The 269,236-nt window shown below is 35.7% G+C and overlaps 20 protein-coding genes, 1 long non-coding RNA gene and 5 pseudogenes across 27 annotated transcripts; 15 read left to right on the forward strand and 11 right to left on the reverse strand.

The window, feature by feature from the left end:
• The first annotated feature begins 18,085 nt into the window (after positions 1-18,085).
• LOC120177949 lies at positions 18,086-19,312 on the forward strand. Its single transcript, XM_039183926.1, has 3 exons — positions 18,086-18,196; positions 18,344-18,718; positions 18,831-19,312. Exons 2-3 carry the CDS (start codon positions 18,425-18,427, stop codon positions 18,978-18,980), a joined length of 444 nt encoding a protein of 147 aa, XP_039039857.1. The 5' UTR covers positions 18,086-18,196; positions 18,344-18,424; the 3' UTR covers positions 18,981-19,312.
• A 1,915-nt stretch (positions 19,313-21,227) lies between these two features.
• On the reverse strand, positions 21,228-38,948 carry LOC120177950. Its single transcript, XR_005521485.1, has 4 exons — positions 38,937-38,948; positions 22,844-22,959; positions 21,844-22,115; positions 21,228-21,381 (listed from the first exon to the last, which is right to left on the reverse strand). It is a non-coding gene; the product is annotated as an uncharacterized LOC120177950 (long non-coding RNA).
• Positions 25,004-28,631, reverse strand: LOC120177948 (GTP-binding protein YPTM2-like). Its single transcript, XM_039183925.1, has 8 exons — positions 28,488-28,631; positions 28,317-28,389; positions 27,858-27,905; positions 27,696-27,743; positions 26,709-26,780; positions 25,865-26,020; positions 25,511-25,614; positions 25,004-25,214 (listed from the first exon to the last, which is right to left on the reverse strand). Exons 1-8 carry the CDS (start codon positions 28,499-28,501, stop codon positions 25,121-25,123), a joined length of 609 nt encoding a protein of 202 aa, XP_039039856.1. The 5' UTR covers positions 28,502-28,631; the 3' UTR covers positions 25,004-25,120.
• Positions 38,949-56,033: 17,085 nt separating the features above from the next.
• Positions 56,034-60,715, forward strand: LOC120177940. Its single transcript, XM_039183919.1, has 2 exons — positions 56,034-56,120; positions 59,092-60,715. The coding sequence occupies exon 2, from the start codon at positions 59,392-59,394 to the stop codon at positions 60,469-60,471; it is 1,080 nt and encodes a 359-aa protein (XP_039039850.1). The 5' UTR covers positions 56,034-56,120; positions 59,092-59,391; the 3' UTR covers positions 60,472-60,715.
• Positions 60,716-62,585: 1,870 nt separating this feature from the next.
• On the forward strand, positions 62,586-64,912 carry LOC120177941 (annotated as a pseudogene).
• Positions 64,913-80,880: 15,968 nt separating this feature from the next.
• LOC120177939 (probable xyloglucan galactosyltransferase GT17) lies at positions 80,881-82,359 on the forward strand. The gene has a single exon (XM_039183918.1). It carries the CDS (start codon positions 80,918-80,920, stop codon positions 82,334-82,336), a length of 1,419 nt encoding a protein of 472 aa, XP_039039849.1. The 5' UTR covers positions 80,881-80,917; the 3' UTR covers positions 82,337-82,359.
• A 128-nt stretch (positions 82,360-82,487) lies between these two features.
• Positions 82,488-87,855, reverse strand: LOC120178056 (cation-chloride cotransporter 1-like). The gene is made up of 13 exons (XM_039184011.1): positions 87,648-87,855; positions 87,489-87,587; positions 87,309-87,378; positions 86,950-87,035; positions 86,451-86,565; positions 86,148-86,248; positions 85,906-85,967; positions 85,490-85,714; positions 85,117-85,231; positions 84,480-84,674; positions 83,948-84,348; positions 83,680-83,841; positions 82,488-83,578 (listed from the first exon to the last, which is right to left on the reverse strand). The coding sequence occupies exons 1-13, from the start codon at positions 87,779-87,781 to the stop codon at positions 82,494-82,496; spliced, it is 2,850 nt and encodes a 949-aa protein (XP_039039942.1). The 5' UTR covers positions 87,782-87,855; the 3' UTR covers positions 82,488-82,493.
• Positions 87,856-89,104: 1,249 nt separating this feature from the next.
• On the reverse strand, positions 89,105-100,016 carry LOC120177990 (annotated as a pseudogene).
• Positions 100,017-112,936: 12,920 nt separating this feature from the next.
• On the forward strand, positions 112,937-117,833 carry LOC120177986 (eukaryotic translation initiation factor 3 subunit B-like). The gene is made up of 12 exons (XM_039183961.1): positions 112,937-112,982; positions 113,902-114,085; positions 114,176-114,413; positions 114,497-114,643; positions 115,165-115,293; positions 115,506-115,634; positions 115,712-115,795; positions 115,871-115,995; positions 116,107-116,305; positions 116,391-116,923; positions 117,097-117,205; positions 117,314-117,833. Exons 1-12 carry the CDS (start codon positions 112,952-112,954, stop codon positions 117,647-117,649), a joined length of 2,244 nt encoding a protein of 747 aa, XP_039039892.1. The 5' UTR covers positions 112,937-112,951; the 3' UTR covers positions 117,650-117,833.
• A 1,544-nt stretch (positions 117,834-119,377) lies between these two features.
• Positions 119,378-120,388, forward strand: LOC120178057 (3-hydroxy-3-methylglutaryl-coenzyme A reductase 2-like). Its single transcript, XM_039184012.1, has 2 exons — positions 119,378-119,449; positions 120,002-120,388. Exons 1-2 carry the CDS (start codon positions 119,378-119,380, stop codon positions 120,386-120,388), a joined length of 459 nt encoding a protein of 152 aa, XP_039039943.1.
• Positions 120,389-136,482: 16,094 nt separating this feature from the next.
• LOC120178058 (3-hydroxy-3-methylglutaryl-coenzyme A reductase 2-like) lies at positions 136,483-137,493 on the forward strand. Its single transcript, XM_039184013.1, has 2 exons — positions 136,483-136,554; positions 137,107-137,493. Exons 1-2 carry the CDS (start codon positions 136,483-136,485, stop codon positions 137,491-137,493), a joined length of 459 nt encoding a protein of 152 aa, XP_039039944.1.
• Positions 137,494-140,770: 3,277 nt separating this feature from the next.
• Positions 140,771-142,388, forward strand: LOC120177916 (ribosomal protein S19, mitochondrial-like). 2 transcript variants are annotated; one of them, XM_039183903.1, is made up of 3 exons: positions 140,771-140,967; positions 141,055-141,372; positions 142,159-142,388. In XM_039183903.1, exons 1-3 carry the CDS (start codon positions 140,814-140,816, stop codon positions 142,161-142,163), a joined length of 477 nt encoding a protein of 158 aa, XP_039039834.1. In that variant the 5' UTR covers positions 140,771-140,813; the 3' UTR covers positions 142,164-142,388. The 2 variants fall into 2 exon arrangements, with proteins under 2 accessions (XP_039039834.1, XP_039039833.1); XM_039183902.1 differs by lacking the exon at positions 142,159-142,388 and having other exon boundaries at positions 141,055-141,434.
• A 552-nt stretch (positions 142,389-142,940) lies between these two features.
• Positions 142,941-146,463, reverse strand: LOC120177970 (probable arabinosyltransferase ARAD1). Its single transcript, XM_039183944.1, has 3 exons — positions 145,445-146,463; positions 143,945-144,310; positions 142,941-143,196 (listed from the first exon to the last, which is right to left on the reverse strand). The coding sequence occupies exons 1-3, from the start codon at positions 146,309-146,311 to the stop codon at positions 143,008-143,010; spliced, it is 1,422 nt and encodes a 473-aa protein (XP_039039875.1). The 5' UTR covers positions 146,312-146,463; the 3' UTR covers positions 142,941-143,007.
• An 18,915-nt stretch (positions 146,464-165,378) lies between these two features.
• On the forward strand, positions 165,379-166,592 carry LOC120177884. Its single transcript, XM_039183867.1, has one exon. The coding sequence runs from the start codon at positions 165,484-165,486 to the stop codon at positions 166,447-166,449; it is 966 nt and encodes a 321-aa protein (XP_039039798.1). The 5' UTR covers positions 165,379-165,483; the 3' UTR covers positions 166,450-166,592.
• Positions 166,593-169,393: 2,801 nt separating this feature from the next.
• LOC120177886 lies at positions 169,394-170,403 on the reverse strand. The gene is made up of 2 exons (XM_039183871.1): positions 169,945-170,403; positions 169,394-169,608 (listed from the first exon to the last, which is right to left on the reverse strand). The coding sequence occupies exons 1-2, from the start codon at positions 170,280-170,282 to the stop codon at positions 169,590-169,592; spliced, it is 357 nt and encodes a 118-aa protein (XP_039039802.1). The 5' UTR covers positions 170,283-170,403; the 3' UTR covers positions 169,394-169,589.
• A 2,655-nt stretch (positions 170,404-173,058) lies between these two features.
• LOC120178059 lies at positions 173,059-175,662 on the forward strand (annotated as a pseudogene).
• Positions 175,663-176,356: 694 nt separating this feature from the next.
• Positions 176,357-182,989, reverse strand: LOC120178003 (UDP-N-acetylglucosamine diphosphorylase 2-like). Of its 4 annotated transcripts, XM_039183978.1 has the most exons (16): positions 182,745-182,982; positions 182,553-182,607; positions 182,314-182,465; positions 181,593-181,632; positions 180,496-180,588; positions 180,315-180,427; positions 180,159-180,233; positions 179,661-179,700; positions 179,240-179,322; positions 179,083-179,160; positions 178,086-178,229; positions 177,533-177,600; positions 177,001-177,115; positions 176,733-176,889; positions 176,497-176,594; positions 176,357-176,460 (listed from the first exon to the last, which is right to left on the reverse strand). In XM_039183978.1, the coding sequence occupies exons 1-15, from the start codon at positions 182,913-182,915 to the stop codon at positions 176,497-176,499; spliced, it is 1,482 nt and encodes a 493-aa protein (XP_039039909.1). In that variant the 5' UTR covers positions 182,916-182,982; the 3' UTR covers positions 176,357-176,460. The 4 variants fall into 4 exon arrangements, with proteins under 4 accessions (XP_039039909.1, XP_039039910.1, XP_039039912.1 ...); XM_039183979.1 differs by having other exon boundaries at positions 176,357-176,594; positions 180,315-180,421; positions 182,745-182,983; XM_039183980.1 differs by lacking the exons at positions 176,357-176,460; positions 176,497-176,594; positions 176,733-176,889; positions 177,001-177,115 and adding an exon at positions 177,215-177,421 and having other exon boundaries at positions 177,531-177,600; positions 182,745-182,985.
• Positions 182,990-185,542: 2,553 nt separating this feature from the next.
• LOC120178000 (DNA replication licensing factor MCM6-like) lies at positions 185,543-191,143 on the reverse strand. The gene is made up of 18 exons (XM_039183974.1): positions 191,015-191,143; positions 190,787-190,939; positions 190,588-190,719; positions 190,317-190,479; positions 190,033-190,226; positions 189,731-189,926; positions 189,567-189,641; positions 189,061-189,290; positions 188,858-188,972; positions 187,557-187,631; positions 187,337-187,477; positions 187,025-187,228; positions 186,780-186,941; positions 186,652-186,707; positions 186,436-186,551; positions 186,226-186,339; positions 185,972-186,102; positions 185,543-185,849 (listed from the first exon to the last, which is right to left on the reverse strand). The coding sequence occupies exons 1-18, from the start codon at positions 191,089-191,091 to the stop codon at positions 185,715-185,717; spliced, it is 2,469 nt and encodes an 822-aa protein (XP_039039905.1). The 5' UTR covers positions 191,092-191,143; the 3' UTR covers positions 185,543-185,714.
• A 606-nt stretch (positions 191,144-191,749) lies between these two features.
• Positions 191,750-194,786, forward strand: LOC120178002 (ycf3-interacting protein 1, chloroplastic-like). The gene is made up of 6 exons (XM_039183977.1): positions 191,750-192,102; positions 192,221-192,265; positions 192,356-192,469; positions 192,687-192,767; positions 193,939-194,103; positions 194,622-194,786. Exons 1-6 carry the CDS (start codon positions 191,806-191,808, stop codon positions 194,709-194,711), a joined length of 792 nt encoding a protein of 263 aa, XP_039039908.1. The 5' UTR covers positions 191,750-191,805; the 3' UTR covers positions 194,712-194,786.
• On the reverse strand, positions 194,722-200,604 carry LOC120178001. Of its 2 annotated transcripts, XM_039183976.1 has the most exons (13): positions 200,495-200,604; positions 200,279-200,397; positions 199,852-199,995; positions 199,513-199,661; positions 197,942-198,166; positions 197,270-197,439; positions 196,640-196,740; positions 196,160-196,306; positions 195,736-195,791; positions 195,588-195,645; positions 195,344-195,464; positions 195,217-195,258; positions 194,722-195,083 (listed from the first exon to the last, which is right to left on the reverse strand). In XM_039183976.1, the coding sequence occupies exons 1-13, from the start codon at positions 200,502-200,504 to the stop codon at positions 195,013-195,015; spliced, it is 1,413 nt and encodes a 470-aa protein (XP_039039907.1). In that variant the 5' UTR covers positions 200,505-200,604; the 3' UTR covers positions 194,722-195,012. The 2 variants fall into 2 exon arrangements, with proteins under 2 accessions (XP_039039907.1, XP_039039906.1); XM_039183975.1 differs by lacking the exon at positions 194,722-195,083 and having other exon boundaries at positions 195,091-195,258.
• A 1,462-nt stretch (positions 200,605-202,066) lies between these two features.
• LOC120177928 lies at positions 202,067-203,665 on the reverse strand (annotated as a pseudogene).
• A 23,000-nt stretch (positions 203,666-226,665) lies between these two features.
• On the forward strand, positions 226,666-229,745 carry LOC120177967 (polygalacturonase QRT3-like). Its single transcript, XM_039183943.1, has 3 exons — positions 226,666-226,987; positions 227,076-227,312; positions 228,561-229,745. Exons 1-3 carry the CDS (start codon positions 226,793-226,795, stop codon positions 229,623-229,625), a joined length of 1,497 nt encoding a protein of 498 aa, XP_039039874.1. The 5' UTR covers positions 226,666-226,792; the 3' UTR covers positions 229,626-229,745.
• Positions 229,746-231,788: 2,043 nt separating this feature from the next.
• LOC120178060 (SKP1-like protein 1A) lies at positions 231,789-232,392 on the forward strand (the record flags this gene model as incomplete). Its single annotated transcript, XM_039184014.1, has 2 exons — positions 231,789-232,076; positions 232,192-232,392. Coding segments are annotated over 2 exons (489 nt in total), but the record flags the coding sequence as incomplete, so codon positions are not given.
• Positions 232,393-234,415: 2,023 nt separating this feature from the next.
• On the forward strand, positions 234,416-238,092 carry LOC120177887 (pentatricopeptide repeat-containing protein At1g10910, chloroplastic). 2 transcript variants are annotated; one of them, XM_039183872.1, is made up of 10 exons: positions 234,440-234,784; positions 234,868-235,131; positions 235,244-235,546; positions 235,640-235,744; positions 235,945-236,044; positions 236,206-236,525; positions 237,034-237,210; positions 237,286-237,414; positions 237,592-237,886; positions 237,994-238,092. In XM_039183872.1, the coding sequence occupies exons 1-9, from the start codon at positions 234,440-234,442 to the stop codon at positions 237,802-237,804; spliced, it is 1,956 nt and encodes a 651-aa protein (XP_039039803.1). In that variant the 3' UTR covers positions 237,805-237,886; positions 237,994-238,092. The 2 variants fall into 2 exon arrangements, with proteins under 2 accessions (XP_039039804.1, XP_039039803.1); XM_039183873.1 differs by lacking the exon at positions 237,994-238,092 and having other exon boundaries at positions 234,416-234,784; positions 237,592-237,804.
• A 566-nt stretch (positions 238,093-238,658) lies between these two features.
• LOC120178061 (MDIS1-interacting receptor like kinase 2-like) lies at positions 238,659-243,259 on the reverse strand. The gene is made up of 2 exons (XM_039184015.1): positions 240,703-243,259; positions 238,659-239,020 (listed from the first exon to the last, which is right to left on the reverse strand). The coding sequence occupies exons 1-2, from the start codon at positions 243,257-243,259 to the stop codon at positions 238,659-238,661; spliced, it is 2,919 nt and encodes a 972-aa protein (XP_039039946.1).
• Positions 243,260-257,520: 14,261 nt separating this feature from the next.
• LOC120178062 lies at positions 257,521-263,032 on the forward strand (annotated as a pseudogene).
• Positions 263,033-269,236: the final 6,204 nt, after the last annotated feature.

A 269,236-nucleotide genomic window follows, 5' to 3' on the forward strand; every position in this document is an offset into this window, starting at 1 on the left:
AGTAATGGACGTTAAAAGTTTCAAAGTTTGGCAATCAATTTTGAAAAATATTTTTTTAAAATTTGGTAAATGTTTCTTTGAAAAATGTTTTTCAAAGTTTGGTAAAATTTTGGTAGATGTTTGTTGAAAATAGGAATGAGTAAATTCACTTTAGTCATTGCACTTTAGGGTATTTTCAAAGATTAGTCCCTAAGTTTCTACTATAAATACCCTTACCCATTTAGCTTCAAAATCATCCCAAAACATTTATTTCTTCCTATACTAGAGAGTTTTTTTGTGAGTAGTGAGTGTTTTGTAAACACCTGTAAATTTTTCTCTCTTAGTAAAAGATCTGCAGCAGCCCGGAGACGTAAGCACAATTGGCTGAACTCCGTTATCAATTTTCGGGTATTATTTTTTCGCTTTTATTTCGCATTCTCACTAATCTGGTTATAGAGAAATTACTTGTACTCGGTTTATTTTCCTAACAACTGGTAATCAGAGCTTTTGGTTGTGAATTTTGTCAAATTTTCTGTGAGGTTACTATTCATTATTATTCACGTGAATAGTGAATTTCGTGAATAGTGAAATTCGGTCGGCGATACGAGTTTGTCGACGGTGGTGTTCTAATACACGGTGATTTACAAGAATTGTCAGAAACGATCCAAACGAAGCCAGATTCGAGTGGGAGCGATGGCTGCAGACGAAGGGAATGTGAAAATTGAAAAGTTCGATGGTGCGGACTTTGGCTTTTGAAAGATGCAGATTGAAGATTTTTTGTACCAGAAAAATCTATATCAACCTCTCTCAGGAAAGCAACCAGAGGGCATGAAGGATGAAGATTGGGCTCTTCTCGACAGACAAGCCCTCGGAGTTATCCGACTGACGTTATCCCGTAATGTTTCTTTTAACATAGCAAAGGAAAAGACCACGGCGGGTCTTATGGCGGCTCTCTCCAGTATGTACGAGAAGCCATCGGCCTCAAACAAAGTTCATTTGATGAGGCGATTATGCAATTTGTGGATGGCGGAAGGGGCATCGGTGGCACAACACCTAAATGAACTCAACACAATCACAACCCAGTTGAGTTCAGTGGAAATTGAGTTCGATGATGAAGTTCGAGCTTTAATTCTCTTATCATCTCTACCAGACAGTTGGAATGCTACTGTTACAGCAGTCAGCAGTTCGTCGGGAAACAACAAATTAAAATTCGACGATGTTCGGGATCTGGTATTGAGTGAAGAAATTCGACGAAGAGAATCGGGTGAAGCATCAACCTCCTCAGCCTTGCACACGGAGTCTAGAGGGAGAACTTCAGAAAGAAATTCAAATCGTGGCAGATCAAAATCCAGAAGGGGCAAATCAAGAACAGGAAATAAAGATTTTACCTGTTATAATTGCGGCAAGAATGGTCACTTCAAAAGAGATTGCCGAGCACCGAAGAAAAATACCGGCGCACAGGAATCTGCCAACTTGACGGAGGAGACAGGTGATGCCATGATTTTAAGCGTCAACAGTCCGATTGAATCATGGATCTTGGATTCAGGGGCATCTTTCCACTCCACCCCATGCCGAGAAATCATGGAGAACTATGTCAGTGGTGATTTTGGGAAGGTTCATCTAGCTGATGATGAAACCTTGAAGATCGTCGGAAAAGGAGACATCCGACTAAAGCTGCCAAACCAGACCACCTGGAAGCTGACAGGAGTGAGATATATTCCTGGCCTCAAAAGAAATCTGATTTCTATTGGACAGCTTGATGGAGAAGGATATAGTACAACTTTTTCAGGCTGTGAATGGAAGATTACCAAAGGAGCACTCGTCATTGCTCGTGGTAAGAAGACCGGTACTCTCTATGTAACCTCAAATTTAGAGAATATCATTGCAGTAGCAGATGCTGATGGAAAATCAAACCTATGGCACCAAAGGCTCGGCCATATGAGCGAGAAAGGAATGAAGATACTTCTGTCAAAAGGGAAGCTGCCGGATCTAAAGAATGTAGATGTCGGACTATGCGAGGATTGCATCTTTGGAAAACAAAAGAAAGTCAGTTTTACAAAGATTGGCAAGACTCCCAAGGCAGAAAGGTTAGAATTGGTTCATACTGATGTATGGGGACCATCCCCTGTTCCATCTCTTGCAGGCTCACTATATTATGTCACCTTCATCGATGATTCAACAAGGAAGGTGTGGGTTTATTTTCTGAAGAAGAAATCAGAAGTCTTTGATACCTTCAGAAAATGGAAGGCCATGGTGGAAAATGAGACTGGTTTGAAAGTCAATCGGTTGAGGTCCGACAATGGAGGAGAGTACAGAGACAGTAGTTTCAGAGATTTCTGCGCAAACAATGGGATCAATATGGAGACAACAGTTCCCATAACACCGCAGCAGAATGGCGTAGCAGAGCGCATGAACAGAACTCTGAATGAACGTGCCAGAAGCATGAGGATACATGCCGGATTGCCCAAATTTCTATGGGCTGAAGCTATCAACACTGCAGCTTACCTGATCAACCGTGTGCCCTCAATTCCTTTGGATGGCGGAATACCAGAGGAAGCTTGGAGCAAGAAAGAAATAAACCTTTCACACTTAAGAGTGTTTGGTTGTATTTCTTATGTACACATAAACTCTGCTGAAAGAAGTAAACTTGATGCCAAGTCCAACAAATGCGTCTTTGTTGGTTACGGTGGTGATGAGTTCGGTTACCGGTTTTGGGACTACGAAAATCGAAAGATCATCAGAAGCAGAGACGTCATTTTCAATGAAAATGTGATGTACAAAGATAGGTCAACCGCAGAATCAAGTAATACCGAAGCTGAAACAAAGGAATTTGCTGAGTTCGAGGAGATTTCTGGAAATGATGTTCAGATCAATCCTGAAGCAGTTCAAGAAGAACCACACACACCAGAACTGAGACGCTCCTCCATAATTCCTAAACCAACCCAACGGTATTCGCCTTCTTTGCACTATTTGTTGTTGACTGACAATGGTGAACCAGAGTGCTATGATGAAGCAATGCAGGTGGAGGATTCAGTCAAGTGGGAGTCTTCCATGAAAGATGAGATGGACTCGCTTATGTCAAATAAGACGTGGGAATTAGTTGAATTACCACCAGGCAAGAAAGCGCTCCATAACAAGTGGATTTACAGGATCAAAGAAGAACATGATGGGAGAAAACGCTACAAAGCAAGATTGGTTGTCAAAGGTTTTCAGCAAAAAGAAGGTATTGACTACAATGAAATTTTCTCTCCAGTCGTAAAACTGTCTACAATCAGACTGGTGTTGAAAATTGTAGCTGCGGAGAATTTACATCTTGAGCAGTTAGATGTAAAGACAGCTTTCCTTCATGGTGATTTGGAGGAAGAGATCTATATGAGGCAGCCAGAAGGCTTCATAGAGGCAGGCAAGAAAAACCTGGTATGTAGGTTGAAGAAGAGCTTGTATGGTTTAAAACAAGCTCCTAGACAGTGGTACAAGAAGTTCGATAGTTTCATGAGTAGTAGTGGTTTTACCATATGCCAAGCAGATCATTGTTGCTACATCAAGAGGTTCGACAATAGTTTCATTATTTTATTGTTGTACGTTGATGACATGCTCGTTGCAGGCTCAAACATGCAAGAGATCATAAACTTGAAGCAAAAATTGTCGAAGCAGTTTGCTATGAAGGATCTGGGCGCTGCAAAGCAGATTCTTGGGATGAGGATCAAGAGAGACACAAAGTCGGGGACTTTGATGTTATCACAGGCTGAGTACATCAACAAAGTACTCTCCAGGTTTAACATGCAAGATGCTAAACCAGTAAGTACACCTTTAGGTGTTCATTTTAGACTCTCCAAAGACCAATCACCAAAGACGGAGGAAGAACGTGCACACATGGTGAAGGTATCGTATGCCTCAGCAATTGGAAGTCTGATGTATGCCATGGTTTGTACCAGACCAGATATTGCTCATGCAATGGGAGCTGTTAGCAGGAACATGAATAATCCGGGCAAGGTACACTGGGAAGCAGTCAAATGGATCCTCAGATATCTTCGGGGTACCACAAACAAAGCACTTTGTTTCAAAGGTGGAGATATGATACTGACAGGCTATGTAGATGCTGACTTAGCCGGAAATGTCGACATCAGAAGGAGCACTACAGGGTATGTCTATACTCTAGGAGGAACTGCAGTGAGTTGGGTTTCTCAACTACAGAAGATAGTTGCTCTCTCCACAACTGAAGCAGAATATGTCGCTGTTACGGAAGCCAACAAGGAGATGGTTTGGCTCCAAAGTTTCTTGGAAGAGTTAGGCAAGAAACAAGAAAACAATATCTTGTATTGCGACAGTCAAAGTGCTATCCATCTAGCAAAGAATCCGTCTTTTCATTCCAGGACAAAGCACATACAATTGAGATATCATTTTATCCGGTCTCTTCTGGAAGATGGGATTTTGAAACTTGAAAAGATTAGTGGAGCTCAAAATCCGGCAGACATGTTGACAAAGACGGTGACTACGGACAAACTGAAGTTGTGTTCAGCTTCAGTTGGCATGCTAGAATAACAAGACCAGACATGCTGTTGCATTGATCGAGGTGTGAAGACATATTAAAATCAGTCTTCAAGTGGGAGATTGTTAAAAGTTTCAAAGTTTGGCAACCAACTTTGGAAATTGTTTCTTTGAAAAATGTTTTTCAAAGTTTGGTAAAATTTTGGTAGATGTTTGTTGAAAATAGGAATGGGTAAATTCACTTTAGTCATTGCACTTTAGGGTATTTTCAAAGATTAGTCCCTAAGTTTCTACTATAAATACCCTTACCCATTTAGCTTCAAAATCATCCCAAAACATTTCTTTCTTCCTATACTAGAGAGCTTTCTTGTGAGTAGTGAGTGTTTTGTAAACACCTGTAAATTTTTCTCTCTTAGTAAAATATCTGCAGCAGCCCGGAGACGTAAGCACAATTGGCTGAACTCCGTTATCAATTTTCGGGTATTATTTTTCCGCTTTTATTTCGCATTCTCACTAATCTGGTTATAGGGAAATTACTTGTACTCGGTTTATTTTCCTAACAACGGAGGCCACCTGGCCCCTATGCTGGGCATCACCATGCATTCATACATACATACGTGGGTGTTTTCTATTGGTTTTTGATCCATTTCCCGCCTGAGTTTGGATACAATTATTCATGGATATGGAGTTATTGAAATGTGACGAGGAATTAATGGTGTTTGGTAGATCATGGAATTGAAAGATGTGATGCTTCAATGTGCTAATGGAAAGGGTTTATATTATTATGGTATACAAATTAGGATGGTTATGAGTAAGGTCGAGTCGGGATTTTGATTCATCCCGATTAAATTCGAAAATTAAATTCTTTTACTTTTATTTGATTTGATATAGTGATAGGGATGAGTCGGATCGGGTTGAATTTCTGGTTCACTCAACTTGATCCAAAAATTATAAATCTTCTACCGACCGGAAAAATATATAGTTTCCATCTGACTCGAATCCAACACGGTTTTTTGAGATAAAATTCAAATCCGACTTAACCCTACCTAAAATAATATATTTATTAAAAATATTATTTTTATTCAATAAAATAGGGATTTAATTGAAAAAATAATATATGGAGGGGTATTATTACAATTATCCCTAAATATATAAGGTAAAATTACAATTTTTTCGGTTCAAGAATTTTTCACCCTAAAACCCGAACCCAAATTTCATTTATCGAGTTGGACCGGATCGAAACATGTCGAGTCCGGGTCCCTTGCTCATCCCTAATATCAACTATAAATCATTTATCACTCTATTTATGAATTATAAGGAGGAGATTGTGGTGTAAAATACGAAATCAATATAGGGATATGTAAAGAGCACCATTGTCCATTGATTGGGGTGGGTGTCGTAGCAGATGGAGGGCTACCCACACATTGAACACCTTTATTCAAAAGATGCATGCGCTGCTGGCTTGCCTCGAGTTTACTTAAAGGCCTAAAGGAAGTATATATGAGGCATGAGCCCTTGTATTATGGAACCTTTGGCAAAGAAAAGAGAAATAGAAACAGAAAAATAATACATCTTGTAAATAAAGCAAAGTTTGCCCTCAACTTTCATTGGAGGCGTGCTCTTAATAGACTACATAATCAGAGAGATAGATGTATGATTTTATGTTGAGAGGATGAACTTGAAATTATTAAATTCTAAAATGCGAACTTAAACTTATAAAATTCCAAAGAACGAAAAAATATTTTTAATAAAAATATATAGAGAAAAAAATATAAAATATAAAGTAATTTTAAAATTTCAGCCGCGATTCCTTTACATAGGTTCTTCATATTTTTATAAACTTTCATGGAAGTGTACACGGAATAGCAAGCAAATCATAGAACCGCGCGTGGAAGCTAAAACCTTGCAATTTTCACACCTTCCTAGTAAGGAAGCGTGTATGGTCGTAAATGATACGAGATAGATCGCGAGTTATTTGAGTTTGATTTGGTCAAAGATCGATCAATATTCGAATCAAATGAATTTGACTCGAGTTCTTAATGAGTCGAAGATAACTCGAAAAATCGATATTGAATTTTTATTTTTCTATAATATAACTAAGATTTTTATGTATTTAAAGTTCATGTTTGAGCTTCGATTGAGATAAGCCTTATAATGATTCGAGTTCAAATTTTTTCGAGCTTCAAGTTTTTTATTTTAAATTCGAATTGCACTTAATAATTTTAAGCTCGCAAACTTACGAGTTGAGTCAAACTCAACTTTAAACTTTTTGAGTTGAATCGAACTTAATAATATTCGAGCTTGACTCGAATCGTTTACGGCTCTAACGGTTAGCAACGACTAATAGTTCTCCGTGGATCAATTACTTAAATGCAGTCCCTCAACAGGACAAACCGCAGTGGTTGGATATTTTCATGGTGGAAGCTGAGCGTTCACTCCACCTAAACTATTAATGTTGTCATTTGTTTTTAATTATATTAAAATTACCTTTCAATCGATAATAATTGACGGTGATCGTTATTGTTAACGATATGATTACCGATATAATCTCATTTAATTTATCAGAATTAAATTTATCATTTGACAATCAAATCTATTTAGATAAATTGCCTACAAATAGCCATCGTCATTCTGGTTGGACGAGTTGGTAGTAGATACTGTCGTATTCATAGACAGAACAGGAACTTGCTTTGCTCGTCTGTCCCACAGTGTATCCATTACCAAAAGATCATGGTACGGCGGATAAATGTTGAGATTAGTGCGTGATGAAGGCGAAGTGGAGTGCCCAGAAAGCACCAGTTGATGAAGAGGATAGTGCATTGTTTATATCAATCGATGTCACCTGGCCCCATGCCCTGCATCACCATGCATTCATACATACATACGTGGGTGTTTTCTACTGGTTTTTGATCCGTTTCCCACCTGAGTTTGGATACAATTATTCATGGATACGGATTTATTGAAATGTGACTAGGAATCAGTGGTGTTTGGTAAATCATGGAATTGGAAGATGTGATGCTTCAGTATGCTAATGGAAAAGGTTTATATTAGTATGGTATATAAATTAGTATGGTCATGAGTCGGGTTGAGTTAGGATTTTGATTCATCCAAATTGAATTCGAAATTCAAATTCGTTTACCCTTATTTGATTTGATCTATGTTTAAAACGGTCCCATCTAACTTGAAGTCCGACTCAATATTTTAAGTCAAAACTTATACAAAAATCATTTTTATTAGGTAAAATAAGGGATAATTATAATATTCTATTAGGTGGGGTCGAGTTTTTTCAGTCTAAACCCGAACCCGACCACACTCTTAAAAAATCCTACACAATCTGTTTTGAATTTGAATTTTTAAAATAAAAACGACTCAACTAGAAATATAATAGATTTTCTACTCTCAATCAAACTAGGTTTTCTACTTTATATAATCACTTTAAATTAGATCGAATTTGAATCAAGCTCTAACAAGTTACAAATTATCTCGATATCAACTATAAATCATTTATCACTCTATTCATGAATTAAAAGGAGATTGTGATTTAAAATTCGAAATCAATATAGGGTTATGTGAAGAGCACCATTGTCCATTGATTGGGGTGGGTGTCCCAGCAGATGGAGGGCTACCCACAGATTGAACACCTTTATTCTAAAGATGCCTGCGCTGCTGGCTTGCCTTGAATTTACTTAAAGGCCTAGAGGAAGTATACATGAGCCCTTATATTATGGAACCTTTGGCAAAGAAAAGAGAAACAGAAACAGAAACAGAAAAAGAAAAAGAATACATCTTGTAAATAAAGCAAAGTTTGCCCTCAACTTTCATGGGAGGCGTGCTCTGAATAGACCACAGTTTCTTCATATTTTTATAAACTTTCATGAAAGTGTACATAGAATAGCAAGCAAATCAATCCTGGAGTCGTAGAACTGCGCATGGAAGCCGAAACCTTGCAGCTTTCGCGCCTTCCTAGTAAAGCATGGGTAGGGCCGTAAATGATACGAGATAGATCGTAATTTACTGAGTTTGATTTGGTCAAAGCTCGATCAACATTCGAATCGAATGAAATAGACTCGAGTTCTTAATGAGCTAAAGAGAATTATTTGATACCTGACTTGAAAAACTCACTGACTAACTTGAAAAAACGATTTTGATATTTTATTTTTTTAGGCTTAATACCAAATTAAGTGCTCAAACTATACTTCAGTTCTCGAATAAGTGTCTAAACTATTTTTTGATCCATCCAAATACCTAGCGTTACAAACGTTACCAATTTAGGTGCTTACACCAACGACATAAATTTCCCCTGTTAAGCTACGTGTGTCACAATTTAGTATTTTGATATTTTTTTAAATATTATTATATTTATTAAAAAACTCTATTTTCTCTTAAATTATAAAAAAGCCCCAAAATACTTAAAATCTCCAAATCCTATCCTTAACCCGCTGTCGCCCCCATTTTCGGTCATGATCACCGCCGTCGACATAGTCCATGCCATCCTCTTAGTCATATGTCGTCGTAGTTGTCGTCGGTTGGTCGACGAGATCACGTGGGATCGCGATTTTCATCCTAGGGTTTGTGGGCTATAAAATGTTGATTCGCTATCGATTGGTCACGATTTCATGGGGGGTTTTGGTCGTCACGGGGAGATGAGGTTGGGTGGAGCTTTGTTGTTGGCAAAGGGTGATGATCGACGGGGTTTAGGGGTTGAAATGAAGGTTTTCAAAGTTTTTGGGTTATTTCAAAATGTTTATGTTTTTCTTTAAAAATATATATACTTTTAATTTATTTTAATTTTAAATAAAAAAATAAAATACCAGATTGTGACACATGTCACTTAACGAGAAAATTAATGTCGTTGACAGCCCGAACACTTTTGTTACGTTAGGCACCTGGATGGGTTAAAAAATAGTTTAGGCACCTATCCGAGAATCGATGTATAGTTTGGGCACTTATTTTGGTAATAAGCCATTTTTTATAATATAAATAAGGTTTTTATGTATTTAAAATTCAAATTTGAGCTCGAGTTTGAGCTTCGATCGAGCTGAGTCTAAGGATGTTTCGAGTTCAAATTTTTTCGAGCTCCAATTTTTATTTTAAATTCGAATTGAACTTGATAATTTGAACTTACGAGTCAAGTCAAACCTAACTTTAAACCTTTGAGTTGAATCGAACCTAATAATATTCGAGCTTGACTCGAGTCATTTACAGTCCGAACATTTTGCAATGACTAATAGTTCACCGTGGATCAATTACTTAAATGCAGTGCCTCAACAGAACAAACCGCAGTGGTTGGATATTTTCATGGTGGGAGCTGAGTGTTCACTCTTTCCAAGTTCGCCGTCAACACATTTTATTTTCTCATATTGCAAATATGTCCATCATTTTACTCAAAGTTTAGCTATCTTTATACTCCACCTCAATTATTAATGTTGTCATTTGTTTTTAATTACATTAATGTTACTTTTCACTTGACAGAAACTGACGTTATGATATTAACGTGACAGTCAATCATATTAATATAATAATCCACGATATTGATATAATGATTCATAAATAAATAATGATAAGACAGAGAGATTTAATTGATTTAGTATGATCTAAAGAGTAAGAGATTGTTTGTTTGCCACTTAATGGAATCGTTCAGCGCTGAATACTGAACCGTTCAGCACAGAAGTATATTCTGAATGATTCAGAGTCATTATCAAACAGCATGTCACATTCAGAGCTAATTCATACAGAGCCTCTGAATCATTCAGCATTTGAATTACTCAGCGTTTAATCATTCTGAAGTAAACAAATATCCCCTAAGTCTATTTTTTTTAAGAATCCAAGTCTAAAACTTGCTTGATGAGGTATAGTAAATGGGTTGTTCATTTGGGCAGAAGTGAAAAGAGAGGATAAAATTGGTTAAATAATTTGAGATCAGTGCGGGACAAACTCGTAACGTCTACATGATGAGTTTTCTCAAATAATTTGAGATCATATCAAAATGACGAGTTCTAAATTACTGTATCAAATACCGTAATTCTCAAAATAAAAAATCTGGTGCCGTATTGGTTAAATAATTAATCTGTCTATGGTATGGGCCAAAATTACCAAAAGAGGGTCAGGCAGAATGTTATCCAGTTTGAAGTATTGGACTGATCCTCGTAATATTGGCTACACTTTCACGTAAGCTAGGCCTCGTTAAAATGGCCTCATTTGTAGCTAGATGTTGAAGCCTGAAATGTGGTTGTAGCTTCACTTTTCTGCAAAATTTCCACTTTGAAGCCATTTTATTCTTTTAATCTTAATCTTTGAAACCTATGGATGGTAGGGAAGTATCGAGAGATGTCGACGGAGGCGATGGTCTCTTCTAAAAATTTCAAATTCTTATATATTTTAAATATTTCTAGCCAGTGGTTGAAGTAGACGAGGTGAACAATTCTGAGGATGACTAGGGTTGTATATGGGCGGGGCACCTGCTCAGAGTCCAAAATTTTTATTATATATTATACTTGTAAAAAAATGGTTTTATATTAGTTATAAGGGCCAATTATTTTTAATACTTACTTTTAAGGGTTTAATTTTGTTCAACATTTATTATTATGGGCTCAATTTTGTTCCAATATTTATTAATAGGGGCCAACTCTTATAATTTATTTTTCTTCTAATATTTTTTATAAGTGTCCAATGTTTTGTCAATATTTTTTCTAACATTTGTTATTAAAGGCCCAATTACTTTCAAAAATTATTATTAGGGGCCAATTTTTCATCATTTGTTATTAGGGGCACCATTTTAAAATTTAATTTCTTTTCTAATATTTATTTGTTATTATGAGTCCAAATTTTTCCGTACTTTTTATTACTAGAGGTCTATTTTTTTTCAATATGTGTTGTTATGAACATACTCATAAATTTGTTTTAATATTTGTTATTAGGAGTCTATTTTTCTTAAAACTTGTTAACATAGAGCTGCCCTTAAAAAAAATTCAACACTTGTTATTAGAAATAATTACTTAAATAACGGTGTAATACCCAAATTTTTGTTAGTGACTAAATTGTAAGTTTAGAAAGTTTGGTGGATAAAGTATAAACTTTGAAAAGTTTAGGGACAAAAAATTGAATTTTAAAAAGTTATATATTTTACCCCATAAATGAACGGTTTGGCCTAAAACAAGAATTTTCATGGTAATCAGATTTTTTGTACGTAATTTGCGTTAAAAGTTATAAAGTGATAAAGTTTGGTATAGAAATTGGATAGCCGGATCGAACCGGAATTTAACAAAAATTTGAAGGTGTTATATAAGGTTTGGAAATATTATTTCCATATTTTAGCTCACAGAAATTTAGCACATATCAGTGTAATTTTTCAGATTTGGCCGAACAGTGGAAATTTAGTGACTAAAATGTAATTTTTGAAAATTGCATGGCCAAAATAGAAAGTCAAAGGCAAATTGATTCATATTTGACTAAGGAATATTTTAATGGAAAATAATGCAATGACATTTGGTAATTATTAAGTTTCATTAATGGAATTTTGGAGATTTTTCATTAATTGAAATTTAAATTCAATTAAATTAGTTTAAATGACTTGTGTATTATGAAAATTACTAGAAAAATCAAGACCATCTTCGTCCTCCATCAGCTGCTGCCATGAACCCCTACAAGGAGAGAAAAAAAAATTCTTTCTCATTTTTGAGCTATTTTAGTAGGATTTTGGATTAAGTTGTGAAATAGAAAAATGTTCTCCATCAAATTCTCTATCTTTTGGTATAAGAAATACATGCTAATCATGCTTGGATGTTGAGATTTGATGATTAGGGTTTATGGATTTTGAATATTTGATTAAAGATTATTATGTTTTTGAGGTTGGAGATTAATTCTACGGCATGTATGATGATTGAAATTATTTGTATATGCTTATATTAGGTTGGGCCAACTTAGGGTTTATGGAGAATTGATGGAGTTGGATTTAATTTGTTGTTATGATGATTATAATAGCATGAATTTAATGTAAGGAATATGAATTCATGCTTGAAAGTTATCAAAAAGTCCACACTAGGTAACATGAAGCATTTGGCCATAGGAGATTAAATAAGGGAAAATATTGAAAAAATTCCTATAATGTAGAATTGATATTGGAATTGTTCTATGTGATTTAGAGATCATTTTGGAACAATTTGGAAGCTTGAATTGGAAAAGAGGCTTAATTTGCAAGTTGTGAGAATCAAGGGACATTATAGCAAGAATGTGATAATTGGGTATCTAATGTTAAATTTCATTTATGCAAGGATGGAATTTTTAAGTTGGAAAGTGTTTAGAACCAAATTTCAAATTTGGTAAATGTCAAGGTGGAATACGAAAAGTCCCAAAATTTAGGGACTTGTTTGTGAGTTTGGGACTATGTTGGTATTATTTTGAAAAAGAAATTGTAATGATGGAAATTTTATTTAGTATGCTGATTTTTGGGTTTAATTATTTAAGTTTGGATCAAATTACAAGTTTGTAAAGATTGGAGGTTGAATTCGAAAAGCCTAAGGAGTTTAGGATGAAATTTCAAATTTTTGAATGTTAAAGTATTGATTTGAGAAATTTATTAAGGTGTTGGAAATTTTAGTAATTAAGGTGAGATAATCATAATGGTGAAAGGGCGTTTATGAAGTTAATGGAAAAGTTAAGGCGAATTCTAGAAAGAATTCATAATTAGTGGCTTGATTGTGGAATTGAAAAAAAAAATTGAAGGTTTATGATGACAATAAATATTTTTGGAATTGAATGAATATTTTGAGAAGTTTGAAATTATGTTGGAAATATGATTTAGTTTCCTATCGAGTAAGTATCGATTTTATTTTTATAGATTTTTATATCAATAAGTTTGGATTATGTTAGTACGATACTAACATATGATTCGAATACTTGTGTTATTATGTAATGTTGTCAGGCTACGAAAAATCTAACGATCCAAATTACTCGAAAGGAAAGGAAAAAGCTCGTAAGAAGGTGTTTGTATAAAAGTTTTGTAGTGAGGCAAATGTGAGTGTAGTTTACTTATTTAATTATTCTGATCGAGGACAACTTGTGATAAGTCAACCTCATATTGTTTTAAAATTATAATTTATGTTTTAATTATGGATTATTTTCATAATATTTTTGTAAAGTTTATGAATGATTTAGGTTATGAACAGCCCAAGTTTATGTTTATGACGTTGAATTAAAAATGATTTTAATATTGAAATGTTGACTATAATATGAACTTGAAATGACTTGAAAGCTCATTTTATGTTGCATTGAGAGTCTTAGGTACAATTGGCATGCCATAAGGTGGAGTGAATCTGATTTTGATTTGGTACATTAGTGTACATTATGTGTAATACCGTTAGTGCAGATTATATGATTGCACTTGGAGTGCATAGTCTGATTTGATGACAGCACTGAAGTGTTTATTGCTCACACTCATCCGACTCGCATGCCTTGCATTCTCTTAAATATACTTTGGGTTATGAAAGATGTATGACTGGAAAGAAATGTTATATGATTATGACTGAAAATAAATGTTATATGATTATTCTATCAGACATTGATTATTACGATTTTTGATAAAATCATAAGATGATTCTTTTCAGGTTTATGATGAAGAGATAAAGTGAATAAATTGGTTTGAACGTTTTGAGATTTTATTTGATTTATTTTTTAATGTTTTAATTTACACATGACATTTTATATGTTTATTTCTCACATTGAGTTATTACTGTCTCACTAAGTTATACTTAACGCGTGATGGTTTTCATGCGTAGGTTTGGATAGAGATAAGGATGTGATGTGAGGAGCCTCTCGAGCATCTTTTTAGAGATCATCTATATTATCAGTATCAGTAAGATATCTTTGATGTTACTTTTGGCTGGCATGTATATTTATGTTATCCGTATGCTTTATCAATTTATTTTAAATGTTATGTAATAGTAAATTAGGACCACTTTATTTTGATTAGACTAGTTATATTCGTATTTATGAATGAGTAATTTATCATGTTTAAAATTATTTTAAAATTTAGTAGTGTTTAGGCAGTGTTATATAGTTTATGAAACAACACTAAATTGTTTAAACGCTGCCTGAAAACAGATTGGTTTTTCGATGTCAAATTATTAATTTATGATTTTATGTGGTTAGGGAAATAATTTTAAAATCGGAATAGAAATGTTTTAAAAGAAAACAAAATTTTAAGCATTTATGTTCAGTGAACGTGTGTCAAGTTGGTGTAATATCTTTAGCTCGTATTTCGAGATGTATACAGGCTATAGGTGTTACAAACGATCTGTAACCACAATGATGATCGTTATGCAATATGATAATAACATCGTCTCAAACCCGATATCCATAATTGTTATGTCCACACTAGCATATGTTATTAATAGTTCACAGTCACGATACTTGCACTGACCACAATATCATGTTTGATGTCCGCGATGGCGATAAACGCAACGCGACCGAAGACTCAAACGTAAATTGTAACTTAAATCCGTGATTAAGGGGCTAATTTTTTTGGTTCGCCCGAGGGCCACCAAAATCTTAGAAACAAGCCTGAGCATGATATCACGAGTTTAAATATAAGAGAATGTCACATCTTAAAGAGACGATAGACATTAATCTTGTATCGAAAAGGAAACATTTGTGCATTCAATCAGACATAGGAAAGAGGATAATAAAGTGTAAGAGTGACACATGCACATAATAAACAAGAGATGATAATATTTTTGAATCTGCGTCTGATTCAACCATGGCATGATCATGTCTACAGGCGCAAAGAGAGAGGTGCACATGGAAACAAGTGGGAACTTCACTGGTGAGTGGTGAATGTGAATGAACCCTACAAAACAGAAGGAAAAAGGAGCAAAGCTAAGCTATCGAGTGTGATAAAGATTAAAGAAGTGAAATCATGTATGAGAGGGAACAGGTTGGTTGAGTAAGGGACTTGGTTGTGAAAAAGAAGGGTTTTTTTTTTATCAAATGGGGTCCCTTCACTTTTACAAATATGTCTTACATGGAAATGGGTGAGCAATCATCTTCTGTTGAAATGACCTTTTTGCTTAATCAAGCAGTTTTGTTTGAATAATTATGCAAGAAAACATGGTGAATTCTTTTTACTACACGACCAATGTCCTATGTTGTACACATACGAAGATTTAAATCTCAGCTGATATACTATAATATTTCAGACGATTCTTACGTATGAATCGTCTTTTAATTATCTTTTTAACATATCTTAAAACTTCTCGATCTAACGTAAAAAACTCAAGATATACTCGTTATAGCGAAAATAGTAGAAGATTTTGATTCATTTTCGGGTAGGCATATAGGCATTCACATCATTCTGGGACACTTTGATTATCTTGTTGACAAAGAGTCTCACTCAATGCATCTTAGGTAAGGAAAAACACACCCTCTTTTCTCTCTTTCTTTTCCCAGTGTCCCTTTCCATAATTTGTGCTGTAATTATTGCTTCATTTTTCTCTCCTTTCCCAGAATATATAATTGTATGGATTCTTGGCTTTATGGAAATACTTGTTTGAGAGCGCGGGAAAGAGAGTTGGTCCCTTTAATTACGAAGAAAAACCAATCACAGTGCCTTGTAGGAGCCTGTTAACCACAGGAAAAATTTTGCAAATATTACACCAATCACAGTGCCTTGTAGGAAAAATCGACCTAGACCCGACTTGACCCGAATATATTAACATTTTAAAATAAATTGTCTAATTTTTATATTTTTAATAATTAGACAATTTATTTTAATAATATAAAAATAAAAATCCTTAAAAACTTAAATATATTATATAAATATAAATAAAATTAATAATTTAAACCTAGTTGGGTCGGGTTGGTTTTTTTCCACCTTAAACCCAAAACCAACCCATCCCAAAATTATTTATCATATAACCCGTCTTATCCCACCCCAAATCCCAAAATTTCAAAAAAAATTAATTAGGGTTGGGTCGGGTCCCCATCAAATTCGAGCTTTTTAATCATCCCTATATATTAATAATAATAAAAATTTGTATGGAGTATGCACAGTTAAAATATCAAGATAAATATCTTAAATAAAATAAACAATTAACCTAAAAAAAATTGGGTTTGAGGATGGAGATATGTCCACCTGACTTATGCATATATCCGCCGCTGCTCACCAGCTTTATCATGCATGTATATATGTATGCATGTATATATATATATATATGCATATATGCATGTATGTATGCATGTAGATGAGGAATAATTGTGGTCTACATGAGCCTCCTTTTTAGCTCTTTTCCTTTTTTATGTCAGACCGTTCTTCTTTCTTCTGTTGAATCATGACACTGTCCGTTACTGAATCGCTGTAAGGTATCCCACAACCTCGGTTCTCTCACCTCTTTTACCCTTAAATATTCAATTCCATTGTTATTGTATTATGTTTGCTTTGGTCACATGCATATTCAATTTCTATTTTCATTTACAAATAGGGATCATCAAATCATCATGGGTCAGGTCAGGTTAGGTTTTTAATCTATTTAATTCGATCTAAAAATTATAAATCCTTCACTCGACTAAAATTCGACCGAAAAAAAATATATACCTTTAATCCGTTCTGAACCTGACTTAGTTTTTTGAGATAAAATCCGAATCCGACATGATTCGACCAAACCCAAAATAATATATTTATTGAAAAATTATTTTTATTTAATAAAAATAAGAATTTAATTGAAAGAAAATTGTATATAGATGAGTATTATTGTAATTATCCTTAAATATATAAGATAAAATTACAATTTTTTTCAAGTTAAATATTTTTCACCTTAAATTCGATCCGGACTCAACCCGAACATAACTTTAAAAAATCCGACTCCGATTCGAATTCAAAAAATTTTAAAAATTCCGACCTTATTAGATTGGGTCGAGTCAAAACCAATAAAGTTTGGTCCATGCCCTCCCTAATTTACAAACCATTTTTATACTATAAAATTACAGCAATCTTTAGTTGTTTCAGCCTTAAAAACAGTAGTCTCCAGCAGCCTTAACCTTTATCTTTATTTTATTTATTTTTTCACATCCTTTAGTTCTTGTTGGAGATTATGTGAGATTTTGTCATGTTTCCCATGATTACACCTAAATAGTTTATCTTAGGGAAGGTTTTGCCATCTAATATTGTAATTTAATGATAACTATAATCATCTCTCATGTGAAAATTTGCTGAAATGTAGTTTAGTGGGAGTAATTATTATCTCTGAAATTTGCAGTTAATAACTATAATTATACTGGAGCTGCTTGACAATCCTGATTGAGTTATAAAGTAAGATTCGTCAACTCGGTTAACTCTAATTTTTTAACTAGACTCGCTCGAATACGGAATACTCACCTCCTAAGCCAATCTTTTGAGGTTTGTAGCTCTTCCAAACAGGAAGGCTTCGTTGCTTTTGATCTCTTTAGGGTTGTGCTCCTTCAGACAAGGTACAGTATCCATTAAGCTAGGCATCAAGATAATGTAACATCAAGGACATCAAAAGCAAAGTGTACTGCTTTACGGGATTGTCATATAACTTTGTCTTTACATTTTCAAATCAGGGTATAAAGCTAGGCTGCTCTGCTCTCTCTACTTGCTTTAAAATAGTTCATTGAGAAGTGTGGATGTCTTGTTTTTCCAGGGGCAGTTGAATTATAGGATCAAAAGGGTCTCAAGATCACATTTGCTCCCAAATTCCCAGTACCAGAATCTTAACAGGTTAGTATATATCCCTTCATGGTGTATGTAATTCACTTGCAGACACGTTTAGGATCATCCGAGAGTCATCGGTAAGTCCCGGTCGGTGTCGTTTGCTCGGTTTTTCATCCTACATCTATGATCACATAGTTTTTGTTTCTGTTTCAGGGATTTTGAACAATTGATGAATACGAGGTGTGATTCGGGCACTTATTTTTTAATTAAGCTCAAAGAAAGATTCGTTCGACTATGAGTGAGTTTGGTACTGAAAGATCGAGGCCATGGAACATATATACGAGTTCGGATCCGAGTCCATCTCAAGCAGTAGCAGCCGACAAGGGAACTCCTTGGAAAAGCTTTGGAACATCCATGAATGCAATTTCTTTTGGATTTGTTGCTACAGCCATCTTGATATCGATGTTTCTCATAATGGCCATCTTCGAACACCTTTTCCGGCCTAATCCCGCTTTCTCTTCACCCGATCACGTTACGAACGGTGCTTTACGACCCGGGACGGTTCAGAAACTTGGGAATCAAGAAAGGGTAGGTTCTTTATCTCATCAAGATATCAAGTTATATCATCTGCATCTCTCTGGTGTAACTGAACTGATGTTCGATGTATGTATTTATGTATGTATGAATGTTGTGATGGCAGGTATCGGCACCACACGCATCCGATTTCTCGGTAGTGATGCCGGGAGAGCGGCATCCGACCCACATTGCGCAACATGCTCCTCGCCCATGCCCAAGGGAAGGCATCTATTGGCCACCGCATGAACATAATTTTGTGTCCCCCCAAGTGTAATTACAAAACCAAGCAAAGCATCATCAAGGATGTATGTATATTTTATCAACACATGCTCACTTTCTATATATATATACTATCGTTATCCAATGAAAATATTGTATCTTGAAGCTGCTTTGCGAGAGAAATCTACTCCATGCTTTGCAGGATGTAGGAACAAATCTATTCTTGATAATAAACTTGCCTGATGAACAATCTGAAAGAGCAGAATCCCTCTTATAAATTCAGGGTTTGCAGAAAAAGGGTTTGCATTGATACCGGAAATTACAGAGGGGGAGTTTTCCGGGGGAGGGGGGGTTGGCCCACCAAGGCAAACGGGTAAATTATTTGAGAAAATAGGGCAAGTATAAGTTTGATCTATTGTATTTGCTACGGTGTCTGGAAACTCTTTACTTTGAGGTGACGAATTTTAATAAAATATATTTTTTTATTAATTTTTATCACATCGGGTTAAAATTTAAATTAAAAAATATTTTTTATTAAAACTCGTCACCTACGATATTAGGCTAAAATTGTCGGAATTTTCTAAATTTTGGGTCTTAACAACAATACCACTACCACTTGTATTTCTCTAAACAAAAATTATAAGGGTTAAATGATTAAGTAAAGGCATAATTCATGAGAGTTGCTCGAGTAAGGGTTTTAACCTTTTTAAAGGCATGTGTGTAACGTTTGAAAGATTTTTTTTTTTTGAATAATATGACTTAAGTATAAGGTAATATTTATTCGAAGATAACTTTCAATTATTTTAATATTGAATACTTACACCCCTGACATTTTTGGGGCTCGAACTTGGGACATCAAGGAATAACAACAATTCGTTTACCAATGAGATCGCTTGGTTTGCGCTTAACGTTTTAAAGATATTATTAAACGATTGTTATTATTAAAAGAGTTAATTGCATCGTATGTCCCCAAACTATAACTCTCATTTCAAATTGATCCTTAAACTTTTGGATATTCTAATTTCATCTCCAAACTACGAATCTCATTCTAAATTAGTCTTTAAACTTTTAAACATATTAGTTTCTTCCTTAAACTACGACCTCTTTCTAAATTAATCCCTAAACTTTTTAAATATTCCAATTTCATACCTAAATTCATTCAAATATGTAATTAGTTTCAACCACAGTTTAACCTAAATTTCATTTTTTTCATACATATAATAACATAACTTGGCCTAACGATTTTACTAACAAAGGATGTGATTAGTATATATGTGTAGTTTGGGATGAAATTGGAATGTTCAAAAAGTTTGGGGACCAATTTAGAATGAATATCATAGTTCGGGGATGAAATTAAAATACTCAAAAGTTTGAAGACTACTTTAGAATAATAATCATAGTTTAGGGTTAAAATTGAAACATTTAAAAGTTTAAGAACCAATTTATAATAACGGTCATATTTTGAGGACGTATGATGCAATTAACTCTTATTAAAATACTGTGAAACAAGATAAAAAAATTTATATTTTCGTTAGAAAAATGAAGATTTATTAAATAAAGAAAAATGAAATTATTGGTGACCAAATCGTATTAATTCGAAGGTTAAGCTTTTCCTTGATACATTTGTTTCAAACATAAAGCTAAAGCTTTTCCTTTATACATTTGTATCGAAGTTTCTGTAAGCTTGATTAAATATTTATTCGGATGACACCGTTGTTATTATAAAATTTTGGGTAAACCTAATTATACCCCTTTTCATTTTAACAATCATTTCTGAATTTTTGTCAATCGGGTCACCCAACTATTTAAATACATTCAATCAGACCACTTGTCGTTAACAGTTAGCGGTAGTGCTGACGTGACAATTAATAAATTATTTATTTCAATTTATTAAAAGTATGACCAAATTGATAGAATATATAAGTAAGAGTGACCAAATATGTAATTATATAAATTTTACTAAATGCCACGCCAACACTACCGTTAATTGTTAACGGCAAGTGGTGTGGTTAAATGCATTTAAATAGTTGAGTGACCCAATTGACAAAAATTCAAAAAAGGTGATCAAAATAAAAATGAGTTATAATTATGTGATCACTGATATAGTTTACACTAAAAAAAATTAGTTGAATTCTCTTATAACCTTCGATTTAGAGATTTGTGGATCATATATAGTGTATTTTAAGCATTATGTAAAACAAAATGTTAAGAAAACTAAAATTAAGTACTGAAAATGATAAAATTAAAATACATAACATGCGAAAAATATTTATAATTCTTTACAAACAGTACAAAATGGCACCCCAAAAAAATCATTTGAACATATCATTACAAATAGTACAGCTTAAGGTTGAAAATTTATCTGACCTTACCACAGGATATGCCTAAATTTCTGGCCTTGACCATCACAAAATTTGAGTTCTCTAAACAATACAACCCACTGATACCATTTCAGCCTGCAAATCAAGAGCAACAAACTCGGTATCAAGAATCAACAACTAAACGAATAAACAAAAAACCGAAGACGAAATGCAAAACCAGATAACAGATCATTGCATAATGTATCTATTTAGAAAATCAGTACGAGTTAAATGATTGTCAAGCACGAAAAAACAAAAGAAGAGGTCGACATTCTACAGCGACAATGGAACTAAGTCCCACTATCGCCGGTCACCACTGTGTTGCATGTATAGGTAAGTGAAGGGGAACCAATTTGCCAAGCTGCGTAAAGATATAGACTTGAGAGTCGAACATTAGAATTCACAGGGGTGCCTAATATGGCGATGCCGAAACGGCTGGATCAATGAAAATGGTTACAATGTTTTCGATCTACATTCAACCATTACAATTGTGGATGATGAAGAATTACTTCCTCCTTGAATGTTGGTAATCGATGACTAGAAAATTTATTTACACACCTCAAATAGGATGCTCAGTTCTCACTGTGGAGCTAGCTAGTCCCGCAGGCCAAGCTCGAGCTCAAGCTCATCATCTTCTTCAAACAGCTTTAGAAGACGAGCATATTGCTCGTCTCGTTTCTTTTTGTGCCACAACTTGAAAAGGAAAAAGGAAAACAATCCGACTGCAATAAGCCCAAGCAATATGAGGACTACCTTGGCCCCAGTATTATTAACCGTATCATGTTTCGTCTTTGAGCTGTTTTTTGAATCTGTAGAGTCGTCACAAAAACCTGAAAAATAGAACAAATTGATCAACACTTTCAATAATTAGGTAAGCAGCAATAAGAACAATCTCAAATTTGAAGTCCATTAGGGCAACAGAATCAATAGTATGCCAATCAAATCAAGCTGAAAGCTAACACACAAAGCAAGTAACCCAAATCTAAGGAATAATGAACCATCTTCCCATATCTGCAACAAAAATGCAATGATCTAGATCAGCCATGCATGATAACATAGCTTCATGTGAATTTCATTTAATCAATCATCGTAATTTCCAAAGATTCAACGGAAATCGGTACACCTACATTGAATTAGAAGCCCAACTTGGTTTGTTCATACTATAAACATACCAAATGCCTACTTAAACCGCTAACTAGCAGATCTATTACAAGTTTGAGATTCAAAAAAGCAAACTGGAACAACAGATTCCACATCCCTCCCAAAAAGAACAGGGAAAAAATGCTTTGTTTTCACGTTCATTGGATGTCAATTTTCTCAGCAGCCAAACAGAGAAAAGTAATAGTCAAGACAGAAAATCTTGAGTGTTCATTAAGTAATCAAACAAAAGAACATAAATTGTCCGATACATAAATTAGAAAGAAAAAGTAAACTTGAATTCCGGGCAACCAATGACTCGAGATCCGAGCAGAACAATTTGATAAATACAATTCAAAGAGCATAAGATTCCTTTAGAAAACACAACAAATTATCGAGTATTCTGAACTAGGAAGCAAACCTGAAATGAAGTGTAGAGAAACGGAAGCAAAGAACAGTTGGAAACGGAGCGATCTACTTGTTGAAATTTCAGTCATCTTTCTCTTTCTTCCTTGGCAGCGAAAGATAAATCGGTCTCTCCTATATTCCAATGCTATTTTTTTTCTATTTGCTTCTTCTTCTCAAAAGGGTAAATTGCAAATTTCGTCATTGAACTTTACTCTCTCTCCTATGTTTCTCACTGACCTTTAAAAGTTTTCAATTTTCTCACTGAACTTAATATATTGAATTTTTTTAGTACTGAACTTTACTCTCTCTCATATTTTGGTCATTCGGCTGTTAAATAGTTAACAACGTTACAAATAATTCCATTTTAAAAAATAAAATTTTCACTAAAACGATATCGTTTTGCATCCATATAACAGTTCATTATAATATCGTTAACTACTTAATGGTTGAGTGACTAAAAAAACCAAATGTATTAAGTTAATGAAATTAAAAGGATTTAAGGTATAATTAGTGAAATATGAGAGAGAGTAAAGTTTAGTTACTAAATTTATAATTTACCCTTTTCAAAAATGTATCGCTAATATGCTGTTTTCGTAATGCGGCCCTAGTTTTTGTTAAACTGCACCGACGGTCATTAGTATTTAGTAAAATTCCTTTTGTTCTCCATTAAAATTTAAAAAATTATATTATGATCATTAACCTTATCAATTTGTAACATAATGATCCCAATTAAATTGTTTTTTATTTTGTTATTAGATAATCTAAAAATATATAAAATCTTAAAATTCATAATATCAATTTTTAATATTCAAACTTGTGTGTTTACACTTGATTTGAACTTTATAATTTACTTTTAATGACGAATTTAAAAAATGATAAACATTTATGATGAATTTATAAAATGTTAAACAACTAAAAACTACAAAATCGTACTGAATCAAAATTTTATATTTTCATATAATTTAATTTCCATTCATTTTTAAAATTTCACATAATATAATTTAATAATTATTTTATTAAAAACCGAACCAAATGCACCCTATTAATATTGTTGATTTGTAATAAATGGTTATTTTATAATTATCATCTGTTACTTGAGATGCAACAGTCTATTTGAGTCTAATTAGATTTTTTTTTTGTATAAATACCGGAGTTCGATCTATAGATTGAATAATCTGGATCGGGTAATGTAGAAGCAATGGCGATCCTCCCAACCTAATTTACTCCATTCGTCAGGATTCGAACCCTTGATCTTGCTTAAGAAATCTAGTGTCTCATCTCACTAAAATAACTGGTTTTTTGGAAAAATGTTTTTGAATTTATTGGCTAATTAGGCAGAACTATAATGAATATGAATGCTTACTTACACAACACACATTTAACGTCGAAAGGAAGAAAAGGAAAGTTTATTTTGAAAGAGATGCAAATATTATTTACAAATAAAATCATAATATAATTAAGAATTAGAATCAAATATTGCAATCTACATTTATAGCTACATAACAAATAGTCGGGTTGAGGTTTGAATATAAAAGTAGAGTTTATTTGTCTCGAATTTGAAACGGTGCGTATCAACTGAAACGTCCAAGTATAAATAAAACAGTACCACTTGAATCAAAACTAAAGACCTTAGTTTTAAAAGGCGCAAGGTGTATCGAGACGCAAAAAATCCCTAGAGCCTAGGAGAGGGGTGCGGGGCACGGGGTGAAGGCGTGCGCCTTTTATAGACGAAACACGCTTTTACATTAAAAACCCTATAAATTAATTATATAAGATATTTTATACTTAAAACAATATGATGATCATATGATAGATGTTTAAATATAAAAATATTCAATATAATAACACTAACAACACACTAACATAACAAAATATAAATCAATATAAGAAAATATAGTTCAAATACTTGAACACTAATATTGTAAACAACCATAGGTCAATATCATGACCCTAAATCTATTTTTTAAATAAATTAAAATTTAAAATAATATAAACAAAATTCAATTAATGTGTTTATACATTATATAAAAATATAATGTTTAAATACATTATAAAAAATTAATATGGTATACTTTTCAAATTTAATTTCAAAAAACAGTATTATATATTATATGAAATTTAATTTAATTCATTTTTCTATTAAGAAAAACAAAAAAAAAGTCATTCCATTTGAATTATTATTTAAAAATCAATTAATAATATTATATGGTTTTACATAGAGAGAGGTTATAACAATTTTCTCTAAACATATAAAGGACACAAATATTAGTCAATCACAAATATGGTTTGACTAACCACAGCAGTTGCCCTTCTCTTCGATAGGCCGTCCCTTCATTTGAACCGTTCCGGTTGTTGCCTTGCTAGCAGTTGGCTGGTTACCCATTCTGCACAGATTTTGATACAAAATCATACATGCAAACTTCATAATTAAGGACAAGAAAAGTAAAAGATTTTTCTTCTGTGATAAGCTCACTCTATTGTAATAAGCAAGCAATGTGACAGAATAATACATCGAAAGCGTTATTAATTGTTCTTAAGAGGTTTGAGAATCTATTATAGTAGGTGATGATTGTAATATCTTACCAATAACCAATCAGTAGCAAATAGTTAAATAGATCAGAGCATTTTGTTTTGGGGGGGGGGGGGTATGGAATGTATGAAAGAGTGAGACTTATTTTACTTTTGCTTGATTGCTCCAGCCATGGTTAAGAAAGCCTGTTCCACATTGATTGCATCTTTAGCGCTTGTCTCCAGGAAGGGAATCCCAATTTCATCAGCAAATGCCTGCGGTTCATGGAAGAGCATAATTGCAAATTAATCAAATTATGATGCCTGAGCTAAGACTATCTCGTCATTTACTTCATATTTCAATAATTCAAACAATTAGCCATCTCAACCATCGATAATTCACAAGAAGTCTCTAAATGAAAACCAAAATGCCGTAGGAATCTCGAAAAGAGACGAACACCGTGGTAAAGAAGACATTAAACTTATTATAAAAGTTCAAACATTAGAATCAAATAACAAAACAAACCTTGGCTGTTTGTGTGCCAACAACCTTGTTTTGAATTAAATCACATTTGTTCCCAACCAGAAGTTTGCATACATTGTCATTGGCATATCTGTCAATCTCGCGTAACCACTGTTTGACATTTTTGAAGCTCTCCCCATCAGTAACGTCATAAACAATCTGTGGAAATCCCAATAGACAAAAAGAATGCTGAGATACAAGGGTAAAAGAAGAATAAAAAACGAAAGTTATAATATCATTTAATGAGAGAAAAATGGATATAATCTTCTATCTGTGTTCTTCAACATGCTATGAAAACCGTAATTTGAATACGTAACGAAAAATATGGTGACAGAAATGTTTAAGAGAAGCCATGTTAGTATATATCCCATGGCAATCGGACAGAAAATCTGGATTTAAATGCCAGCTAGATGACTAATAGGAGTTTCGGCAAATGAAAGCGGGGAGGCCAGCGAGAGTGTCAAAATAATTGTGATACCTCATGCATTCAAAAACGTGAACAAGCAAAACTAGAGAATCAAAGATACAAGTTCCCAGATTAAAACATTCAAACAGCATTCATAAAGTCAGAATATCAATATCTATGTTCAGTACGGCAGCCCCCTTCTCTTTCAATAACTCGAGAATTAGGTAGTTTTGGCCTTTGGGGCTCGCATCACATTTTGCAGGATGAAATAACATCAGAATATTGGCTATATGTTTATTATATTTGCTAGAGAGACAAAGGATATTAATTAACAAATAATTTGATGAACAACTTTGTTTGAAACACACCCCAATTCCAACCTCGAGGTCTAGTTGGGACAATATTTTAGAATCCTCAGATCAATCAGGTCCAGTTTCTTACTATTATCCCATGAGCTCCTCGGTAATAACTGCTTGTAATAGTCCGAAAACGCTCCTGTCCAGCTGTATCCCACTGAACAAAAAAACAAGAGTAAAGAACCACATGTTTATTGGGCACCAATTGAATCATATGGGGAAAAAAACTTTAGAGAAGAGTGATGCATGGCTCTTTGTTACTAATTTTCCCAACATTAGACGGCCGTGATTTGCCAAGAAAGGAACAGATTGGATGAACAAAATAAAATTTCCGATAAACATTCCTTTTCTGGTGAGTCAAAAGTGAAGCTATTTTAGCTATGCAAGCTATAGCTTCCTAGTAACAGATAGAAAGGATTTCCCTTTCTCAACCATTACAAGCCCATCTATAAATCAAACAAAAAAAATTAGTACACCGTAGCCATAAAGCTAAAAGATGACAATATATAGTATAATCTAAAGCAACAATCTACATTGTAGTGTATTTCTTTTTCCCAATAAAACGAACAATTAACTCAAGAATCATGAAATTGTAAACTGCTTTCATAAATGACCCTCAAAACTTTTTTTTATGAAATATTGTTTTGTATGGTATTATTAGGAAACCTCATACAAAACGAAACACAATCATGGGCCTCGTTTAAAAACCTTCCTAAGCCTAGTTGAAGGAAAAAAGAGTGAACCATGACTGTGAAAACAATTCTAACATCCATTGAAAACATCCAGCAATGGGCAAGCTCAGTCTATCTTATAAAATAACCCCTACACAAAACAGGGTCTGTGACAATAATCGAATTTCACTCAACACCTACTCTCAAAACTATATAGACTATAAATTTATGAATTTTATTTTAGTTTAAAATAAAAATATAAAAAGAAGAAAAGAGGTTAACTATATTCAAACAAGCTTCGAGCAGAAGTTAACTTGAAAAGAATGAAATTATTGGCTTAAAATGGAAGTTGATTGCGAATGCATTGTAAATTAACTTCAAAAGAATTGCATTATACTTACAATTTGCAGCTTGATTATCTTTCCTTCCAGCTCCACAGTTCTGATTTTCTAGATATTAACAATCAAATAAATTTTTTGTTTTCACATTTATGGTAAATGATTAAAGGGAAACAATTTCCATTATATATAAAAAAATTGTTCCAAAGGGGGAAAGAAACTTACAAAATCAACACCGATCGTACTGATGTAACTCTCCAGGTAAGAATCATCCTGGAAAATTTATAAAAAAAAACACTTAAAATTCTCGACCTTATTTAGTCTAAGATTAACATTGAGATCAAGCTCATTAGAAATTCATCTTATTAAATTACTATGGGGAAGAAAACGCAAATGCCAAAACAATTAAATACAATCAATGAACATCAGAATTGAACCAAACCAACCAGCAAACAGTAATCTCCATAGATTTGAGATTGGATGCGATAACTAAGATATACAAACATTTACTTACAACAATCATCATCCTCTAATCATTCTTATCCACCACTATCTCTCTCAGCTTAAAGTTCTAATCGCTTCATTCATTATTTTTAATCTCCAAACATATCATGCCTTCATTTCAACATTTAAATGAGAAGCACATTTAAATACATAAATGAGCTAAAGAATATTAGGATTTACAGCGAATCTGAGAAGCAAACAGGATTTCCCGACGGAGGAATCGCCGATGAGCAGAAGCTTGAACAGATAATCGCTACAAACAATTAAAGAAATGTGAACAGAAATATACGATGAGAGGTAATAATTACAACAAAATGGAAAGATAATTTGGAGAGGGAAGCAGAGGCTCACTATTCGGTTCTCATGATTGGATCTGCAAAAAAAAAAAGATTTGCAGCAAAAATACAAATGATTGGAACTAGAGAGAGGAATCAAAAGGTTCGAGACGAAACTGCGCGTTTGGCAGAGAACGGGGAAGTTTACGTTTTCATGTCAGCATAAAGTTTCTTTGGGCCTTTGGCTGCCTCTCAATTACAATTTTTTGGTATGCTGCAATTTCGAATTTTCTCTCTATTTTTAAAGGGTAAATTACATTTTTAGTACCTAAACTATCATTTTGTTCTGTTTTAGTACCTAAACTATCACTTTTTTCAAAATCATACCTAACGTTTACTTTTAGTACCCATTGTTAACTTTTTGTTTCATTTTAATATCCTACTATTAACTTTTTGTTTTATTTTAGTACATAAAATTTTAACGGTGGGGGTACTAAAATGAAACAAAAAGTAAACTTTAGATATGATTTTGAAAATTTTGAAAGTTTAGGTACTAAAACAAAATAAAAGTGATAGTTCAGGTACTAAATATATAATTTACCCTTTTTTAAACTAATAAATAAGTTTTTACAACTTTATTTTTTTTAAATTTAGCTTTTGTATTTTAAGAAAAATATGCAAAAAAAATTATTAGTGTTAACTATACGGATAATCAATTATCTTTGTGTTTTGTCAACTTTTAGCTAATTTCAAAAAATATAAAATATGTTCATTCTCATTTTTATTTAATTAAGATGCAATCACTCCGAGTTAAGTGCAGTTAACAACATTTAAATATTTTGATATAATTACACATTTGATCTTTGTCATTTATATATTCTCTCAATTTAGTCATATTTTTAATAAATTAAATTTAATCCTCCAATCAAATGATGTCAAATTTCATGTCATGTGTCACCATTCGATTGGAGGATTAACTTTTATTTTAATTTAATATATTTATTTACACCAATCAAAAAGTGGAATGGCTAACTCTTTGGTTGAAAAAAAACAAAGGAAAGCAAAATAAGACAAAAAAGATTCAAACTTTGGTAACTTAGGAAACTAAACCTAACCTTTGAGCCAAGACTATTGCTTGGTCTAAAGTATAAAACATGGTATATATATTTTATATATTAGTGTATAAATACTTATATTCATAATATTATATATATATTAACATAAATTTTTTTATTTTATCTTATAAAATATATTTTAGTATTTACTTAATTTAAAAATATTTTATTTTTATTTAAAAATATATTTTTTATGTTAAAATTCATTTAAAAGTATGTCTAAATTGAGAGAATATGTAAATAACAGAGACCAAATATGTGATTATATTAACTATCGTGTCATTTATTTTGTTAATTGTTAACGGCAATTAACCCGTAATGACCACATCTTGATAAATAAAAATAAAAGTGATTGTATCATAATTAAATAATAACGAAAGTAAACATATCTTATTTTTTTTATCATCCATGTAATTAAACCTCTCTATTAATATGTGGTGATTAGTTATTACAAATGTAGTATAGATTCTAAAGACACTCAAGTGTCTTACAGTTGCTTGTACTCGAACTAATAACCTTCAAAGATAATAATTATTCTCCTAATCATTTGATTATAAAATTGTGTTTGTTGATTTTTTTAATTGTAAATAATTATAAACTTATTATTTGATTTAAAATTAATACTCATAAATTCATCTATTGACGTTAAAATTTTAATAGAAGAGCACACAAAAGTTATTATTATAATAAATTAACTCTCAATTTTAATAGTAAATGACACAAACATTAATAAAATTACAAACAAATATCATCAAAGTAATATTTCAGGTGAATGTAGGGATGAAACTAAGATATCAATTTAAATGGACATAGTGTAACTATCATAAAAAAATGAGAAAATAACCTCAGTGACCAAAAATCCCATATAATATACGATTTTAACCAACTTTTTCCGGATTTGCCAAAATGACCAACAAAATCGCAATGTGATCGCTAATTCGCAACGCGATCTCCATTATCGCAAATACGCGTTGCATTTTCGCAATGCGATAGTTGAAAATCGCGTTGCGATGGTCTACAGTATCGTTGCGATTTTCCCAATTCGCAATGCGAATAAGTAAATCGCAACGCGAATTGGGAAATTCGCAATGCGAATAAGTAAATCGCAACGCGAATTGAGAAAATCGCAATGCGATACTGACTATCGCAATGCGATAATAAAAAATCGCAACGAGATACTTACTTTCGCAACGCGATACTGACTTTCGCAACGCGATTTACTTAGCGCCATTCGTATTAACGCGTATTTTTTTTTCAAATTCCAAACACGTATTTTTTCTTAATAAATCGGAAAATGAACCGTCCACAGTAATCGCACGCAACTCATAACCTCAAACCCAAACACACAACACTCAGTCCCATCTCCATCTTTCACTCTCTACGGCGAAATCCGTCCCCATCTCCGAAGATTTCCGTCCCCATCGCCGGCGAAATCCCTCACAACCATTCACAGTCAAAAATCCCTCACAATCATTCAGAAATGGAAAATCAACCTCCGAGGGTTAGTTTTTTTTATTTTTATTTTGAAATTTTTGCATTATTTTAGGTTTTTCATATTGAGATTGATGATAAATTTACTGGTAATTTCAATAATAGATTAACCATTTCACTTAGATTTCTTATTAAATTCATTCGATTGCTGCCAATACTGCTAAACTGTTTAGCCTGTGAAGTTAGTATTTGTCTTTGTTTTGTCTTTTGGTTGAAGTAATGCAGAAGAAGAATAGTTTCGAGAATGAAAATCGCAAAGCGGAAATAACTATCGCAACGCGAAATAAAAATCGCAACGCGAAACCAAAATCGCATTGCGATTTTCATTTCGCGTTGCGATTTTCATTTCGCGTTGCGATTTTCATTTCGCGTTGCGATTCTCTCGTCGCGATAGTCATTTCGCGTTGCGATTCTCTCATTGCGATAGTCATTTCCGCGTTGCAATTCTCATTATCTCGTTGCGATTTTCATTTCAACCAAAAGACAAAACAGTGTTGCAAATTTTAGTTTCAAGAATAAACTACTATTTATGTTTATTGTTTTGTTTTTGGTATATCTTGACAGTGTAATTTTTGGTATATTTAACTTGGTATGTTTATTGTTTTTTTGTAGAATTTTTTTTCGGCTTCATTGACATTAAGGAATAAAGTTAGCCTAGCCACTACAATTGCTTCGAAGCTTTCACCTGCACAAAGAAAATTGTTTGAAGAAACCTGCTTCGGGTCATGGCTGAGAGTACAGCATCCGGGTGGAGATGCTAGTTTGACCCATTTGTGGCTTCAGACCATGACTAGCGATCTACCTGACAGTATACAACGTGGTGAGGAAGAGATATGGTTTCATTTTCCACCGGCGTATACTTGTTTTGGGCGGAAGGAGTTCTGCTTAATCACCGGTCTACGATTCGGACACGATGATGTAGGCCGGTACACTCGTCATATCACCCGCCCATCATGGTTATCCAGGGTTTTTCCTGATGAGTCAATAGAGAAGCCGAACTTACACGTCGACGACATGAAGAAATTGTTTAATAAGAAAGATGGTTTTACTCGGATGAATGACGTCGATGTTGTCCGAGTATGCCTTCTACTACTTTTGTATGCCGGCTTTCTAGGCAGAGAGGCCAGACAACCTATTCCTCAGGAGCTAATATTATTGGTAGAGGACCTAATTGCATGGAATCTGTTTCCGTGGGGTTCGTATATATGGAAAGCTACCTGGACTAAGTTGTCGTCTGCCTTTGATGACCGCAAAAGTTTGCGTGGCGATGGGTCGAAATACACTTTGTCAGGCTTTGTTTGGGCCTTTAAGGTAAGAATTTCTATATAATGTTTTCAAAATTATAATTAATTATTTAATAATTACTAATGTTTGTTATTATATTGTTTGTAGATTTGGATATTCGAGGCTTTCCCCAGCATGCGGACATATGCATTAAAATCCTCAGATGATATTTCTAGGGCTATTTCCTGGAAGAGGAAACGTATGTTGGATTGGGAAGACTTAATACCATATGCGACAATAAATAATGTAAGTTAACACAAATACTATCATATATAAACAAGTTATTAATAGTAGACGTTTAACTTTGTTTTAGTTTTTATATTATTAGGAGGCCAACACTCCATTAATGAGACTGACACCCACGGAGGCTGAGCTTGCCACTGATTGGTGGCAAGCTAGTTAGCGTTTTTTTGATGGCACGAATGATGAGAAGCCTCCACTTCCTCCACTTCGAGAGCCATCACCTCACCCAGAGCCATCACCTGATCGACCCGACTATACACCTCTACAACGAGAGTCATCACCTATCCCGTCACATCATCGAGTCTCTTCTCCACCATCACCTCATGATAGGCGACCGACAAAGATGCCACGACTTCTATCTCCCTGTTCTCCACCTCCACGGGATGAGTCAAGGGAGTTACGTGATGAGGTCAATGCCTTGCGTGAGGAGATCAGTACTCTACGCGATAACGATGGTGCATGGCGTGTGGAGGTGTCTACTTTACGTGGTGAGGTTGCCGCTCTACGTGAGATGGTAGTATCGTTGCATAATGAGGTTCATACTCTACGCAACGAGGTAAGTTTAAGATTTTCCATATTTAACTTGATGATAAATTTACTCGTAATTTCACTTAAATTAACCATTTCACTTAGATTGCTTGGTAAATTTATTCGGTTGCTGCCAAAACTGCTAAACTTTTTACTTTAACACTGTGAAGTTAGTATTTGTCTTTGTTTTGTCTTGTGGTTGAAAGTTTGAAATATATTTATCTTTGTTTTCACTGTTTAAATATCATGTCTGTTTATTTACTGATATTTGTATTTTTATTTAGCGGACCGATAAGGTGGATGCTTTACGTCGGGTTTTTCTTGCACGACAGAGTTCACGCATCAGACGGCGTGCACGTGCTATTAAGTCTCCGTATACCCCAATAGTGCGAAGACACCGCAAGAAGAAGCCCGACTCGCCTATCATCCCTCAAGAGTCCACTCCTATCGTTGAAGAGGCCCCTATCATTCCTCGAGAGTCCCCTCCCACCGTTCAAGAGGCCACTGTCATCGTTGAAGAGGTCCCTCCCACCATTCAAGAGCCTGATTCACATGGCGTCATATGTAGGATTCTTGAGAAACCCTCTGACGTGCCGGACATGATGGATTCAAGTTGGCTCTCGTATGAGTTACCGGCCAGTACCATACCGGTATCTGAAGAGGAGAGGAAACAACTACCGGACACAATTCTGGATAACACCCTTTGGGCTAAGACCGCAGTTGATTTTTATCTACACGAGCGAAGCCAGGGGTGTTTCACTGACATATGCAAGCTCAATGATGATATCTATTTGTTGCTTGATCGGTCTTGGTGGGGCGTATTATTAGGGGTCGAAGACAATGGCTATTTCGATGGAGGGGTAAGTCTTATATTTTCTTATATTTTCATTTGATTAATTTGTTTAAAAATTAATGTAATTCACTAATATATGTATTTTTTTGTAAAACAGCATATCGATGCGTGGGTGTCACGTCTACTAATAATTAGGAAACTTAAGGAAAATAAAAGAAATACACGGTATACAATAATGCCGACGGCTTTTAACGCAGTTCACTTGAAGAATCAACGAGATGAATCATTTGCGTTGGGCAATGGACAAGCTAAACTTTATCCTGCATGGTGGGAGGTCGATAAGGTTAGTGTTTATTTTAGATTGAGTTTAAAGGTATTCATAAATAAGTGCGCAAATGAATGAATTATTACTTATGATTGCAGGTGTTTATCCCTGTTTTGGAACGTAACCATTGGCTTCTCGTCGAGCTTCAGATCCCATCCCTTAAGGCAATAGTATATGACAGCATGATAAATTACATATCATTGGCTGATTTAAGAGATATTATTAAGGGATGGAGCTCTTATTTGGCTAAATACTTGGATGCGATAAATTATTGGACTCGTTCTGGAAACAAGAAGCCAAAGAAGCTCAATATTACAGTTAGCAGAGACGAGACCGCACCACAACAAACGAAAGGACCCAGAGGGGATTATGGTCCTCTCGTATGCTTGGCGTTGGACCGTTTGATCACAGGAAGTATAAAGTATCTACCTCCCACCGATATAGATAGAGCTGCAGTAGGCTTGTGGTTTCGACATTATATGGCTAGATCGATATATACGAGACGCTGCCTACCTGCATCCGCGTTATAAAAATGTCCATAAACAATTGGTATGTTTATAGGCTTGTGGTTTGAAAATGTTTGGTTAAGTACCTAGAATTCAATAATTTGATGTTTGTAGGTTTTAGATGTGTAGAAAGTGTTGTTTGAGCAAATGTTTGGTTTATGCAGGTTAATCTCAGAAGTGAGCTGCGTGAAAATGATGTATGGCTGCAAAAGTTGATTCAATAGTAGAAGTGTTATTTTCTCTAATAATTATTGCTTATTTTTTGATTGTTTAATTGATTTGTAAAAGGTGATTTGTACAAGTTGATTTGTTTAATTGATGTTAACATAATTCTTATTTGTGCTTGTTTAATTGATTGAAATGTAATGGTTGATTTTGTTGATTTCAATATGCATTATGTTGAAGGCAAAAAGTACTATCGCAATGCGAAATGAAAATCGCAACGAGAGAATCGCAACGCGAAAATGAAAATCGCAACGCGAAATTAAATTCGCGTTGCGATTTTCATTTCGCATTGCGATTCCCTCGTTGCGATTTTCATTTCGCATTGCGATTCTCTCGTTGCGATTTTCATTTCGCATTGCGATAGTAATTTCCGCGTTGCGATGGACATTAAGATGATTGCCTATTAAGTGATAACAACTGGAACAGATCATAGCAATTTTCAAACTCAAGTTACTAATACATGCCTAACTGAAAATGTTAACAGTTCACACAAAATCTACATAATACAACGTTTGCATTTAAAAATCACCTAAGTTAACAGACCCAAAAGGTGAAGCCAGTTGTGATTGGGATTTTAAAGATGATTGCGATTTTGATTGCCTTTTTCTTGACACCATATGAGCTTGGATTTTGATGATGATCCATATTTTGGTAGAGGAAAAGATGATTGTGATGGCACTGGTGATCCACATGTCAACCTTGTATGACCACTTTCCTTGCACCGACTACATGTCGATCTCTTCTTCTCTTCACCCTTAGACGGTATACGATCGTGACTTTTTGGTCGGCCAGGTAGCCTTCTGTCCATGGTTGGTGGCAAAACTGTTTGTAAGTCATCTGGTATGTCCCACTCAGAAGGATGTGAAATAGGGTAGACAATCTCGGCATAAGTCTGTCGATATACTTCTGTAGTGTAGCAATCCATAGCGTATGTGCTTGAATCATCTTGGTTTAGATGAAGAGCAACTTTTATAACATGGCCACATGGATAACCAGATGTTTGCCATTTCATACAACTACACGTCCTTGCATTTAGATCGACAAGCCCATTTAAGTTATTATCCAGTACTTCAAACAAAGTGTTTGAACATGGTTCAACTCTCCATGACGTTGACTTCACAACACGTTTCGTTATCTTTTTTTCAGTCCATGGTGTAACACGATGTTCCAATGTTCCTGTAAATTTAAATAAATAATACTTAGTAAAATATATCCCAATGTTCCTGTAAATTCAAAGAAATAATACCTGCATGGTTTCTTTTCTTGTAGTACCACTGTTGAATAGAGGCTCGAAAAAACTCCATTAACATAGTAATGGGTAATTTCCGGGAATGACGACTTAGAGCGTTAATTGATTCTGCACTATTAGACGTCATGAAACCATATCTTGCTCCAAGTTGATGTACTCTTGACCATCTTTCAAACCCGACATCTTCTAGTGTTTGAGCACACTGAGGCAAAACACGTCTTAAACAGTTTATATGCTTATTGAAATCCACTTCCCGATAAGCCTTTACAGCCTTCCAGTATGTCCATTTGTGCTTTTTTATACCAGCAGACCTTGATTTTAGATTTCTATACAAATGAACACCACAAAGTCCATGAAAAGCATCTGGGAAACACCTTCTAACAGCGTTGTCAATTGAGTTTGCCCAATCGGATATGATTGTCAGATTGCTAATAGGACCTATGCAATCCCTAAGATGCCCCATAAACCATGTCCATGAATCGGAGGTTTCGGATTTGCCAACCCCGTAAGCTATTGGCAATATCCCATTGTTAGCATCCATGGCTACTGCTAATAAGTTTACTCCAAGGTATCGACCTTTCAAATGTGCTCCGTCAACTATAATAACTGGGCGCATGCAAGTAATAAACGAACGAATCTACAAAATAATATACACAAGAAATATAATCATTTAAATTTTAAATGCATGTAACTAACAGAAATGAGTCAACAGAATTATATTGATTTACTAACCGCAGCACCAATGGCGATAAACAGCAACTCAAAGCGTCCATCTCTATCTGTTTTGATATGAGTTACCGACCCAGGATTTTTCAGCTTTAAATTATGACAATAAGCCGGCAGTTGGGCAAACGATGCTTCTGGCGACCCCCTCAACAATTCCAAGGCATAACATTTGGCTCTCCAAGCTTGAGAATATGATATACTAATCGTGAACCGAGCATTCATGTCAGTCATAATTTCATGTCCCCGATATACCCTGCCATTCAAAAACATTAACTCAGCCAGAAAACCACCCAACACTTTTTTGTTTGCCTGTCTATGGTGAGGAAAAACTTGGGTTCTTGAACATGTATGTTTATCAATAAAGATCCTAACTTGAAACATTGCGCAATCTTTTATCCTCTTTGCAATCATACGCCACGTACAGTTTTTGTCAACCGTACACCTTGTTTCGAAACGATCTTTGCTTGATTTGTTAACTTTTAGTTGATAGCCATCTTCCACACATTTCGTATACAAAGCTATCTTCAAGTCTTCCTTTGTATCAAAACAATCATCTTTCTTGATACGAATAACTTTTGTGTAACAATCAACTGCTTTCTTTGCCAATTCTTCTTCCGGTAACTGAAGTAATTCTGGCATATTCCAGTTATACTCCCGTGGCATTTTCTTTTCTTCGGGGACTTTTTCTTCTTCTTTTTCTTCTTCAGGATTATATGAATTACAGAATGGATGTTCAACATGTTCATTCACAGTCGTAACTTCCTCCTCATTATCATCAACAACATCTTCCTCGACAACGGGTGTTTCATCATCAAAATTCGGGTATTGACCAATATCAAAATCATTACACGCAGGGTCTGTTTCTTCTTCTGAAACATCATCAAAATTCGTGTATTGACCAATATCAAAGTCCGGGTATTGACCAAGATCAAATTTCGAATACTGACTAGTACTCACAATTTTTTCTCTTGGCTCATCATCGTCTAATTGGTCAATACGAAAACCGGAATTTGGTGCTGAAAGTTGATTTGGATTTGGATTAGAGAAAGGCTGTGGGTTTTGAGACCCACTTAGTTGATTACTACCCGCTACTGACCCAACAATACTACTTCTAGGTTCAACAACATACAATGTAACATCATCACTTGAAACATTAATGTAAGCAATGAATCGTTCAACATCTTCATTGTCGGTTAACAAATAAACTTTACCATTTCTCTGATAAGATAGCCTAAATACACTTAGGGGCTCTAAATTCAATTTTTTTGAAACACGTAACATTAGGGTTTCATAAGTTAACTTCTTTAATGACAGTTTTAGTTGAAGATTCATGGGTAAAGGCATATATTGTAAAACACCATGAACATTCTCCCATGACCCTCCAAAACACAAATCTATCCAAACATGATCAACATTAGATGATTTCATGGTTGTAACTAAACAAACGAGATGCGAAACTAAGACCTGTTGCTGGATGGGGAATTATGTACACATCAATTAAACAAATCAACATTTACAAATCATCTTTTACAAATCAATTAAACAATCAAAAAATAATAATAATTCTTATTTCTTCATCAATTATTGAATCAAGAATCAACAACTTTGTGACCCCGTACATCCATTTCACGCAGCTCACTTAAGGATTAACCTGCAGAAACCAAACATTTGCTCAAACAAGACTTCCTACACATCTAAAACCTACAAACAGCAAATTATTGAATTCTAGGTACTTAACCAAACATTTTCAAACCAAAAGGAGTATATATGTTAACAAAACTTGCATTTGACTTACCAATTAACAATGGACACTTTCATAACGCGGATGCAGGTAGGCAACGTCTCGAATATATTGCTCTAGCCATATAATGCCGAAACCACAAGCCTACTGCAGCTCTATCTCTATCGGTGGGAGGTAAAAACTCTGTGTTTCCCGTCGTCAAACGCGCCAAGCAAAGGCATACGAGAGGACCACAATCCCCTCTGGCTCCCGGCGATTGCTGTGGCGCGGTCTCGTCTCTGACAACTGTGACATTGAACTTCTTTGGCTTCTTGTGTCCAGAATGACTCCAATACTTAATCCCATCCAAGAATTTAGCCAAATGAGAGCTCCATCCCTTGAAAATATCTCTCAAATCAGACAGTGATATGTAATTGATCATGCTGTCATACACTATTATCTTCAGGGATGGGAGCTGAAGTTGGACGAGAAGCCAGTGACGACGTTCCAAAACAGGGATAAACACCTACGATCATAAGTAATAATTCATTTATTTGCGCACTTATTATTTATTAACACCTTTAAAAAATTTAAAAAATAAACACTAACCGTATCGACCTCCCACCATGCAGGATAAAGTTTAGCTTATCCATTGCCCAACAAAAATGATTCATCTCGTTGATTCTTCAAGTGAACTGCGTGAAAAGCCGTCGGCATTATTGTATATAGCGAATTTTTTTTATTTTTCCTAAGCTTCCTTATTATTAGTAGACGTAACACCCATGCATCGATATGCTGTTTTACAAAAAAATACATATATTAGTGAATTACATTAATTTTTAAACAAATTAATCAAAATCATATATAAGACAAATATAATCTTACCTCCCCATCCAAATAGCCACTGTCTTCAACCCCTAATAGCACACCCCACCAAGACCGATCAAGCAACAAAAACATTTCATCGTTGAGTTTGTTGATGTCAGTGTAACACCCTTGGCTCCGCTCATGTAGATAAAAATCAACTGCGGTCTTAGCCCAAAGGGTATTATCCACAATTGTTTCCGGTAGTTGTCTCCTCTCCACTTCAGATACCGGAAGGGTACTAGCCGGTAACTCATACGAGAGCCAACTCTCATCCATCATGTCCGGAACCGGTGGGGGTTTCTCAATACTTCGATATATTACCCCATGTGAATCGGGCTCTGGAATGGTGGGAGGGACCTCTTCAACGATGACAGTGGCCTCTTGAACGGTGGGGGGGAATCTTGAGGGAGAATAGGGGCCTCTTGAACGATTGGAGGGGACTCTTGAGGGATGACCGGTGAGTCGGGCTTCTTCTTGCGGAGTCTTCGCACCATTTGGGTGAACGGAGACGTAATAGCACGTCCACGCCGTCTGATGCGTGAACTCCGTCGTGCAAGGAAAACCCGACGTAAAGCATCCACCTTATCGGGCTGCTAAAAAAAATTAATACATAAATCAGTAAATAAACAGACATGATATTAAACAAAGACAATTATGTTTCAAACTAGCATTGTATTCACCTAAATCATTATTCTATCATAGTTCACAAAATGCTCAGATAACATTCCAGAAGTAAGCACTTATATAAACATTTAAAAGGACAACATATATAAACATTCCAGAAGAAGAATAGTTTACTTTCGCAACACGAAACTTAAAATCGCAACGCGAAATGACTATCGCAACGCGGAAATGGCTATCGCAATGCGAAATGAAAATCGCAACGCGAAATGAAATCGCAACGACAAAATCGCAACGCGAAATGAAATCGCAACGACAAAATCGCAACGCGAAACACAAATCGCATTGCGATTTTCATTTCGCGTTGCGATTTGTCGTTGCGATTTCATTTCGCGTTGCGATTTTGTCGTTGCGATTTTCATTTCGCATTGCGATAGCCATTTCCGCGTTGCGATAGTCATTTTCGTGTTGCGAAAGTAAACTATTATTCTTCTGCAAATTGAAACTTGAATGGATTGCATTACTTCAACCAAAAGACAAAAACAAAACCAAAAACAAATACTAACAAAAACAGATTGGCAGCAACCGAATGAATTACGAGTATGAAAAATCTTAAACTTACCTCGTTGCGTAGAGTATGAACCTCATTCTGCAACGATGCTACCATCTCACGTAGAGCGGCTACCTCACCGCATAATGTAGACACCTCAACACGCCATGCACCATCGTCTTTGCGTAAAGTACCGACCTCCTCACGCAAGGCATTGACCTCATCACGTAACTCCCCTAACTCATCCCGTTGAGGTGGAGGTGGAGAACATGGAGATAAACGTTGTGACATCTTTGCCGGTCGCCTATCTTGCGGTGATGGTGGAGAAGAGGCTCGATGATGTGAAAGAATAGGTGATGGCTGTCGTTGTGGAGGTGTATAGCCGGGTCGATCAGATGATGGCTCTAGGTGAGGTGATAGCTCTGGGCGAGGTGATGGCTCCCGAAGTGGAGGCTGCTCATCAACCGTTCCATCAAAAAAACGCTTACTAGCTTGCCACCAATCAGTGGCAAGCTCAGCTTCCGTGGGTGTCAGCCTCTGTAGAGGAGTGTTGGCCTCCTAACAATATAAAAGCTTAAACAAAGTTAAATGTGTACTAGTAATAACTTGTTTATAAACATATGGTAGTATTTATGTTAACTTACATTATTTATTGTCGTATACCGTAGTAAATCTTCCCATTGCAAGGTTCATTTCCTCTTCCAGGAAATAGCCCTGGGAATATTATTTGAAGTTTTTATTGCATATGTCTTCATGGCGGGAAAGGCCTCAAATATCCAAATCTACAAACAATATAATAACAAACATTAGTAATTGTTAAATAATTACTTATAATTTTGGAAACATTATATAAAAATTCTTACCTTAAATGCCCAAATAAAGCCTGTCAAAGTGTATTTGGAACCATCGCCATGCAAACTTTTTCGATCATCCAAGGCAGACGATAACTTATTCCATGTAGCTTTCCATAAATACGAGCCCCACGGAAACAGGTTCCACGCATTTAGGTCTTTTACCAATTTGATTAGATCATTTGGAATAGGTTGTCTGGCCTCTCTGCCTAAAAAGCCGGCATGCAAAAGAATTAGAAGGCATACTCGGACAACGTCGACGTCATCCATCCGAGTAAAACCATCTTTATTATTCAAAAATCTTGTCAGGTCTTCTACGTGTAGACTCGGCCTCTCCAGCTCAGGAAAAACCCGGGATAGCCATGATGGGCGGGTAATGTGTCTAGTGTACCGACCTACATCATCGTGTCCGAAGCGTAGACCGGTGATTAAGCAAAACTCCTCCCGCCCAAAACACGTATACGCCGGTGGAAATTCAAACCATATCTCTTCATCACGACGTTGTATAGTCTCTGGTAGATCTCTAGTCATGGTTTGAAGAAACAGGTGTGTCAACATCGCATCTCCACCGGGATGTTGTACTTTCAGCCATGGCCCGAAGCATGTATCCTCAAACATTTTTCTTTGTGCAGGTGAAAGCTTCGACGCAATTGTTTTGGCCAGGCTGACTTTATTTCTCAAGGTCAATTGAGCCGAATAAAAGTTCTACAAAAAAAATAAACATACTAAATTAGATATACCAAAAACTACACTGTGAAGATATACCAAAAACAATAATAAACATAAATAGTAGTAGTTTATTCTTCAAACTTAAATATGCAACACTGTGAATTTCGTATTTGTCTTTGTTTTTTGGTTGAAGTAATGCAATTCATTCAAGTTTCAATTTGCAGAAGAAGAATAGTTTCTGAAAATGAAAATCGCAACACGAAAATGACTATCGCAACGAGAGAATCGCAACGCGAAACTAAAATAGCGTTGCGATTTGCATTTCGCGTTGCGATTCTTGGTTGATTTAATAAGCAATCTAAGTGAAATGGTTAATCTATTATTGAAATTACCAGTAAACCTATCATCAATTTCAATATGAAAAACCTAATAATAATGCAAAAATTTCAAAAAGAAAATAATTAAAAAACTAACCCTCGTTGGTTGATTTGGTTGATTTTCCATTTCTGATTGTTAGGGTGGCTCTGAGAGATTTAGATAGACGGATTTCGCCGGAGATGGGGACGGATTTCGTCGGAGATGGGTGAGAGAGTGAGAGATGGAGATGGGACTGAGTTGTGATTTTAGGTTTTAGGTTATGAGTTGCGATTACGGGATATACTGTGGACAGTTCAGTGTTCCAATATATTTATATTCATGTTTGGAATTTAAAAATAAAATACTTGGCCAGGATACTAATGGCGCTTTGAAAATCGCATTGCGATTATGTATTATCGCGTTGCGAAAGTCAGTATCGCGTTGCGAAAGTAAGTATCTCGTTGCGATTTTTTATTATCGCATTGCGATAGTCAGTATCGCATTGCGATTTTCTCAATTCGCGTTGCGATTTACTTATTCGCATTGCGAATTTCCCAATTCGCGTTGCGATTTACTTATTCGCATTGCGAATTGGGAAAATCGCAACAATACTGTAGACCATCGCAACGCGATTTTCAACTATCGCATTGCGAAAATGCAACGCGTATTTGCGATAATGGAGATCGCGTTGCGAATTAGCGATCGCATTGCGATTTTGTTGGTCATTTTGGAAAATCCGGAAAAAGTTGGTTAAAATCGTATATTATATGGGATTTTTGGTCACTGAGGTTATTTTCTCTAAAAAAATAGAGAAGAACAAAATCAAAATATTTAAATAAATTGTATTTATTTATAATTTAATAATAAAAAACACTTAAAATAATGACCCTCAAGATGAAACATAACTTTGTCCTTAGATGAAGATGGATTTAGGTGTGTTTATAAGGAGAAATTATTTAATGGACTCGATTTATCATATCATCCATGATCTTGGTGAATGAGATCTACAAATTTTAAAATATCTTCTGAATAACTATCCACTTTAGAGAAGAAAAATGAAATGGACAAATATAATTGATTAGGACCATGGGTGAAGTGGTGAGTCAGGTTTATCTAATAAATTTTCATGCATAAGGGATATTTCAAGAGTTAACGTAGTTGATTTAATAAAGATAAAAGAACAAAAAAAAATATTTCTAAATCCACAAAGAAAATGAAAGAAACTCTACATATTAAAAATATATAAAAGAAACTATCATTTTGTCCCTAAAATTATGAAAATGACAATTATAAAATGAACGTTGATAATAATTAATGGAAATTTATGTGAATTTCCTAAATATTATTTATCATGTCTTTATTAAGAAAGTAATAATATATTTTTTTATATAAAATTTAGGGTAAATCATACAGTTAACCACTTAACTATTTAGCCATTTTATTTTTGTCACCGATCTTTTAATTTGGTATATGACACCACTTAACTATTTAATTTGTTCGATCAGACCACTTACCGTTAATATTTGACAGTAATACTGATGTGGCAGTTAAAAGAATTGATACATTTATACATGTAGTCCTTAATATTTATATATTCTCTCAATTTCGTCATAATTTAAAATTAATTTAATAAATTAACCATTCAATAAGGATTTGACGTGTGTTAGCACATGATCATGACACGTGTCGTTAGTGACACTGTCAATACATGATGGGAGGATATTAATTTTAATTTATTTAATTAAATATTTTTCTATTCAATCAAAAGGTAATAAGTGTCACCACCCGATTGGATAAAAATAAATGAGCAAGAAGTTGCTCTTAGGTGGATTTGAACTAACGTCTAAAGGGTAGATAAACAACAACCTTGCCACTGCACCAACAGTCTTCATTTAATATTTACAATAAATTGTATTTATCTTTTTAAAGCTTGAACATGGTACCAGTAAAAGAAAATAAAAGTACATTGAAATTGAATATAAGATCATATAAATAATTAAAATTTCTATTATTTTATTTATATATAAATACATTATATATATATATTAAAATATTATAAAAATATTTAATTTTAAAAAATTATAAAAATATAATTTTAAAATATAAAATAAAAAATTATAAAAATATTAAATTTATTTTATAGTTAATATTTTTTGAGTTAATTGAATGACGAAATTGGCCAAGAGGGGGTGAATTGGCAATAAAAAATTTGTGGAAGCTTTTGCAGAAAATTGAAAGTAATTGCACAGCGATTTACAGTGGTTTGACTTTCTCAAACAAAGTCTACGTCCACTACCTTAGCTATCCACACTAAGGATTTTCCAACAAATTCACTAATTTGTTCTTTCTTTTGAGGCCAAAGAGATAACCTTACAATTCCCTCAAGAGTATACCCCAACTCTTGAGAACACTCTTTTCTCAAAGAGAAGATTACAAATTTGTAAACTTACAAGAAAACCTCACAAGGTAAGATGTTTGCACAATTCTAGAACAAAGAAAAGAACACTCAAAGATGAATACAATTGAGCACAAAAAGTGTTCTTGAAAGCAAAATGAATATTGAATGAAAATAGGCTTGAAATGCTCAAACTTGAGGTTTGATGCTTTCTCTTTGATTCTCTCTTGATTCTAGTTGCTTGATGTTTCTTGTTATTGATCAATGGCTTCTAAGCTTGCTTAAATACACATTGGATCACTTCTGAACGTTGGGGATGATAAGAGAAGATATTATAGCCGTTTTAGTGTGAAAACATTTAATAAAACAGCTTGGAGCGTGGGGGGAATCGGTTCCTCCTCATAGGGAATCGGTTCCCTAAGTGTAAAATTCAAATATTTCGACCGTTGAACAGAGGGGAATCGGTACCCCCTTGGGGGGAATCGGTTCCCTCCGAGCATACTGGAATTCTCGGAACAAAAACTGTTTAGGGGGGAATCGGTTCCTCCTATGGGGGAATCGGTTCCCTCCGAGCATTCTGGAAATCTCGGAGCCAAACCATTCAGGGGGAATCGGTTCCTCCTATGGGGGGAATCGGTTCCCTATGAGCAATCTGGAATTTTTGGCTTTAAATTGGTTCGAAATACTTTGTAAAATTATTTTGAAATTGTTTTATGATTAAAACTTAATTTTACACTTAAGTAAGGATTAAAAATGATTTTTGAAATATTTGGAGTAATGTTTTGATATTCGAATAGTTATATCGAATATACTTAGAAAATCATTTGGAAAATCTTAAAATCCATTTAACTTAATTTGTTATATCGAAATATCAAAATGTTTCAACAATCTCCCCCTTTTTGATATAACAAAACATTTTAGTAATTTTAAGATTTTTGAAATCAAGTTTTGAAATTACTCCCCCTTACTTTAACACTTTTCTTCTCCCCCTTTTTGTTAAATCAAAAAGACATTGTAAAACAAGGTTTTGAAATCATTTAGCCAATTGATTTATTAATTATAAGCTTAAGCTGCTAAGATAACAATCAAAAGAGAGGTTAGCCATTAGTTTCATCAATATTCATAAATAATGTGATATGGCAAAAATTGGTCATATTGCTAATGATGATGCAAAAATGAATAAAAATATAAGTTCACACTATTCATAAATCCAAAATCCAACAATCCATAAAATCAAACAATTCAAAATGTTGAAACAATATTCATTTTGTTCAAAGTTGTAAAGCTACACACAAAATCAAGCATCCGGATCGGTAGGTGGAAAACGGGCTCGCATAGCAGCCATTTCATGAGTTAGTTCATTAATACGAGCATTGGTTGCTTCATTGTTTGCACGCATCTCCTGAAGAATCTCTAATTGTTGAGCTCCCATAGTGGATAAATGAGACTCTATAGAGGAAAAGCGCGAATCCATTGTAGCATAACGGAAATCAAATGCTTCCATAAAGGATTGAAAATATGGAGGCATTTGAGTCGATTGTTGTGCGTGCTCCTCGGGTTGTTCAGGTTCTTCTTCAGCTTCATCAATATCCCTCATTAATTGTTCAAACTCGGGATCTTCGTCAGCTTCGGGTGGAGCTTGTGAAGAACTAGCTCCCGGAGTAGAAGATCGAACCCATGCATCGGTTTCCTTATTTTTGACCCATCCCGCTCTTGTTAAAGAAAGAAGATTGATTTGTTTCTTAAGAGGAAATGAGGCATCTAGACCAACTCGGAGTTCAGCTTTAGAAAAGATATTACTAAGAATACAACCGTAAACTAGTGAAGAACAGAGTTTCTTATTTGGCACTAGGTTAACGGTTTCAACAATTTCAGCAAAGATAATCTCGGAGAGGTTTATTTTTATATTGTTTTCAAAATAGTGCAACCACCAAAGATCTAAAGCTCTAAGAGTTGAATATCGACCCCCGGATGGTCGAAACCACCAAGTGATCATGAGATGAAGGAAACGCTCATGGAGATCTAAAACACTTGCACTATCATTCCGTTTATATCGTGAGCCTAAAACTTGTTTTTCGTTTGATAAACCTTCATTATCCAAGCCTAAGGTATTGGTTATGTAATCCGGATCAAGATGGAAATATTGACCTAGGAGGTAGGAACGCACTCATATGGTTTTGGTTTTGTCACGATTTTTGATACAAACGGTATTACAGTAGAAGATACGAACAAGTTGATGATAGACAATGGGTTCAAGTTCGAAAAGTTTATCAAATTTCCATTCGTGCAAGATAGGGAAATATTTAAAGTTAATGTCAACCATAGTTTGAAGAGATGGGATACGTTCTTCCCTAATCTTATACGAGTCAAAATATTGGTAAAACCAATAACGATAATCTTTAGGACCCGGTTGATTGAAACAAGAATTTTGGATAGTCAAGTTAGGATCAAGATTTGGAATAGGATTTTGAGGAATAGGAGGAGGATTTGGTTGACGACTAGAACGACTAGATGAAGACCTAGGACGTTTAGGATTTGACATGGTGAAGGAAATCGGAATAGATAGAATAACCTGCAATTTTAAAACAAATGTATGCAATTCAATTAATCCCAAAACTCAAATGAGTCCTCAATATTTCAAGATTCTCTAAATCAATCCTAATGGGCAAAGTTTTTGAATTTTTTTTGAAAAATATGGTTTTGAGAAACAATATATGTATAGTTTTTCATAACAACAACATAATTTAATCAAAACACAATAATTTGAAAAATAACATTTTTTTTATTTCGAAAATTTAAAAAAATTTGAAAAATTCTTGTGTTTTTGATGAAATTAGTTGTAACATCTAGTTTCTAATCCCTAAATAAGCAATGCCCGATCACTATTTCAACCTAGAACTAATTACAACTAATCCTATGTTCAAAAATAATGAAATAGAGAGTTTAGAAAAATTACCTTGAAAGATGAAGATTGAGGGGATTTAGATGTTGTTTGCACGACTTTAATGATTTCAACAGGTTTAGAAGATGATATTTGAAGTAAATTTCGATTAATATCGTCGATTTGAGACAAAAATGGAGATTTGAGGGTGTAGGAGGTGAAGAACGGCGGAAGAGAGGGAGAGAAGAGGGTTTTGGGATTTTGGGGGTGTTCTGCCCGATTTTAACAGAACCCCAGGGGGTATCGATTCCCCTGTGGGGGGAATCGGTTCCCCTTCAAAGGGGGAATCGGTTCCCTCAGAGGGGATCGATTCCCTCTGCACCAAAATGCTAAAATCCGATTTTTTTTAAGCACAAAATACTAAATTAATCTTTTCTAGTGGTATTGACAACTCATATATCAAAAATTAATTATGTTCAAACAATTAAATTAATCTTTAATCGATTTTTGAACATAAAATTAATTTTCACTAAGAATCACAAACTCCCCCTAACTAATAGCAAGAATGCAATCAAAAATTATTATTATAAGCATTTTTCAAGATTTATTAAAAGTGCTAAAATTATTTTAAACACTAAGTGAAGATAGATTGGTCAAACCTAATTCTCTCCTAAGTGTCCAAAATCTTTCCTTGTCTAAGGGTTTTGTAAAGATATCCGCTAATTGGTGCAAAGTATCAACAAATTCTAGAACTACATCTTCCTTAGTGACATGGTCTCTAATGAAGTGATGTCTTATTTCAATGTGTTTAGTTATAGAGTGTTGGATGGGATTTTTAGTGAGACAAATAGCACTAGTATTGTCACACTTGATAGGAATGGTACCTACTTCAATTCCATAATCAAAAAGTTGTTGTTTCATCCATAAAACTTGTGCACAGCAACTACCAGCTGAAATGTATTCGGCTTCAGTGGTAGATAATGCAACACAATTTTGTTTCTTTGAAAACTAAGAAATCAGCATATTTCCAAGGAATTGGCAAGTACCGGAGGTGCTTTTCCTATCTAATTTGCATCCTCCATAATCCGCATCAAAAAAAGCATGCAAGCTAAAGCTAGAGTCTCTAGGATACCAAAGTCCTAAACTAGGAGTGTCCTTAAGGTATCTAAAGATTCTCTTAACAGCTAGTAAATGTGATTCTTTAGGACATGATTGAAACCTAGCACACAAGCAAACACTAAACATAATATCCGGTCTACTTGCGGTTAGATAAAGCAATGAGCCAATCATGGATCTATATAATTTAACATCCACACATTTACCTCCTTCATCTAAGTCAAGCTTTGTTGAAGAGCTCATTGGAGTGTTATGAGGTTTCCCATTTTCCAGTCCAAACTTCTTGAGCATATCTTTGACGTACTTAGCTTGATTAATGAAGATGCCATCTTTTCTTTGCTTGATTTGGAGTCCCAAGAAAAATGAGAGCTCCCCATCATGCTCATCTCAAACTCACTTTGCATTAGCTTAGAAAATTCTTGACAAAGAACATCATTAGTAGAACCAATATTATATCATCAACATAAATTTGAACTACTAATAAATCTTTACCTTTTCTCTTTAAAAACAATGTAGTGTCAACCTTTCCTTTTAAAAAACCTTTTTCAATTAAAAAATTTGACAATCTTTCATACCAAGCTCTAGGAGCTTGTTTTAAACCATAAAGAGTTTTTGTCAATTTTAAAACATGATCCGGAAAATTTGAATCTTCAAAACCTGGAGGTTGTTCCACGTACACTTCTTCTTTTATAAAACCATTTAAAAATGCACTTTTAACATCCATTTGATATAATTTAAATTCATTGAAACATGCAAATGCTAATAACATTCTAATTGCTTCCATCCTAGCTACGGGAGCGTATGTTTCATCATAGTCTATGCCTTCTTCTTGAGTATAGCCTTGAGCAACAAGTCTAGCCTTGTTCCTCACTATATTACCACTTTCATCAAGTTTATTTCTAAAAACCCATCTAGTACCTACAGTAGATTTATTACTAGGCCTTTCAACTAATGTCCATACTTTACTTCTCTCAAATTGATTTAATTCTTCTTGCATAGCCATAATCCAATGTTCATCTTTTAATGCTTCTTTGATGTCCTTAGGCTCTATGCATGAAATAAATGCAACATAATTACAGATATTTCTAAGAGAAGATCGAGTAGTTACCCCTTTTGATGGATCACCTATAATTTCACCATCCTTGACATAGTTGTACTCTCTTGGAAAAGATACTTCCCTTTCTTCAATGGTTGGATTCTCGAGGGGATCATGAGTTTCCTCATCTTTTGTTTCTTCCTTTGATGATGATTCTCCAACGTCATGTCTAACGTCATTTGCTTGTACAATACCTACATCATCATTAACAGAAGAATCCTTCCTCGGAAGGGGATTATCATCGAAAACAACATGTATAGACTCTTCTACAACTAAAGTTCTTTTATTAAATACACGATAAGCTTTAGAATTTAAGGAATAACCCAGAAAAATTCCTTCATCACTTTTAGCATCAAATTTACCAAGATTTTATTTACCGTTGTTTAAAACAAAACATTTACATCCAAAAGGATGAAAATAGCTAATGTTAGGCTTTTTATTTTTGAGAATTTCATATGGAGTTTTCTTTAAAATTGGCCTAATCATTACTCGATTTACAACATAACAAGCGGTATTTGTGGCTTCCGCCCAAAAATATTTTGGCAAATTATTTTCACAAAGCATGGTTCTAGCCATTTCTTCTAAAGTTCGATTTTTCCTCTCAATAACTCCATTTTGTTGAGGGGTTCTAGGTGCTGAAAAATTGTGGCTAATACCATTAGAATTACAAAACTTAATAAATCCAAGATTTTCAAATTCAGTTCCATGATCACTTCTAACACTAGTGATAGAGTAACCTTTTTCATTTTGGATTATTTTTGAAAATGTGATGAAATTTTCTAATGCTTCATCTTTAGTACTTAAGAATAGAACCCAAGTGTATCTAGAATAGTCATCTACCAAGACAAATGCATATTGTTTTCCTCCCAAGCTAGTAGTTCTAGTTGGCCCAAAAAGATCTAAATGGATCAATTGTAATACTCTACTAGTTGATACATCATTAATAGATTTAAAAGAAACGCGCTTTTGTTTTCCTTTAGCACAAGCATCACAGATTTTATCATTATCAAATTTAAGCTTAGGCAACCCTCGAACTAAATCACCTTGAATTAGCCGTTGCAAAACACTCATACTAGCATGTCCTAGTCTCCTATGCCATAACCAACTATCATGTTCATCCTTAGCAACTAGGCACAAATTAGCCATATCAATAGAATCTATATGCACCATGTAAATGTTTCCTATTCTATGACCAACAAGCATAATCCGATTAGATGCAATGTCAATAACTTTACAACCATTAATTTCAAACAAGACATTGAATCCCTTATCGCATAATTGACTAATACTCAATAGATTATGCTTTAATCCATTCACATATAAAACATTTTTAATTTGTATGGAAGAGGTATTACCTATTGTACCAATACCTTCAATGTGACCTTTTGAATTATCACCAAAAGTCACTTCTCCTCCATTTTTGACGTTAAGCTCAATGAACCGGCTTTTGTCTCAGGTCATATGTCTTGAGCATCCACTATCAAGGTACCATGAATTTGAATTTGTTTCCCGTGCCTTGTAGCAATGCTCCTTTCCCTACAAACATAGATTAATTTTTGATTTTTGGTACTCAAATTCTTTTGGGTCCATATTCATTAGTTTCCAAAATCCTAGTCCCCTTAGGTATCCATTTGTGTAGGATATCTTTGTCTTTAGTAGTAATGAGTCCTTTAGGAACCCATATACTTCTAAAGATTTTACCATTTAAGGTTCGTTGAGGATATCTATGATTGTAGTTTCTAAAATCTTTTCTAACAAAGTTGGATTTTGAATTTCCTCCTTTTTCAAAACGTTTTGTTCCAACTTTATAAAAAGAAGTTTTAAGATCATCAATTTTCTTTTGATGATCATCATTGACCTTTGAAAGTAAATTTTGCAAATCTAAATTTTTCTTTTCAAACTCTTCTAGTTTGATTTGCAAATCTTTGATTTTACTTTCAAGATCATTGTTGGTTTTGGATATGAGTTTATTTTCATTTTTCAACTTTGAAACATCATTTTATATTTTAAAATAATTTCTCATAATCCGAAGCCAACCCATTATATTCCTCTAATAGCTCATCATAAGATAAATCATCAAAATCAGATGAGTTAGAGGTTACCTTAGAATCTTCCCCAAATGTCATTAAGCACAAGTTCGCTACTTCTTGTTCTTCTTCATCGGAACCTTCTTCATCGCTCCATGTAGCCACATGAGCCTTGTGCTTATTCTTTGATTGACCCTTCTTCTTTAATTGTGGGCAATCATATTTGACATGCCCTGGCTTTTTGCATTCATAGCAAATGATCGGGTCCTTCTCTTTTGGTTCATCTTTGAGGCCTTCATTTCGTTTGAATTTTCTTCCTCGGTAAGGTCTCATCATTTTTCTGAACCGTTTGGCAAACAATGCCATTTCCTCGTCATCATCATCATCATCATTAGAATCACTCTCATCTTTTGTGGATTTGAGAGCAACTCCAATGTTTTTCTTCTTCTCCTTCTCCTTTGGTGTCTCTTCAACTTTATCAAGGTCCACCTCATCTTCAAGCATCATCTCATGAGTGAGGAGTGAACCGATAAGTTCTTCAAGAGTTAAGGACGATAGGTCCTTAGACTCGATGATTGCCGTCTTCTTTGATTGCCATGATTTTGGGAGGGAGTAGACTAACTTCCTCACAAGCTTTTCATTTGAGATGATCTCTCCATATGATTTGAGACCATTGACAATCGTTGAAAATCTATTCGTCATAGCTTTGATGTCTTCATTTGGTTTCATCCTGAAATTTTCATAGCTATGCGTTAGAATACTAATTTTTGATTTCTTTACCTCATCGGTACCTTCATGTGTGACTTGAAGCTTGTCCCATATTTCTTTGGCGGTTGTACACAATGAAACTCTTCCGTATTCATCTGGTCCAAGAGCACAAAAGATAATATGGATGGCTTTGGAGTTGAGCTGGAACATTTTTGTATCTCCTTCACTCCACAACCTTGGATGAGTGATAGGCTTAATGTATCATTCTTCTACGGCATTCCATGCTCCCATGTCACTTGCTTGAATGAAGTACATCATTCTATTCTTCCAATAGGCGTAGTTAGCTCCATTGAAGAAAAGAGGCTTGTTGACGGGCATCGAATCGAGACCGGAGTCGAAGTTTGAAGCGGAGGCCATTGATGACTTTAATAATCGATATAACTCTTCCCGAATCGACTCAAGAGGCGATAAAACCTTCAAATGAGTTAGGCTCTGATACCAATTGTTGAGTTAATCGAATGACGAAATTGGCCAAGATGGGGTGAATTGGCAATAAAAAATTTGTGGAAGCTTTTGCAGAAAATTGAAAGTAATTGCACAGCGATTTACAGTGGTTCGACTTTCTCAAACAAAGTCTACGTCCACTACCTTAGCTATCCACACTAAGGATTTTCCAACAAATTCACTAATTTGTTCTTTCTTTTGAGGCCAAAAGAGATAACCTTACAATTCCCTCAAGAGTATACCCCAACTCTTGAGAACACTCTTTTCTCAAAGAGAATATTACAAATTTGCAAACTTACAAGAAAACCTCACAAGGTAAGATGTTTGCACAATTCTAGAACAAAGAAAAGAACACTCAAAGATGAATACAATTGAGCACAAAAAGTGTTCTTTGAAAGCAAAATGAATATTGAATGAAAATAGGCTTGAAATGCTCAAACTTGAGGTTTGATGCTTTCTCTTTGATTCTCTCTTGATTCTAGTTGCTTGATGTTTCTTGTTATTGATCAATGGCTTCTAAGCTTGCTTAAATACACCTTGGATCACTTCTGAACGTTGGGGATGATAAGAGAAGATATTATAGCCGTTTTAGTGTGAAAACATTTAATAAAACAGCTTGGAGCGTGGGGGGAATCGGTTCCTCCTCATAGGGAATCGGTTCCCTAAGTGTAAAATTCAAATATTTCGACCGTTGAACAGAGGGCAATCGGTACCCCCTTGGGGGGAATCGGTTCCCTCCGAGCATACTGGAATTCTCGGAACAAAAACTGTTTAGGGGGGAATCGGTTCCTCCTATGGGGGGAATCGGTTCCCTCCGAGCATTCTGGAAATCTCGGAGCCAAACCATTCAGGGGGGAATCGGTTCCTCCTATGGGGGGAATCGGTTCCCTCTGAGCAATCTGGAATTTTTGGCTTTAAATTGGTTCGAAATACTTTGTAAAATTATTTTGAAATTGTTTTATGATTAAAACTTAATTTTACACTTAAGTAAGGATTAAAAATGATTTTTGAAATATTTGGAGTAATGTTTTTGATATTCGAATAGTTATATCGAATATACTTAGAAAATCATTTGGAAAATCTTAAAATCCATTTAACTTGATTTGTTATATCGAAATATCAAAATGTTTCAACAATATTCCATTAACTATAATTTAAAATATTTGATTACATAAATTAAAATTAATAAAAACATATCCTCCAATCATGTATTGACATGTGTTACTAACGATATGTGTCATATTCATGTGCTGACACATGTCAAATCCTGATTAAATGGTTAGTTTATTACATTAAATTTAAATTAGAGCAAAATTGAGAGAATATATAAATATTAAAGACTAAATATATAAATATATATAAATTCTTTTAACAATCACGTCAATATTTTCATAAAATATTAATGGTAAGTGGTCTGACTGACCAAATTAAATAGTTAAGTGGTGTTCTACACCAAATTGAAAGGTCAGTGACAAAAATAAAAAGACTAAATAGTTAAGTGATCAATTGTATAGTTTACCCTAAATTTTAAATATTTTTTATTAAGTTAAGATAATTACAAAGTAGTATTTGTTTTAAATATTCTTAACCATTTGAGAATAAATGCTCAATCACCCTGCTACATCTGTTGGTGCTCGAACCCGTGACATCTAGGAACAACAACGATTCCTTTAACCACCGAGATAAGTTGGTTCGTGCTAAATTTTAAATATAATCATACTTAAAGAGAAGCAGTATCAATGACTCTACGAGAATGATGGAGACTACTTTAAATGAACTTAAAACACATGATATTAGAGGTGAGCAAAATTTTACTCTACTCGAAAGATTGATTTTTCGATTCGACCAGATTCTAAAAACTTGACTTAAATTGACTTCAAGTTGTAATCTCATAAACTCGATTAAAAAAATTTCAAGTTCCAATCGAGTTCTCAAATACGACTCGAATAACTCAAAATTTTTAGTAATCAGTTAATTGATTTTTAAGTTTGTATTTCACATATGATTCTGTACGATATATGTATATCACATATGAAAACAATATGAAGAAATATATATATGTATTACATATGGTTATAAAAATCATTTAAATTGGAATCAAATAACATTATAACATTATCAATATTTGTGGTTAAATATAAATAAAAATTTAAAAATTTGACTTAACTTGTCTCGAATCTTATAAACTCAATCCGACTCGAAAAAATTTCAAATCAACTTCGAATTATAAAATAAAACTTATCAACTCGAATAACTAAAAGTTTGTTACTCTATTTGGTTTGACTTAATCGAACACTCATTCTTATATGATATAAGAAAATACGAAGAAACAAAGATTAGATAGGGATATTATTTTGTTTTAGATACATATTTATTTCCTTTTAAAGTAGATTCCCGCCGTCCATAATCTGTAGCTCTTTTGTTACTAACTACTCATAATTATCATCTTCTGATATAAATTAACAGAAAAGCAAAAAAAAAACAACAATTTATAGAGAGGGAAAAGAAAAAACAAATTGTTGTTTATAAGAAAAATAGAATCAACCTGTAAGGACCGTAGACACCGCCAAAGCAAAATCCACGTAAGAACGGGAAGAAAACACCCATTGAGGGAACTCCGAAGCAAGAGGTTTGGACGACACAGCTGGAGACAGGCCACGAAGTCCCACTCACCTATTCCCCAAAACTACGTTCTTCCTTTACTTTTCTCCTCTCTCTCCCCCCCCCCACCCTCTCCTCTCTCCCCCCCACCCACGGGAATCTTGGTTTCTACATTGCAAACCAGTTTTAGGGTTTCTCGATCCATTTTCTTCGATTCTCCGTTTCGTCTACCTTCCTTGGCTGATCAAGATTCTTCTCTTTGTAAGCTCTTCGTCGGTCAATCTTTTCCCTCATTCTTTTTTTTTTGGGGGACTTTTCCCCTTGTTTGGTATTGTTGCGATTATCGATTTCTATAATTTTTTTATGATATCCGATGACATTTTGGCATAGTGATTGTACTGCATGCACTATCGACGACAATGAATTTTAGGAAGTTGGATTATTATTTGTGTTCATATGTGTATTTTCAAGATGCCTGGATTTGTCTAATTGATTGGCTGGAGTCCGTATTTTTTTTCTAATTTTAATAATTTGTAGTTAATGATAGGGCAATTTAACAAAAAGAAATGTATAGATTTTGCAACGTTTGTTAATTATTTTAAAGCTAGAGTCTTTAGCTTATCATTCTTTACGCATCTCAATAAATCAGAGTTTTCAAAAATCATAAGAACTACATTCCCAACAACTCTCATTAGCGTGAAATCAGCTAGTCCTTTGGCTTGTATTTGGTTAGCAAGATTATCAATTTTGATAAAGTTATTGCACCATCCCACAACACTTAAAGTTTATCTTCGTCCACAACACCCTCAACTTCACAATGTTTAATCCTCGGAGAATCTTCCATCTCAAACTTACTCTGAACAACTGTAGAGTACTTTCGCTAGTAAGATTGTTGGGGTTTATATTTAGCCAAAGAGACTTTAATTTTGTTGCCGTAAATATGAATGCCATTCATGTTTAATATCGCTTTCCTTGATTCTTCAATAGTTGCAAAGCGAATGAACCCAAAGTGACCTCCTGTCGAATTCCTTTTGATAGGAATGAAGGCATCAATAACATGACTGTAGGTGCAAAATAGAGATCCGAGTCTCTTTCAATGGATCTTCTCCGGTAGGTTCTCAATGAATAACGAGACACATCCACTTCTACACCCATTACTACCATTTGAATTACCTTCCTTCCACCAATTTTGAAATCCGTTTCTCCTCCTTTTCGCAACTTCAGAAGGTTTTCCATTGGAGTACCCCTTTGTGGTGCTCTCCTTGATTCCACGGTGATCAACATCTGCTTCAGAAAGGGCTGGTGCTACCTCTGCTGGAAGAGACTTCTCAGTCCTAAGATTCCCACCTTGTGGAGGGAATCTTTCATTGTCGTCAATCCTTACAATAGGTGGTTGACAGTCTAAAGTTGCTTTAGCAGAGCAATTTTTCAAATGCCTGGTTGATAAAGGACTATCACCCGACCTCGCTGAATTTACTCTTACATTTTTTCTGATTTTGGGGCGTAGAAGACTGCCTGTAGGTGGTGTCGTCGGCCTCTACTGTTCAACCTGCCTCACGTGCCAAGGCGGCCAAAACATCGTTCATATTTGAACGCTCGGAAAGATGGAAATTACCATATTGCCTCAATCCGGCCAGCATACGTCTGGTGAAGGCTCTTCTATTCCGTTTCCGAAACTTTGTCCTCTCCTTTTCATTCTCCCTCTCACGTTTTTCCTTGCCGGAGTAGGAAAAAGAGGTTGCATTAACTGGCCCAAAAGATGTACTAGTGGGGTTCAGAACAGCAGCACCTGCCGCGACTGTTGCAGCAAGCCCACTAGTTCGCCTGTGTTGAGACAGGCGTATGGGTTTCATGGTAAGATCTGGGAAGCTGGAAAGGAGTAAAAACAGAAGGTTTGGAGGCTGGGTAAATATCAAGCCGAACCAGTTCAGAGGAGATAGAACCAATTCTCGACACAATAGAAGGGGGGTTTTTGTCGCGAGAAGGAGCTTAGTCCGGTGGTGAGGCGGTGACGACCACGAGCGGCGGGAAGTGGCGTAAAACGGCGATGTACTTCGTGAAGATCTGCGTCGATTTGAGTGTCTCAATCGCAAATCTAAGGCCAGATTTGGAATCCCCGTGGGCCGGTGAACTTCCCAGGAAAAAAACAGCTTCAAACGGTGGTTGGAGATGGCGGCGGCAGACGGCGGTCGGCGACAGCGGACAACGGGTGGATGACGGTGGCGAAAGAAATTAAAAAACGCATGGGCTCTAGAGAGAAGCGAGACCTTCTCTCACATCCCTATCAGCCTTTTTTTTGATCTAATGATAATTCTCTATTAGTTTCAGAATTCATTTATTTGACAGTAGATTAATATTCTTGTTACACAAGTGACGATACAGGCAGTGCTGACGGTAATTTTGTCCACCTTTGCTTATTGTCGGCATATTGATTAAAACATATCTGGATGCTTTAGTTGAACACCTGCCTATGATCTGTTATGGTATGATTCATTTGGTCAGATATTGCTTATTAGGAAGCAACTTATTGCCAATCTCCAAATGATTTGAAGTGTTGATTTTGATTTGCTAATCATGTAGACTGCAATTATTTGCTGAATTTTAACATCTTATTTGTACCTCATATTTATATTAATATATTATCTTCTGCTCAATCGTTGTTACTTTTGCTTTGATGATGTGGAAACTAATGGCCTCTTGTGTTTTCTGTTGTTGTCTCAAATGTTTAATTAAGATATGTAAGAATATTTTCCGAGTGACATGAGACATAAATATTGATGCACATGACATCAAATACTTGTGTCTTTCCTAATTCTTTTTGTAAATGAGTCTGTCATTGCTGTTGGTTTTTATGGGGTGAGTCTGCACCAGCAAAACTCGATATATCTGCTGCATGTTCTGAGTAATCAATTTGATATGTTTATTGCCATCAGCATTTAAACACGGATGGTTTTTTTTACGAGAATCTGCCTATTAGGTGGTTCTCATAAAAATGCTCTGCCTTTCTTTGTGATATTTGGTCATATGCATCTAAAAATGTTCTGCTTTTATTACAAGTTTCTATAAAATTGGAGGTCTAGCACTTTTTCTTTTATAGGAGCAGGTGTGTGGCACAAGGCGGTGGTTTTTATTAAACTGTTATTCATGCTATGGAAATCTTTGTTCTGTTGTTATAAGAGTTTTCTTCATGATATTTTTGGTTAATTGTTGATTTGTTCCCTTTACACTGCAGGTTATTGGACAAATAATTGAAATTTGAGCTAATCCTTCAAGTTAGTGGTTGAAACAGCAGTCTAAATTTGACACTTGTAAGGTTTGAATCAGTTTTTTGCATTAAATACATGAATATGGTAGGCAGGCAAGGAGATATGGATTAATTAATGATGCCACCTTAATCATCTTTGCACATAGTTCCAGTAATAATTCCTTGATAGCTTCGAGATATAATTCTCAGAAGGCTGTTTGTGGGCTATCAGAGGATCCTTTGTATCCATGCTGGCTGAGAGTATGCGTGGAATCTGTGTTTCGGGTAATGCCCCTGAAGAGATATTCTGCCGAAGCATTCGGTGCGTTGACAATTTGTCTAGTTGCTCTGTTGGTTCTTCTTGGTTTGGTGTGCATTGCATACTTGCTTTATGTGCGTTCACGTGTTCTTAGACAAGGATTCATTCAGCTTAGCTATTTCAATGGGCCTTGCATCATTCGAATCACGTTCATTTTGTTCACCATCTGGTGGGGTTTCGGTGAAATTATACGGCTAAATTTTCTAAGACGACAAGGAAGAGTGTTGAATGCACTCAATTTCAAATGGCAAGAAAACATTTGCAAATGTTACATAGTGTCAAATTTAGGTTTTGCGGAACCTTGCATGTTCCTCACTCTCGTTTTTCTTCTTCGAGCTCCTTTACAGAATATAGACACTGGCATTCTGAGCAGAAAATGGAATGGGAAAACAGCGGGCTATATTATTCTCTACTGCCTCCCTGTGTTTGTTCTTCAACTTATTCTCATTTTGATTGCACCAGATTTACGGAAGGATAGAAGAGAATTATCACCATATTTCACAAGGGTTGTTGTTCAAGTGATGCAGAATTCTGATGACATCGCTCTTTGCACTTACCCTTTATTGAATACTATTCTTCTAGGGCTTTTTGCCACCATCGTGACCATCTACTTGTTTTGGCTTGGAAGGCGGATTTTGCAATTGGTTATCAATAGGGGTTTGCGGAGGAGAGTTTACACATTAATTTTCTCGGTCTTGTGTTTACTTCAATTAAGGGTTGTTTTACTTGGACTATCTGTTTTATCTAAACCAGAACAATTTCTGTTTGAAGCTCTTGCCTTCTCAGCTTTTCTTGCCCAACTATGTTGTGCTGGTGTCTGCATTTGCATACTTGTCTGCTACCCGGTCAAGGACTGTCTAGTCCTGAGGAACCTTCATGACTTGGAAGCTAGGCGAAGGGCTTTTCTCGATGTTCAAAATGACACTGTTTCTCTCATCCCTATTCAGAGCCACCCAGAAGGAAGTTCAGGAATTAGCAGCGAGAGGAGTTTTGATGCCTCTACCTCAACTGGGGCATTCGTGGAACTGAGCCGCATCTCCCCTAGCTGAGAATGCTATCCCACCAGCACCACCTCTTTGTGGCCATGGACCATCGAGTAAGTAAACAAGAAGAAGCCAAGTAGTTTTTCTTTTTCTTCTAAATTCAGATACGATGGTTTTGCTGGATGCAACCTATAACCCGAAGCCCCTTTTGTAACATAATTTTTAACCTGTATCCATTGTGTTCAAATTTACAAATTCTTTTGCTATGTTGGTATGGTAAATTTACAAATGTGTTGAAAAATATTCGTCATGGACTGCTGTTGTGGTGGAGGAATGGTAATTATGAGCTGCATTATAAATTTGGAATTCAATCATCAATATAAATAAAATATTAAGTATTAAATTATATAAAAATTTAAAATTTTTAGATTGAATTTCGGTATTCCTTGATCCATAATTGTTGAAACTGTTGTATGTATTCTCTTGTGATCAAAGTAAATTTAAGATTTAAAACTTAATATTTTTCCTTTTTTATATTAATTTTAAATTTAATTTTTTTAATGATATCATAATTTAAGATCATGATGTGCCTAAAGTGTAGGAACCAAATTTTAGTTAAAAGATTAATATAAGCTAAAAGTTTAGGAACCAAATTAAGGATTAAAAGTTGGTTTACAATGTTTTATAAGCCTAAAGTGTATGATACCACCATAAGCGTCAACCAATAGTCGGCGTTACGCAAATTCAACTCTTTGAAAAGGCAAAAGAAAAAGAAATGGTTTCTCGACCAGTCAGATTTTTCATAATCATTTTTCCAAAAAAAAATGTTCAATAATCGATTTCCTATTGTACACACCATAATTGATATTTTAAGTACTATTGATTTTTAAAATAATTTTATGGTAGAAATTTTAACTCCCTTATGAAAAGGGTATTTTTTTTCTAAAGAATTTTTCTCGAGTGGCATTTACTTAAATAATAAAAAACATTAGACAAATTGACTGAATAAGTATTAAAATGAAGACTCCCCCTTTTATCCTTTTCCTTATAATTTGTATCATTTTTTTTATAGATTAAATCAACTTTTTTTATTTATAATTTTGTTTAGTCGGCGATAAAATCGATTTTGATGCTGGTTGTCAACCGTCAGTTGTTTTTTATCTTTTCTTTTTTTAATTCTTTAATAAGAATAAGGAGTTGTTTGTTTGCCTCTTAATGGAATCATTCAACACTGAATGTTGAACCGTTCAACACTGAATGTTGAACCGTTCAACACTGAATGTTGAACCGTTCAACATTCAGCGCGTTTGTTTCGCACCTCTGAATGATTCAGTGCTGACTGATTAAGCAAAACAATGTTGAATGATTCAGCACAGAAGTACATTCTGAATGATTTAGAGCCATTATCAAAAAGCATGTCACATTCAGAGCTAATTCATACAGAGCCTCTGAATCATTCAACATTTGAATCATTCAGCGCTTAATCATTCTGAAGTAAACAAACAACCCCTAAGTATGTCTTTGAGGCACATTTATCTCTGTCTTTTGATGGTTTTTGATTATTTGGCTGTTATTTTCGTTTATTTTTTCCTCAGGGTTGCGGTTGAATCGTCTCGACTGATCAAGATGACACTTATTTATTATTATTCTGATCTTCCCTGCTTTGGACCCTTAGATTGATTCGGATATGCATTTTGAGTTTGTGAATAATTTTTTCACGTCACTTTACTCTGATTTGAAATTTGTCGATGGTCTTTCAATAGTTTCATCCATTTTTATGGTTCGTTTACCGATGCAGACAGTTTTGTTCATATATTTATTTTGTTCGAGCTTTTTGGTTAGGTTTTGAACTTTTTATTTATTTGGTCCTTGTGTGATCTAGGTGACTATTTTTTTTGTCAATGGTTATAGGAAAAATGTCCTACGTATATTTTAGTTTATGTTTACGGTTATGTTTGTAAATCTTCATTGTAATTCTAGTTATTTTCGATTTTTAATAAAACTAGCAACTTTCTATCAAAAAATGAAAAAACAATAGGTATCAAAATTAGAAGATGGATATAGTTTGGGGTGCTAGATTGAGTATTAAGCCTAACAATAATGTATTAGCCTAACAATAATGTATTAGACTAACAAAGATTGGGTGTTTTGGTCATTTCGCCATTTAAATGTCGATTTGTCTTAACATGTGGCGCCGGCGCGTGATTATTGGAATCACGTGCTTGCATAAAGCTCCACCGCTGATCCTTCTGTATACCAAACCTTTGAAGAACAAGAAGGCTTTGATTAGTAAAGGAAAAACCCTAAATCGAAGTCAAAAGCAATGGCCTCATTCGAGCAAGCGCCGCCAGGTCTTGATCTTCTCCCAGTGCCACACCGTGGAAAATACGCCGGACACAAGCAAGTTCGATCCCTCTCTGCCTCTCTCAGATCTGATTTTGTTCTTCTTTGGTTAGAATTATTCTTTTATAAGTTCTTGATTTTGTGCTTTTAGTAACGAGTAATACAACTCTCTCTAATTTAATCCGTGTTGATGTCTTTTAAATTGTTTGTAAGAATTAATTGTTTAGTTTATTGTTCTCAGATTCATTAACTTTTTACTTCGTATACATAAATTGATCCATGTTTCTTTTAAATTGTAAGAATTATTTGGTTTGAATTTAGAAAGAAAAATATAAATCTTAAGTTCCTAGGTTAGGTATGTTACTTAGGTTTGCATTGAAACAATGTGATTCACACTGATTTCTATGTTAATACAGATCTCTTCTTGATTCAATTTTATGTCTTCATTTTTACTACATTTTTTTAAGTTTAGGGAAAAATGTGTTGAGATTTGTTAAATTTGCAGGGCCAAACCTGAATGGGCTTTTTGGGAGGCAATCCGACACAACTCCAGGGTACTCTTATTCCGCTGCTAACAAAAATATTTTTGGGAAAAATATGACTACTTGCTTAATCCTAGGAAGGTATGTAGGAGTCTTTTTCCCCCCAGTATAATGTTATCAATTTTGCTTGTTATTTTAAGTTCTTAGCTTCTCCATATATTCTGTGACTGTGTGTTCATTGTATGGATGATGTCATGATTTTGAAATACAGCATGAACCATAATTTATTGATTTCTTTATCGAACGCTGCAGCTTATCCTTTGGACTTTCATTTGGGACCATGTGTTTAGAGGCTCAATTATTCGTTTGTAATATCTGCTAATCATGTGATTCAAAATAGCGTGAAAAAGTGTATCTCTATTTTATATAGGATTAGTGGCACTGTGTGCTATGTTCAAACCAACCTGAGAAACAGATGACATGGAAGCGGTCGATATGGTTACCTTGTTGGCTGCACAATGTTAATAATAGCTTGTTACTGGTCGTCGTCCATTAGTGCCGTAAATGACAGCTAACATTAAGGCGCCCAAGGGTTTTTATCCGTGGGAAAGTTTTTACTTTAACATAATATGTACGAAGGATGAGCATAATTTGGGGTCTTAAGAAATCATCTAGTGATGCTATTGTTTTTCATCAAAAGTTAATTTCTTATGAGACCTGTAGTCTAGTCACTGCTGTTGATTTCCATCATAGGTAAGCCATCTGGGTAATTAATCTCATTTCAGGATGATATCTTTTTATGCATATTCACTGTTGTTCATCATTGCTTTAAATCAACTATTACCATGTTTGCATTTCGGTGGCCTTATGCTTTTGGTGTTATTAACCAGTCTTAGTCTAGGCACGTAGTAGATGTATCTATGCTAGGATAGTATTCTCATTTCAGGATGATATCTTTTTATGCATATTCACTGTTGTTCATCATTGCTTTAAATCAACTATTACCATGTTTGCATTTCGGTGGCCTTATGCTTTTGGTGTTATTAACCGGTCTTAGAGTAGGCACGTAGTAGATGTATCTATGCTAGGATAGTTGATTTGGCTTGATTTGAATCTTGGTTTTGCGAGAAAAATACTTTCTCATATTCAGCCGACCATTGTTATTCGCCTTAAGCATAGAATTCATTGCTGAATTGTTACTTATTCTATTTGCTGGTTAAATTTGCTTGTGCAGTACATTCCTGGGATAAAGATGGTTTTCCCTGGATTGAAGAAGCCACAGATCGTGCTGACCTTATTGCTTATCTGAAGGAATCAACTGCCTGATGGGCTCTGCTTATATATATCAGCTATTTTGGAACAAAGGAAGAGTTTTGCTCAACGATTTATTTACTTTTACATGAAAATAAAGAGAGAAAACCGTCAACAGCTCCAAGATAATCTGGGTTTTGGAGTAGAAAGGTTTCGACTACGATCAACTTCATTAAAAGGCGAGGCCTTTAAAATTTTCATGAAACATTGATGATTTATTCGAGCCCCAACAGTTTGTTATGATATCTTAATTCTTGATGAGATTTGGATGATGGATAATCGGTGGATTTACATGGTAGGTGTAGTGCAAATATTGGTTTAGGCGTTGATGAATGCTTTTTAATTTGGTTTTTAGGTTTCTTACAATAAGTAGCAATTGATACATCTACAACACTCAAGGAACGGTGATACTTAAGTATAGGGATGGACAGGGATGGACGAATGATTTTATGTTTATAATATTTTAGGAGATAAATTTATAAAATTTTAAGAATCTAAAAACAAATTAATTTTAGAAAATAAAAAAGATATTTAAAAATATGACAATTTAATTATCTCTAGAGACGATTGCCCCTGAGCACTCATCTGTTTAAGGATAGAAACAACAACAAAATCCTATTCTCATATGCAATTGGATAAGGGGGAGGTAGGGTAGTAGGCTGCCCTCAACGCCAGGTTGATAGCAGCTTTCGTGGAAGACATCCGACAGTCAGAAAATTAAAAATAAAGATAAAATACAATGCATGTATAAATAAATAAATAAATATATAATTGAACAGTATTCATATGCGCTTCTGTAATGGGAAGTAATCCCTGCAAATAAATCATTGCGTAAAAATCTCTGCATATAAACAGAAACGTAAATCTCAGCTAAATTTAAAAAGAGAAAACATGAAGAGAAGGATGCACGCACAGAAGTCAGCGATAGTAAACTACGAGAAGGAATAAAGTTAAATGAGTTAAAAACCTAAACTAAGGCAACACTACTCCGTTACCATAGTTCTAAGCTTTCATAATTTCTAATGACAGACACGTATAAAAAGTAGAAGTCATGGAAAATTACTATAAATGCATTAAAAAGAAGACATAGATGTTACATCCTATGGCTGTGACTCACACTACTCGGCTACTCTGGTCTTAAGTCTCCATACTTTTCTATCAGAGGTCGTGTCCTCGGTAAGTGCTAAATCCTTCAAATCAGCTCTCAAGTAGTCTACCCACTTCCTCCTTGGTAATCCTCTTCTTCTGGCACTGTCGGTTGTAATCGACTATACCCTCCTGACCGCATCCGACGGTTGTCGCCTAAGGACATGCCCAAACCACCGTAGTCTTCCCTCCCTCAATTTTTTGGATACAGGCACCACCCCCAATGACATCATAATTGCAGAGTTTGGTGTCATGTCCCACAGAGTCCTACCACATGCCCATCGAAGCATTCTTATTTTTGTGGCCTCCATCCTCATTACGTGACCCTTCTTGATTGCCCAACATTTTGATCCAAAACATAGTTTGGGGTGACTCAAATCTAATTTCCCTGATCGGTCGTACCCTTAGAATTTTTAAATTTTTTATATTTTAGATGTTTTCTTTGTATTTTTTTATTAATTATCTAATTTCACACGTTTTGAAATTTTATAATTTCTTACCCTTAAAATTTTTAATATAACTTCTTAAGTTAGTATCCCTGACATAAATTTCTGCATTTTTCCCGAATAAAAAGGCACCTGTTCTCTTTATAATATAACAGGTGCCTTTTTATTCGGGAAAAAATGCAGAAATTTATGTCAGGGTTACTAACTTAAGAAGTTATATTAAAAATTTTAAGGGTAAGAAATTATAAAATTTCAAAACGTGTGAAATTAGATAATTAATAAAAAAATACAAAGAAAACATCTAAAATATAAAAAATTTAAAAATTCTAAGGGTACGACCGATCAGGGAAATTAGATTTGAGTCACCCCAAACTATGTTTTGGATCAAAATGTTGGGTAATCAAGAAGGGTCACGTAATGAGGATGGAGGCCACAAAAATAAGAATGCTTCGATGGGCATGTGGTAGGACTCTGTGGGACATGACACCAAACTCTGCAATTATGATGTCCTTAGGGGTGGTGCCTGTATCCAAAAAATTGAGGGAGGGAAGACTACCGGGTATTGACCAAGATCAAATTTCGAATACTGACTAGTACTCACAATTTTTTCTCTTGGCTCATCATCGTCTAATTGGTCAATACGAAAACCGGAATTTGGTGCTGAAAGTTGATTTGGATTTGGATTAGAGAAAGGCTGTGGGTTTTGAGACCCACTTAGTTGATTACTACCCGCTACTGACCCAACAATACTACTTCTAGGTTCAACAACATACAATGTAACATCATCACTTGAAACATTAATGTAAGCAATGAATCGTTCAACATCTTCATTGTCGGTTAACAAATAAACTTTACCATTTCTCTGATAAGATAGCCTAAATCCACTTAGGGGCTCTAAATTCAATTTCTTTGAAACACATAACATTAGGGTTTCATAAGTTAACTTCTTTAATGACAGTTTTAGTTGAAGATTCATGGGTAAAGGCATATATTGTAAAACACCATGACCATTCTCCCATGACCCTCCAAAACACAAATCTATCCAAACATGATCAACATTAGATGATTTCATAGTTGTAACTAAACAAACGAGATGCGAAACTAAGACCTGTTGCCGGATGGGGAAGGATGTCGTTGGATATAGGAACGGATGTCGCCGGAGAGAGTGATAGATGGAGATGTAATGAGTTGCGATTTAGGGATTTAGGTTAGAGAAAATAACCTCAGTGACCAAAAATCCCATATAATATACGATTTTAACCAACTTTTTCCGGATTTGCCAAAATGACCAACAAAATCGCAATGCGATCGCTAATTCGCAACACGATCTCCATTATCGCAAATTCGCGTTGCATTTTCGCAATGCGATAGTTGAAAATCGCGTTGCGATGGTCTACAGTGTCGTTGCGATTTTCCCAATTCGCAATGCGAATAAGTAAATCGCAACGCGAATTGGGAAAATCGCAATGCGAATAAGTAAATCGCAACGCGAATTGGGAAAATCGCAATGCGATACTGACTATCGCAATGCGATAATACAAAATCACAACGAGATACTTACTTTCGCAACGCGATACTGACTTTCGCAACGCGATTCTGACTTTCGCAACGCGATAATACATAATCGCAATGCGATTTTCAAAGCGCCATTAGTATCCTGGCTAAGTATTTTATTTTTAAATTCCAAACACGAATATTAATATATTGGAACACTGAACCGTCCACAGTATATCCCGTAATCGCAACTCATAACCTAAAACCTAAAATCACAACTCAGTCCCATCTCCATCTCTCACTCTCTCACCCATCTCCGACGAAATCCGTCCCCATCTCCGGCGAAATCCGTCTATCTATATCTCTCAGAGCCACCCTCACAATCAGAAATGGAAAATCAACCAAATCAACCAACGAGGGTTAGTTTTTTAATTATTTTCTTTTTGAAATTTTTGCATTATTATTAGGTTTTCATATTGAAATTGATGATAAGTTTACTGGTAATTTCAATAATAGATTAACCATTTCACTTAGATTGCTTATTAAATCAACCGAGAATCGCAACGCGAAATGCAAATCGCAACGCGATTTTAGTTTTGCGTTGCGATTATCTCGTTGCGATAGTCAAATTCGCGTTGCGATAGTCATTTTCGTGTTGCGATTTTCATTTTCAGAACTATTCTTCTTCTGCAAATTGAAACTTGAATGAATTGCATTACTTCAACCAAAAAACAAAGACAAATACGAAATTCACAGTGTTGCAAATTTAAGTTTGAAGAATAAACTACTACTCTTTATGTTTATTATTGTTTTTGGTATATCTTCACAGTGTAGTTTTTGGTATATCTAATTTAGTATGTTTATTGTTTTTGTAGAACTTTTATTTGGCTCAATTGACCTTGAGAAATAAAGTCAGCCTGGCCAAAACAATTGCGTCGAAGCTTTCACCTGCACAAAGAAAAATGTTTGAGGAAACATGCTTCGGACCATGGCTGAAAGTACAACATCCCGGTGGAGATGCGATGTTGACACACCTGTTTCTTCAAACCATGACTAGCGATCTACCAGAGACTATACAACGTCGTGATGAAGAGATATGGTTTGATTTTCCACCGGCGTATACGTGTTTTGGGCGGGAGGAGTTTTGCTTAATCACCGGTCTACGCTTCGGACACGATGATGTAGGTCGGTACACTAGACACATTACCCGCCCATCATGGCTATCCCGGGTTTTTCCTGAGCTGGAGAGGCCGAGTCTACACGTAGAAGACCTGACAAGATTGTTGAATAATAAAGATGGTTTTACTCGGATGGATGACATCGACGTTGTTCGAGTATGCCTTCTAATTCTTTTGCATGCCGGCTTTTTAGGCAGAGAGGCCAGACAACCTATTCCAAATGATCTAATCAAATTGGTAGAAGACCTAAATGTGTGGAACCTGTTTCCGTGGGGCTCGTATTTATGGAAAGCTACATGGAATAAATTATCGTCTGCCTTGGATGATCGAAAAAGTTTGCATGGCGATGGTTCCAAATACACTTTGACAGGCTTTATTTGGGCCTTTAAGGTAAGAATTTTTATATGATGTTTCCAAAATTATAAGTAATTATTTAACAATTACTAATGTTTGTTATTATATTGTTTGTAGATTTGGATATTTGAGGCCTTTCCCGCCATGAAGACATATGCAATAAAAACTTCAAATGATATTCCCAGGGCTATTTCCTGGAAGAGGAAACGAACCTTGCAATGGAAAGATTTACTACGGTATACGACAATAATAATGTAAGTTAACATAAATACTACCATATGTTTATAAACAAGTTATTACTAGTACACGTTTAACTTTGTTTGAGCTTTTATATTGTTAGGAGGCCAACACTCCTCTACAGAGGCTGACACCCACGGAAGCTGAGCTTGCCACTGATTGGTGGCAAGCTAGTAAGCGTTTTTTTGATGGAACGGTTGATGAGCAGCCTCCACTTCGGGAGCCATCACCTCGCCCAGAGCTATCACCTCACCCAGAGCCATCATCTGATCGACCCGGCTATACACCTCCACAACGACAGCCATCACCTATTATGTCACATCATCGAGCCTCTTCTCCACCATCACCGCAAGATAGGCGACCGGTAAAGATGCCACGACGTTTATCTCCCTGTTCTCCACCTCCACCTCAACGGGATGAGTTAGGGGAGTTACGTGATGAGGTCAATGCCTTGCGTGAGGAGGTCGGTACTTTACGCAAAGACGATGGTGCATGGCGTGTTGAGGTGTCTACATTACGCGGTGAGGTAGCCGCTCTACGTGAGATGGTAGCATCGTTGCAGAATGAGGTTCATACTCTACGCAACGAGGTAAGTTTAAGATTTCTCATACTCCTAATTCATTCGGTTGCTGCCAATACTGCTAAACTGTTTTTGTTAGTATTTGTTTTTGGTTTTGTTTTTGTCTTTTGGTTGAAGTAATGCAATCCATTCAAGTTTCAATTTGCAGAAGAAGAATAGTTTACTTTCGCAACACGAAAATGACTATCGCAACGCGGAAATGGCTATCGCAATGCGAAATGAAAATCGCAACGACAAAATCGCAATGCGAAATGAAATCGCAACGACAAAATCGTAACGCGAAATGAAAATCGCAATGCTATCTGGAATGTTTATATATATTGTCCTTTTAAATGTTTATATAAGTGCTTACTTCTGGAATGTTATCTGAGCATTTTGTGAACTATGATAGAATAATGATTTGGGTGAATACAATGCTAGTTTGAAACATATTTGTCTTTGTTTAATATCATGTCTCTTTATTTACTGATTTATGTATTAATTTTTTTTAGTGGCCCGATAAGGTGGATGCTTTACGTCGGGTTTTCCTTGCACGACGGAGTTCACGCATCAGACGGCGTGGACGTGCTATTACGTCTCCGTTCACCCCAATAGTACGAAGACTCCGCAAGAAGAAGCCCAACTCACCGGTCATCCCTCAAGAGTCCCCTCCAATCGTTCAAGAGGCCCCTATTCTCCCTCAAGATTCCCCCCCACCGTTCAAGAGGCCACTGTCATCGTTGAAGAGGTCCCTCCCACCATTCCAGAGCCCGATTCATATGGGGTAATATATCGAAGTATTGAGAAACCCCCACCGGTTCCGGACATGATGGATGAGAGTTGGCTCTCGTATGAGTTACCGGCTAGTACCCTTCCGGTATCTGAAGTGGAGAGGAGACAACTACCGGAAACAATTGTGGATAATACCCTTTGGGCTAAGACCGCAGTTGATTTTTATCTACATGAGCGGAGCCAAAGGTGTTACACTGACATCAGCAAACTCAACGATGAAATGTTTTTGTTGCTTGATCGGTCTTGGTGGGGTGTGCTATTAGGGGTTGAAGACAGTGCCTATTTGGATGGGGAGGTAAGTCTTATATATGATTTTGATTAATTTGTTTAAAAATTAATATAATTCACTAATATATGTATTTTTTTGTAAAACAGCATATCGATGCGTGGGTGTCACGTCTACTAATAATAAGGAAGCTTAGGAAAAATAAAAAAAATTCGCTATATACAATAATGCCGACGGCTTTTCACGCAGTTCACTTGAAGAATCAACGAGATGAATCATTTTTGTTGGGCAATGGACAAGCTAAACTTTATCCTGCATGGTGGGAGGTCGATAAGGTTAGTGTTTATTTTTTAATTTTTTTAAAGGTGTTCATAAATAAGTGCGCAAATAAATGAATTATTACTTATGATCGCAGGTGTTTATCCCTGTTTTGGAACGTCGTCACTGGCTTCTCGTCCAACTTCAGCTCCCATCCCTGAAGATAATAGTGTATGACAGCTTGATCAATTACATATCACTGTCTGATTTGAGAGATATTTTCAAGGGATGGAGCTCTCATTTGGCTAAATTCTTGGATAAGATTAAGTATTGGAGTCATTCTGGACACAAGAAGCCAAAGAAGTTCAATGTCACAGTTGTCAGAGACGAGACCGCGCCACAGCAATCGCCGGGAGCCAGAGGGGATTGTGGTTCTCTCGTATGCCTTTGCTTGGCGCATTTGACGACGGGAAGCACAGAGTTTTTACCTCCCACCGATAGAGATAGAGCTGTAGTAGGCTTGTGGTTTCGGCATTATATGGCTAGAGCAATATATTCGAGACGCTGTCTACCTGCATCCGCGTTATGAATGTGTCCATTGTTAATTGGTAAGTCAAATGCAAGTTTTGTTAACATATATACTCCTTTTGGTTTGAAAATGTTTGGTTAAGTACCTAGAATTCAATAATTTGCTGTTTGTAGGTTTTAGATGTGTAGGAAGTCTTGTTTGAGCAAATGTTTGGTTTCTGCAAGTTAATCCTTAAGTGAGCTGCGTGAAATGGATGTACGGGGTCACAAAGTTGTTGATTCATTGATTCAATAATTGATGAAGAAATAAGAATTATTATTATTTTTTGATTGTTTAATTGATTTGTAAAAGATGATTTGTAAATGTTGATTTGTTTAATTGATGTGTACATAATTTGTGTTGAAATGTAATAGTTGATTTGTTGATTTTCAATCTGCTTTATGTTGAAGGCAAAACAGACTATCGCAACGCGAAATGGCTATCGCAACGAGAAAATCGCAATGTGAAATGAAAATCGCAACGAGAAAATCGCAATGCGATTTTCATTTCGCATTGCGATTTTCTCATTGCGATAGCCATTTTCGCGTTGCGATAGTCAAATGAATGTCTAATAAGTGATAACAACTGAACAGATTATAGCAATGTTTGGTTAAGTACCTAGAATTCAATAATTGTTAAAAGTTTATGCATGTTAATCCTCGTTGCCTTTTTCATTTCGCATTGCGATTCTATCGTTGCGATTTGCATTTCGCATTGCGATGGTCAAATGATTGCCTTTCGCAACGCGATTCTGACTTTCGCAATGAGATAATACATAATCGCAATGCGAGTTTCAAAGTTCGCAACAGGTTTTAGTTTCGCAAGCCAAAATTTTTTGTGTATATATATACGCAGCAGCAACAACTCATAACCTAAATCCCTAAATCGCAACTCATTCCATCTCCATCTATCACTCTCTCCGGCGACATCCGTTCCTATATCCAACGACATCCTTCCCCATCCGGCAACAGGTCTTAGTTTCGCATCTCGTTTGTTTAGTTACAACCATGAAATCATCTAATGTTGATCATGTTTGGATAGATTTGTGTTTTGGAGGGTCATGGGAGAATGTTCATGGTGTTTTACAATATATGCCTTTACCCATGAATCTTCAACTAAAACTGTCATTAAAGAAGTTAACTTATAAAAACCCTAATGTTACGTGTTTCAAAGAAATTGAATTTAGAGCCCCTAAGTGGATTTAGGCTATCTTATCAGAGAAATGGTAAAGTTTATTTGTTAACCGACAATGAAGATGTTGAACGATTCATTGCTTACATTAATGTTTCAAGTGATGATGTTACATTGTATGTTGTTGAACCTAGAAGTAGTATTGTTGGGTCAGTAGCGGGTAGTAATCAACTAAGTGGGTCTCAAAACCCACAGCCTTTCTCTAATCCAAATCCAAATCAACTTTCAGCACAAAATTCCGGTTTTCGTATTGACCAATTAGACGATCGTATACCGTCTAAGGGTGAAGAGAAGAAGAGATCGACATGTAGTCGGTGCAAGGAAAGTAGTCATACAAGGTTGACATGTGGATCACCAGTGCCATCACAATCATCTTTTCCTCTACCAAAATATGGATCATCATCAAAATCCAAAGCTCATATGGTGTCAAGAAAAAGGCAATCAAAATCGCAATCATCTTTAAAATCCCAATCACAACTGGCTTCACCTTTTGGGACTGTTAACTTAGGTGATTTTTAAATGCAAACGTTGTATTATGTAGATTTTATGTGTGAACTTTTAACATTTTCTGTTAGGCATGTATTAGTAACTTGAGTTTGAAAATTGCTATGATCTGTTCAGTTGTTATCACTTAATAGGCAATCATCTTAATGTCTATCGCAACGCGGAAATTACTATCGCAATGCGAAATGAAAATCGCAACGAGAGAATCGCAATGCGAAATGAAAATCGCAACGCTAATTTCGCATTGCGATAGTACTTTTTGCCTTCAACATAATGCATATTGAAATCAACAAAATCAACCATTACATTTCAATCAATTAAACAAGCACAAATAAGAATTATGTTAACATCAATTAAACAAATCAACTTTTACAAATCACCTTTTACAAATCAATTAAACAATCAAAAAATAAGCAATAATTATTAGAGAAAATAACACTTCTACTATTGAATCAACTTTTGCAGCCATACATCATTTTCACGCAGCTCACTTCTGAGATTAACCTGCATAAACCAAACATTTGCTCAAACAACACTTTCTACACATCTAAAACCTACAAACAGCAAATTATTGAATTCTAGGTACTTAACCAAACATTTTCAAACCACAAGCCTATAAACATACCAATTGTTTATGGACATTTTTATAACGCGGATGCAGGTAGGCAGCGTCTCGTATATATCGATCTAGCCATATAATGTCGAAACCACAAGCCTACTGCAGCTCTATCTATATCGGTGGGAGGTAGATACTTTATACTTCTTGTGATCAAACGGTCCAACGCCAAGCATACGAGAGGACCACAATCCCCTCTGGGTCATTTCGTTTGTTGTGGTGCGGTCTCGTCTCTGCTAACTGTAATATTGAGCTTCTTTGGCTTCTTGTTTCCAAAACGAGTCCAATAATTTATCGCATCCAAGAATTTAGCCAAATAAGAGCTCCATCCCTTAATAATATCTCTTAAATCAGCCAATGATATGTAATTTATCATGCTACCATATACTATTGCCTTAAGGGATGGGATCTGAAGCTCGACGAGAAGCCAATGGTTACGTTCCAAAACAGGGATAAACACCTGCAATCATAAGTAATAATTCATTCATTTGCGCACTTATTTATGAATACCTTTAAACTCAATCTAAAATAAACACTAACCTTATCGACCTCCCACCATGCAGGATAAAGTTTAGCTTGTCCATTGCCCAATACAAATGATTCATCTCGTTGATTCTTCAAGTGAACGGCGTTAAAAGACGTCGGCATAATTGTATATCGTGTATTTCTTTTATTTTCCTTAAGTTTCCTAATTATTAGAAGACGTGACACCCACGCATCGATATGCTGTTTTACAAAAAAAGACATATTAGTAACTTACATAAATTTACAAAAAAATAATCAAATGAAAATATAAGAAAAATATAAGACTTACCCCTCCATCGAAATAGCCATTGTCTTCGACCCCTAATAAAACGCCCCACCAAGACCGATCAAGCAACAAATAGATATCATCATTGAGCTTGCATATGTCAGTGAAACACCTCTGGCTTCGCTCATGTAGATAAAAATCAACTGCGGTCTTAGCCCAAAGGGTGTTATCCAGAATTGTGTCCGGTGTTGTTTCCTCTCCTCTTCAGATACCGGTATGGTACTGGCCGGTAACTCATACGAGAGCCAACTTGAATCCATCATGTCCGGCATGTCAGAGGGTTTCTCAAGAATCCTACATATGACGCCATGTGAATCGGGCTCTTGAATGGTGGGAGGGACCTCTTCAACGATGAAAGTGGCATCTTGAACGGTGGGAGGGGACTCTCGAGGAATGATAGGGGCCTCTTCAACGATAGGAGTGGACTCTTGAGGGATGACAGGCGAGTCGGGCTTCTTCTTGCGGTGTCTTCGTACTATTGGGGTATACGGAGACTTAATAGCACGTGCACGTCGTCTGATGCGTGAACTCTGTCGTGCAAGAAAAACCCGACGTAAAGCATCCACCTTATCGGTCCGCTAAATAATTAAATACAAATATCAGTAAATAAACAGACATGATATTTAAACAGTGAAAACAAAGATAAATATATTTCAAACTTTCAACCAAAAGACAAAACAAAGAAAAATACTAACTTCACAGTGTTAAAGTAAAAAGTTTAGCAGTTTTGGCAGCAACCGAATAAATTTACTAAGCAATATAAGTGAAATGGTTAATTTAAGTGAAATTACGAGTAAATTTATCATCAAGTTAAATATGGAAAATCTTAAAGTTACCTCGTTGCGTAGAGTATGAACCTCATTCTGCAACGATACTACCATCTCACGTAGAGCGGTAACCTCACCACGTAAAGTAGACACCTCCACACGCCATGCACCATCGTTATCAAGTAGAGTATCGATCTCCTCACGCAAGGCATTGACCTCATCACGTAACTCCCTTGACTCATCCCATGGAGGTGGACAATAGGGAGATAGAAGTCGTGGCATCTTTGCCGGTCGCCTATCATGAGGTGATGGTGGAGAAGAGGCTCGATGATGTGACGGGATAGGTGATGGCTCTCGTTGTAGAGGTGTATAGTCGGGTCGATCAGGTGATGGCTCTAGGTGAGGTGATGGCTCTCGAAGTGGAGGAAGTGAAGGCTGCTCATCATTCGTGCCATCAAGAAAACGCTGACTAGCTTGCCACCAATCAGTGGCAAGCTCAGCCTCCGTGGGTGTCAGTCTCATTAATGGAATGTTGGCCTCCTAAAAATATAAAAACTCAAACAAAGTTAAACGTCTACTATTAATAACTTGTTTATATATGATAGTATTTGTGTTAACTTACATTATTTATTGTCGCATATGGTATTAAGTCTTCCCAATCCAACAGGCGTTTCCTCTTCCAGGAAATAGCCCTGGGAATATCATTTGAAGTTTTTATTGCATATGTCTTCATGGCGGGAAAGGCCTCGAATATCCAAATCTACAAACAATATAATAACAAACATTAGTAATTGTTAAATAATTAATTATAATTTTGAAAACATTATATAGAAATTCTTACCTTAAAGGCCCAAACAAAGCCTGACAAAGTGTATTTCGACCCATCGCCCCGCAAACTTTTGCGGTCATCAAAGGCAGACGAAAACTTAGTCCAGGTAGCTTTCCATATATACGAACCCCACGGAAACAGATTCCATGCATTTAGGTCCTCTACCAATAATATTAGCTCCTGAGGAATAGGTTGTATGGCCTCTCTGCCTAAAAAGCCGGCATACAAAAGTAGTAGAAGGCATACTCGGACAACATCGACGTCATTCATCCGAGTAAAACCATCTTTCTTATTAAACAATTTCTTCATGTCGTCGACGTGTAAGTTCGGCTTCTCTATTGACTCATCAGGAAAAACCCTGGATAACCATGCTGGGCGGGTGATATGACGAGTGTACCGGCCTACATCATCGTGTCCGAATCATAGACCAGTGATTAAGCAGAACTTCTTCCGCCCAAAACAAGTATACGCCGGTGGAAAATGAAACCATATCTCTTCCTCACCACGTTGTATACTGTCGGGTAGATCGCTAGTCATGGTCTGAAGCCACAAATGGGTCAAACTAGCATCTCCACCCGGATGTTGTACTCTCAGCCATGGCCCGAAGCAGGTTTCTTCAAACAATTTTCTTTGTGTAGTGGCTAGGCTAACTTTATTCCTTAATGTCAATGAAGCCGAAAAAAATTTCTACAAAAAAACAATAAACATACCAAGTTAGATATACAAAAAACTACACTGTCAAGATATACCAAAAACAAAACAATAAACATAAATAGTAGTTTATTCTTGAAACTAAAATTTGCAACACTGTTTTTATCTTTTGGTTGAAATGAAAATCGCAACGAGATAATGAGAATCGCAACGCGGAAATGACTATCGCAACGATAGAATCGCAACGAGAGAATCGCAACGCGAAATGACTATCGCGACCAGACAATCGCAACGCGAAATGAAAATCGCAACCGCGAAATAAAAATCGCAACGCGAAATGAAAATCGCAATGCGATTTTTGTTTCGCGTTGCGTTTTTTATTTCTCGTTACGATAGTTATTTCCGCGTTGCGATTTTCATTCTCGAAACTATTCTTCTTCTGCATTACTTCAACCAAAAGACAAAACAAAGACAAATACTAACTTCACAGGCTAAACAGTTTAGCAGTATTGGCAGCAATCAAATGAATTTAATAAGAAATCTAAGTGAAATGGTTAATCTATTATTGAAATTACCAGTAAACTTATCATCAATTTCAATATGAAAAACCTAAAATAATGCAAAAATTTCAAAATAAAAATAAAAAAACTAACCCTCGGAGGTTGATTTTCCATTTCTGAATGATTGTGAGGGATTTTTAACTGTGAATGGTTGTGAGGGATTTCGCCGGCGATGGGGATGGAAATCTTCGAAGATGGGGACGGATTTCGCCGTAGAGAGTGAGAGATGGAGATGGGACTGAGTGTTGTGATTTTGGGTTTGAGGTTATGAGTTGCGATTACTGTGGACGGTTCAGTTTCCGATTTATTAAGAAAAAATTCGTGTTTGGAATTTGAAAAAAAAATACGCATTAATACGAATGGCGCTATGTAAATCGCGTTGCGAAAGTCAGAATCGCGTTGCGAAAGTCAGTATCTCGTTGCGATTTTGTATTATCGCATTGCGATAGTAAGTATCGCATTGCGATAGTCAGTATCGCATTGCGATTTTCCCAATTCGCGTTGCGATTTACTTATTTGCATTGCGAATTGGGAAAATCGCAACGACACTGTATACCATCGCAACGCGATTTCCAACTATCGCAACGCGAAATGCAACGCGAATTTGCGATAATGGAGATCGCGTTGCGAATTAGCGATCGCATTGCGATTTTGTTGGTCATTTTGGCAAATCCGGAAAAAGTTGGTTAAAATCGTATATTATATGGGATTTTTGGTCACTGATGTTATTTTCTCTATTATAAATAGGGGCTAGCTCCAAACACTTACGTAGCTCAATATGATGGAATCTTTTTCAAAACCACCCTTTTCGTGTGTTTAGGGGGTGTAAACGAGCCGAGTCGAAATCGAGTATTGTCGAGTTCGACTCGAAAACTCTGAAATGGAGCTCGATTCGACTCGACTCGAAAATTCGATAGCTTAAAATTTTTAAGCTCGACTCGAACTCAAAATTCTGAACTGAAGCTCGTGAGAAGCTTGAAAAGGCTCGAAATGGGAAAAAAATCTTAAACTCAACTCGATTGAAGCCTCAAACTCGAACATGAACCTTAAATACATGAAAATCTTACTGTATTTTTTTTTAAAATCAATACATAAATATTAATATTATTAATAATTTATTTATTTTAAATAAAATCTTAATATATTATATTTTCGAGTTGCTCACGAGCTTTTCGAGTAGCTCATTTTGGCTCGTTAAGAACTCAAGTCTAGCTCGAGCTCGAGTCGACTCGACTGGAGTCCATTCGATCCGAGTATTTATCGAGCCTTGATCGAATCGTTCTCGAATAGATCGCGATCTGTTTCGTCTCATTTACAGCCCTACGTTTAAATATCAATGAAATGAAAAAAAAACTCATTTTCCATTCCAATCATTCATGAACAACTAGTTAGGGTGTATTTGTTTCTTTATTGGGGAAAATATATTTAAATATAAGATACAGCTCGCACGATTGATCACTTAGTATAGAAAATAAAACACAATATCAAAGTATATATGTTTATTTTATACTATGACAGTCCAACCAATTCTTCATAAAATCACTTTCTAATTTTTAATTATCACCATACATAAGCCTGCCTCTTACACGGTTAATAGTAATAAAGAACATGCAGGTTGAATAAATGAAACTCAGCAAGAAGAGTTTAGCCAGCAAGCCAGGCAGTTGAATGGGTGTAAACGAGCCGAGTAGAGCTCGGGTATTGCTGAGCTCGACTCGACTCGAAAACTCGCGAGCTTAAAATTTTCAAGCTCGACTCGAACTCGAAATCCTGAACTGAAGCTCGTGAGCAGCTTGAAAGGCTCGAAATGAAAAAAAAAATTCTTAAACTTAACTCGATTGAAGCCTCAAACTCAAACTCGAATATGAACCTTAAATACATGAAATCTTACTATATTTTAAAAAAAATTAATACATAAAAATTAATATTATTATTAATTTATTTTTTTTAAATAAAATCTTAATATATTATATTTTTGAGATGCTCACGAGCATTTCGAGTCGAATATCGAATAGCTCGTTTCAGCTCGTTAAGAACTCGAGTCAAGTCCATTCGATCTGAATATTTATCGAGCATTGATCGAGTCGATCTCGAATAACTCATAATCTATCTCGTCTCATTTACAGCCTAGTTGAATGAATCAATACATACACCAATGCGCTAATTGATTCTTTCTCCGATTCCTTTGTCCTCTTGTCATCGTCATAAGGGAATCTTAAATTCTTAATTAATTCTCTAATAATGGAATTGTCTTTGTTTCTTTCTTCATTTTCTCTCTCTGTCGGAGGGAAACCAATGGAAGAAGTTAGGGTTGTAAAGGAGATGATACATATCACGAGTTATTTGAGATCGATTCAATTAAAGGTCGATAAAAACTCAACTCGAAAAATTTGTGAGCAGATCGAAAATATAATATATAAAATTTTATTTTTTAAATAAATTAATAATAATATTAACATTTATGTGTTATTTTTTTAAATGCAGTATAATGTTTTCATGTATTTAAAGTTTAAGTTCGAGTTTGAGATTCATTTCGAGTTTTTATGAGCTTCAATTCATGATTTCGAGTTCTAGTCGAACTCGAAAATTTTAGGCTCGTGAGGTTTTGAGTTGAGTCGAGTTAGGCTCAGTAATACTCGAACTCGACTCGACTCGTTTACAGCCCTAGTAGAAAAAGCAAGTCACATTTAATGTTGTAAACGAGATGACTTGAGCTTTACTTTGTTTTAAAAAGTTTAAAGTTGAGTTTAATTTGATTCGAAAATATATGTCTTAAAATTATTCGATTGAAACTCAAACTCGAACTTAAATATTAAGTGCATAAAAATATTATATTATATATATAGTACACCACTCGACCAATATTTATTTTCTTCTCTAAGAAGATGACACGCATTCAACTGCATGTGCTGGGTATATGCATATTTGATTTTTCCACATTCTTCCCTCAATTGAAGGCCAAACGACGACTCCAAATGTAGAATATTTAATTTCTGACACAGCTCATTCATACTACCCCGTTTTCAACGCATCAAATTTGGTGCTGTGTTCCTTTCTTTTCATCTTCCCTTTTATTTCTCTTTCTTTGTTTTTCTCTAACGGCAAGATTTAGAATATTAATTTCTCTCCTCTATATGTGAGCTCGTCTTCTTCCATTCGCTCACCGTACCAGCTTCAGTTCAGTTCCGGATGTTGCTGTCAAAGAAACAACCTTCTTCTGCAACGCAATGGGTAGAGAAAGTCAAATACCAAAAACACAGAGAACCCTACTTCAAGTTCTTGTTCAGTAATCCCCAGTTTCGATACGCCGTCTTTCTGTTGGTGTTTCTTTCATTGTGGTTTATGTTTCAAGTGTTTTGGTTCCCACCAACAAGAGCCACGCGCCACCTAACGGGGTCGTCGCCTGGGAAATGCGGTGGGGATGCTTCGGTTTACGTGTATGATTTGCCGGCGGAGTTTAACTTCGGGCTCCTCCGTGACTGCAGCCATTTGAATGTTTATACCGATATGTGTCCCCACGTGGCTAACAACGGTCTAGGGCAGCCGCTGGAAAATATGGTCGACCTTGGATCCGGTGAGTCCAGTCCCTGGTTCGCGACCCACCAGTTCATAGCGGAGATGATTTTCCACGCACGTATGGAGAACCACCCGTGTCGGACCTGGGATCCGGCGAAGGCCAATCTGTTTTACGTGCCTTTCTACGGCGGTCTGCATGTGTCCAGCAAGTTCCGGGAGCAGAACCACACCGTTCGCGACGCTTTAGCCGTGAGATTGGTGGATTATCTCCGGGAACAACCGGCGTGGCGGAAGAACAACGGCAGGGATCACTTCATCGCCTTAGGGAGAACCTCATGGGATTTCATGAGAGCCGACGATGGACCAGATTTCGGAGCAAACTCTCTTCTCAATTCGCCGTTTGTGAAAAACATGTCGGTGCTGACGGTGGAGAGGAATCCATGGAAAGGCTCAAAACAACACGGCATCCCCTACCCTTCATACTTCCACCCCTCCACGTCGGACCAAATGCTGACGTGGCAACGCATGGTTCGGCGGTCAAACCGGCCCTACTTGTTCTCCTTCATCGGAGCACCGCGTAAGGGAGTAGGTAAAGCCGCCATCAGAGACGAAATGATAAAGCAATGCATGGAGTCCACGCGGTGCAAGCTGCTAAAATGCGACAACGGGAACCCCAAGTGCTACAACCCTAGCGAGATTCTGAGAGTGATGAGAGAATCCCAGTTTTGCTTGCAAGCGCCGGGGGACTCTTTCACCCGACGGTCGACTTTCGACGCCATCCTCTCCGGTTGTATCCCGGTGTTCTTTTCGCGGCACACGGCGTACACGCAATACACTTGGTTTCTGCCCGGCGAGGCCACGGAGTACTCGGTTTATATGGAGGAGCAAGGCGATGAAAGCAAGAGAATCGAAGAGGTGCTGATGAAGATACCTAAGGAAGAAGCGGAGAGGATGAGAGCTACGGTGATCGATATGATTCCGAGGATCACATACGCACACCCAAATGCGAGTAACAGCGATCTTGGTTTTGAGGATGCGGTGGACGTTGCGCTTCAAGGCTTGGCACGTCATGTGAGGAACATAATACTATGAGATGTATAATATGACTTTGAGCCTTTTATTGATTAATTGAAGAAATTGATGTTAATGTAACATTTTTTTAGTATAAGAAAGGGGTAAAATGAACCTATATGAACATTAAACACAAATTACAGTGATGATATATATAATCCCGAGGAAGACAAAAAAGCTATGTGAATAGAGTTACAACATCTCTGCGATATCCTCTTACCATCAACAGCCTCTGCACATTATCTACCAACAAATCCATGTACTCCATGTAGCAGTAGGCCGGGCGGTTGAGAGGAGGTGGTGGTAAGCTTACGAGCACCACCGCGGCCATTCTCGAATATCTTAATATCGTCGAATTCAGCTTCAGCGTCGTATACAGAAACTTTTCCATTTGTTGCTCGTCCACGACTACATTCTTTCCATCAGCCATTAATAGTGTTCCTTCTAGCTTTGCCGTTTCCTTTATTTCTGCCAAATAACTAGATACGCGCTTCCGAGCAGCATTGAATGCCTCCAACGACTCGTCTTGCTGAGATCCACCCTCCGAATCCCATGACTTAATAGTTATAACGATCACTTCGGCTTGCATCCGAAGATCGTATAAGAACTTCTTCACATCAGCCTTGAGGACCTCTGCATCGGAATCCTCCTCCGCGATGCAGAAGACCTGAATCTTACAGCTCTCAAAGCTCTCTTTTGTAAGAAGAAGTTGTGACAGGAGAAGCATGAGGCCACCATCTCTCACGATCCAATACAGATCAATGGTACCATATTGCCTTTGATACTCATTAGGCCATTCATCGAGCCCCTTGACGATGACAACCGCCTTATTCGCAACAATACAGTCATTAATTATACCAACGAACCTGGCCGGAATTTCTTTCAGGTTTTCGCGACGCCATATTTCAGGGTACCGCACAACCACGATATTCGGCTTGAGGTTGCCAAGACCCATGGTCTGCACAATTCCACGGAAACCATCGGTCATATTGGGAGCTACGACTATTTCTGCAACACCTTCACAGCTCTTGTAGTTAATGTAGGTTTCAAGCTGCTTGCAGGCTTCCTTGGCATCTTCAGCACGTTCCTGATAATCTCCATCCAGTATATTTACAAACAAGGACATTCCACGGCCTTTCTTCTTCATGCAGTTGGCAAAATCGGCAAGTTTTGGATGGCAAGGTACGTTTTCTGGCAGCTTACCCCAAGGCCGGCAGAATATAAGAGGAATGGGATACCAGTTCTTTGGATGAACTTGGTTTGCTGCAATAATAATAGGTCAAATAGAGCAACACAAGAGGCATACTTATATGTATATACACAAAATACAAGCAGAACACGCATATACACAGATATTGCAATACCTCCGAGAGATCTAAGGCTGCGAAGGGCCAGTTGAAAATAAGCACTTTTGAATCCGTCGCCCCAGTCCCCAGCTTTTCCTTTAATGCTCACATAATAATATATGAGGCTGGCAAGGGCTAGAGAAACAATAGTGAATAACCACGAAATCAAGAACATTATAACTGCAATAAACAAAAACAAATAGAACAGCTGTGAAAATCGGCTTCCAATCAAGAAATGATGCGAAAATGCACTTTTTTTCCAGCTAAAATGTGAAAGGAAACATACCGACACAAAGTAATGCTCCAAGGAGAGACAGGAGCCAATGGTGAAATTTCCACCTAGGACGCCAACTGGGTGCATCTAGAAGATCCAGAAGGAAGCAAGACAAATTCACACCCGTATAACATAGAAGGAAAAACATAGTGACAGTTGGTGTGATAAGATCCAGATTCCCAATAATAACACATCCCATACATATAATGGCGGTAAAGAGTGTAGCCATGTTAGGCTCACTCCCATCTGCTACTCTGAAGTAGTTGAGAACAGGAAGAATATCATCATTGGCTATTGCTGCAAGAAGGCGAGGGGCACCGGTCAAGCTTTGAAGAGCTGCACCTAAAGTTGAAAGAATAATTCCAATACGAACGATAATCGGGAGAGGCCAAGCTATTGTAGCAGTAAGTACCCTGCATCAAAGTTGGTTTAGCATTAGAACAATATCGCTAAACCATAAATCCTTAATTAAAGAGTGCACGAGGAAAACATTACCGGCTGAATCCATGAAGAATGTTAACGAGAGACTAGAAAATTTCAATACCTGTCCGTCAAAAGCTTTTCTCTGGTGGCAACAGCTCCAAAAATGAAGACAGAAACTAGATACAGAACTGTAGTGACAATTGTGGCTGACAATGTCCCAAGGGGGATTGAACGCTGAGTATCTTTAAGCGAGGCTGATCTATTTGAACCTGCCATGATTCCAGTTACAGCTGGGAAAAAGAGACCGACCAATGCACTGAAGAAGCATATAAACAAAATGATTTAGAAACTACATGTAAGAAAATCATTGGTTTCACCAGTTTTAAGAAAATTATGTGGTTAACATATATCAAAACTTAATAGTAGGGAACAACTTTTTCCTGGTTTTTCTTGGATGGTTAGGGGGGTGTAGGGAGACATGAATTTTTTTTATTCTTTTGGACCAGCAGTATGGCCACTGGTTAAACTTAGGACCTGTTTTCATCTAGACTTCCATTATTATACAAGTTTCAATACAATAAGGTGAATGTGAACTTATCTGTGCTATATCATCTTCAGGATCAACAACAGGTTTGAACAAAATCAAGAGAAGATTTTTGTCTAAACTAGTCATCCAGGAATAGTATCGTGTACAACTTCATGGCACAAGTAAATTTCACTCCAGTAACAACAATCCTATGAACCTTAAATATTCTTACTTGAAGTCCCAGTGCACCTTTCCGTAAGGATCAGGGACACCATCACTGTTTGTATTCTGATACTGTGGATCCCAGTTATCTTTTAAGCTTTCAATATTCAAGCCCGTAATTCCATCTGTATCAAAAAAAGTAACATATTTCATACATCCATAATGACACGAAAAACATGAACACTAAACAAGGGAGGGAAATCAGATTGATTTTGAGCAATATATAACTATTATATTCATGCTTAAGGAATCAACTCCACAAGTAATTCTCTGAGGCAAAGTGTGTGTGTGTGTGTGTGTGTGTGAGAGAGAGAGAGAGAGAGAGAGAGAGAGAGAGAGAGAGAGAGAGAGGAGGACAAAAGGAATATGAAGAAGATACTCACTTTCAGGATCGTTATTCTTCGCCTTAAAAATCCCGATGAAAATGAAAAGTACTGAGATTAAAACAGGTACAAGGAAGACAGGGGCAACTCGATTGATCATTTTCACCCCACCAAACACAATAATGCATAGGATGATAGTCACAACAAGCCCATAAATTTGCAAGTCATATGTACTTATAGTCGTAATTGATTTTGATATGGTGCCATTCACCTTTGTGGTGGTTTCTGCAATGCAACCAGGAGGATATTAAAAATGAGTGAAAAAAGATTCTTTTTAGCATAACAGAAGACACAATGTATGGGGACAAGAGCCTCACAATCGTAAAAAGTAATAAATAAATTAGAAAAAATGGGGAAAAGGGTAATAAAGATAAAATAAAATGCTATTTGCACAGTCGACAGCAATTAATCATTACCAGTAAAAAACCCAGCAGAAGGGAGAGCTTTCAGAAAGGTTTCTACAGCTCCCAACACATAACTACAACCACAATCAAAAGAACATGTAACATAATGTTGTTAAAGACTTAATAAATTATACTATCAAGAATATAGGATTCATGCCGAGCACTCCCGTTATATTATGTCATTGAGTTATTTAGCAGATAATAGTGATAATAGTATTACGGAAAGGGAAGAAAGGACCAGAAGTTAAACTTACAGAGCTCCTGCAACTGCATTTCCTAGGAAGAAACATAATCCAATGCTAACTCCAACCTCAGGACCAAGCGCACGACCAATGAGATAATATGGACCACCGCCCTAGCAGTAATTAACGAGAAAACCACTAAATACCAGCTCATAGTTATATAATGAAAGAAATCTCCAAAATCGGGGTGGCAACACCCAAATTCAACTCAAAAGTAAATCATCCCCTTAAGACACCAAAATGACTGATATTGGAGTCACTTACATGTGAACTGAAAAATGATTGTGAAGGATACGTAATTATATAGTAATTTACCTTCATGGCACCATTAGTTGCAATAGCACTCAATGATAATCCTGTCAAGAAAGTACATAGACCACAAAGCGAAACCAACAGCAGTGAATCAGCAACGCCAGCCATGCCAATTATCCTGCATTTCTCATAAACGAACCTTAGAAACCCAAATTACAAAATCTACCTATTTTATTGTAAATGTTACTGTTCCATAAAGTAAACTACAATTAATTACTTTTTTCTTTACTGAAAGTCTAATCCAATCCTTATACCATATAATATTAAAGGACCCATATGTGTACGTGTACCTGTAGCACATTTACCAAATATAGTGCCACAAAGTCTTGTAAAGTTCAAATTATAAAAATGAGTTCAGTCTAAAATTCAAAACCCAGCACCAACAATTAAAAACAAAGCACACATTTCATTTACATTGTCTATGCACTTCTGCACTTGCTCATCAAGATAAAAGGAGGAGTTGCATAAGTTAAAAGAATTAACATCAGAGAAAAGGACTTACCAAGAAAAGCGTATATAGTATATAATCCCCAAAATACTTTGTAAGCATGGCACAAATACCCCAATCAGTGTTCCCATTTTTTCGGGCTGCATGATGTACGCACAGAACATGGAACAGCATGAGAAGGCTGTAAAGTACAGATTCTTATGTTTCGTTAAGAAATAATGATTTGACCGGTAACAATTAACATTTCCAAGAAAAAATGTTCATACTTGAACATGAATAAATTTATCAATGTTTGCCAATAGTTCAATCAAGTTTGACATAATTGACAGGCAGTACTAATTCAAGGAAATTCCAACTACCTTTTCTTCTACATTTTTACACTAATATCATGCTAACGTAAAAACATAGCTTACATTTGGACCCCCTTTGGAGATGGAAGCAACTCTGGTGCTAGAAGGTGACAAAACTTGCTCCTGTGTCATTCTGGAAATCAACAATTATTCATTTGTTAATTACGTTTTGGGGAACATTAATCAGCAATTACTAACATCTCATAAGTTATAATAAGCAATAATGAGAATGAAATCACGTACCTTTGGAGACCAAGGATATTAACAAGAGAATCGAAGCCAAACAATTCCAACTGATGTTGCCTTCCATCCATGCTCTCGTGCGTTCGAACGTTTACTCTCCTGCCAGTGCAAATATACATGATTATCGAATATGATTAGAAAGAGAGCGGGGATTATCACCTGATGGAATCGTCAGACGAAGAATCGGGATCCATGGAGGACATTTCGAGAACAGCGCGATCCTGGGCCCCTACGGGACTGTATTTACTATTGCCTTTTGCATGATAGCCTCCGTCTGAATCTACATTGTTCATTTTCGGATATATTCTTCTTCTCGTCGATCAAATTCTGTTTTATTGGGAACCAAAAATGAAAATGAAATTGCCAAATTAGCACGGAAGGCAAAATGAAAGGAAGGAAGAGATCGTAAAATTAGATTTTATTTATTTATTTATATATTAGTAATTTTTTATTAATATGAGAGAAAAAGTAATAACAATTATTCTTTTATTAATATAGATCAGTTGATTGGTGAAATTTAATATGTAAATAACTAAAAACGGTAATTATCTCATATATAAATATCAGAAATAAACTTTTAAAAATTTTATAATTGTATTATTACATCACAAAGAAGAGAAATAACGTTCAAGCAAATTAATATCTAATAAATAATGTAAAATTTCATTTATTTGTTTATTATAAAATAAACAAATAAAAGATTTTAATATAAAATAAATATTTACATTATACTCTTTTGTCATTTATATGCTTAAGTTATTTTTTTATTAAAATAGATGTCAAATATTTTATTATTTTAAGATTTTGTTGTAATATTTATTAAAAATTTAAAATAAAGATACATAGTGGAGTTTCTAATTTTTTTATTTCTTAAAAAATATAAATAAAATAAAATAAAATTTTTTGCACGTGTCTTGATTTCATTGGATAACAGAATTTCTAAGAAAGGATGATTTTTTAATATTGTACATAAATGATGGGTACGGACTCGGGCTTTGCATGAGACATTTTATTGGTAAGTTGTGCTTGCCTTCAGTTCAGGTTTGGTTTAGTTTAGTTCAATTATAGAGTTAACTCCATCATATGTCCCTACACGATAACCCTTATTTTAAATTATCTTAAACTTTTGAATATTCAATTTCATCCCAAACTATGGCTTTCATTCTAAATTAATCCTTAAACTTTTGAACAATCTAATTTATCCCTAAAATCTTTCTAAATTAGTCCCCAAACATTTAAATATTCCAATTTCATCCTCAAATTCATTCAAATATAAAATTAATTTCAACCCTAATTTAACCAAAATTTTGTTTTCTTCAAACATATAATAATATAACTTGACCTAACAATTTTATTAACAATGAATGTTATTAGTACATATGTATAGTTTGGATAAAATTGAAATGTTCAAAAAGTTTGGAGACTAGCTTAGAATGAATGTCATAGTTTGAAGATGAAATTGAAATGTTCAAAAGTTTGAGTACTAATTTAGGATGATAATAATAGTTTAGGGATAAAATTAAAATATTTAAAAGTTTAGGGATCAATTGAAAATGAGTCATACTTTGAGGTGCAATTAACTCTAATCATAAGTGAGATGGCCTTTCCTCTGTTTAGGATAAGATTTGAACGAGTTGGCTTAACAGATGGCCTTTAGTCCAGTGCATGACAATACCATCCATCCAATTCCAGACGAAGAATAATAAAATGTAGGAATAGCAAAAGTAAAACATTAACACACATGAGCAGTTCAATGCAACCTGGTTAGTTCCTCCACTTTCTTGGAGATCTCCTCCACCGAAACACCGACGGCCTTGGAAACCTCCTCCATCTTACCACGGCTCAGATCGAGGAACAATTCAATCAAATCTCCGTCCAAAAAGTACTTGGCTTCTGAGGTTCTCTTCTCATTGTTGAATGACCTCCATTGCTCATGGCTCAACCCTCCAACGCCCTTTATCACCTTTCTCAAGTTTGATTGCAACTTGTCCAAAAACTCGTACTGCTCGTGCGGAAGTGAAGCAATCACGCCGATGACACCATTCACCGTGCCGAAAATGACGGTTGGAATCTGCCCCACTTCTGAATCCGGGAACCTCATCACCAGGGAACCGTGACGGAACCTATTCACGAATTCCCCCAAGTGGTATTCACCGACCACCTCAAGACGGCTCCGTTCCTCATCGGTGGCACCTTCACTGTTTTTCCGAACGGTTAACAGATTGAAGTTGTTTTCAGCACCTAGATAAACGTCATCGTCGAGAATTTCAACTGCTGACATCCAATTTGCATTATAGTCGCGGGCTCGTTCCTCTATAGCCCCTTCCTCATGCTGCAATCAAAAGAGGGAACCTTGCACCAATTAGCAAGAAGAGAAGCGGATACATAGAAAACATGCCCAGTTTGGAATCAAAATCACTGGCTATGAAAGGATTTAAAATTGCAAGTCAAGCCTAGCTTTGTTTTCGGAACCTAGATTATTTACCTTGTAGATTAACAATGAAACTGATTTCATCAAATCACCTACAACAATGAAATCCCCACGAGTTTGCACATAGAGGGCAAGTATGTGGCCGTGATGTCCGCATTCAGATTGTATTTCCCGGGTGCCATCCTCTCGAAGCATCCACTTATATAGCTGAATCTTTTGATTAATAGCAGCTAGTAGTTTACCATTGAAAGCATTTAGAGAGTAAACTGCTCCCTTAGTTTCCTTTTCGGTGATAAGCTGTAACTTCCCATCTTCAACAATGAAAACCAGTATACGGCCCTGGGAAGAAAGCGGAAATTGGAATTTAAAAAGTTTTCGCATGAGAGCGTTCAACTGATTAATATGAAGAAGAACGAACTGCCACCTTAGTTGGCTCGTTTTCTTCTGGCAAAACATATGCAGTCCCGACACAGTAATACACATTAGGATCATCAGAGAACGAACAGCTAAGAATGGAGCAACCATACTCATAAATATCAAGAGGGTAAGTTGATGTAAAATCATAGGTTTGATCATCTAACAGGCGAACAAAATGCATTTCAGATTCATCAGCACTCGACCGGTTTTTCAAACTACATATTGCAAAGGTGCGAGATTGTTCTTGATGACAGATGCGACGTGCATGCTCCCCAAGTGGGATAGTGCGGATATGAAGCTTTTGAATATCGTCAATGGTGCCAATGGTAAGTTCGCCTTCTTTTGCAATGGCTAGGCTGGTCAAAAGAAACAGTAACAGGAATTCTTAACCCAAGTTTTCATTTAAGGCTAAATAGAGAAAAACTGAGAGCCAGCTAAACCTTGAAAATGCCTATATCTGTCATCAGCCAGCACTGATTAGCCACTTCTGAGCATCACATTTTCAGATTAATGGAATATTTTAGTCTGTTAGCCTCTAATATTCGCTGAAGCAAAACGTAATTTGCATGCAAGTTTAGACCTTATGGGTTAAATGACTTGTCTGAGAAACAGTTATAAGAAAAGGAATAGGGGGAGCAAACCTGTCTGGGAAAGCAGCAGAGTTAAAAGGGCACATATGACTCACTTCCTTCAGATTGACATTGCTGTAGAGTAATTTCTTGTTACTGCTATAAATGACAGTTGGCCTATCTGATGCTGCAAATACATGGGTGGTGTTCTTGGAGGAGAAAGTACGAAGCGTTATGGGTTGAGTTCCAAGAGAAACCTTTTTTCTATCTGTTAATTCACCACTACTCATGTTCACTTGAAAATTCAAGAGATGGCCATCTCCAAGGGCACATAACAAGTAGGGGGGACTGCAAAAGGGACAAAGAAACAGAATCTTAGGCATGGATTTGAGAACGGGAAACAACAATGAAGGCATGATAATGGCATGAGGAACAAAAAGTGATAAATGCAAAATGTCATGGCTCTACATGTCCAGCAGGATCTTAATCGCAGAGCCCTTGCTAGATCAGTTTGAGATGATAATCAATGCATTCTGTTGCAGCTAAACAAATATGAAAATGCTAGGAAATATTGCATGAAAAAGAGAAGTAAAATATGTCAACATGATAATATTAAAGCATAAAAAATATAAAACAAAATCATACCCCTTCAAAGGAGCAAAGAAGAACAGATCGAGGAATAATCTCCCCTCCCAATTGCTCCTTTGTAATGAGATTCAGTTCAGGAAGTGAAAACATAATCACACTTATATCTGTCCACATTCCAACGGCAGCCAGATGACTGTAGTTAGAGTTCTCACCAATGGGTTAATGTCAAGACATGAGATTTCATACTCAACTGTGCATGTTTTACTTCCGTTAATGTGCCATCACCAATTTCCAAATAAACCAAATGGCCACCTCCTGTTGCTAGTAAAACCTGAAATACAAACAATCAAAGACTTACACAAGAAGTACCTTTTACAAGAGGATTGTGAAGGGTTTGAAGGCAAGAGAAGATTGACATCAAGCCTAATAATGCCAATGCAAAAACCATCTCAAAAAAGTGGTTCACACGCCTACAACCTACATAGTACATACAAAATAAAATGCCAGTCAAAAGACTCAAAACAATTCAGAAAGAAAATAGAAAAAGGTACCTGGGTAGCATTGGCAGTGGCAACATTGACTGAATACCCAGATGGAGCATTCCACTCATTGAGCAGCTCTCTAGATATTGAACTCACAAGCCTTACAGAGTTTGAAGTAACCTGTAGGAATATACGTGTCGGGAAATATATTACATTAGAAATGCTTTTAATAGGATTTTGTGAATATTTCTTGTAGTTACAATCCCTTTAAGGGATTATATCTTTCCCTAGAATTAGTTTCTTTCCTATCTTTAAGTTTCCTTAGATAGAGATATAGCTTGTATATAAATATGTAACAAATCCTATTGATTATAGTGTGGAATAATAAAGAATTACTCTGATTTCTCACATGGTATCAGATTAGGTTTCGACCATTCTAAATCCTAATCGATGGCCAATACTTCTTCCTCTTACTCCTCTTCTTCTACTGAGATTACCTCCTCTTCTTCTACTCAGTCCACCTCAGCTTCTGCCACTACTGTTTCTAATTTCACCAAGGAACAAATTGCAGATCTTCAGAGGATGTTTAGTCAATTAGCAGGGCCTCGAGTGGGTAATCTAGCCATGGCTGAACCAGAAGGTAAAACTTTTCCAACAGCCCTTCTTTCTCAACAGTTGACCCCCACTTGGGTCCTTGACTCCGGGGCTTCAGATCACGTGACTGGCAACAGGACATTGTTTAAAACTTTTTCAGCTACATTTGGTAGGACTATTAAAACTACAGATGGTTTCCGTTCCCAGATTCATGGACATGGTTCTATCTCTCTCAATAAGAATCTGCTTCTTGATACTGTCCTTTTTGTACCTAATCTTGCTTGCAACCTCATATCTGTCAGTAAACTTTCGAAGGATCTAAATTGTGCTATCAATTTTAATGAATCTGGATGTACTTTGCAGGCACTGGACATGAAAAAGATGATTGGCAATGATAGCTTGCACAATGGCCACTATATCCTAAATGGCCCTCCTTCAGCTTTCGAAAAGATACCTCCTAGGCTCCTACTTCTTTCACAGCCTTAGAAAAAATTGATACTGTTATATTATGGCATTTTAGGTTAGGCCATCCTAGCTTTCAATATCTAGAAAAGTTATATCATTCCCTTAATAAAAAGCCACATTTGTTTAGATGTCATATTTGTTCTCTTGCTAAACATACCAAAGCATCCTATTCACCATCTAAATATAAGCCTTCACGCCCTTTTTCTTTGATCCATAGTGATATTTGGAGCCCTTATAGTGAAGAATGCTAATGGCTGTAAGTGGTTCATTACATTTATCGATGACCATAGTAGGATAACTTGGACTTATTTAATGAGAGAAAGTATGAAACTTTTGTCATTTTTGAGAGATTTTATACCATGGTTGACACCCAATTTAATTCCAAAATTCAACTTTTTCATTCTGATAATGGCAGTGAATTCTTTGCTACATCTTTGGTTACAGCTCTTTATTGCCGTTTTTCCAAGCCTTTACAGCTAGCTTGAATGAAGAACAAATCCCCTTAAATATTGATGAAGCATTAAAGGATCCTAAATGGAGAAGGGTTGTTGAAGAGGAAATCAGTGCTCTCGAGAAGAATGCTACATGGTCTATAACAGACCTTCCACAAGGCAAAAAACTTGTTGGTTGTAAATGGATCTTTGTTGTGAAATATAATTCTAATGGCAGTGTACAAAGATACAAAGCAAGACTAGTGGCTAAAGGATATACACAAACCTATGGGGTAGATTTTACAGAGACTTTTGCTCTAGTAGCTAAACTCAATACAGTTCGAGTACTACTAAGTCTCACCGTCAACCATGACCGGAAACTACATCAACTTGATGTTAAAAATGCCTTTCTCAATGGCAAACTCGAGGAGGAGGTCTATATGAAGGTACCACCTGGTTTGGAGTCTATTGAAGGAAATCAGAAAGTGTGCAATCTTAATAAGTCACTATATGCGCTAAAACAGTCCCCAAGGGCCTGGTTTGAGAGGTTCACCAAAGTGATCCTAAGAAATGGCTACAGGCAGTCCCTTGCCAATCATACACTCTTCATCAAGAAAAATTCCAGGAACAAAAGAGCTATCCTAATTGTGTATGTGGATGACATAATCCTAACTGGAGATGATGAGGAGGAAATTAGCAGTTTAAAAACACTCCTAAACAAGGAATTTGAAACTAAGGACTTAGGAAAGTTGAGATACTTCCTAGGTATGGAGGTTGCAAGATCTAAAGAGGGGCTCGTGATCAACCAAAGAAAATATGTTTTTGACTTTCTCAATGAAACAGGTTTTTTAGGGTGTAAGTCAGCAGATGCACCAATGGAAGCCAGCCTGAAATTCAACAAGGAGGCAGCAAGCTCCTTAGAAGATAAAGATAGATTTCAAACATTAACCAGGCCGGATATAGCTTTTTCAGTAAATGTAATTAGACAACACATGGCTAATCCCAATGAAGAACGCATGGCAACAGCTAACAGGATCCTGAAGTACTTGAAGAAAACTCATGGACATGGTTTAATGTTCAAAAAGTCACAAGATAGATCTGTGAAAGTCTTTACAGACTCTAGCTGGGCAGGGGATTTAACAGAAAGGAGATCTACTAGTGGCTATTGCACATTTGTGTGGGAAAACCTTGTTAGTTGGAGAAGTAAGAATAGTTGTTTCGAGAAGTAGTGCTAAGGCAGAATTTAGAGCCTTGGCATTGGGAATGTGTGAAGGAATTTGGATACTTAAGCTGCTAAAAGAATTATACCCTAAACAAGAAGACTGTTTTGAAGTTCTTTGTGACAATCAATCCGCAATTCAGATAGCCAAAAATCCAGTTCAACATGATAGAACAAAACATGTTGAAATTGATAGGCACTTCATTTCAGAGAAAGTAAACAAAGGGATAGTTTCTCTATCTTACATCCCTTCAGAAGGACAGTTAGCAGACATGTTTACAAAGGCCTTATCGAAACATGTATTTGAAAATTTTGTATCCAAGCTGGGATTATATATATTCTCCACCTTGAGGGGGAGTGTAGGAATATACGTGTCACGAAATAGATTAAATTAGGAATGCTTTAATAGGATTTTGTGAATATTTCTTGTAGTTACAATCCCTTACTTTAAGGGATTATATCTTTCCCTAGAATTAGTTTCTTTCCTATCTTTAAGTTTCCTTAGATGGAGATATAGCTTGTATATAAATATGTAACAAATCCTATTGATTATAGCATGGAATAACAAAGAATTATTCTGATTTCTCACATAACCTGTCATGATGCATAGCTAGAATTAAGTCCATATAATATGTATTTTGTTACAAACATATCACCACTCTTACCATCAATCAACCGGGCAAATTACATGACCCAGTGATCCTCCCATAAAACTCTATTCACAGAACAATTAAAACTAAAATAAAAGCTAGAATATATAGATGCTGACATTGAATTAAATAAAGCAACACTATACAAACAAGTATTACCTATGGTAAGCTCATACTCAGTTCTGCCAATTTGACGGGGAAAAAACTCTCACCTGCACAAACTGGTTGTAAACAGCATCATGGCAGAACAAAGTCTGAACTTGAGAATTAAATCCCTCAATCTCTGTTTCTTCCAGCTCATCCTCGAGATTCATTGCCAAAATGCGTGTCTCACTGATAAAACTAACAACTAGAAAGGTGGCAAATGGATCATCTGTAGAGGATCTTAATGACCACATTCCTTTGATACCTTGAAGTTCCACTGAGGCCTAAGATATGCATAAATTTAGCAAGCGAGTTATGTGAATATAAAACAGTAAAGTTGATTTACTGTAAAAAATTCTATAACGCAAAAGAGACCTGTTCATTAATTCCTATTCCATTTCGAACTACGCGAAGAGAACCATCTTTGTAAGCTCCAGAGCAAGTAACAACTTGACCTTGCCCCTGCCTCTCAATATCGACCACACAGAAGTCGACAATAGGTCCCAAATTGACATACCTATCCAAAACTTCTACGTAAGAACCTTTTGCATCCGGCTGTGGATTTAACTTTATCACCTGCATTGGTACAACCACAGAATGAAAACCCTTTACCACATAATATTATAATGATGCCATGCTGAAAAACATGGCAAAGCAGCCTTGTCATTGAATATTCAAATAGAAGTATATGATAATATATCCTGCTTCACTTACAGCTAAATCATACCAAGCAGGTCCAGCGTAAAGTATCCAACATCATAGAAACATCCTAGGGCCATCTAAAGTGTTCCTTCATTGAAAGGAAACACTACTAGCATGGATGAGGTAAAGTAGAAGAGTAGATTTAAAAGAGAGTGAAGGGTTTTCTCTCTTTCAATTCTGTTAAGAGTTTTCTATAAGGGAGCAGCAGAGAATATAGAGGTAAACAAGAGTTATAACTCCCTAAATATCTCAAGTTCATAATTTCCTCGAATCCATCATATTTAAGAGTAGAGTCTCCACAAAATGATCAACTTGTGATCCCTTCTTACCCCTCCAAAATTATTTTAGCTATAGTTTATAATAAGATAAAATGTTAATAGCACATTGAGTGTCAATTAGATTTCTCTTTCATACCTGTGAATCACCATAACTAGAACCAATAAATACAACTGCATTATCAAGATAAGATATTGTAGATGCAATAGAAGTTTCTCCCAAAAGTTCGATCTTCAGTCCAGTAACTCTGCAAGATGCAGATGAAATTAACATAATCTTAAGGGAGTCCCACTAATGCACACTGCCAAGAAACCAAACTAAGTTTTGACCTATTTCCTTATTATTTATATCTCCAAATGTTTAAAACAGTCATTTGAAATGAATTATGAAAGTTCGCTCACTTCTCTTTCTCATGGGTAATGACAAGCAGGTGAAGAAGGCCTGCATGATCGCCAAGCAAATACCTAGATCCATCAGCATCGACTCTTCCGTATGCTTTTGTAATTGACTATAAAATCAGCAAGAAAGCGTCAAATCTACAAGTCATAACCGCCAAATATCCTTACAGAAATGGTAAAAGTTCAACAGCAACTTGATAAGGGACCTACAGGTCTTATTGGAATTGCTTTGAATGCATTGGCACTGCAATAGACAATCGTTTCTTCCCCAACAATAAGAACACCACAAAGTGGTGGAGGCACAGGTATGAGCAAATCTGCTCCATTGTCAAGATTGTTTTGGGACCATGGTCCCTCGACAAAGTCCTTCTCCTTTAAAGCCACCTCATATGTTTTAACATGACGTGCATCTTTATTATCCTGTAGGCAAGAGCACACAAAGAAAAAACAACACAAACAATTATATTAGTGTATGTGTTGTTTGAATAAAATACTTTACATAAAAAAATGAAAGACAATCATTACCAATGAATACAGTTAGACAAATGACACTATCCTACGGACTGAAGCTTTGGCATGTGGAAACCTAATCAAATTTCCTATATGTCAAGTTCAAGAATCAATTATGACTATTTCCTTTTAGGAATCTGAGCTAAGCTTAGTTTACTCCCAAAAGTATTAGCTCAAGCCTCAAGGCAAAGCCAACAAACTGACACTATCATACCAACTGGAGATTTGGCATGCAGAATCCTTATCAAAATTTCCTACATTTAAAGTTCAAGCAGCAGTTAAGACAATTTTCTTTCAGGGCCTAAGCTTAGATAGCTCCCAAAAGTATTAGCTCAAGCCTCAAGACAATGCCAATAAAATTTACAACCAAAACTAATAAAATATTATAAAGAGAGAAAAACTACAAGTCCAGAATAAAGAATGCATTAGCAAGAAAATTGAGACCTGGTATAGAACTACAATTGTAGGCTTCAAGCAACCATAGAGAAACTTGATATCCAAAACTTGAAGTTCCTCAAGCCTGAAAAACACTAACCACCATAAGGATGCAATAACAAGGACACTTAAAGCAATATCTAATGTTCATTTAATTAAACATAATAACTATTTTTTATTAGTTAAAATATTGATTGCAGTCATAGGAAAATAATCTGATCGACACTGAATTATAGGCTGCAATCGAAACTAATTTCAATTATTTTGGTAATTACCCTAGGATAAACAGTTCATTGCAACAATGTGAAGCAGCATGTGGGAAAGAGAATTAAATTTAAAGGGGTGATGGAGACATGGTTCATGCAACATCTGTTATTCACTATTGGTTAAGATCATAACGAAACACTTCACTTACTCAAACAGAACCGTTTAATAATCAAAATGACTGGAGGAAAGAAAAAGGAAAGAAGGTGAAAAAAAATACCTTATATTAAATGCTTCTTTGAGTTGCCCTTTGTTATCAAAAGGAATAACCTAAGATGAGAACAAAATATGATGCAAAAACTTTTCCAGAAATGAGAATGGAACACAACAAAATATATGGGTTTGGAATTGGTTGCATCAAGTGCACCTACCTTAAACAACCCATCATATAGATGGAGTCCAATTAACCTACAATCAGGATCTATTATGCCAATCTGCAGAAAATGGAAAGAGAGGGAAGGAGGCAATGAATTTTTTTTCCAATTTAAAACAAGTTAAACAACTTTGCATGCTCTTTCCAATCAAGGGAATCAGTTCAAATGCACAATAATTACCTGCCCATTGTCTGTGGGTCGACCAATACGATCTGAAACATCCCCCATCGCCCTGCAAGCTAGAGCACCTGATGTTAGCTCCAAGATTGTTTTCTCAAAGAAAATCAGGTACACATCAAACAAATTTTTAGAGCCATCATCATGGCGCAGATTTACATCAACAAAAGAACACTTACACAAGGCTGTGAACCAAAGATGGGATAAAGTTTCCCACTGGTTCATACACAGTCAAAAGGTAACAACTATCAAACTTCATCAAGCAGATATGATGCAATTTTGCAAATGGCAGCAACAGCCAACAAGAGATATTGTGCCGAAATTCAGGGAAAATATATTAAAAGAAAATCGAGCTTCTGAAAATCTTATAAAAGGATTATAACCTCTACAGAGAGATAGTGCTACATAAAAAATAGAACTCATCAAACTAACAGAAAACAGTAAAATCTCAGGAAGGAGAATATCCCTACCAGTAAACAGATATTACAGGATAAAACATCATAACAAATAAATCCCTCGGGTGAAAATAAGTAGATATAGATCTATTTTCATTTAGACCTTGTAATAAGCTCGGATGTCTCAGTATCCCATTGAAGGACACAGAATTTGTATCTTTCTGTTGCAATAAATAGAAAATCTTGAGCTTCACCCTGTCACAAAAATGCATAAAATGTATTAAATTACAAATAATCATGTCACTGTGAAAAAAACAATTATAATAATAAGTTATTTGCTCACATGTGGACGAAAAAGTTCAAGAGATGCAATTCTTCCATATATCGGCACGTCTAACATAGGCTGCCACACGGAAAAAGATTAATAATCCTTTTTTCCCGAACAATGAAAAAAAATAAAAACAAAGTCCAATTTCAAAGGGGAAAATAATAGAAAATGCTTAATCATAATCATAATTTATTTCATATTTCAACCATAAAGGAAACCATAAATTAAGCTAGACACCTGCAATCCTTGAGAAGTAAGCAAATGGATTTCAATTCGAGTACTCTTCCTGCAATTGGAGAGTGATTAAAGTAAAAAAATTAAAAACCTCCATCGTTAATAAAAAAAAGAAACAAATTAGTTCCAGTCTATTAAAGACCTAGCTTTAATATTATCGTAAAATGGAGAAACGGAAACAAAACCGAAAGCTAAAGCTAAAGCTAAAAAATTAGGGCGAGGAAACAGTAATTTAAGTGGAAAAAAGGCGTACGCAACGATGAGATTGAGCTCTTGAGGGCTGCTGAAGTTGCCGACGCAGGAGTGAGTGACGTTTGTAGGCTTGTGAGCCGTAACGACGTAGTTCCACGTACTCATCGTTTTCCCTTCAGATCTCTGCCTTCCGGCGAAGCCGCAATAGTAAGTGTCTCACGGCAGGTTCTCTTTTTTCACTCCGCTGCTGCTGCTGGTGTTGGAGCTTAAGGCTAGTGGGATTTGATGAGAAGGGTGTTTAGGTAATAATACATAGCCCTGGCTTCATTTTTATATACGTTTTTATTTATTTTACCGGGAAGGATTCAACCGGTGCGTTTGATTCACGGAATGTAAGATTACCGGTTGGAATAAAAGATTAGAATAGGATTATTGGGAATGTTGTATTTTGTGTTTGATTGATTTAGCAGGAATATAAGATTACCGTGTTTGGTTAAAGGAATAAAAGATTATTGGAATGTATATTTGACCAAATTATCTTTATTATATATTTGTATAATATTACAAATTGTAAAATATTTATATATTTTCTTTAAAAAAATTAAATTCATAATATTTATATAATTTTTTTACAAAACTAAAAATATAAAAAATGTTTAATGAAAGGGTAATAAAAATTTTAACCCCTAAACTTCGTATAAAATTTTAATTATAGATTTTTTTTATAAATCTAAAATAATTTAAGGATAAATTTTTAATTTAACCTTCGTATAATTTTTATTATTCAATGACAGAAGAATGATATTTTTAAAAAAATAAAAATTTAAGGGCATTTTAGTCCAAAACACCGGTAATGTTACAATACCTAATGAAAGGGAGGTAATGACATTTCCGGTAATATACCCCAAAAAATCTACTATTAGTAATAAAACATTACTGGGAATGAGATTTCCGGCCAACCAAACATGGGAATGTGGGATTCCCACAATCCTTAAACCAAACACCCCCTAATGGTACGTTTGGTTCACGGTCAGTAGGAATGTAAGATTACTAGAGAATATGATTATTGGGAATGTTGTATTTTGTGTTTGGTTGGTTTAGCAGGAATGTAAGATTATCGTGTTTGGTTAAAGGAATAAAGGATTATTTGAATGTATTTGACCAAATTGTTTTTATTATATATTTGTTTTTTTTAACAAGTGGAAAATATTTATATATTTTCTTTAAAAAATTTAAATTCATAAAATTTATATATATATTTTTTATAAAAATGAAAATATAAAATTGTTTAATGAAATAGTAAAATTTTATTTTAACTCATGAACTTCATATAAAATTTTAATTATTGACTTTTTTTTGTAAATCTAAAATAGTTTAATGATAAATTTATAATTTAAACTTATAAAATATTTATTATTCAATGACAGAAGAATTATATTTTTGAAAGAAAAAAAAATTTAAAGGGCATTTTAGCTCAAAACGCCGGTAATCCAACAATACCTAAGGAAATGAAGGTAATGACATTCCTGATAATATACCTCAAAAAATCTACTATTGGTAATAAAACATTATCGGGAATGAGATTCTCAGCCAACCAAACATGGAATGTAGATTACATTCCATGGAATCTCACATTCATTGAACCAAACACCCCCTAAGTACAGTGTTAAAGAAAATGAGGTAATTTTACTCAAATAACACCTTAACAACGAAATATTACTGGTCAGGCATTCTTTTTCCAAATATTATCAATCTAGCACATTTTCTGACAAAGCGCGGATCATAAAGCACACCTTCGCATGGTTTTGTCCGAGTTGACGCCACGTTAAAAAATGTGGATCATGAAGTACGCCTTCGCAAAGTTTTGTCCGAGCTGGTGCCATGTAACAAAGGAGTGAATCATGAAGCGTGCATTCGTTGGGAAATCTGACATGTGCGGGAAAGGCGTAGATCATGAGGAGCGTCTTCTATTATTCACTTTGAATTATTACACACTTCGTTATTACCTGAGCCTTAACTCTCTCGATTATTCACTCATCCCCCTATAAATACCCCCGAATGCAAACATCAAATCATACTAAAATTACCCACATTTTTCCTTCTATCAAATTTAGTAGATTTTGTTATAATTTTTAGAAGGTAAAATTATTTTTATTATTTTTATTTTATATTTAATTATTTGACCAAATTTTATTGTACTAATTATTTTGTATTATTTTTTACGATTGTAAAATGGAAGGCGCGATCATATCTCGAGATATTTTGTTGATACGGTAACAATATTAAATTATGTTATGTAAATTATTTTTTATTTTTTAGCATTAGTTTATATTTTAATTCGTATATTATTTATTTAATTAGGTGTAAGTCAACCATTATTTTTTGCAGATATAGGACTATCAATCTTCCAAACTCTAAAATGAGGCGTATTTCAACTATTGTTTACTATAATAGATAAATTCGGGAAGATGAAATCGGCGTTGTCTTCACATTAAATCATTTAGTCAGAATATCCTTCAAGATAAACATCACTTTTGAGGAGCTTATGACTAAAAATTCAAAGAAGGTTCATGTTAGAAGTACTAGAATATTGGCTTCACTTCAGTACAAATTTCCAACTACACTATTTCTATTAACTTATACAACGTTCGAACTCTCCAACGATGATAATGTTGCTATGATGGTTGATGCTCAAAATCAAAATTTAGACGGTGATACACAAATGTATGCCATATTTATTGAAGTGTTTGCGGTTCGTGGTATATCATTATGCTCCACTACGGCCTGACTCAATAAGTTGATCAAGTTGACATCCCAACGCAAGTATTGTGTAATGATTTTAACTTGTTAATTGGAAATCCATCTTTTTACCATTCCATCAAGTTCAATGGGGAGAAATTCATCAGCATCTTGTTACGATCTCCACCAAGATGGATCCACGAACAATCCATATGGTAACATCGCTTCCAGTTAAAGGGGAAGACATTCATCTGCCAATTTCTTTGACCTGAATATGAAGATGCCCTCGACACAACAATCTACTCAGTACCCATTTGACATGATGCCTACAAGTTCCAGGGGATGTATTATAAACATGTGAGATATCCGTCAGGAGGTGTCATAAAACCCTACGGTAGTGGCATTGGAAACAACTAAGATGCCATCTGAAATAGTCAGGTGTCATCTGAAACGACTACAAAATATAAACATATAATTATTGTGATAGTTTCAGTGTTGCAGCTGAGGACGAGCCGAAAGTGCATGCTCTTCGTCCAAGAGTCGGGGGATGATAATGATGTGACGGTGGATGTTTTTATCGACACCGACAAATGCTCCCTCCTCGTGCTTCATCAGAAAGTATGAATTACTTCCCGTTCGTGTTGGACCAATGATAATAGTCATCCACAATCGAATAATGATACACATAAATTGGCTCCCTAAAGGGAATACATCTACATCAATTGTAACATCCCAAACTACGGGTTAGTGATTAAATCGTAAATTTTCAGAAATTGGTGATAAAAATAGAATAGTTGAATAGTTCAATGATTTATTTGTAAATATTTCCTGAAATTTGTTAGTAATTATGAAAATAATTAAAGGGCAAAATGGTCATTTGACATGAAATATTTTTATTTTCCTTATAAGATAAGGGAAACCCACGTGGAATCACAATTCTCTCATCTTCTTCTCTTCTTCTCCCGTGGAAGCTAGGAAAAGGTAAGAGTTTCTTTATTTCTGGATTATTTGTTCAATTAAAGGTTAGGTTTTGATCATTAGATGATAACTAAGCTTAAGGAAAGCATAAGTTGTCTTATGATCAAAAGATGAAGAAGTTATAAAAGATTAAAAGAAACGGGATTTTTATATGAAATTATGGAAAAGAGTTGATAAGTTGAATTTGAAGTTAAATTTGACTTGTCATCATGTTAATTAAGGAATATGAAGTGTTAGAATTGTATTTAGAACATATTGAAATTTGAGTATGATTCTTTAATTACATATGAAGGATAGGATTTTGAAGTTATAGATGATTTTCATGGATATAAGTTGGTTTAAGTAATGGTAGTTGAGTTTAATGACATGGTAGGGGTTTAAAATAGAAGAATTGAATGAAGAATTGATGATTTTCGGGCTTAAAATACAATTTCTGGGTAGAGGGAACCGATACCCTATGAATGGGAATCGATTCCCCCTCTTGAACGAAAAATTCCAGTATGTTCAGGGGATATCGATTCCCCCCTAAATGAAAAATGGAATTTGGTTCTTTAATTTGGTTTAAGTTGTTAACATCAAGTTTAAGGTTTAGGTTTCTGATAGTTGTTTTGAAATGTTATATTTATGTAGATATTGAGTCTAAACAAGTTCCGGAACAATCAAAAGATTAGGATCGAATCAAAGCAAACAAGGCTAAGGTGAGTGCAATTTTAATTGTACTTATATTATTGAACGAACATTGGCTTGCGATGAGCTAGTGATGGAGTTACTATGGTAAGAAGTGACTCCTAAAATGTTATTTGATTTGTGATTCTTATATGTGCATGAATACATGAAATGGGTATAGGTTATTATATATGTTACATGATATGCATAGACACAAGATAAAACATAAGATATATGATATTATATACATGATTATATGCATATGTGATATATGCTATGATACATGACCAATGTAAAATGAGATAAGCTATGTGATATTATATGAAATACATGGTTACATATATACATGTGGTATGTGACAAAAAAGAAATAACAAGCGATGAGAAATGTATTCATCGTAAATGCCCATAGTATATGATACGAGAGCTATAGGTATAGTTGCCATGCCAAGAGTCGAGGGTATTGTAGTCCTTCGGGACGTAGTGGTCCTACGGGACATATATAGCAGTCCTTCAGGACGAATACTGAACAAATGTTCGGTGCCCATGAGGGAATTTATACGAGCTGTGGTGACAGCATTAGTGCACAACCTCAATGTACTCGCATACCTTTGTTCTCAACAACAATATAAATGGGCAATTGAAATATAAATTAAAGTGAAAGTGATGCAAAAAGGTAAGTTTTATATGTGCATGACTTGGTTATATATGTCATATGAAATATATACATGCATATTGAAATATCATGATCAAATGGTAAGAATGCATATTCATGAATCTACTGTTACATGTTTATTTATTGCCTCACTAAGTCTATGACTTAGCGTGTAAGTGATTTACACGTAGGTACCAAGAAACGAGAAGAGCAAGAATAGAAGTAGCAAGGACATTATTATTACTAGAAGATCATATCAGAAGTAATCGACAAAGTAGGTATTTTGTTGTGTATAGAGTGTTGGCATGTAATAAGTCGTTAATTATGAGCACTCTGATCGAGTTTGTATTTTGTGGTCTCTTTTATGTAAATTAACGTATTTCGTTTTAATAAAAGTTTTAAAGTTCCCTATTTTTCTTTAAGAGTCAAAGTTTGAAAAGTCAAAGTGACACCTCGGACTTGTATTCGAGTCGGGTACGGGGTTGGGGTGTTACAGTTAATGGCATCAGAGCTAAGGTTTAGTCGATTCTCAGCATAAACCGGAGTCTAGAGTGTTTTATAAGGTATACATGCCAACAAAATAGTGAAAACTTCTTATCTGATGGAATAGTAAGTGTATGTCTTGCTAATAGAATTAAAATGTTATGTTATATTAGATGTATGATCATAAGAGTTTCCAAAGTGAAATACAAGGTAATAGACTGAAGGTAATAGCATTCACCTGCCCTGACCAGGCAGGGAGAAGAGCGAAAAACCTCAGGGCGTGCTTGTACAAGATTAAGAATGTTTCATGATGTTAAATGATGTTATGATGTGTTTTCAATTTTATATTTCTATAATTCATAGAATGAATGTATCGAAAATAGTTGAGAACACCCGAGTTCAAGGGTGAATTTGAGAAATGTTCTATTGTTATAGACACTTGATTAATGATAGGAAGATAATGTTAGAAGGTTTTTATTTCTCCAAATATGAGAAGTTAAATTGAGTAGTTTCGTTACTACGTGAGCAAGCTAGAGTATGGTGGACAAATGTCACCATGAGAATGTTAAAAGACTCAATGATGTGGGTATTATTTGTAGAAAAAATTCAAGAATAAGTACATGGATGACTGTTCATAAGACAAATAAAGCTAGAATATACGGACAAGAAGAAAGGGAATTACACATGCATGTGTATGAGGATAAGTTTAATAAGTTAAGGAGATACGCTACTGAGTTAATCCCGATTAAGAAAAATAAGAAGGATACATGTGATTGGTTGTTTAAGGCTTGCGCCTTAAATTAAAAGAGTGTTACTGGTTTTGAAATTGTTCTCATTTCAAGAAATGGTTAATCGCGTTAAAGTTTTAGAGAGAGCTAAGAATGAAAGGATTGCATAACAAAAATCTCAAATGATTAAGAGAAGTAGTGCTTCATAAATTTAAGCACCAACAAAGAAAGATAAAGATTCTGGTTTTTAACTTTAAACCAGATATGAATTAGTTGTATTCTCCGCCATAGAATAAAACAAATCAGTTCAAATGGATTGGAAATTATAGTATTAAAGGAACTTTATCATTCTGAAATAGAATAGTTTCTTTACAATATGGACAAGATAAAGTGGAAGAGATGGATGTTAAATGGAGAATATTAAAAGATCAAGGAAGGGTTTAAAAATATGAATATCAGTAATCAGTTACAATACAAAGGTAAATGGAATGGTTGAATTTGAACCAAAGGAATCATATGATGTATGAGAGAGAATGAAGGTTTGATAAGTGAAAGAAATAGATGATGAATTATTTTGACCGGAAATAATACATATATGGATAGTTTGATGAAGGTTTATGTTTTGATTGAAAGAAATAAGTTGATCAATAAATTAGTGTGATAGTGAATGTATTAAGTTAAAGGATTTGTATGTTTGACGGAAACAAAGGATTGATAGAAAGGTTAAAAGGGATAAAGAAGGAAAAATATAAATAATATGAAATGAATGTAAAAGCATAAGATAAAAGGGTAATGAAATAATTAAATTAATGAAGTAAAGTTTATGATAGCACGAAAGATTTGTTGAAGAGGTGATATGTGAAAAGGAATAATAGACATATAGATAATATTGTGTATAAGCAAGAGTGTGGATATGATAAGGGGTTTGCATTATAGATGGCAAGAGTTAGCGAGGACTAACAAAATTATATGATGACAATGTATTGGAATTATAAGATATTGTTAAGTTATGATAACCAAATATGAAGTGGATCCGGATATAGTTGTATGTCTTGATTATGTAATGTGATGTGGTGAAGGAAATAAGGATTTATATGTTTAAGAGAATATAAAGAGTAATAGAAGAGTTTAAGAATGAGTATATTGGTGAACAATTTATAAGACAAAGAAAGTTATAAAGTTTGATTCTGAAACAAAAGAATAATATTGTGTATAAGTAAAAATATGAGTTTAAAAAGTTGAGTAAGATACCGTTGCAGAAAATTTCGACGAAAAAGAAGGTATATGATCGGGTTGATAAGGGTTATACCCTAGATTGAAAAGCTAAGGATTGTGTTCAGAAAATTAAATATGCAACCGAATAATATTAGAGGATCTCCACTATTCTAAAGTGGAGAATTTAGATGAAGTAAATTAGTTGTTATGCGGTTAAGCTAAAGTGTAGTAAACAAATGTTATTATGAGAATAATGAAATATTCATTGATATGAATATTATTTAGGAAGAGTTTAAAGAAATAGGTACATCGATGATTATTTTATAAGATAGAAGACGTTGAAATGATGAGTGTGAACAAAGAAAATTTCATGGTGCATGAGAATGAATGTGGATTTGAAAAGTTAAGTAAACTATTGTTGAGATAATTCTGGTTGGAAAAAGGGTATATGATTAATTGATTAGGGCCGATGCCCCAATTGAACAGTTGTTATTGACTAGTTGTAGGAGCAAAAGTGATAGAGTAATAAGATTAGAAGAAAATATAAAGTGAATTAATCAAGTATAATATGGATCTAGATATGGTTATGTATTTTAACCATATAGATATGATAAAGGCGATGAGAAAAGTATTTATAGGTTTTAAAAAAGAACTTTGAGGGGAAAAAATATACTACAAGAGATGGTAAAGAATGAGGTTATGTATAAGTGAAGATGCTTATCAAAGTTATAAAGATGTGATAAATATCGTAATTAGAGATGAATATAATGAGATGAATAGAGTATGAAAACACTGGTGAAAGATATGATATGATTTAGTTATGGATAAGGGGATCTTATTATAGAAAGATGAGTTTCAAGGATCCGATATGATAAAGATTATATGGAAGTGTATATTATAAGTTCGGTGGAGAAGTAAAAAAAATGTGCAAGGTAATATGAAAGATTGTTTGATTTCATAAAATATATGTTTAATCACAATTGAAGAAGATGTAAGGTTATATTCTTGGTCAAACGATGATGGAATAAAAGTTTGGTTATTATTGCAAAGTAATTAAGAATTTATAAGGAATTTGATTGATTTATGATGTTAAGTGATGAAAATGAATGTTACTGTCTACGTGATGAGTAACATCATATGAATTTTAGAAACATCAAAGGAAAATACAGAATCGAAAGAGAGAAAATAAAGAAAATGATGAGATTATTGTTTTATGATAAACGACAGTAGATTAATGAATAAGGGAAAAAGTTAGTGGAATAACTAAAGGAATGAAAGAGTGAATAAAGGAAACAACATGAGAGTATTAGAATATATGTTTTTATCAATGTGTGCAATGAAAATTCGAGGACGGATTTTCTTAAAAGGAGGGGAGATTTGTAACATCTCAAACTACGGGTTAGTGATTAAATCGTAAATTTTCAGAAATGGTGATAAAAATAGAATAGTTGAATAGTTCAATGATTTATTTGTAAATATTTCCTGAAATTTGTTAGTAATTATGAAAAGAATTAAAGGGCAAAATGGTCATTTGACATGAAAGATTTTTATTTTCCTTATAAGATAAGGGAAACCCACGTGGAATCACAATTCTCTCATCTTCTTCTCTTCTTCTCCCGTGGAAGCTAGGCAAAGGTAAGAGTTTCTTTATTTATGGATTATTTGTTCAATTAAAGGTTAGGTTTTGATCATTAGATGATAACTTAGCTTAAGGAAAGCATAAGTTGTTTTATGATCAAAAGATGAAGAAGTTATAAAAGATTAAAGGAAACGGGATTTTATATGAAATTATGGAAAAGAGTTGATAAGTTGAATTTGAAGTTAAATTTGACTTGTCATCATGTTAATTAAGGAATATGAAGTGTTAAATTGTATTTAGAACATATTGAAATTTGAGTATGATTCTTTAATTACATATGAAGGATAGGATTTTGAAGTTATAGATGATTTTCATGGATATAAGTTGGTTTAAGTAATAGTAGTTGAGTTTAATGACATGGTAAGGGTTTAAAATAGAAGAATTGAATGAAGAATTGATGATTTTCGGGCTTAAAATACAATTTCTGGGTAGAGGGAACCGATACTCTATGAATGTGAATCGATTCCCCTTCTTGAACGAAAAATTCCAGTATGTTCAGGGGGTATCGATTCCCCCTAAATGAAAAATGGAATTTGGTTCTTTAATTTGGTTTAAGTTGTTAACATCAAGTTTAAGATTTAGGCTTCTGATAGTTGTTTTGAAATGTTATATTTATGTAGATATTGAGTCTAAACAAGTTCCGGAACAATCAAAAGATTAGGATCGAATCAAAGCAAACAAGGCTAAGGTGAGTGCAATTTTAATTGTACTTATATTATTGAACGAGCATTGGCTTGCGATGAGCTAGTGATGGAGTTACTATGGTAAGAAGTGACTCCTAAAATGTTATTTGATTGTGATTCTTATATGTGCATGAATACATGAAATGGGTATAGGTTATTATATATGTTACATGATATGGATAGACATAAGAGCATAAAACATAAGATATATGATATTATATACATGATTATATGCATATGTGATATATGCTATGAGACATGACCAATGTGAAATGAGATAAGCTATGTGATATGATATGAAATACATGGTTACACATACATGTGGTATGTGACAGAAAGAAAGAACAAGTGATTAGAAATGTATTCATCGTAAATGCCCATAGTATATGATACGAGAGCTATAGGTATAGTTGTCATGCCAAGAGTGATGGTATGTAGTCTTTCGGGACGTGGTGGTCTTACGGGACATATATAGCAGTCCTTCGGGACGAATATTGAACAAATGTTCGGTGCCCATGAGGGAATTTATACGAGCTGTGGTGACAATATTAGTGCACAACCTCAATGTACTCACATACCTTTGTTCTCAACAACAATATAAATGGGCAATTGGAATATAAATTAAAGTGAAAGTGATGCAAAAAGGTAAGTTTCATGTGTGCATGACTTGGTTATATATGTCATATGAAATATATACATGCATATTGAAATATCATGATCAAATGGTAATAATGCATATTCATGAATCTACTGTTACATGTTTATTTATTGCCTCACTAAGTCTATGACTTAGCGTGTAAGTGATTTACACATAGGTACCAAGAAACGAGAATAGCAAGAATAGAAGTAGCAAGGACAATATTATTACTAGAAGATCAGATAAGAAGTAATCGACAAAGTATGTATTTTGTTGTGTATAGAGTGTTGGCATGTAATAAGTCGTTAATTATGAGTACTCTGATCGAGTTTATATTTTGTGGTCTCTTTTATGTAAATTAACGTATTTCGTTTTAATGAAAGTTTTAAATTTCCCTATTTTTCTTTAATAGTCAAAGTTTGAAAAGTCAAAGTGACACATCGGACTCGTATTCGAGTCGGGTTGGGGTGTTACATCGATCCTCCCAGATCATTACCCACTCGTTGTGCTTAATCAGCCAGTTGACTTCTTTTTTGACCACTCTATCGATGTTATGCATATTGTCGAGATTCCTAGTGCTTCGGGAATAGATTATAAGAAACCAAATTGGCGGAGCATGAGATCAATATGATGCCACTCAACAATAGCATAAAATATCAGAGGGACCACTGCCACCCATATATCTAATGGGCAACTCAAATGAAGTAAGATACAACACCTCATTTCTTCATTAGGATAAGGAACCAATTCAAATTAAAACAAATATATATAATTATATCAAACTAATATTTTAATTATATAACAACGGATTAAAGGTAAGTAAAAAAATTAAAATATGTACCTTGTATTGGTCTTTTGATCAATAGGCAACTGAATTTCTTCCAGTTTATCTGGTATGTCACGATGATCTTTCCTTATAGATGACCCTTATTCAGTGTAAAAAATTCATTATATACTCAAAAAAATATTTATATAAAAACTCAGTATTAAAATTACCTCAACAATAACGGTTTTTCACGACCGGACATAAAAAGGGCTTGGACTTTTTTTAAAAATGGTTAACTATTTCAAATACCACTCATCTTTAAGCTTTGACTCGTTTATGCCCACTAATGTTTTAATTTTATCAATTTTAACATTAACATTTAAATTTAACTGCAATTATGTCACTCTATCGTTAATGACTTAACGAAACGATGACATGTCATCTCCGAGGCGTGATGTTGCTAACGTGGCTCTCTCATAAAAACAAATTCATTTTGACACGATTATTTTAATACTCAAAAAGCTCAAAGTCTCAAACTACATAGTTTCGCTTAAGAAAAAAATGAATGATAAACTATAAAACCAGTAAATCACCCGCGTTATATATTTTTCATCGTTATATCTCGCTCCTATTATTTTTCCTCTGCATACCCATTGTCTCTCGCTCTTCCTTAATAACCTAGGGACTAATTCTAAAACATATTCAAAACAGTGTCACTCGCTCTCTTTTTTCCTCTGTTTTGAAAACCGGACCGACCGATTCAACCGGAAACCGTTGCTTAGTCCGGTTTAATCTAAACCGGTTGAACCGCTATTAGTGAACCGGCCAGAACCACTGAACCGTTCGAACCGGACCGGCTGAAAACCGAAAAAAATCGGGAAAAACCGGATTTTTTGTTTTTTTTAAAATTAAACCAAACAACGTCGTTTGTTAAATGAGCCAAGTCGAACTCGAGTATTGCTGAGCTCGACTCGAACTTGAAAACTTTAAAAGTAAGCTCAACTCACTCAAACTCACAAGCTAAAAATTATCAAGTTCAACTCAAACTCGAAATATAATATTGAAACTTGAACTCAAAAAGGCTTGAACTCAAAAAAAAATTAGAAGCTCGATTGAAGCCTAAAATTCGAGCTTTATTGAAGTGAAAGAATAGTTCACTCAATGCTCACCAAAAGGCTCCATGATTTTGAATGTCAAATTACCTCTATTATTTATAGAAGTTAGTTGTGATGCGCTTCTATGTTTCTTAGAATGTGAGATTGTTTTGTTATCATATTTTTACTCTTTAGACTTTTGGGATGCTCTTTATGTTTCTTAGCCATGTGATATTGTTTTATAAAAAAAAATAAACCAAACAATATCATTTTGTTATGATTTTTAACCCCAAATTTATTTTTTAATTATAGTTATATAATTATATTTATTATTTAATATGTTTTACCTTAAATATTATGTTGTAGTTAATTTGAATCATTTTGTTTCACTTGATTTTATTGTTTTTAACTTATATATGTTATGACTTGCTTTTAATATGACTTGTGATATAAAAAATTGTTTTTTATTAAATATTTTTGATATTTTTATTTAATTTTTTAAATAATTATGATGTCATCCGATTATTTCGATCGATCGAAATTATTGAATCAGTAAATCGGTAACATGACCGATTCGCTAACCGGTCCGGTTCTAAAAACCATGCTTTTTTTCACAGCAATCTGTGCTGGTATCAGTATTTTAAGTTAGGTTTGTTCACTTCATTTCCTCCCCCAACCCCCTCTACCGATCTATTTAGGGTTCTCTCCAATATTCATTTTCTTTATGGTTTTTCTCTTTGAATAGAATTGGAGATTTGGCTGATATTTGGGTGGCGATTCATCGTTCATGACGATTCCAGATTCGGGTTTCATGATGGAGAACGGGACAAGTTGCTTACCGTGCACGCCCGCAGAAGAAAAAAAATCATTACTGATTTAAAAACAAATCTGAATGTAATTTGAAACATGGCAACTTGTATTTCGTTATTTCCAGCAGGTTCGTTTTAAAACGAATTTCAACTTTCTCTTTTTTGCCTGGTTTCTTTCTGGATCTTGAAGAAATGCATTTGATTTGTTTTTTTATTTAACTTAATTACCTAATTCTTAGCATTTTGTATAAATCAATTGTGCAAACGGAATAGAGGCACTACTTTGAATATGTTTTAGAATTAATCCATAGGCTATTAAGGAAAAACGAGAAACAATGAGGATGCAGAGGAAGAAGAATGAGAGAGAAATATGTTGAAGAAGATATAAGATGGGTGTTTCACCGGTTTTAGTAGTTTACCCTTCATTTGTTTTTCTTAAGCAAAATTACATAGTTTTGGACTTTTTGAGTATTAATAAAATTGTATCAAAATGATGTCGTTTTGGTGATAAAATTACGTCACAGTCTAAAGATACTATGTCATGTCGTTAACCTATTAACGACATAATGTTATAATTGTAGTTAAAGGGGTTAACGACATAATGTTATAATTGTAGTTAAATTTAAATGTTTGTATTAAAATTAATAAAATTAAAACGTTAATGACATAAACGAATTTAAATTTAAAGGAGAGTGATATTTGAAGTAATTAACCTAAAAAAAAATTGGCCGGTCCTCGCTAGTAATATAAGGGTTTTGAGTTAAAGGGGTTAACGATATAATGTTATAATTGTAGTTAAATTTAAACGTTTATATTAAAATTAATAAAATTAAAACGTTAATGACATAAACGAATTTAAATTTAAAGGAAAGTGGTATTTGAAGTAATTAACCTAAAAAAAAAATTGGCCGGTCTTCGCTAGTAATATAAGGGTTTCGAGTCTAACGAGGCCCATGTAGAATTCTGCTTATATAGATCTGTCCAATGGATCGTCAAACATTTCTCTTCTCTTTCATTTCTTTTAACCCAAACTCGGCAAGGATTTAGGAACCCTAAAAATTCAGATAATCCAAAGAAAAAGCGGACAAGTGATCAAACATCAGCTCACCATGGCCGCCGAGGTGAAGCTAATGAACGAGATTGAAGCGACGGCTGCACAAATGGACATCGATATGAACATAGATTTCAGCTCCATCCAACTTCCTCCCGGTGAAAACTTTGGCATCATCAGGTGCTGCACCTAATTTCTTTCTAAATGCTTTACACTGAATTTGTGTGTGTTTTTATTTTATCTTATTTTTCTAATTTCCGCTTTGGACAGTGACGACGAGGATGTTTACCATGATGACCAATTAGAGTTAGATTCCGGATTTGGAAACGTCATTGTTGTCGATAATCTTCCTGTTGTTCCTCGTGAAAAGTTTGAGAAACTCGAAGGTGTTCTTCGAAAAATCTATAGTCAGATCGGGGTGATTAAGGAAGATGGTCTCTGGATGCCCGTAGATCCTGAGACGAAGAAAACCCTAGGTTACTGCTTTATAGAGTATAATACTCCTCAGGTTCGTTGTCTATTGCTTTGACTATTGTATGAATTTATCTTTTGAAATCTGAATTGTTTATTCTTTGTTCGCTATGGATTTAGGAAGCTGAACTTGCTAAGGAGAAGACTCATGGGTATAAGTTGGATAGAGCTCATATATTTGCTGTGAACATGTTCGATGATTTTGACAAGTACATGAAAGTTCCTGATGAATGGGCTCCACCCGAGATTAAACCCTACACACCAGGGGTAATATTCATATATATATTATTAAATATGGTTTCTCTCCATTGTTTTAGTAGCAAAGGCATTTAATTTATGTGTTCTTCACAATTGCTATAAACTCCCGATGGGAGTACAATTGTTTATTTGTGGTGTTCTCATATATACACGATTTTTTTGGCGCAAACATTGATGACAAGCTGCTTATAATGCATGATTATGGAGTTTGTATAAAAGGTTTTAAACTTTTTGAATATGTAAAAGGCATTTCTCCTTTGACATAGGCCAGGGTTAGTGCTTAGTATTTAAATTTTTTCGTATATCAATTTACTTGCATTAAGATTGTAGAGAAGTTAATCACAGGTTCTTCCTTGAATAGTATTATGTAGATTTTGTTGCTATTATATTTGTTTCTAAGGAATATATGAGTTTACTATCACAGAGATAAACTCAAATCTCAACTCTTCTTACGACACAAACACCTCTGTTCTATCCGTTGCTTCCGAGTGCTTTGTCTTTATTACTTAAATACTTTGTTGACTTTGTAGGAAAATCTTCAAAAATGGCTTGCTGATGAGAAGGCACGAGATCAATTTGTGATTCGTGCAGGCACTGATACCGAGGTTCTATGGAATGATGCAAGGCAGTCTAAAACTGAGCTTGTTTACAAACGCACTGTAAGTGGTTTCCAGTTCGTAAAACACTTTCTTTATATCTATCTGTGTTTTATGCATGTTGGCTAATTATTCTTGCTGGTGTTTTTGACTGAGTAATATTGATAGATTTAGTTTAAGCAATTGCTTTTGTTGTATACATGTGCTGGTTGTTGTTGTCATTATTCTATTGTTAATGCACTATATATAATGTTCATAACTGGTTTTGTTTACAGTACTGGACTGAGAGCTTTGTTCAGTGGTCTCCCATGGGTACATACTTGGCAACAGTTCACAGGCAAGGAGCAGCAGTTTGGGGAGGTGCCAATACCTTTAACCGTCTAATGCGTTATGCCCATCCTCAAGTGAGAAATAGATTTGCTTAACTTCATCTCTAAACTTTGATAACCCTCATCTTTAAGATGATATTATATGTATGCAGGTTAAACTTATTGATTTTTCTCCTGGTGAGAAATTTTTGGTGACATACAGCAGCCATGAACCAAGCAATCCTCGTGATGCAAATGTGAGGTTACGGAACAAACTTTTATTTTTTCCTCCTATTCTGATGTCACTTCTGATATAGCCTTAATTTATTTAGAGGGTTGTGATAAATATTTTTGACGTGAGAACTGGAAAAGTGATGAGAGATTTTAAGGGAAGTGCAGACGAATTTGCAATTGGAGGTGCTGGTGGTGTTGCTGGTGTTTCTTGGCCTATTTTCAGGTGATTCTTCCTTATGTTCCTTCATGTAATCATCTGTTTATATGTATATGTATCAACCCTCTCCTTTCACCTTATTTTTCCTATTATCTAACTACAAATTTAATGTTCCAGGTGGGGAGGTGGAAAGGAGGACAAGTACTTTGCCAAACTTGGGAAGAATATGATATCTGTTTATGAAACAGAGACCTTTAGCCTTATTGACAAGAAATCTTTGAAGGTTGAGAATGTTGTGGATTTCAGTTGGTCACCAACTGATCCCATCATTGCACTTTTTGTTCCTGAACTTGGTGGTGGAAACCAACCTGCTAGGGTCAGCACTTTTGCTCCACTTAGAGGCTCCATTCTATTTTGAAGTTTTGATGTTATCTAATATGACGTGTGCTTGTATTTCTCAGGTGAGTCTAGTTCAAATACCTGGAAAAGAGGAATTGAGGCAGAAGAATCTTTTCAGCATTAGTGATTGCAAAATGTACTGGCAAAGCAATGGTGAGTATCTTGCTGTGAAGGCTGATCGTTATACAAAAACAAAGAAAAGCACGTACACTGGGTTTGAGCTCTTCCGCATCAGAGAAAGGGACATACCAATTGAAGTTTTGGAACTTGATAATAAAAATGACAAGATTATTGCCTTCGCTTGGGAGCCCAAGGGACACAGATTTGCTGTTATACATGGCGATAATCCAAGGCCTGATATTAGCTTTTACACAATGCGAAGCACTCACAATTTAGGCCGTGTTTCAAAGCTCACTACTCTAAAAGGCAAGCAGGCAAATGCTTTATTCTGGTCACCTGGTGGCCGCTTCATAGTACTTGCTGGATTGAAGGGTTTCAATGGTCAATTGGAATTCTTCAACGTTGATGAGCTTGAAACCATGGCGACTGCTGAACATTTTATGGCAACAGATGTTGAATGGGATCCCACTGGAAGGTAATGCCACTAACAATTTGATGACATCTATACTGAATTTACATTTTATGCCCTTCATTTTTGTGTTTAATTGTACTGAGATGCTTTTACATCTATATTGAATTTACATTTTACACCCTTCAATAGAACGGTTGTTTGCATTTTGTATTCTAGCATGTTCTCTGTATATGCAGGTATGTTGCCACTTCAGTGACTTCAGTTCATGAAATGGAGAATGGTTTCAACATATGGTCCTTCAATGGCAAGCTACTTTACCGGATACTGAAGGATCATTTCTTCCAGGTAAATGAATTGTTCTTGTTGCAGTTAGCTTGTTCATTTTAATTGCTTGTGCTTGTTCATGATCCGAGTGCTTGCTGGATGTTTGTTCTTCGTCATATTTTATTGCAGTTCCTGTGGCGCCCAAGGCCGCCATCATTCTTGACTCCCGAGAAGGAAGAAGAGATTGCAAAGAACTTGAAGAAGTACAGCAAGAAATACGAGGCAGAGGACCAAGATGTATCGATGCTATTGAGCGAGCAAGATCGTGAGAAGAGAAGGATGCTGAAGGAGGAATGGGAAAAATGGGTTGAGGTATGGAGGCGGGCACACGAGGAGGAACAACTGGAGAGGCAGAAGTTGAGGGATGGAGAAGCCAGCGGTGAAGAAGAAGAATACGAGGCCAAAGAAGTTGAAGTAGAGGAAGTGTTGGATGTGTCAGAAGAGGTCATATCATTTGAAGATTGAAAGCTGAAGAAGCAAACGAACTCAGTGGCACTTGATTCTTCAGTATGATGATGTTACCTTCTTTTTGGAGCTGAAGTCATTATTAGAGATATTTGTTCGAGAGTTTTGGGTCATGACATTTATGTTTGAGTGGGTCGGTGAGCACTGGACTGAGGTTAATGTTAGATTAGAATCAGATATATAATTCTATTGTCAGGCTTCATTCCTCCACTACTGACGATGGATGGAAACTGTTTCAAATAGAAACTACGTGTAGACAACGCATTAACCAATAGGCATTGGCAGGCCCGTTTCGTTAAAACTAAGGAAGCTAATTAGATTCTTTACCAGTTCTATTTTTTTATATCAAATATAAACTTTCGTGACTGGAACAAATGGGTAATTGGAAAACAACTATGTCCTAAAGACATGAAAAAAAATCCTAAACTGAATCCAACAGCATACTGAGAGGGTCGGAAATTTCATTGGCGGCAATTAAAGCAGAAAGAGGGAAGAGAAAACCCTAAATAATAGGTTTAATTATAAAATAAGTGTTGAAATTATAGCGCCTTTTATGAATAGGTGTTTAAACTAATTTTTTAAATGGTCTCAGTGCCTAACAAGTATTATCACTTTAGGTACTCGGATCGTTAACGGCGTTAATTTTTTCCGTTAAATAACATGTGTTATATTCTGATAATTTTAAATATTTTATTTAAAAATTAACAAATATATTTAAAAATATATTAAAAAAACAAGAAAATCGAAATAACCAAATTTTTTTGAAAACTTTCATTTCAAACCCTAAACTCATATCGATTATCGCCCTTTGCTGTTGACGAAGCTCCACTCGACCTCACCTCCCCCGCGACCATAACTCCTATGAAATCGTGACATATCGATGGTCGATCGGTGACGAATCAACGCTTTATACCTCGTGGACCTTAGGATGAAAATAGTGATCTCATGCAATTCTGACAACCAATCGACGACAATTATGGCGGCGATGACTAGGAGGATAACATGAACTACGTCGATAGTAGTAGTTGTGATCGAAAAGAACAACGACGACAAGTTAAAGTTAAGATTTGAGGATTTTTGGATTTGGGCTTACTTTTTCTCTCCATGTCTTTTTTTTTTAAAATGAATTTCCAAACTTTTTTTATATGTACGTATAAAAGTGGGTCATTACTTGAAAATTAATTAGGAGTATATTAGTGATATAAGAAAAAAAGGAATGAAATGGATATATTTTTATCGATTAGAACCAGAGATAATATAGTTGTAGACACCCGTTTTTGACCGGGTTTTATATTTATATTTTTATTGTATTATTTATTTATTTATTTATTTATTTATTTTATTATTATTATTATTATTTCTTTTATTTTTTTGCAAGGCCCATTTCTAACTACTCAACAACCTCCACTACTCCTACAACATCCATAACCACCCATTATCTCCTCAACTCACATCTGGGAAGGGGGGAAGCCAAAGCAAAGGATGTGCTTATAAGGTGATATGTCCATGACAGAGAGCGAGGAGGTCAAACTGATCATCAACAACAATACTGGGATCCATTCGAGCTGCATTTTGGTTTCATTGATCTTATATTGAACTAAAGAACATTTTTCTTCAACCCGATTCCACCACCAACGCTACATGTTTTCCACTTCCAATCAGCGTTTTTTAGAGTCTCAACGTCAACAGTTTCAGCAATAAAAACATCAACGGAGAGAAGATTGATAGATGGCTCGACTTTGGGATCCTTGGAACCTGGATTATGTCCATCACTGCTTGCTGAAAACTAAGGAGCCACCGGTTTGAACCAGCAATCGAATTAGCGGACTGACCAAAGACGTTATCTAAGCCAATGCCACGCATTCCTCATCGTCGCTGCCCTTATTCTGTACTGGATCCTTTTCTCTGTTACTAGCTTTCTTGTTAAAATCGTGCAGTTAAACCAGCAACTCGAGGAGCTTAAGAATCGCTATTGAGATAAGTGATGTGAACTTTAGATCTGTTGTATTTGGCCTACTTCTTATTTTATTTTTCAATAATCTTTTGTTTGAATTTCTTCACGGGTTTGTTCGGATGATTTGGAGTACTTATCTTACAATAATTATATGATGTTATCATTGCATCTATGTTTATCAATTTCTGATTTGATTAAAAAAGAAAGGTAATGTTCAGTTCAAATTACTGCTATTTCTCCAATACTGAGAACCACTTATGGAGTTGAGATTTAGGCTTTACTAATTTCCTTCTCCATGACCCTGCAATATCAATTAGAACAAGTTGATTATCTTCTAGGATTTAACTATGCAAGGCTTGATGATGATCGAATCGACATAATCGAATACTCATCTATAGCTCTCTACATTAGCTGTCCAGAAATTGTTCGATGAAAAGCCTTTGACAGATTTAACGGAGGAAGACGAGGAGATAATTAAATCTGTTGTGGCGGGAACAATTCCTTCGTATTCGTTGGAATCGGAATTAGGTGATTGCAAGAGAGCAGTTGCAATTAGGCGTGAGTCGTTACAGAGATTAATGGGCAAGTCATTGTCTGGATTGCCCTTGGAGGGGTTCGATTACAAGTCGATTTTGGGTTTCCATTGTGAGATGCCGATTGAGTACGTGCAGATTTCCGAGGGAATTGTTGGGCTGTTGTTGCTTAATGGAGGAGAGTTCTCGGTTCCCATGGCTACCACTGAAGGTTGCTTGGTTGCTAGCACTAACAGGGAAAGTTTGTTTTAAATTAAATTGCAAATGCCTTAGAAAAGGCTCCTGCATGCGTGAGATCAAACAAAAAAAACAATGCTTTTGAACTTTTGATAAATTCAACATATGGTCCTTCATCTATGGGTTCCTTTTTTATATTTATTTCATTTAGTTTATTACTTTTTATTTCATTTTTTTTCTTTTGATTTATTTAATGTCTTTATTTTCTTTATTTTCTTATTTTAGTATTTTTTTTCTTTTCCTTCTTTTCATTTATTTAATATTTATTTATTATTCTTTATTTAACATTTTTGACTTTTTAGGGATATTTTCAATCAATCAAAGGTAATTAATTTGAATCGAACTTTTTAAATTTTATTTTTAATTTTTAATTTTCGTAATTAAGACAACCGACAAATTAATTGGTACCGAAAGGGCGGTTCAAGGGTGCTAATCATTCCTTGACCGTAACCGACTCCCGGACCCGATATATTTCTGGTAAAACGCAGATCATGTAAGATGGTGTCCGACCTACCTAAATATTTTTAAAATGGTCGGTGGCGACTCCAACCCAATCAATTCAAGTCGAAGCCCAATTCCGGGCCCAACCGAAAGACGGTTCCGACAGCTTGGCGACTCCGCTGGGGACAGGTAAGTGAGTCAGGCCGAAATTAATTTCTGGTTGTCTTTTTTAGCGAAAATTACAAGTTTAAATTTTAATTTATTTATTCGATTCTTATTATTTATCTTTGATTATTTTTTCAAATAAATAGTTGTACTAACGTTTTTTAATGATTTCAGATATTTTTCAAAATTGTCATCTCTAGCTCTATACCCGAGCTCCGAACCCTTTTAAGTGGGGGCGAAAGCGACGCCTTCGTGGGAATTTATTCTCCGTATGGGCCTAGCAAGTAACCTTCGGGATTCATATACCTTATGTATTCGTGTGAATTTATTCTCCGTATGGGCATAAGGGAATGTGTCCTCTCGAGTTTAACTTAGTCCACACAAGCTTGTAATGGGCTTAGGACTAAGGGTATGACAGGCCCAAGGGGGCACCAGCAAGGAGAACTCGGGTACCTTTTTTAGAACCTAAATCGGGAGACTATAGGGAATTAGAGCCTACCCCAAAGCCTCATTTCAAACCCTAGGCTACTTTGTTTCCTGCTTTACTTTCTGTTCAAAGCATGCGAACTAGACAAATATGCGATTAGGATTTGTTTGAAATTAGCATGCGGGATAGAGATCATGTCCGGGTAGGAATAATAAGCTTGTGGGGTAGATATCATGTGGGGTAAGACATTTATTTTCATGATTATTTTTTACTATTTTCACCTCACTAACTCTTTTCATTTTTTTGTTTTATTTTATTTTATTTTATTTTATTATATTCATTCGCATCATTTAAAAGAGGTGTTGATCCGCAAAAAACGTGTTTGTTAAACATGAATAATCTGCATTAATGGACAAAGGGGTTGTAATACAGATGAAAATGCAGAGGACAGTCTACAAAGTGACTATGTGTCACATTCAATCCAGAAGACGTGGTGCCCACAATTGAAGAGTATATCACTCTGCTGCATTATAAATGTAACACCCCAATTTAGGGGCTAAATTTAAGAAAATATAAATTGGTGGATTTAATTTGGTATTTTGAAAGAAACAGGGGATTAAATTGTAAAGTTCTAAAGTTGGCAAACCGTTTTCAGAAGTGCAGAAAGTTCAGTGGCTAAACCCATGATTTAACCATTTTTTTAATATGTTGAATTATAAATCTGATTCTCGTGCGCAGGCAGCAGAAATTTTCCAGATTTCCCTTCTCCATCAACCCAACTTCCAACTCCGATCTACTCGCCGTCCGACCTCCAAACGACGAGCCGAAACAACCATCGTGTTCGTTGTCAACCGAGGAACAAAACCCCTCAAACCTTTCGTCGTGAATCATCGCCGTTCGTCGTGAATTTCAGTCGAAAGTATCGTCGGTAATAACTCGGTTTTAGTTGGTTTTTCATCGATTCACGACGATCGGGTCATCCGTTTACGACACCTCCCGCACCATCGTGTTCCTTGTGTCGTTCCGAGTCCACCGGTGTTCTCCTTTTTCTCCGGCGGCGGCGGCGCGTTGGGAGGTGAATCGGTCAAACTTCCCGATTTGTTGAAATCGAGCTCTCCGCCGTTCAAAATTGTGAACCGAGCTTTGTAAGTATCTCGATATCGCTCAAAATAATTTTTAGGAATTTTTCCGAGAATTTTCCGACATTGGGTTATTGTTCACGCGCCGCACGCGCCACCACCTGAGAATGGGCTTCGTCTGGAAGCATGAGGAGCCGTTTGAGCCGAGCCGTTTGAGCCGAGCCGTTTGAGCTGAGCCGAGCCGTTTGAGCTGAGCCGAGCCGAGCCGCCTAGACCGAGCCGTTTACTGTTGACCACCGTTGACTGACGTTGACTATAGTTAACCAAAACTTTGACCAGCTTTGACCGGGCATTAAACGACCTTTGACTTCGACCGAGTATACCTATCTTGATAGTTTTCGACGTTCCAAATCCGATTCCGCAATCCATTTTCCGAAATTCGGACCCGAAGGCCTCGATATTGCCGGTCAAACCCGTTGACTTTGATTTTGACCGAAAATTCCAAATTTTCGAAAAGTCATACTTTATGCTTTCGACGTCCTGAATCCGAATCCGAAGTCGGTTTCACCAAATTCAAACCCGGTAAGCTGTTTTTGACTGATTTATCACCCGATTCGATCCGTTTATCGCAATTAAGCTCCGTTTCTGATATAATTTATGTTGATATGTATCTGAGGAATTATTAGAAGTTGAATTGAAGATCAAAGGCGTTCGAATGGAATTTTTATGGTCGATCAGTATTGCACAGAAATCGAGGTAATACTTTACTACCTCTTTATGCTTTATGGAGCATGTTGATATTGGTAAATGCATGAATAAGATAATGTTGGTCACTTTTGTAGAGTTGAATAATTTATTCACTCGATATGAATGTGGTAGAAATTCTGTAACTGAATACGGATCGAATGACTAAGATAAGAGATTGATAATTGTTAGAATTAAATTACAAGTTTGTGATTGGTGATAAAGAAATCAGCTCTGGATTTGTAACTTATTTTATATCATCAAGGGTTAAATGTTAAAGATACTTGGATGAAAAATTATGAGAATACTCCGATATGGTAAAATTACGAAATTACCCTTATGTTGGAAAATGACAAGAATTGCCCCTGGAAGTTGGTTAATAACTCTGAAAATACATATTGATCCGATATAACTACTGATGTGCATAAGAAATGTTAGTTTTATTTGGAAATTTTGGATAATCGGTTTTAATCCTATGAGAGTTTGTGAAGGAATCATTTCAAAATCAAAGAATGTTCGGGAAAGCAATTGATCATAGGATCTCTAAATTATAATTATTTTCGTTAAGTGCTAATATTGAAATTATTTGGTTAAGAAATTACGAAAATGCCCTTGAGAGATAAAATAGTCTGAATTGACCCTGAATGAGAGAGTACTTTGAGGATTTGTACTTAACTCGATTAAGTACGAATTTAATTGTTAAGATCCTGTCTTTGTACAGAAAAATTTATAATATTTCGTTTGTAAAATCTGAGAAGACACTTGACCCGAAAATATTCGAATAAGGAGTAAATACTTGAAGAGTAATTTATTGGAGGTATTCTGCTGATAGAATTGTTCGAAAGGACTGAAGTAAATGATAAGATTGAATTAAATAATAAGACCGGATGGAAGGAAATGATTGAAATAATCTAGAATTATAAAATGACCAAATTACCCCTGGAATGGAAATAACTCAAGAATGTCACCAAGCTCAGGAATGAATGGATATACTCAAGCTTTGAAATGAATAGAAAAAATGTTAAGCACCAAAATGACCAAAATGCCCTTATGACCTAGAATAAGTAAATGTCTTGGATTAATTAAGAAATCCAAATAAACATGGATGTTGTGCTACCAGTAAAAGTTGTGAAACGCAACTTAAGTGATTAACCAACGTTAGTACTATATCATTACCTGAATGATATAAGTATCACTTGAATGTTTGTTCATCTGCTCAAATTTGGAACGATGATAATTCTGGAAGTACTTGGCGCAGCTCAACTTTAGAGCGCATACAGTACTAATAAGTGGGTAGTCGTTAGTCAAATCAACCACGAATACCATAATAACTTTATTATATGAATAAATTGAAATGAAATGTAGTACAACGTGTATTTGAAAATTCAGAAACGTCTGAATTATTCTGGAAAACTTTAAAGTAATCGAGATAGACTTGCTTAACAAATGAACTAAGTAACATCAATGAGTATGGATTAAATAGGTGATTTGATGAGTTTGGAAACACTGTTGAACTTACATGATGAATTGTCATTATGGGTTATGAGCCATGGATCCAGTACGTCAGTATTTCCTGATATTGTTGAAACGTGGAAATGAAATAAAGACGTTGGAAGATTTATTCAGTGATGATTATGGGGATGATCTATGGATCTGCACTATGGTATTAAAGAGTGAATGCATTGGAAGGATAATGAATTGATTTGTTGACATGCATCAGTCTGTGAGTTGTGTAACTTGAGTTGTTTAATAATACTATCGATAGTCATAGATCGTAAATGACTTGAATCTTCGATTACATACTTTGATCTAAAATCAATTCGGTCATGTTTGAAAACGCAAGTAACGCAGAAGGAAAAGATTCTGAATACCTCATTTGGTACAATTGGGCTGAAATCCTATGAATTCAAAGTATATTCCGGAATACCCCTGATTGTTTGGGTAATGGAATCACTCGCAGTAAATCTGAATTTAGAATTATTATGTAAAAAGGTTCCTGAACGTTTTCCTGATGCACATGGAAACTTAGTGGAATTCTAAAGTATCAATCAGAAATGTCTGATTATATTGGTTAGAAATCGATTCTCTTCAATGAGATCTTATTCCTGGAATCTGATCAAGTTGCACAAGTTTGTGTTATCTATATTGATAACTACAAAATGCGTCTGAAAAATATATGGATTCTCTAGTGTGTTCCTTATATTTTGAAAAAAATTGTTTTATTGTTTTAACACGTGGTACACTGAAATCTATGGTTTCTATTTTATGGATGCACCGACTTAACGGTGATGGCTTATGGATTTGTATCATTGTATAAACTGTATCTTGGAGATACAGATTTGTAAAGTACATCTCTGATCAAGCTGGAAAATTTTTATGGACCTAATGTGACACTTAGGTAGGCTCTGCGGCCCTGAGATCATTCTCGGGTAGGCCCTGCGGCCCTAAGATGTGTTCTTAGGTAGGCCCCACGGCCCCGAAATCTATCTTGGGTAGGCTCTCAGGCCCTAAGATGTTCCCTTAGGTTAATTCTTTGTAAGATGGTTTTAAAATACGAGTTTAAAAAGCTCCACTACAATATGGTTTATGGGATTTTACTAAACTATCATTTGATTAGTGTACCTATTATGATTTTATCGTATTGATGAAACACACTAGACATCCTATTTGACCTCATGAAAACGTGATTGTATGAAAGGTTTCTTATGAACTGAGATTCATGGCTTCTACTCGATGAACTTCTAAGGGAACCCCAAATTATTCTACAAGCTGGTATACATATGATTCAATAAGGAAATTATATGGCTTTTTATTTATCTACATGTCATGTAGCATCATCTGGTAGTTCTGTATTACTGAGCTTTCCAAAGCTCACTCTATTACTCACCTTTTCAGGTTAAAACAATTGTACCAGTGCATCTATCGACTTCAGTAAGGGAGTTCTTCCGGCGTGGTTGCAGAGTATGGTATTTGTGATTAGGGGGCATGTAATTGTATTTTGATTTATATACGAGTTTGGAAATCTGTTTTATTTTTAAATAGTGATAAATGATTTTATAAGTTTACATGTTCTGGTAAAAAGTTTTAAAATTTCCGCTATTTTTACGGTGGGTCGCTCCGGTGACCCTAATGTGACTTCCCGAATCGGATCGGGCTACCCGCATCGGTCTGGGGGGGTTACATTTAGTGGTATCAGAGCTATGGTTTGAGTCAAAATTTTTCAAGATAGACCGGCCGGTCAAATGTCAAAATATGTCTGATCAGTACATGCCCCTAGACTGCAATCGTACCTCTCTGAGCCGGAACTCCAGGGCTGAGTCCCTATCTGTATTGAGTAAACCAAAGTTTCTATCTGCTAAGGCTATACTTGTACAAAAAGGAATACCAGTAACATATGTCTAAACGCTGTAAAGTATCTCATGAGCCATGTGAGAGTTATTCATCTGAGAATTTCTGACTCGACTCCGGAAATGAAATTGAGATATGTTGCTGCTCTACGAGCCTATTCACGTATCCAATGCTGAATTGATTTCACAAGAATAAAGTTGTTCTGATTATTTACTTGGACTGAGGGAGAATTCTGAAGAGATTGATTACTCGAGAAAATTTTAAATTCTTTTATTGAAATAAGGAAAAATTTATGATAAGAATGTATGCTCAGCTGGTTAAGGATAAGTGGAGGAATCGTACTTTTATAAAAGCTATTGATAGATTTGAAAGAACTGATGGAAGTTTCATTTATGCAATTATGTGAAATGAAGGAATTTCGAGGACGAAATTTTTTTAAGGAGGGGAGAATTGTAACACCCCAATTTAGGGGCTAAATTTAAGAAAATATAAATTGGTGGATTTAATTTGGTATTTTGAAAGAAACAGGGGATTAAATTGTAAAGTTCTAAAGTTGGCAAACCGTTTTCAGAAGTGCATAAAGTTCAGTGGCTAAACCCATGATTTAACCATTTTTTTAATATGTTGAATTATAAATCTGATTCTCGTGCGCAGGCAGCAGAAATTTTCCAGATTTCCCTTCTCCATCAACCCAACTTCCAACTCCGATCTACTCGCCGTCCGACCTCCAAACGACGAGCCGAAACAACCATCGTGTTCGTTGTCAACCGAGGAACAAAACCCCTCAAACCTTTCGTCGTGAATCATCGCCGTTCGTCGTGAATTTCAGTCGAAAGTATCGTCGGTAATAACTCGGTTTTAGTTGGTTTTTCATCGATTCACGACGATCGGGTCATCCGTTTACGACACCTCCCGCACCATCGTGTTCCTTGTGTCGTTCCGAGTCCACCGGTGTTCTCCTTTTTCTCCGGCGGCGGCGGCGCGTTGGGAGGTGAATCGGTCAAACTTCCCGATTTGTTGAAATCGAGCTCTCCGCCGTTCAAAATTGTGAACCGAGCTTTGTAAGTATCTCGATATCGCTCAAAATAATTTTTAGGAATTTTTCCGAGAATTTTCCGACATTGGGTTATTGTTCACGCGCCGCACGCGCCACCACCTGAGAATGGGCTTCGTCTGGAAGCATGAGGAGCCGTTTGAGCCGAGCCGTTTGAGCCGAGCCGTTTGAGCTGAGCCGAGCCGTTTGAGCTGAGCCGAGCCGAGCCGCCTAGACCGAGCCGTTTACTGTTGACCACCGTTGACTGACGTTGACTATAGTTAACCAAAACTTTGACCAGCTTTGACCGGGCATTAAACGACCTTTGACTTCGACCGAGTATACCTATCTTGATAGTTTTCGACGTTCCAAATCCGATTCCGCAATCCATTTTCCGAAATTCGGACCCGAAGGCCTCGATATTGCCGGTCAAACCCGTTGACTTTGATTTTGACCGAAAATTCCAAATTTTCGAAAAGTCATACTTTATGCTTTCGACGTCCTGAATCCGAATCCGAAGTCGGTTTCACCAAATTCAAACCCGGTAAGCTGTTTTTGACTGATTTATCACCCGATTCGATCCGTTTATCGCAATTAAGCTCCGTTTCTGATATAATTTATGTTGATATGTATCTGAGGAATTATTAGAAGTTGAATTGAAGATCAAAGGCGTTCGAATGGAATTTTTATGGTCGATCAGTATTGCACAGAAATCGAGGTAATACTTTACTACCTCTTTATGCTTTATGGAGCATGTTGATATTGGTAAATGCATGAATAAGATAATGTTGGTCACTTTTGTAGAGTTGAATAATTTATTCACTCGATATGAATGTGGTAGAAATTCTGTAACTGAATACGGATCGAATGACTAAGATAAGAGATTGATAATTGTTAGAATTAAATTACAAGTTTGTGATTGGTGATAAAGAAATCAGCTCTGGATTTGTAACTTATATTTTATATCATCAAGGGTTAAATGTTAAAGATACTTGGATGAAAAATTATGAGAATACTCCGATATGGTAAAATTACGAAATTACCCTTATGTTGGAAAATGACAAGAATTGCCCCTGGAAGTTGGTTAATAACTCTGAAAATACATATTGATCCGATATAACTACTGATGTGCATAAGAAATGTTAGTTTTATTTGGAAATTTTGGATAATCGGTTTTAATCCTATGAGAGTTTGTGAAGGAATCATTTCAAAATCAAAGAATGTTCGGGAAAGCAATTGATCATAGGATCTCTAAATTATAATTATTTTCGTTAAGTGCTAATATTGAAATTATTTGGTTAAGAAATTACGAAAATGCCCTTGAGAGATAAAATAGTCTGAATTGACCCTGAATGAGAGAGTACTTTGAGGATTTGTACTTAACTCGATTAAGTACGAATTTAATTGTTAAGATCCTGTCTTTGTACAGAAAAATTTATAATATTTCGTTTGTAAAATCTGAGAAGACACTTGACCCGAAAATATTCGAATAAGGAGTAAATACTTGAAGAGTAATTTATTGGAGGTATTCTGCTGATAGAATTGTTCGAAAGGACTGAAGTAAATGATAAGATTGAATTAAATAATAAGACCGGATGGAAGGAAATGATTGAAATAATCTAGAATTATAAAATGACCAAATTACCCCTGGAATGGAAATAACTCAAGAATGTCACCAAGCTCAGGAATGAATGGATATACTCAAGCTTTGAAATGAATAGAAAAAATGTTAAGCACCAAAATGACCAAAATGCCCTTATGACCTAGAATAAGTAAATGTCTTGGATTAATTAAGAAATCCAAATAAACATGGATGTTGTGCTACCAGTAAAAGTTGTGAAACGCAACTTAAGTGATTAACCAACGTTAGTACTATATCATTACCTGAATGATATAAGTATCACTTGAATGTTTGTTCATCTGCTCAAATTTGGAACGATGATAATTCTGGAAGTACTTGGCGCAGCTCAACTTTAGAGCGCATACAGTACTAATAAGTGGGTAGTCGTTAGTCAAATCAACCACGAATACCATAATAACTTTATTATATGAATAAATTGAAATGAAATGTAGTACAACGTGTATTTGAAAATTCAGAAACGTCTGAATTATTCTGGAAAACTTTAAAGTAATCGAGATAGACTTGCTTAACAAATGAACTAAGTAACATCAATGAGTATGGATTAAATAGGTGATTTGATGAGTTTGGAAACACTGTTGAACTTACATGATGAATTGTCATTATGGGTTATGAGCCATGGATCCAGTACGTCAGTATTTCCTGATATTGTTGAAACGTGGAAATGAAATAAAGACCGTTGGAAGATTTATTCAGTGATGATTATGGGGATGATCTATGGATCTGCACTATGGTATTAAAGAGTGAATGCATTGGAAGGATAATGAATTGATTTGTTGACATGCATCAGTCTGTGAGTTGTGTAACTTGAGTTGTTTAATAATACTATCGATAGTCATAGATCGTAAATGACTTGAATCTTCGATTACATACTTTGATCTAAAATCAATTCGGTCATGTTTGAAAACGCAAGTAACGCAGAAGGAAAAGATTCTGAATACCTCATTTGGTACAATTGGGCTGAAATCCTATGAATTCAAAGTATATTCCGGAATACCCCTGATTGTTTGGGTAATGGAATCACTCGCAGTAAATCTGAATTTAGAATTATTATGTAAAAAGGTTCCTGAACGTTTTCCTGATGCACATGGAAACTTAGTGGAATTCTAAAGTATCAATCAGAAATGTCTGATTATATTGGTTAGAAATCGATTCTCTTCAATGAGATCTTATTCCTGGAATCTGATCAAGTTGCACAAGTTTGTGTTATCTATATTGATAACTACAAAATGCGTCTGAAAAATATATGGATTCTCTAGTGTGTTCCTTATATTTTGAAAAAAATTGTTTTATTGTTTTAACACGTGGTACACTGAAATCTATGGTTTCTATTTTATGGATGCACCGACTTAACGGTGATGGCTTATGGATTTGTATCATTGTATAAACTGTATCTTGGAGATACAGATTTGTAAAGTACAGCTCTGATCAAGCTGGAAAATTTTTATGGACCTAATGTGACACTTAGGTAGGCTCTGCGGCCCTGAGATCATTCTCGGGTAGGCCCTGCGGCCCTAAGATGTGTTCTTAGGTAGGCCCCACGGCCCCGAAATCTATCTTGGGTAGGCTCTCAGGCCCTAAGATGTTCCCTTAGGTTAATTCTTTGTAAGATGGTTTTAAAATACGAGTTTAAAAAGCTCCACTACAATATGGTTTATGGGATTTTACTGAACTATCATTTGATTAGTGTACCTATTATGATTTTATCGTATTGATGAAACACACTAGACATCCTATTTGACCTCATGAAAACGTGATTGTATGAAAGGTTTCTTATGAACTGAGATTCATGGCTTCTACTCGATGAACTTCTAAGGGAACCCCAAATTATTCTACAAGCTGGTATACATATGATTCAATAAGGAAATTATATGGCTTTTTATTTATCTACATGTCATGTAGCATCATATGGTAGTTCTGTATTACTGAGCTTTCCAAAGCTCACTCTATTACTCACCTTTTCAGGTTAAAACAATTGTACCAGTGCATCTATCGACTTCAGTAAGGGAGTTCTTCCGGCGTGGTTGCAGAGTATGGTATTTGTGATTAGGGGGCATGTAATTGTATTTTGATTTATATACGAGTTTGGAAATCTGTTTTATTTTTAAATAGTGATAAATGATTTTATAAGTTTACATGTTCTGATAAAAAGTTTTAAAATTTCCGCTATTTTTACGGTGGGTCGCTCCGGTGACCCTAATGTGACTTCCCGAATCGGATCGGGCTACCCGCATCGGTCTAGGGGGGTTACAATAAAGGACTCAGAATGAATCGGGTCTACATCAAGCACAATAAAAGTCTATCTTTGAAGAATTGACTGGCAGAGGTTGCAGGGGCAAGATGAAGGTTACTGATCTTGGGAGTCCCTTTAAAGATAACAATGGCAAAATGATAGCTAAAATTGGAGACCATTGTTGATGAATTCAAGAAACAGACAAATGAACTTCACATAGTTCCTATCAATTGAGGGCTCCAATAACATATTTGTTGGGAACAAGTTCAACAAAAGATAAATGTCAGAGATGCAGTCATTCGAGACTTCTTGGGCCAGTACAAAAAACAACTCAACATTTGCACAGTTCATCCAGCGAAGCCAGAGCGGTTTGACAGGTTATTCAACCGGTGACAGACAAAGATAGAAGACTAGTCAACATGTCAGAAGCTGTCAGGATATTTTTGTCTCTTAAAAGATAAAACACTTGTGTCCCCAATAAGGATTATTCATAATAACAGGCATATTATTTGGATCAATGTCTCGAACATTGCATGCATCATGCATTCTTGCATATTTCGCATTATTTTTCTCTTTTTTCACATGTCTCATAAAAAATGGGAACATTTCGATCATGTTCTCATGACCTACGAAATAGCGTTACCAACAATTTTTTTACACCCACGTAGTGTTACCATATCTAGTGGAACCCATGAAGCCCCTATACTCCAAGTGGTATGATAAGAGTGCCCATTGCGAATATCACGACATTGTCCCCGGGCACACAAATGAGAACTACTCCACATTCAAGAGAATCGTACAGAAAATACATAACAAGAACTGGATCGACTTCAACAACTTGGGGGAATCCAAGTGAGGGAGATAATTTCATCATTTGAGGCATTCTGTTTGAATTTGTTTTCTTCATTTTTTTTTCTTTCTCAAGTTTTTGTAAGGACTTTTAAAGAAATTTATGTTACTTTAAAGATGTTAAGCAATGAATCACATTTGCAAACTTGCAATTCTTTGAATATCATTTGAATTAAGAAACTCAGTAAATGGTTCAAAGTTACAGATCTTTGACGAAGTAACATGACTTAAAATAAAGACTTTGACTTACCCATAATATACACTCAAACACCGTACCCTGCTCTTGCAATTAACCAATATAACATTTTCCTTTCATAAGGTGCGGACAACATGGGGCATCCTTTTGCATATGACATTATTATACTTTTTATTTAAGACGTTCAGTGATGATAATGATCTTCACAGACGGAATAGTCGAGTAAGTGAATCTAGTTTAGGTCAGTTGCTTGAAATTGAACTCTAAAGATGAAATTTTTTACTTTCAACAACACCTAGACTATAACAGATTCTTCTTAACAATCTTAAGAAATTAAATCCGTAAAGCTGAGCTATTCCACTAAGGCAATTGGTTATAGAGGAAACTCGAAAGCCCTGGCTTTATGAATAGATGTCATTCAAACCATGACATTGCTCGGACACTTGGCAATTTGGTGTTTGCTCCACTGCTTTTTTCAGGCCGAAGACTTTGTGATGAGATGAACCCTTCAGTTAACTTGATAAAAATGATTATAATAATAAGTTGTCCCTCTAAAGCAATTGGTTAAATGCCCCGGCTTTATGGATTCAGCTAGCCAGATAACGGTAAATTAAATCGAATTTATCTAAGCATGAAGTTTCGGTAAAATAGACTAAGGGAGTTAAGGAACACCTGTTATAGTCAATTTCACACGAGCACTCAATAATTTCATTTTTAGACCGATATTTTTTGCACTGCCTTCGTTAGAGGAGCCTACAAATCTTGAACAAATGGAAGATTTCAGAGGACCAAAGTAAAAGGTCTAGTAAGTGATCATGCTAGTTGCGTCATTTTCTCAGCACCCAATTGAAATACCAAAGCATGTTGCGATATTTAAAAAAATGACATTTTGGGTTACCAAAACCTTAGAAAGGAGGTCAACCTAAGGCCAACTCATCAATTTGAACATTTGTCAAAGAGCTGTGACTCTAAAAGCATTAAAAGAGCTCTTGATTCCTTTGATATTCTTTGAACTCACGTTTACAATTTGAGTCAATTGCCAACAATATTTTACAACATTTTTTCTCCTAAAACAAGAAAAAGGAGAAAAACATTTTCAAACAGAGTAGTCTCAGATTTGAAAGGTTTGTAAAGCTAAAGCTCGAGAAGATAGTGGGGCACGATCGATTCTAAGGACCTGATTGATAGACAAAGCACGAGACTCTATCCAGGAGATAACACATAATTCATTCATATTGCATGTATCTTAGACATACTTAGGTGCATTACATTCATCATTTTAGCATACACGTTTTTGCAGCTTTTAGAGTCAAGTTTTGACTTCAGGGTGAAGGATACTCGATTCTCAAGCGCCTTCAAAGAAGGATGGTGGTTGCTTAACTCGGCAGTAAGAAGTTACACCTCAACCGACTTGACATCTCAAAACCAATTTCATATAGGTTCGAGAACCAGTTGAAAACAAATCCAGTTCGACTCAAACTCAACCATGAGCAGCATGTTTCCAGTTAACACTTTCAAACCAGATTTCAATTCCACGACGGAAGATATCCGGCTCACAAAATATGGCGAAAGGGGCCATAATTTATTTAAAGGAAATTTACAGCACAACTTAAGTCAAGAAAAGTTGTCTATCAACAAAGAACTTTCCAATTTCATTCAAAGTCTATTTCAACTTCGCAGTGAAGAAAATTGGACTCAAAACGACACAATTAGCTCGAGAGTAGATTTCAACTTCACGACGAAGGATATCTAGCTCAAGGCCAAACTTTACAACGAATGGGTCATCTATGGTTTCAACTTCATGACGAAGGGAATCGTGTCCACCCTCAACATACAATACTTGGAAGGATATTCAAGTCAGGGCTCAACTTAACAACGAAGGGGCCATCCACGATTTCAACTCCATGACGGAGGATATCGTACCTACACACCCACGATTTCAACTCTACGACGGAGGTTATCGTGCCATTTGAGGCTCAACTTCACGACGAAGGGGCTTCCCAATTTCAGGGTCAATTTCAACTTCACAGCGAAGGATATTGGACTCCAGACAACGCAAGTTCAACTTCACGACAAAGGGACCGCTGGTTGTCAATAAACAATTTCCCAATTTCAGAGCCAATTTCAACTTCACAACGAAGGATATTGGACTCCAGACAACACAAGTTCAACTTCACGACGAAGGGACCGCTGATTGTCAATAAACAATTTCCCAATTTCAACTTAACAACGAAGGATATTGGACTCCAGACAACGCAAGTTCAACTTCACGACGAAGGGACCGCTGGTTGTCAATAAACAATTTCCCAATTTCAGAGCCAATTTCAACTTCACAACGAAGGATATTGGACTCCAGACAACGCAAGTTCAACTTCACGACGAAGGGACCGTTGGTTGTCAACAAACAATTTCTCAGTTCCAGAGCCAATTTCAACTTCACGACGGAGGATATTGGACTTGGAACAATACAACTTACTTGGATTTCAACTTCACGACGAAGGATATCCAATTACCAGGCTCAACTTCACGACGAAGGGGCCATCCACGGTTTCAACTTCACGACGAAGGGAATCGTGCACACAAGCAGCATCCATCTCCATATTTGGATTTCAACTTCACGACGAAGGATATCCAACTCAAAGAATGAGTGTCTGTCAATAAACTTTCCAGTTTCAGATCCAATTTCAACTTCACGACGAAGGATATTGGACTCAAAACAACATAACTTTCATTGGATTTCAATTTCACGATGAAGGATATCCAATTCAAGGCTCAACTTCACAACGAATGGGCCATCCACGGTTTCAACTTCACGACGAAGGGATTCGTACCCACCAACAATATTCATCTTCAGGAACAAGCAGATTATCCATTGCCTTTGAGATCGTTTCTCTCGAAACAAGGGGTCACTTGAGACTAATGTACTCAAAACAAAGTTTTGTCTCTCTTGAGACAATTTCCCTTTAAACAAAATCTTTGAACAAATTTCGTCTCCCTTGAGACAATTTCTTTTAGAACAAAGTTTTGTCTCTCTTGAGACAGTTTCCCTTGAAACAAATTTTGTCTCTCTTGAGACAGTTTCCCTTGAAACACCAATCTTTGAATATGTTTTTCTTGAAATAAAATTTTGCCTCCCTTGAGACAGTTTCTCTTGAAACACAAAAAAACCTTTGAAAATGTTTCTCTTGAAACACCAAACCTTCGAGTTCGACTACGCTCAGCTCCAAGACACATCATTTGCATCATAGCTTAAGTCGAGAAGAGCTATATGCCAACCAAAGACATGATGAGTTCGATTTCATTCAGCTCGATGACAGCGATGAACTACTTTCTGGAAAAATTTTCAAGCCAAAATCTTTAAACCAAGAAGAAGACAACGATCCAATTCCAGGAAGACCAATCACATTTGAGAATACCAGACAAAAACTGGTTGTCTTTTTCGTCTTTGCCCTATTCTTGTTAACACGAGAATGTGCAAAGAGGGACAGCTGTAGAAACCCGTTTTTGACCGGGTTTTATATTTATATTTTTATTGTATTATTTATTTATTTATTTATTTATTTATTTTATTATTATTATTATTATTTCTTTTATTTTTTTGCAGGGCCCATTTCTAACTACTCAACAACCTCCACTACTCCTACAACATCCATAACCACCCATTATCTCCTCAACTCGCATCTGGGAAGGGGGGAAGCCAAAGTAAAGGATGTGCTTATAAGGTGATATGTCCATGACAGAGAGCGGGGAGGTCAAACTGATCATCAACAACAATACTGGGATCCATTCGAGCTGCATTTTGGTTTCATTGATCTTACATTGAACTAAACAACATTTTTCTTCAACCCGATTCCACCACCAACGCTACACGTTTTCCACTTCCAATCAGCACTTTTTAGAGTCTCAACGTCACCAGTTTCAGCAACAAAAACATCAACGGAGAGAAGATTGATAGATGGCTCGACTTTGGGATCCTTGGAACCTGGATTATGTCCATCACTGCTTGTTGAAAACCAAGGAGCCACCGGTTTGAACCAGCAATCGAATTAGCAGACTGACCAAAGACGTTATCTAAGCCAACGCCACGCATTCCTCATCGTCGCTGCCCTTATTCTGTATTGGATCCTTTTCTCTGTTACTAGCTTTCTTGTTAAAATCGTGCAGTTAAACCAGCAACTCGAGGAGCTTAAGAATCGCTATTGAGATAAGTGATGTGAACTTTAGATCTGTTGTATTTGGCCTACTTCTTATTTTATTTTTCAATAATCTTTTGTTTGAATTTCTTCACGGGTTTGTTCGGATGATTTGGAGTACTTATCTTACAATAATTATATGATGTTATCATTGCATCTATGTTTATCAATTTCTGATTTGATTAAAAAAGAAAGGTAATGTTCAGTTCAAATTATTGCTATTTCTCCAATACTGAGAACCACTTATGGAGTTGAGATTTAGGCTTTACTAATTTCCTTCTCCATGACCCTGCAATATCAATTAGAACAAGTTGATTATCTTCTAGGATTTAACTATGCAAGGCTTGATGATGATCGAATCGACATAATCGAATACTCATCTATAGCTCTCTACATTAGCTGTCCAGAAATTGTTCGATGAAAAGCCTTTGACATATTTAACGGAGGAAGACGAGGAGATAATTAAATCTGTTGTGGCGGGAACAATTCCTTCGTATTCGTTGGAATCGAAATTAGGTGATTGCAAGAGAGCGGTTGCAATTAGGCGTGAGTCGTTACAGAGATTAATGGGCAAGTCATTGTCTGGATTGCCCTTGGAGGGGTTCGATTACAAGTCGATTTTGGGTTTCCATTGTGAGATGCCGATCGAGTACGTGCAGATTTCCGAGGGAATTGGTGGGCTGTTGTTGCTTAATGGAGGAGAGTTCTCGGTTCCCATGACTACCACTGAAGGTTGCTTGGTTGCTAGCACTAACAGGGAAAGTTTGTTTTAAATTAAATTGCAAATGACTTAGAAAAGGCTCCTGCATGCGTGAGATCAAAAAAAAAAAAAACAATGCTTTTGAACTTTTGATAAATTCAACATATGGTCCTTCATCTATGGGTTCCTTTTTTATATTTATTTCATTTAGTTTATTACTTTTTTATTTCATTTTTTTCTTTTGATTTATTTAATGTTTTTATTTTCTTTATTTTCTTATTTTAGTATTATTTTTTTTCTTTTCCTTCTTTTCATTTATTTAATATTTATTTATTATTCTTTATTTAATATTTTTAACTTTTTAGGGATATTTTCAATCAATCAAAGGTAATTAATTTGAATCGAACTTTTTAAATTTTATTTTTAATTTTTAATTTTCGTAATTAAGACAACCGACAAATTAATTGGTACCGAAAGGGCGGTTCAAGGGTGCTAATCCTTCCTTGACCGTAACCGACTCCCGGACCCGATATATTTCTGGTAAAATGCAGATCATGTAAGATGGTGTCCGACCTACCTAAATATTTTTAAAATGGTCGGTGGCGACTCCAACCCAATCAATTCAAGTCGAAGCCCAATTCCGGGCCCAACCGAAAGACGGTTCCGACAATAGTAAAGAAGGTTCATGAAATAACCAACAATCAGTTGGTCTAGTGGATAGGCATTAGATTTTTTGAATAAGGTCATTGGTTTTAATCTTGAAATTTGTGTATTGAGCAAATTAGGTTGAAAGAGTCGTTTCCATAATGGGGTTTTGTAAAATCTGATCTGAATTATTCGATCAATAAATCAAATACTAATGATTAATTAAAAATAAAGTTCATGAAATAATTTTTTTGGGAACCGAATTTAGCTGGGCCTCTTAGCATTGTTTTCTCCATCTTCCAAAACTTGCTTCAAGGTTATTGCATTCCTCATCAGTCCATACAATGAGCTCTGTAACTTCTAACCATGCTCATCACTTAATTACTTTAATCCTGGGGTATTTCTTCTAACTTTTACATAGGACTACATAAATACGAAATATAATCAGAAATCTTGTTTGGGTTGGGGGCACAGCTAGGAGTCCCATCAACCAAACCTCTTCCCTAACTGTTGCAACAATTGAACCACACAGCCTCGGCTCACATCACATGTCATGCATGCACTGTTTGATTTGCCCATGTTGGCTTTTCTAATATCACACCTCATGATTCTTGTTGCCGATGTTGCTTTCTTCTAATTAATTACAAGATCATGCATTCCATAATCGAAACAACCCATATATTTATCAATAACACGTGGAATGGTTAATGAATTATTGACACGGCAAGGGGCAGTAAAGTAAAAGGTGTGTGATTTTACTGTGTGGTTATTTAAAAAAATTAATGGGTCTCGCGTCCTATAAAACTCGATGTCCATTAAACGTGTTTTATAGGACACGAGATAATCGTACATAGGTTATTTAAGGATTATTTTTATAACTAATCTATATAAGGATTATTTCTAAAAAATAATTAATGGAGTTTTTAATATAATAACACTTGTAGTGGTGAACTAAAACGCAACCTCTTCCACGTGACGAACAGCCGATCACACGTGCCAGAAACCAAACGCACCGTCCGGTCCACCACACTGCCGTCTGCTGCCAGCGGTCTACTAGTTATAGCCTGATCTTATAGGTAAACAGCAAAACCTCTAATTTCAATTTTCACCGCTCAAACTATGAAGAAACCGCAAAGACTCCTATTTTTGTCGACGGTTAAAAGTTAAAATCCGAAGCATTAACCGCTAATTACTGCCTCCTCACTCGTAATATAATCGCCCCCGTGTCCGTACAATTCAAAGACCATAAATAGCCCCGACAAACCAGACACAGTTCCATTTGCCTTTGTTTCCTGTCTTCTTCTTCCCAAAGCTAACCAAAGAAAGTCCAAAAGGCTTCATATTTTTTAAAAAAATCCAATCTTCAAAGTTCATTGCTTTCACCCGTCTCTGACTGGTTCGGATTCTCGAACGTAAAATGTTGGAATACAAACGTAACTCGGAAAGTGAGCTGAGTTCAGAAACAAGGAATTCATCGAGTCAGAGTTCAATGAGTAGTGAAAGGTGTAGCAACTCTAGTCGTCTCTCTTTTGAGCTTCTCCCAACATCCAAGTCCAGTCTTTCTCTCAAACCCCACCGGTCTTCCGACTTCGCCTACTGCACTATCCGATCACCGTCAACTTCACCTGCAAAACCGGCCTCAGTTTCCGTATTTTCTGACTGCTACGAAACATAGGCTCAATCGAAAATGTTACGAAGAATATAACATTTTCAGTTGTCAACTTAAAATGTTATGAAAAATGTAACATTTTCGGTTACAGTCTAATCGAAAATGTTATATTTTTATAATATTTTCGGTTACGTCTTTCTTTAATTATAGATTATGATTATAATTTAGTTTTAATTTTTAAATTTTTTAAATTTTATTTTTAACTATGTTTCTCATTCTAAATCGATCTTTAGACTATTAAACATTTTAATTTCATCTTCAATCTATGCCATTCATTTTAAATTGATCTCAAGCTTTTAAATATTTCAATTTCATCTCAAATGATAGGTATATGTTAATCCCATATGTGTTAATAAAATCATTTGGCCAAACTATATTATTATATGTTTGCAAAAAATAAATTTTAGTTTAAACATATTGGATGAATTTAAAGATGAAATTGAAATATTCAAAATTAAAATAAGAATATTATTTAAAGATAGAATAAAATATTTAAAATTTTAAAGATAAATATAAAATAAAAATTTTAATCTAAATATATATCACACCATTAATTTTTTATAGTATAATTCGATTACTTTTAATCTATAGTTTTAAAATTTAAATAAAGATGATAGTTTGAGGAAATGTAACATTTATAAATGGGTTTGGACAGCAGCTGTGAACCCATCTCTATGGACTCATATGAGGGTAAAATTGGCCCAATATAGAACGCAGACTAATTATTCAGCATAATATGATATCATAATTTTTTATTTAGGAAATTATCGTATTTATTACATAGGCTTGAAACTTGTTAGGTGAGTATAACGAGTTTTAATAAAAATTATATTTTATTAAAATTCGTAATTTTAATGTGATGAATTTAAATAAATAAAATATTATTTAGATAAATTAATCATATGAGTGTGACAATTTATCCTGTAACATTTGTCGTATATCCTAAAATAATTTTAGGGTGGGCTAAGGAGCTAAGTTACCCTCATACGAGGCCTTATAGGTGCTAGAGTTTCAGCCCTATCGGCTTATGGTTATAGCTACGCAGGACGAAAGCTCCTACTCTCACTTAGTTTGAGAGAATGGACGACAAAGAGGAAAAGAAAATGGGAGGGAATTTGTTTGCTCTTCGCCAGGCCTTTAGTTTCCGATCGATTTACTCTTCTTCCTCAATTTGCAGCACGCGAACCACAATCTTCTCCCAAATTTCAAGAACCTTATGTTCCTCATCATCAGGTATTATCAATTCTCATGGATTCCACCAGCGTTTTCTATTCCTTCTAATTTTTGTTGTAGTTAAGAAATGGGAAAATTTGGTTTCAGTTTCATCGGATACGAAACAACCGTCTGTTGCGAGGCTTCCGTTTGTGGACGCTTTCCTGGGAAAGATAAAGAATAATAAAACTCTTTTAGCCAACAGGAAAATTTATTCACGTAGATCTACGATTTTTCCCGACTTCGTTGATCAAACTTTACGGATTTACAATGGAAAAAATTTTGTTCGCTGCAAGATCACTGAAGGCAAAGTTGGTCTTAAGTTTGGTGAGTTTGCTTTGACTCGGAAAAGAAAACTTTTGAGGAACAAGGCTGAACTGCAAAAAAGAAGGGCAAGAAATAAGCATTTTCCACCCAAAATCCTATGTGAGAATCTACCTCGTTTTCTAGTTTTTTCTTTTCTAATTCCTTAGTAAGCATATTGAATGGAATTAGGATGATAATAAGAGTGAAATTGGCATATTTGTTTAGAAATGAGAAACATTACATCTCCTAAGTTTCTCCCTTGTTACATTAGACTGCCATGGTGGGAGCTTGGGTGTTGAAAGTTAGTGCCCATCATCTCTAAATTAGTTTTAGTAAATATGTGGAAGTAGGGAATTAGCCTAAGAAACCAGTTTGCACTTTGACAGTTTTGAGCTGACTGCTTGCAAGAGTTTTCACATCATTTATTAGACTAATTGTGTGGTAATTTAATTTATTCTACTTCATTATGATTCATGAACTTGCCTATGTGATCAACAAAGGTCTTCATATCTTTGCTTGCCGGACTCCGTCTTTAAGGTATTAGATTAATAACATGTTCAGACTTCAGACTTGATAAGTAGTTTTAAGCAAGTTGTTTCCTTGTTTAAGACTGGTTGAGTGAGTTTTGCTCGCCAAATATGATGATTTTAATTGCTTGGTCCTTGTCTCTTTTTGTTCGCCGGAAAGAGGGGTGATTCCAGAGAAATAAAAGCTAAAATCAAAGGAGGAGAAAAATGGGTTTAAGGTCTCTTTTCTTGTGTTAATTGACTGTAAGATTTTGTTTGGCCAGTTGTTGACCTGCACTGTTATGGAAAACCCAGTTTTTAGTTATCCTTACATATGGGGTATACTGATAAGAACTTGGAAGTATAATTTGAAAAGCATCGGTTGGGGTTGTCCGTGCAGGTTGATTTTGCAATAAAACTGATCAAGAATAATGTATGACATTAGCGGCGTCTGCTGCTATATCCACCGCCGAGGATGATGGTGAAAGTTGTGAAGTGCTTGAGGCTGGTCTTTGTGATTAAAACGTTGTCGTGCTCTTTGCAGTTGTAGCTTTTATATTCCTCTCTTTCGGAGAAAGGGTAGGCATGAGGTGCCTTTTAAACCAAGAAAGCTATAGGGAGAGAACTTTGCAATGTTCATAATAGATGGTATTTTGTGCACAAATGACCTCTTCTCATAAATGACTTGAACTGTTTTGAAATTTCTATCTGAACTTAGCTATTCCTAAAATTTTCAATTATGCTCTGTAAGTTAGAAAAAACTTAGTCACGTGGTCACCTAATTCCTAAAATAGGGATGTCCCAACCTGACTTTTAAGATAAAAACTAGCAAAATAAACTTAAATGATAAAAATATAGAGATCAGGACCAAAATACATATCAAAATAGGAATTTGGTAAATTACATTCACGAGGTGCCAAAGAATGGTAACTTCAATCTTCTAATTGAAGCACAACATAAGATTGGGAACAACTTTAACATAGGTATAGATATGTATTATATTATTTCTAACATGTACAAATCAAATTACAATTAAAACAATACCTCAAAACCTCAAATCTATAATGTATGCAAGAAAGCCTTTCAACAGAGGCAAATTTCAGTACCTCTGGCAGTGGAAGACAACCTCATTCTACCATGTAACTTATTCCTCAAGCCTACCTGCACGGCTCCGCAGCGAATCTTCTAAGTCAGTTTTTGCTAGGACATACATTTGATAGATGAAATGAACTTTCAAAACATGATGTTATCACAAGGAGCTTATAATTCCTGTCCGGTTCGAACAAAGACAAGAGCAATCGGGTTCAGTCAACTGCCTCTTAACGAGTCGCTTGTCACGATTAATCATAAGTTTGATCACAGGCAGCTTTTGTGAGACTTGTCGCCATATTTCATTAACCGTTCCATTTGGATGAGTATAATCATAGTACCGCCTCACCTGAATCCACAACAGTTGTTTAGAGTGAATTTGAGATTTTATGTCTACCGGCAACAAGTTAATAATGATGCATGAGAACAACTGGTAAAAGAAAACCAATCAAGAGTTGTACTACCACACCCCACCAGTGTCTTGTCTTCTCGCCTTAAACCGGCATGTTTAAACATAACCCCTTTCCTCTAGATCTGTTCCCGGAACTTTACAACCAGACCACAGCTCACGATTTTGTGGTTGATTATGGAGGGCCGGAAAGCTACATCGCAAAGTTTTACCGAAATTCTGATACCCGAAAAGCTATTCGAGGAAACATAGCATAATTCTAGAAGATCAATGTATATCACTCAACTCAACCATAAAATACTACAGGAAAAGGATGATGCTATTTGCTATTTCCACCTTTTACAAACATAAACGAATGAATGCAGCACAAAAACAGAAAGAAAAGTGATACCAATAATTCTTAACAAGGAAAATTGCTTAAAAACCAAAAATTATTGGCGAATCAGAACGCAGAGTCGGATAATTTACACATTTAACTAAGTGAAAGAACACAATATCTAAGTTTTAAAAGCAAAACCATATCATTACCAAGAAATTTTAACCGGGAGATATTTGCTAAACAAAATGCAAGATATTAATGAATTTATACTTTATATGGAACAGATGTAATTGGATCAGTTTATTACTTCCCAACAATGGAGTAAATAGTGAATAAGGAAAAAAAATGGAAAGTGAACATAGTGCAAACCTCTTTCATTGCTTTCTGATATTCAATTATTTGCTCTTCAGGTACTTTTCTCAGCAGTGAAACAAGATACCCTGGTTTTAGGGCAGTTGTAGTTTCGACAAATACAGAAAACTTTCTGTAGTCTATAATATCTTCAAATGGCAACTCAATGCTATCACTGATAATTACAGGGACACACAAGCTAACTATGGAATCAAAGAGTCTGCAAGCTGATGGAGTATCTCCTGCAGGATTCAAACAGAACTTTGATGTGTGCATCCCACGGGATGCTGCTCTTCTATTCTCTCTGGACTGTGTTCCATGTTTAATTACAACATCTTCCTCGTTTACAAGTATTTGGAAAAACAAATCACGAATTTTGCCTCCCTGCAAAATAATAGGTGTTATTATAATTGTATCCTAATAAATCATGGTATCCTAGTCATTAACGTGAGATCTGCTTTAGTATAGGTACTGATTTCAAACTAACATCTGCATCTACGGAAGCTTTAGTACAACTCTTAATAAAAAGGTCAAGGGCAGACATTTAAGCTTTAGTACAATCGCTAAAATTCATGGTATGTTAAAACAGAGCTTAACTCTCTATGATCTACATTGTCAACTAAATAATAGGTAATTATAATAGGACCAACAAACAAAAAATCAAACGAGGAACATTAAGTACACCTATAATGATTACTTATGCTAGTCATTCATGTGAGATCAGCTTAAGAGGCAAAGCTTTAGTACCATTCTTAAAAAGGAGGTCAAGGGAAGGCAATCAGGCATTTAAGCTAAGAGAACAGGCAAAGCTTTATAATTATCAGTGCAGCTTAAGATGGGATACAAAAAAAAAATAGGAAAAAAGAAGAAACTGTTGAATAGGACTACAAAGGAAACTATGACAGATGAAATAGCACTGATGAGCATGAAGCCATCATGTATATGCAAGGTCAATGTAGAATCCAGATAACTTTTATGCTATGATTAAGCTCCTATTCGTGGATGGTGGAGATAACAGTTGTCGACGATAAGCGTCGATAAAATTTTAGGGCAATGCCCTAATTTACGACATCCTGCATAAACTATACCCGGGTATAATCAAGCACATGTTAGAATTACTCCAAAAGCCAGTTTTTGACTCTTTTCCCAGATTTCTTAACCTAAATCTTGAATTGAGCCGAGCTCACATCTTAACCAATAATATCCATGGCATAGAACTAAATTGTGGCCACAAGGCAGTATAACGGCCAAGTCGGTTTTCAAGGTCAATGAAACACCACATCTGCAATTTAAAAGCAGAGTTGTTTTTAGGAAACAAATCAAACAGAAATGCCACAAAATCTGCAACCGCGACACGACGATGTGAACCACAATTTAGAACTATGATCCATGCTCTATGTAGACTGAATAAGCTAAAACTTTCAATTCCATTGCAATCTAAATAAAAGTGAAATTCAACAAAGCGTCATAATATACTAAACACAAAAAACATAAATTTGTATTTAGAATTTTGATTACCTCTTTTCTGTACCGATTTCCCATGAAAAATAGCAAGGTCTTCCTGTCTTTCACTCCAAAATCTCCTGTATAAGCACTGATCCGATGCGAATAAGGAATTATGACATCCTTCACCAATGACCCTTGATCTGGCCTCAACCGCCCAAAATCCGAAACCAACAACACGGCATTCTTGACATGATCCACGCCCCGATAGAGCGCGTTGGGATCCCCGGCAATAATCACGTGATCCCACCCGTTATTCCTCTTCCAATACTCCTGTCCCTTGAGCCAATCCACCAGCTGGTTCTGCATTTCCTCGTCGCTGTAATCCGACCCAGAACCGGGAGGCCGACCCGCGTTAACAATCAAGCTCAAGGAAGAGAAAACAGGGACGTAGAAAAGGTCGGCTTCCTCCGGGTCGGTGACTCTAATCACGGGGGATCCGAGGCGGTCGGATTGGGGCTTGGAGAGGTCGGAGAAGAGGAACCACTCGTGCATGTGCTGGTGACCGGGGTATTTGAGGGTGGTGACATCGGAGACGACGGATCCACCACGCGCGAGGGAATGCTGTTGGATGATTCCGTAGGTGAACTTGTGAGGGAGATCATACATAAAAACCTTGACTCTCTGGGGAAAATCATTGGGATTTTCTAGGGAAAAAACACGATCAAGTTCAATGAAAGAAGAAGAAGAAGAAGAAGAAGAGTCGGAGGGAGAGTTGAAGAAAGTGGAGAAGAAGGCGTAGATAACGAAGAGGAAGAAGACGGTGGCGATAAGGGTATGTTTGAAAAGGGAGGATTTTCGCGGCATATCGGAAAACGACGAGGAAGGAAGAGAAAACGAAGTTGAAGAGGATGCCCTTGCTATTGGCTTTCGAGTTTTCATCAGCGTTTCGGCCTTAGATTTAAGTCAGGGAGAGATTTCAGCCGCGCCCCCTTTACCTTTGCATCAGTGCGTGGTTTACAAAGAACACGGCTGAGAAATCCACAAACGCCTTCAACTTGAAACCTGTCACTTCATTATTCTTATCAAAGAAAAATTAAAACGTTTGCACAAAGTGATGTCCCAAATCAGAAAGAGCTGTGGAAATTAACTTCCACATAAAACCTTTTCACTTCTGAATAAATTTTGTTTCAACATAAACCATTTAATTAAAATATTATTTCTATAATTTCATAAATAAAAATATTAAAATTAGTATATTCTACCGAAATAAAAACATTATAAATTGTATTAAAATATTTCTAGATTATTATATCATTATTAAATATATAAATAATATTATTCATTCCTAATAATTTCATAATATCGTTTTTATAAAATTAATAAATAATTTAAACTTTATTATAATTTATTATATATTATTAAAATAAAAAAAATAATATCCTATATTATTATAATATAATTAAATATATTATTATAATCCCCGTCTAACTTAATGTGTCAATTATTAATTTTTAAAAAGTTAAAATTTTTAAACTTTGACCATGATTATTTTAAATATTTTAAATTAAATTTTATAAAATATATATTTAAAAACTATTTAATTAAAAGGTTTTAAAATATATTTTTTGTATTTTTATTAATAATAAATTTTAAATAATGATGAGTTAAAGTTAAAAAAATGACAAAAAAAAGTCAACATGACATATTTAATGGGATAGAGAAAGTAATATTTAAAAATATTATATTATATTATTAAAAATATTAATAATAAATACATTTTAAATATTTTAATAATTAATATTTTCATTAAAATAATACTAAAATATTATATTAATGTTAAAAATATATAAAATAACATTATTTTGTGTATTTGTTCCTCGAAGTGAAAAGTTCAGAAAATGATTTACAGAAGTCGGACTGTAAGTCATTTTCTATAAAATGTGACGTAAATTATGTCGATCAGAAAAATATTTTACATTAATCAATCAAATTTTCTTTTACCAAATATTGAAAAATGAGGAAACGTTTTTCGAAATATATTTTACATCAAATAGACAAACCCTATAAATGAGATCCCTAGAAGATGGGCCTTTTTAGATGGAAGTATAGCCCAAATTATGTTCATACTAATCCAGACCGGCTTTGGATATGTGGGCCAACCCCATAACCCTTCGTCATTACTCCATTTATTGCTTGATTCTCTATTGTCCTTCAAAATCTCAAATTAATAATTATGATAGTAGACTTTAGTTGTTTTCAATTTGATCTGTTTTCATTATTAATAAATAAAACTGATTTTTTGAATTTGTTTTTCAATAGTCATATCCGTTTTAGGACTGTCAGCATTTCGCCAAGTGTAAAATCGGTTTTAATAGTATGGCACCGACCAAAGTAGCTTCCGTGGTATGAAGAGATTTTATTCCATGAATGAATAGTTCATCCTTAAGAATGGATTTTATATGGAATTTAGATTATGGTCAAGAGATTGTGTAAAAATCTATGAAGAGATAAAGTCCGGTAAAATATTTGAATAAATGGATTGAATCGGGCAATTAGAAAAAATTGAAGGATGATGTAAAAAGATTAGAAATATTACTTCTATATTTTAAAATGTTAAACTTTTACGTGAATCCCTGGAATTTAGATGAATTTTCTATGTTAAACCGAAATTATTAATTATGGCGACTAGTTTATATTTTTAGAAAATTAAATGAGTAAATTTGGAAAGTATGAAATAGTTTGTTCATTTTTTACTTTGAAAATGATAAAAGGAAGATGATAGGGACAAGTGGCATGGCAATTAGGTAATTGTCATGATTTTTAAAGGATAAAGTTGTAATTTTGCATTAAATTTTTTTATATTCAATTAAATAAAATTTTTAAAGTGTACAAAAGATATTTTATAGGAGATATATAGAAAACTTGTTTGATCCTCTATATAAACATGAACTACAAAGAAGAAAGAAGGCAAGGTAAGTTTTCTTATTTTCTTTATTTTAGTCATTTTCCTTTAATTTTTTGATTATGCTATGAAATAGAAAAATTATTTATATTAAATTCTCTATAAATTGGTGGTAATATTTCATTGTTTCCATGCTTGAATCATTGGTTTGATTGCTAGAGTGAATGATGAACAAATTGTATGTTAATGATTTAAGGATAGATTGTTGTGTTGTTAATATTCTAGAGTTGATTTTAAGCTTGAATAATAATTAAAATCAACTGAAAATGTTTAAAAATGAACTTGGTAAAGGTTAGGGTTTAGGGAACTGATTGAGATTACATTGAAACGATGATATGAACTTGAATTTATGTATATGTGTTCATTTGATAAGCTAATATAATTAATGAATAAGCTGAGAAATGCAAATTAGTAAAACTGTTTACATGGGAAATCCGAACAGTAAGTTTATAAATTCACCATAAAATCTTCAAGAAGGATTAAAAGATGATTTTTATATCGTTGGATCCTTATATCAGTCTAGTTATATTTAAAACAAACTTCTACTGATTTGGAACTGTATACAAAAAGATATGAATTTTTAATCGATGAAAAGTAAGAAATTTGAGTAGAAAATTCTGCAAGTTGGATTAGAAAATTTTTCATAAATTGTACAAGTTGAACTAGAAGAATTTCCTTATATGCTTATATTCGTATGTAAGTATAATTTCTAATGGTACATACTGAATAATTTTTAAGTGTCTAGATCAATACAAAATAATATTTGTTGGTAATGCAAACTGACATAATATGAAATTGAGGTAAACTATGCATTTTGTGATATTTTTATGTTATATGCTATCTTAATTGTTTGAAATGACTCAACTTTATTATCTTAACATGATAATTATGACATTTATCATATGATAGAATAATGAGAATTTCATGGAAATGTTGTTTAGAGGAAGAATTAATGCTTGAATAAAAATATGATCCATGCTAGGAAAACTTAGAAATATTCGACTAATGGAAAGAAATAAGGAAAATCCATGGTAAAAATTATACAAGATTTATAAATGAAGTATGAGTGACTCTACATGCTTAGAGTATGATTTGGATCAAATTGGAAAATTGTGAAAGTATAGGGACTTAGTAGTATAAAATGAGAAATATGGAGATTTATGTGCAATCATTTAATAATTGATGTATCATGTTAAAATTAAAAGTTGGAGTGCTAAATTTGATGTTTAAATGGTGATTTGGATTAAATTGAAAATTTGAGAAATTATAATGACCTACTTGAAATTTATGGAAATTTTGGGAAATAAGGTGTAATTATTTAATAGATGATGTAATATGCTAGAATTTAAAAGTTAGAATGTTGAATTTGATGCTAGAGCGTGAAGTTGGAATAATTTAGAAATTTGGGAACTAAAACATAAATTATGGATAAAGTAGGGACTTACGTGAAAATTGTGAAATTATTGAGGTATTATGTTTTAATTAAAATTCTGGAAATTTGGAAATATTAATTAAAGCTTAAATTGAAGTTAAATTTATAAAATTGTAAAGATTGATGACTAAATTATAAAGTATATAAGTTGTGGGTTTTGAAATGGAAAATGTGTATAAGTTAAGAAATAGAAATTAAAAATGTTGGAATATGTGAATTTGTGTTAGGATGCTTGAATTTAGGATTAAATGGTAAAAAGGACTATATTAAATAAAATAGAACAATTGAGATGAAAATTTAAAATAATTTAACTTATGGTTAAAATTATGATATTATGGCTTCAGAATTGAATTTGGAAGAATGTATAAGCTAAATAAATAAATTGTAAATATGGATAAATTAGGGATTAAAGTATAGATTGAGTATGAGATAATGTGCAAAGTCTAAATAATTATTAGAGGGACTAAATAGTTAAACTAGAATTTGGCTTATGTGGGAAGTTGTATAAAATAGAGATCTAGTTCGTAAGTTTTTAGAAATTTGGTGGTGAAATGATAATTATGTAAAGTTAATGCATTGGATTGGATATAATGTGAAAATAATTGATATGAATTTAAATTGAATATTAAAGAACTAATTTGGATATATTTGAAATATTAGATTTATAATTGAAAGAAAAGTTTATTAGTGGTTAAATGTAAAATGTTGAAAAGTCAAGTGAATGGTTGTAATAATAATAATAATAATAATAATAATAATAATAATAATAATAATTATTATTATTATTATTATTATTATTATTATTTAAGGAGAAAATAACTCCAGTGACCGAAAATGTCTTATAATATACGATTTTAACCAATTTTTTTTGGATTTGCGAAAATGACCAACAAATTCGCAATGCGAACTCCAATTTCGCAACACAATTTCCAAATTCGAAACTCAGTTTCTGCAATTGCAACGCGAATTTCTTTCTCGCAACACGATTTTCCAAATTCGCAACACAAGTTTCCTTTTCGCAACAAGATTTTTTAAATCGCAACACGAATTTTTTTTAACTCGATTTTCGAATTCGCAACACTAATTTTAATTTCGCAACACAAATGTTTTGGGTATATAAACTACGCAGCAGCAACAACTCATAACCAGAATCCCTAAATCGCAACTCATTCCATCTCCATCTATCACTCTCTCCGGCGACATCCGTTCCTATATCCAACGACATCCTTCCCCATCTCTAATTTTATTTACATAATTTTATTTATATATAATTTTTCAATGATTTCTCTCCCAAATTATCAACTATCAACTTAATAAAGGTATGTTTTTCTCTAAGTTAGTGATGATATATAGTTTATAGCTCGTTTGTTTAGTAAAATAATTTACAATTTGTAGAATGAAATCATCTAATGTTGATCATGTTTGGATATATTTGTGTTTTGGAGGGTCATGGAAGAATGTTCATGGTGTTTTACAATATATGCATTTACCCATGAATCTTCAACTAAAATTATCATTAAAAAAGTTAACTTATGAAACTCTAATGTTACGTGTTGCAAAGAAATTGAATTTAGAGCCTCTAAGTGGATTTAAGCTATCTTATCAGAGAAAATGTAAAGTTTATTTGTTAACCGACAATGAAGATGTTGAACGATTCATTGCTTACATTAGTGTTTCACAAGATGATGTTACATTGTATGTTGTTGAACCTAGAAGTAGTGAAGTTGGGTCAGTAGCGGGTAGTAATCAACTAAGTTCTTCAACCCCAGTTTATGGTGCTCACAATGTATAACGTTGTTATCAACCTCAAAATTTAATGGTTCCACCACAATTTCATCACCAAGAAAATTTTGTTTCACCACATTTCCAATACCAAACACAATATCAAACACATCTCAAAATCCACAACCTTTCCCTAATCCAAATCCCAATCAACTTTCAACACCAAATTCCAGTTTTCGTATTGACTAGTTAGACGATGATGAGCCAACATAAAAATTGTGAGTATTAGTAAGTATTCGAAATTTGATCTTGGTCAATACAAGGACTTTGATCTTGGTCATATTCACGTTGCAATTTTCGCGTTGCGAAAGTGTGCCTTCAACATGTCTTTTTTGCCTTCAACATAATGCAGATTGAAATTAAACAACAAATCAATTAAACAAAAAAATCCAATTCTTATTTACACTTGACAACACATTGATACATCAATTAGCCCAGACAATACATCCAAATGCTCCTAACATTAGGGAATTTACATCCAAATACATCAATTTCACGCAGCTCACTTGAAGGATTAACCTGCAGAAACGTTATGGCCATGAGATTTTCTACACATCTAAAACCAACAAATATGAGCTGAAATTATTGAATTCTAGGTACTTAACCAAATATTTTCAAACCAACAAAGAGTATATATATTAACAACACTTGCTTAAACTTATCAATAACAAATGGTTGTTTATGCACACTTTCAGCACGCGAATGCAGGTAGACAACGTCTCGCATATATCTCTTGTTGAGTTAATCGATCGACGGAATCGACCAAGAGGGGGGTGAATTGACAATTAAAATTTTGTGAAAGCTTTTGCAAAAAATTGAAAGTAATTGCACAATGATTTAGAGTGGTTTGACTTTCTCAATCAAAGTCTACGTCCACTGCCTTAGCTATCCACACTAAGGATTTTCCAACAAATTCACTAATTTGTTTTTTCTTTTGAGGCCAAAGAGATAACCTTACAACACCCTCAAGAATATACCCCAATTCTTGAGAACACTCTTTCTCAAAGAGAAGATTACAAATTTACAAACTTACAAGGAAATCCTCATAAGGTAGATTGTTTGCACAATTCTAGAACAAAGAAAATAACACTAAAAAAATGAATACAATTGAGTACAAGTAGTGTTCTTGAAAGCAAAATGAATATTGAATGAAAAATAGGCTTGAAATTCTCAAACTTGAGGTTTGATGCTTTCTCTTTGATTCTCTCTTGATTCTAGTTGCTTGTTGTTGATCAATGGCTTCTAAGCTTGTTTAAATACACCTTGAATCACTTCTGAACGTTGGGGGATCATTAATGAAGTTATTGGAGCCGTTTAAGTATGAAAACAATTAATATTTCTGCTTGGAGCGTGGGGGGAATCAGTACCCCCTCATAGGGAATCGATTCTCTAAGTGTAAAATTCAAATATTTCGACCATTGAAAAAGGGGGGGAAATCAATACCCCTTAGGGGAATCGGTTCCCTCCGAGCATTCTATTTTTCTCGGAGCCAAACCATTCAGGGGGAATCGGTACCCCCTTGGGGGGGAATCGATTCCCTCTGAGCAATCTAGAATTTTTGGCTTTGAAATTGTTCGAAATATTTTGTAAAATTGTTTTGAAATTATTTTAAGTTTAAAACTTAATTTTACACTTGAGTAAGGATTAAAAATGACATTTGAAAGATTTGGAGTAATATTTTGATATTCGAATAATTATATCGAATATACTTAGAAAATCTTTTGGAAAATCTTAAAATTCATTTATCTTAATTTGTTATATCGAAATATCAAAATGTTTTCAACAATCTCCCCTTTTTTGATATAACAAAACATTTTCTTAATTTTAAGATTTTGAAATAAAGTTTTAAAATTACTCCCCCTTACTCTAACACTTATCCCCTTTAAAACACTTTTAACATTTCTCCCCCTTTTTGTTAAATCAAAAAGACTTTTAAAAGATTTTAAACAAGGTTTTGAAATCATTTAGCCAATTGATGATAAATATATATAGCTTAAGCTGCTAAGATCATAATCATGAGAAACATTAGCCATTAGTTCCATAATCAACATTCATAAATAAATATGCAATGGAAATTGGTCATATATATATATAATGATTCAAAAATTGATAAACATTAAACTGAAACATAAAATTCAAACCAAGTATAGGTTCAAACATTCATAAACAACCAAAGTAAAAACAATCCAAAAACATTCAAAATGTTTTAACAATAATGCAAATATCCAAGTTCAATTCAAACAAGCAAAGCAAATATCAAAGTTCAAGCATCCGTAGGAGGATCGGGAGGAGGGAAATGAGCTCGCATAACTGCCATTTCATGAGTGAGTGCATTAATACGAGCGTTGGTTGCTTCATTGTTTGCACGCATCTCCTGGAGAATTTCCAATTGTTGAACTTCCATAGTCGAGAAATGAGATTTTATGGAAGTGAAGCGAGAATCCAAGGATGCATAACGGAAATCAAATGTCTCCATAAATGATTGAAAATATGGAGGCACTTGATCTTCTTACTGAGCTTGTTCCTCGTGCTGCTCCGGCTCATCGTCGGCTTCGTCAATAGCTCGCATTAATTGTTCAAGCTCGGGATCGTCGTCAGCTTCTGGGCGGAGCTTGTGAAGAACTAGCTCCCAGAGTATCCTCAGATGATCGAACCCATTCACCGGTTTCTTTATTCTTTATCCATCCCGCTCTCGTTAAGGAAAGAATATTAATTTGATTTTTGAGAGGAAAGACGACATCTAGACCAACTCTAATCCCGGTTTTAGAAAATAAATTACTCAGAATGCAACCGTAAACTAGAGATGAACAGAGTTTCTTATTAGGAACAATATTTATGGTTTCAACAATTTCAGCAAAAATAATCTGAGGTAGGTTTATTTTAATATTGTTTTGGAAACAATGTAACCACCAAAGATCCAAGGCTCTAAGAGTTGAGTAACGACCTCCGGATGGTCGAAACCACCAAGAAATCATTAGATGAAGAAAATGATCATGAAGATCTAAGACACTCACACTATCCCTTCTTTTATAATGATAACCTAAAATCTGTTTTTCATTTGATATACCATCATTATCTAATCCTAATTTATTGGCTATGTAAGCCGAGTTAAGATGGAAGAATTGTCCTAGGAGATATGAATGAACTCCTATGATTTTGGTTTGAGCTCGGTTTTTAATACAAACGATATTAGAATAGGTAAACTATAGGTTCAAAGTCACAAAGTTTATCAAATTTCCACTCTTGTAAAAGATGAAGATGTCTAAAATTGATATCTATCATAGCTTGAAGAGATAGGATACGTTCTTCTCTAATTTTGTAAGAGTCAAAATACTGATAATACCAAAAACAATGATTTCTAGGACCAGGTGATTGAAGCACGAGTTTTGGATAGTCATATTAGGATCAACGAGATTAGGAATAGGAGAAGGATTTGGAGGTGGATTTGGTTGTTGGTTTGAACGAATAGATGAAGACCTAGCACGTTTAGGATTTGACATGGTTTAAGAAAATCGGAATAGAATGAATAACCTGTAATTATAAAACACATGTATACAATGTAATCAATCCCAAAACTCAATTGAGTCCTCAATATTTCAAGGTTCTCTAAACCAATCCTAATGGGCAAAGTTTTGAAAAACTATTGAAAAATAAGATTTTGAAAGTCAATATATGTATAGTTTTCATAACAACAACATAATTCAATCAAAACACAATAATTTGAAAAGCAGTTTTTTTTTATTTCGAAAATTTCAAAGAACTTTGGAAAATTCTTGTGTTATTGATGAAATTAGTTGTAAAATCTAGTTTCTAATCACTAAACAATCAATGCACGATCTAAAGTTCAACCTAGAACTAATTAAAACTAGTTCTAAAATCAAAAATTGATGAAAAAGAAGTTTTAGAAAAATACCTTGAAGATTTTTGGATTTGAGTGAGATTAGATGAAGTTTGCACGAATTTGATGATTCCGACGGGTTTAGGAGATGATATTTGAAGAGAATTTCGATTAAAAATGTTGTTTTGATGAAATATGGAGATAGGTAGAGATTATAGGGAGGAACGACGGTAAGAGAGAAGAGAGGGTTTGAGAGTTTGGGGTGTTCTGCCCGTGTTAAAAATAGAACCCCAGGGGGGTATCGATTTCCCTTCAAGGGGTTATCAATTCCCTCTGCACTAAAATGCTAAAATCTGATTTTTAAACACTTAAAATGCTAAATTAATTTTCTCTAGTGGTATTGGCAACTCATATATTGAAAATTAATCATGTTCAATCAATCAAATTTATCATTAAAATTTATTTGAACATAAAGTTAATTTTCACCAAAAATCATAAACTCCCCCTAACTAAAAGCAATGAATGCAATCAAAAAATTACTTTTATATGCAATTTTCATTTATTCTTAAAAGTGCTAAAATTATTTTAAGCACTAAGTGAAGATAGGTTAGTTAAACCTAATTCTCTCCTAAGTGTCCAAAAATGTTCCTTGTCTAAAAGATTTGTAAAGATATCCGCTAATTGATACAAAGTATCAACAAATTCTAGAACTACATCTTCCTTAGTGACATGGTCTCTAATTAAGTGATGTCTTATTTCAATGTGCTTAGTTCTAGAGTGTTGGATGGGATTCTTAGTGAGACAAATAGCACTAGTATTGTCACACTTGATTGGAATGGTACCTACTTCAATTCCATAATCAAAAAGTTGTTGTTTCATCCATAAAACTTGTGCACAACAACTACCAGCTGAAATGTATTCGGCTTCAGTGGTAGATAATGCAACACAATTTTGTTTCTTTGAAAACCAAGAAATCAACATATTTCCAAGGAATTGGCAAGTACCGGAGGTGCTTTTCCTATCTAATTTGCATCCTCCATAATCCGCATCAGAAAAGGCATGCAAGCTAAAGCTAGAGTCTATAGGATACCAAAGTCCTAAACTAGGAGTGTCCTTAAGGTATCTAAAGATTATCTTAACAGCTAGTAAATGTGATTCCTTAGGGCATGATTGAAATCTAACACATATTGAAATCTAGCACATAAGCAAACACTAAACATAATGTCCGGTCTACTTGCAGTTAGATAGAGCAAAAAACCAATCATTGACCTATATAATTTAACATCCACACATTTACCTCCTTCATCCAAGTCAAGCTTTGTAGAAGAGCTCATTGGAGTATCATGAGGTTTCCCATTTTCCAGTCCAAACTTTTTGAGCATATCTTTGACGTATTTAGCTTGATTGATGAAAATGCCTTCTTTTCTTTGCTTGATTTGGAGTCCCAAGAAAAATGAGAGCTCACCTATCATGCTCATCTTGAATTCGCTTTGCATTAGCTTAGAAAATTCTTGGCAAAGAACATCATTAATAGAACCAAATATTATATCATTAACATAAATTTGAACTACTAATAAATCTTTACCTTTATGCTTTAAAAACAATGTAGTGTCAACCTTCCCTTTTGAAAAACCTTTTTCAATTAAAAAGTTTGACAATCTTTCATTCCAAGCTCTAGGAGCTTGTTTTAAACCATAAAGAGCTTTTGTCAATTTAAGAACATGATCCATAAATTTTGAATCTTCAAAACCTGGAGGTTGTTCCACATACACTTCTTCTTTAATAAAACCATTTAAAAATGCACTTTTAACATCCATTTGATATAATTTAAATTCATGAAAACATGCAAATGCTAATAACATTCTAATTGCTTCCATCCTAGCTACGGGAGCGTATGTTTCATCATAGTCTATGCCCTCTTATTGAGTATACCCTTGAGCAACAAGTCTAGCCTTGTTTATTACTATATTACCACTTTCATCAAGCTTATTCCTAAATACCCATCTAGTACCTACAGTAGATTTATTACTAGGCCTTTCAACTAGTGTCCAAACTTTACTTCTCTCAAATTGATTTAACTCTTCTTGCATAGCCATAATCCAATGTTCATCATTTAATGCTTCTTTAATATTCTTAGGCTCTATGCATGAGATAAATGCAACATAATTACAAATATTTCTAAGAGAAGATCGAGTTGTTACCCCTTTGGATGGATCACCTATAATCTCACCATCCTTGACATAGTTGTATTCCCTTGGGTAAGAGACTTCCCTTTCTTCAATGGTTGGATTCTCGAGAGGATCATGAGTTTCCTCATTTTTTGTTTCTTCCTTTGATGATGGTTCTCCAATGTCATGTCTAACGTCATTTGTATTTATAACACATACATCATCATTCATACGAGAATCTTTCCTCGGAAGGAGGTTATCATCGAAAACAACATGTATAGACTCTTCTATAACTAAAGTTCTTTTATTAAATACTTGATAAGCTTTAGAATTTAAGAAATAACCCAGAAAAATTCCTTCATCACTTTTAGCATCAAATTTGCCAAGATTGTCTTTACCGTTGTTTAAAACAAAACACTTACATCCAAAAGGATGAAAATAACTAATGTTAGGCTTTTTATTTTTGAAAAGTTCATATGGAGTTTTCTTTAAAATAGGCCTAATCATTATTCGATTTATAACATAACAAGCGATATTTGTAGCTTTCACCCAAAAGTATTTTGGCAAATTGTTTTCACAAAGCATGGTTCTAGCCATTTCTTCTACAGTTTGATTTTTCCTCTCAACAACTCCATTTTGTTGAGGGGTTCTAGGTGATGAAAAATTATGGCTAATACCATTAGAATTACAAAACTCAGTAAATCCAAGATTTTCAAATTCAGTTCCATGATCACTCCTAACACTAGTTATAGAGTAACATTTTTCATTTTGGATTACTTTTGAAAACGTGATGAATTTTTCTAATGCTTCATCTTTAGTACTTAAGAATATAACCCAAGTATATCTAGAATAGTCATCTACCAAGACAAATGCATATTGTTTTCCACCCAAGCTAGTAGTCCTAGTTGGCCCAAAAAGATCTATATGGATCAATTGTAATACTCTATTAGTTGATACGTCATTAATGGATTTAAAAGAAACTCGCTTTTGTTTTCCTTTAGCACAAGCATCACAGATTTTATCATTATCAAATTTCAGTTTAGGCAGCCCTCTTACTAAGTCTCCTTGAATTAACCGTTGCAAAACACTCATACTAGCATGTCTTAGTCTCCTATGCCATAACCAACTATCATGCTCATCCTTAGCAACTAGGCATAAATTCTTCATATCAATAGAGTCTAAATGCACTATGTATATGTTTCCTATTCTATGACCAACAAGCATAATTCGATTAGATGCAATGTCAATAATTTTACAACCATTGGTTTCAAACATGACATTGAATCCTTTATTACATAATTGACTAATACTCAAAAGATTATGCTTTAATCTATTCACATATAAAACATTCTTAATTTGTATGGAAGAGGTATTACGTATAGTGCCTATACCTTCAATGTGACCTTTTGAGTTATCACCAAAAGTCATTTCTCCTCCATTTTTGGCGTTAAGCTCAATGAACCAGTTTTTGTCCCTGATCATGTGTCTCGAGCATCCACTATCAAGGTACCATGAATTTGAATTTGTTTTACGTGCCTTGTAGCAATGCTCATTTTCCTACAAACATAGATTAATTTCTAATTTTTGGTACCCAAATTCTTTTGGGTCCATATTCATTAGTTTCCAAAATCCTAGTCCCCTTAGGTATCCATTTGTGTAGGATATCTTTATCTTTAGTAGTAATGAGTCCTTTAGGAACCCATATACTTCTAACGATTTTTCCATTAGAGGTTCTTTGGGGACCTCCATGATTGTAGTTTTTAAAACTTTTTCTAACAAAGTTGGATTTTGAATTTTCTCATTTTTCAAAACGTTTTGTTCCAACTTTATCAAAAGAAGCTTTAAAATTATCAATTTTCTTTTGATGATCATCATTGACCTTTGAAAGTAAATTTTGCAAACCGAATTTTTCTTTTCAAACTCTTCTAGTTTGATTTGCAAATATTTGATTTTACTTTCAAGATCGTTGTTGGTTTTGGATATGAGTTTATTTTCATTTTTCAATTTTGAAACATCATTTTTATATTTTAAAAACAATTTCTCATAATCTGAAGCCAACCCATTATATTCCTCTAATAGCTCATCATAAGATAAATCATCAAATTCAGATAAGTTAGAGATTACCTTAGAATCTTCCCCGAATGCCATTAAGCACAAGTTTGCTACTTCTTGTTCCTCTTCATCGGAACCTTCTTCATTGCTTCATGTAGCCATATGAGCCTTGTGCTTATTCTTTGATTGACCCTTTCTCTTCAATTGTGGGCAATCATATTTGACATGCCCCGACTTTTTACATTCATAGCAAATGATCAGGTACTCTTTTGGTTCATTTTTTAAGCTTTCATTTTGTTTTAATTTTCTTCCTTGGTAAGGTCTCATCATTTTTCTGAACCGTTTGGCAAACAATGCCATTTTCTCATCATCGTCATCCTCATCCGAATTACTCTCATCTTTTGTGGATTTGAGAGCAACTCCAATGTTTTTCTTCTTCTCCTTCTCCTTTGGTGTCTCTTCAATCTTATCGAGGTCCACCTCATCTTCAAGCATCGTTTCATAAGTGAGGAGAGAACCGATTAACTCTTCAAGAGTTAAGGACTTTAGGTTCTTAGCCTCGATGATTGTCGTCTTCTTGGATTGCCATAATTTTGGAAGTGAGTAAACTAACTTCCTCACAAGCTTCTCGTTAGGAATGATCTCTCCATATGATTTGAGACCATTGATAATAGTTGAGAATGTATCTGTCATAGCTTTGATATCTTCATTTGGTTTCATCCTGAAATTTTCATAGCTATGTGTTAGAAGACTAATTTTAGATTCTTTTACCTCGTCGGTGCGTTCATGAGTGACTTGTAGTTTATCCCATATTTCTTTGGCGGTTGTACAAGATGAAACTCTTCCATATTCATTTGGTCCAAGAGCACAAAATATGATATGGATGGCTTTGGAGTTGAGCTGAAACATTCTTGTCTCTCCTTTACTCCACAATCTTGGATGAGTGAGAGGCTTGATATATCCGTCTTCTACAACATTCCATGCTCCCATGTCACTAGCTTGAATGAAATACATCATCATATTCTTCTAATAGGCATAGTTAGCTCCATTTAAGAAATGAGGCTTGTTGACGGGCATCGAATCAAGACCGGAGTCGACGTTTGAAGTGGGGGCCATTGATGACTTTGATTATCGATGTAACTCTTCCTGGATCTACTCAAGAGGTGGTTAAACCTTCAAATGAGTCAATCTCTGATGCCAATTGTTGAGTTAATCGATCGACGGAATTGGCCAAGAGGTGGGTGAATTGGCAATTAAAATTTTGTGGAAGCTTTTGCAGAAAATTGAAAGTAATTGCACAACGATTTAGAGTGGTTCGACTTTCTCAATCAAAGTCTACGTCCCCTACCTTAGCTATCCACACTAAGGATTTTCCAACAAATTCACTAATTTGTTATTTCTTTTGAGGCCAAAGAGATAACCTTACAACACCCTCAAGAATATACCCCAATTCTTGAGAACACTATTTCTTAAAGAGAAGATTACAAATTTGCAAACTTACAAGGAAATCCTCACAAGGTAGATTGTTTGCACAATTCTAGAACAAAGAAAAGAACACTAAAAAATGAATACAAGTAGTGTTCTTGAAAGAAAAATGAATATTGAATGAAAAATAGGCTTGAAATGCTCAAACTTGAGGTTTGATGTTTTCTCTTTGATTTTCTCTTGATTCTAGTTGCTTCTTGTTTCTTGTTGTTGATCAATGGCTTCTAAGCTTGTTTAAATACACCTTGAATCACTTCTGAATGTTGGGGGGATCATTAATGAAGTTATTGGAGTCGTTTAAGTGTGAAAACAATTAATATTTCTGCTTGGATCGTGGGGGAATTGGTACCCCCTCATAGGGAATCGATTCCCTAAGTGTAAAATTCAAATATTTTGACCGTTGAAAAAGGGGAGGGAATCGATACCCCTTAGGGGAATCGGTTCCCTCCGAGCATTCTGTTTTTCTCGGAGCCAAACCATTCAGGGGGGAATTGGTACCCCCTTGGGGGGGGAATCGGTTCCCTCTCAGCAATCTGGAATTTTTGGCTTTGAAATGGTTCGAAATATTTTGTAAATTTGTTTTGAAATAATTTTAAGTTTAAAACTTAATTTACACTTGAGTAAGGATTAAAAATGACATTTGAAAGATTTGGAGTAATATTTTGATATTCGAATAATTATATCGAATATACTTTGAAAATCTTTTGGAAAATCTTAAAATTCATTTATCTTAATTTGTTATATCGAAATATCAAAATGTTTTCAACATCTCTCTAGCCATAAAATGCCGAAATCACAACCCTACTGCACCTCTATCTCTATCTGTTAGAGGTAGAAACTGTTTACCTCCTATCGTCATACGTTCCAAGCAAATGCATACAAGAGGACCACAATCCCATCTGGCTCCTGTCGTTTATTGTGGCGCTGTCTGGTCTCTCATCATTGTATCTTTTAACTTATTTGACTTCTTGTTTCATGAATTAGTCCAATAATCAATCGCATCCAAGTATTTAGCCAAATGATCGCTCCATCCCCTACAAATAATATCTTTTAAATCAAACAATGGTATGTAATTCAACATGCTGTCATATACTATCATCTTCAGGGATGAGAGCTGAAGATCGACGAGAAGCCAATAACGACGTTCCATAACAGGGATAAACACCTGCAATCATAAACAATAATTCAATTGCGCACATCAAATAAAATTTATGAACACCTTTAAATATGCAAAAATAAATACTAACCTTATCGACCTCCCACTACGCAAGATAAATGATAGCTTTTCCATTACCCAACGCATATGAAGCGTCTCTCTGATCCTTCAAGTGAGCTACGTGAAAAGACGAAGACATAATAGTCCATCGCGTCTTTTTTATTTTCTTCAATTTCCTTATAATAAGAAGACGTGACACTCATGCATCAATATGTTGTTTTATAAAAAAAATACATATATTAGTGAATTTAATAAATTTTTTAAAAAAATAATCAAAATGCAATATAAGAAGAATATAAGACTTACCCCCCATTCGAAATAGCCATTCTCTTCAACCCCTAATAAAACACCCCACCAAGACCGCTCAAGAAACAAATGCATATTATCGTCGATTTTGCATATGTCAGCGTAGCACCCATGGCTCTGCTCATGTAGATAAAAATCAACTGCGGTCTTAGCCCAAAGGGTATTATCCATAATTGTGTCAGGTAGTGTTCTCCTCTCGTGCTGAGAAATGGTACTGGCCGGTAACTGATACGAAAACCAACTCTGATCCATCATACCAGGCACGAGAGGGGGTTTATCAATATGTTGACATAGTATGCCATGTGAATCGGGCTCTTGAACGGTGGGAGGGGCCTCTTGAACGATGAAAGGGGCCTCTTGAACGATGACAGGTGAATCGAGCTTCTTCTTACGCAGTCTTGGAATTATTGGGGTGAAAGAATACGTAATGGCATGTTTATGACGTGTGATGCGTGAACCCCGTCGTGCAAGAAAAACCCGACGTAAAACATCTACCTTATCGGTCCGCTAAAAATAAATTAATACATAAATTATTAAATAAATAATTAAATAATGCCAAAAAAGATTATTTACATTTTTAGTATAGTATTAAACAAACTTATCTCATTGTGTAGAGTATAAACCTCATTCTGCAATGATGAAACAATCTCACGTAGAGCGGCTACCTCATCATGTAAAGTAGATACCTCACCACGTAAAGCACCATTGTTATCGCGTAAAACATCTACCTCACCACGTAAAGACCGTACCTCATCACGTCATGCACCATTGTCGTCATGTAAAGTACCGACCTCATCACACAAAGCACTGACCTCATCACGTAACTCCCCTGACTCATCCCGTGGAGGTGGAGAACAGGGAGATAAATATCGTGGCATCTTTGTCGGTCGCCTATCATGAGGTGATGGTAGAGAAGAGGCTCGATGATGTGATGAAATAGGTGATGACTCTCGGTGTGGAGGTGTATAATCGACTCGATCGGTGATGGCTCTCGGTGTCGAGTTGTAGAATCGGCTCGATCAGGTGATGGCTCTCGGTGTCGAGCTGTAGAATCGGCTCGATCAGGTGATGACTCTCGAATTGGGGGGTGCTCATCATCCGTCCCATAAAAAAATGCCTATTAGCTTGCCACCAATCAGTGGAATTTATAAATATGAAATGTCAGGTTTCCAAAGAGGAAATTGACTTGAATAGTTCTATTTGAAAATGAGATATATATATATATATATGTGTGTGTGTGTGTGCGCGCGCGCGCATAATGTTGAATTTATAATAATAGTAATTGTTGTCAGCAGGTGGTCGTGTGGCGGTAAACAACAACTAAAAGATCTTGTTTTTAATAAATTGACTATAGTCATTATAAGGTATGATGAGATAAAAGATATTATAGGAATTATAAAATGTGCAATAATATAGTATGAGAAAGTGTAATAAAGAATAGTGGAAATATGATAAGATGTTTAAATGGTTGTGTATGAACGCGATAATAAATTATGTTATAAGGACTAATTGGTTATTAAAATGTCCAGTGGTTGCCTAAAAGTTGATGTCAATTGGAAATTAAAATATATCATTATGAATTTATGTTACTAAATAGTATGATAATAAATGTTAGATTATGAGATTTTAGTAGAAAGAAAATTTTATCGGCCTTTGAACAGTAAATATTATACATAAACATATGACATCCTTAACTTGTATTGAAATCTGAATACGGGTTAAGTGTGTTACATATTATCACTCATGTTTATTTGCACTCCTATTATGATCATTAAAGTTTCAAAATTCACTATATTAATTAAATTTTTGAGTTGTTTATATTTTAATCACTCATCCGTTTAGTATTTAATAACATTATGATTAGACATTTTCTTTTAAAAATGATATTTTCTCAAAATTTTATTTATTTATTTCTTTTTTTTGTTGAAAAAACCCAACTTTATAATTTCTTTTGATTTTTCAACAATGAAGTATTTTCTTCTAAATCTCAATGATAAGGAGACGAGAAAAATGAATCAAGCTATATATATTGATTCCATATTGATCGAATAATAGGTATTATAGATCATAGTAGTTTAGAATTGAATGAATTTTGGATTTAGGATCGAGTCTAATGGGTTTTAAAGTTAATTACATAAAATCAAAAGTAATACTGGTAAGAGAAAATGAGATGAATTCGTTGATATATTAAGTGGTGGAAGAGAACCTCAAATAATGATAATCGTAATACCAATGTGACAATATGATGAAACTACAAAACTTTCATCTCTAGAAGAAAAATACAAAAGAAAAATGGAAATTGATGTCACGACTTGTAGATTCCATGTCAATAAAAATAATCCACACTAAAACACACGACTGTCATATCGTCATTCTATTTATGATTTAACACTCGAATAACCAAAATAGGATTAAATTGAAAGTTTTTAAACTACAATAACCAAAATAAGAATAAAGTTAAATGATGAAATTTCAGTTTATCCCAGAAATAATTTAATGTTATTATTATGGATAGAAGATTAGCCTTTATTAAAGCATGTTTAATTTGGTACATTTAACTTAATAATTAGAGAAGAACCCGGGCTTTGTAATTTAAAGCTCAAAGCAAGTACATTTTCGTCACAATGGGTAAAATATTAAATACCAAAAAGATAAATGTACGTGATAGATATCACATTAATTAATAAGACAAGAATATAAAATGTATTGGAAATCCCTGGAACAGCCTCGTGTTAATTAAATACGAGGACCGACTAACTTGACCTTTCTTCTCTACAAAGGATGAACACATTTTCTTCAAAAACCAAATCTGCAACCCTTTCATCTTCCAGATACCTGAATTGTTGCAATTCCTTTTGCGAATAAACGCCATGGATCTAGCGCCGGAGGAGCTTCAGTTCTTGTCCATATCCGATATCTTTAGAGAGTCCGTTTCGATCCCCAAAAGATCCCCAAAAACCTTCTATCTCATAACCTTGGCTCTTGTTTTCCCTCTCTCCTTCGCCATTCTGGCTCACTCGCTTTTTACCCACCCCATCTTGAATCAACTCGAGTCCCATCCTTCAGCTGATCCGGGTCAGACCCGTCACGAGTGGACTCTCCTCTTAACCTTCCAGTTCGGTTACCTAATTTTCCTCTTTGTCTTCTCTCTTTTGTCAACGGCTGCGGTTGTATTTACCGTTGCGTCTCTCTACACGTCGAAGCCGGTCTCTTTCTCTTCCACGATCGCGGCCATACCCAAGGTTTTTAAGCGCCTCTTTATTACATTCACATGGGTTTCTCTCTTGATGTTTGTCTACAACGCCCTGTTGATTGGCTTCTTGGTCTTGTTTGTCGTTTCCGTGGATTCCCGGAATACTTTCTTGTCGTTCCTGTCGTTTTTGGTGGTCTTGGTGCTCTTCTTGGGCGTTCACGTTTACATCACGGCGCTTTGGCATTTGGCCAGTGTGGTGTCGGTGCTTGAGCCGATTTACGGCCTTGCAGCCATGAAGAAGAGTTACGAGTTGTTGAAAGGGAGGGCGAGGATGGCTTTCATTTTGGTTTTTGGATATTTAGCAATCTGTGGTGTCATCGGAGGCATCTTCGGAAGTGTGGTGGTACACGGAGGAGAAAAGTATGGGGTTCTTTGGAGAATTGTGGTGGGGGGATTCTTGGTTGGAGTTTTGGTGATGGTGAATCTGGTGGGCTTATTGGTGCAAAGTGTGTTCTACTATGTTTGCAAGAGTTATCATCATCAGGGGATCGACAAGATTGCGTTGCATGATCATCTTGGTGGGTATCTTGGGGAGTATGTGCCTCTCAAAAGCAACGTTCAGATGGAGAGCTTGGATGCTTGATTGCACCAGTAAAAAATTGTATCTCGTGAAATGTTGTAGGCATTAAGTGTATTTCAAATGGGTATGTGAGATCCTAAACTTATCTGTTATTTTCATCTCCTCCAAACCTTTATTTGTTGCAATAAATGTTATTGAATGATGAACCTGTATATTGTACTGCAAAAACCTATGGTTGCTTAATGGTCCTTGTTGTTTCTTCTCTTGCATGGTTGTGTTATTGGGAAATGAGGTTTTGATGCTTAGTGTTGGATTGCCTATCTTCTTGAAATTGTTTGCTTATTCTAGGAGATTGTTGGATCACAAAGGCCAGACATCAGGATTATGTAATGAGTTCTAATTTCCGCTATATGTAGTTTGTTTATGCAAATAGGGAGCAATTGATGTTAGGGAACAGGTTATATGCAGTGTGAACTATATAGGTATTTCGTGTTTAGCTTCATTTGATGGGATTAATTTGGTTGTGACGGAAATGACCATCTAGCTCAGTTGGTAGAGCATTTTAATCTTTAGGTCGTGGGATCGAGTCCCATGGAGGACATTTCATAATTTGGAGGTCTCCTCCTCAACCTAGTGTTGGGGCAGCCTACTATCTTACCTCTCCTTGCCCCATTACATATGGGAACAAGGACAGCCAATTTGGTTGTGACGGTTGTAGGCTGCTCATCTTTCCTAGTTTGGGTGGAAGGCTAAAACCGGTGGTGGATTGGCCATTGGTCGATATCAAAGTTCTCTAAGGTAGAACAGAGACGAATAAGAGAGATGATTTCATCTAGGTCAAATCATGTCTCTCGATCTTGATGATTTTTCAAGGGATGCTAGATATACAGAATCCCTCTTCTGGATACGTTCTCTTTACGTTTTCAGAATTTCTTAAGTGTCGAACGTTAGAAGATGCTTTCAGGTCCTCCGGAGGCTGTAAGACACGAGAAATGTGCGGAAGACCTACGGCGGGGATACAACAAAATATTGAAATGACCCACAAGCTTTTCATTTAGTGTAGTTGTGGCGCCCGGATTATATGTATTCATTGAGGCATCTTTTTAAGAGGAACGGTTGGAGTATCATCCTTTGGGAGCACGAGAATGGAGTGTGTTTTCTCATTTGATGAATGTTTAAGTATATGGTCTGGGTACGGCTATGTTGTACGTCCTTCTGCCAAAACGATGAGACTAACCAAATAGCTGAATGGTGCATTACATTAAAAATTTAATAGACTTTGAGCTGTATTAAAAAATTGCTTTGTAGATAGACTTTTTTTTAACCATGGTAAGTGATTTCATTAATAAAAACAATGGGAAAAAAATAAAATTATAATACATTCAAAGAGAAAACAAAATATAATAGTAAGGAATTTGAGAAGACGTATGACTATCCAATCAGAAAATAAATATCGTAAGGATTTTTGTGTGAGCACTAATATGACTATTATGCGACAAAATTATCAAAATTCATAAGTAATGTATTACAAGAGGAGAAAAATGAGTAACAAGGGCATAGTTTTTTATTTAATTTTGAAAAAAACTCAAGAAAAACAAAAAATAAAAACAAAAGACATGATATGAAAAAAAAAACAAAAAATAATAATAATCACCAACAGTCAACAATTAATATTAATAATGGTGTCGCCTCCAGTCGAAGAAAAGAGGAAGAAGACATAAAAATATTGAGAGAAAATTTAGAGTCCGTTTGGTTATAAAAATATTTTTTGTTTTTGATTTCTGTTTTCATTTTTAGAAAATAATTTTCAAATTTCCAAAATAACTTTAATGAAAAATTCAAAACATCTTTTTTTGTTTTCATATTTTCACTTATTTTTTTTATTTTCTGTAAATCATTTTCTAATTTTAACACCAAACATGTTTTTTTAATGTTTTTTATTTTTTTAAAAAAATAGAAAATAACTTATATTTTCTGAACGAACGGAACCTTATGTTTTGTAGATAAACTTTTTAATCATAATTGGAGTAAATGATGTTTTATGTCCGATTAAAATACCATCGATTACAAGAGACTTAAGTATACATATAAGCTCTTCCCATTTCAATCGTCATGTTTTATATAACGAGTAAATAACATAAATATATGCATTCAATTTAAGTATCTCTCCTTTTATTCTTTAAGTTCTCTCTTATTCTGATTTCATCCACTCAATTTGTTATATCCTTTGGGCTATAGGTGCGTTTTATGTACTGTTCATTCAAATCGAAGGGCAAAACTTTTGAGATAATGTTCTGAAAGAAATTAATTCACGAGCTAATACACTCCCAATATTAATTGTTCAAATAGGATGAAATCTACAGTGTTGGTCGTAGATCGCCATGCACTCCGTGCGACCTTGTAGGTCGCCATACACTCCGGGCGACCTACCCTTGCTCAAACAGAGAGAATGAACGTGTTGCATGACCATGCACGTCCCAACACATAGGTCGCCATGCCCTCCGGACGACCTTGTAGGCGACCTTGTAGGTCGTCATGCCCTCCGGGCGACCTACCCTTGCTCGGCTTCCCTCGGATTCCCTCGCATAGCTCGCTCGGTTGCCATCGGATGCCCTCGCATAGCTCGTTCGGATGACCTCGATCGGATGGCTTCGGATGCCCAACGTGTTGGGACGTGTATGGCACATGTAATCTCTTGTAGCTCGCCGGGAAGTCATGACGACCTACGGCCAACACTGTGGATTTCACCTTATTTGAGCAATTAATCTTGGGAGTGTTTTATCTCGTGAATTAATTTTTTCTAAAACATTATCTCGAAAGTTTTACCAAATCGAAGGTTAACTTAAACACACAATCCATGTTTTCGTACATAAAATTTCAGTTCTAGCCTCGTAACATTAGCAGGTGGTCATGTGTATCTCTCTTCCTCGGATATTGAAAATGTAAATGCAAAATTAAAAGAGTTGAATATGTTTATTTATCGCATTAAAAATAAAGATAGATATCATGACATATAAATATATGTTCATAAACATGTTTATTTATTCACGTTTGATTCGACGATCAAGTTTAAAGTTGTACTGAGTAGAGAAAAACATAAGATAGTAACTATTAGCAAAGGCAGAGCTAAACTGTATTCAGTACTTAAAAGACTTGGATGGAACGGTGGAGCTTAGGCATTTTATCCTCCGTCACTCTTCCGCCTACCTTCCGACAATTTTTCTGTATGAAAAAAACAGGTTAATCGCATTGAAATATCATAATTTCATCGTGTCGTGAAAATTTCAAATTCTTGTATATTTTTAATATTTTATTTTTGTATTGATGATTTATATTTGTCTAATAAAAATTTTATAAATTTATTCTCTTAAAATATTATAATTTCACCCCTAAACACAGTTCTACCGATAATAATACTTCACTGCAAACAGTAAACGAGTCTAGGGTTCCGATGGATTCAGAATGCCGAGGATCGTGAAATTGAACGATCAGAAAACGATGTATGAGTTTAGGGTTTATAATATGAGCGAATATTGAACAAGTGATTAGGGAACTAACCGGAGCATTTGAGTGAGTTTGGCAGCGGAATCCGAATCGCCGTCTTCCCTGGCCTTCAATATGCGGAACATGAGAGCTAGCTTAACCTGGGTTCTGGCACTTTGCTGGATTATGAATCTAGTCTCTCTCTGCAATTCCTCGCACTCCGATTCAATTCCTTCAATTTTTTCTTTAACTTGTCTTTGAACCTGCCTGATATCCTTGTGTTCCTCGCTTCTTGCCTCCATCTCCGACTTCAACCTCTTCACCCTTTTCTGCATTCGTTTCCCCCTTGATTTGAAACCTTTCCTGCTGAGCGCAGCAACACGAGGACGACCGAGCAACGAGAATGGGGCCATCGTTTCAGAAATCAACTAGTTGCTTTCTTCTTCCTTCTACTTCTGTGTTTATATAGGGAAATAAATCATACTGGATTTGTGCAATTAGGCATCAATTCGAGCAGGGGAAGTTGCAAAACTGACGACATCGCTCGCGCTATTGCTACTTTATATCGCTCGATATTGGTCCAAAAAGTACAGCAGTCGCGCGAGCCCAATGGACAAAACGCGTGTTTGTTTGAAAAAATAGGTCAATTGTTTCACCGTTGATTCCTTGGCGCCGCACCCGCAACCTGGCGATATCGCGCGACATTGGACGATCCAAACAACGAGTCGGTCGACGACCCAACGTTGCCTACTTTAATTATGTCTTTATCCACACGATAAAGTATCCGAAGCATCCGACTTTAAAAAATTATATAAAATATTGTTTTATAGAATTTCTTAACTACTAACAAAAATAAAAATATCGTATGAATATACTTATGTATTAAATTCATCATTTTTTAAAAAAAATTTGACTACTGCTTAAATTGGACATTAATATGTTAAATCGAATATGATAAAATAATATTTTAATGATGTCTATTGACATCATTGTTACTTTCAAGTACTGGTTTGATGATATAATATTTCAAGCATTGGTTTAAAGAAATAATATAAATAGAAAGTTGATCCAACGAAATACAACTCAAATGATTATAATATCAGATTTTATCATATCTTAATTAAAATGTTTACGCCTAGCTTAAACGTCCACCATGTTTTTAACGAAAAAGGCGAATTTATAACATATGAATCGTCAATAATTATTTTATAACTTTTAATAGCCAGTAGACTCTACAAAACAACAATCTATAGTCATAAAGCCATTTTAATTTTAATAATTGAAGAACTCAATAAAATGATATTTTATAATTTAGGGACCATTTATGTACATTCCCCTTACTCATACGACTCAACGTTTTTTTATTACTTTAGCATATCTAATTACCTATAAAGATAACTACATATGTGATTTAATTATGAAAAAAGTTGAACATATAAAGTGACTTAAAATGTTGTTCTTGTTAAAGATTGGATAAATTATATCGTTTCTCACTAAATTTTACTATATCTCTTATTTTATTTATCGTACTTTTAATTTTTTATTTTACTCATTAAACTTTACATATTGAATCATTTTAATCCTTTGTTGTTATGTGTCTAATGTTGTGATGACGTGTATTTTTTAATTATTTAATATAAAATAATTGAAAATATAAAGGGTAAATTACACCGTTATTTATTGAACTTTACTATCTCTCTTATTTTGCTCACTCAACTATAAATAAAAACAAAATGTGGACAGATACTACCATCGGCCATCGTCAATCGTCGTAGATGGTGACCGTTCGGTCCCAAATTTTATGGGTCGCTTTGCCTCGACACCTTGAGTCCGAATCCGACCTCTATTTGTTTGGAACTTGCTCCAAAGTCCATTAATTGGAGATTGAAAGTGAGGAAGTCGAAACGTTTCAATCCAGATTCATAGATTTTAGGACATTTTCCAGTGAAACAACCATCAGATTGAACTCAGGGGGTCAAGAAGAACCAACCCATGAATTTTGAGATCGAACGACCACCATCTATAGTGGTCGCGGTGGAGGGAAGAAAAGGGTTTGAAACGACATCATTTTTTTTGTATATTTGAGTTTTTTAAAACGAAATCGTTTTGATGCTTGTGCCATATCATAACATGATTAAAAAGTTAATAGCAGAGTGAGCAAATGATTCAATATGTAAAGCTTAGTGAGCAAAATAGAAAAATGAAAGTACGATGAGTAAAATAGGAGAGAGAGTAATATTCAGTGAGAAATGTGTAATTTAGCCTTAAAGATTTTAGGATTGAATAATTGTGCTTGTAGGGTGTATTATATTGTTAATTGATTATTTTTTTGAATAAATACTATTTTATAATTATTTAAATATTATATATATATATTAACTTAATTATTATTTTTCAATTATTTATTTATTAGTGTATAATTGGATTTAGATTACATTTGGATTATTCGTTAAACTGATTTGGGCAATTTTGGCCCAATACTATAGGCGGGCTAATTATTTAGCCCGACACTAAATATTTTATTTTGAGAACTACGACATTTGTTACAATGACTTCAAAATCGTCACGTGGACATGACGAGTTCTAATAAAAAATATTTTTTTATTGAAACTCGTCATTCGACTTGACAAAATCAAATAAAAATTATATTTTATTAGAACTCGTCACCTCGACGTGACGAGTTTAAATAAAAAATATTATTCGGGCAAATGACATGCGTGACGAGTTTGCCCTGCACTATAATATTTACTGTAGATCCTAAAATAATATTGGAGATGGCTTAATGGACTAATTTTTTTTATCCGCATGATATATCGGGCCAATTTTACCTACTGATTAGACTTTGGGATGGGTCATTTTATTGGATCCAACGGTAATTGGGTTAGACTAAATGTGTTCATGATCGGGTTAATCTGTGTTTGATGGATCCAAAAAATATGACTGATGTAGAGGAAAGATCAACTTTATTAAAATTCGATCATTGAATTAATTTAACGACATGTTCTTGCAATGATTCTGTGGTGTCCAAATACAACCTTGGTAAACTTTTTGTGTTAACTGCATGCAACATGCATGAGAGCTGTGCTTTCGGGTTTGTTCTTGGTTAGGGACGAAATCGGGAATTTCATGTTAGTGATAGCAACCGTAGGGATGGCTTCGATCGACGAAGAAGACGATAACAAGGGAAGGATGTGGGACCTGGATTAGAAGTTTGATAAGCCAATGGACGAGGAGGCTGGGAAGCTTAGAAACATGGATATGGAGAAGGTAACTGCAACCTTCCATCTTCAGTTGTTTCCCTGTCAATGTCTTTCTTTTCTAGGTACAACATTTACTTCTTTCGTGGTTCGGATCGGTCGTAGTTTTCGATAGGGACGAACTCGATATTTTATGCCAGGGGATGAAGTTATAAAGTTCTAGTTCTTGACATCACTTCATTGCCTGTAGAACACCTCCGCATTATTGCTTCTGCGGCTTGCATTCCAGAGTCTTGGAGTGGTATACGGTGACTTGGGCACCTCCCCCTTGTATGTTTTCTACAATACATTTCCTGATAAAATCGAGGATCCAGAGGATGACGTTGGAGCTCTGCCATTGATCATATACTCGCGAACGCTTATCGCACTCATCAAGTACGTCTTCATCGTGTGTAACGTGAACGACAACGGTCAAGGTGAGTCAACGTCGACGAACGAGGATACATCGATTTGTTGAACGGAATGTGTTTTAATGCAGAACCATATAGCTTGAGTTTTTTTGATTTGCCGTGCAGGCGGAACGTTTGCTTTATATTCATTGCTTGTAGTCATACCTAATCAACACAGGACTGATGAGGAGCATGTTCTTCTAGTTCTTGTCCTGATCATATAGTCGTTCCACATTTCATGAGAAATCATTTGCTGCTGAAACAAAGAGATGGTTGGAGAAAGATGTGTACAAGAAGCATGTTCTTCTAGTTCTTGACCTGATCGGTACGTGTCATCAGTGAAGGAATACTCACTCCGGCGATATCAGGTATTTTGCTTATATGTTCCGGCTTTCATTAGGTCGGATTGAAATGACGTCTGCTATCTTTGGCATTTCTTTCAGCATCTGGGGGAATCAATCTAGAGCATCCAAGCATAAGCAATGGTACCTCCCTTCCCTTCCTTGTAAGTTTGATCATCTCTTTACAAAGTCTGTTTTCGTTTTGTTTTTCTTTTGCAGCTGTTGTTTCGGGTGTCGCCGTGGTGATATTAGTCGGTTTGTGCAGCATGCAACACTATGGTACTGATAGAGTTAGCTGGCTCTTTGCCCCAATTGTGCTCCTCTGGTTTCTAGTAATTGGAGGCATTGGCACATATAATATTTGCGCATATGACAGCAGTGTTTTGAAAGCGTTTTCACCTGTATACATATGCCGATATTTCAAGAGGAGACGGAAAGATGGATGGATCTCCCTCGGCAGTATTATGGTTAGTATAATTGCAGTGACAACGGCGACATGATGTTGATGACCGACTAATTGTTACAGGTACCGAAGCTCTTCTTGCAGATCTAGCCTATTTTCCTGTTGCAGCTGTGCTTTTACTGGAGTTGTATTTCCTTGCCTGCTCCTAGCTTATTCTGGACAAGCTGCCTACCTCAGTCAGAACAGGGACGATGTCGGTCATGCGTTTTATCACTCTATACCAGGTTAGTGGCTATATCTATGCAAGTGCAAGCGTCTCCTTGACTCTTCTCTACCTTTTCGATCGAATGCACTTGGTACTTAGTTGTTTAGTTCGATGTCGTTATCATGCAGATAGCATATATGGCCTGTTTTTGCCATTGCTATTGCTGCTGCCATAGTTGCAATTCAGGCCACCATATCTGCAATTTTTTCGATCATCAAGCAAGCCCTTGCACATGGTTGTTTTCCGCGAGTGAAGGTGGTACATACGTTGAAGAAGTTCCACGGCCAGGTATATATTCCGGATATGAATTGGCTCCTCACGGTCCTTTGCATTGCTGGATTCAAGAACCAAAGCCAAATCGCCAATGCTTATGGTAAGTTCATGCTTATTTGATCTAGATCTCGTGGTGCATTTCGAATATATGTATGAATTTCATGTTGCTGCAGGCACAGCCGTGGTGTTCGTGATGTTCGTAACGACGCTGCTTATGACTTTAATCATGATATTGGTGTGGCGCAGCCTTTGGATATTCGTCTTCCTCTTCACTAGCTTGCCCCTGGTTGTAGAGTGCACATTCATGTCGGCTGTGTTGTTCAAGATTGATCTAGGTGGGTGGATTCCCCTTGTTATTGCAGGAGTCTTTCTGGTAGTCATGAATGTTTGGCATTATGGAAGGATGAAGCGATACGAGCTCGAGATGCATGGTAAGGTGTCTATGGCATGGCTTCTCGGACTAGTACGGGTTCCCGAAATGGGAATGGTGTACACCGAGCTATCGAGTGGCGTACCCCATATATTTTACCACTTCATTACTAACCTACCCGCCATCCATTCCGTTGTTTTCGTGTGTGTCAAGTATCTTCCTGTCTACACGGTTCCGGAAGAAGAGAGGTTCCTTGTGAAGCGGATTGGACCGAACAACTTCCACCTGTTCCGTTGTGTCGCTAGGTATGGCTACAGAGACCTTCATAGGAAAGATGATGATTTCGAGAAAAAGCTGTTCGATAGCCTCTTCTCGTTCGTGCGGCTCAAGTCGATGACGGAAGGGTGTTTGGAATCAGATGAATGTAGTTGGCACGAGCGGCAAACAGAGGTGACAGGGACAGTCTGTCCGATGGCGAGGACAACAACTTGGTGACCTCAAATACAGATACCGTGGTGTCGTCGTTTGTGCATCCGGGAGCGACTTCGACGGAAGACATAGATGAATTAGAATTCCTGAACAAGTGTAGGGAGGCAGGGGTGGTGCACATTCTAGGAAATACGGGGTGAGGGCAAGAAGGGGTGCCGGATTTTACAAGAGAATAACGACCGACTATATATATATATATATATATATATGCATTTCTTAGGAGATATGTAGGAGAACAGTGTAATTTTTAATGTACAGGACGAGTTTCAATAAAAAATATTTTTCTTGAAATTCATCACTTTGACATAAAATAGAATAAAAATTAAATTTTATTAGAATTTGTCACTTCGACTTGTTTTAATACCTCAATGTTCAATTTTTTAAAATCATACCCTAACATTTAATTTTTGTCTCATTTTAGTACCCTCACTATTAAAAACTTAATATGTTTAATACCTAAACTATCAGTTTTGACTCGTTTTAATACTTAAACTTTCAAAATTTTTTCAAAACTTAACGTTACATTTTGAATGGATTCTAAAATGAAACAAAAACTAAATTTTAGGTATGATTTTGAAAATTTTGAAAGTTTAAGTATTAAAATGAATAAAAACTAATAACTTCCGTACTAAACGCATAAATACGTGCCAATTACAACAACCGATTTAATTAATGCACCTAAACACTTGATGCACGCCACTTCCATAAATCGAAATACTGCAAAATCTATAGTTCATCTAAACACATCCATGCAAGTTGCCAATTCGCCATACAAATGCAATGGAGCTTATATTTTCAACTAAATCAAGAATATGTGGATGACGATGATACAAGTCTTAACTAAAATGTAATTTCACAAGGTGCATGAAAAGTTCTTCCCCGGCATATCGACTCTAGGTTCTCTCCGGCATAAGAACAACGTGGCGACACCTCCACACCTGGATTCATATGTTCAAATCCTGTCACTGATTAGCCGGAAAAGTATGGCACACCACATGAGCCACTAGAGCTCCAAAACCGACAATAAAATATTAACGTTCACAGAGCTCCCTATGCAAAGTCAAACATGAAATTACCAGTGGAGTATAATGGCACCGAATGAGTTAAGAAGCCGCCCGCAGCAACTACCCAACGAGCATGCAGTCGCAGAACAAGGAGCCTTGCACTGTCTGGAGTGTCATAGTTCGAACCATTCGCATTTTTCACTGGTGCAAACTCTTCCTCACGTAATACCTACATATTTAGAAACATAAAGAGTTAGATGAAGGGGGGGAAAAAGATCACTAAAGAACCACCCCATCCGAAAAAAGCATTAATTGATGCAAGAAAACGGTGAAGTATCACCTCAAACAAAGCCGTTGAAGGAGCGTAGGGAAACGCATCAAATATGAACTGCTCTAGTTTCAAACCCATTGTATAACCATGAATAGATTGAATTTTTTTCTCTGCCAGATGATAGCTGTAGTCAAGACAAATATAGATATTAACATCCTTTTAAGGGTTAAATAGGAAACCACTAACAAGCAATTATAAATCGATCTATAGAGGCAACAAGAAATATAAGAATCCTATGATGAGCTCAGCTTCTTTTATTCTCAATGATACTGGGGAAACCCATCATTTCAGCAAAAATTTATGTACAGAATTATATCTTTCAGGTTGAAAGGATAGTTTGCAGGAAACAGAAGGCACTTCACTATCGGGTTTGTTTTCAGTTCAACGAAAGGGGTAAAGAGAGGAAATGCATCAATCATGCAGCACACGATCAGCATTTTTAACAGGTTCTTATTAATTAAACAACATTAGTTGAAAAATCAATGCCCAGGGCATATCAAATCAAAATATGTATTCTGAAGGTCAAGAATAAGACACTAACATGCTGTCTTTCTCAAGGCCATTTGCCACTTGGTTTAGAAAATCCAAAGTGAACATGTGTAAGCACACCTGAAAAACAGAAAGTTATTAGCACAAGGCATATAATCACACACAAGCAAAATATTTGACACATTATTGCAAGTGAATAACATATTCTAGACGCTTATATCACACTTCTCTGATATCGTGACATCCTAACTGAAACCATCAAAGAACAAACTTGTTCTCAGAAATTTGAATATCGCAAAGCATTTATCTCTTTAGCAGTGGTTAACAAATTTCTAAAAATCTACATCTAAATGGAAGAAATAAACAGTAAACCAAAGTCGTTCAAGTTTGAAAGCAAAGAAGTGCACAGCAAATTACATGAATTCACAAACTGTTTCTACTACCTTCGTTTTTTTTTCTTGAATGGTTTCAAAAACTAAACTGCCTACAATCTCACGTATAAAAGCCTCAGAATAGCCAAAAGATATAGCAGATTTGAATAAAAAAGCCCTAGATTTTGTTCAAAGGAAGCAACATTTCATTAACACAGGTGAAGATTACTATACATTACTCCAGCAAAAACGAAGGCGTCCAGTTTGCTGATTAACTGCAGAAGCCAATGATTGATCTAATTCAGAGTATTCAACTACAGTGAGTGGTCCACCTTTACCTCGCCTTACAAAAACACCAACCTTTTCCTGGGGATAAGCCTGTAACCAATTACTAGAAACTAAGACATCATAAAACCTTAAAAATATAGAAGTTTACAGTATTATAAAATTTCACAAGCTTACACAACACAAATATCAAGCATTGGCATGCCATCATGGAATCAGCATTCTTAATTTACATGACACGAGGAGTGACATATATTACAACAGAGAAATGCAAGTATGCAACACGTGTTACTAAAAAATAAATACATGGAAAGCATACCAATTCCTACAAATTTAAAAGAGAAAGCAGAGCTCAATAAATGGAACTTTCAACATCAGCCTCATGCTTATAATTTGCTAGCAATGAAATACTATCAAATGCAAATCAGATGGACACCTCTCCCTTGTTTTCTGTTCTCTTGGCTTTTTCCCCTCGTCTTTGTTTGTGTCAGAAACATCCGTGTGGTAGTAGTAATCCTATTGTGTTTAGAAGTCTTTTAGGATAAGAAGGATTTGGAGTATTCATAATCAAGATAGAAGTTTATATTTATTAGAAAAGTACTGTTAGAAGTAGACAATTCAATCCATTTAAACTCTTGTAGTCTCCTACTTCAATTATCAGATTTTCTGTTCTTGCATAACTCTTTATTATTTCCTTCTCTCTCAATCTTATTCTCTTAGATTTCAACAGTTTGCAAGACCCAAAGAAAGTTCAAGTAGGTATCAGAACTCAAGTATTTAACACATACTTTAGAAAACAGGAGAGATACAAATATGCTTTCAACTGTTGCAATACAGCTTACCTTTCACAAATATAAATATATATAAAAAAAGAGGAGGGAAAAGAATAAGAGACTGGTGCAACAGAAATTCACAGATAGACATGAACATCGAGGAAATTAGTTACCTTTCGGACAACTTTAGCAGCGGCAGCTACACCTTTATCAATGAAATATCCCAGGAAAGTTGGATCAGCCACACGGACCTGCACTCGAGAACCTTATCACTGTCCCTTCAAATAAAAAATATCAAGGAAAATTTTAACAAAACAAAGACAAGCTCACCAATGCATTGTCAACACCATAACAATCAACATATTTAATCCCTCTTGAGGCCATATCCTCTAGCAATCTCGAAGATTTCAGAGCTGAACAAAAAATTAGGAATCCAATATTCATATATGATATAAAAGAATAAAACAGGAGACTTTAGTAGCTAGTTGAATATCAAACATGTTAGGTATGGCTCATAAATATACCGGTAAAGAGGACAAAGGCTAATTTTGTAATTATGTACCACGTTTTTCTATTTTAAATAGAGATGTTACCTAAACCTAAGTGATATTGAATAAAACTTCTAGCGCCGCCTAGGCACCGAGGACGTAAGCACATTGCTGAACCTCGTTAAAATTCTTGTGTTCTTTAGTTTTTCTTTACCCGATTCATCAACAAAACACCACCTATTTGTACATTATTTTCAAAATACCTGAATATACTCCTCCATTCCCGTCTGGAGCCTTAGCTACCTGGCTTAGAAAAAAGGCACTCATGTGACCACCACAATTGAAACAGTTTGCTACTTAGAACAAGAAGCATATTGTGAAATAAAAGAATATTATTGCCAGCCAAACGAACATCCTTCAAGTATTAATGCTTCTATGAGAATAGTGTAGCAGGAATGCTGTTGCTTTATGCAACAGAATCAGAAGTAACTTTTCCATCCTAAAACTTACAGGCAGGTAAGTTTACATCATTTTAGAAATCAGCATTACTTTACGAGAATTCTCAACCTTATAGTTCAGTTGCAATATTATAATAGTAACATGTGACCCAAAGGGCCAGTTCTCCATTGTTGTTGGAGTTTGAAATTTAAGAAGTGTTCTTGAAAAAGTTTTCTGAAACTTCCGGGCAAATATATTCAGCTGACCTTTTAACCAGAGCTTTTTTCCTTATTTACTCACACATTCAATGAAAGAAACCGTACCTTGTATGGAGTGTCCATTATATATCGACCATCCTTTGAGATACAAGGTATGGTGCCTTGCTGGAAAAAAGTAACCTGCACAATGTTCAGACTTAAAAGTCAGCAAAATTAACAAGGATAGAACATAAGGAAATCAGATAATCAGAAACATCTTACTTGATCTGCTTCAAGACCAAAATATTTATGACTCTCAAAGAATTTGCGTGTTGCATCATCAGTAAACGGGCTAGTCATTATATACCAGTTTATTGCCACCGAACCAGCTGAACCTGCAGATACCTAATCATCGATATAACCAACAAACAGATAGAATCATAGTAGTAGATAAGAAGTTTACCCTCATTCATAGCGTGTGTAGCTAGCCTTTGAACACACAAAATCCGCTCAGCCTGGAGTTGAAAAAGTGACTTCCCAGAAGGTAGTCCAATGTCTAAAATGAAAAACAAAAAAACTATAAACAATAAATTTGAAGTAAAAACATACATACTTTTTTAGGGCTTTATATGAACTTGGCATAACGAATACACCTCAGTTCTGTTTGTATGTTTATCTTTGAGTTTGTGTTTGTTTAAAATTTCAAAATTGTACTTTGTTTGTTTGGCCAAAGTTTTGTTTGAGTTCTTTTCCTTTAATTGAATGAACTTGTTTAAAAACATTAAACTAACATATTCATGAACACATGACCAACTATGATTTACAACACGGAAATTTGATAATAAACAAACAAAAATTTAAGCAAGCAAGCAAACAAAAATGTTAATTATTTTTGTATACAAAATAAAAAATAACATAAATACTAATAATTATACTATACATGGATAAAATAAAACACAAATAATAAAATATTATTTGCACTATAATTGAACAATAGGAAAGTTTCAAATGACTTCTTAAACAATTTTTAAACAATTCATAAACAAGCTTATAGATGATCATTTATATTCATTAAATGCTTTGCTCATTTACAGAGCTAGGCTTTCCTAAACAAAGAAACTAAAGATATACGCAGACTTTATTAAAGAAAATATAATAAAAAGCTAATCAGATTTAAATATTTAATAAAACGTTTCTGATATCATTTACTATCCAAGAAGTTCATTAGTTAAATTTTTCCCTCCTCAATTGCTTTCTATTTATCGAGAACATGTTTCCTTCTAAATCTTTCTGATTAATGCACTTTACCAGAACCTTACCATCCATCTATGGCTCAGAATTATACAGTAATTTTATAACTCAGAGGGTTCTGCAACCAAGAAGAGTGAGGACAGAAAAGGATTAAACATGTGACAACTCCGTTAATTTTGAGAAAGGACATTCAATCCCTGAACATTTCCCGTTCAGAGCACAAAATAGCTTGACGACCATCATCCAAAGAAACTTGAATGTAGCATAAGATTTTCAAAATCATGTCAGCAATGTGGAAAAGGTACTTACTGAAACATCCCTTCGGATCTGAACTTCCGAGCCGAGTACCCTGTAATACATTTCAATCAATCATACAAAGATAAAACAAAAGCTGGAAAAGGGTTAGGTAAACATGGCCAATTAGATTCTTTTCAGTAATGGAAAAGTAGAAAATCCTGTAAAGCCATGTTTTAACGAAACAAACAATTATTGTAGAAACAGATTGAAGCATCCACTTTGTAAGTTAAGACGTGTTATCACTGATATCATTACCAGACATTCAATAAAGCAACATCATACCAACCATTAGTGATTATCCACTTAAATCTTTATGGGTTCTGCTTTTTGCATTAAAAAAGAACACATTGGTGACAAAAATGTCAAACCACTCCAAGGCAACATCATTCCACAATTATGGTCAGAGGTAGAAAACCTCATCAACCAAGAACCCCTAACAATAACACTTTGTATTAGGTAGATGGGAAAGAAGGTGCAAAGAAAAATTACCTTCTTTCCATCCTTACCTTTTGGGAAGAGAAAAATAGTGTACATGTATTTGCACCTTTCCTTTTCCTCAAAACCCAATCATTAGAAATGTGACAGGAAAACAATCATTGCACTAGTATCCCTCATGCTCAATACAATTAAGTAAATAGCTTTCACTCCCCATTTTTTTTTCCCATTCTCTCCATTACCCTTCCTGTAAGTTACCAGGTGATGCAGGGAATATAAATCAAATAGGAATCAATACCTGTCCACCAGATAGGAGCAAAACAGCCAATTTGCCTTCCGAGATAGCCTTCAATCCCATCTTCCACCACCTTTCCCGCTCCTCCATCGTTCTCTCCTCCACCGATGACACGCAGCTCTCCGGAACTGGCTCTATTGCTGCCACCGACAGTCCTAAAAGCCATCAAAAAGACAAAATCATATTGAAGAATAAACCAAAATAGAGAGGAAGTAAAGATTTCTGTACGTGTATATACGTACCATGGGATCGCAGCGAGCATCGAATGATCCGATCTATTCTGGAAAGATCCAAACTCTGAAGAACGGAAACAAAATCGAATTACTCCTTATGTAAGAACAAAGTTGAGATGCATGCTTTTAAGTGGAACTTGTTTGGAATTGAAAATTTTCAATCAAGATTTTATAATCGAAATTGAATAATTGGACTGTGACCTGGATATCGTTCAGGAGGAGGTGGCGTTCTTGAGGGGAGAGCTCGTCCCAGAGCGCGAAAACGTGTTCCTGGCCGTAATCTTTGAGCCTCTCCATCAATTGCTGAGGAGGTGCGTTGGGTGCAGCACCGGCGTCGTTGTCTATTCCCATCGCCACCGTCGACTCCCCCATTTTCTTTTGTTACCAAACAAAACAAGTTGTTTAGGTTTTCCTTCACTTTGCAAGATGAGATCCCTCTGTTGATTTTATTTAGCCTGCGAATGTAATAGAGAAGGAGAACCCGGGGGGGAGGCAAAGACAAATGACAGATTAACAGACAGAAGCACTGTAGCATCTAAATATATGAAATCCCCGTTATGCCCTCTCCGCCATTGCAAATTACTTGCATTTTCCTTATCAAACAAAGCAGTAATGAATCGATCAGGTGTTCTGTCTTGATTTAGATTCGGAACCAAGCCACGTCAACATAGAGTCGTTAACTCTCTGGGGCCGTAGTAAATCTAGGGTAAATATTGCATTTTAGTACCTGAACTATTAGTTTTGATTCGTTTTAGTATTTAAGTTGTCAATTTTTCAAAACCATAACTAAAATTTAGTTTTTTTTTTTCATTTTAGTATCACACTGTTAAAAACTTTAGTTTTTGTTAAGTTTTTAACAATGGATATTAAATGAGATGAAAACTAAACGTTAAGTATGATTTTAAAAAAAAATTAAAAATTTAAGTGATAAAATAGATTTGATAATTTAAATATTAAATGCGTAGTTTACCTATAAATCTATGGTTCGTCATCCTCCATCTCCAAATTCTTTCTTTTAAATATAAATTCTCTAGTTCGAAGTAAAATTATTAGGTATGATATTAAAAATCCAATTTGATAAAAAAATATTTTTAAATACTTTAATATTTAATGTTTCATTTTAAAATAAAATAATTATTGATGAGATAAATTGTATGTGTCCAAAATGTGAATTTGAGGTTGTTATGTATACATAAATAATGATGTAATAATGTCATATTATAACTCTAAACGTGTGGTATATATCATATTATCATTTATGTACACATAATAATGTTATTTTATTACTTATAGCCATATAATAGTGTTATATTTTTACTTTAGACGTTTAAAATATGTTGTGTTGTTAATGTATATATCACTTTGAATATATAAAACTTATCGCATCATTATTTATGTATATGCGACAGTATCATATCATGAATTTAGACATGAAATATATGTTATGTCATTATTTTAGACACATAAAATATAGCACAATATTAATTTAGATACGTTATATGTGCTACTTTATCACTTTAGATATGGTATATACCACATTATTATTTTGATATGTGGTATAGGTCAAATCATCACTCTGAACATGTGATATGTATCACATTATCACTTATGTATATGTGACATGTACAACCACGTATTTTTTTAATACATACGACTTATTATATCAATAACAAATATTAATCGTTAATAAATTAATAATTTTTATTTAACCATAAATTAGTTTATTGCAAAGTAAAATATTGAATATCAAATGAATAATAAAATGGGGCCAAAGATGTTAGGTTGATTTTTCTTTCGGCTTTATGCCAAATTACAATTATTGTATCATGGTCGCATTAATGCAGTATGGATTATAAATATGTATGGGCAGAGGCGCATAGCCAGGTCACCGACAAACTTGTTCAAAGAAAGGTATTGGATCTTTAACTACGTGACAAGTTTCAAAGTTTTTTTTTAATTTATTATTGAATTTAAAAAAATTACTTTTCATTGGATTCGTGGACGAATTCATAAAAATATATTATAATATTAACTCACATGACACACATAAAAGTGCAACTCCACTCACTTTTTCTTCTACCTCTCCAGTAGATATATTCACTTTGCTTGGGGAAGAGAGCTAAGCTTTATTTCTTTTTCACTGTATCCACGTCAATGTATGCAGAAATAACAGATAAAAAATTAAATAAAAGAACCAATTGTATAGATCGTGGTGTTTAACTTTGATCATGACAGAGTACGCATACACTCTAAAAGTGGACGAGAAGAGCGACGTGTATAGCTTCGGAGTGGTGCTTTTGGAGCTGACAACGGGGCGGAGGCCGGTGGGTGAGTTCGGAGAAGAAGGGCCGGACATCGTGCAGTGGAGCAAGAGGGAGGCTAAGATGAACAAGGAAGGGGTGGTGAAGATATTGGACCAGAGAGTTAGGGATATGGTGCCGGAGGAGGAAGCCATGCAGGTTTTCTTTGTGGCCATGTTGTGCGTGGAGGAGCACGGCGTGGAGCGACCCACCATGAGAGAAGTTGTTCAGATGCTCGCTCAGGCCAAGCACCCTAACACTTTTCACATGCAATGACCTTTTGTCTCTATTTACGTTATACGCAATGCAAGGCCAGGCCAGGCCAGGCTTACACCTTTTGTTTTTATGGTTGATGCCTTTGTTTCCAAGTGGCCATGTTAGTTTGTACTTGGAAACGCATGCCAATTGAGATTATTAAACATATAATATGTCACTTATCCTTTTTATTCAAATCTAATTCAGAGCCAAATCAATAACATATAATGCTTTGAATCATCATTAGTATATGATACTACCATAACCCAAACCAATTGATTTTAGTAATTAAAGAATTATTGTTATATCTAAAAAGGATAAGCAACATATATTATATATTAAATATATTTAAAATCAAAATGCGAGACGCATGCAAGCGGATGAACCAGAAAGCAAGTCTTTGATAATTTAATGTAAGATATTCTCAAATCAAGCCAGAAAAACGCCTACCTAAACACCGATATAATACAGAATTTAATGTAAAATACAACCAACCAGACACTCGGTGAAGCAAAGAAAGCCCTACACTACATTCACATTTTTTAGTCCACATACCCATCTTCCAAACATGCAAGCAGAGCCCATAATTCATTCTTGTGAAGAGATTTCAGTCCCATTAATCCATGGCATAATTGGGAGCTACAGCTAAAATCCTGCTATCTCTAGCTGATCGTGCTGCTGCTGCACCTTCACCCGCTTCTTGCCTGCCATCATCTATCACAATCAAGTGCCCTTCCCTCTTAATCAATCTCTGCATCACCCCACGATATTAGTTACCTCATACATAAAAATAATCACCACCCTTGGTGGAGATACAAAATATCCAAAAAAGTATTTTTGTATATATACAAAAATGGAGCCTAGTTGCTTTACCTCAATAAGTGATCTAATTCGTTTAATTTCTGTTTCTACTTCTGCAGTTGAGCTGTAGTTGTTTTTTTCATTCTGCTGATTCACATACCACTGGATTAAATCTCCTTGACTCATTCCAGCCATGCCACTCTCTGCACAACGTAAAATTGCCTCATTTTAGGTTAAGTTGAATAAGAACACTTGAGCACAAATATTCATTCCCATGTTCCAGCTAGAAATCTATGCTGCTGATTATGAAGACAGTTAAGGTTTACCTTGTTGCCTTACAGCTTCTTCATGCTGCCTAAGGCGCATGACAAGGGCCTGAGTAACCCTCTGAAAATAATCCTCCTTTACCATGAATTCCTCCTTTTGTTGATTGGTAGTATCTACTTTTTCAGAAAAATAATAGTTCATTATAAAACCGCAAACCAAGTATATATCAGAAGAAATAGACACAAATAACACAGCTTGCATAGTCCTACCGGCGCTTTCAGAAGCTGGTTGAGTATCACCTTCACCAGAATTATTGGTTCTATCATCAGAACCATTAGTGTTTACTTCTTGAAATTCTGACAAATCAATCTCGGTGGACTCCACACTGCATGATTAAGAAGAAATTATCACAAAAAACTAAAAAAGGAGAAGGGAAGGATGGAAGGGGATTCATGGTTCTACAATGGTCATGTTATTAGACTTGCCTAATTATAGATGTTTTCAGTAATCTCACGGCTACACGAACATGCCGCGGGTGCACCTGCAAAAGAACAGTTCTCTAACTCCAGGGTGCACGATAATGAAATAATATGTTCTGTGGTAGATAAAGAACCTGAGTTTCCAAATAACTCCGAGCAATGGCCTCAGACAACCTGACTAAGGCCTCCAACTGCCTAACTGTCATACGGTATGCAACTCTGCTTCCAGGAGTTGTATCACCTCGTCTGAGCGCAACATAAGACTCAACCAAGAGTTTTCTTGCTTCAGAGGTTAGCTGCATTTCACTAACACCATTTAGCCATGCCAATGCAATGGAAAGTAATCATATCCTAAGCAGTGAAACGTTATGGCAGAAACCTTTGGTTTTAAAGTTTTTGCATATGTAATATATCGTTTCAGTTGTGCAGTGGTGAAAGCAGGATGAAGTGCTTCTTCACGCTTCTGGTGAACTCTCACAATATGATGAGCAATATGGTAATCAGTTTGATCATCCGGATCATCAATCATGACATATACCAGATCAAACCTAGAAAGGATAGCTGGAGGGAGAGCAACATTATACTGAAGAGAAAGAAACATAACGAAGCCATCAGTTTACAGGCGATTATACCAAAACTTAATCAGCATCAAATACTAAAAATTGGGGCCAATTGGAATCAGCCTTAATACCTTGAGTGGTTTAGACTTATCATAGCGCCCTCCAGTAGGATTAGCTGCAGCTAGAATTGATGTCCGGGCATTTAGTGTTGCCTGTATTCCGGCTTTAGTAATGCTTATGGTCTGTTGTTCCATGGCTTCATGAATTGCAACCTTCATACAAAATTGATTATCAGACACCAATGATTCTGAATGTACAAACTGGTCTCTGGTAACACAATATGAACCTTACCTGATCTCTGACATCCATCTTGTCAAATTCATCAATGCAACATATGCCATTGTCTGCCAGCATTAGAGCACCTGCCTGGAAATAGATCAGATATAATTTTTCAGACTTAAAAGCAGGGATTCGATTAATCTGCTTTCTTTCTGGCAAGATTGATTAATTGACAACTGGGTTAGCAGGTGAGAATAAACGTAGCTTCTGTAAATTTACAATTTGCAAGTCAGATCTCTAATTTAATAATCATAGTCGTTAGATTAGGCTGCACCATAATGAAAAAAAATGTGAGGAAGGACACAAAAACCAGGAACTCTTAATTTGCAGTGTTTAGGAACATGTAATCAGGAGAGTGAATTTGGAATTTTGTTTTCATATAAAATGTGAACAGGGGAAGCAAACATGATGAAAAATAGGAAATGGTTCAGCATACTCACGTTTGAGAAAATATTTAAAATTGAAATAAATTATATTACATAGGTATTCCAAATTTACAACAAAGTGAAGATCCAATAAAAACCATAAAACCTGATTGTCATAAAAGAAATTGTACTTTTATGGGTTTTATTGTGCAATTTATGTTATATATCCAAATTGATCCTTGCCATTTACTAGCAATCGACGAAAGTTGTCAGTCACCATCATTCTTTGATCGTGCAAAAATTCAAGTCCTCGCAAAGGCTGAGGCAAGAATTGATGCAACGATGGAATTGAAGGTTGGTGACAACTCCTTCAAGATTATGGTGCATGCGATAGAGCCTTCATTCAAACCAAACTCTTGGGCTCCTGAAGATGACGATTCTCATTAGATCTCGTCTCTCTATTTGTGGCTTTGATTTAGTTTATATGGTTGAAGGTGTTTGCTTTTCTTTTGTATTATGTTCTTTTGCGTTGTTTTTGATCCATTGAGGGAGGTGCATTTAGATTTAAGGTGATTTGACTTTGGCTTTGGATGAGGATTTAAGAGTTTAAGGTGTTTGTTGTAATGGTGTATATCACCATAGGAGGATTTTTTGTGTTGTCTTTTGTATTGGGTATTATTATTAATAAAATATGAGGTACACTTTTCTTCCTTCCAATGTTCGTTAACATACTTCTAAGTATGTGAACGAATACGAAGGGAGATTTTAATGAGACCTCCAACTTCTATCAAAAAAAATAATGATTGCTTCCACGTATATTCAAGCATCATATCAAAGACATTCCATTTACCTGTCAGTGTTAATAGAGCGCAAATAGCTAATTTTCATGGTTAACAAAGCCAAATACAAGACCTAACATTAAGAAGATAAACAAAATACGAGTACTACCTCAATACAGAATTCACCAGTTTCTGGTTCTTTGGCCACAGTCGCTGTCAATCCAGCAGCAGAAGAGGATTTGCCAGATGTATAGACCGATCTGGGAACAATACCTGATGTGTATCTGCAAGAATAAAGACCTCTGTGTTTTAAGTTCTACAAGTCTGTAACCACAATGTCTGCGTGGTAAAATAGTATGGTAAAATACTTACTTGAGAAACTGGGACTTTGCACAGCTGGGATCCCCAACTATACACACATTTATGTCTCCTCTGAGATTGATGCCTTCATGAGTAAGCTTGTGGACGCCACCCAAAAGCATGAGCAAGATTGCTCGCTTGATATCTTGGTGACCAAAAACTGTTGGTGCAATGCTATCAACAAGCTTATTGAAGAAATCAGGAGTATCTCTCATTCGTTGAATCTCTGTAAGCTCCTCCGACTACAAGTTGGATAAAAGAAATGGAATAAAAAGTTATCGGATACTTAGTTCTTTTATGACATAAAGCCTAGTATTAAAACTAAACTAACATCTAGAGCAATTGACGAGTCATGCAAACATGCAAAACACAAGAAATAGTCATGAAAAAGAGATCATCGATTTAAATATGCAAGTCAACAGTGCCTTTCAGTAGATCAATTACTTAGTTGGCATGCACAGAAAACAGAAAGATTAAGCAACATGCTATTTCTGATGCAAGGTGCAGTAAGAACTAACTGTGAACTGTTGGTCATCTTCATCACCGGCCTTTTTCCTATTTCTGATGTCAACATCCTTTCTACCGTCAATAACCTGAAGAAGAATCTTTGTCAGTAACCGGTGAAGGACACTGCAATAAGCCATTAAAGCAAATAGTCACAATAGGCCAATTAATGACAGACCTGAACTGAATTAGCAATGAAGGCTAAACGATAAGATAAGTCTCTGACTCCCAATGCACGAAGACCTCTCACACCTTCTTGTCCAGCAGTTGAACTCTTGCGCTGAGAAGCTTCTCGGCGGCATTCTGCTCTTTCACCAGGAGAAGCCAGTGCCAATATGTCCGGTATCACAACCACCGTACCAGTGAACAAGACACTATCACCATATACAAAATTCAAATTAAAGAAAATAGGGGAAACAAAGAAAAAGAGGAACAAAAAAGCAAAACAAGGAACAAGATTAGCGTTGGATGTAATCTTACGCATCGCCTGCTCTAGCCAATTCCACAATCTCATGGCGAAGAATAACATCCAATGATCTAGGTAAGGAGCCAGCAGGAATTTCCTTAGAAGTCTCCTGCATTCTTACCCTCTGCCAATCTGTAAACTTGCTGTCTTGTCGAAGCAATGCCCATCTTGTTCTATTTAAACATGTTGCACTCACACATGTTGTTGGCTGTATCGACAATAAGGAATTGTAGGAAAACAATGTAAAACCCAACAATTTAAGAGTATAAAATGAATATAGATGAGAAAGACGGCAGACCTCAGTGTACTTGAATTGCTGTTCGATATTCTTGACAACACTTCCGCAGTCCAAACACTTGAATGTTCCTTGGAGAAGCTCGGGTCTGACTTCGCTCGTTCGTGTGACTACTCCCGTGACTGATACTAGCTTCCCAATTTCGGCAGTGGTTAATTCTCTCAAGCTGAAAAGATGCAACAACAAAAAACATATATGCTGTTGTATTACTTGATCTGCAGCAATAAATCTAGACTGATGCTATACTAGGAGTAAATGAGATGAAAAGGAGTACCGCTTGGTGAAGGGAATATTAAAGAAGGCGACATTGATGTCCTTGTTTGGGTTATCATCTGCCTCCGCAATAAGCGTAGGCTTCTGCTCCATCACGAACCTCTTGCACGCATTCTTCAAGTACGGCTCGAATCTGCAGCAGTAGTAGCAGTCAAGATTGAATCTCAATTTCTAAAATCATAATAACTTGAGCAGCTTACCTCAAATACTCATCAGCGATTGCCTTCTGGAGAACGTCATTGTAGAGCATGACGTGCGAGAAATCGATGTACATGGTGCTAGACCCGTTCGCTTCCATCGCCTGTATCTCCGCCTCGTAATGCGACTCCGCCATTCGCGGATCCAACCTGAAACTGTTCTTATTTCAAAAGAAATGAGATTGAATCACAAATGATGAATAACAACGGTAAATGCAACCAAAATCAAACCTCTTGAGGAAATCCAGGAAAATGTTCTCCACTCTAATCGCCTTCTCGTCTACATAGCATCCACTGAACGCCTCCATTTTCTTCAACGAACACGAATCGAAAACCCTTCCTTTTCTTGATTTCCCTGAACCTGGAACTGGGCTACAACAAGAAGAACAACGACGACAACTTAAGTCCCTTCCCCTTGGCGGGAAGTTTCTGTGGGACCTATGTTTTTCCCGCCTAACCGCCCTTATGGGCTTTTCAATTAACCTATAGTTCTTTCTGGGCTTTTCAACAGATTGCGGGTAATTTTGCCCCAATATTATAGGCGACATCATATATTTTATTTTGAAAATTAAGATATTTATTTTAATGATTTGAAACTCGTTATAATATATTTTTTATTGAAATTTATTATTTCGGTGAAACAAGATATTTTATTTTGAAAATTACGATATTTTCTATAATGATTTAAAACTCGTTACAATATGTTTTTATTGAAATTTATTATTTCGATAAAATAAAATATAATTAAAAATATATATTTTATTAAAATTCGTTACGAATTTAAATAAAAATATATTATTTGAACAAATTCATCTAAACTATATGATTTTAACTTGCACAGTAACATTTCCTGTAAATCCCAAGTTTAAAATAAAAAATTCAGATTCAATATGATACAATTATTTCTTAAATATTTAGGAAATATTACGATTTTATTAGTTTTTTTTTATTGCGTTCCGACCCATAACCAGCCTTATCGGAGCCAATTTTGAGGCTAGAAAATTAACGACTGGCAGTGATAAATGGGGACTTTGCAAGCGTTCCAAATGCCATTGGCATCTTCTTCATCTTCAATCTCATCTCCTCCTGCACCTAAAACCCTATCCACATGTAAATCATTGTCAGTGAATCTCAGGTTGAACAAAGTCTACAGTTTGACGAGTCTCCGGAGGCGGAGGATCGGTGGTGGAGTTCTGCTCGTTGCTGGTGTAGGTAAGGGTGAGGAAGGCACACGACAAGTGCAAATTGATGAAGATGAAGATGGTGATGGCCAACCAGAAGATGATGTGGACTTCCAAAGAGTTCGCCAAGTTCAAAGAGTAAGAGCATTCCTTTACTTCGATTAAGATCCGTAACGGTTTCCATTATTAGCAGCGAATATACTTGTAGCAGCCCACTACACCCCGTTAATGGAATCTGCTTATTGTTTACTATTAGGTTTTAGAACTGCTCAGAAAGAACCGAGACATGTTATTCAATGAGGTATGTAATGCTACAGCTACTAGTAGTGGTAGTAGTTTAATGATTTGTTTGTTTCTTTCCTTCTGTTTTACTTATGTTTTGTATATGCAGGTTAAACTTACTGTGATGATCGAGGACCCTAGGGAAGTTGAGAGAAGGAGATTGCTCGGCATTGAAGATCCCGATGCCCCTACCAGAGATGATCTTGTGGAGGCTCTGGAACAAGTGAACACTCTTTCCCTGCCTCCCTCATAATAATAAATTGAGATCGCGGTCGACGTGAACTTTTTCTTAAAAATAACTAGGTTTCTAAATTGTAATTACAATTTCATTGTCACTATAACCTTAAAAATCGTTACGAATCACATTGTGGCTACGATTTAATAGTATGGCCCTGCGTACCTTCAATTTGTATATGTGCCGTTTGTTTCTGTTTTACCAGGTCAATGAAGGGAAGATCCCCACAAATCGTGTTGCTCTCAAGATGCTAGCTGAGGAAATGACCAACTGGCCCAATGTAGAAGTATGTTTTTGTTTAGTTTAGACTATGCCCTTACTCTTTAGTTTCTGCTTCTAGCTGAGGATTACGTTCACTAGGTTTGCTTCCTTTTGTTAACCTATTTGTTTTCATCTGTACCTGTTCTTTTAGCCATCTCCAAATTTCCCTATCCGTTGACAAGTGATTTTTTTTCACCGTTGTACATATGGCTCATCATGTAGCTTCTAAGCAACATGGATTTGGTAATTCCTTTATGTATATCCGGCGCATTAACTTTTCGAGAAGATGATTAGAGGTAGTAGTTTGAAGTAGTTCCCTTTTCCATATCAGTAAAAGGGGAAACTTTAGAAACCGATGGAGAAAATTCATATCATGATGAGAATTCAAGTGACTTGTAGACGTTTAGGGAAGATGGTTACAGGTAGTAGTTTGAAGTAATTCCTTCCATATCAGAAAAATGAGAAACTTTAGAAACCAATGGAGGAATTCTTTTCATGATGAATTTCGGATGACTAGTAGACTGAATAGCTATTGAAGTCTTGTAGGTTTAGTCCTTTTCTGTGAGTATTTTAGTTTCTGAGTCACATATCTTTCCCAGTGAATATGTTCTCTCTTTGTGAATCATTTTAACTCATTCTAGGAAGCTAGCTACCCACGTAGTCACATGTGAATGGAATTACTTGACCTTGGTCAAAGCTAGTTAAACTACGATCAACATCGATGACACATTTGTAAACTTGTTTGTCTGCTTGTATTGTGTATTTGAGTTATTATGAATTTTGAAAGTTAGCTTTGCTTGTCTTTGGCCTAACATATACATGGAATCTGCTTGTCATCTACCCACTTTGTAGAATCTCTCATGGATGTAGAAAGCTTGAATTTCAAAAATGTAACTTTGCTTCCACCGAAAGGAAAATAAGTGAACACTTTAAATGATCCAAAAACTGTAATGCTACTCGTCCCCCATTCCCATGTCTTCAACTTCCATCAACTCTATAGTTGTGTCATCATCCTAAGCTTCTTCCGAGTTCAACTTCCATTACTTTGCTTTGTGTATTTTCCCCAGCTTCTACATAGGTGATTAATCCCAATGAGGTTACTTATATTATTCCCATTATTGCTATATAAACAATTGATCAAGGAGTATTCATTTTTAGATGGTAATTCAAGAATGCTTGATGTCTTTAATAAGCAGGTGGAAGCACCGAAGCAGAAACGTAGCAAATCCCTCTATGCAAGGGCGACAGACACTGGTGTTAATCCTAGAGAAGCTGCTAAGAGGCTAAATATCGATTGGGATTCTGCTGCTGAAATTGAAGATGTTGAAACTAGTGATGAAACAGAAGTCCCCCCTGCAGTGGTTTGTTTTCTTATCCCAGTTTATTAAGATTCCAACAACTAGTTTCTTTACTAGTAAATTTGTTATCAGTTTCTGCATCAATTTTGTTCTGAAAGATTAGCTATTTGCAATGAGGATTCTGATAAATGCTAAGAATGTCATATATTGGGGCATATTCGAATCACTCACCTGGAAATTCAAAAAAAAAAAAAAGAGAATATGTTGGGCATGCTCTTCCACTCCCAAAGTTGCAACTCTCCATCAAATCTTCCACTCCCAAAGTTGCAACTCTCCATCAAAAATATATCAAATCATGAAAATGTGTTGCCAGCCCTTATTGGGGCTTATAAAATGCTTCATTTATCATTGATTTTTTACATTCAATTCTCTTCAAAACCATTTCTATTCTTTCACTTTTGTTCAGGGTCCATGTGTGTTTAAGAGCTAAAAGTGAAATTGTCTGAAATCTTTGACAGTTGATTTTCATCTTACATTTTATAACACGTATATAATTTACAGTCTACCATTTGTGTTTGCAGGGTTATGGGGCACTGTACTTGGTCACAGCCTTTCCAATTATCATTGGTATATCTGTAGTGTTGATATTATTTTATAATTCTCTTCAGTAGAAAGTTTGGACATACCCTTATCCTTTTGACTTGAATGCATAACCTCTATTTAACTACGGTTTTTATTTTATCACCTTTCCCTCATCCTATGTTCACAAGAAGTTTCAAGAAGCAAATCCTTATCCCATTGCATACCCTCTCCCCCTCTACAATACACAATTACAAACCCTCTCCCCCTCTACCCCCAAAACTACTATCATCAAAGCTGGCCTCTAGGCATTGCACCACCAGAAACCATAAAGAATCCACCCTGGCGAGTTCAAAGCGTCAAGTCTCACTCACAAAAATCCACGCCTCCAACTCAGGGCCACTTCATGTGGAATAGCCCTTCTTCTGATCCAAGCCATGCCCCACAGTTATGGTCCACGCTTCCTGTTGGTATTTTTATAAACAGAGTGTACAATAACAAGTCAAATTACTGTATAACCCCGCTGGGCAAAGCAAAAGGAAGAGCAAATTGTTGTTGGAATAGAATTGGAAATTTTCTCCTCGAATAGCATCTTACCAGACTTGATACTCCACAATCGTAAATAGCAGTCCTCACCGCCTGAAGATCAAAATGTTGTTGGGACTTAGGTCTTAAATCAGCTAAACAGTGTATGACCATTCATACTGCTGTTGTCGAACCTTACCTGACATAACAAATCTCTCATATTGGTCAACTGCAAGCTGTATACGAGAATGGGAATTCACATGCCCTCCATATGATTGTACAGCCCCTCTCTTAGTTAGTCGGTGATCGTAAAGCTTCATCTATCAAGTCGTCAATACGAAAAATAGTATCCATCCACATAAACATAGGGAAATTAGGTACGAAGGCAATAAATCAGCAAAGCAAAATCTAGCATAAGAGCTAACTGGACAAAAGGAACTAACCCAACCATCCATCGAGCTTGCTAAGAAGTATTGATCATAGGATTGAAGTGATACCAAACTTGAGGTAAGAAAACATAGGAGTTAATAAACTCAAAGCAAATGAAGAAGACCATAAAGCAGGTTAAGGAAAACATCGTAACTCACCAACCTAGAAATAGATGATGGCATATAAATTGTATGAGAAGGAGATACGAGTCCTCTGATCTGTAAAACATGACAACCAGAAGCATAAACCTCTGATGCAATAAAAAAGAACTTCCTAGTTAAATATTCAACATGTTTCCCAGATACTAGATGGAATGAAGCATGAATTAAAGTAACATCGTGTTTTTTGTTTTTTTTTATAACTAAAGTAACATCGTGTTATATATGAAAAAACTAAAAAGCACAATAAACAACTGCAGTATCCATGATTTGCAATCGTGGAACCTCATCAGGTTGTGAAAGAAGATAAAGATGGTGATATGTATCATGTCTACTGTTAAAAACACAACCCAGTTTCAGAATAATCATTTGTCTTCATCACACGCAGATATAAAACTGTGATTAGATCTCTAAATGGAACTTGATACCTCAAACCATTTTCTCCGATTACTTCTTCCTGATGAAGAGTATGGTGTTTGAAGCTTAGTAAGTCTAGAAACTATGCGCTCCTGGTTCTCACGAACATCCAAAGTGACAATTGCTCCGTTTCTGAGTCCACAAAGAACAATATTTCCCTGAAATAAGTTACATTGAGGATTAACTTGAAGGTATATGTATGCTGCAAGCTTCAATGCTTCCTTGCCAGACTCAGAGCATATATCATACATGCTTTATCAAAAGAACATTATGCCGCTAGTTAAGATGAATAAAAAACAATAAATAGCTTCAAACTGACTAATAAAGGTCCAGAACCTCAAAATCCTTTAGGTGACAGGAGAAACAAAACTAAGCAACATTGAATTCTAAATTTCTAATAATAATGAAACTGTTTTCCCCTTACAAACGGATATATTATCAAAGAGGACTTCAAGATCACTGGCCAAAACCTTGAAGGATATTATACTTACTGTCTGATCAAATTGTAGTGCAAAAACATCACTTTTACTACGACACACCCATTTTGATGTTCCTCTTTCGACATCAACCAAGGCAGCTCCAGCATTGGTTCCTATAACAATAGAAAAAAGGGCATATATAAGTGTCTGGTCATTACAGGCAGAAAGATAAAAGCAACTAAAAGTCACACACCGCTTCATTTTTCTATATTGTCAGGAAAGGACAATTGTTCAAATAAGATACCGCGAGAGGAATGCTACATCAACATAACTATCACGAGAATTCCCCAATTAATTGCAGTTGTGATCGAAGAAAAGTAGAGAAAATGTAGAAAATGCTAAACCCTAACCCAAAGGGGCACAAATTTATGTCTAATACAAGGGGAATTGTTTACTTCAACATCTCTAGACTAGACTGAGTAAGACATGGCTGGAGATGATAGCGAAGGACCTTGCGTTACTGATCAAACTAAAGACTAGGAAGAAAGGTCATTGATTCCATCTAGAGGACAAAGCATATTATAGGAATAGATATGTCATAAAATTTTGGAAAGCTATAAAATCCCATGCTGCAAATACAAAACAAGCATAACTTAACAAGACCAAAAGCTTAAAAGCAAATGAGAGAAACAAGAAACTTGCCAATTACTACTTGAGCTTTATGAGAATTATAATCAGCAGTCCAAATGGTATGGTCAAAAGAAGCAACCGTGCGTAGCCTTTGATCCAATCGAGAAGTAAAATCCACTGGTTCCAGGAGATTAAGAATATAAATAAATCCACCAGAATTCTCAGATCCCAGTGTAGTTATCCTGTTTTATATGTTAAGATATTGCAGGTGAAAAAACAAATCTCTTAATGTATAAGAAAAGTTGAGGAATTTATGGCTGGAGTGCAGACTGCAGCACATTAAATCATATAACCCATGAATTATGTCCATTAGGTAAAGTGCCATTCCATGCTCCATAAACGACTGAACTATAGGCCACCCAGATCATAGAGAAGATTAGAATATTTCAGGAATTAATGTCTTCAGCTAAGAGGAAAAAGGGACCATTCATATATTGACTAAGAAGTTGGACCAGGACCTTTCTTGAACAGCAAATCTAGAGGACCACGACAGTTGTCAACATATCAGAGAGATACGAATCTAATAAAAAATTGTTTTTCCTATCCAGTGGATTTAAACGATATAACTTAGTGTCTTCAGCTCAAGGAACATTTAAGTGTTGGCTTCACATAAATTAAATAAATGATTCTAAGAGAAGACAAATATTAAAGAGTTTGTCAAGATAAGCAATCGCTGAAGGATACAATGCGCATTGGACTTTGGAATCATTGTTTGAAAAAAAAGATTGCTTTTCACACAATCTCAGAGAAGATATTCTTGATGGCATACGGAGTGGAGCAGCTGCAGGCCTCCAGACATAAGGAGGTGTTTTTCCATTTTCTGCCTCCCCTTTGGTGAAAGGCCAAACATGATTAGGAATGTACGTGATCCCATAGTCAAAATGGTGTTGACTTCCAACCTTCAAGAGACTGCACGAAAAAACAAACATCAAAAGCGATAGCTAAAACACAATCCAAATGTTTATAAAGTGCCGCAACTCTGATAGAAGATTTCAAAGAAAATGGATGATATATAAGTTCCTTTGCAATGCCATTGAAAGAAGATACACCTATGTCACAATAACATCTAGAAGAAAATAGAAATTCAATGCGACAAATGCTTATAAATACAATTTAATATAGAGCTTAATTGAAAATTGGAAGTGAGAAAGAACAAGTGCATGTTGTTGGATAATTCAAACAAAAAAAAAAAGTGGAAATCTTACTACTTTTAAATAAGATTTAAATTTTAAATTATATTTGGGGCAATAGAGATTTTGTGATAACTGACTCGTCATTCTTACTGATTTACCCCTGGTCTTTCCTTATAAATACCAAGCTGCAATTCATTATTTGACACGCCAAAATTTATTTGCTTCTCTGTTTTTTTTTTTCTCTTTGAAAAGAGCAATACCAAGAGAGTTCCACTTCCTTATTTCAGGTATACAAAGTTTGGAAGACTGTGTTAACCTTGGGTTTTTTTTTTGGGTGGTGGGGGTGCTCCACTTTTTGGATTACACCAATCCAGGCGAAATTGCTTCTAAGGCAGTGGTTTACACGACACAATAATTTTATTCCGTTATTTTCATTTATTCATTATTGTTTGTACTAGTCAATGTTAACGTCTTCATTTTGTAGAAGTATTTTTTCTAACACATGTATGTTGCAATAATAGGAGAATGATCATGCAACACAACATGTAAAAGGTCCAACATACTAACACATGTATGTTGCAGTAGTAGGAGAATGATCATGCAACATAACATGTAAAAGCTCCAACACAACAATTGTAAGAGATATATAATGTTAGATGGTAATGCAAGAGTAACACTAGATCATTGTGAGGAAGAAAAGATATGTAGAAATTCCAATGTTGCAACAAAATTGAGAAAAATACCTAATTTAGATGGTATAACGAACAGAAAGACTCCTATTTATATCACACTTCATTGCAAGTTGCAAGAAGGATGGCATGCCTAGGTCACCCAACTGTCCAGTCCTTCGGGGATGTATTATCACTGGAAGGACAATTATTCTAAATAAGATGTCATTACTCTAAGCAGAGTAATCAATGACACACTTCGGCAAATTGTATTTTGACGGCCGTGCATGTAATAGGAGCAAAAAATGCTAACAGCTTATGCATCGTGTGTTAATAGATTATAGGTCCATCTAAAGTTGTAAATTTTATACAACAGAAAATATTTTGAAGACATCTTGTACATGGAAGAGGATGCAAATACATCTATATGTCTATTTCCAACTCTATATAATACCTCAAGGAGCCATCTATACTGCCCGCAAGCAGAACTTCTGTTTCCATTTGACCGTCCAGTGTCTGTACATCAATTTGAGTATGTTCCAAAGCACTAAAACGTATATTGACTCCTGTTAAATTTGTGTCTGTCCCACCATATCTCCAAACCTGAAATAAATCTAGAATGTTGTAACACAAGGTAATGAAGACTAAGTGATTATCATTACGAAATTTAGGGAACAAAATTCTGATTAATCCTCTAGAATGCTAAAGAATGACTAATGTGCTAGTATACTAACATGAATAATTTGTAAATTTTGGATAATTGGAAAGTGAAAAAAGGCAACTTGCAGATTACCACGGGTTTAGACGCATGTAACTTGTGGAATTCCTCCTGAAAGCTATGCCTCCCTCGATCATAACAAAAACAACCGCCGTTCAACTCTCTGAGATGAAGAAGCCTAGAGGTAGGAGCACTGGTTTGTGGAAATAACTTGGTTGCCTGCAACAAGAAAGGCGCAAAACAATAGCCTATAAGTATGCATATAGTAAAGTTAAAAGTTAAGAAAGAAACAGTTAGCAGTGAAAAACCGCGAGAATTAAATATCGTAATTATAATGGTTATGATCAGATGAAAAGCGTTTCAAATGAAAAAGCTCGAAAGGTCTCAAATACGGAAGCAGATGCAAAATAAATTCAGAAGTACACACATGAATTACTGAAAGAATCATTTGATTCGAGCATAAAGAAGAGGAAGCAAGAATCGGGCGTTATTAGGGAGTTACCTGAACGGAGCTAGAAAGAGGCTTGTTTTGGGACGGCGGAACGGAAGACGATCCAGGTATGCGTGGTTTAATCGGGAAATACCTGTTCTTCTCATCATCGTAGTAAAGCCCAGGGAGTTCTGCATTTGCATCAAACTCAAATACCATTAACTCGTCTCTTATTTATCGATATTACACATCGACTCGAAACAGAAGAATGGGCAAAAATATAACAACCTTGTGGCATGTCTTTGGCAGAGAAACAAAAACGCGCAGCAATTTTAGCTTGGGTTTGGCGGAAGTTTAAATAAGATGCGGTGGCCGCGGCGGCCGCTTATGAAATAACAGCCCAGCTGGCCAACTCCCCTTCGTAATCGATCAATTCCATATGATACAGGGGGCTCCTCACTCACCTCTAATTGGGCTTCGCTTCAGTTGACCCTTGGCAGAGTTATTTAAATCCAATGCTATCTATAATTAAGTCTGGTCATACATCGGTTGGGGTTTTTAGTTCATTCGAATTTAATTCAAATACAATATGTCTCTACTTGTGATCTCATCTGGATTTAGAAAAGATTCATCCTACTCAAGTTTCAATATATATATATATATAATTTTTATTTTTACTAATTAAAATAAATACCTAATTAAAAAATATAAAGAAATGAATATTACAACAACCGTATATAAATATATAAAAATTAATTATACTATTTTTTTTAAGTCGGATCAAATATTTTATTACTTTAAACTCGAACTCATCCCTACCTATATTATATGGACTCCAAATTTGTGTTTCTCGGTTTGGGCCCTGACAGATTTCTTTAAATCCAAGGCTTTTTTATTAATCTAGAGAATACAAGTGGTAACTATTTGACAATAAACGCTCAAATACTCTGCGGTCATTGGTGATCGAATCTAAAATCTATAGGAACAACAATCATTCCTTTAACTACTGAGATAACTTATGTTTTTTTATTAATCTGAGGTAAGTACAAGGCGGTATATGTTCAAAGATAAACTCTCAACTTTTTGACATTAAAAGCTCACACCCTTGACATCTATGAGGCTCGAACCTAAGGATGATAATCTAACCCGAATATGATGGGGTCGGATTTAAAAAAAATAGATTCGGGTTCGAGTCGAGTCAGGTTCGGGTAGAGGGTGAAAAAACTCTAACTCAACTCAACCAGAAGATAATAATGTAATTTCCTTAAAAAATATTATATTTTAATTAAATCTTTATTTTATATCGAGTCGGATTTATACTAAAAAAATCGGGTCGGGTTGAAGTCTTGTGAAGATATATTTTCGGTCCAGCCGGGTCAGATGGAGGATATATACTTTTTGGGTCGGATCGAGTTCTGATGAAGGGTACATATTTTCGGGTCGGGTTGAACAAAAACCCGATCCTAACCCAACCTAATCCTAACCCAAACCGTTGTCATCCCTACTCGAACCCATAATTTTAAGGAATAACAACAATTCATTTGTCACGAAAACCACTGATTCGTGCCACTAGGGTAACTTAATTCCTGAAATAAAGTTCTGTTTATAATTTAACATTACTTGCTACTGCCAGTACTTCACGAGGAAATTGTGAAACAGACAACGAAGAAAGGAATAGAGTCTTCTCTTCTATGATCCGCAAAAGAAGACAATGTTGGTAATGATTCAGAACAAAAAAATAACACTATTTAGCAGCAAATTTCAAGACGTTCATACCATCTGGTAAGTTAACTGGCAAGTACTAGTATCGCATATTTATTAACCAGACGATTAAAACAGAGCAATTTACAGATGACAGAGCATTTCCTTAAAAAGTTGAAGCTGACTTCTCTGAAGAAAGCAATTCCCGCACCGCCTCCAAGTCGGGAAGGACAATAGCACCCGATTTTCTCCACTCCTCGGCATCGGGAGTTTTGAACCTATCCAATAACAAGGCATTCATCCCCACGCTCCTTGCTGGGACATAGTCTTTGCGCAAACTGTCACCGACGTGCAAAGTCTCTTCTGCTGCAATACTGCCAGCCCTCTCAAGCGCAATCTCGTAAATCCGCGGGTTTGGTTTCTCTACTCCTTCAAGACCAGAGAACACACCAAAGTCCCACTACGATCCCTAAAACACCATGTAGATGTGAGTTTCAATTACAAACATCAGATTAAATTATCTAGCCAAAATCAACAATCGAAAAATATCATCAGCATTATGTCGCAGAGGAACAAGCAAACTATCCCACATTTTTTAAGTACACATTGAGATTTGCAGCGTCGTACTACTTCCACGATTTACACATGCGCGCTTACCTCATATCTGTAACCAACAGTTTCAACTATGGAAACAAATAAGTCAACAAGGTTTCAAACCCATGAATGATCAAACTAATTTCCTCCCAAACTAGATAAAAAAGAGGTGAACATAATAAGAATTGCAGTCCAAGAATATGCTATCAATCCAACTTTACCTGGTTCAAACCCAAGGCTGGAAGAATCACATCTTGGTACCGATATTCAGCATTGCTTATGATCCCCACTTTAAGACCCTTCTCACGAGCCCATCTTAGGAAGGGTTGGGAGTCTGGAAATACCGAATATGGTGCAGATGAGCCAAAGAAAGCATAGATGCGTCTAAATATCTTCTCAAATGTCTCCTCATCATACTCATATCCAGCCTGTTACCGAAATAAGACTAATGTCATAACAAGTAATCTCTCTCTCTTCACTCTGTATAGGTAAATATGCAACGGCAGTATGAAATAACTCCTTCGATAGCATAATACAAATATCTTACCCTGACAAATGAATCCCTAACACAAGTTTTCCACCATACAATGTTCGGCATTTTTGCTGCAAACCCAAAACATGGATACTTCTTTGCCATCTCTGTGTATGCAAGCTTGAAACCTTCATGCACTCGTTTATAGTCAGGGCATGGCATTTCAGCAGATTTTGCTGCCATGCAGTAGTAATCACCAAGCACCCCTTTATAAGCTATGAGGGTCCCAGTGACATCCACAGTGATACATCGTAATCTGGATAAAAGGGACATTGCAATAGCAATTGTTCACAAGGCTTTCAGAATTGACCAAAGCTAATAATGCAAATAAAGAAGATTTTGGTACTTAAAGGATCTTAAGTAATTCTTGATGCAACTGATTGACCAATCCTCAATCAATCTTCACAACTGCATAATTCAAAATGCGGTTATCATTAGCAGCAAAAGTTTGAAATCGTAATGCAACATGAACATAAAACATTGAAGTATGATCACAATCCCATAATCAATTGTAGTTAATTAAAACTGTGAAACAGTTGGCGAGAAAAAATTACACAGAATAAATCATGTTCGTTACTTGGTTTATGATGATTTTTGCAATAGGATAATCTCACATAAAGTTTGACATAATGCACTGCTGCGTAAAAAATAGACCTTGTGCAAAAGGTTTTCGAGTAGTGAAACAATTGAATCGACAACTAAAGTCCAAACAAGACTTGAAATGACAACTATCACTGATCTCCAGAGATTCATTGCAGGAACAATTTATCTATTAGATTTCTTCAATAGCAGGGAGAACACTATGCAACATAATATTCAAACGATTCAATAGTTTACATAGTTATGAACGATGGGTGGTAATTGACCAATTACATACGTATGAAATGCCTAAAATGTGCATACAAAAATTATTGGCAAATGGCAATAATCTCAACCATAGTCCAAAGATTAAGATGCTCTCTTCAATTTAGTCTCTTGCATCTGAGTAACTTTGAAAGACCTTGTGAAAAATTAAAACTATCTACACCAGTCCTTGGCATAATAAAAGTGATACATTAAGAGACCAGAATCCTACCATAAAGAAAACATTGCTAGCTCTAAACTTAAACAATGGTGATCTTTTTAAGGCAAGAATCTCGTAAAGAAATCTCGAATAATTTATTTTAGGCTACAAATATGAACATGATCACATTATTTGCTATACTCTAAAGAGATGAATCCACTTCCTCTATCCAATGACCTGGAATTGCAAAGGATTAATTGAATCAGCATCGTGCAAAAAAATAAAGGTCAACGCTTAACATGTAAAATCAATATACTCGGCAAAACAGGAAAAAAAATTGGGGTGGGGGGGATTCAATCAATAACTTAAATAGAGCAAACAAAAACTTATGTCAGCCATAAGGGAACAATCATGAGAAATATTGGAACCAATGTCAGCAACTCTAACCCTTGAACAACAATGCAAATACCCAAATCTTCAGCAAGATTTGATTCCCCCCACCCCCAATTATTTTGCCATAAGAAAAGAATACCGTTTGATCCGAAGATGGAAAATGAGGAAACTCCAACAGCATTCATTAGGTGAATAAAAGAAAAATAGGAACAGAAATGGGTTTAGATTAAAAAAATGAAGCTTTGAAATTGGAAAACGCAAGCTAAAAATAAAAGGGTGAATAGAGATTTAGATACCCATAAGGAGCAATGAAGCAGAATCTGGATGTATAATCGAAAACAGGGCTGACATCGGCAATCGCCGGTATCAGCTTCTCCTCAACTAAATTTCATCACTAAATTTCTCCTCAACTAAAGATTAAGAAGGTGAGTGACTGAGAGTCTGAGAGAGCAAAGGATGCACCTTTTCCAAGTTCTTACGTTTTGTTAATGTCGATAATTTATTTATTATTTTATTGTTTCTGAAATTGTTTAACTAATTTTATAATTATTTTTTAAATTATCCAGAATTTATTTTATTTGGATTTTCTCGTAAAACTCGAATCTCTACGACCAGGATGACTACAAATTCCAACAAAAAAAATTATGACGTCAAATTCAAAAAAAAAAAATTTAGTATTTGTACAATTAAATAAAAAATAATGAATTTCGAAAATAATGCGAAACGGAGGGAAAAAGAAAAAGTGTGCAAATGACAATCGGCTAATTATTCGGTTTGAATCAAATTAATAGTTTGATTAATTAATTGAATAATTAAATATTAAATTGATCAATAATTAAGTATTTCTTAAAATATCAGTTATCAGTTAATCCAATTTAAAATTAATCAAACTAATCAAAATAACTGAATTAATTAATTAATTTTTATTTAATTTGATTATTAATTTTCAAATTTATTGGGCTGAATATAACGTGGCAAAATTAGATACGACAAGCAGAATCCAAATGTTCAAGCAGAAGAAACCCAAACCCAACCATATGAAGGCTATAGATTCAAAACCCAAACAAAAACAAAAACAAAATTAGATACTGCCAAATTACAAACAGCAAGAGTCCTGTTGTACTAAATTAACAACTTCCAGCGGTGGAGAGTAGAAGACCACGTGAGCATCACCTCTTGTTGCAGTTATCTTCGCTAGTTTATGGCTCACCTTATTCGCAACCCGGTTTATATGCCTCAAAGTAACATTCCATTCCCGGTTTATCAGCTCGTTAACACGGTCTAGAAGAGTAAAGATCAAGCCTCTATTAGAGTTTTCTTGTAGCATCCGAACAACTTCCAGACTATCTGCTTCCACCATGACACTAACGTTCATGGTCAATTGGTTGAGAGTTTTTGAACGAGTATTATATTCACTTCAAATTTATAAAAAAATGAATTTTTTTTATTAAATTATATATATTTAGGGATGGATAAAATACCTGAACCCGACAGGTCCCGACCCGATCGATACGAGTTTTTTTTTTAATTTTTGGGGCTCAGGGCGGGGCGGATATAGTAAAATAATTCAGGGTGGGGCAGGGTCGGGTTTAAGGTGAAAAATCACTGACCTAACCCGGTCCGATTATTTTGTATATATATTATAATTAATATTTTAATAATTTTTTATATTATTATAATATATTATTTAATTATTAAAAATATAAAATATATTATTTTAACAGTTTAAATATAATAAAATATATTATTTTAATTATTTTAAAATATTAATATATTCAGATTGGGTCGGGGTTGGATTTTTAGTCTAAAAGTCAGAACGGGTTCGAGACAGGAAAAAACATAAAATTTATTGGAACAGGGAGGAATCGGGATTTTCATATATATTTTCGGGTCAAAATCAGGGCGGCCAAAAATCCGCCCCACCCCGCCCCTTGCCTTTCCCTATATATATTTTACTTTACAGAAAAGGATAAATAACAACCCATGTATTTTTGTTTTTAATTTGTTTTATTTCATTGATTGGTTTTGAAAAAATTATGTTTGATCATTTATCATATCGATCTATTATATTTTGATCACTTATTTTTTATTCATTAGCTCACAAAGGTTTTTTTTATTAGTTTTGGGTGATCACGAGATAATATATGTTCATAATTTTCTTAATTTATTAATGCTTTGGGTTGATATGGTGGTTACTGAAAACAATTCCCCCCCCCCCCCGAAAATTATAGTTGTGAAAAAAATGGGAGAAATAAGAGAAACGAGATAAAGGGTAGGAAGAGAGTGGAGATGAAGGGGCGAAGACAAAGGTAGTCGAAGTTATCGAAAACCAGAGAAGGTGGTTGGAGCATCATTGATAGCGAATGATGGCGGTGTAATTTAAATGAAAGGTTAAGAGAGTTTAAGGGTTAAATTGATATTTTATCTAACGTTTTATGACTTAAATTAAAAATTTATATTTTAGAAAATATATTTTAGAAATCTTTAATCAATTAGTTTTAAAATATATATTTAATAAAATTTATTTTTTAAAATATTTAAAATAATCATGATCAAAGTTTAAAAATTTTAACTTCTAAAAAGTCGATAAGAGACATTTTAATGAGGCGATGATATAATAATTTAAGGGGATGAACTAAGAAAAACTACTTTAGAATACAAAGAGAAAAATATATATCAGTGAAAATCATAAGGTGTGAAAAATAAATTTTGGTACAGACAATTCGGGTAAATTTATGAAATTTTAGGAAACTAAATTTAAATTTTTTAGAAGGATAGAAATATATTATTAATATATATATATATGTATATATATATATATCTAAATTATATGAAAAAAAATAAAATTTTATGGATTGCCACCAACCTAATTCACACTTACGTGAAGATGCCCTTATTATTATTATTATTTTGATTAAGTCAATGTAATTACAAAGTCGTATATGTTTTAAATATTTTTAATCATTTGACAATGAATACTCAATTAACCTGTTGTAGTCGCTAGTTATCGAATCTGTGACCTCTACAAACAACAACGATTTCTTTAACCACTGAAATAAGATGATTCGTGCACGTAAATGCCCTTAACTTGAAGCAAATAAAGGCTTCTTTATGTGGTTTCAAAAGAAAATGGAACAAGCTCATCATTTTGTTTTTATCATGAGTGGAGATTGCTTACCCTTTTCAATTTGGTTTGCTTCGGTCATTTGTAATATGAAGACACTGAATTTCGACTGATTAATATTATATAATATTGTATTATATTAAACTATATAATGAATACATTTTTATTAATTTGGTTTTGGCCCTAGCAGTTACACGTCCCAGGCCCAAACCAGTCTTGCCCAAACCAGTTCAAGACCCAGGGTTTCCAGAACCCTAGCCAGCTTCTCTCCAGCGCCGTTCTCCCCTTCAACGAGAGTACCACGCCTCCCGAATTTCCCTCCGAGTTTCACGGTGCACGTCTCTCACCTCCAACAACTCCGAAGCATTCGGCGAACGAAACCCATTCGTCACCAACAAACACAAACAGATTGCATTAGTGTTTTATTCAGTTGTAAATACCTAAAAATATGATTTTTTCCTATAAATATATGTAATCAGAACCCAAAGAGGGGACGGATGAAAATACAAAAAAACAAGAGAGAGTTTTCACAAGAAATAGACACAAAACCCTAGCAAAAATTCGCAGTAAGCATTAGAGTGAAAACAGAGGAATTCTCGCAAAGTTTTCGAAGGAAAAGGTAAAAGTTCTTACCTTTATCGCTTTAGATGCTTGCATGCATGGTCTCTTCGTCATTTTTGTTCGAATAGAACCCAAAAGAAGCGTTTTAGCCGATGAATAAGGGGTGTTTTCAGGATTTACTTCCGTAGATCTAGCCCCCGAGGCTTGATTTTTTGAAAAATTATCTGGATTTTTGAAACGAGGAGGTGAAAAGCTACTGAAAAATAAGAAAATTTCGTGATTTTGCTGCCGATGAACGACGGCCGTCGCCGTTCAACGGCGCCGGCGAGGCGGCTTGTGGCGGCTGATGGCCGGTTTCTGGGAACCCACGGCCTCTGTTCTTGGAAGCCCAAGAACATCACAGAGAAATGGAAAAGAGATGGCTCTGGCTTTTGAAATAAACCAAATGAAAGTTTTTAGTTCTTTGTTTAGCATATATACCAGCGTGCTTCAAATAAAATAGGGTAAACTACCCTTTTGGTCCCTCATACCTTTTAAAGCGTTATTTCACACCCCCGAATAAAAATTAACCCTTAATATTGCTTCGAATTTTGACCTCTAGCCTGCAGTTCTTTCATTTTAGTCCTTTCTCTGGATTTTAGTTTTAATTATCTTTTTATATTACATTATAATATTTATATATATTTTATATTATTATTAGTTTTTTTATACATTCGTATATATTTATTATTAGTATAGTATTATTTCACTTATATGTTATATTATATATATATATATGTATATATGTACACATTTTGTATTTTACCCTATTTCTTTACTTCTTTATTATTATATTTATTTACATTATTTTTTTTTCTCTATTATTGTTATATATATATATATTTTCTTATTTTATTTTCATTATTTTTTTTTATTTTACATGCACATATTTGATTATGGTGATTTATTTTAGTTTTTAGTTGTTATTTATTTATTACTATTATATATATCTTTTTATTTTTCCCATTGTTTATATCTTTATCATTATTACCATCATATACATTATTTTTATATTCTATATTTTACTCATCTTGTTTGTTTTCCATTTTACCTTAGGTGTTTTATTTGCATTCCTTATCTAATATATGTCTTGATTTTCTAAGGGTACAATTTAAGCAATCTAAGGTAAGTAATTTGGATCGTCATTTTACATTTTTATTTAAATTTACAACTTTCTTAATTAAAGACAACTGGAAATTACATAGTACCGAAAGGGCAGTTCAAGGGTGCTAATCCTTCCTTAGCTGTAACCGACTCCCGAGTCCGACATATCTTTGGTAAAACGCAGATCAGGTAAGATATAAGGTATCCGATTAACCTATTTATTTTTAAATAAATAATCGGTGGCGACTCCCAATCCATTTTCCTAAGTCGAAGCCCAATTCCGGGGCCCAACCGAAAGACGGTTCCGACAGCTTGGCGACTCCGCTGGGGACACAGGTAAGTGAGTCAGGCTAAGGTAATTTCCAGTTGTCTTTTTAACGAAAATGGTAAGTTTGAATTTGAAGGTAATTTTTCGATCCTTATTACTTATTTTTTGATTATATTTTTCGAGTAAATAGTTGGACTGACCGTTTTCTAATGATTTCAGCTTTCCAAACATTTTCATCTAAGGCTCTAAACCCGAGCTCCGAACCCGTTTTAAGTGGGGGTGAAAGCGACGCCTTCGTGTGAATTTATTCACCGTATGGGCCTAGCAAGTAGCCTTCGGGATTCATATACCTTATGCCTTCGTGTGAATTTATTCTCCGTATGGGCATAAGGGAATGTGTCCTCTCGAGTTTAACTTAGTCCACACAAGCTTGTGATGGGTTTCGGACTAAGGGTCTGGTCGGTCCAAGGGGGCGCCAGCAAGGAGAACTCGAGTACCGTTTTTAGAACCCAAACCGGGAGACTTTGAATAAATAGAGCCTACCCCAAAACCACATTCCAAAACCTAGGACATTTCTTTCCTAACCTTTTTATTTTTTATGTTTTTTTCATTTACCATTTATTTTTATTTATTTTTATCTATTTCTATTTTACTAACGTTTTTGCCTTTGTGTTTGTTTTCTAGCATTTGCATCATTACAAGAGGCTATTGATCCCTAAAAAACGTTTGTTATACACAAAATAATTCGAGTTAATGGACAAAGGTGTTGTAATACAAGAGATTGAAAACGCTGAGGCACGACTATGGTCCGAGAAGGCTCAGAAAGAGAAGGGAGACAGTCTTCAGGGAAACTTTGTGTCAGAACTGGTTAGTTATGCCGCTGTCAGCCTGAAACAGAATAATGTCCAGGAGCTGCGAAACATTTGGGACAGTTGGAAGAATGACAGAAAGCAGAAGTTCAACCAACGATATGGGGATATCGCCCTCTTGCTCCATGTCAAGACTGATGAGCCCTTACTCCGAGCATTAATTCAATTCTGGAACCCGGGATATAGTTGCTTCACTTTTAACCAAGAGGACATGGTGCCTACCATCGAAGAATACACTACACTGCTGCATTGTGAAAGCATCAAGCTTGAGCGAGCCTACATTAAACACATCAAAAGCCAGCCCTTCAAGAATGCACTAGCCAAAGTTGCAGGAGTAGATGAGAAATGGGTAATCGATCGGACTCAGCGTAGAGGCAGTGGAGAAGGAATTGAATGGATCCACATAAAGCAACTAATGAAAAACCACCCTGATGAGTGGAAGACCATAGACCTTTTTGCACTGGGTCTGTACGGTTTGATTATCTTTCCGAAAGCTTTGGGGTGCATTGACGCTGCCGTAGTGGAACTATTTGAGCAACTTTCTAAACGAATTAACCCAGCACCAGCCGTCTTGGCCGAGACCTTTCGATCGCTCAACCATTGCCGAAGAACTGGCGGAGGAAGATTTACTGGGTGTATTCAGCTCCTTCAGGTCTGGATTCACAGCCATTTCTGGAAGACTAACGGGGTTGCCTACCGCCGTTTCAGCACCACCTATTCACCTCTAGGTGAATTCATCACCTTGAAATGGCATGAAGGCGCTTCGAAAGAAAAATGGATGAAGGTCTTTACGCATCTTCAGGATCAGGATATTGTCTGGAGAGCCCCCTGGCTATTTCTCAGTGACGTTCTTTTCCGATGTGGTGACTCTGACACTGTGACCTTACTTGGACTTTGGGGAGCAGTCGGGTATGCTCCGCTATTAGCACTTAGACAGTACGGAGCACGTCAGTTTGTCCCAGCAACATACGGGTTGGCTAAGTCAGAGTTTGAGTACCACGGCGACAGCTATAAGAAGATGATCAAAGAAGCAGCCGATTCGTGGAGGAAAGTATTCCGGATGGATGTTGTAGCTGCCAGAAGCATGCTCACTCCGGATTATGTGGAGTGGCGAAGGTCAAGAAAGAATGACAACATCCCTGTGCCAGACCGTGATGACACCCGGACCATGGAAGAACACCTCATGCATGTCCCTTCTGAACTCGAAATAGCCAAGACCGAGTTTGAAGCCGTGAATAATGAGCTGAAGCAAAGAATAAAGGAACTTGAAGCTGAACGTTATCAGTGGAAGCTCGATGCTGACTCTCAGAAAGATCGGGCAGAAAAACTGGAAAAAGAACAAAAAAGAGTCCGTTTTGAGCTCGAAGACTTGAGAAAAGGGTATCAGGATAAGGTCAAGGATAATTCCAAGTTGAAGGTAACCTCCGAATACTGGAAAGACGAAGCTCATAGCCTGAAAAGGAAGTTTGAGGGGCCTGATGAGAAAGCTTGGAAGGAACAGATGAAGACTGCCCAAAGACGCTTGGCAGATAGTCAATATCAGAACCAGCGCTTGAGAGTTCGGATAGCTGACTTAGAAAAACAACATGAGAAAGATGGCAAGACAATAGCTGAGTTAGAAGCTATTGTAGATGGGTTCAAGAGGGAAGCAAACGAGCTTCAGATAGTGCCTTTCGACGGAGGATTACAATGGCGTTTCCGTTGGGAACAAGCACAATGAAGGGTGAGGGCCCGAGATGCAACCATACGAGATTTCCTGGATCAAGTGCAAAAAGCAGCCCGTCATCTTCACGGTCTAGCAAGGGAAGCTGGTGTGGTTCGACAAGGCATTCAACCAGTGACAGATGAAGGCAGAAGACTTGTCAACCTACTGGAAGCTGTTCGGGGTCTAGAGGATTTAGTCCAAATGTACCTTTAATCTGTTTTTATGTCTCTAAAAAAGATAAAACATTTTTGTCTGAATCAGGATTATTTATAATAATGAACACTTTTCTGGATCAATGCCTCCAATTGCATACATCATACATTGCATTCCTTGCATTTTATATTTCATGTTTGTTTATATTTTCTATGTTTTTACATTCGTATTAACTAACAGAACATGTCTCAGACACCGAGCTTACCACCGCAAGCATCAGATACACATCACCCGCACAATACTCGAGCAAAAAAGAGACAAATGGAAGCCAGAATGGAGAAGATCGAAGAACACATGGCAAGACTTCAAAAGGAACTAGAAGACAAGATGGCTCAGAACAGTGAAAGTACTCTTGAGTCCATCAAGAAAAATCAGGAGTCCTTGGTCGACCAAATCGTAGCCAAGTTGTCAGGTCTACAGCAAGCTAGTGCATCGGGGGGCATCTCTTCCGAGGGGGTGGCCATACCACCAACCCCGCAAGTGGTTCTCTCACCCGGAATATTACCCGGGGACGCATCTGCTACTAAAGGGAAAGCAGCACTACCCGGGGACTCATTCGCTACCAAAGCGAAAGTTGCACCTGCTGTGAAGATACAAGCTTCTACAATCATCCCTGATGATCATCCGGATGATTATAATGTCCCAGACTTTGACGAGGAAGATAAAGCCAAAAAGATGGAAGAAAAGATAAAAATATTAGAAGATCAAATAAAGATGGTCCAGGGAGACCATGATTATTATGGAGTGGACGCAATGGAGCTAAGCCTAGTTCCAGACTTGGTGCTTCCACCAAAGTTTAAAATTCCTGAGTTTGAGAAGTTCGACGGGAACAGTTGCCCTTCAGCCCATATCACTATGTTCTGTCGAAAGATGACAGGATATGGAGGGAATGATCAACTCCTGATCCATTGTTTTCAGGAGAGCCTGTCCGGTTCAGCTATTCGGTGGTACAACCAGCTTAGCCGAACTCATATCAAGACGTGGAAAGACTTAGCCAAGTCTTTCTTGGAGCAGTATAAGCATATCAACGATATGAGACCAGATCGGGTCATGTTACAAAGCCTGGAGAAGAAACACAATGAGAGTTTCCGACAGTACGCACAGAGATGGAGGGATTTATCTGTGCAAGTTCATCCACCTTTGGATGAAAAGGAAACTAGAAAGCTGTTTGTACAGACACTGAGGGCACCTTACTTCGGGCATTTGGTGGCAATCACGTCGGGGAGTTTTTCAGATTTAGTCATGGCCGGCGAAATGATCGAGTTGGCCATTAAACAAGGAAAGATTGAGGGAGGAGACTCCAGTAAAAAGCCTCCCACGAAAAACAAGGAGCGAGAGATCAACAATGTGAACACCTACAACGTTAACAAGGGGGTTACGATCTCAAGCTCAAATTCCACAGCAGCTGTACCATCCGGTACTTCTAGACAGAACCAGAGAGAACCAAGAAGAGAAAGGGAAAGGGAGCAGTTTGACCCCATTCCCATGACGTATAAAGAATTATACCAACAGCTCTTCGACACTCATGCAGTGTCGCCTTATCCTATGAATCCAACAAATCCCCCTTACCCGAAATGGTATGACGAGAGCGCTCATTGCGAATACCATGGCGGTGTGCAGGGGCATTCGATTGAAAGTTGTCTCGCATTCAAGAGACTTGTGCAAAGAATGAGAAACAAGAATTGGATCACTTTCAATTCCGGAGCACCAAACGTCGCTCAGAATCCCTTGCCCAATCATCAGGAGACAGGAATCAATGCCATTACTACTGAAAGGGGAAGGAGAATTAAATCAAGTGTTTCGGAAATCAAATCTCCTTTGGCTTGGGTATGGAGCCAAATGGTAAAAGCAGGATTTCTTGCACCATATTCAGATACGATAGAAAATGAAGATGGTAACCATTGTTGTTACCACAACAAAGAAGGGCATAAAGTGCAAGATTGCCCAGAGTTCAGATTGTTAGTCCAGCTCATGATGGATCGAAAGGAGTTGGAATTTTACGAAGAAATTCAAGATTCTTGGGAAGCAGATGTTTGTGCCACCGGAGAATCATCAGATAGAAAATTTGGTAGGGGAAGTCCTTTGATAATTACCCCTAAGGCAAGCATGACAGTGACAACACCAACCAAGGTGGTAATCTCCGCACCGCGACCCTTTCAATATAAGGACAATCGGCAAGTGCCATGGAAGTACGAGTGTCAGGTGGGCACTTCCGGAGGAGGTAATAGTAAAGTGGGGCAAAGACCACTGGAGCCATTCAAAGAAGATGTGCTAGTCGTCAATGAACCTATAAAGGAGGAAGAAGCTAAAGAGTTCCTCAAGATCTTGAAGCACAGCGAGTACAACATTGTAGAACAGCTCCACAACTTACCTACACGTACTTCAATGCTAGCACTATTTTTAAGCTCGGAAGCACACCGAGAAGCATTGTTGAATGTCCTTAATCAAACGTTCGTACCACAAGACATACCAATCAGCAAGATGGATCGACTGGTGAACAATATTCAAGCTGATAATCTCATCTCGTTTTCAGATGATGAGATTCCATCAGGAGGAAGAGGCTGAACGAAGGCGTTACACATTACTACCTACTGTAAGGGGCACGCTTTACCAAGTGTCTTAATCGATAATGGTTCAGCCTTGAACGTGATGCCTTTGATTACATTGAAAAGGCTACCAATAGATACCTCTCATATGAGAGCTTGTCAGAATGTGGTCCGAGCATTTGATGGGACCAAAAGAGAGGTAATCGGAAAGATTGAGGTACCATTGACCATCGGACCAGCCACCTATGATGTTGAGTTCCTTGTGATGGATATCATGCCGTCCTATAGCTGTCTTTTGGGAAGGCCGTGGATTCATCAAGCAGGTGCAGTACCCTCCACGTTGCACCAGAAGGTTAAATTTGTTATTGACGGAGCCTTAGTAATTATCAACGCTGAGGAAGATATCGTGGCAAGCGTGACCACGGAGGCTCCATACATCGAAATAGATGAAGAAGCGGTAGAATGTTCGTTCCGCTCCTTGGAGTTTGTGAATGCCACATTCATGGCGGAAGGAAAGAGAATCCCAAGACCTCGACTCTCCAAATGCACAATGATGGAGATCAAGCAAACCCTAGGCCGAGGCGCAAGAACCGGTAGAGGTTTTGGGAAATATTTGCAAGGAATGATCAAATCTGTCCGTCCTATCCCAAAATTAGACCAATTTGGGCTCGGATTTCAGCCCGGTTATCATGAAAAGAGAAAGGAAATCCAAAAGAACCGGGAGAGAAGGTTAGCCAGATTAACTGGAAACGAACTCCAATGGAAGCCTATGACATTCCCGCCGCTCTTCAGAACATTCAAGTCAGGTGGATATGTGTTTGAGACCACCATGTCCGAGTTACGAACGGCTCTGGAAGATCTGAACGTTAATGCCGTGACCACAGAAGATGTTGACAACGAAGATAGATCCAGGATATGCCCTCTGCCGCATGGATTCGTACCTAGCAGTTGGTCGGTGGAAGAACTACCTGTGGTTTACAAGAATCTTTTAGAGTAATATTCGAACTATCCCTATTTGCCTATACCCGGGGCAATAGGTGATCTTTTGTAAGGGTGAATAAATGTTTTGTTTAAGTTTAATAAAGGATGCATTTTTCTTTTCCATGGCAAACAAAGTTTTCTTTTATTCATTATCTATCTCCTTCAATATTTCATTTCCAGTTACTCTCGAAGATAGTTCTTGACCATTCCGTGTGGGATATTATCCTCTCACACATACACATCTTCCTCCTTTCAGGTTCCCAGATAACGATAATGTGGGCACTAATGACCCTGATCCGGAGGTGGATTTTGAATCAACCATTTGTCTTGGGGAATTTGAAGAATGCGATAATGAAGAAGAGTACAACTTGCCTACTGAATTGTTGAGAATGATAGAAAAAGAAGAAAAGCAAATACTGCCACATGAGGAGGCGATCGAAATCTTAAATTTGGGCACTGAGGAAGATCGAAAAGAGGTTAAAATTGGCACAACTCATTCGACTGAAGCAAGAAAAAACCTGATAGCCTTACTTCAGGAGTACGAAGATGTGTTTGCTTGGTCGTATCAAGACATGCCGGGACTAGACACAGATATGGTAGTTCACAAACTGCCAATCAAACCAGAATTCAAACCAGTGCAGCAAAAACTGAGAAGAATGCGACCAGAAATGCTCCTTAAGATCAAGGAAGAATTCAAGAAGCAGTTTGATGCCGGTTTTCTCCAAGTGGCCAAATACCCTGAGTGGGTAGCCAACATAGTGCATGTGCCGAAAAAGGACGGGAAAGTACGCATGTGTGTCGATTACCGGGACCTTAATAAGGCCAGTCCCAAGGACAACTTTCCTCTGCCACACATAGACACTTTGGTGGACAATACGGCCGGGAACGCCTACTTTTCATTCATGGATGGATTTTCGGGGTACAATCAGATCAAGATGCATCCCGAAGACATGGAGAAGACCACTTTCGTCACAATGTGGGGAACTTTCTGTTACAAAGTGATGCCTTTCGGATTAAAGAATGCTGGGGCAACATATCAGAGAGCTATGGTTACCTTGTTCCACGACATGATGCACCAAGAGATCGAGGTTTATATCGACGACATGATCGTCAAGGCACAGACCGAGAATGAACATGTCAAGAATCTGAGAAAGCTCTTCCAAAGATTGAGGAAATTCCGGTTACGACTGAACCCTAGCAAGTGTACATTCGGGGTGACATCCGGGAAACTATTAGGCTTTATAGTCAGCAGAAAAGGCATTGAGGTTGATCCGGATAAGGTTAAGGCCATCCAGAGTCTACCTCCTCCACGAACACAAAAAAGAAGTCCGAGGTTTTCTGGGCAGACTAAACTACGTAGCTCGGTTTATCTCTCAGTTAACCGACAAATGTGACCCCATCTTTCGTCTCCTCCGAAAGAATAGCCCTGGAACATGGGATGAAAACTGTCAAATTGCATTTGAGAAGGTAAAAGAGTACCTGTCCCACGCTCCTATACTGATGTCCCCTATCCCAGGAAAACCTCTGTTCCTGTATCTCTCCATACTCGAAAGCTCCATGGGGTGTGTCCTGGGTCAACATGACGGGTCTGGGAAGAAGGAAAGAGCCATCTACTACTTAAGCAAGAAGTTCACCGATTGCGAGGTCCGATATCCTCCTATTGAGAAGGTCTGTTGTGCCCTGGTATGGGCTACAAAAAGGCTTCGACAATACATGTTGTATCACACCACTTGGCTGATTTCCAAGTTAGACCCTCTAAAATACATGATGGGGTGTACCTGCTCTATCCGGAAGGCTAGCCCGATGGCAGATGCTTTTGTCTGAATTTGACATCGAATACGTAAGCCAAAAAGCGGTAAAAGGTAGCGCCATATCCGATTTTTTGGCAAGCAGAACTGATGAGAGCTATGAGCCGCTGGACTTTGATTTCCCAGACGAGGACTTAATGGCCATATCTTTAGAGGAAGCAAGCATTTCAACGGACGATTCCTGGAGAATGCACTTCGATGGGGCATCAAATGCACTGGGACATGGCATCGGAGCAATTCTAGTCTCCCCAGAAGGGAGTCACTACCCATTTACCAGCAGACTGAACTTTGATTGTACCAATAATATGGCAGAATATGAAGCCTGTGTCTTGGGAATTCGGGCTGCACTGGGGCAAAATATAAAGACTTTGCGGGTGTATGGAGACTCAGCCTTAGTAGTCTATCAACTCCGAGGAGAGTGGGAAACCAAGGATATAAAGCTGTTGGAGTACCGAAAACTAGTGTTGGATCTGCTCGAAGAGTTCGACGAAGTCACCTTCCACTACGTGCCTAGAGAAGAAAATCAAATGGCTGACGCTCTAGCTACCTTGGCAGCCACATTCAAGGCTGGCGGGGAGTCTGAAATGATGCCAATTAACATGCAGTCGTATGAGTACCCAGCTCATTGTTACCAAATTGAAGAAGTGAAAGACACTAAGCCTTGGTACTACGACATTCTGCAGTATATCAAGCATCGGAGTTATCCAGAAAAAACCACTGAAATCGAGAAGAGAACCCTTAGAAGGTTGGCAGCTGGATATGTCCTTGACAGAGAGGTTTTATACAAGAAAAGCCATAACCAAGTTCTGTTAAGGTGCGTCGATGCTGAAGAGGCAAAAATGATAGTGGAAGAAGTACACGATGGGGTTTGTGGAGCACATGCAAATGGGCATATGATGTCAAGACAAATAATGAGATGCGGATATTTTTGGTCCACACTGGAAAGTGATTGCATCAACTATGCTAGGAGATGTCATAAATGTCAGATTTATGGAGACAAGATAAATGTTCCACCCCATCCGCTTCATGTAATGACGTCACCATGGCCTTTCTCTGTGTGGGGCATGGACGTTATCGGGCAAATCCATCCGAAGGCTTCGAATGGTCACCGTTTCATTCTCGTAGCAATTGATTATTTCACGAAATGGGTAGAGGCTGCATCATACGCCAGTGTCACTCAATCCACTATTTGCAAGTTTCTGAAGAAAGAAATTATATGTCGGTATGGTCTACCCGAAAGGATTATCACCGATAACGCAACAAACTTGAACAACAAGATGATGAGTGCTGCTTGCGAACAGTTCAACATAAAACATCACAATTCCACTGCTTACAGACCAAAAATGAACGGAGCAGTAGAAGCAGCAAACAAAAATATTAAGAAGATAGTGGAAAAAACAACTGAAACTTACAAAGACTGGCATGAGAAGTTGCCTTTTGCTTTGTTCGCCTATCGAACCTCGGTACGTACATCGACTGGGGCAACTCCATTTTCACTAGCCTATGGAATGGAAGCAGTGCTACCCATTGAAGTCGAGATTCCGTCTCTCAGGGTCTTGTCAGAAGTCAAACTAGATGATGCAGAGTGGGCACAATCCAGATATGATCAGCTTAATCTGATAGATGAAAAAAGACTGAAAGCCATTCATCATGGTCAAATCTATCAGAAACGAATGATCCGAGCACACGACAAAAAGATGCGCCCGAGAATATTCCGTGAAGGGGATCTAGTGCTAAAAAGAATTTGGCCAGTCCAGAAAGATTTTCGAGGAAAATGGACGCCAAATTGGGAAGGACCTTATGTCGTGAAGAAGGCTTTCTCCGGAGGAGCCCTTATCCTGGCTGAAATGGACGGACCTGAGCTGCCGCATCCTATTAACTCGGACGCAGTCAAGAAATACTTCGCTTAGGATGAAAACCCGAGAGGGCGTCCTAAGTTGAAAAAAAAAAAGAATAAGAAGAAGAAGAACGTTTAGGGTGAAAACCCGAAAGGGCACCCTAAATTGAAAAAAGAGAAAATAAGGTGGGTTCAAGATGAAAACCCGCAAAGGGCGTCTTGCAACTAAGGATGGGTCCAAGTTGAAAACCCGGAAAGGGCGATTTGGATATCAGCAGAGGAAACATCCCGGCACATGAATCTTCTACGAACTCAACAAATCAGAGAAATGTTGCACCCTCCCAAACGTTGTCGCATTTTCAAAGATCCTTTGGCAAAGGTTGCATTCAAAGTCACCAAACGGCTTTTCAACTCAAAAGTGCCCACGTTATCGAGATCTAAGACATTCATTTACACATCATTGTGTATTCGTTTTCTAGAATGTTTGCCATGTATTATTTGTTCTTCTCCTCCCTTATGAATAAAGACCATCTTTCCTCCAATTCCTTCTGAGCATCTTGAATTAGATTTAAACCTAATGGTTTATTCATTTTTATGAAAGATAATCGCATATTATTGTACAAAGATTCATTGAAAAGTATAGGTACCCAGAAGCCGATCAAGGCTCATACACATGCTTGAGATGGTTGAGGAGCATCTTCAAAAAAAAAAATCATCAAACATTTGAAGAATTCAAGATCAGAGATCGAAACCTCAAGCTCAAGAGTCAACAATGACAGGCCACCGGAGATCGAGATTACTCTCCAGAGCCCAGAATAACATATGTTGCATATGCATTTTAGGCATACCTAAGAGCATGACATCCATAACATCACATATATGCATATCTTTGCAGGTTTTACCCAGAGCCAATTTCAACTTCACAACGAAGGATATTGGACTCCAGACAACGTAAGTTCAACTTCACTACGAAGGGACCGCTGGTTGTCAACGAACATTTCTCAATTTCAGAGCCAATTCCAACTTCACAACGAAGGATATTGGACTCCAGACAACGTAAGTTCAACTTCACGACGAAGGGACCGCTGGTTGTCAACGAACATTTCTCAATTTCAGAGCCAATTTCAACTTCACAACGAAGGATATTGGACTCCAGACAACGTAAGTTCAACTTCACGACGAAGGGACCGCTGGTTGTCAACGAACATTTCTCAATTTCAGAGCCAATTTCAACTTCACAACGAAGGATATTGGACTCCACACAACGTAAGTTCAACTTCACGACGAAGGGACCGCTGGTTGTCAACAAACATTTCTCAATTTCAGAGCCAATTTCAACTTCACAACGAAGGATATTGGACTCCAGACTACGCAAGTTCAACTTCACGACGAAGGGACCGCTGGTTGTCAACGAGCATTTCTCAATTTCAGAGCCAATTTCTGCTTCCCAACGAGGGATATTGGACTCCAGACAACGCAAGTTCAACTTCACGACGAAGGGACCGCTGGTTGTCAACAAACATTTCTCAATTTCAGAGCCAATTTCAACTTCACAACGAAGGATATTGGACTCGAAACGATGCAGGGATTTCAGTTTCACAACGAATGATATCCGTTTCTCAGACTCAACCTCGCGACGAGGGAGTCATTTCGTGAGTTAAAGTGACAAACCAATTTCAATATCAGATTTCAACTCCCGAACCGATGGCATCCGATATGGACAAAATTTGTGTCTTTTAATCTTTGCTCTATTTTCGTTACACGATAATGAGCAAAGAGGGGCAGCTGAAGACACTGAATTTCGACTGATTAATATTATATAATATTGTATTATATTAAACTATATAATGAATACATTTTTATTAATTTGGTTTTGGCCCTAGCAGTTACACGTCCCAGGCCCAAACCAGTCTTGCCCAAACCAGTTCAAGACCCAGGGTTTCCAGAACCCTAGCCAGCTTCTCTCCAGCGCCGTTCTCCCCTTCAACGAGAGTACCACGCCTCCCGAATTTCCCTCCGAGTTTCACGGTGCACGTCTCTCACCTCCAACAACTCCGAAGCATCCGGCGAACGAAACCCATTCGTCACCAACAAACACAAACAGATTGCATTAGTGTTTTATTCAGTTGTAAATACCTAAAAATAGGATTTTTTCCTATAAATATATGTAATCAGAACCCAAAGAGGGGACGGATGAAAATACAAAAAAACAAGAGAGAGTTTTCACAAGAAATAGACACAAAACCCTAGCAAAAATTCGCAGTAAGCATTAGAGTGAAAACAGAGGAATTCTCGCAAAGTTTTCGAAGGAAAAGGTAAAAGTTCTTACCTTTATCGCTTTAGATGCTTGCATGCATGGTCTCTTCGTCATTTTTGTTCGAATAGAACCCAAAAGAAGCGTTTTAGCCGATGAATAAGGGGTGTTTTCAGGATTTACTTCCGTAGATCTAGCCCCCGAGGCTTGATTTTTTGAAAAATTATCTGGATTTTTGAAACGAGGAGGTGAAAAGCTACTGAAAAATAAGAAAATTTCGTGATTTTGCTGCCGATGAACGACGGCCGTCGCCGTTCAACGGCGCCGGCGAGGCGGCTTGTGGCGGCTGATGGCCGGTTTCTGGGAACCCACGGCCTCTGTTCTTGGAAGCCCAAGAACATCACAGAGAAATGGAAAAGAGATGGCTCTGGCTTTTGAAATAAACCAAATGAAAGTTTTTAGTTCTTTGTTTAGCATATATACCAGCGTGCTTCAAATAAAATAGGGTAAACTACCCTTTTGGTCCCTCATACCTTTTAAAGCGTTATTTCACACCCCCGAATAAAAATTAACCCTTAATATTGCTTCGAATTTTGACCTCTAGCCTGCAGTTCTTTCATTTTAGTCCTTTCTCTGGATTTTTGTTTTAATTATCTTTTTATATTACATTATAATATTTATATATATTTTATATTATTATTAGTTTTTTTATACATTCGTATATATTTATTAGTATAGTATTATTTCACTTATATGTTATATTATATATATATATATGTATATATGTACACATTTTGTATTTTACCCTATTTCTTTACTTCTTTATTATTATATTTATTTACATTATTTTTTTTCTCTATTATTGTTATATATATATATATTTTCTTATTTTATTTTCATTATTTTTTTTATTTTACATGTACATATTTGATTATGGTGATTTATTTTAGTTTTTAGTTGTTATTTATTTATTACTATTATATATATCTTTTTATTTTTCCCATTGTTTATATCTTTATCATTATTACCATCATATACATTATTTTTATATTCTATATTTTACTCATCTTGTTTGTTTTCCATTTTACCTTAGGTGTTTTATTTGCATTCCTTATCTAATATATGTCTTGATTTTCTAAGGGTACAATTTAAGCAATCTAAGGTAAGTAATTTGGATCGTCATTTTACATTTTTATTTAAATTTACAACTTTCTTAATTAAAGACAACTGGAAATTACATAGTACCGAAAGGGCAGTTCAAGGGTGCTAATCCTTCCTTAGCTGTAACCGACTCCCGAGTCCGACATATCTTTGGTAAAACGCAGATCAGGTAAGATATAAGGTATCCGATTAACCTATTTATTTTTAAATAAATAATCGGTGGCGACTCCCAATCCATTTTCCTAAGTCGAAGCCCAATTCCGGGGCCCAACCGAAAGACGGTTCCGACATAATAAATAAGGGAAACCGGGCTTAATTAGTGAGCAAGTACTTACAAAGGAAGGAAGGAACCTCTCCATGTTAATGTTCGGTTATCGACGATACAGATCATCCCCCATCATGTCCTAATAAATTAAGAGTAAACAACATGCTTAACATACAATTATCACTTTTTTCCATTTTAGTCACCTAACTATTTTTTAAAAAACTAAATCGAATACGTTTTTAACTGTAATCGTCCAAGAAAAAATATAAAAGGTAAAAAGATACTCGAGGTCATGGTACTTTTCAAAATAAACCAGGCTCGTCCCTCAGCATGGGCAAGAGAGACACTTACCTAGGGATGGGCATTTAAACCTGTCCTGATCGGGTCGAATTTTTCTAAAAATAATTCGGGTTCAGGTCGGGTTTAGGGTGAAAAAGATCCGACCCGACCCGACCCGACCCGATATATATATAATTTTACCCTATATATTTAGAGATAATTACAATAATACCCCTCTCTATATAATTTTTTCAATTAAGTTACTGTTTTTATTGAATAAAAATAATTTTTTTATTATTTCGGGTCGGGTTTCTATGTCATATATTCGGGTCGGGTGAAACCTTGTTTTGGTCGGGTCGGGTCGTAGGTGGAGGCTCTCTTGTTCTCGGATCGGGTGGACCAAAAACCCGACCCAACCCGACCCATGCCCATCCACACTTCCTTGGGCCCCTTCTTGCTCAGGGCCTAAAATTATAAATTTATATATAATTAAAAATGATAAATTATTTATTTAGTCACTCATTACTTTATTTATGTTTTTGTCATCCAATTATTATTATTTTTCTTTAAAATCATATTTAACGTACATTTTGTTTTTTTTGTTACTAACTATTAAAAAGTTAATAGCGATATTGATATGATATTTTTAAATTATTTTTTTACTTTCCACCTAATTATTTTTTTATCGACAAGATACAGAAGGCTAAAATCTAACATATTAAACGTAATAAAAACAATTTACAAATAAATTTATTTAGTCTTACTTGTTCTTATGATTCATTTTTTGCAATACTTGATATTAACTGTCTAATTTATATATTCGTCCTAGGCCACTAAAACCTCATAAACGCAGGCATGAAAAAAACCAATGTGACCCTTGAACTATTTTTGCACTCAATATGACCCTCAAACTTAGAAAAATAACCAATATGACCCATTTGACCAACAATTTTTATTGTTGACCGTTACGATAATGACATGACATTCCATGATGACTGGTGATGTGACAGATGAATTAAATTGTTTGTTTTAGTCAATTTTGAGAGTCAAATTAATTTTTTGAAAGTACAATGGCTTATTTATTTTTTAAAATAAAAATATTCAAATTTAAAATATCAAAAACTAAAAACCTTCAAAAAAATTAAATATAAATAACTAAGAATAAAAATTAAATTACTAAAAAATTAAATATTTTTTTTATTATTTACCTTAAACTTAACCTGAATTTTTATTTATATAAATTTAAACACGTTCCTCGTGTATAAATTTTAGTTTATATATTTATCTCTAATTATCTTAAAATTCAAATGTTTCTCAAATTTTATTTCACTAAAAATTATGAAACTAAAATTTATTTACAAATGATCATGAAACTATATAATTGAAAATATATATAAATAATTATTATATAATTAAGAGGAGATTTTTGAATATAACATGATAGAGGGAAGTGAAATTCATGTAAACTTCATCTGAAAAAGGAAAAATAACCTACCCCATCAATTTTTATTATAAACAAGTATACAATTTGGCTTCGTTTGGGAATGTTTCTCCAAATAAGTTTTTCTAATACTAAGGGTGCGTTTGGTTTACGTAATATAAGATTACCAGTGGGAATATAAGATTACCAGTGGGAATAAAAGATTGCCAGGGAATAGGATTACTGGGAATGTTGTATTTTGTGTTTGGTTGGTTTAACAGGAATGTAAGATTATCGTGTTTGGTTAAATGAATAAAAGATTATTGGAATGTATATTTAACCAAATTGTCTTTATTATATATTTATTTTTTAACAAGTTAGAAAATATTTATATATTTTCTTTAAGAAATTTAAATTCATAAATTTTATATATATATATTTTTTACAAAATTGAAAATATAAAAAGGTTTAATGAAAGGGTAAAATTTTATTTTTAACTCCTGAACTTCATATAAAATTTTAATTATAGACTTTTTTTTATAAATCTAAAATAGTTTAAGGATAAATTTGTAATTTAACATTCGTATAATTTTTATTATTCAATGACAAAATAAGGATATATTTGAGGAAAAAATAATTTTAAGGGCATTATAGTCCAAACGTCGGTAATCCAACAATACCTAAGGAAAGGGAGATAATGACATTCCCGGTAATATACCCAAAAAAAATCCACTATTGATAATGTAAGATTACCGTTGGAATGTGGATTCCATTCCCATGGGAATCTCACATTCCCCTAACCAAACACACCCTAAAGTACAATTTTCTAACTTCTTGGTTTGAGTCGGTCATCACATTTCAAATGTGATTTTTAACTGAAAATGATTTTTTTTTTGTAATGTTTTTGCGTTTCAAATAGAATTATGCGTAAAAAAAACACTTGCTTAAGCATTTACAAACAACCCCAAAGTCAAAGTAAATATGAATCCACATGTTTGAGTTTTTTTTGTCACCACGATATATTTTTTTAATTTTTTAAGGAATAAGCAATTTGTCTCTATAAAATAAAAATAAAATTAAACTCACATTAAAATTTACATTTACAAACATAATAATGTAATTACATTACTAAATTTTCACTAAAACGACTTCATTTTATATCTATATAATATCTCATTTTAACGCCGTTAACCATCTAACAACTAAGTGGTAAAAAAAAACTCAATGTGTTAACTCAGCTAGGTAAATTAAAAAGATTTAAAACACATTAAGTGAAATAGGAGTTTCATGAGTTTGAAAATCAATGATTTTATTGTAAAAATGAAATTTTAAAAAATAAAAATATATTCTGTGTCAACTATTTGATTAGATAATATTTTTTAAATAATTATGAACAATTAAATATTTTAATAATAAATATTAAACACATAATTTTATTAAAAAACTACTTTAAACATTTTTTATTCTCTGCTTTATATTAAAGTAAATGAATTGACCTCTGTATGTTACACCACATGCCTCGTAACATATGCTCTTAGTTGCAGTTTTAATATTCCTTAATTTCACTCCACAATTAATATAACCATATAATCAGTAACTGGTTATCGATTGATCTCTGTATATATATTGAAAAAGATCCATGAAACAAAAAAAGTTTCATCGTCAACCTTGTTTGTTAGGGTTAGTAAAGTAGGAAGTTGGTAATTGATTACCTTTTTTGTCCGGCAAGTAATTAAATTCCCAACAGACTTTACCTAAGCAAGCAATCCAGATGCTATAAGGTGTGATTTGTGTGACCTAATTTTGTAAAACATTCTATAGATTTCCTCGTTGATCTTAGTTGGGCCCTTCTCTTTCCATGTTCCTAGTTTTCCCTGCCTTTTAAACCGTCTCTTTTCTTCGAAAACGGAGAGAAACACAGGCGGAAAGATGGTGAAGGGAAGTGTTTTATTCTCCGTGATATCGTGTTTGGTTAGTTTGTTCATGATCGATGTTTCCGGCTTTGATTCACCGGCGGGGAAGCTTTCTGCTGCGCATTACCATGACCGGATGTTCCAATTACAAGCGTTCAAGGCTTCTCTTGTTTCGGGTCCGGCGATCTCCCCCTCTGCTTCGCCGCAGCAGGTAATGATTTATTTTCTTGTCGATCGGATTTCTTAGCCTTGCCTGAGATTAATTACCCGCAACGTGACCGAAAACTGATGATATGCAGGGAGCACCTGGTTCACGTGTGTATCGTGTAACGGATTACGGGGCGGATCCGACGGGGAAATCAGACAGCACGGAGGCGCTCAACAAGGCGATCGCCGACGCATTTAACGGCCCGAGTGAAGGGCTCTTGATGGAGGGGATCACTAATCTTGGAGGGCCACGGATTGATCTCGAAGGCGGGAATTACGTTCTCAGTAAACCACTGCGGTTACCGGCTCCGGGTGCAGGAAACCTTATGGTACGCCGTCGATTTAAATTCTCTTCTTTCTGATTTAGAAATCCAAGAGAAAAATGCATGTCCATTGTCATCGAATCGGAAAAGAAACCGAAAAGTTCAAACCACGATTTCATATGGCAGATTTATGAGTGCCACCTGCCTTTGGATTTGAATTTCAAAACGAAAAAAACAAACAAACAAACTCGCAGTTTTCTGGTGGGAAAAAGCTTGAAGTGCATTGAATTATAGGGTATAAGGTCGCGGGCAGAGGTTTAATATTTCAAACTCAAGTTTCAAAATTTGCTTTTTATTATTTCAAGTTCAGTGACACGTGGAACTCTTATATCGATCCCGTCGTGGAACTCCTATCTCCCTCCCTATCTCCCTCCCTCTCCCTCTCCTATCAAGTTCAGTGACACGTAGTTGGAGAGGCGATTATGGGTCATAATCCTGGAACTTATGCAGTTTACCTATCTCCCTCCCTCTCCCTCTCCCTCTCCCTCTCCCTCTCCCCCTCTATATATATATATAATTAAATAATTTTTTTTATTTTTAAATAGTTTAATTTTTAGCATTTTATTTTGAGTAAATATATAACTTTTACATATGAAAATTATTAGTTAATAATTTAACACATCCCGAAAATAATAGATTTTTATCCTAAAATAAAATGATAAGATCAAAATTCTTGTAAAAAAATCGAAAATGATATTTTAATTTAATGTATAGGTTTTTTGGAAAAGAAATCAAAACCTCGTATTAAGTATTATTTTGTAAAAAAGATAATTAGGTGATTAAAATAGAATTACATGAATAATTAGATGACTAAGACATGAATAGAGATGGGCATAGGTCTGGTTTCTGTCAACACGACCCGATTTGACCCAAAAAATATATACCCTCAACTCGATCCAATTTTTTTGAGATAAAATCGAAGTCGATCCAACCCGACTCAAAATAATAATAAAAATATTATTTTTATTCAATAAAAATAATGATTTAATTGAAAAAAATAATATATAGAGTGATATTATTGTAATTATTCTTAAATATATAAGTTAAAATTATATTTTTTTCAAGTCGGGTCGAGTCGAATATTTTTCACCTTAAATTCAAATCCGACCCGACCCAATCGGGTTAGAACCGTCGGGTTTGGGTACCATGCCCATCCCTGGACGTGAATGACATTTTATTTTTTATTTTTTTGGCATTATAGCTTTTATATATATATATCACGGAATATAACTCTTGTTTAATTTGATGGAGCAGATCCAGGGAGGGACACTGCGAGCGTCGGATGATTTTCCGGTTGATGGGTATCTAATTGATTTGTCTGCAAGTTCATCGGGCAGCACTACTCAAGAAGTTAAAGAAGGGAGCTCCTCGAATCTGGATGTGCAGCTTACCTCATCATCATCATCCTATAACTACGAGTTCATAACCCTCAAAGACTTATTGTTGGATTGTAATTACAGGGGTGGTGGTATTTCAGTGATCAACTCGCTAAGGACTAGTATCGACAACTGCTACATCGCCCATTTTACCAGCAATGGAATTTTAGGCCAAGGTGGGCACGAGACTTATATCAGGAACTCTTTCCTCGGTCAGCATATCACGGCCGGTGGCGATGCGGGTGAACGGAACTACACCGGCACTGCCATTAACCTGATGGGGAACGATAACGCCGTGACGGACGTGGTGATCTTTTCGGCCGCCATCGGAATAATGGCATCAGGTCAAGCCAACACCTTTTCCGGGGTACATTGTTACAATAAGGCAACGGGTTTCGGTGGCACGGGGATTTACTTGAAGCTGCCCGGTCTCACGCAGACCCGGATAGTGAATTCTTACCTCGATTACACCGGAATCGTGGCCGAAGACCCGGTGCAACTTCACATCTCCAGCAGTTTCTTCCTGGGAGATGCATTTATCCTCTTGAAATCAATAAACGGGGTTGCGAATGGAGTGAGTATAGTGGACAACATGTTCAGTGGGTCCAATAATGGGGTTGAAATAGTCCAGCTTGACCAATCAAATGGTCCCTTCAAACAAATCGATCAGGTCGTAGTCGATAGGAACAATGCCAAGGGGATGAGCATGAAATCAACGGTTGCAAGAGGGTCCGTTGAAGGGAATGGCAGTTCCTGGACGGTTGATTTCAATCCCGTGCTTTTATTTCCTAACCTGATTAAGCATGTGCAGTATTCACTAAGCTCTAGCAGGGGCGGCTCATTTCCCAGTCACGCCCTGCGTAATGTGTCGGAAAATCGAGTCGTGATTGAGTCGGATGTCGCCGTTCCGGCAAATGTTTTCGTCACGGTGGATCAAGCTTAACCTCCTCCTCCTCCTCCTATTATTATTACTAATATTATTTGACAATTGTGAATATGGGCTGAAAGCTCAAATCAATTCAAACATAAATCAGCTTAAGGGATAAACATTTAGCAATTGTTTCCGGGGACATCACATTTTTTGTATGTAATTTATAATCTATATCTATAATCTATCTATAATATGTATTAAAAAGAGTTGGAAGAAATATTTGACTCGATTAAAATATTTTTTATTATTAATATAAATATTATTTTTTTCATTTACAAATAAATTTTAATGACTGATATTTTGATATTATTTTAAATAAAAATTCATTCAACATGAAATCGATTAACTTATTTTGAATTTAATAATAATTATTATTGAAAAAATGGAGATGTATACATGACTGAATGTACGTTGTCTTGTTAATAAAAATATAAAATGAATAAATTGAGATACTTTTATGGATGAGTCTAGATTCAACGGTGCATATTAAAATACACCATTAAATAAATTGTTATTATTAAGAAAATATTAAATTTTTTAAGGACCTCTATGCGATTAACCACTTAAAATAAGTTTAGTTTTAATTATAATAAGATTCGAATAACTCACAACTTTTAGTAATTAGTGAATTGTTTTTTCAAGTTCGAGCCTAGTTTCTCAACTTTGCATGATATATGTATATCACAAATAAAAAAAGAAATATGAAGAAATATATATGAACATCATATATGGTTATAAAATGTTGTTTAAATTAGAATCAATTAATACCGTAACATTATAAATATTTATAATTAAATTTAAACATAAACCAGAACAACTTGACTAGACTCTGCTCGACTCGAATTCATAAACTTGATTCAACTTGTATATATGTTTAAAAAGAAAATCTTAACTTGTATCGATAATCTTGTTGGCAGGGTTACCAAACTGGACCTATGCAAAGAGATTAGCAACAGAAGACGTTTCACGAGAGTGGCAGTGTTCATTGACCTTAAACACCTTTTCTAAGCATACGTCGATGCAAGAACCGGTAACCGAAACGCTTACGGAGTACCCCACGGCCAGACCTGAAGAGAGTAGTTCGACGACTACAACTGTAGCCAAGGCTAACGGAAAGGACGAGACCAGTCACCCAGAAAGCGACCCTTACGACCCCTGGATGGTCGTGAAAAGGCGGCATCCGCGTCTATCGGTCAGCAACAACAACAGCAAGAAAACTTCAAATAAGGAAACTAATGGAGGTGTGTTCGAATGCTTAGACCGTATGGTGGCCGATGATGATTGGATTACGCTTGTCCCGAATTCGACGGTACATCATCTTACCAGAATCAAATCGGATCACCGCTCTATTCTACTTCGGACCTTGATACCTCAACATCAATCTCCAAATTGTCCTTTTTGCTTCTTAGCTGGCTGGACCAAACATCCGGAGTTCCACAAGTTCATTCGAGATAATTGGTCTTTTGAAATAAAACTGTGTTTTATCATATCATACAGGAAAAGAAAAAGCTAAATCAACTAGCTTCTATCCAAGCTAGCCTTGATAGACATGGTTATAATCATCTCTATGTTGAAGAGTTGAGAATCTGCACCAGGCTCGAGGAGATGCTTGATCAGGAATAACTCTTGTGGAAAAAGAAATCTTGTGATATCTGGGTTATGGAAGGTGATCGCAACAATAAGTATTTTCACGCGCGCTCATCCGCCGCAAAGCCAATCGGATCAATGCCCTCTGCATTAGTAATGGAGACTGGTGCTATGATGATGATATCCTCCGTGCTGAAGAGGTAAACTATTTTTTCAATCTTTATCGGGACGAGGAAGGCAATCCGGGTACCTTTCCGATCACGAAGGCTTTTCCTCGTTTATCTGACGCGAACACCGTCGCTCTTGACGCTTCGATTACGAATGAGGATATTTGCAGCGCTATGTTTGATATAAGCCCACTCAAGTCTCCGGAAGTTGATGGTATGAATGCTCTCTTCTTTCAAGACCAGTGGCATACCATTGGGACTTCTGTTTGTGTCTGGGTCAAAGATATTTTCAATGGCAAGACGCTTGATTCGGAGCTCAAGAAAGCCTGAATTGTTCTCATATCAAAAACTGCGAGCCCGGAGTCATTTGCTGATTTCAGACCGATTAGTCTTTGCACCGTGCTCTACAAGCTTATCATGAAAATCATCGACTTCTAAAAGGATAATATTGGAGAGCTCGGACGGAGAGAAATTCGCGGTGGAAGAAGCGGTGGCGCTTCAATTGGAGACGATAAAAAACATGATCGAAGACGATTGTTCCGGCGAAAAAATCCCTATCCCTAACGTCACCGGCAATATCTTATCCAAGGTTCTCGAGTATTGCAAGATGCACGTCAATGGGGGAAATAACTCGGGTGATGATCAACTCGAAACTTGGGATGCTGTGTTTCTTCGAGTTGATCTAGATACCCTCTATGGTCTCATCTTGGTTAGTTTCTCGTTTTTCTTCTCTTATTTATGATTCTGCAATCGCTATTGCCATGGCAGTTTTATTAGCTGTTAATGATGATAATAACAAGTTGAGATTGAAATTTGATTTACAGGCTGCTAACTTTTTGAATGTGAAGACCTTGTTGGATTCAATATGCCAAAAAGTTGCAGACATAATAAAGGGGAAGTCGCCGGAGGAGATTCGGACTACGTTTAACATCCAGAACGATTTCACTCCTGAAGAAGAAGAAGAGATAAGGAAGGAGAACCCGTGGGCATTCGATTTAAATTATAATAAAAATTTAGGACTATAATTCTAAACCAAGCATATAATAAAAATATTTTTTAAATACGAAAAAATTAGACACTTAAGATAATAAGTCAAAAAATGGTTAAAAAATCAATTTAATACACTTTTATGAGGTTAATTTATATTTTAAATTGATTTTTGGTGCATAATATTTTTTTCATTATACTTTTTAGTTGTTTACACTTAAAAAAATTCGTTAAGTGACACATGTAATATTTTATATTTTTTTGATTTTCTTTAAAAAATAAAATATCATTTTAAAATATTTAAAAAAAATTGGAGTGACACATGACTCAGATTTTTTTCACTATAAGCACTTAAAAAGATAACGAATAAAATATTAGACATATATTTTTAACGAAAAATTCTTTAGGCACCAAAAATTAATATGATATATAGTTTAGGAACCTAAAAATGTATAAAGCCTAAAAAAAATAACAAAATAAACTCATATAAAAGGTAGGTATGAATATATTTGACTGCATTTACTAACGAATCACAAAAGGGAATGAAACTATTGAAAGACTATCGACAAATTACAAATCATAATTAAGCGAAGTGAAAATATTATCTACGAACGTAAATCGTGTATCCAAATCCAATACGAGGGTCTAAAGTAGGGAATATTAACATGATTAAAAATAAAGTGTTATTTTAATTAGTCATGACGATGTCAAATATAATCTTAAAAAAGAAAAGATAAATGAACATAACGGTCAAACGATCGAAAATGTGTTATAAAGACATAAAAAATATGTCATAAAGGTTATAAATACAAAATTATTAAAAAAAATAAAAAAATAAAGATATATTATAATAAAATAAAAATAATAATAAACACCAACTATCGACGATCAACACCGAACTAAAATTAACATGGACCAAAGAAAAAGAGAAAAAAATTGGACAGACACTATATCACATCACAAACATGGTATCGAAATTAAATAAATACATATTACATGTGTTTAATCTCTTTAATTATTTTCGGTTATGTTTTCGAAATATAATGCTATATACGTAGAAGCATTCAGTTCTACCAAGGACATCGGTTGGGGAAGTTGCCTCCTACTCACAGGATCACCTGGACAAAGGACTACGCTCTTCGCGACGGCTTCGAGATCGGTGTACGTCTTTATCTATGTCTATATGGTGCAATACGCTCTTCTATAACGCCGTATGCAGCGAGTAAATGGTTTCCGGGGGCAAGAAGTTCAGCCGACATAGCCGCCGCGCTTGCAGCCTCTTTGATGGTGTTTAGACCTACTAATCGAGGATATTCCTCTAGGTTTCTCAAAAGAGCAAGAATGGTAAATGGTAGCACTAAGTTTATTTTCTTTGATATGTCGAAGCCATCTCCGATGAATAACAGAACAATTGTGCTGGGGATCGGGTTTTCGGATTTGCAGGTGGTACAAAGGACCATACAATGACAGTCTTGGACCACGGGCGTGCATATTTTCCTGTGATTTTAGTGGATGTCGGGTAATGTTACGTTAAATCATCGGTGTATATGAATAACGACTCGAATTAAATTCCGATCTCGAAGCAAAGCTTCTGCGGTGAATGCAAGATGAACTAATATGGGGAGCAGCATGGTTGCTGATCAGGGCAACAATGGCTCCCTATTGCTGGAATTATGATTTAGCTAATATTCAAAACTTGGACAAGAGTAGCAGCTTTGTGGAACTCGGATGGGATAGAAAGCATACCGGAATCATAGACGTGCTTGTTTCCGGGGCAAGTAACCGATTTACCGTCTTAACCGAAACTAATATTGTCTGAAAACTTGCAGCTGATTAAGAGCCGAAATCCATATGTTCCTGAACCTTTCATTACAAATGCAGACTAGTCTGTCTGTTGATTGAAATCAAAATCAAATTGAAAGTATAGTGATCTAATTGATAAAAGTTTTAGTTCAATGATCAAAATATAATTAATTCAATAGTTTAGTGATCTTGAGGGTAGTTTAACCCAGCAGTAAACAAGCATTCAAAAGCTATCACAAACTGAAGCAGAACACTGATAAGCGAACAAGCTCTCTCTCTCTAATGGAGATATCATCGGTTCTCAGCACGACTGCGTTTCACCACCAAATTTTCACCCATCCATTACCGTCTTCATTTCCCATAGTTCCTTCCTTTTCCCCTTCAACCCCAAGAGCCAGCTTCACTAATCTCACCTCCACAACAACATCAACTCCCCTCAAAGAACCCAACCCCACTCGCCCTCACTCCAAGTCTTACTTGCAAAGACAATCCGCTCTTCTTCAAGTCCAAGAGTCCCCCGATTTGAGCTCTTCGCTTCAAGAGTTCGGTGGGATTTTAAAGCCGCAGGATTTGAATGTGATTTTACGACAGTTCGGGAAGGCAGGCAAATGGCATCTTCTTTCTCAGGTACCTTGAATTTCGCATGGGAAGTTGATATTTTGTTTTGGGTGGGGGGTTTGATTCTTTTTTGTTTTTGGACAATTTTGCAGCTGTTTGATTGGATGCAACACCATGGGAAGACCAACGGTTCATCTTATAGTACTTATATGAAAGTTATGGGGAAAAAGCTCAATCCCGTTAAGGCCTTGGAGATTTACAATAGCATTCCTGATAAACCAACCAAAGTTAATGTTTTTATATGTAATTCTCTTCTTAGTTGTCTGGTTAGGAATGGGAAATTTGAAAGTGGTGTTAAATTGTTTGATAAGATGAAGCAGGAGGGTTTAGCCCCGAATTCGGTTACTTATAATACGGTATGGCTTGTAACGTGACTGAATGTGTGCTTTAGCCAATTATCATGTTTAGTTGTTTACCCAATTTGTAATATGAGACTTTAATGGTTGTTTTTGTTTTGTCATACTCAAGTTGCTGGCAGGTTGTATAAGAATGAAAAATGGGCATTCTAAGGCTTTAGAGTTGATTAAGGAGTTGAAATATAATGATTTGCAAATGGATAGTGTGATGTACGGAACTCTTTTGGCTGTTTGTGCTTCAAATGGTCTTTGTGACGAAGCTCAGAATTACTTTAGCCAGATGAGGGAGGAAGGTCATTCACCTAATGTATATCATTACAGCTCTTTACTTAATGCTTATTCTTATGGCGGGGATTATCGTAAATCTGATGAGTTGATGGAGGAAATGAAATCTTCAGGATTAGCACCAAATAAGGTTTATTTTTTTCGTGTCTCGTCTTAGAAGATCAGCTATTGTGAGTTGTGTTTAAACATATGTCATTAGTGTTGTTTTTGCAAATTCTTGCAGGTTATACTAACAACTTTGTTAAAAGTATATGTTAGAGGAGGCTTGTTTGAAAAGGCAAGAAAATTGTTATCTGAATTGGAAGCTTTGGGTTATGCTGAAGATGAGGTACTTTGAATAATTTGCTCTAATTCTATTCTTGGTCAAATATGAGACGTGAACCTTGATAAAGTTTTGCATTTAAATTTTCATTTTTCTTTTGTGTCTATGACCGACTAATGTATTAAGTTTCGTTGGCTGCAGCTGTTATTGAATACCTTACATAAATTTATAACTAAATACTCGTAATATGCAAACAAAATATGTAGATGCCTTACTGTTTGTTGATGGATGGTCTTTCAAAAGCTGGGCGTCTAGATGAAGCAAGAGCTGTTTTTGCCGAAATGCAGGAAAAATGTGTCAAATCCGGTGAGTTTCCTTTTAGAGATTGAGCCTACCTGTGTTAGATACCAAGTTTTGAAGGACCACTACCTAATGATTTAATACATGCTTAACGTGCTATGTTGAAGTTTCATGCCCCCTTGTTTTGATTCCGATTCCAGTTTATGAACTTTATTTGTCTTCTTCAGATGGATACTCCCATAGTATCATGATTTCAGCTCTGTGTCGAGGTGGGCTTTTTGAAGAGGCAAAGGAGTTGGCCCAAGATTTCGAGGCCAAATATAACAAGTATGACCTGGTCATGCTAAATACAATGCTTTGTGCCTACTGCAGAGCCGGTGATATGGAGAGTGTAATGCAAACAATGAAAAAAATGGATGAACTTGCAATCAGTCCAGATTATAGCACCTTTCATATCCTAATAAAGTATTTCTGCAAGGAGAAACTATATCTTCTTGCTTATAGGACCATGGTGGACATGCATGGTAAAGGCTATCATCCAGAAGAGGTATTGGACTTTCTAACTCTTAGATCTTATTATGAACGCCGTCGAGCAATGTTTTTGTTCAGTGTGCCTATTACGGCATAACTTACTAACCTTATTTGATGAGCTCGTTTCACTATGAACATTGTGTAGAACACTCTTAGTACTTTGTTCATACCATAATAAGAATTTTCTGAACGATTCTTTTTGTGTAGTCGAATGTAATCTTCAACTGTACTTTTTTTCTCCTGCAAATGTGCATGAAGGCAGTTTCTTATCATTATGTCAATTTGTTTGCTCAAGTTTCGGTTATCGGAGTTGCTTCTTTGGCAAAGGACCTGTTACCTAATAACAGGGTTATATCAAAAGCTATCTGACTAACTTACCTCGGCTATCAATTTTTAATGAGAATTCTACACTTGATGCGTAATAACGATGATGGGGTGAATTTCAAATTTGACAGGGGCGACATTTTTTCTTGGAATCAAATTGAACTAAAGAATATAAACATATAACTCTATGTTATTTGCAGGAACTTTGCTCCTCCTTAATCTTTCAACTTGGTAAAATGAAGGCCCATTCTGAAGCATTTTCTGTTTACAACATGTTGAGATATAGCAAAAGAACAATGTGCAAAGCTCTTCATGAGAAAATTCTGCGTGTCCTAATAGCTGGAAAGTTGTTCAAAGATGCATATGTAGTTGTCAAGGTATGCGATAGAACGATCAATCCCTTCTTTACTGTTAGTGTTTCTTTTTGCTCAAATGTTTCTTTCTTTTATCAGGATAACGCGCAACACATCTCTCGCCCTTCGATAAAAAAGTTTGCAACTGCATTCATGAAGCTGGGTAGTATCAACTTGATAAACGATGTCCTGAAGGTCATTCATGCTTCTGGGTACAAGATTGATCAGGTAGATACTTATGGACTTACATTATTTTGATTCGTGAACTGAAATTACTTTGCTATAAATGGCACACTTGCCTGAGTTGTCGAATGATGCATGTTTCCAAAGTTCTATATTCTGATGCATGGATTGCATCTGCAATTGATTATCCCGAGATTGGTGTATTTATTTGGTTTTATGCAGGGACTCTTTGAGATTGCGATATCGCGTTACATTGCTCAGCCTGAAAAGAAGGAATTGCTCCTGCAGTTACTGCAGTGGATGCCAGGTCAAGGATATGTTGTCGATTCTACAACGAGAAACCTGATTCTTAAGAATTCTGAGTTATTTGGTCGCCAGCTCACTGCAGAAATATTGTCCAAGCAGCATATAATGTCAAAAGGGGTCAAAGCCTAGACGTTAGACCATGGACAGGTCAGCATTCAACAAAACAGTGTAAACTGAATTCAACAGTTCAGATCAAATAATCTAGTTGCAGGTAATGATGGTTCAATTCTTATTTCAAGAAATTGGGTTCCTATGTGTTAAAGTTTCATCTGTCCTACCAAAATATCAATTCTTTTACGATTCGTCATGTGTTTATAGAGAGGATCTTTCGCTGATGTTAGAAAGACTGTTTCAACCTCTGGTTGTCTGGTTGAGTTGCACTCGACCACAGCTGACCTTTCCCATCATTTCACCGCGAAACCGATGTTTACGCTATCAAAAACTAAAAGATAAAGAAACGTTCAAGGAAGATTGTGAAGAAGAAGCTCTGAATGGAGAAGCTGCTAAATAACACCGCCGCCAACCATCGACGCTAGCGTGAGTCTATGATCCAGAGCTCGTTTCGATAGGAGGGGCAAGTTCAAGGTTGGTTTAATTGCTCTGTATGTTCTTTACGTTCACTAACAAGTACCAATTAGGTTTAGTTCTTTACGCAGCATGATTTTATATTATGTAAATTTTTAGTAAGTTATATAAAAACTTTAGGCATAATATCAAAGTTAGCCCCAACGGCTTATCTAATTGATCACTTTAGCCCTTTTTTGTGTGTGGATATTTTAACCCTTAATGTTCTAATTTTTTGTTAAAATGACTTTTGTTGGATGGAACCATTAGTTGACTAATGGTCAATGTATGTTATTGACGTAGTATTTCTACATATGCATAATTGTTGAAGTGTCATATGTCGTATTATCATTTTAGGTGATGTGACACGTGTGCAAATATATCATCAGTAACATGCATTAATCGTTAGTCATCGTAGACTACATAACATGACCCAACAATTCTGCCAACTTTATGGTGGAGAAGGGGGCTGGCGATGGAAGAGATTGACGAGTAAGGGCATGAGTAACTTGGCGCATGGTCGGCCGAAGTTGGGGATCGCTATTCAAGCATGCAAATGCTATCTTTAGGGTAGAGAATATGTCCTCTGCGGTTTTGGTTACCGGCGGTGAAAGACGTTGGTCTATCACATCTTTAAGTAAACTCCGGTGGTCTTTTGACGACGAAGACGTCAAACATGAAAGAAGATTGCCGGGATGCCTCCCCATTAAAACTTCAATCGTTAGCACCCCAAAGCTGTACACATCACATTTCTCATCCACCCTCATCGAATAAGCCAACTCTACAAAAATAATAATAATATAATTACGTATACATCATTCGAATTATTTCTAATTAAAAAATAAACATTTTAATTATATCTCTCGTTTATTTTAGGTACACAAAGACTTTTTTTAAGTAGATGTCTAACATTTATTTTTTACTATTTAAAGTGTCTAAAGTTTCATTCTATCACTATTTAAGATTATCTCATCAACGATTATTAAAAAGTTATGTCAATCAATGATTGCTTGACACATTGCATTAATTCATAATGATTCCGTCCAGCTCAGTTGGTAGAGCACAAGGCTCTTAATCTTGTGGTCGTGGGATCAAGTACCATGGTGGGCAATTCATAATTCTGACTGCTAGAGGTCTTCCACGGAAGCTGCTCTCAATCTGGCATTGGGAGTCAGCCTACTATCCTACTTCCCCTCTTATCCCATTATATATGGGAATATGGTCAATTAATTTTTTATTTATTTTAAAAATAAAAAATACTAAATTTTTTAAATTTTCTATAAAAAAAATCTTTTCTTTTAAATTTCTAAAAAGAACCAAATCCTTGATCCTAAATTCTCAAACCCACAAACCCCTTGGAGATTGAAGATTAGATGACGAGCGCATGATGAGAGGTTCGTGAAGCTCAATTTTGGTTCTGGTGGTAGTGTAGCCTCACTGATAGCGACGAACTGGAAGTGATCGATGGTGGCATATGGGACTTAGGGATTAGGAGTTAGGATTTTTGGGGATTTAGGGTAATTTAAAATTTTAGAGGGAGATTTTAGAAAATTGGTAATTTTAATTTTTTAAATAAAAATAATGTGCGAAACGCTAATTGGATAATATTTTTTTAACTATCATTAATAATCAAACACCTTAAATGATAATTCTAAAAGAAACTAAACACATAAAATAAATAAAAATAAGGTAAACTACGTATTTAGTAACTAAACTATTGTTTTAGTTTATTTTAATACCTAAACTTTCAATTTTTTTTAAAATCATATCTAATGTATAGTTTTTGTTTTATTTTAATACCATCCGTTAAAAACTTAACGCATTAAACACCCAAACTATCAGTTTTGGTCCGTTTTAGCACCTAAACTTTTAATTTCTTTTCAAAACTTATCGTTAAATTTTTGAACAGGGGTACTAAAATGAACCAAAAAATAAATTTTATGTATGATTTTGATTTTTTTTAAAAGTTTAGATACTAAAACAGACCAAAACTAATAGTTTAGGTACTAAACTCGTAATTTACTCTAAAATATAAACATTCACTTTTATAAAAATAAAAATAAGGGTAAAGTACATAAGTGGTCCCCTGACTATAAGATATTACTTTATTAAGTCTTTTGACTATTAAAAATCACAAAATGATCCTTAAACTATTGAGTGTTGTTTTTTTGAGTCCCTCGACTATTAAAAGTTACAAAATGATCACCTGACTATTAATTATGTTTCAAACCTGTCATTTTTCATTAAAAATTTGATTTGACAGTAGTCTAAACAACATAATGAATAGTCAGGTGACCATTTTGTAACTTTTAATAGTCGATGGACTTAACAAAGCAACATTCTATAGTCGAATGACTATTTTGTAACTTTTAATAGTCGATAGACTTAATAAAATAATAACCTATAGTCAAGGGACCGTTTGTGTACTTTACCCTGAAAATAAAATGAGATATGAGTTAATACCTGGAGCAATGTACCCGTATGTGCCCACGAGTGATGTCCAATTGGTGCAGTCTGGCCTTAAAATCCTAGCGGTTCCGAAATCAGAGACACGAGCTTCATAGTAAAAATCCAACAGAACATTGTTGCTTGAAATGTCTCTATGAACTACAGGTTGCGAATGGTCGTGATGCATGTAACACACGGCACTAGCCAATCCTTTAACAACGTTTATCCTCTTCTCCCAATCCAACTCCTTTGCGTGTTCATCGTTGCTCAACACCATCTTCAAGCTCCCCCTCTCCACGAATTCATAGACCAGAAACGAGTGCTTTCGATGTGAACAAAACCCGTACATCTGCACAATGTTACGGTGCCTTATCTCCAACAAAGCAGCGATCTCGCTTTCGAAAGCTTTCGAGTTGTTGATAGCCATGGTGTCTTCGGATCGGTGAAGCTTCTTCACCGCTGCAACTTGGCCTGTTGGTAATACGGCTTTATAAACAGTCCCGTATCCTCCCGAACCGATGCGATAGTCGGAGCTGAAATCTTCGGTGGCTTCGATGATGCTGTCATGGAGCTGCCTTCCGTTGAATCCTAATACGGTGAAAAAGTCTCCGATTTGGTCCTCGTTCGACTCGGGGTAGGAGGGGTCGGATTCTCGGGTTTGAGTCTTTTTGCAGAAAGTAAGGGAAAGGGACAGTAAGAGTAGAACAGCAAAGAGTGGAACCGCAACCAGAATGGTGAGTTTGATCCTTCTTTCATGACCATGGCTGGCTCGAGAAGGAAGGGCACAAGGCATTAGTCTAGTGGCATTACCACATAGGCCTTTATTGTTCCTTAAGGCATTAAAAGAAGCCTCATGAAATGCCCTAAGGTCTGGTATTGGACCTTCCAATCGATTGAAAGATATGTTCACAAATCTCAAACCATGCAGATCATTGAAAGCTTTTGGGATGGAACCATTGAGCATGTTGTGTGAAAGGTTCAGTATCTCCAAGGAATGCAAGCTTCCAAACTGTTGTGGGATACCTCCAACGAGAGAATTATGACTCAAATCCAGGTTTTGAAGAGCATTCATGTGGCTTATTGAAGATGGAATGGCCCAACCAAGACTGTTCTTGCTCAAATTCAAGCTGAACAACTTGGAGCAGTTGCCAAGATTATCAGGAATAGGTCCACACAGGTTGTTTGATGCCAAGTTAAGTTGTTCTAGATTCGAAAGAAGTCCGATCTCCGGTGGAATCTTCCCAGAAAACCGGTTACCTCTTAACGAAAGACGGGACATCATTGCCAATCCTCCTAGTTCTTTCGGAATCTCACCGACGAGATGATTCAAAGAGAGATCAAGTTCCCCTAACCGTGCTGCACGTCCTAATTCAACAGGTATTCTCCCAGAAATGTTGTTTTTGGAGACTCTCAAGCTGGTTAGATTAGGACACTGCCCCCATTTTGGAGAAAGCTCACCAAAAAACTCATTGTCACTTAATGCAATATAATCCAAATTCGGATACACACCAAAAGCATCCGATATGTTACAGGTGAAGTGGTTTCCTTCAAGCCTTACTCTATATAAGCTTCTGCAATCTCTCAAACTCGACGGGATCGAACCCGTCAAGTCGTTGTTCCCCGCCCCGAAACGAGTGAGTACTCCACCGAGGCATAGATTCTCCGGTAATGGACCGGTGAGATGGTTGTTTGATAACTGCAAATTAGTAAGATTACCGTATACTGGACCGGGAGGGATGAGACCAGTCAAACTATTTTCACTAAGAACAAGTATAGACAAGCTGGTCATGTTCCCCAGGGAAGCAGGAATCGGACCGGAGATTGAGTTATTAGTTAAAGTCAATGTGTTGAGCGATTTAAGCATCGTTATCTCTCTTGGGATTGACCCAGAAATCCCATTGTTGTGAAGCTTCAGTGTAGATAAGTAGGTCAAGTTCCCTATGGAAACAGGGATGACACCGGTGAGATTATTCCCAGATAGCTTCAACGTGGAAAGTGATCTGAGCAACCCTATTTCAATGGGGATCGAACCAGAGATGTGATTAATGTAAATGTAGAGAGACTCCAAGTTACTTAAGTTTCCTATAGATGATGGGACGCGGCCTGTTAGGCTGTTCCAAGAGAAATTCAAGTACTGAAGTGAGCTCAACGTCCCAAGTTCTTCAGGCATGGAGCCATGGAAGTTATTGTCCGACAGGTCGAGGAAGACGAGTTTGGAGAGGCTTCCAACACCGGAAGGAATGCGGCCGTACAGTGAGTTGTTTCGAAGCTGAAGCGAAATCAAGTTAGGGAAGGCAAGGAAGTCGAGATCGTCGAGTGTACCTCTCAGTCTAAAGCTGTAGTCATTCAGGGCTATGCCGGTGACGCTCCCGGTGGTGTTGTCGCAGGTGACCCCGGCCCAGCTGCAGTGGTTGCTTTTGACCGGCGGCCACAGACGAGAGAGCAAAGTTTGGGTGTCGTTATCGAGGCTAAGTTTCCATTTTAGAAGGGCATCGGCTTCCATGGAGGTTACGGGGCAAGGAAGAAGAAAAACGGAGGTGAAGAAGATGAGTTTGAACAAGGAAGAAGACATGGTTAAGATAGTTGAGATTAAGGATATGCTTGCCCAAAAAATAATTTTATATTGATGGATCAATTATTTTTAAATATTCGATTGTTATCAGTTAAAAAAATCAATCATTCGAGGACATAGATTGGGCGATTTTTTTTTTGGTATATCATCGGTGACTGATAATATTATCGATTTAAAATTAGTTAGATTATATTTTTTGATCTAACACCCTTAGCAGTAAAGCGCACTCTTTGCACCGCGCTATACGATGATTTGGCACCACGTAGGGTATAGCGCTCCCCTTGCACCGCGCTATACAGTGAACTGGCGTCACGTGGTTATAGCGCGGCCCTTGCAGCGAGTTATACGCCACGTATGAGTATAGCGCGGATCAGGTACCGCGCTATACCTTTACTGCATAATTTTATATAGCGCGGGGCAGGTACCGTTTTTTGTATAACTTTCATCGCTATAAATATCATTTTCCGCCGGTTAATTTCTCATTTCTCTCATCTCAACTTATAAATTAATACAACAATTCCGTCAACGAGTCAATAATTCTGGCAATATTCTCATATTTTATTTAAAAGTTCGTGCGATTTTTCGTTATAAGGTAATTTTGTTATAATTTTTTATTATATTTATTGTTTATTATGATTATTTAAAAAAAATATTATACTAATTATTTTCAATTAATTTTTGTGTTTGTAAAATTGGAAATTGGGAGCATACGTCGAAATAGTTTTGCGGTGCAAGTAATAATATTAAATTATATTATTTAATTTATTTACGTTGATGTGTAAAAATTTTATTGTGTTATATGTTCGTTCATATATAATTTATTAAATCATGTTTATTTCATTTTTTTTTACAGATATAATAGTGCCGCACTTTTAAACTCAAATAATGGCGCGACTTTCAGCTATTGTTTATTATGATGGTGAAATTCGAGAAGATGAAACCGGCGTTGTTTTCGTATCAAATGAGCGTGTTAAAATATCATTCAAGAGAAACATAACTCTTGAGGAGCTGATAACAAAGATTTCGAGGAAGATTCATGTTGGAAGTAGTAGAAGAGTGTCGTCGTTGCATTATAGATTTCCAACATCATTGTTGCCATTAACTTATACAGCGTTCGAACTTTCGAACAATGATGATGTTGAAATGATGGTTGAAGCTCAAAGTAATTATTCAGACGCCGTTATTGAGATGTATGCACATTTTGTTTAAGTGCGTGTTGTTCGGGGTCAATCATTAAGCTCCCACTATGGGCTGACTGAACAAGTTGATCAAGTTGACAGCCTGAAGACAGTAATGTGTAATGATTTTAATGCCATAATGGGGAGACATTCATCCGCAACTCCTTACGATATGTACCGAGGTAGGTCGACGAACAATCCGTATGGCAACATCGCGTCCAGTTCAAGGGGAAGGCATTCATCTGCAAATCCCTTTGACCTTGATATGGAGATGCCATCGACGCAACCATCTGTGCAGTTTCCATTTGACGCAATGGCTTCAAGCTCTAGGGGGAGGCATTCGACTGCGAGCTTTTTCGATCTCAATGTCGATATGCCTTCCGGTTCAAGGGGAAGGCGTGCAAGTAGTAGGTTCTTCGACCTAAATGTGGAGAGCATGGAGGAACCATCATCTCCACCAGAAGAACCGCTTCGTGAGCCTGGTGCGGATGGTGCTGAGACTGGACTATTCATTGACCCAGAATCACCGCAATTCAACTCCGATGATGATGAAGTTTCAGGAAATGTGGCTCAAACTGACCCTCATGCACACATGTATGAAGCTGATTATGGTGCAATGTACGGGCCATAATTTGCGAATATGCCTCATCTCGGTGACTATGGGTATTACTCATCAATAAATAATGGTGAGTTATCTTTAGGCATGGAGTTTTCAAGCAAAGAAGAAGCGATAATGGCTATCAAAAATTACAATATCCGTAATTCTGTTCAGTCCAGAGTAGACCGCTCCACGACCAAAAAATATGTATGTTACTGTGCCCAGCGCGAAAACGGATGCAATTGGATAGTTCGCGTATCGAAGAGGAAGAGGAAAAACAACAGATGTGAACTAACAGTATACAACGGTCCTCACACATGTTGTGCTGGAGGGGTCAACCAAGATCATCCCAACTTGGACTCTGAAGTGATATGACAAGCCATCATGCCCATGGTCAAAGCAAGCTCTCATATAGCTGTTGCAGTGTTGATTTCAGCTATACAATCGCAGTATGGGTACACTGTCTCCTATAAAAAAGCTTGGTTGGCAAAACAAAAGGCCATTGTCAAACTTCATGGCGAATGGGATTCATCTTACAATGAACTTCCAGGTTGGTTTAGGCTGGTGCGAACGTTGAATCCTGGATAATTGTGGACTTCGAAACCTCCTATGCATACCATAATGATCGAGTTCTTCGCGATCGATGCCAATTCTACCGGGTTTTTTGGAGTTACCCACAGTGCGTTAATGCTGTCAAATACTGCAAGCTTGTGGTCCAGATCGACGGGACTTTCTTGTATGGAAAATACAAACAAGTTTTATTATTGGCAGTTGTCCAAGATGGCAATCGCAATATTCTTCCAGTTTCTTTTGCTCTTGTCGAATGAGAAGATATAACTTCTTGGGCTTTTTTCCTTGGAAATTTACGGGCACATGTTATCACGAGGAAAAATATCTGTGTCATTTCAGATCGCGGAGCTGGGATCAAAGCAGCAATTGAGTCTTTGGGTCCAATGTGGCAACCACCCTTTGTCCAACATAGGTATTGTCTTCGACACATTGTCGCAAATTACCATGGAAGGTACAAGAAGAATGATAAGCGTCAATTAATTGTGCGCATGGGTAAGTGAAACTTAGCAAGTTTGTTTTCTTTCGATCGTTTTAATTTTGCAAAGACAACAAGTTAGTAAGTTATATATTTTTTGATCAGGTTACGAACTACTTCCTCGAACGTTTGAATCAATGTTTCAAGAGTTGCAGGCGAAGAACGAGGAAGGATATGATTACATCAGCCTCATCGATAAAGAAATATGGACGAACGCATATGATGGTGGATATCGATATGGACACATGACGACCAACTTGGCAGAGGCAATCAATTTAACCTTAAAGGGTGCACGTCACTTACCAGTAGCGGCTTTGGTAAAGACTATATATTTTTGTTTGGGGGCGCTTTTTACGAAGCTTGGGGGACAAGCTCAAACCTGGATGCAAGGCGGTCATATCTATCACCCTAAATTAGTTGCAGATCTACAGAAAAAAATTGTTGCATCAAATGGAATGTCTGTAACAAGCTTTTCTAGAAGGCATGAAATTTTTCGTGTCACAGAGTTGCCGCGACCTCTTCAAGGGATAGAAGTTGTGTCTTTAAGAGTAAATCTAAGGGACAGAACGTGCGACTATGGGTTTTTTCAAGCTCTAAAGTATCCATGCTCTCATGTGATAGCAGCTTGCTCGCATACATGTCAAGACTATAACCATTTTGTGGATCCCGTATACCTACTATCTGAAGTTTTTAAGGTATACGAATTTGAGTTTCCCCCATAGGTAATGAAGATGACCCTGATGAGGTTCAAGATTGGCTTCCGATTGTACCAAATCCAAGTTTATTGAGGGAGCGTGGTCGTCCAAAATCCAATCGAATTCATTGCGATATGGATATTAGAGAAAGATCTAGACAAGACAGAAGATGTGGCCATTGTAGAAACCCAGGACACACTAGAAAAACATGTCCACTTCTGTTGTCATCAAGTAACAATTGATGAAGAAATGATGTATTTTATTATCAAATAATAATTCTTCTACTTTAATTTGCATTTACTTCAAGTTAATGTCATTTGATAATCACCGATGAAGATTAAAAAAACAAACACAATCATTAAATTTTAACAAACTAATAACAATAAGTATTAAATGGTAAATGATAACCAAATTATAATAACTGATATTAAATGGTAATAAAAAATGAACTTCCAACAAATTTAACAAAATAAAGTAAGTATTAAATGAGAAATAAAAAAAATTACAATTTAACAAAATAAAGTAAATACAAATATAATAAAAAACAAAACTATCGATGCCTGCGAAGCGAATGTGTTCCGCAGGGCGGTGGTTGTCGGTCTCGAGGAGGATTTCTTCGTATCACTGGTTCTGACTCCTCGCTGTCATCATCATCACCATCGTCGTCGTCATCGTCGTCATCTTGCGCAAGTACATGAGGAGCTGATGACGATGAAGCACCTCCGTATAATAAGGACCCTGGAGGTGTATGACTGACTATCCCACCGGCCTGCGAAAACTGGGAAAACTCATAAAACCCACACATCGCTGAGTGTGAAAACTGTACAGGAGGCGGTGTATGTGCTGCGGCCATGGGTGATGAGGCTGAACCCGTCAAATATTCAGTATATGAACCCCATATTAGATCTATAAACATATACCCATAATAGCCTCCAGGAGGGGTCATCTGTGATGGTGGCGGTGGCGGGTTCATAAAACCATGTAAAGGCGGCGGCAGCGGCATCTGGTAATAGAAAGGCGATGGCGGCATCATATATGGCTGCGGTGGCTGCTGGGAAGGTCCTACTTGTGCAGCTGAGGATGAACTGGAAGCACCTACTCTCCGTCTACGAGTCGGGGGATGATGGTGATGTGTCGGTGAACGTCTCTGTCGACGTCGTGGAAATGTCTGCCCTCGTGCATCCTCGGGAAGTAGAAACGGTTTCCCGTTACTGTTGAACCACTCATAATAATCCTCAGCATACATCAAGAAGTCAGTAAAAATGGGCTCTCTACGTGGAAGGCACCGATGTCGATCCTCCCACAACACGAACCACTCATGATGCCTCACCAGCCAATCTGTATCTGTCTTGCCGCGTCTATTTAAGTTATGCAACTCGTCCATATTGCGAGGTCCTTCTGGAATTGGTTGAAAACAACCAAACTGCCAGAGCACGCGATCAGAGGAGTGCCACTCGACGGTCGCATAACAGATCAGAGGGACCATCGCCATCCAAACATCTAATGGACCCCTCAACTCAGGTGGGATCACCGCCCTCACATCATCAGTAGAATATGGCACCCATTCAAACTAAAATAAATAATATATAATTTTTATCAAAATAATAATCTAATTATATAACTATAATCTAAAATCGATTTTTAAACATTAAAATTCATACATGTGTGCCAGCCTTCTGATCGATTAGCACCCTAATCTTTTCTAAATCATCAGGTAGTTCCTGATGATTTTTCCTATCAGTAGACCACCTATTCAAGGAAAAATATTTGTTATACGCTGTATAAAATTATTAATATACAAAATCAGTTTTATAATTACCTCAGAAGTAGTGGAAATACGAATAGGTTCTTCACAACGGGACATAAAAAGAGCAATCGATACCATGCCCAAGACTGCAGCAGCAGGAGACATCCGCCGATAGCATTACGCCTGTAGTCAGTGGCTCTACACATCTCCCTGTACAACAAAGCCAAAACTGTCGAGCCCCAACTGAATGATCCAGCGAGACGAAAGTCGCTAAGATGTCACAACCACATGCAGTGAACTAGGTTGCGCGATTTGTCCGGCATCAGCAACCCTTCTATCAGCTGCAGTATGCATGCCCGTGCATACATCATAACCTCATCCTCAGAGGCGTCTGCGCTCAACTCCCGAAAATTGGCATCTAACCAATTTAACGGTATCCTACCTCCGATAAAATTTTCCGGGGCACGTCCTAGACTATCCCGACACAAAGCAGTCCAAGAACCAGAAGCTATCCCCGATATCACATCTCCATCCACCGAAAGCCCCAGGTGCATAGAAACATCCTCAAGCGTGATCGTGCACTCTCCGCACGGAAGATGGAATGTGTGGGTCTTTGGCCTCCACCGCTATACTAAGGCAGAAATCAGGTCTGACTCTATCTTACAGTGACCCTGATATCTACCTATATAACCGAATCTAGCCTCTACTAAATACGACAAGACACGGCTGGGTATCACTAACTTAAGATTCCTAATAAAAGGATCTAATACACGGTCATTCTCCTAAAAATAAATAATTACAAAAATTAATTCTTAATCTAATAATCATGCATTAAATGAATCAACTAATTATTAATAATAATTTAAATTAAATTAAAACGTTAAAATGTTACCGTATCAGCAAAGTGTCGAGATATTTAATTATTAATATAATAATCATGCATTAAATAAATAACTAAATATTACTAATAATTTAAATTAAATTAAAACGTTAAAATGTTACCGTATCAGCAAAGTGTAGAGATATATGATTTTCATCCGAGCGAAGTAGACTACCTTCCATTATATATCTGCAAAAGAATTATATTAGTAAAATATTAAATAAAGTAAAAACATAATAGTAAAAATATTATAAAATATACCTTAAAAAGAGAGTATTTGAGAGAAATTTAGAGAATTTGAGAGAATTTGGTGTGATAAAAGTGATTGAGGATGGGGGTATTTATAGGGAGGATGGGGGAGGGGAGGGGTCGATAATTAGGGGTATAGCGCGCCCCCTACATCGCGCTATACCCCACGTGTCAGATATACAGGTATAGCACGCTGCAGGGGCCGCGCTATACCCACGTGGCGCCAGCTCACCGTATAGCGCGGTGCAAGGGGTGCACTATACCCCATGTGGCGCCAAATCATCGTATAGCGTGGTGCAGGGGGCACGCTTTACTGCTATGGGTGTTAGATCGGGAAATATAGTCTGACCGGTTTTAGATCGGTAATATTACCGGTCACCAGTGATATATCGAAAAAATCGCTCATAGATTGGTCCTTTTTATCTTTTTTTAAGCAAAAGGTCGGTGTTGTCCCTTTAATAAACATAATTTAGCATTATTGTCCTTGTTTTTTCTATTAATTTTATTCTTAAAGTTGTCTATGGTGTTTATCGTAGTTCTCAAAGTTCGTTTTGACTAACAAAATTATTAATCTTATACATTTTTCAACACTTTTAAATTTCTAGATTACCCAAATATTATTGATGTGGTTTGATGACTATGACGTAACATTTAATGAAATAAATAATAAAATATTTAATAAATACAACTGTTATAAAAAAACTCTAAAAATTTAATTTAATTCTTTAATCTTACTGAAATAAATAACAAAATTTTGAGAATTTATTTTAACGATTGTGTTAAATAAATATGTTAATCTAATCTCTTAATTCAAAGACATGGAAGACTCACATTTATGCTAGTAAAAAACAGTCAACGAATTTCAAGGGCTACAATGAACACCATAAACAATTACGAGGGCTAAATTGATGGGAAAAAAAGATAGGAGCGAAAATGATAAATTAAGTTTACTACAAAGGCAACAATAACATATCATTTCAAAATATTCAAAATATAAAAAAAAATCAATCTTTTCCAAAGGGATTGATCAATTTTATATTTTTCACAAGAGATAGATCATTTCAGTAAAAAAAATATTTAAAATATAATTTTTTTTAAATTTAAAACTTATTTTAAAAATTATTTGAATTTTAAATATTTGACACATTCAAATAAATTCATAATCATTTTTATTAGTATTTATTATATCAAAATATAAATTTAATTATTTATATTCGCTATTTTTAAAAGTAAATATTAAAATATTTTTATTTTTATTGAATTAAATAATATTTTTATAAAAATTATTAGTCAATACAAATAAAGACTTCCTTCTTCTCTTTACAAGCAAGTGAGAAAGGCAAGAAGTGTGGGTCTTTCTCTTGCAACTAGTCAATACTATTTTTGTATTGATTTTTATTCTTTTAAGAAGGAATAAAAGTAGAAATTTAAGGTTTTTTTTATTGATAAATGAGAAAGAAACAAAGTAGAAATTTAAGTTTTTTAATTAATTTTCAAGTTAGTTGCATCATACGTTATTAAATTATGATTTTTATTTTAAATTATTTTTTTAAATTTTTAAATATTTTATTTCATCTCTATTGGGTGACTCATCTACCAAAAATTAGGCGTGCAACAAGAATCGGTTCAGATTAGTTAAGGCGAAACCTTGGAACCGGGAGGGCAAAAAATATATACATTATTTCATCGTCAAACTATTTAAACATTTCAAATTTTATTTATTAATTGATTAATTTGAATCGAATATTATAGAGATAAAAATGATCCTACCAACTCGATTTGTTCTATTTATAAATACAAAAATTGGAACCTTACCCTATTTAAAAAATTTAATGCATCATTTGATTAAATCAAATGATTACTGGTGTCTTAAATTTCTCATTGAAAGCTGAGTTGGATAAAAGAAAATACTTATATTAAATTAGGGTCGAATATCTTAAATTCATGTGAATGAATATGCAAATCAGTCATCTTAAATATATTATTTAACAGTAAAATAAAGGTGTTAATTTATTTAAATATATTATTTAAATTGGCTTAAACTAACATGTGGACCATGAATCAACTATTCTAAGTATATTATTTTTTGTCATTATGATAATTTATTTAAATAATTTTAATATTTTAAGTATATAAATTTAGAAGTCGAATTATTATAAAAAAATTATCCGTAGTATGAATTGAATTAAGATATGGAATAAAATTAAGAGCCTTGACTGTAGGATATTGTTTGGTTGAGTCTTCTGAGGATTGAAAATTATAAAATGATCTTTCGACCATAAGATGTTTTTTGTTTAGTCTCGACTATAACAAGTTACAAAATGGTAATTTGAATATTCATATATTCCAAATTTACCATTTCTGTTAAAAATTAACGGTCGTCTAAGCCGAAAGTTAACATGTTGACTGCGACATAATAAAATTTGATCTCAAAATTGTTTCGAAAATATAGTCATTTGGGATTATAAGATCATATTTTTATCATACCTCAGTCAACGAGTTAACGTCCAACTCAAACTACTGTTATTTTTAACAGAAAAAAGACGAGTTTAGAAAATATGAATACTCCAATGACGACTTTATAGCTTTTAATAGCGGGAAGACTCAACAAAACAACACAATATAGTTAGATGATCATTTTGTAGCTTTCAATAATTAGAGGACTCGAGAAAATAGTACTTATAGTTGAATCATCTATGTATTTTACCGTAAAACTAAGATGTTAAAATACTTAAAGCAAGTAAAATACGGACACGTTTTTCTTTTTGGTGTAATGATAAAATTATCCTTAATATTTGTATGTTTTATCTTTATCCTTTAACATTTTAGCCTGTAACATTTTAATTTTAGAAGGCATAACTCGTCATTTTAATTTTTTATTTTAAATAATTTGGGGTAAGTATATGATAATATCTGTTTAAAGATAACTCTTAACTTTTCGATATTAATCGCTTACACCTCTGACATATATGATATTTGAACTCGGGTCTTCAAAGAATAATAATAATAATTCATTTACCAGAGGCCACTTTGGTTCGTGCTTGTCATTTTAATTTTAGATAGCGTAACTGATCACTCCTAATTTCAAACTGGAATTACGGGTTTTCTTTTTCTTTTTTCAAGTAGGTATAATATTAATATTAGTCTCTTAACATTGATTAAAATAGTTATTTTGATTCTTTTTTTTAAGTATTTCAATCATCAACGTTTTATTTTGAGATAAAAAAATCACTCTATATATAAAAATAGTCGATTAACAAATTATTAACATTTTGAAATAAATGTTTTTTACCATAAAATAAAATGGTAAGGGTTAAAATGTTCTAAAAAAAGATAAGAGCTAAAGTAATTATTCGGTAAAACTTAAGGTATTTTTTGCCCTAAAATAAAATATTAAAGATCAAGATGTTTAAAAAAAGAAGAATAAGGACTAATCTTATTCAATATTGAATAAATACCAATAGCTTTCGTGTACCCCAAGCTATCGACCTAATGATAGCAATGAGTCGGGTTTTTGGTCAACCCAACTAAACCCGAAAATATGCATCCACCACCCAAAGTTGACCCGACCTGAAAAATACATACACTGTACCTGACTCTGACCCGACCCGATATAAAATAATGACTTAATTTAAAAAAATAATTTTTTAAGGAAATTACATTATTATTCTCGAATCAGGGCGGATAGGAGTTTTTTCACCCTCCACCCCTTAAAAAGCCCGAGATGATATGACCATACCCGAGCCCATTTTTTTAAAAGATTGACCCTATCGAATTGGGTCGGAAACAGTCGGATTTGGGTTAAATTGCGATCTTTATATCGACCACTAGAGTCTCTTAGTACACCACAAGCATTCAGGCCCGTTGTACGTTTTCGTGCTCCCTCAGAATTAAGCTTACACCACCCAGTCGGCGGTGGTTTCCAACCTATCCGGCGCTTAGCAGCCCCCTGTCGACCCAAACCGCCGGCTGCATGAGCTATCATAGCATGTGTTTGCTTCCAGTTGTAGCTTCGTATTCTTTTGTAGCACACTTTACACCTTGTCCATAATTTCAACAATTTAGAGGACCATGGCCCCTAGCCCCCATGGATTTGCGCATGCTTTAAGGTAAAATATGTGGATCGAAATTCAAATATATATACTTATCTCTTGAAAATCTATATTTTGCTTGTTAAAAAACATTTTAATTTTTTTTTCATCAAGACAAATGGATCATATAATATGTAAAAAGAAGCATGATTTAAAAATGAGAAAATAACTTGAGTGACCGAAAATACCTTATAATATACGATTTAACCAAATTTTTTTTATTTGCAAAAATAACCAACGAATTCGCAACGCGATTTTAAATTCGCTACACGAACTCCAATTTCGCAACACAGTTTCCAAATTCGCAACACGAATTTAACAATTTTGCAACACAAATTTCTTTTTCGCAACGCGATTTTTAAATTCACAACACAATAGTCCTTTTCGCAACAAGATTTTATAATTCGCAAAGCGCGTTTTAATTTTGCAACGAGAATTTTATTTTCGCAACTCGATTTTCGAATTCGAAACACGAATATTAATTTTGTAACACAAATGTGAATAATATATCCCGTAAATCGCAACTCATAACCTAAACCCCTAAATCACAACTCAGTCTCATCTCCATCTCTCACTCTCTACGGCGACATACATCCCCATCTTCGACGACATCCGTCCCCATATCCAACGACCTCCCTCCATCTCCGGCGACCCCCTCCATCTTCATCTCTCACAACCACCCTCTCACAACCATTCACGGCCACAAATAAAAAATCAACAACCGATGGTTAGTTTTTTTTAATTATTTTTATTTTGAAATTTTTGTATTATTATTAGATAATTAATCATTTTCATATTTAAATTGATGTTAAATTTACTCGTAATTTCAATATATAGATTAACCATTTCACTTAGATTACTTAGTAAATTCATTCGGTTGCTGCCAATACTGCTAAACAGTTTAATCTTTTACCCTGTGAAGTTAGTATTTGTCTTTTGGTTGAAGTAATGCAATTTATTCAAGTTTCAATTTGCAGAAGAATAATAGTTTATTCTTGAAACTTAAATTCACAACACGAAAATGAAATTCGCAACGCGAAAATGAAATTCGCAATGCGAAAACAAAAATCGCCACACGAAAAATAAATTCGAGTTGCGAATTCAAAATTCGTATTGCGAATTTCATTTTCGAGTTGCGATTTTCGTTTTACGAATTTCATTTTCATGTTGTGAATTTCATTTTCGTGTTGCGATTTTCGTGTTGCGAATTTAAGTTTCAAGAATAAACTACTATTCTTCTCCAAATTGAAACTTGAATGAATTGCATCACTTCAACCAAAAAACAAAGACAAATACTAACTTCACAGTGTTGCGAATTTAAGTTTCAAGAATAAACTACTACTCTTCTAGAATGTTGTCCTTGAACATGCGCTAAACCTATATGTTGTTTTTTTAAATGTTTATATAAGTGCTTACTTCTGGAATGTTATATGATGCATTTTGTGAACTATGATAGAATAATGACTTGGGTGAATACCGGGCTAGTTTGAAACATATTTGGCTATATTTTCCATGTTTAATATCATGTCTGTTTATTGTGTATAATTTGTAGTTTTTGGTATATTATTATATCTAACTTAGTATTTTTATTGTTTTTGTTAGGAATTTTTTCAACTGCATTGACTTTAAGGAATAAATTAAGCCTAGCTACTACAATTGCGTTGACACTTACACCTGTCCAAAGAAATTTGTTTGAGAATACTTGTTTTGGGCCATGGCTGAAAGTACAACATCCAAGTGGAGATGTTTTGTTGACTCATTTGTTTCTATAGACCATGACGAACGATCTACCCGAGGGAATACAACGTGACGATGAGGAGATATGATTTCATTTTCCACCGGCGTATACTCGTTTTGGGCGGGAGGAGTTTTGCTTGGTCACTGGTCTACGTTTCAGACAACACGATGAATCAGGTCCATACACTAGTCATATCACAACCCCATCATGGTTATTTCAGGTTTTTACTGACCTGACAAATGTGAAGGCCACTTTACACGTCAACGATTTGATAAGATTACTTATTAAAGATGGTTTTACTCAGATTGATGACCTTGATGTTGTCCGAGTATGCCTTTTGTTACTTTTGTATGTCGATTTTTTAGCCAAAGATGGCATACAACCTATTTTTAAGGATTTAATATTATTGGTAGATGACCTAGATGCATGGAATGTGTTTCAGTGAGGTTCATATATATGGAAAGCTACTTGGAAAAAATTATCGTTTGCCTTTGAGGACCGGCGTAGTTTGCGTGGGCATGGTTCCAAATACACTTTGGTAGGCTTTATTTGAGCCTTTAAGGTAAGAATTTCTATATAATGTTTCCAAAATTAATTATTTAACAATTACTAAAATTAATGTTTGTGTATTATATTGTAGATTTGGATATTTGAGGCATTTCCCAACATGCGTACTTATGCCATCAAGAATTCAAATGATATTCCTAAGGCTATTACTTTGAAGATGATCCGGCTGTTGGATTGGGAAGAGTTACTACCATATATGATGATCAATGATGTAAGTTAACACAAATATTATCATATATAAACAAGTTATTACTAGAAGATGTTTGACATTGTTTAGGCTTTTATATTGTTAGGAGACAAACTATCCATTACAGACATTGAGACCCATAGAGGCTGAGGTTGTCACTAATTGGTGGCAAGCTAGTAGGTGTTTTTTATGGGACGGATGATGAGCACCCCCCACTTTTTCATCGAGTCGATTCTCTACTTCGACATCGAGATCCATCACCTGATCGAGCCGATTATACACCTCGACACTGAGAGCCATCAGCTCTAGCCGACTCTATACCTCGACACTGAGATCCATCACCTATTCTATCATATCATCGAGTATCTTCTCCACCATCACCTCATGATAGGCGACCAGCAAAGATGCCACGATATTTATCTTCCCGTTCTCCACCTCCACGAGATGAGTTAGGTGCTTTACGTGATGAGGTCAATACTTTACGTGATGAGGTCGGTGCTTTACGTGATAACAATGGTGCATGGCGTGATGAGGTAGGGTCTTTAATTGGTGATGTAGCTGCTTTACGTGGTGAAGTAGCTGCTTTACGTGATGAGGTCGGTGCTCTACGTGAGATTGTTTCATCGTTGAAGAATGAGGTTCATACTATGCGCAAGGAGGTATGTTTGTTTAATTTTATAAGAAATACTATACTAAAAATGCAAATAACTTTTTTCAACATTTTTTATTTATTTATTTACTGATGTATGTATTAATTTATTTTTAGAGGCCCGATGAGGTATGTGCTTTACGTCAAGTTTTTCTTACACGATGGGGTTCACGCATTAGACATCGTGGACCTGTCATTACGTCTCCTTTCACCCCAATAGTTCCGAGACTGCGTAAGAAGAAGCTTGATCCACCTACCATTGTTCAGGATCCACCTCCTATTGTTCAGGATTCACCTCTCATCGTTCAAGATGCCCCTCCTATCATTTAGGATCCACCTCCCATCGTTCAAGATCCACATTCCATACCATGTAGACATATTGGTAAACCCCCTCTTGTATCCGGTATGATGGATCCGATATGGCTTTCGTATCAGTTACCTGCCAGTATCATTCCTTAGCATGAGATATACACACTACCAGAGACAGTTAAGGATAATACCGTTTGGGCTAAGACCGCAGTTGATTTTTATCTACATGAGCGGAGCAAGTGGTGCTTCACCGACATATACAAAATCGACAATACACATTTGTGTCTTGAGCGGTCTTGGTGGGGTGTTTTATTAAGGATTGAAGATAATGGCTTATTTCGAATGGGGGGTAAGTATTATATTCTTTTTATATTGATTTTGATTATTTTTTAATTTATTAAATTCACTAATATATGTATTTTTTTTATAAAACAGCATATTAATGCATGGGTAACACGACTTCTGATTTTAAGGAGATTGAAGAAACTCAAAAAGACGCGATGGACTATTATACCTTCGTTTTTTCATGCAACTCACTTGCAGGATCAGAGAGACGCTTCATATGCGTTAGGTAATGACAAAGCTATCCTTTATCTTGCGTGGTGGGAGGTCGATAATGTTAGTATTTATTTTTTCATATTTAAATGTGTTCATAAAATTTATTTGATGTGCGCAGTTGAAGTATTATTTATTATATTGCAAGTGTTTATCCCTGTTATAGAACATCATCATTGGTTTCTCGTCGAGCTTCAGCTCCCATCACTGAAGACGATAGTATATGACAGCATGTTGAATTACATACCATTGTCTAATTTGAAAGATATTATTTGTAGGGGATGGAGCGATCTTTTGTTTAAATACTTGGATGTGATAGCTTATTGGACTAATTCAGGAAACGAGAAGACAAATAAGCTAAAAGTTACAATGATGAGAGACGAGACAACGCCACAACAAGCGTCAATAGCCGGATGGGATTATGGTCTGCTCGTATGCATGTGCTTAGAACGTATGACGGGAGGAGGCAAACAGTTTCTACCTCCGACAGATAGAGATAGAGGTGTAACAGGGTTGTGGTTTTGGCATTTTATGGCTAGAGATATATAAGTGAGACGTTGCCTACTTGCAAATAATGGTTGATATGCGATAGTATGACCATGTGAGAATTTCCTTTCGCTTGTCTATATGACTCTGAACTGTGATTAGAATGTACATGATTTTATTTTTTATCTTTTCTCACTTGTGAGTTTTATGCATAGGTTTGAAGCCGAGAAATATTGATATGCTTACAACCTCACCGGGTGCTGAAAGTGTGCATAAACAACCTTTTGTTATTGGTAAGTTTGAACAAGGGTTGTTAACCTGTTACTCTTTGTTTTAGATGAAATATTGATCAAAAGTAGTTTGAAAATGTTTGGTTAAGTACCTAGAATTCAATAATTTCAGCTCATATTTGTTGGTTTTGGATGTGTAGAAATTCTCATGGCCATAACGTTTCTGCAGGTTAATCCTTCAGATGTTATAATTTTGGAAGGGATTCTCATTTTTCATGACCCTCGTGTCAGAGAGTTGATGAACATGAAAATATTTGTTGATACAGGTTAAATAATGAAATTTATCTCAGTTCATTGGCTGATCATATCTATTTGCAAGTTACATATATTTAGCATGAAATCTTATTTTTAATGATTGTCAACCTAAATTTTGTTTTTTTGTTTAATTGATTTGTTTAATTTCAATCTGCATTAAGTTGAAAGGCAAAAAGACATGTTGAAGGCAAACTACATTTAAGAAAATCAAATTCGCAACGCGAAAATGAAATTCGCAATTCAATAATCAAATTTGTATCACGAAAATCGCAACTCGAAAATCGAATTCGTAACGCGAAAATGAAAATGAACCGAGCATTCATGTCAGTCATAATTTCATGTCCCCGATATAGACTGTCATTCAAATACATTAACCCAGTTGTAACTTCATCCTCATTATCATCAACAACATCTTCCTCGGCAACGGCTGTTTCATCATCAAAATCTGGGTATTGAGTAATATCAAAATCATTCTTGTAATAACTATGGTATGTTTTTTCTTCTTTACTTTTACCCCAAATCTGATCTGAAACATCATCAAAATCCGAGTATTGACCAAGATTCAAGTCCGGGTATTGACCAATATCAAATTTCAAATACTGACTAGTACTTACATTTTTATCTGTTGGCTCATCATCGTCTAACTGGTCAATACGAAAATCAAAATTTGGTGCTAAAAGATTATTAGGATTTGAATTAGGGAAAAGTTGTGGATTTTGAGATTGTGTTTGATATTGTGTTTGGTATTGGAAATGTGGTGAAACAAAATTTTCTTGGTGATGAAATTGTGCTGGAACCATGAAATTTTGAGGTTGATAACAACGTTGTACATTGTGAACACCATAAACTGGGGCTGAAGAACTTAGTTTATTACTACCCGTTACGGACCCAACTTCACTACTTCTAGGTTCAACAACATACAATGTAACACCATCTTACGAAATACTAATGTAAGCAATGAATCGTTCAACATCTTCATTGTCGGTTAACAAATAAACTTTACATTTTTCTGATAAGATAGTCTAAATCTACTTAGAGGCTCTAAACTTAATTTCTTTGAAACACCTAACATTAGAGTTGCATAAGTTAAATTTTTTAACGATAGTTTTAGTTGAAGATTAATGGGTAAAGGCATATATTGTAAAACACCATTAACATTCTCTCATGACCCTCCATAACACAAATCTATCCAAACATGATCAACATTAGATGATTTCATTCTACAAATTGTAAATTAATTTACTAAACAAACGAGCTATAAACTAGATATCATCACTAACTTAGAGAAAAATATACCTTTATTAAGTTGATACTTGATAATTTGGGAGAGAAATCATTGATAAATTATATAGAAATAAAATTATGTAAAAAAAATTAGAGATGGGGAAGGATGTCGTCGGATATAGGAACAGATGTCGCCGGAGAAAGTGAGAAATGGAGATGGACTGAGTTGTGATTTAGGGATTTAGGTTATGAGTTGATGCTACTGCGTAGTTTATATACCCAAAACTCGTATTGCGAAATTAAAATTCATATTGCGAATTCAAAAATCGAGTTGCGAAAAATAAAATTCGCGTTGCGAAATTGAAACGTGCTTTGCGAATTATAAAATCTTGTTGCGAAAACGAATCTTGTGTTGCGAATTTAAAATTGCGTTGCGAAAAAGAAATTTGTGTTGCGAAATTGTCAAATTTGAGTTGCGAATTTGACTTCTGTGTTGTGAATTCCAAATTTGTGTTGCGAATTTGGAAACTGTGTTGCGAAATTGGAGTTCGTGTTGCGAATTCGTTGGTTATTATTTTAAATCCAAAAAAATTGATTAAAATCGTATATTATAAGACATTTTTTGTCACTCAAGTTATTTTCTCTTTAAAATTTTATTTTCATATTTTAAAATATATTTCATGTTAGATTTGAATTAAAATTCAATAATGAAGATGACAAATAGGATCTAACTAGAACGTTTTGAAGTTTAGGCTCAATTTAAAATTTAAATCGTAGTTTTAGGACTTAGAAAGTAATTAACCCTATTTTAAAAAGGGCAAATGAGAGAATGTTGTATCTCACCGTCCTTAAATAGCGTGTAACCAACGTTCCAATCAAAAGCCGTCTTCTTCCGTGCATCTTTTGATGTGTGACTAACAAGCGCCATCGCTGAATGTAGAAACAAAACAAAACTCAGCCGCCCAAGTAGGCTTTGACTAAAATGGACCATTTTCACTCCTCCTGCAACTTAATCGTCCCTTTCCTTTTTCACGTACAAAATCCAAAACCCAGACCCCAAAATCGATCAAATCCAACACAAAAAACACTCATATCAATCTAGCTCATCGGTTTACAGCTTTCGTCTCTCGTTTTCATATCAGCCATTTCCTTGTGCTTTGCTGCTTCGTGTCCAATGGATCTCAATTACGTTACGAGAATCCCATGGAACTCATCCGTTTGCCGTGGTTTCCACCCGCTTAACTCGACACCCAAAGCCGAAATCTCGAAGCAAAACTGCTGTGTTACTCTATTATCAGTCTTCGGCATTGGACTCGCCAAACATCTCAAAGAAACGACCCTTTTTCAGCTCCCGGAATTACTTACTTCCGATACCTGTCTCCGAGATTTCCAGTCGAAGCTCGACGCTCTTTCTCTCCCCGGTAATGTCGCGTCCCTTTGTTTCGACCCGGTTCAGTTCGTGATTTCGCCTCATCGTTGCGCCAACATTCAAACCACTCGAGATTGGGTCGGTAAGTTAGGGGAATCGACGGCGCTTAACCAGGGTTGCAAGGCCGATCTCAGCGATCTCACCGCTTGTGATACTTGTCTCCGTGCTGGGAACGAGGTTCATTCTACGTTGGTCTCGATTGATGGTAATAGATCTCACGGTACTGATTATTTCGATTTCATTGTTCTTTACGCTGCTGGGATTGTTAATGAATTTGGACCCGAAAGTAATGGCGTTGTTGGTTGTGCTTTTGCTTTAACTTTGAATGAAAAATCTGGTTCGAGTAATAGACATTCGGCTCTTGTTTTGGATTAACTAGTGCTGCTGCTGTTTTTGTTAGTTCTCTGGGTTTATACTTTTGGCATGAAAAAAGTTTTGGAAAGAAAATAAACCATAGCTCTGGTCGTAATTTTGCTGATCTTGAGGAGCAAGGGTCTAGGCCAAGGTTAAGGCCTAATACAGGTTCGATCTGGTTCAAACTCGATGATCTAGAGAAGGCTACCGATCATTTTTCGGAGAAGAATATCGTCGGGAAAGGTGGTTTCGGTTTCGTTTTCAAAGGGAATTTACCGGATGGGACGGAGGTCGCCGTTAAGAGGGTATTGGAATCGGAGTTCCAAGGTGACCAAGAGTTCTGCAACGAGGTAGAGATTATTAGTAACTTGAAGCATAGGAATGTTGTGTCACTCAGAGGCTGTTGTATGATCGATGGTGATGAAACTGAAAGCTGTGATGATAAGAAAGGGAATCAGAGATATCTTGTGTACGATTATATGCCGAACGGGAACCTCGATGACCATTTGTTCGTGTCAAAACCGGGGAGTAAACCGTTGAGTTGGCCTCAGAGGAAGAGCATAATCTTGGATGTGGCAAAGGGGTTGGCTTATTTGCATTATGGAGTGAAGCCTGCGATATATCATAGAGATATTAAGGCCACGAATATATTGCTCGACGCTGATATGAGAGCGAGAGTGTCGGATTTCGGGTTGGCGAAGCAGAGTAGGGAAGGTCAGTCTCACCTCACTACTAGAGTGGCCGGGACTCATGGATACTTAGCCCCTGAATACGCTCTTTACGGGCAGCTAACCGAGAAGAGCGATGTTTACAGTTTCGGTGTTGTAGTTTTGGAGATAATGTGTGGGAGAAAAGCTCTAGATCTGTCTTCATCGAACTCTCCACGACTGTTCTCGATAACTAATTGGGCTTGGTCGTTGATGAAGGCCGGAAAAGTCGATGACGCTTTGGATCGTTCATTGATCGACGGTGAGGATTCCGTGAATTCTAATCCAATGGCTATAATGGAGAGATTTCTGCAGGTTGGGATTTTGTGTGCTCATGTTATGGTCGCTTTAAGGCCTACCATTTCGAATGCGCTGAAAATGTTAGAAGGTGATATCGAATTGCCCCCGATTCCCGATCGACCGATGTCTCTCGCTCACCCTTCGATTTACGGTAATGGTGGTGCTTTCAGCATCTCACCTGCATTGAGTGGGCTGCAACTGCAAAAAGGAGACATGCTCAGGTGATAAATCCATTGAAATTGATCAGCCAGCTGAAGATTTCAGACTCTTTTTCTATAGGAAAACAACGAATCGTGATCAAACTTCCGGCATGATCATGAAAAACCGGAGTTGCAACAACGATTTCGCTTCGCTTCCGATACGCATACCGAATCTATGTCGCAAGTATTGTCTTGAAAAACCATTGATGGACTGGTATGTACTCTGCAGGTTCAAGGTTTCAAGCAATAACAATTTTCTATATAATAATTGTAAATTCAATTAATGGTTGAATTGTTGTAAATATCGATATAAAATAACTTATTAAAGTTTATAAAACTCATTTAATTTTATATTGATCGATCTAATTTGGATCGTATATAATTTTTTGAAACTGAATTTTAATTTATTTAATCCGAGTTACAAATATGAATGATCAACGTCAATCGTAAATACAAACTAATTTATCTCAGTGGTTAAAGTGATCGTTATTATTTCTAAAAGTTACGAGTTCAAACACTAGCAACTACAACAACAGGGTGATTTAGTGTTTATGGTGAGAATATTTAAACATATACTACTTTTGTAATCGCTTTAACTTTAAAAAAATAAATCTTTTGATAATTTCAATCGTTTAAATTTTAAAATTTCATTTGAAAACTTGTAACACGACACTAATTAATCTAAAAAAAATTATTAATTTTTTAATCAGCATTAATTAAAAGAGTGAATTTTAACTTTAAGGGTAAATTATGCGATTAGAACCTAAAATATTAGTTTTAGTCTGTTTTAGTACCTAAACTTTTATATTTTTTTCAAAATCATACTTAAAGTTTAGTTTTTGTTTCATCTTAGTGCCCATGCTCAAAATTTAAAGTTAAGTTTTGAAAAAAAATAAAAGTTTAGATACTAAACACGTTAAGTTTTTAACAGTGGAGTACTAAAATGTAACAAAAACTAAACATTAGGTATAATTTTAAAAAATGTTAGTTTTAGTGCTAAAACAGATCTAAACTAATAGTTTAGGTACTATATGTGTAGTTTACCCAAAATTTAAATACTTCAGTGTTTTCGAAAGAAATTGAAAACTTTATACCTTTAAACCAAAATTAATTAATATTTAGGAACACACGTTTCTTACTTACCGAAGCCAACATTTATTTTGTTATAAATGAGATAATTTTGAAAGTTATGCGCAACTTATAATCAATTCTCAAACTATGACCTATTCCAATTTGGTCCCTAAACTTTAAAGCATTCTATATCAATCCCCAAACAATCAATACCACTCTATTTTGATCCTTCTGCTACCGTGACATTAACTCTACAGGTTTTTTAAAGTCTTGAGAATCGAGCCACTGACCTTCTAAAAAATTAATTTGTTTTCGAATGTCATGAGAATTGAATATGTGACCTTCTAAAATAAATTCAATTTATTTTTTAACGTCTTTAGAATTTTTTTTTTTGAGAAAATAACCTCAGTGACCAAAAATACCTTATAATATACGATTTTAATCAAATTTTTTTGGATTTGCCAAAATGACCAACTAAATCGCAATGCGATCTATAATTCGCAACACGATCTCCGGTATCGCAAATCAGTTTCCAGATTCGCAATGCGATTTTGGACTATCGCAATGCGAACTTGGACTATCGCAATGCGAACTTGGACTATCGTAATGCGAATATGTAAATCGCAATGCGATAGTTTGCGATAGTCCAAAATCGCATTGCGATAGTCCAAAATCGCAACGACTGGTGATATTGCATTTGTTTTTTAAGAATTTTCTCTAAAAAGATAGTATTCGCGCGGACAACACGTATTACCACGACCCGACCCGAGACGGACGGACGACGGCGCGCGAGAGTTCCCCTTGTTCTCTATCACTCAACAAGGAAGTGGGAAAGCCAAGCCTTAAATACCATTCTCAATAATATTTCCAATACTATGTGGGATTGAGTATTACCAACACTTGTTCCCAATACTATGTGGGATTGAGCCTTAAATAGTGATATTATTTTTTGAATGTTTTGCTTAAAATTGCAATAATCGCGATTGATTGTAGATTGACATTTAATTATGACATATTTAATCGTATAATACTAATGCAATTGGTTGCTGATTCAATTGTTTTAAGGTGCATGATTGTTAATTGTTTCTTGAATAATCACATTGTATTGGAAACAAGTGTTGGTAATGCTCAATCACACATAGTATTGGAAACACTATTGTGAATGGTATTTAAGGCTTGGCTTTCCCACTACCTTGTTGAGTGATAGAGAACAAGAGGGACTCTCGCGCGCCGCCGCCGTCCGTCTCGGGTCGGGTCGTGTCGGGTCGGGTCGGGTCGTGGTAATACGTGTCTTTGACACGTCCGCGTGAATACTAACTTTTTAGAGAAAATTCTTAAGAAACAAATACAATACCACCAGTCGTTGCGATTTTCGACAACTATCGCAATGCGAGATAGTCGAAGTTTGCATTGCGATAGTCCAAAATCGCATTGCGAATCTGGAAACTGATTTACGATACCGGAGATCGCGTTGCGAATTATCGATCGCATTGCGATTTAGTTGGTCATTTTGGCAAATTCAAAAAAAATTGGTTAAAATCGTATATTATAAGGTATTTTTTGTCACTGAGGTTGTCGTAACCGTCTTTCGGTTGGGCCCCGAAATTGGGCTTCGACTTGAAAAATGTGATTGGAGTCGCCACCGATTATTTATTTAAAAAAAATAAAAAGGTTAATCGGATACCTCATATCTTACCTGATCTGCGTCTTACCAAAGATATGTCGGATTCGGGAGTCGATTACGGTCAAGGAAGGATTAGCACCCTTGAACCGCCCTTTCGGTACTACGTAATTTGCCGGTTGTCTTAAATTAAGAAAATTGTAATTTAAAATTAAAAGGTAAAAATACGATCACAATTACTTACCTTAGATAGTTTTAAAGGTGTGGCCTTAAAAAGGTCAAAAAACCATGTTAAATAAAAATGTAATAGATAAAAAGGTAAGAAATAAATTAATTAATTAAATTAAAATAAAGAGAAAACAAATTAAATAAAAGATAAGTTAAAGAAAACAAAGATAAAATAGTAAGTAAAATAAATATAAAAAATAAAGAAAAAGAAGAAAAAGAAAAAAAAGAAAAAAAATATAGAAATAAAACAAATAAATAAAATAATAATAAAAAAGTAAAAATAATATATATAAAAAAAAAATAAAAAAAGTAAATATATATATATATAAATTAATAAAACTGATAATAAAAAATAATATATTTATATATATAATCTAAAAAAATAAAAATATATACTAAAATAAAAAAGAAAATACATAAAATGTAAAAAAAAAATATTACATGAAAAAAAAGAAAAGAAAAATAACAAAACAATTAAACAAAATGAGTAACAAGAGAAATGTGCTTATAAATAAAGTTAAATAAATAAAATAATAATAATTAAAACGTAAATATAAGAGACCAAATCAAAAGTAAAAAAATACTACCTTTTATTTATTTTTCGAATCGTTTACAATAGCTTTGCCTTTGTATCTTCTCGTGCTTTCCTCTATGTTTTGTGTGTAAATCGTGTGTCAATCGTGAGTTACAATTGCTATTTATAGTGCTTGTGGATCATATCTTTAGGAATTTAAATAATAGTAGAACTCTATTCTATTTTTAGGAGTTTGAATCATAGCAAAATTTTATCCTATTTTTAGGAGTTTGAATCCTAAAATTCTATCATATTTTTAGGAGTTTGAATCCTAGTAGGACGAAAAATGTGTGTTGACAGCTGCCCCTCTTTGCCCATAGTCGTGTAACGGGGATAGGGCAAAGATTAAAAGACACACTTTTCGTTCAGTGGAGTTGAAAATTAACTCTGATGTTTCAATAACTCCCTGTCGAATTAAGTTACGGATGACTCCTCCATCGTGAAGTCGAGTTCATCTTGAAATGATATGAAATTAAAGCCGTAGTTCGAAATTTGAATCGGCACGTGGCTTCCCGTTACCCTTCGGTCTTCTTCTTGGTTTAAAGACCTTGGATCGGAATCGAACTCAGAAATCTTCATTGACATATAGCTTTTTCTTGACTTAAGCTATGTTGTTTGAAAATGGTTGCTTGTCACTAAGGCACGGCTAACCCAGGTCATCTTCTCGACTTGAAAACATCGACTGCAACCGGAAAGTAGTGCGATTGATGTGTCATCGATCTGAATGGAGTCGAACTCGACAATTTTGATGGCAGATAATCCTTCTTTGAGTTGGATATCCTTCGTCGTGAAGTTGAAATCCAAGTAAGTAGCATTGTTCCAAGTCCAATATCCTCCGTCGTGAAGTTGAAATTGGCTCTGGAACCGGGAAATTGTTTGTTGACAACCAGCAGTCCCTTCGTTGTGAAGTTGAACTTGTGTTGTCTCGAGTCCAATATCATTCGTTATGAAGTTGAAATTGAATCTGAATGAAATTTTGTTGACAAGCAGCGGTCCCTTCGTCGTGAAGTTGAACTTGCGTTGTCTGGAGTCCAATATCCTTCGTTGTGAAGTTGAAATTGGCTCTGAGATTGGGAAGTTGTTGTTGACAAGCAGCGGTCCCTTCGTCGTGAAGTTGAACTTGCATTGTCTGGAGTCCAATATCATTCGTTGTGAAGTTGAAATTGGCTCTGAGATTGGGAAGTTGTTATTGACAAGCAGCGGTCCATTCGTCGTGAAGTTGAACTTGCATTGTCTGAAGTCCAATATCCTTCGTTGTGAAATTGAAATTAGCTCTGAAATTGAGAAGTTGTTGTTGACAAGAAGCGGTCCCTTCGTCGTGAAGTTGAACTTGCGTTGTCTGGAGTCCAATATCCTTCGTTGTGAAGTTGAAATTGGCTCTGAAATTGAGAAGTTGTTGTTGACAAGCAGCGGTCCCTTCGTCGTGAAGTTGAACTTGCGTTGTCTGAAGTCCAATATCCTTCATTGTAAAGTTGAAATTGGCTCTGAAATTGAGAAGTTGTTGTTGACAGGCAGCGGTCCCTTCGTCGTGAAGTTGAACTTGCGTTGTCTGAAGTCCAATATCCTTCATTGTGAAGTTGAAATTGGCTCTGAAATTGAGAAGTTGTTGTTGACAGGCAGCGGTCCCTTCGTCGTGAAGTTGAACTTGCGTTGTCTGGAGTCCAATATCCTTCGTTGTGAAGTTGAAATTGGCTCTGAAATTGAGAAATTGTTTGTTGACAACCAGTCGTCCATTCGTTGTGAAGTTGAACTTGTGTTGCCTCGAGTGCCACGATATCCTCCTTCGTGGAGTTGAAATCGCAGATGGCCCCTTCGTTGTGAAGTTGAGCCTTGACTTGAATATCCTTCGTCGTGAAGTTGAAATCCAAGTATTGTATGTTGCGGGTGGACACAATTCCCTTCGCCGTGAAGTTGAAACCGTGGAGACCCCTTTATTGTGAAGTTTGGCTTCGAGCTAGATATCCTTCGTCGTTAAGTTGAAATCCACTCTCGAGCAAATCGTGTCGCTTTGAGTTCAATATCCTTCTCCGCGAAGTTGAAATTGACTCTAGCTAAAACCTGAAAAAGTTATGCATATATGTGATGCTATGGATGCAATGCTCTTAGGTGTGCCTAAAATGCATATGCAACATATGTTATCTTGGGGCTCTGGAGAGAAATCTCGATCTCCAGTTGCCTGTCTGGAATCTTGATTCTTGAATCTTCAAATTTTGATCCCTGATCTTGAATTCTTCAAATGTTCAAATCTGATGTGCACATTCTATTTTTGATTTGAGAAATGCTTCTCGACCATCTCAAGTATGTGCCTGAGCTGAGTGTAACGGTTCAGATGATGCTTCAAAAGAAGTTGCCTTGAAAGAGATAGAATTCGTTTCAAGGGAAACGATCTCAAAGATATCTGTTGTTTCATGAGAAACGGTCTCAAGGGAAACAAAATTATGTTTTAAGGGAAATAAATTTGAAGATTTTGTGTTTCAAGAGTAACTGTCTCAAGGGAGATAAAATTTGTTTTAGGGGAAATAAATTCAAAGGTTTTGTTTCAAGGGAAACTGTCTCAAGATAGACGAAAATTGTTTCAAGAGAAACTGTCTCAAGAGAGACAAAACTTAGTTCCAAAAGAAACTGTCTCAAGGGAGACGGAATTTGTTTCAAAGAAAACATATTCAAATATTTTGTTTCAAGGGAAACTGTCTCAAGAGAGACAAAATTTATTTCAAGGGAAACTGTCTCAAGATAGACAATGGTGAGCA

This window comes from Hibiscus syriacus, unplaced genomic scaffold (genome assembly GCF_006381635.1).
Source record: "Hibiscus syriacus cultivar Baekdansim isolate YM2019G1 unplaced genomic scaffold, ASM638163v2 tig00112343_pilon, whole genome shotgun sequence".
NCBI lineage: Eukaryota > Viridiplantae > Streptophyta > Magnoliopsida > Malvales > Malvaceae > Hibiscus > Hibiscus syriacus.

Bases quoted from the DNA above. Each gene is read 5' to 3' on its own strand.
- LOC120177949 (XM_039183926.1), top strand. From the start codon at position 18,425: ATGAGTGAGTTTGGTACTGAAAGATCGAGGCCATGGAACATATATACG. The intron at 18,719-18,830 runs GTAGGTTCTTTA...TTGTGATGGCAG, and splicing joins AACTTGGGAATCAAGAAAGG to GTATCGGCACCACACGCATC.
- LOC120177948 (XM_039183925.1), bottom strand. The intron at 27,906-28,316 runs GTAAATCCTAAT...TAAATTTTCCAG, and splicing joins GTTTGCTTCTCAGATTCGCT to GATGATTCTTACCTGGAGAG. The intron at 25,615-25,864 runs GTTTGTTTTGTT...CATGAACCGCAG, and splicing joins TTGGCACACAAACAGCCAAG to GCATTTGCTGATGAAATTGG.
- LOC120177940 (XM_039183919.1), top strand. From the start codon at position 59,392: ATGCCCCTGAAGAGATATTCTGCCGAAGCATTCGGTGCGTTGACAATT.
- LOC120177939 (XM_039183918.1), top strand. From the start codon at position 80,918: ATGTTGCTGTCAAAGAAACAACCTTCTTCTGCAACGCAATGGGTAGAG.
- LOC120178056 (XM_039184011.1), bottom strand. From the start codon at position 87,781: ATGAACAATGTAGATTCAGACGGAGGCTATCATGCAAAAGGCAATAGT. The intron at 87,588-87,647 runs GTGATAATCCCC...TTGCACTGGCAG, and splicing joins TCGTCTGACGATTCCATCAG to GAGAGTAAACGTTCGAACGC. The intron at 83,579-83,679 runs GTATTGCAATAT...TTATTATTGCAG, and splicing joins CAGCCTTAGATCTCTCGGAG to CAAACCAAGTTCATCCAAAG.
- LOC120177986 (XM_039183961.1), top strand. From the start codon at position 112,952: ATGGCAACTTGTATTTCGTTATTTCCAGCAG. The intron at 115,996-116,106 runs GTGATTCTTCCT...TTAATGTTCCAG, and splicing joins GTTTCTTGGCCTATTTTCAG to GTGGGGAGGTGGAAAGGAGG. The intron at 116,306-116,390 runs GTCAGCACTTTT...TGTATTTCTCAG, and splicing joins GTGGAAACCAACCTGCTAGG to GTGAGTCTAGTTCAAATACC.
- LOC120178057 (XM_039184012.1), top strand. From the start codon at position 119,378: ATGGCTCGACTTTGGGATCCTTGGAACCTGGATTATGTCCATCACTGC. The intron at 119,450-120,001 runs GTTTGAACCAGC...ACTCATCTATAG, and splicing joins TGAAAACTAAGGAGCCACCG to CTCTCTACATTAGCTGTCCA.
- LOC120178058 (XM_039184013.1), top strand. From the start codon at position 136,483: ATGGCTCGACTTTGGGATCCTTGGAACCTGGATTATGTCCATCACTGC. The intron at 136,555-137,106 runs GTTTGAACCAGC...ACTCATCTATAG, and splicing joins TGAAAACCAAGGAGCCACCG to CTCTCTACATTAGCTGTCCA.
- LOC120177916 (XM_039183902.1), top strand. From the start codon at position 140,814: ATGGACGACAAAGAGGAAAAGAAAATGGGAGGGAATTTGTTTGCTCTT. The intron at 140,968-141,054 runs GTATTATCAATT...ATTTGGTTTCAG, and splicing joins CTTATGTTCCTCATCATCAG to TTTCATCGGATACGAAACAA.
- LOC120177970 (XM_039183944.1), bottom strand. From the start codon at position 146,311: ATGAAAACTCGAAAGCCAATAGCAAGGGCATCCTCTTCAACTTCGTTT. The intron at 144,311-145,444 runs GTAATCAAAATT...ATTATTTTGCAG, and splicing joins GAAATCGGTACAGAAAAGAG to GGAGGCAAAATTCGTGATTT. The intron at 143,197-143,944 runs GTTTGCACTATG...TTGTGGATTCAG, and splicing joins ATCAGAAAGCAATGAAAGAG to GTGAGGCGGTACTATGATTA.
- LOC120177884 (XM_039183867.1), top strand. From the start codon at position 165,484: ATGGATCTAGCGCCGGAGGAGCTTCAGTTCTTGTCCATATCCGATATC.
- LOC120177886 (XM_039183871.1), bottom strand. From the start codon at position 170,282: ATGGCCCCATTCTCGTTGCTCGGTCGTCCTCGTGTTGCTGCGCTCAGC.
- LOC120178003 (XM_039183978.1), bottom strand. From the start codon at position 182,915: ATGGGGGAGTCGACGGTGGCGATGGGAATAGACAACGACGCCGGTGCT. The intron at 182,608-182,744 runs GTCACAGTCCAA...TCCGTTCTTCAG, and splicing joins TCCTCCTGAACGATATCCAG to AGTTTGGATCTTTCCAGAAT. The intron at 180,234-180,314 runs GTAAGATGTTTC...AACATTGTGCAG, and splicing joins TTGGTCTTGAAGCAGATCAA to GTTACTTTTTTCCAGCAAGG.
- LOC120178000 (XM_039183974.1), bottom strand. From the start codon at position 191,091: ATGGAGGCGTTCAGTGGATGCTATGTAGACGAGAAGGCGATTAGAGTG. The intron at 190,227-190,316 runs GTCTGCCGTCTT...TTGTCGATACAG, and splicing joins AGCAATTCAAGTACACTGAG to CCAACAACATGTGTGAGTGC. The intron at 189,291-189,566 runs GTTAGTTCTTAC...TCCAACTTGTAG, and splicing joins AAGATGACCAACAGTTCACA to TCGGAGGAGCTTACAGAGAT.
- LOC120178002 (XM_039183977.1), top strand. From the start codon at position 191,806: ATGGGGACTTTGCAAGCGTTCCAAATGCCATTGGCATCTTCTTCATCT. The intron at 192,266-192,355 runs GTATGTAATGCT...TTGTATATGCAG, and splicing joins GAGACATGTTATTCAATGAG to GTTAAACTTACTGTGATGAT. The intron at 192,470-192,686 runs GTGAACACTCTT...CTGTTTTACCAG, and splicing joins TTGTGGAGGCTCTGGAACAA to GTCAATGAAGGGAAGATCCC.
- LOC120178001 (XM_039183975.1), bottom strand. The intron at 198,167-199,512 runs GTATTATATAGA...TTTTTCGTGCAG, and splicing joins AGTATAGATGGCTCCTTGAG to TCTCTTGAAGGTTGGAAGTC. The intron at 195,465-195,587 runs GTTAGTTCCTTT...ACGACTTGATAG, and splicing joins CAAGCTCGATGGATGGTTGG to ATGAAGCTTTACGATCACCG.
- LOC120177967 (XM_039183943.1), top strand. From the start codon at position 226,793: ATGGTGAAGGGAAGTGTTTTATTCTCCGTGATATCGTGTTTGGTTAGT. The intron at 226,988-227,075 runs GTAATGATTTAT...GATGATATGCAG, and splicing joins CCTCTGCTTCGCCGCAGCAG to GGAGCACCTGGTTCACGTGT. The intron at 227,313-228,560 runs GTACGCCGTCGA...TTGATGGAGCAG, and splicing joins CGGGTGCAGGAAACCTTATG to ATCCAGGGAGGGACACTGCG.
- LOC120177887 (XM_039183873.1), top strand. From the start codon at position 234,440: ATGGAGATATCATCGGTTCTCAGCACGACTGCGTTTCACCACCAAATT. The intron at 237,211-237,285 runs GTATGCGATAGA...TTCTTTTATCAG, and splicing joins ATGCATATGTAGTTGTCAAG to GATAACGCGCAACACATCTC. The intron at 237,415-237,591 runs GTAGATACTTAT...GGTTTTATGCAG, and splicing joins CTGGGTACAAGATTGATCAG to GGACTCTTTGAGATTGCGAT.
- LOC120178061 (XM_039184015.1), bottom strand. From the start codon at position 243,259: ATGTCTTCTTCCTTGTTCAAACTCATCTTCTTCACCTCCGTTTTTCTT. The intron at 239,021-240,702 runs GTATTAACTCAT...TTATTTTTGTAG, and splicing joins ATACGGGTACATTGCTCCAG to AGTTGGCTTATTCGATGAGG.